Source organism: Pieris napi, chromosome 9 (genome assembly GCF_905475465.1).
Source record: "Pieris napi chromosome 9, ilPieNapi1.2, whole genome shotgun sequence".
NCBI lineage: Eukaryota > Metazoa > Arthropoda > Insecta > Lepidoptera > Pieridae > Pieris > Pieris napi.
In genome coordinates this window covers 2,054,930-2,273,928 of record NC_062242.1, presented here as the reverse complement: position 1 = coordinate 2,273,928, position 218,999 = coordinate 2,054,930, and the positions used below count along the sequence as shown (strand labels likewise).

Here is a 218,999-nt window from a genome sequence, read left to right as displayed (position 1 = left end):
AACAGAACTGTATATTAAAGATACACTAGCAGAGGCAAGATTCAATTCACCGAGTGAAGAGGGGGGATTTCTACTATTTTATATTACAAACAAAATAAACTTTAAATAAATGTACCTAATAAGATAACTGGTTCGCGTGAAAACAAAAAATACAATACATTAACAAAATCTAAAACAAATAAAACTAGTGAAAGACTTTGGAATATTATTAGTTAAAAGGGCCTATCAGAACATATCGATGACATAACAGGCAAAGCATATAAGCAACTATGATATGTTAAGCGGAAATGCAAGTCATTTAAAAAAATTATATAAAATGCCTTTATTTTGCTTATGTTTTTTTGCTTTTATACTATATAAAATCGGTCGAAAATAAACAAAAAAAAATTTATGAACCTTCTTAGTTTTAAACAGTATCAACGATTCGATAGTTATTCTTGCAAATATTTTAATTTGCAAGAATGTCGGCGAAGTCAGCAAGACTTATTATTTTTACACGATATTCTTAATGGGCTGGTAGATATTTGCTGTCGTTCTCTATGAATCTCTCCACCGTATGCGACAAGATACTCACAATGGTTCCAAGTGCTTCGTACGAACACGAATTACCTGCATAATTCGCCAATGTTACGGGTTTTATCTAACTATGACACTAATTATGAATGATGATGTGAGGAAATATTTAAAGAGGCGGGAAGACTTTAGACTTTGTTTAGCAGTAACTGAGGTCGTAGGTCGCGATACCCGGCTGTGCACCAATGGAGTTTCTTTCCTTGTGCGCATTTAACATTCGCTAACGGTTAAGTAAAACATCGTGAGGAAACTTTAGACCCTAAAACTCGACGGCGAGTGTCTGGCATAGGAGGCGGATCACCTATTTGCCTATTGGATTGACAAATGATCATGAAGCAGATTTAATTTTAATCCTACACCTTACTTAACTGTTCACTATGCGAATCATCATAATTCAATACCGATTTAAAATATATATGATATTTTTTAACTGATATTAAGTATAAGCTCGAAATCATTAACTCCTTGATTGCCATGGGATCATTAGAATATGGCTATTAATTTAACGATGATACCGACCGTTGATTTCAAAACGCCTATCATTACTGGCGTGGTATTTAATGATATAATATTACACTTTTATAAGTAATCCTTTGTACATAAATAGTGCCAGCATTCAGCGTCTGTTTAGTTATTTTTTTTTTCGCCAATGGCGCACGCTGTAGTCTTTCGACCAGCGTCTGTTTCGTTGATAGATTTGCAAGTACCTGAAACAGTAACTGTTCCATTGGACAACTACAAGTCTTTTAGCCAAAAATACTTTATATAGAAATGACATAAGCTTTGATATATGACCATTTTTATATAAATTCAATTGTTTGTTAACAGTATTTTTGGCTAGAGCCCTAGAGGTTAACTCTAAGCCACATAGCTACTGTCGGGAAAATTCAAAGCTTATTAATTAAATGAAACGCAGACACTCGTATGTACTATGACTGGTTATGGTGCTTCTTCCCAGGTTGTGTTAAAAATTCGTACCTTGTACAGCGTACATAGGTGTCAGGTAAACACAATTAACGCACACTCTGTATCAATTTTGGTTCTTTAGACAACGATACAATTTAATAAATTGCAACACAATTCTACACAATATCTAAACATCCTTCCAAAACAAAACGTATAGAAATGTTTTAATACAGTTTTCATCCCAGTGTTGGAGAATTAATTGCAGTGGGCCTTTGTTTAACTGTTGCGAAAATCTTTATTCAGTCGCGTGAAATATTGTCTCTGGATCTAGAAAGTTTTTACATTCCATTGTTAGTCTGTGGACATTATTAAATTCTTAAAGTTTAGATTTGAATATGGAATTTGGAATTATAAGAACGTTAACGATAAACATCAGACGTTGTAAAATCACTGTGAGAAACTCGAAGACGGCTGGAACAATTCGAGTATTTTTTTTAATTTATTCCTTATTCTGATGACGGTTTATATCGAGAAAAATTAAAAGATATAAAAAAAACTAAAAATTTCGTTTGTTATAATGAATATACACGTTTTTCTTATTTTTTATTATTATATATTAAGGCGAAACGAAGTTTTCGGGGGCAGCTAGTACCTAATTAAATTTACAAAATGGAAAAGAAATAAGTGTAGTTTGTTATATATTATCTGATTGACAGAAATCTCTTACAAACATTTTTTTAAAGTCATCGACAAAACCTGATGTATTTTTCTCATAGTAAACATGTCAACATGTCGCAAAGTTTCCATTTCGTGGTTACATTAGTGAATATTAAAATCGCAATCTCTATTGAAGTGTCAAAGTAAGCCAGCTGGTAATATGAAAGGGTTATTGACTCACGAGTCTCAAATTTTATTATATATTTTGAAAGTAACCAAGCCTGTTTCGTAACTAGACAAACATAAAAGTCAATCCAGCTCTAAAACTTCCAGCAATTAACAAAATCACTTTCTTGCACATAAGTCACTAATCATGTGTGAGTTAAGTGAAAGTGATAAATGTGTTTAGTGGTAGGTTTTTGGACGGCGTATCTCACACCGAAAGTGAATTAAAATGGGCCACAGATAAATACGAAATATTGTGTGAAACGCACAGACTAAAACTATAATATTCATTGACGTTTAGTTTTTTATTTGAAGTACTTTTTTAGTTTAATCAGTGTTTTGTCAACGTTAGTCTTAAGTTCTAAACAGTGGTAAGTGGAAAATATTACACAAGAACAGAGTCTTCCCCTTAATAGAGACTGTAAGTAGTGTTATTGGACTCTTTAGTAAATTAAGATAATTTTAAATTAAAGAGACAATGTATAGTACAGTATCAAAATATTTAAAGTACAATATAGAGAAATCTGGGCAGTCAGGGCAAAATTAGTATTAAATTATTCTTAAAAATATTGAATATGAATAAAATCGTGACCTTGACAGTTTGACTTTGACGTTTATGTCAATATTCACGTTATACTTTATTACGGTGTTAGATGCGTTCTTAGGTTTTTATTGCAATCGATCTATAAAAAGGTAATTGGTGAGCGTTTCTTAGCCGTAAATCTGTTTAGTTTATCTCCGGGTAATATTTTTACTATTCCCCTTTTATGGCTCTGTGGACTGTGGACACAAGTTTTTATATGCCTGCTGGACACGCCACTAATTACTTTTACGCAATTAGACAAACATAGGATATAATAAAAGTAAATCTTTTCTTGAATAGCATCTAATTGCAAAATACTGATTGACAACTAACAATAAAACTAAATTCAACTTAATATCAGTTAATATCAATACTTTTTAATTAAAAATTATGTATTGTTACATTTGTGTAGTTAAAAAAATTTGCACGTCTTTGTCTGATTCTCTCTCTTTAATCGGCAGCTCATGTCTGAGCGTATGGAGCGGACTATATATTCCCACCGGTTTCGGTCAAGTTTTTTTTTTTATTAAATGGAATCTCGCTGTTGGCCTTAAGGGCCTTTGCAGCTCAGCTCGGGCTGTTTTGGCGAACATAGCTCGGCCTGTATCGGCGTCTTTCCCGCGGCTAGCGCAAGGGCGTCTCCTGTGAGACTCGAACCTCGGCTTGGGCCGTCGCGGGGCGGTCAATCGCCTAAAGGGCAGGGCGGAAGCTCACTGGAGTGCGCGAAGTACGCAGTAAAGGTCCTCACCTTCCCCGGTGAAGGCGATTTTTTACCCTAATCTGTTTATGACTACTATTATTGTTGGCTGCGCGGGCGGCTTTTAATTTGTCATTAGCTATCTTGATTGCATCATCCGGATCCGTTAGAACGTGTCGGGGCCTCCTACGAGCCATTTTTCTCGGGAAGGGGTAGTAATTGATGCTTTTACGCACCAACGGGTTGGGTTGGTTTTTAGCCTTGTCGAAGTGGCGTGTGGACGCCAACTATCAGTCCAGTGCGTCTCTTATGACAGTGTACAGTTTTGAGGACGATGAGTCTTTCACTTGATCGGTCCATCTGGTTGGTGAACGGCCACGTGATCTTTTGCCTTCTGTGGTAGCAACCACTATCAGTTTCTTCAAGTTCACATCACCTTTGCGTTGTATTTGTCTGATTAGAATAAAAATAAAGAATTAGGAAGGTTTTTGGAAGATGAAAGATGTACTCTTACAGCCACCTAAAGGGATCTTCGAGATCTTGAACTCAGTATTGTCATCGTTGATCGTAGCACGAGCCGAAGTCCGAATCTCGCAGGACACCCTTGCGCTAGTCGAGAGAAAAACTGTTCTTCAGGTAGAGTTACGCCCGACCCTTCAGGCCAACAGCGAGATTCCCTTTCTTAAAAAAAATCTTCCCAACTATTATTAAAAGTACACGACGTGAAACGCTTTACGCCGCCCATAAAGACAAGTACCGATAAAATAGCACGATAAAAGTCCCTCAATAAATTTTGTTTTCGTTAGAGTGTAAAACTCAATTTCTTAAGAAATATCTGAAAACTGTAAAACAGGGCGTCGCCTTTGTTCCTATTTTAATTGTTTCACATTCACTGGTGTCTTCCATTACCTTCTTATTGATGATTATCGATGTATCATGTTGATGAAGAGCATTTAACTAAACTGAAAGGTATTCAGGTGCCATTCATGAAAGTTAGCTGTCAATTAGATATGTTTTTTTTTAAATAAATGCTTTTAAATTTACATTTAGTGCCTCCGTCGCGTCGTTGCCAATATAGATGATTTCTTTTTTATTATTTTATTTTACTTTTATTATTATTTTATAGTGAGCGTGCTCACAACGAACAAATATTCATGCGAATATTCACATCGAGCGAATATTCAATGTCAGTCGCCACCTTTAAAATGCGCGAACCCTCTGGCTTTGAGGATGTCCATGGGTGGCTGAACGTCAGATGAGCCTCCAACCCGTTTGCCCCCTGTTCTACAAAAATAGCGTTATACAGCCTTATACATATGCCCCTTTATCATTAGGTATACGTGGAGGGATTTCGTACAACGATTATGAGCACAGGAACGTACTTGTTGCATTGGGACAATGTTATATAATACGTAATTACTAAAGAAGGTTTTAAGTTAAACTTTCTTTAACAAATAAAACGAGAATTTATAACATTATTTACAAAATTCTACGTGTGCAACGACTACTATATTACATATTGAGTAGCAAATCATGTTTTATTATTTATAAGAGCTTGTGTAACAACATTGTCATACAAAAGCAGTAGGTAGCGTTCGCATTTAAAAAAAAGTTTAATCAAACATAATCACACAATGAAAATAAAAATAAGTGGCGCTACAACCTTTTTCAGTCTGGGCCTCAGATTTCTATATCTGTCTCATGATCGTCTAATAAGCAAGGGGGTGATCAGCCTCCTGTACCTGACGCATGCCGTCAACTTTTTGGTTCTAAGGCAAGCCGGTTTCCTCACGATGTTTTACGCGCCCATAGACAGAAAGTCCATTGGTGCAATCGGGGATCGAACCTACGACCTCAAGGATGAGAGTCGCACGCTGAAGCCACTAGGGCTAACACAGCAATTCTTACCTTATGTAATTCTCCTACTATAACGCTTTTTTTACTATATTCCAACTTAACAAAAAGCTATTCTAATTCATTCTATGCTATCTTTGATCTAGATAACGATGTAGTTGTTATGTAAAAGACAATTTGTATAAAGTAAGGTTGGAACTGGGCCCTTCAGCTATTAAGCGTTGTTTTATTCGAAAATGCATACAAAAACTTCGGGTATCGGTAAAGCTAATATCAAAATTTACAGAGTACCACAGGTTAGGCAAAAAAATATGTTGAACATCAAAATCCGTTCCTGTGAAGCATTCCGCGTACAGTGTGACACGAGATGCCTGACCTAATTATCTTGTGGTTTAATTACTGGGTCCCGTAACCGCGTTCCCGCGGGCCTTACGCGCTTCACCACGCACCTAGGGTTGCCAGCTCTAAGCGTATAGTCGTTCAAAATCAACACTAACTTGGCACACACTTTTTAAGAACGCTGCCGAATGATGCTCAATCAAGTGTATTTTTAGTTAATTAAAATGAGTAACTAAAAATACGTCAAATGTAAAAAAGGAATATGTAATTAAAAAAACTTTTTAAATTCCTTTTATTTATTTTTAACTAGCCGCGCGATAAGTTAATATAATTTTTTTACTTAGCCTACCTTTTTAGTAGCTACATACCAACATATGGAACATTTTGCTATGCTTAGAGACTGTTCGCTTTTCCGTAATAAAAACCTAAGTAATAATAAATTAAATGTTTCCAATTTTTCTCTCCATAAAAACCTTCAAAGTTCAAGGAATTAAAAAAAAATACTCGAATGGGTTTTGCGTTCAGCAACACATTTTGTAATTATTTTTTAATTATATAGACATGTACATCTTAGGTTAACATTCTATCATATTTACGAATAAGTATTGCAATACGGCGAGGAAATGCTGCCAGCATTAAAGGTTACCAGCCATAGGGACTTAACTTTTTAAATTTGCTTTAATGTTATTATTTATCAATTTTAATTGTTATTTTTACTATGTAAAGAATATGGTAAATACTGTTATGTGTGTTAGTAATAAATACATTATATATATGAGAATATGTCTGTCTTGTGACAACCCTACACACATCTACATGTTTAAAGAATGTATCATTCAGTTGGAAATTCATGGCGTACGGAGTTGAAAACCGCGGAGACTATTTGCTGTTTTTTTGAATTTATAATTACTTTTGTTACGCTTCATAAATATTCAATTGTTATTGTAGTTTTACATAGAGAAAGTGTCTAAGTCGAAGTTTTGCTAAACGATTATTATTTGGTGAGAATTTTACTCTTAGGCCGAGACACGTTTTTGCATACTTTCAATCTCTTAATTGGTTAGCAGTTAACGTATCTAGCTCAAGTTTTGGTTCACACAAATGAAGTAATTATATGGGCAAATGGGCAGGACGCCCTTCTGATGTTTAGTGATACCCTCGTACGTGGGCAATGGACATACAGGACAGGCTCGGGAGGAAGTTGCAGGGCTTTTAGAAATTGGTACTTACGCTCTTTTCTTATCCTAAAAGAATTGATTCGGAAACGGGCAGCTGGTTGAAACGAACGAAAGAATCGGTTAAGTCGTCTATAATTTAAAAACATTACTAAAAGACTAGCGGCTGAACACATCTTACGCAGAGTAGAAGATGCTACTAAGACCTAACATTTAGTTACACACTCACACACCTTACACTTCACTGACACACCAAACATGCACCCACTCATTAACTTAATAACTCACGCTCTCACACATGCACCCACACAATCACACAACCCACACACTTGTATTTAAATGCACTGACGTGTGTTACGCGTCGGCTAATGCCGTATATAAATGAGATAAATACATTATTTGTTAATTGTAAAAATAAAAAATCTATACAGTCTAACGTCTCAAAAGTGTGTTGGTTATGGAAGAGCTGAGAACCCTAACAATTTTTTTTTATTTAAAAAGGTCTAACGATTGTAATGCATAATTTTACGTGTACATTAAATAAATAAAAATATAGATATGCGATAGGTCTATGTACCTATAGAGAATATATTCCAAAAGTCGCATCAGTATAAAATATTCAAACAAAAAATAACACATTTAAATATTCGTTCTGATATTTGATTCTCAAATATCACAGAATTTAAATTCTATTTCTGTACCAAATTCTTTATGCAAATTCCCTCATTTGGAAACGCTCGCGAATACTACGAAAACAGAGTGGATTAAAAATAAAATAATATTGTTCCGTGATATCTGTGAGAGCTCAGTTATTCAGAAAACATTTAGGTCAGTGTTCGTTTTTACAGGATTTGCATACGAATACAGCTAGGTTATTCATGATGTATAGTAAAGAATCTGCGAATAGCCGAGCATTTGTTTATCATTTTTAAATTCACTGGTTCAAAATTTAATATAAAATAAAATAAAAATATGTTTATTATGGAACATAAGATACATGTATCACTTATTCCGCGTCATTAAATTTGAATTTGTAGGCATCCCTACTCATCGGCAAAGAAGACAGAGGGTGTAGGGTGTAGGCATGTAGGCTGAGAGAAAAAGCCGGCGTAAAAAACTCTCGGTACTCTTTTAAAATAGCAAATCAAATTTAACTTTGCAATTAACAATATAAAATTTAACTAAACTAAATTGCAACTAACTGTTTCGTTACGTAGATACCCGTATCTCACATACGAATACAGCTAGTTAATATGATGTTATTGTAAAGAATCTGCGAATTGCCGAGCATTTGTTTATCATTTAAATAAATTCACTGGTTCGAAATTGAATATAAAAAAAATTGCTAATCTTAATTGCAACTAACACGTTACGTGGATCTCAATAATTATTGAATCGATTCTTATGAAACCTGAATAGGTTGAGACCTGGTTAGTAAACCGTCTCTCATTTTAGTTTCCGAGAAATATGTGGACAAATCTAAAAGTATTTCCCAGCCTCTTTGGTGCCCCATCTTAACCTTTCTAAAATTCTTAAGCAATGTAACATACATACTATGTAGAATAACTTAGAAATTTATATTAAAAACAGCGCATTAACAGGAGTTAAAAGCAAAGATTTTTCGTACCAATATTTAGATAATATCTTGTCAATGTAACTAAGCACCTTAAGAAAAAAGCTGCTCTTCCTTGCCTTGGCTCGTAATGGACCTAGTGTGAATCGAAATCGATTCGATTTGAAGTTTAAAAGCGAATCGAATTCAAAGCCAAAACAAATTAGGGGACCCCCCACGTGACAAAAAGATTAAAGAAAAATTTGAAAATTGTGGAAAGTTCAAGTCAAAGTTATAAATGATTCATGAGCTGTAAAATAATTGCTAAATAGAAACACTGAGCATTAGCCGCGTTATCTCTAAACAAGTGCGCGCAGGCAATCTGCCTTCATGATAATATCGCGCAGTCACTACTACGGGAAGTCGATTGGTGAGAATTAAAAGGGCCTCAAATCACTGTTCGCGATCGTTTCTTAAAAGGCACGTAGATGATCAGTTAAACGCTTCAATACACCTCGATGAGTCGATCCAGCGTCCGGTGAGCACTAACCCACTCTCTTTACATCATCATCAGCCATTTTTGGTCCATTTCGAGACGTCGGCCTCCTCAATCTTCCTCCAGTACGCACTGCACTGGCCTCCGCATCTACTGGGAGACAACCTCTTTGAGGATGTCGTCGGTCCATCTTTATAATATGGATATTAAGAAATACTGTTTTAGACTATTTAAAGGCTATTATAGACCAACTATACAGCATTTCGACTGAAGTGTTTAAGTATGTATTATCACTGTACTTTTATACCTTTTTTTGTAACTTTTTTTGTACCTACTTGATTTCGCTGGTCGTATCTGCATGTTGTAGGGACCGCATCGCTTTTCATTTTATTGTATGTACATCAAATATACATGTAAGTTAACGTGAAAATCTGTTGGCTGTTACAAAGTAAATATACTATAGACAAAAGTAGCCACAAATAAAAATAACAGACTAAAATTCTGTATTACCATCGACAATTTATAAGAGTTCACGTGAGTTCCAATAGTTGAGGTGCAAAGAATCACGCGATGCGTTTCAGAATGGTCCAAGTCACGTGGTCACAAAGCGCGCCGAACTAATGCGAGATTTTAATTGCTCTTAATCGAGTTTGCTATCTAGATTCTTTCCTGCTTGTTAGTGTGAGATTACATCGAGATTTATTTAATAACAGTAGTACCGGTACCTCAAAGCTTTTCAGTTATAATCAGAGAAATATCGCGTTAAATTGTAGTTATCTATTAACGTGAGCTGTGTTAATACTTATGTAAGAGATAGTGAAGCTTTTTTTTTTTATTATTATTTACTTAACACACTGGCAGCTTTTAATAAGCTGATGCGTGTGTATTAAGGGATTTGAAGAAACTTATCCAGTCTATTTTTAAAGGTGTTTACAGATGGTGCACTGATCACACTTTCCGGAAGCCTATTCCAGTCGGCCACTACACGGTTTGGGAGAAAGTTCTTTAGGGAATTTAGGTTGTGTTGAGTGGTCTTAAGTTTTAAAGAACTACCCCTCAAATGCGTATTTTCACTTAAAATGAAGAGCTTCTCAATTCCTGGAACATTATAGTGGCCAGTGAGGATTTTATAGGTTTCAATGAGATTTCCTCGTAATCTCCTACTTCCTAAATCAGTAAGGTCAAGTGCTTTCAGACGCTCATTATAAGATTTCTTCCTGAATGACCTTATCATTTTCGTGGCTTTTCTTTGAACCCTTTCAAGCATACTAATATCCTTTATGAAATAAGGATCCCAAATGCTGTAGGCCTACTCTAATATTGGTCTAATGTAACATTTATATATCTTTAAGAGTGTTCTTGGTGACAGGCATTTGAATGATTTTCTCACTAAATAGAGCATGGAATTAGCCTTTTTCACTATATTCATGATGTGACATTCCCACTTCAAATCATAACTGATGGTAACACCCAAGCTTGTTATATTTTAACTTCTGAAGTCTTAACTTATTCGTCTATAAATCAGGCAGTCTGTCAATAATGACATTACATGGTAATTCAGGTCAATAAAGTGCATTAGGTATACATATATACATTTGACAAGCTCCCGTGAGCTACTGACTTTATTCCGCGGATCGCCAATTTTAACCGGCTACTAGTCGATATCTTTCCGAAGCGACTAAGGCGAAGAAGCCTTAAAGAAAAGAGTCAAACATCAAAGGCTGGAAACACACCTACTAGCAGTTCGGTATGTCCATGGACGGCATAAGGCTTGGTCTCAGATTGCATCCGTTCCATGATCATTTTTATTTTGTCATTTTAATCTGTCGATCCAGCGGTACCTAGGCCGACCCACTGGCTCATGCGCGTCTGTATGACACATGTCATTGATATTTGGGTTTCAGACATGTTGGTTTGCCCACGTTTGCCTTCACCAAGTGCAAGTGCTAATTGCGCATATGGAAATAAAATTCCATAGGTGCAAATTACCTCAGGGATTAGGGGGGTATAACTTAGAAATCTGGAGTAAATTGCCTATTATTAAGTGAAGCATGTTTATAAGGTTGATGAACTCTAATCTGGTCGGCAAAGCCAGAGACAATTATGATAATTATCTTTGATTAAGCTATCAAGTATTACACAATTACGTAACAACTGCATGTGCATACTGTAGTTTTGGTAATAAATATTTATATAATAAGAATAACATTAGGTTTAATTTTTTAATATCGACCTCCGACGGAGTGAATGCCTTCTCCAAATCCGCTTGTTTCTTATCTTCGCTACTTTTAGTACTTTAGATACAATTGATATAACTTAAACCTTAAATGTCATATAACTTTAGTTCTATACGAGTCGCGACTTACATATGTCAATACGTTATTGACATTCTGGAGTAGAACTTACTAAGTATGACTTATATTTGTCAATACGTTATTGATATTCTGGAGTAGAACTTACAAAGTATGACTTATTTATGTCAATGCGTTATTGACATTCTGTTTACACTAGCGCAACAGACGTAATTAGCTACTACTTATATACATATATTAATTGTGACTCAATTAACCTTTGGAATATCTTTTAGATTTTTGTTTATACATATTATTATTTTTTCTTAATAGTCTACTTTATTTTATTTTAGTTATACATACATGTTATTTTAAGGTTTTTTGTTAATTATTTATGTACTTCTTGTACTGTACTTTTTTTTCTCTATATATATATATGTTTTTGTAGAAGGTAACGAAGTGTAAATAAAAAATTGTAACGCATATATATTTTTTATTTATTAAGTTATGTTTATTTCAAAGCTCTCCACTTTCGAAGTCAAACACTAACTTAAAAAATAATTACACTTGATGTGAGACAGCTTTCTACGTTCCTCGCTTAGGCGTAATAGGAGCCCATATGTCACTTAGCAGTTTCATTCGAATGAAAGCGACGTTATAATTACGATAATTGCCTTTCACGAAGGTAATACTAAAAACTATGCCTTTATGTTTCCTCATGCGATTCTGTATACGCATTGTACACACGGATAACGATATTGTAAATATACACTGCGCGTGCGCATAATCTAATTAAAATAAAGCCTTCACTGGAATTAATTACGTTTAAACTTATCCATAACTGTTTAAACGTGGTGACGAAACGAAAGTTTATTAATACTGTGTGGTTTATCAATGCCTTAAATATAAGTTTTTTTTATGTAACAGGGGGCAAACGGGCTATGGACTATTACATTGTCAAAAGCCTCGCAAGTTGCCGGCCATTTAAGAACTGGTACGCTCTTTCTTGTAGGACCCTAAGTCCAATTGGTTCGGAAATACTTTAGTGGGCAGCTGGTTCCACATAGTGACGGTTCACGGCAAAACGGCTGCCGTAAGAGACGCTCAGTTCTGGAACGATGAACGTCGAGGTGATACGGATGGTATGTTGTATTCAAACTAAAAAAACTGCTAAAATAAATGAGACATTTACTACGCGACTAAAAAGGGAAGACTATTTTATGTGTTTGTTCCCCGATTACTCTTCTCGATGTTTATTGTTTGAAGTTATTGGGCCGGTTATCATCAGGGATGTAATGATGCAGGGGAAAGCGTGGAGACTCTTCATATTTTATTTATAAATCACACTTTGGTGAAGTAAAACTAACGATGGAGTATTATCACTTTAAGGGTCTGTTTCACAATGTATTGATAAGTTCTACATAAGTTCCAAATTAGCTATTAATTACTTATTGGTATGATAAACACTATTGTTGCGTTTCACGACTGTCAGATAGCGCTATTCGTCACATAAAGTCCATCATAAGTATGAGTCCGATGAAGTGTCAAATAGCACAATTTATCTTCCAAACAATTTATGTGTTGCATAACTATTTGGTACTTTATCCATAAATTGTGAGACAGACCCTAAATGTAGTCCAATCAGTTATAAACGTTTTGTGTAATGGCCTATACTATTTCGTAAATACAACAAAACAAACTAATTTTCATACAAGTCTTAACGAGATATTAACCAGAGTAATTATATGTTTACTCTCGACATGATACTTAATTTAGATAACATAAGAAACTATGTTTCATAAGATAACGTTAGTAATATATAAGATTTCATACAGATAATGTATGAACACTTTAAAAGTATATAATTTTATGACGTCTATAAATCTGTCTGTTCGTTTGTTACACTTTGTTAATTTGGAAGCACGCTTTCTTCGTTTCTTAAATGTGAAAGTAGTCATATTAGTTAATTTTTATAAGTTCCAGGGTTCACACTTTCATGTTCACACAATTTTTATGATTTATTTATTAAAGTACACCGTTAGAGATAATTTAAAACATCTTTTGGTAAAAGAGGTTGCCTGGAAGAGATCGCTCGAAAGCGATAACCGCCAGTTGCCCTCCATTAGATTTAATTATGTAAGTTGTATTATATTTCTGCAACGAAGTGTTAATAAATAAATAAAATAAAAGTTAAATTACTCGAAAATTAATCTTTTTATTTATCTTCTCACCATATAATATATCACACAGTATAAGTTATATTTATATATATTTATATTATAAAAAAACATGCCAATTAAGGTGTACCCACTAAAATGGGTGTATATGGAAAAAAATTTAGAACTTTAGTTTTCACTTAGTAATTTATTAAAAATACTTTTTCGTTTAAAGCAGATTAGGTACCCGATAGGTGAACGTTTTTTTTTAATAATAAGCCCACAACCGAATCTATTAAGCTTAATATTCTAATTAAGGTAATTTATTATAATTAAGCGTTCATTCTGTTATATTTGCGAAGAATTCGAATGAAAGGTGCCTGAAATTGGTTGCCTGCTCCTAGGTTGGTTTTCGTTTTCTGTTGATTTTGAACGTCCGTAATGAATAAGGAACGACAATTCTATAATATAATATTCTATAAGATATAATTCTTTTCTGTTTGACCATTTTACAGTTTGTGTAAGAACGTAACGCCAGCTAGTCTTCTCAGAATGTACAGTGATTTGGTATGATTGTGATTAATCTACTACCGGAATTCCTGGGATCCTTTTCCGCGTAAATGGGTTTGGAGGTAACAGAAGACACATTTTAGGATTATTTATATTCAGTTCTGAAGAAGTAGAAGTAGTAGTCTCAAATTACGTCCGATTTAAATAAAACAAAGGAGAAGATATATGTTAACGTAAAATTGTAAAAACCGTTAGATTGTAATCTATCGGTTATCGGTTATCGGTATTCGGTAGATTGTACTACACTAACTTAGTTATCATTCAAACTTCTTTGGTCAATTACAGATTAATTTTACTTCCCAACAATTTCATATAACTACCGAATAATAATACGTTAAATTTCAAGTAGTATGTTGAGTTGACAATCTTTCGACAGTTTACAATCTCGCGAGATAGATTACAATCTAACGGTTTTTACAATTTTACGGTGACATATACACTTTGACGTGTCTTTTAAATGTCCCTTTTTAATTTATTCCTTCTCTCATTTCCCTTTCATCTACTCCTTCCATGTGTGGTGAATACATACTCCACGGTAAACTCCTTTTGATTAAAACAATTCACAGATGACATAATGATTTGAATCATTTGATAATAGATAAGTATTAAAACACGTCTAAATTATACTCAATAGCTTTATTTATTTATAGAAGAGGATTTTTATTGACTGTTTAAAATAAAAACATTTATAAATTTAAAATTTCTTTTATCGTTATAACTTTCACTTTCGCTTTGATGTAGCAACCCTAGGCCTTTGTCTCTTTTCATTACTGTGAAAAGAACGTGCATTCGTAATAATTTTATTGATACTATTACGTAAATGTTTTGAATTATATTATATTTTTCTAATGCTTTTGTATTTTGTAATTAGATTTGAATAAAGAGGTCGAAAGTTAGTATTGGTATGAGCTTGAAATGCCACCTATAGCGCCGGCTCTCGTAATACTCCGGCCACGTCGCTCATCCGTCACATAAAATAATAAGAGTTCTAGCCTAGAGAGTGCAATTGTGTGTGCACTATAATACTTTCAGCATGATTTCTAGAGATTTTAAGGAGTCATACCGACCCTCAAAATATTAATTAGTCCCTCTGTTGTGACTTTTTTTTTAATAGCTCTGGCACGATTTGTGCATTAGCCAGCGTCAAGTATAGGATTTTTTATAATTCGTGCTTGTCTTTAGAAATTCGACCGTGTCCTCCATGTACGGTTTAGGCACTCGCCCAGTACCGCACAACCCTCCCAAAGGCCGAGAACAAATTTAAATTAAATTAAAACTTGCCCTCGAACCGGGAATCGAACCCGGTACCCCTCACCTAGGTGCCACTAAAGGTCGATTCACACATATCAGTGAACCCACAGTTCCGGCACAGTACCGTTACAGTTCCGTATCCGTGCTACAGTGGTGCGTCAGTGCTTCAATTCACACATATCAGTACAGATCTCTGCGGGTCTTCGTGCACGACGTTCCCTTCAGACTAGCGTTGACGTCGATTGTTTTGATGGCACTCTTCAATAACACAGAATTAGCTATGATAGCCATTGCTTTAGACGAAGAAGAAGAAGAGAATCGAAGAAAAAAAAGAAAATGGGTACATGAAGCATGGAAGTTAAGAGAATCAGAAGGAGAATTCGTGACATTATACAAAGAATTAATTAAAGACGAAAGAAAGTATTTTGAATATTTTAAAATGCAATATATTTTTTTTCGATGCAGCGGCGTCAGTGATCCGTGATAAAATATCGTTGTCGCCGATCACGTCCGTGATGGCCGGTGCCGGCACTGACACTGACGGTACTGAGACGACACTGACACTGACAAGTGTGAATACATCCATAGAGAATGTTTGAAAGAATAATTATCACTGATGCGGTACTGTGCCGGAACTGTGGGCTCACTGATATGTGTGAATCGACCTTTAATAAGACCGCTAGGATATGAGGCCCCTTATTGTGACATTAAAGGCACATAAAGAAATACGTTTGTAAATGTAATGTTTAATGTTCAAAGAAGTTTATTTCTCATTATAATTTTTTTTTTACATGAGAAACTTAATATATACGAACGAGATACACATCGCCATCAGACAACCGTCCTAATTTTAGTCTACTTAATATGTATTTAATACTGTACAGATTAAGATTTTAAGATCTATTATTACTCATCGATTATCTATGTCGTTGGCAAAAATTGTCACGATATTGTTAAACGAAATTGACAAGCGAAAGAAAACGTGAGCAATATTTGAGGGCAGGCACCATAAATCACAGATAATAGGTAGTTGCATAGTCTATCTGCTACCGGTTCATCATTATGTGTTTAACTGTGTCGAGTCTATTTATCGAACATGGCCTGTTTGTAGATAATTAGCTGATGCGTAGACAACAGATTATCTTTATTCTATATTCAAAAACCTTTAAGATTTACATTATGATGTTCGTATCAAAACATTTGGCTCAGTCGAAATTTAAAAAATAATGTATTATGTTTTTATTTAAACTGTCATAAATCACTTCATCCTATCTACAAGTCCCCTTTAGACCAGTTCAGGTTCAAAACTTAACATTATCAGTCAGGCACAGAACAGAGTAGATATATATATATATTCCTTGTCACAATGAGGTACTTCTGTCCATATAGCTTTCTATGTTTACTCATACCGAATCCATCACTATTTTTCTAGACAAAAATAAATTCAAATTAAATATTTACAATAGTTTTTCCATGACAACGAAGGTCGAAAGACTGAATCTTTGTGCATAAAAAGTTTAAAAACTCAAATGGTTCACTTTATTTTAATTAAAATGCTATATGTACATAAGAATATTACTTATCATAACAATGTTAAGTTATTGGCTATATTTCACTACTAAATTTATAAATATGTAAGGCTCTAGAGTTTTGATGATCAATATCATATAAATGTTATACCAAATAGGTCGCGGCATTTTACTAAGCCCATAGTAGAGGTAATATAAATGTTTTAAGCACAATTTGTAAGCTGCCCAAGTATTGCACAACCTAAAGCTTGTGACATGCAAATCCCCTCGAAATATAAAGCTGAATTATAAATTAAATTCAAAATTGTGGCTTGCTCTGACGTTTAATTACCGGCTTAAACGGTCATAAATGTCACTGACATGCGTATTATGTTTTAAAGCGTGGAAAATTATATAAAGTTTTATACGGACTTATTTCATACAGATTATATTTAAACCTTATTCCATTACGCCATTTCGGACTTAAATCATGCGTGGGAAATGCGTCTTCGTTCATCTACGCACTTGTTACATAATCATAATCTACTATTGAAAACCGCGAGATAATAAATAATTCTTGCATTTAAAAGATACATGATACGTGTGTGGAGTATTGCAGTCATCTCTGTGGCCAAAATGCTGCGGTCGGTGCTGACAAATATCATCTGGTTGCTTCGGATGCTATTGAATTGGGCTAAGGGGATTATAGACGACGATTCACTCGTTGAATCTCAACTCTTGGGTCTTAACCATCGCCGTTCAGTTGTCTGCCTTTCAATATTTTATAGATTGCACTCTGACGAATGCTCCATATAACTATACAATCTGAATCCGTCATCGCCTTTCAAATAACGCTCACCTCACACGCTCAAGCAGGCATCGTTGTCGATATCCCCAGGTGCCGCACTGCACGATTTGGATTTTGGATCGTCATTTCTTGTAAAAACAGCAAAGAAATGAAACTCCTTGCCCTCTTCCATATATATATAATATGGGTTCATTTAAGTAGTAATTAAACAGGCATCTCCTGGACAGGCGTGCCTACTAATAGGCCACAAATCATTTAACATAGTGGGATGGTGGCAACTATTAATGTACTAATTCTTATATCTTTCTGCTTTATTATAGCTACCAGTATGTTTGTCTTTCTCCGGATATATAAATTTTGTGCTGTCATGTTTTGTTTTGCTTTGCTCTGCATCATATTTATTATCAGTGAAACTTTTCACATCCAATGTCATGATTTTATGTTTTATTTTGAACTTTTTTTATTGTATAAAGATGTATCTGTTTTGTTTCCCAAATTAGTAAATAAATAAAACGTCTATCAAGTTCTGTATTATTAAGAACACGCAATTATTTAATATTTGTCCATATTTAATTCACAGTTTGGTTTCAATACAAATTATAAGTACTATTACCTAGCCGTCATGGATCCTCTATGTATTGTAAGAGGTATTAAATTTTAATTGTTACCATTCAAAGAGCCACCCCTCACCACCACACATTTTGTCATTCCTTTCGATTAAATTAAACTTTCTTCGTGTCACATATAAATCTTGCTTATTGAAATACAGCCTTCAGTACAAGTACTTCTGATTCCGTATTGGAAGTGGGCAAAGTTTTAACGAGTTTTCCTATATATAGGACTTCAAATATATAAATATTGGTATGGTTAATAACCTGCTTATACGTAATATTAGGTTTGTGGTACAAAAATTTTTTCGTAACGCCTAATAAAGTGTTGTTAAATAATATATGCATTTTTGCTTAATGTTTTAATTAAGGCGCATTCTTTTTCGTTTTTACTTCCGGAATGTGTTACTAAGTATGTTTATATGCTCCACGTCTTAATACGTTAATGTTTTGTACCATCTATTTATACGTCACACGTGGTAATACATTTAGTTAGTTCTTAAAGACACGATTTATATTAACTGAATTTATTTGGTCACCCAGACATAGCCGGTGACATACAATATGCACTAAGGTTAAGATTCAGAAACGAGACTGCGTTCTGACTACAGGCTAATACAGAGAACTGTTAAAATATTTATTGCTGCGGCTGATAAATGGACTGCCCTGTAAATTCATAAAAATATATCGCACTCCTGAAAAGACAACTGCTATTTTTACTACTACAAACCACAGTTGAAAACCAATATAATATTTTACGATATTTGTATTTCAGAGGAGTTGTTCGGTTTAATACCTACAGCTGAGTTTCATCATTGGACTCATAATTATCTATCATAAGCTTTTCTAAAAGCTAGTTTCTGCCGCGCACCACTAATATGTGGAACCAGCTGCTCACTGAAGAATTTCCGAATCAATTGTTAAAAGGCCGGCAACGCACTTGCGAGCACTCTGACATTGAGTGTCCATGAGCGGTGTCCCTGAGCCTCCTGCTCTTTAGCCTCCTGTACTATAAAAAAATACAATGTAAAATAAATAAATGCTAAACGAAATAATAGGCCCTCTAAAAGCGTAATAAACATAGAATAATTTAGGATTTTTTTTTTCTTTATTTTATTAATACTGTAAATACTAACGTGTCGTAGTTTAACAGGTGGGTTGCTTAGCAACCACACTGTTTGTCGCATGTCAAAATCCAATACATTTTCTACGGTAGTCAGACTTTTTACAAATTCTTCCAATAGTAAAGCAGATGATCCACGTTCATCTCTTCTTAAAATCCACGGTCTTGTCCATAACCGTTTTTGTAACTCTGAGTCTGCACGGTATATATACAAACATCAAACAAGAAAAACATCTTTAAACTTGCTGACGAAGTCACAGACGTTAGCTAATAATTTAATAAAACCAGCCTCCATCACGTTTCATTCGCTTTTAAAACGTTGAAATATGCAAATCTCATTACTCCAAGAAGGCTGTGTCAACGCTCCAGGCTGAGGTCTCACAGGAAATCAGACCTTAACGAATATTTTCAGCATTTTGATTACAAAGCAATATCAATACAATTTGTTCGTTCTCTTGAAAGATTTTTATTCTATTTACAAGAAAAATCAATGTTTTCTTAAAGGTAAAGAAAATAATTATATATATTGGAACGAAGTTCCTTATCGCGCGTTGTGAAAAGGGGCTAGACCACACTAGAAAAGTTGTCACCACACTTTTTTGCTATTTGCTATTGTAATACACCGGTTCTCGTCCGATCACCGAAGTTAAGCAACGTCGGGCGACGTCAGTACTTGGATGGGTGACCGCCTGAGAACACCTCGTGATGTTGGCTTTTTTTTTCGTCGTAAGATTGGTGTCGAGAAAATCTATCATACTGTTATGATACCTTATTAACATATAAATTAATCGAAAGGAATTTCGTTCCATCCGGGTGTCCCTTGACACCTCTAAAGTTTTTTTTTTTATTTAACTCTCAGTAGAACATATACAAAAAGTTCTTGTTCTTGTGTAACGAGCAATATGAGTCGAAATTTTTAATGACATATTACCATAATTCCAATAAAGAATTATGTAGGTACCTTCCACTAATTATTGAAATAAAGAAAATGAATTCATTTTGTTCTGAGTTCAATACCAAAATATATAATTTCTTGTAGTAACAGCTGATCGCATTAGCAAAACCTCACTTCAAAACATAATATGTTTTAGCAACAGGAGATGAGTTTCTTGTTATTTCCTTTGATATACTGAGATAGTAACATGATTTAACATAAGTAACAAAGTGCGTAACTAAGTTAAATTAGTAAAGTAGGTTGTATGTAATTTGCTAGTGTATACTCAGGGTCGTCTATTAAATTATCCCTGATTAAGATTAATAATCATATATCTAATGTAACTCTGTTACAAAATTACTAAACTTTTAAACCTTCCGGATTTCGGCAACCAATCGTCTTCATAACATAATATGATTAAATTGTTTAATTTAATGTATGGAAATACTTAAACACGTTAAAACAAAAACTATTACTTATTACATAGTACAAAATATATATTAAAACACTATACATTATTTTCAAAGCCATTCCATCTCTCCCATTAATTGTTAAACAATAAACATTTCGTAATTAATTTGTACTCAAATTAAAGTTTCCGTAATAAGAGAAACCACATAAATTAATAACCGACGCGACGCCTGTTGAAATAAATTGCTTATTGTGTTTGCTCTGTATTTTGTAGCAGGCGCGAATTAATGAAGTATTCAGAACTCTGTTGCTTGCCATTACTGTTTAATATTTACTGCCCAATTACACTTGGAGCTTTTGTGTTTTTAAAACATCCATATTTATTAATATACTAGCTGACCCAGCAAACGTTGTTTTGCATTGTATATTTTTTCTAGGAAATTTTTTTAATTCAATAAAAATAACTATCTACAATGATAAAAAATAGGGATTGATCGAAGAGTGGATCGTAGGGATTGTATGTATTTTTGTATGCAGAATCATAAAAAAAACAACTAAAAAATTATCTACAAAATAAAAAATGTTTTGGGGTGGACACCCCTTATCACTGAGGGGTTTGAAAGATTCTCAGACTTACTGAATATGCATAAAATTTCATAAGATTCGGTCGAGCCTTTTCGGAGGAGTATGGGAACGAACATTGTAACACGAGATTTTATATATTAGATTTTCGAAATGTTAATATAGGCTAATCAACTACTCGAGAAACGTGATTTATAAAATAAAAATTAATTAAATCTGAGGCTTGTAAAAGGTAGTAGCCACATTGAATTGGAGATAATTATTTGTCCAAACGTAGAAACAATGTTTTTATAACTAAAACTTTCTTCTCTCTCTCTCTCTTTTCATGATAGCACAATTTGACAGAAAGAGACGAATGAACACTTTGGTAATAAAGGTCATAATGGTGTAATTAGACTTTATTTTAAATTTTAAGTGTAACAGAAACTTTGGCCGGTTAATCTGCGTTTCTATTACAATGTTTATTATATAACTACATATCAGATATATTGCTATGGCAATAGAATCTTATACTATCATATCATATTATTAATCGACGCCAAAAAATTGATTTCTAAAAGACCTCCTTGCCTTTTAATTGAAAATTACGGTTTGACTTAAACCATGCAAAAAATAATTATAATGAGTTTATATAAATGACTCACGACGGATAACCTTAATTTGAGCCCTCGACATATATTTTGATTGTACAATCACGTGAAAATTTGTGTAGGCCCGCATTTTATTGATTAAATATTATTGTTTGAAATTTTCCATCATTACCTGATCCTGCCTCACTGTTCAGGTACAATAGGTTCTAATAACAATTTTGATTAATTCGGGCTAAGTCTCGATTCGACATCTTACCCCTAAGCCTATACATACTGATAATGTTAAGTAACTATGTAATGTAAAAGTTGACAGAAATATAAAGGAATTATTAGATACTAGCTGGTGCCTGCGACTTCGACTGCACAGGATTTGTGTTTCGAGTAGTTTATATTAACGTGGCGTAGAAAAAAACTACTAAATATAATGACGATTTAAGATAAACATTTGCAACATACATTAAATATGTGTAACTGTGTAACTGTAGAATATATATATATAATAGCTCGCAGATGGTAGATGTTTTCCTACTTACTTGATATTTTTAACAATTCACACAATATCTTTATAAATTGTAGCCTAAGTGATATTCTGATATATTAGCTATATTATTGTAAAGTTTCATTAAAATCCATTCAGTAGTTTTTACGTGACAGAGTAACAAACATCCATCCACACTTACAAACTTTCGCGTGTATAATATTAGTAGGATCTGTCTTATACTGATATTGATAAGCATTTAATTTATTTTTTCTTCCTCGCTTAGGCATAAGTACGTATAAATGGAATGCATGCACTACAACAAAAAAGTTAAGGTTCTTATCCAAAAAATAAAGTAAATAGAGAAAACGTAACTATACATTGCGTAACTTCCAACTCCAATGACCTGGAAAGCAAGGTCGGAACCCGACTTATTGTATTTTAACAGTATCGTTCTCATTAGAATTAGTTAAGACAAAACACAGGAAGGAAACTGACTCCAGCGTGAAAACTATCACGCCAACAAAGACAGCTTCGTTCCACCGAATTTAACATCACTATAAAACACCACTGCAATCCCAAAGTGACATTAGTCGTACTACGTCAATAACGACACCATCATTACGATGTCGTCAACAATTCTCACTATCACACTCATTTCGATTGTTGGATCGCAAGCCATCAAGTTAGAGTTGGCTGAAGAAAAAACTCCATACGATTATGTAAAGGATAGAATAGATTCAATGTTAGTGGACCCGAGTGGAATGCCGTTATCTAGTTCCTATGAGGTTGAAGAGACAGAAGATTATCCTGAGGAAATCAAGGGAGCGGCGTCAACTCTACATAACGCAGTGTCTGGTGTTGGATACGGCCAGGGTATTGGCCTCGGTGGACTTGGAGGAATAGGGTTAGGCCAGGGATTGGGAATAGGACTAGGAGGTCTAGGTGTTGGTGGCGTAGGTGGTTTAGGCATTGGAGGAATTGGCAACGGTATTGGTCTCGGTGGCGCTGGGGCCGGTATTGGTGCAGTCAACGGGATCGGAGGTGTAGGATTAGGCAACGCAGGAATCGGTGTAGCAAATGGATTAGTTCAGCCAGGCTTAGGAGGCATTGGTGTCGGTGGTTTTGGAGTTGGGAACGGTCTTCTGTACCATCCAGTTTTAGGAACACAAGTTCAAGGAGGTTATGTAGATAAAAACGCATATGATGCGGCTCAGAAAAAGGGCGCCGACCACAATGTTGAGAAGTTAGAAAAAAAAGAAGAAGAGGAAATCAAGCACGGTCAAGAAGGATTCCAGCAAGGTGCTGCTGCTGCTAAGGCAGAAAAGGGAGAATCTAGCTTTTACAAAGACGAAGAAGCAAAAAAGAAAGCAGCCGGAGATGAGAAGTTTTACGAAGGTGGACAAAAAGTCAACAAGCAAGGTCAGTAATTTAATAATTTCTTAATAAATTTAAATTATAGGAATCACAATGTATTCTGTAATGTATGTAAATATTTACACAATTAATAGGCGCTAATGAAGAACAAATAAAGAAGGCAAAGAGTCACAAGAAGGGCCATGTCAGTAAGGGTTTTAAGTCATCCAGCAGCAAGAATGAAGAAGAGAAGTCTGAAAGCTTCTATGACGAAGCTCACGATGAGGCTGACCACAAAATCGCTGGGCAAAATGCGGGATCATTTGGAGAAAATGCGCAACAAGGCTTCAAAGGCGCTCATGAGGAGAAGGTCCTCGATGCAAATTCCCAGGGCAAGGAAGGACACCATGTATTGGAAGAAAAAGTTGATGATGCCAAAGCAAACAAGGTGAGCACTTTAAAATAATTTTAGTGTATTATTTAAACCATTTTTCTGCGTATTCCAAACCGGTACATCAAATATTTGCCAACAATGAAAATGCTTGCGTGTATATGAAATATTTATTATAGCCCGTCTCGGCAGGTGCAAATGATAAATGGCTGTTATTTCTTGTAATGTATTATCTTTTGACGTGCCCTTAACCTCCTCTGTTTACGAAGGACGTTCACAAAAGTATTACGTTTTTTATTTATGCAGTGAAACTAACCGTTTAAATGTGGACCAATGCAAATAAAAAGAAATAAAAATAGCTTTTTGTATTTTGTACACGCGACTGAACACTGTACTGTTTTATAATGCTTGTTTCAAATGATATGCATTCATAGTTTTTGTTGCCAGCAACTATTGTTGCTTTGAAAATTTCATTTTTATATTCTGCATGAAATAATCCTGTATTATTCTCGTATTTATATTAACGGTACGTGTGATATTGTTGCTATATTAAAATATATTTAAAAAAAAACGTGGCATTCTGTCTAGTAATCCCCCTATAACGCGGTAGACCCGGTTCGCGTTATAGGAAATCGCGTTGTAGTTGAGTTCTCGTAAAACCGTTTTTTTTAACAATGTAAAAACAGTTTAAAAAAGAAAAGTTATTTAGTTTAATTTTATAACAATACAATTGAAACAGGTGCAAAGGTACGAAACACTTACTATGGACTTCATTATAAATTTCACACTCCAAAAATATTACTTGAGAAATCTCCACGTTATAGGGAAGAAATACCGGGAAATATATGGGGAACGGAAATCGCATTATACGAAAACGTGTAATATGGGGGATTATTTAATGTATTTTTATTTAAATAAGCATTTTTTTATTCACTGGAAATTTAACACGTTAACTGGCTTTGAAACATTGCTATTTGGGCAATTCTGAATCTGTGCGGCTTATAGTTGATTATATTTTTTTTTTATTATTAGTTCACTCCATTGAATGTTCTCACTTATATAATATATTTTTAGGGTGAATTCCTGCAAAAGGGTTACAAGGGTGGCGCAGAGCTGTTAGAAAAATTCAACAACCTCGGTGCACAAGCTGTCCATGGACATCAAGAGGCAAGTGGTGGATATCAGCAGAATAAGGGCATATTACCTATACATTAAAAATACGACTTTCGAACCCCCGAAATATGAAAATAAATCACGATTATTGAATGAGTATTTTGTTTTATTTAACAACTAAAATTCAAATTTTTATGTGCAACTTCACTTCATCTAATTAGTTCAAATCAATATTTTAAAATCGTCAAAATAATAATACCAATATAATAAATCATATTTTAATTACATGCAAATTAATCTAACAAAACAAAACTAATAATCGAAACGCCTATGTTTCTTAAACGCGCACTTGTTGCTAACACCATTGCAGTATAAAACTCTTGGCGATTTAAGTCCAGACAAATATCCGGATTCATTGCTGGTCTGGCTTAAAATATCTCTGTAAATAGTTAAAATTACTTACGTAAATAATACAAATTATAAAATGTACTGATATTTGATTGTTATTATTACTAATAAATATTTTAACTTTAGCAAATATAATTAAATTAGTAATTACTGATGATTTAAGTTCGTTTATTCAAACTTGAAATATTATCGTTTCATGTTAATTATGATTTGAATTTCATAATGATAGAACTTCTATCAATTAAATTAAAAGAGTTAATACAAAGTGATGTTTAAATAGTAGGTATGTTTCGCTTTATGTTTAAATTAAAACTTTAAAGTAAATAACTAAATCAAATATTTAAAAATATACCCAATATCTTGGAGGCTAGAGGCTAAACTAAACGGTAAAAACGTTTGTTTTTCCGCAAACCGAATAAATACTTAGAAAAGTATCTGGCAGAGCTTGTCCTATTCGAACAAATTAGATCAAAATTAGTCTAGTAGTTTTAATATAAAAGAAATATAAACTTCGCAATGCCTTTAGTGCTAGTGCACAATACCGTTAAAGATGCTTTAAAAAGTGGCTGTACCCGACCGACTCAGGAGTTGGAGGCGTGAACACTGTTGTCGATATTTTGTTCGAAGCACTCGAGGACTGGGAAAAATATTATTTGTTTTAATATATAATAGTAATAGCTGTGTAGCTAGATGTTATATATACTCCCGTGGTCATGTTTTTTGTTTTTTTTTAAAGACAATTCACACCAATTGCCCGAGTCCCATGCTAAGCTGGTGAAGCTTGTGTTATGGGTACTAGGCAACGGATATACATACATATTATAGATAGATAGACATATAAATACATATTTAAACACCCAAGACCTAAGCGCAACACCAAATGCTCGTCACATCGATGTTCGTCTCAGCCGGGGATCTAACCCGGGACCCATTGATTCGCAGTCAGGGGTACTAACCACTAGACCAATGAGTCGGTCATACACAAGAATTGTTCAATTCGGACCGACAGTTCCTGAGATCGATCGAGGAGCAAGTTTGACCAATTTAAAAGATAATAAGGAAATAATTTTTCAGTTGTTGCTTCATTTAGCGCTACTGTAGCTAGATAATTTAGCTTTATATTGGTGAAATAATTTTTTAAATCAGTTCACTAGTATACATTACAAATATAACATCAAATACTTCATATTTATCGCAGTATTGATAAAATGTTTCCGATAATATTTATATTTAATGCATACATTAGTAGTATTTATTACCAACACACAAATATATATAAAAATGGATAAATAGATAATTAAATCTAATTTAATAAGTTTGGTTCATGTTAATAATGACCCCAGAGACCTTCCCTCGCTTAACGAATAAGTATCGCAATTCAGCGAGGAAATGCTGCCAGCATTAAGGTACACGAACCAAACTTTTTAAATTTGTTTTTATTTTCTATTATCCATTTTTAATTATGCATATATAAATGCTTTATATTAGTACTATGTCAAATAGGTATTTATACCTGTTATAGGAGCAAAATTAAAAAAAAAAATCAATGAACAGATTTTGATATCTGATGTATAAACCAAGGGTTGTAGTAGTGCTGGTTCTTTATTATAAATTAGCTACGCCCGCGAATTTCGTTTCGCGTTACTTTAAAGCTATCCCATAGAATGTTCGCTTTTCCGAAATAAAAGCCAATTTCTAAAATTTTCCCAATTTATACCTCCATAAAAACCTCTGAGATCAAGAAATAAATTTAAAAAACTCGAATTGGTCCAGCTGTCTTCGAGTTCAGGAGTAGCAACATATTTTGCGATAAATTATGATTCTTAGAGTCATTATTGTTTATTTATATTGGAAGGTCTAAATGTACCAGCTTCCAAACCAAGGGCGTAAAGGTGACAAGTTTTCGACAAGTTTCTCGACTAGTTTTTATAAAAGCAATTTACCTGACTATTAACACTGAAGTTGCTTGAACGCTGTTTGCTTATCCGAGTAGGGGTCACCAAGTTCGACTGATACGGTTGCTATCACATAATAAAATTGTTTATATTCGATACGAATTTCAGGGAGTTACCCTGTTTAAGGAAAATGTTGAGAAAAATAGAACAATCCTTTGTTCGCTAAATCGGCAACGGCAATTCACTAAGAATAGATTGTCGGATATTATGCGGCTCACGGAAAGATGTAAAATACATTGAGTCATTTCGGGCATCAAACCAAATTCTTTGCAAGAATACTCCATCGTACTATAATGCCACGGACTCAAACTTTGGTCTAACCGTCGAATTCAGAGTCGGGATTTAGCTATTGATGGATTTCACAGGAGTCATGTTTAGGTCTCGTTCTAGGAGTCCTCTAGATCTTACTCTTAAAATAATGAGTTACTATGACCGCGTCAAAGCAAAACTCAAACAAAGCATTAAAGACGTAAGATATTATGAGAATTCAGAGTAATAATGAAAATGTTAATGGGACTTCGCGCGTTTACGGAATAGTTAAATCAAATTATTTGTAATTTAAACAAGTTAGGTTTACTATAAAAAACTTGACACAAAAATAATAAAAGGCTTTTCCGTGTATAAATAGAAATCACTTACGCTATAAGGAGTGCTCTTTGCGGGTCGCTTGTATGTAGGCGGTGTTTGAATAAAACCAGGGGATAAATTACTAGGCGAAATGGGCACGTTGAATGGTGGCGTTTGTTCTATTAATATTATTTAAATTAATAAATATGAATATTTAAATAACTGTATATAACAAACGAGATTCTAGTTCGATCACGAATGTCTTCTGCTATACGAGATTCTATGTAAAAAACAAATTTATGTGCAAAATGTGAATAAATTATCAATAAAATAGACGTAGAAATATCAATACCAAAAAAATCAAGAAAACGGGCAGACCGTGTTCAGGATTCGATTCTTTACCAATATGAACGACTGAACTGATGCTGTGACCTGAATATAATTTAACCTTTCCGAGAAATTTTCTAAAGGCCAGTGATTGGGTTCTGTGCTGTTTTTCTATTTCTGTGGACCGTGACCTCACATTTTTTATTCAGTTAACACACCATAAGATTACTGATAATAAATGTTAATATAGTTCGTAGTTTCAGAACGTTTATCGAAAACTTAAAGGAGCATTCAGACTTTATTTTAAAAAATTTCGTGCTTGTCATTACCTTGTTTTTATTTTCGCTGTGTTTACTAAAACTTTTATAAAAAATCTTATTTGTAAAACAATTTGAACGCACGTCTATAATCTATAATTAATTAATTATTTCTTTTCTTAACTTTTATATATTTTATTACATGTATTGTAGTTGAGTTGTGTCCGTCATGTTTCCTTATACAGATATATACGGGAATTTATAACGTTATTTTCTTTGAGTGTCGGGTAATTATCAGCAATTTGGTATTCAGAAAAGAGTTACACTTTATTTTTGATTGTCTATGGGCCCGTCGTTTTCCCGTTCTATTAAAGTTTTTTTTAAACTCACTTGACTGTCCATCAAGCTGGCTTTGTAAATTCTTTATGATCCTTTGATACTCGCGCAGTTGTTTGTGTTGTGTCTGACACACTTCCGTCATACGCCGTAGCTCCGCTCGCGCCGCGCGGAATTTCTTTGTCTACCAAAGATATTTTCCATTTACATAATACAAAAGATTATCCAGAATATATAACACAGTGAAGTATCTAGTGGTATCAACCTTTTTAGGTCTGGCCTCAGATATCTGTATCTGTTTTGTGATCATTTGGAAATCTTTTTTTTTTTAGTAATAGTATAATAGGCAAGTAGGTGATCAGCCTCCTGTGCCTTGTATACGCCGTCGACTTTTTGGGTCTAAGGCAAGCCGGTTTCGTCACGATGTTTTCCGATGGCGGCTGGCGCGAATGTTAGATGCGCTCATAGACAGAAAGTCCATTGGAGCACAGCCGGGGCTCGAACCTACGACCTCAGAGATGAGAGTTGCAAGCTGAATCCACTAGGCTACCACTGCTCTCCAGTAAACTGCTTTTAAGAACAGTAAAGTATCTATCCCAAGGAAAACACTTTTATTCGATATTTAATTAAAGTGCAATTCCAGACCTAACACATATAATTCACGCCCGATACTGACACGATGAAGTATTTAACGTTAATATAACTATTTTTATTAAATCCTCTGTTCTATGAAATACTGCTATATAGGTATAGGTCGGTTATTGAAAGCTGGCGGGTTCACAGTACTCACACTAATGCAATTTCACATACAGTATGTTTAGTCCACTCTGGTTTTAGTAAGGTTGGGTGGGTTGTAAATAAATAAAAATGTGTCAATTACATATAAATATTAGGTGCATACGAGGGTGGATCTAAAAGTTCTAAGCCAGACCAAGAACGTGAAAGAGTAGTTCGTGTAAATAATTTTTCATTTTTCGACATAAGCTCCATCTAGCTCAACACACTTCACTTTTACTTCACTAACTATTCTAACTAACTAGTATTGAGAAACCCCAGTCGCATCTGATGTCAAATTAAATATAATTTTTTTTCATTAAACTGTTTTTATTAAGATGCTTAAAATAATTAAAAACATTGTGCACCATTTCACGAGATTGCCCTGGTAATGTTTGAAAAAAGATCAACATGTATAAAATAATAACAATATAAAACAGTAAAGATCAACATAAACAGTCAGGGCCTGATTAACCCTTAGGCTAATTAGGCTGAAGCCTAGGGCGCGACGATCTAGGGGGGCGCAGGTGCGCTGAAATCGTGTCTTTGCTAGCATCATCCCCTGCATAATTCAACTACACCGAGACAAAACACTAAATGAACTGTGAACTGAAAAAGCTTGGGAGTCCCTGATTTTAACAATAGATGTTGAAATTTATAAAAGCGCGCGTAAAACAAGCACTGACTTGTCATTCAAATCGATTGGTGGTAGAGCGAGTGAGATGGCAATAGCACAGCTCACTGCGCCCGGTGAAACGCATCAACGACGCACGGGGACTCCCCGGTGGTTAACATATTTTGTAGTTTATTTATATTTTTCTGCGTTACATTTGTCTAATAGTTCGTTCGTCATAACATAGCTCGCGTATATTCGTTTTTGGTGATATTTATTGTCCTTTCCTAAGTGTGACTGTATTTTTTTAAGACTATGAGTGGAAATGAGAATAGTTTTATAGTAAAAAAGCCAAGTGGAGCAGAATATAGAAAAAAAGCAAAAGAAAAAGAAAAGAAGCTAGAAAACATTTTAAAAAGTACTCGTAAACTCGAAACATTTTTTACGAGCTCTGCAGAAAGGAACGAAACGGTGACGAATAGTGCAGTATCTTCCCTCCATCGCGGACTGTACTGTATACGTTTCTCCGTCCAACACTAGCCCTACAGTAGGAATAAAGCCGATGATCTACTATGAAAACGAAATTATAACAGAAGAAAAGCCCCCGTCAAGCATTCCGTCAAGTGACCCTGCACTATGGCAAGTAAACAATGAATTTCGAGATTATATTGCTAAAAAAGGACTGCAACAAAACGAAGAAATAGATTTTTCCAGATCAGAAAGGCAGTATAAAAATCAAAAAAGATTTCTATCTAAAAACATGTTCGAAATGAAGCTTGTTAATGGCGAAATTGTGAAGAGAAGCTGGTTAGTGTATTCAGATTCCACAGGTCACGTGTTTTGTGGTTCTTGAAAGTTATATGGAGGAACATCCGTATTTGCCAAAAGTGGATTTAATGACTGGAAAAATGCTAACCTAATAACTGATCATGACAATTCTCCGGATCATCGTAAATGTTTGGGACAATATGTATCAAGAAGAATTTTTTTACAAAGAATGGATACCCAAATAGTCAAACAATATAATGAAGAAATGACTTATTGGCGAAATGTATTACTACGTGTAATAGAATCAATAAAGTTTTTAGCTTCTCGTGGGCTTCCATTTCACGGTCAAAATGAAGTTATTGGATCTGCACTAAACGGAAATTTTCTTGGCTGTATTGAGCTTATATCTAAATTTGATCCCTTCATAGCTGAACATTTGGTAAGATTTGGGCAAAAAGGTAGAGGTTCTTCATCCTACTTGTCATCCTCTATAATCGATGAATTTATTTTACTGCTGGCTGACGAAGTTCGACTTTCGATTGTAGGAGAAATAAAAAAAGCAAAATATTATTCGATAAGCATTGATTCTACTCCAGATATTTCACATACCGATCAGTTGACATTTATTATTCGTTATATTTTGCCTGACGGAGAACCTGTCGAACGCTTTGTTACATTTTTACCCAATTGCGGTCATAAAGGTGAAGACATGGAGGAGGCTGTTCTTACGACCATTAATAAAACTTTGAAACTTGATATTAAAGACTGTGGTGGCCAAAGTTATGATAATGCTAGCAACATGTCTGGTCAATACAAAGGTCTTCAGTCAAGAATTAAAGCTGTAAATCCTCTGGCTACTTTTGTTCCTTGTGCAGCGCATTCTGTCCAACTCGTGGGATCAGCTGCCGCGGAAAGTAGTGACGAGTCAGCTGCTTTTTTTACACTGGAACAACAACTTTACAATTTTTTTTCTGGATCTACAAGCAGATGGCAACTTTTAGTATCCAAATTAGATGAAAAATCGACGGTACTAAAAAATCTGTCAAAAACTAGATGGAGTGCGCGAGCAGATGCAAGCAAACCCTTATACAGTTCATACAAACAGGTTCTCGAAGCATTAAACTCTATTTGCGAAGATAAAAATCAAAGTAAAAAGACCAAAATAGAAGCAAAAGCAATTTTAGAAAAAATGAAAACTCTTGAAATTGCAATAATGTTGTGCTTTTGGAACTCTGTGCTGGTAAAGTTTCAAATCGTTAGTACACAGTTACAAGGAAGTTCTGTTGATTTATCTGACGTAGTAACTCTTTATGAGACTTTACATGCTTATCTTGATACGTTGCGTGACGAAAAAGAGTTTGAAAATTTTGAATCAGAGGCAATCAAGAGATGCGAAGTGACCACATACAAAAAAGACGTAAGAAGAAGAAAGAAACCAAAAGTTCATTTTGATGAACTTAAAACGGGACACATTGAGTTAGAAGGGAGGCGATCTTTCATTGTTAATAATTATTATGTACCTATCGACTGTCTTAAAGTACACTTAAAAAACCGCCAAATTATTTATAGAACAGTAAACACAACGTTTTGTTTCTTATGGAAACTGCATGAACTAGACGACAGTGAATTTATCAGAAGCAAAGCAAATGAGTTAAAACAACTATATGCCACAGATTTAGGAGAAACCTTTGCAGAAGAATGCGTCCATTTGGCGCAGTTTTTAAAATCTGACACCGAGGCCGAGCATTCTATTTTCGCCAGAACCCCAAAGGGTTTGTTGCAGTTGATAAAAAGTTTTAATATTTCATGCATGTTCCCGAATGTGCAGATAATATTAAGAATTTTATTTTTTAATTTTTTCAGCTCTTAAAAGAGTAAAAAATTACTTGCGGTCCATACTCCGCCAGCAAAAACTTGCAGCGCTCTCGCTAATGTACATAGAAAGTGACTTTTTACAAACTATTAAATTTGAAAAAATTGTGGAAAAATTTGCAAACTCTAAAGCAAGAAGAAGGCCTTTTGTATGAGCTTATAATAATAAGGTACTTAATTACTGTAATTTTCAAATAAATCATTAATCATTAGAAAAAATGTTTCACTTGTATGATTCCTCTCGTCTTTTTTAAAAATAACAACAGAAGTGTACATATTTTAAAAGTAACTAAGTCGAAGCAACATCACATACTAGATAACCACGTCCATGGTTGGTTTAGACCGACCGTAATACACCTGTCACCTGGCGGGGGCGCATCCTGGTAAATAGCCTAGAGCGGTCAGAACTCTTGATCAGTCCCTGTAAACAGTAGCAAAAGAAAAACAATAACTGTCTCTTTTATACTCATAAGCTTGACCGAGCGCGAGAGAGACGGACAGTATTTTCGTGATGTATTTGTGATTGTATTTCAGTTTGACATCACGTCTCGAGCTTATTTACAGACACTACACAAGCACAAAGTGTAAATGTGTTGAAGCCGCCAGCTTTAGATAACATACCTATATAAAATATTGATGTTTCATTAGATTTCTTTATGTAAGTCGATCATCAAACTGCCTGACAGCGTTGTTTATTTTCAAAGAGAAAACTCAAATTCCGTTTACAAAGCCAGGTTTAATCAACCGGAGAAATTAATGTGCCTTAAGAACATTATTTATTTACGGTTGTTAAAAAATAAGTCTAAACTTTGCTCATACAACTTAACCAAAAGTAATGCTCAAAAAGGTCCACTAATTAGGTTAGTTAATTAAGGGTTCAATGGGATTCCCCAAAAGTCCAGGTAACGTCGCTTTGTTGCCATGAAAGATAAATAGCCTTTGACCCTAATTAGAAATGTTATCTCGGAGACGTACTTAATATATGCATAAAAGCAACACTGACCGAATAAATACCGACTTATTACGTATAACATTTTGTTACCTATATAAATAAGATTTTTTTTATTGAACCATTTGCGCCTGCAGCCCAGAGAATCGTGTACCTATTATGCGTGAAAAAGAAAAAATAACATAATTACCGATTGAAATAAATAGGACAATAAGCGCCGTCTATGTTGCCGTTGAAATTGTAGTACATCACAACATTTCTTAATTATTTCTTCCGGGTCCGTGAAATAATCTTGAATATCTGGATTCATCTAAAATAAAGAATATTAAATAGGTTTAGAGATAAGGCGCGATCGCTTTCAAATATCTAAACTTTTGTCATTTACATACTAATTATGTACTCACGTCGGGAACTAATTTCATTATAGAACATGGTGCTTTGCATACTAAACATGTACTTTCTTTTACGCCTGAAAATAATATATTTACTAAAACATTATGATTATTATTACACAGATAACATTATTTTGTAACGTGGGAAATAACCTCTATTAATACCATGGTTTCAATAGAAACTATTGAAAGAAAGCATACCATTGTTCAAGCAGTTGTTGCAAAACATATGACCACATGATGTCAGGTGCAAAGTTACTCCAGGTTCTAATTGAGTAAAACAATTGTTACAATGTATCCAATCCATTTTTCGCACAAAATTTTAACAATATGACTTTTTTGATACTTAAATTATTTACACGAATTAATAACTTTATTCACATTTCTACCCATTATTATAATTACGCGCCATTCTACTAGAACTAATATGACGGCTGACCACAGATTATAGTTATTTTAATAATTAAAGTTGACATGACGTTGACCAAATTTTTAAAAGATCAAAAAAAATATATGATTAACCTTTTTAGAGGTCATGTGCAAATTGTCAAAAGATAATTATGTATTATTAAATGCATTGTGTTATTATTAAGTTACAGTAACATTAGTGATAAATTCTATTTATTATGAATTTTCTTTTAATTAGGTACATATATTATAAATTTCCCGTGAGATAATAAGAAAACACTTGATAACTAAATCGTTTCCATTATTTATAATTAAGATGATACTGTGGGCATAAATAAGAATAACGACGATAGGACATATCATCGTGAATATATAAAAGAACCAGACGAAGCTACGTCCAGTCGTCTTTATATGCGCGCATGGTCGACTGCTTGACCATGACTTTGAAATACATTACGAGTGTTTTATTTATATTTGCCTTGACCTCTCAAAATGTCAACAGTAAATCGGCATGTATGTAATTTAAGTTTTTTGCATTATTAAACTTTATAAACTGTGGAATTAACTAGCAGCATGACAATTTAAAAATGGAATCTTTTATTAAACTAATGTAACAATCTGTGCTTTATAATCGTACTATTTTTATAAAATATTCGAACCTTTTACAATTATTCGTTCTACGTTTGGCGCCATTTTTGATGAAAATTTTATTTTGTGACATTCGTACCTGTCAATTGCCAAATTTGTTACTTTGATCAGCAAATAGCAATGCCCGTTACATTTCATAATAAATGTGCTTTGTGAATTATTTTTTTTATTTTTAGATAAAATATGTGTGCCAGCGCAACATTTAAAAGCATGCGAGGAGATGTTGGAGATACCTACGAAAAGCAAAGCTTTACTAGAATGTATTCCTGCAAGAGATAGGTAAGACTTTTAATTCTTATTTGACGTAGTTTTTAATTTTAGAATTGTAATGGTATTCTGTACGTGCCAGTTTTTTATTACAAATTACAATCTTTTAAAAATAGTTAATACATAATTAAATTTTCATCCGCCAATAACAAACATTTCTTTTTCGGTCTTCCAGCCAAAATGCCCACTTTCTAGTGTTATTTTAAACTTTGATAGCCTTAGGACAAAATGCCGTGTTATATTTATCAACATCATAACCATAACGCCGAGATAATATAGTCAATTGTTTACTCAATAATTTAGACTACGAATTATACATGACATTCGATTTAAAAATACTTTTTATTATTATCGCGTGACGTACAATGTTGTTTAACATTAACAGGAAAATACAAAGAACTCGAGGAATTTAAATCGAGACTTGGTCTTTATTATTCTTGTAGCACGGTTTATTTGACTATGAATAATGTGTTAGCTATAACTAAATACAATGGATTTCGATTCATTCCAATTAAGAATACTATTATATAGAGGTCAGTGACCTAGGATATGTTCTTTCTCATGTATACCTATGATAAAATTGCAAAATTGTTTGTGTTTAAATGCAATTTACAAAAAAATATTCGAGGGATTCCAATTATTTTTTTATAAAGTATATATGTACCGGCATATTTGAATTATTAAGAATAATGTGATAATGAATTCGGGCATTGGCAGATTTAAATAACAAATAATGAAGATGAATTTTATAAACGTTTTGTATAATAAATTAATAAACGCTTTACTTATCCCACAAAGGCTATTTCGTAACAAAATCCATAATATAGAATCTATCATAGTTCTACATTTATAGATATACAGCCAATTCTTACATATTTTATAGAGTAGACCATAAACAAAAGAGAACCAGAGATAACAGACACGGCGTTGATAAAATTCTCTCATGAGATTAATAAAACGGAAGGGTACAATTGCCTCAAAGCAATTTTGTACAAATTATGACGATTGATGTTTATTCTCGGGAGGTTACTGTTAGGTTCAGGCATTTTATCAACGCATCGGATTAATTAATAAAACGTATAATATTTTGATACAAAGTACATTGCACATTTTGACAGCTTATTGCCGAATAATTATCATGTGTCATTTAGTTTTTTGAATAGAGAATCATACGTTAAATACATTACGTCTTTACATGTTATAAAATTAAGTCCCCCGCATATGTCTATATGAACGCAATACATTAAAAAACGGAAATATTTTTCTTTTATCTTCACAAATAACAATTATCGTCAAAGATGTCGCAAAATACACGTATACCAGGGAGAAGTGGAGGGCTGAAGCTAGTTTGAAAATAATGTAATTTCATACATATTGTCCACGACATTATCAGCGATATTATCAGCTTATCTATATGGCTTTTTCTATTCGATTCAGTAGTCAGCATGATGCGGATGCTCCTTCGCGGCATAACAGTTTTTATGCAAATGCATTTATACAATTTTTTTTACTAAAAAAGAGACTTTATACGGGCAGCTATTTATTTTTTCTAATCACTGATGTAATTACTGTGTTACCTGGGTTTTAACGTTAATTTGGGATAACTTTTGATTATTACATTATGTTATTTATTTCAATAAAAGAATAAGTTTTTTTTACTAATAATAGAGCAGTACTGGCCTAGTGGCTTCAGCGTGCGACTCTCAGAGGTCGTAGTTTCGATCCCCGGCTGCACCAATGGACTTTCTTTCTATGTGCGCATTTAACATTCGTTCATTCATTACACCCAAAAAGCCGACGGCGTGCCTATTAGATTGACAAATGATTATGAAAACAGATACAGAAATCGGATTCGCAGACCTAGGGGGGTTGCAGCGCCACTGATTTATTATTATTTTAGACTAATTAAAGTACTTACATATTTCTCATTAGATTTCAGCAAAACAAATCTAGTTAATAGCTAAAATAATCATATCAAAAGAAAAACTCCAATACTTTAAACTTAAAAGAATTTTCGTTACATCAAATGCAGTTGAATTTTACGACTTCTGTTTTGTATCACTATGAAGATTTATTTTATGATTCCACTAAGAACACGAACGCTTGCAGCGATATTAAAATTGTATGAAGAATTTTCTTTAAACAAAAACGTTATTGCCATTTATTCCTTAAACTCCTATAAACTTATTATATATGACATTTTGTCTCGTATATTTGGTAGGGCATAAATCAAACACCATCATTATTCTAAATTGTTTAATATTTTCAATACTGTATCGATTCCTGAAGTATACCGTAGTGTATACCTCTAAAATTCTACAGCAGTCTTTATATAAAACCTGCTTTATATAACCCTATTCACTTTGTACGAGCGTGCTCAAGATCCAATTAACTGAGCTTATGTTTCTCTTGAAGGAGATATAAATCTCACTCTATCGCTCTATCTGTCCTTAGAGACTTACGAGAGTGTTAATCTACGTGAATTAGATATTTTCTTCGAGATGCTTTCCCAAGGATTACTACGCAATAATTGAGAGAGAGAGAGCTATATACATTAGATTAATATATATGTAGATAGCTAGATGGTCAGCGTCTTGTTTGTCACTATAGTATATAGCCCTCGCTATTTCGTATGCGCTTCTATGTTTTACTCTAAATAAATATATATTTAAGAAACAACTAAAACTGTACCTATAAACCTATGTTATTTTACCTGTCGTTTGTTACCCTGTTCAGGTATTTTTATATCAAGTAGTTTAGTTTTATGTTCTGTGTTACGTCTAGATTATTTACGACTGGGATGTCTCGAAGAAACTGTTATTAGTAAGATCAGGCCAAGCCTATTTACGTACCTACGTTATTTTTTCTCATTTTTTGTGATATTGTGATTTTAATAAAGTTATTATTTCGGTTGCTGTTGCTGTGTATGTATTTTTAAAATTTCTCAAATTACCACTCAGATGTCTCGAAAATTAATTATTATATTCTAGAAAATACATGTTTGAGTTCAGAGTTACATATTGAGAAATGGTTAATGTAACGGTCCTTAGAATGTCTGTCTCATCGCGATGTAGCTTAGAACAAAACTATAATTCTTCATACTTTAAATTATTTGAAAGATAGTGTCTACAGTCTACATCCATCTTAAGTAATTTACACACGATACTAAAACTGTATTTATCATTCTCGTCAGGGCGTTCCAAATTCATGTGATTTAATATTGTAATTTTATCACAGATTTACTAAAAAACAAAAAAATCATGTGTCCAATTCACACGTGGTAGAAGTGAAACATTCAAAAACAAACAACAATGTAGGATCTTTTCTTTAAAAAAATATATATTTTGATGTTAAATTTTTATTTATAACTTCAATATCAATCTTTAATTTGGTAAAAACTAAAATAATAAACGTTTGAAATAAATTCATAAGATCCAACGTGGTAGAAAATGCGATAGGAAGCATTATTATACAGCGTATAAACTTTTAATTAAGTGTAGTACGAAGTTTTCACTTCAAAAAGTTTCTATAACTAATGATTTGTAAATAAAATTGATAAATAATCTAATTTTATAATTAAACTACTTACTCGACTTACTTATTTTATTTTCATCAAATCTGTTTTTTTATTTCAGAAAATATTCAAATACACACTAATTTAAAGTTTATACACTGTATAATACCTCCTATCTCACTCTCTCCCACGGCAAATCCTATTAATTTATGCGTCTGTCTCTTTTTACTGTCGCTTTTTCCGTTGCATCCGGTTTGAAATCACAACGATTCTAATGAAACTTCATTACTTTTCTACTTTAATTGTAATTTATGTAGTAACGTTAAAGTTCCATAAATTCACTCAATCCACTGCTTGGGTGGGGATTCATTTGCCAATTCCGATGTTATATACTAAAGAAATAAATTATATACAATAAGAGTATCAATCTTCTAAACGATAGTCAATACCGCTTCCTAATACACGTTTTCAATTTCCTGTCATGTCATGTAATGCTACGTATACGAGGCAGGGGAGGCTTAATGTGCCCACCCGTTTGCCGATATGAACACCTTAGTATAGATATTTTAAAATTCAGGTAAACCTATAACCTCCTGTATTTTCGCTTTCAACAGTAGATGTTTTTAAAAGACTATAACGGTATAGTGGTTTACAGGTTGTCCATAAATTAAGTGTATTTATTTGAATCTACAGGTAACTTAAATTATATAACAAAAAAACAAGTATACTAAAGATATAGCCAAAGATGGAATTTACGAAAACATTTACGAAATTTGAATGGAAAAAATCAATAAATTTAAATACATTTCAAAGTAATCTAATGTGTGAGGTGTGTAAGTGAGGGTGTGTATGTGGGGTGTGGTCATGATGTAGGATATATATTATATAGCCCTATGGATATTAATACTCCTTTAAAGCATTCCGGTATAGCTTAAATAAGTCGAGGCAAATAGAGTTGTATTTCATTTAAGAAAACTTACCTTTTTTTTCAATGTGTGTGGGTGACATTTGAATGAATTAAACAAATTAAATCCTAATTCTGCAACAAATTTCTTGTCTTTGGTTTTCGCGAGTTATACATATAAAACACTTCTGAAAAGAGCTAGATAAAAGATATAAAATATAATAGAATAAATTCGCGTTTATATCCGATAAGAAAATATAAAGTGAGGAAACTGGCATGTCTGAAGACCCAAAATACAGATCTCCTTCTTGTCTATAAAAGAAAATTGTAAATGAAACAGATTCAATCTGCGCCCAAGACTATAAGGTTTCAGCGCCTCAAAATATATGTATATATGGACTAAGCATATAACTTCTATATTTTTATGTTAATGAATATTTTGTTTGTAGAGTGGAATGTTTGAGCTATGTACAACAACGGCAGGCTGATTTGGTTCCCGTCGATCCCGAGGACATGTACGTAGCCTCCAAAATCCCTAACCAGGATTTCGTCGTCTTCCAAGAGTACAGGACGGACGAGGAGCCAGACGGTAACTATGCTTAAAATATCTATTATAGTCGGTTAACGGTCAATTGTGTAATACATTAAAACGCCTATGAAAAACAACGGTCTAATTCAAACAGAAAAATTAGTCAAATTATAGTAACCTCAATTAGTAAATTATTATAAAGTAAAGAGAATTTCAGGCTAATAATCTCATCTCTTAATTATTAAATGTTGGAATATAAAATGAATATAAAAATATTTTGACAAGATTTTTAAATATTTAAGATTACTTATTAGTGACTATAGAACCCATACAAATTCTTATTGAGTCTTATTGAGTCCCTTCCACTTTCTTATGTTAAATATCCTTATTAGTAAATTAGTTTAGTTTTAAATTACTTATTTGTCTTTAAGTTAAAGATAGATCGTAATGTCTCAGTGCAGACAGATGTATTAAAAAAAAGTATATGAAACATATTGATGCATGCATTACTCCAACAAGAACTTTCGTAAGTTTCGTAACATAACCGGACCTATGCACATGGGATAGAACCCGTTTGACTAATAGATCGGAATTAATTTAATAGGACGGAGACCAAAGCTATTAATTGCGTTAGAGACATTTAAGCTTGATAGAGATTTTACGGTTCAATGATCCACCTACACGTGTAGGAAAATAAAGGAAGCATTTGTTTTACCTTATAAAAACTAATCAGCCTATTACTAAAACCCTTGACGCCTTTATCGCAGCACAAAAGCGATTTCATAGAATGATAAAGGTATATTAATTAAAAATACTTAAACCTTGAATTAAGTATTTGTAATTAGGTATAGATGAAAATTTCACTTCTAAAATCACCATAGCAACGTAAATCATCTACTTAAAATTGTGGCGCCGAGATTAACCTGCAAAAATGTCTCATTAGAGGTCTCCAATGCAAATATTAATTATACTAATATTTAACATAGTACAGTTTCTGCGATATTTAATCGAAAATTGCTAAAACATTGCCCTAATTTAAGATTTAATATTAAAATGACTACCTTATCAGAAACAGACATAAAACTTTAATTTCCTTTGCGGATATTTCTAAGCTGGGATTAAATTTTTATTATCCTGACAACGGATCGTAAACCCGAACATAAAGTGAAATTCGCAAACGCCGTGACAGAATTTTCGGGCACGTGTTTCGTATACACCTAGGCGCTTTCCATAGATCCATTTATGTTTTTTTCTTATTTTCGAGTGACTGCCATATTTGTTAGTACTTTATACATTCACTTACAATCATAAACAAAATCTTCTCCACCTGTCCTATGCTGAAACAGAAACTATCCTTTTTGTGTAATAATAGTTTAATTATAACATGGAACTGTTTATAAAATTATTGTCAAACTTATTATGACCATTAACGCGTCAAAAGGAAGAGACCAGCTGTTTACTGCTAGCTCACTTTCTTTTTACCTAAATATCCTTTTTATTGTGTATAATAAAGTTCTTTCTTTCTTTAGTGTCTTAAGAACTAGTACAATAAGTTAGTATTAATATCTTTACGTAAAAAAATACTTTAAAGATCTTGTTTTGAGTTTCGCAACCGCGAACAAGACGAGTCATTCCTCAACCTAATTATTCCAAAAAGTTCATGAACACCGGTTGAGGCAAACATGCTCGATGTACTACAATACTTTGGCAGCTTACATAACAAAAAATATTTCCGTTACATGTTCTGTCTTATTGGTATAAAAAAAGGCGTGCGTACAAAGTACACAAGTCAGAAGTGAAACTTCTTTGGCAAACTAATTTTTAACTCTTGTTCATATTTCTACAAATCTAAAACTTTAAATTTCCGAGACTTAGAGGGAGGGAAAAAGGAAGATATGTTAGGAATTTAATTGTTATTATTAAAAGTGTCGAAAATTAATTCAAATAATATATTTTGTTTTTAAATTAATTTCTTCGATATAAATCACGTGAAATTGTAATTTAAAATTCGTTAGATTTCAATAAATTATTTTGCATAAAATATAAAATACCAATACGTATTTCATAAATAATTCTTTAATAAAATTTTAATTTTAAAAATAAAATTTCTATAAGGTAGGTAGGTAGGTTCACCCTGCTCACTCTCTCAATCGGTCTCAATCACTCTCCCCTTTTCTTTGACAAAAACGCTGCACATCTTCATGCGCCTAAAGAATTTTCACTTCAATAAATTTAGTTAACGTATCAACAACAATCTTTAGAGTCATAACACTAGAAGAAGAAACTGTAGGTCAAATAAAATAGTCTACAGTCTTACATCCAAAAGCAATTTTGATTAATGTTAAAACATTCTTACAACACGAGTAGCTATTATTCGAATCGCTTCAACGTTTCTGCGCCATTTACAATTCCTATTTATTTAGATTGCTCTCAAATTCTCATCGGGACCGTATCCAATTCAAATATTCTGATCGCTCGATCCAATAATATTGATGGAAATATTTCACTCCACTTTTCCAAGTAGCTGAAATATAGTACGCGAATAATGTTAGATTTATCATCGTAAAACTATTTACGGAATTTGCGATACAGAATTGTTGAACATAACAGGCAAAATACGTAAATGTTTTGCTTAAATTTGGTAGCAAGCCGAATATTTGAGCATATTCAACGACTAAATCCTAAATGCAAAACAAAATAGTTTACGTAACCGTTAATAGCGTTAGACATTCCCAGGTCTCTTTATACTGATAAATTATAAGCAATTGCTTGCAGGAATTTTTCTATGCGTTTAGTAGAGCCTACTCCAGGTTTAAGGCACGAGTGCCTTCTAAGCTGTACAAGAATCAAATTCTTTAAGGCAACTCTATACCTTCATCACCGGACGTCGAGGCAGAATGCGAAACTCCACCAGTATCACATCGACTCGTCCATCGTTCCACAAACTGAGCGTTTTCTATGGCAGTTTTTGCCGCGCACTGTGCTCGCAATTATTAAAAGGCCGGCAACGCACTCACGAGCCCTCTGGTATGAGTCCATGGGCGGCTGTACTGTAGTAGTACTGCCCGTTTGCCCCCTGTTCTATAAACCCAGGGCATTAGATCTCTCGCTCTTATGGCGAGAGCACATCACACACACACCCGTATCGTTGAAACATATCGAAAATCTTTGACATATTTATTATTTTTGTTGAGTAACGATAAAATTAATATGAAAAGTTGTCAACGTTTTCACAGCAACACCATTCATTTCTATCATACATGTGATAATTATGCAACATTACGAGAAATGAAACGAGAGTCGCGCATAAAAAGCACCTATGCAATCAGAGCACATTTGGTTCACAAAGAGGAATTCAATTCAGCTCTATGTAAACAGACTTGACACTCGCTGAATGCTGATATCGAGTGAATAGTGCTGACACAAGATTGTTGCATTCGGAGCTCAGCCAACATTCAGTAAACGCTATTCAGTATGCATGTACCGAAGTTTTCTCTTAGCGCTTTAATCCTTTGAAATTTAAGGCACATTTTACTAGTGTATTTGAAGTGTAAATTCGCGACTATATTAAAAGTTTGTAAATATAGATTATTTATTTTTAACAAAATAAGCTGTCATTACAGACTACTGCAATGCGGCAACTTACACACACATAGAACAAACACCACAATATTTTAAATATAGATTTTATTTTGATTACAGTATATGAACCATTTTTGTTCATTATTTATTTGTTTTGTATTTACTCAACAACTACATTTAATAAATGTTATATATACTCTGTCTTCTGTCACCTGTGTTAATTCGGTCGTAAATTTCCGCGTATAGCGTTCCTGATAAATGGTTTATCCAACACAAAATTTTCAATAAAAATTCAGTAGTGCCTGAGATTAACACGTTAAAGTTAAATAAATAAACTCTTCAGCTTCATACATATATATGAATTCTTTCAACACCTTGAATTATTCAAATGTCGTCCTCACATAACTCGTATGTTTCATAAAAATGCCTGGGAATCGCTATAGCCCCACAAAGCTAACCCAAATAACCTCAGACCCGACATAAATCAGGACGTTTCTGGAAAAATGGACGTCATAAAGGTTGAGAATAAAGCCCTTGAAATATATGAAAATTGGAATGTAACGAGTATGTAAGAAAATGGCATAACTGATCCTTTTTTGCAATATTTCTGATACTGTAAATGAATTAAAGAGTTGAGATGTACTTTTTAAGTGTACAAAAAATAAAGTGTTTGTCCCGTACATTACTACATCTGTTTCTTTTCAACCAACCCGAAACAGTTGTCGTTTCGTCTGCATTTGCATGTATCAAGTCTTACCTCTAACCTTTGGAAGCGGCGATTCATTTCACAATGCTAAGTTTTTTAGGGTAACATATTTTAGAGTCGGGAGTCTTAGTGGTATATAACAGACATTCTTTTAAATCTCTACTGTACAAACATTACCTGTCCACGTCATATCCTTAACTTAACTGATGTGAAACTGATTTAAAATTATCGTCATGTGTCCTTTTTTTATATTGTCCTGATTTACATATTATGTTTCAATTGCTATGTTTTGTTCCATTCGTTTTGTCTTAATAACTATACGTCTTATGTATTTTTGCACTTCTTGCTTAAGGTAAGCACTTCTTGCTTTAATTATTTTTTCTCACAGTAGTTGCCTGGAAGAGATCGCTCGAAATCGATAAGGCCGCCAGTAATATTTATATATGCAACGTGTTAATAAATACATAAATATTTGTAAAAACGTATTGAATATCACACTTACTTAAGGTTTCACTCTCATTACCCTTTATTTTTTATTTTAAGCGAGATAATAACGTAAATTGTCCAACATTTCTTGCTGTGGTAATGTGTTAACGTAGTCTACAAGTAAAAGTCCTTCAGAATAATCCTTCGTAATGCCCTCAAATCTCCTACTATGCTTGTGGGAGCTTATCGTCTCTCCCAAAATAGGACACTAATGTATAAACTGTAATTAAATTATTAAATAGCACAGAAGTGGCGTAATTAAACGAAAGCATATTGTTGTATCTCCGAGGACAAAAGACTGTTTCTTCGCACAATGCCAGATAATTAACGAAACGCAAGCTCAGTGGTTGGCTTTAGAAAACCGCTTTCATTATTTGATTAAATTCGTGTTTTCTCCTCGAAACTCACAAATAAAGACCGTTAATTGGTTTTCTTCTTAAATGTCATTATGAATTCGTTTATTCACGCATGAATAATACGGAAAATCACGAAAAAGTTATAGAATGGTATATTTTTTTACACTCAAAAGGAGTTCCACATATTTCAGATCTAAACAGATTATATGAAAAGTCGATACGTAGGTGTGAAATACTTCTTATACGAATATTTGCCGAGTCTTAAAGAAAGAGCTAAGCTCTATACTAAAGCTCAACAGAAGTATTCGTCTAGTAGGTGATAAACCTTCCTTGCCTGTCACACCGAAAATGTTTGGAAGTGGGACACGCTAGTTTCTCCGTAATATTATCCTTTACCGCTTGAGCGACTATTATTTGAGCATGTTTGAGTATAACCATCGTTGCCCGGGCTTTAAACACAACACTAACCCTAGCCAAGTAGAATATGAGTCCAGAAAATAACCAATTAGTTTAACAACTGCCTCGGTAATTACAGAGGTCGGTTTCTGGGAATAAATATTAAAATAAAATAATTCCCCTTTTAAGAACTAAACCACACGAAGGACTCATGTAGTAATATCATCATCATCAATACAGCTTGTGGTTAGCCTCCTCAAGTATATTTAGCGTCCAACTTCGAACACCTATTGTTTCGAAATCCTCAACAACTCTATCCCACCAACTCAGCCTCGGTCTACCGGGTTTTTTCTTGCCATCAGGTTATGAGTTCAGTAAGGGGTTCCGTCGTTCGCCATTTCTTGCACATGTCGCAACCACTTTAGCCTGTGCATTTTATGAAATGGACGATGGTGGCGTCGTTAATGTTATACAGTTCTTCTTGGTAGCGAATACGCCAAACACACTAGAAATGTAGCGCCTTAAAGCAATTGTTTATTTGCAGCGGAATTTCGGTACGAGGCGGTAATAGTCGTTCACAAAGACCTGAACATAAATAACTTAGATCAACTCAAGGGTCTAAAGTCCTGTCACACGGGAGTTAACAGGAACGTCGGATACAAAGTAAGTATTATAGTTAGAATTAATTCCTTGCCAGAGCCAACGAATAATTAAAGCTGTTTAATAATTCAGAAACTGGTCTGACGACAAAATATCAACAATCTCTTTTTCTATATTAATGTTTCTAGATGCGAGTTTTGATTGCATTAAATACAACAAACATTTACTCACAAAAACAGTAGACGTAAATCTATTGTCGAGACACACACATGTTTGTTAGTTTTAGTGTCTATTACTAGGTTAGTTAACATAAGCAATTTTTATATAAAACAAAATTAATATGAACAACATCTGGAACATATTATTTCATTACATTTTAGTATTTAACATTAAAATTATTTGTGAATTATCGAGAAGTTAGATCTAAATTTGGGCGAATATATCCGATCCCATGGATGTGAGATATCATTAAAAAAGACTGCGACAAGAACGAAGTATAGGCATAGCGATATTTATTATACATTGCCAATAAAACATCGCCAATTCCCCTTCGACAAAAATTCGCAAATGAAACGAGAGTAGCGACCTAGATTCCATCCAATATTAAATAAAGAGATATTCTGATCTCCAACCGTGGCCAATATAAAGATTGATTTAGAAGATTTTTATAGGCCTATATTACACGAGCTGTCAATTCACAAGTATAATTCGAATGGCATTTCGATTCCCGGCAAAAATTTTCAACTAGTCGTCAAAACCAGATCGATAATTTTTGTAATTCTTGTACTCTCTACCCTCTGTCGGTGTTTCTTTTTCATTATTCCACATTAGCGTTGCCTGGAAGAAATCGCATGTTAGCGATAAGGCCGCCCGTTGCCTTATAACTTTTTGTAACATATTTTTTTGTACTTTTGTTGTGTATGTTAATAAGGTAAAGCATAAATAAATAAATAAATAAGACAGACGCGGAACATGTCTTAAGTTCAATTAGATATCACGGAGCTTTAAATTATATGCAGCTTCCGACCGTAGAAGTTTTCATCTTGCATCAGCTGCTTAGTCTGTCTAATTAAATCTTGATAACCACAAAAAACACTGTAGATAACGATAAACGATAAATAAATTAATAATGAACCAAACAAACTAAATTCGAATAAAAACTTTTGACTAAAACTAGTTATTAATTTAATTTAATTAAAGATTCGAGACAGCGCAAAGTTTATCTTTATTAATTAAAATTAATTAGTTATCTCAAGAGTACAACAACGAATATTAAATATAAAACAGTGTTACAATTCTCGTCGCGTAAGCCCCTTAAGACATTCAACATACAATAAAATCATGTTTCTAGAAATGGATTCTTTTACCAGAGGGAATATTATAATTTATTGGAGATTGATATTCGATACATGCCGCAAAGTAATAAGGGTTTTATACGTGAACGTAATACAGGAGAAATACTGTCTCGCAAACGTTTATATTGCGTACATACTATATGTATTCATACTATTCGTTTCCATGTTTTAACTTAAGATACTTATTTTTTTTTATATATAAAAGATTGCCAACAAAAATAAAATACCTACAATATTTAATTTGACAAGCACTTATAGGCGAACATAACACACACAAAGAGATAAAACAAAATTACATTATAAAACCTAAAGTAAAATCGATTTCAATGTGTGAGGGGAAGCAACTGGATACCATCCGTATCACCTTGACGTCCGTGGGTCAATAACTGAGCGTTTCTTAAGGCAATTTCTGCCGCGCACCACCACTATGTGGAACCAGCTGCCCACTGAAGTGTTTCCGAACCAATTCGACTTAGGGTCCTTCAAGAAAAGAGCGTACCAATTCTTAAAAGGCCGGCAACGCACTCGCGAGCCCTCTGGCATTGAGTGTCCATGGGCGGCGGTATCATTTAACATCAGATGAGCCTCCTGCCCGCTTGCCCCCCGTTCTATTAAAAAAAAAACTTAGAGTTCTTCAAGAAAAGAGCGTACCAATTCATAACACATATTGTAACGTCAATTCAAGGCCTCAAAACTGCGCATTTAGAAACGTGTATTTACAACTCATATCTCAGACTAACACAAAGTTTTACCTTGGACGAATAAAGTTCAGGCGATTTTAATTATGTATATCCTTTTTAGATACCGCTAACGATGCTTATGAAGCGGGAAATATTCCCAAAAATGACTGACCGGACAATATCGCCTAAAGAGAATGAATTACGCGCCCTTTCGACGTTCTTCAAGAAATCTTGTATCGTTGGTACTTGGTCACCGGATCCAAAGACAACGGCTGCGTGGAGTGAGTACTGTTCTGATTATTTTAATTATATAGAGACGTATATGAAAGTTTACAACCATTTTAATGCAAGAATGTTTAGCTAGTGTTTTTGAAAATTTAATTGTTTTTTTAATACTTAAGTTCGAATAATGAATAAAGAAAAACTTTAGTGTTATTGAAATAAACAAGAAGTTCAAAACGTCTAAATTAAATGTATGTTTTAGAAAAATTATTGATTATTACATGCTAATTACTGAGTGAGTTAACTAGGCGTTAATCATTAAAAGAAATTGAAATTCGTAAAAAACCCTTTTACTAAACAATAAGGCGTTTAATACTAAGCTAAGTTCAGGTAAGGGTCATCAAGAAAATGAGACTCAAACATAAATGAGGTTGCTCAACAAGTTGCTCTTCATAAAGAACTTACAGAAATTTTTCACATCAAAGTGAGGATACTCGAAAAACTTCGCAACTCGACACAATGATTGATTAAACCGGAGAAAAGTTTTACTACTGTTCTCCCATAACTTTACAAATATGACTATGAGATACGCTAAATATGTTATATAATCATGAGTTTGGATGTCGGAACAAATTGCTTTTGCTAGCAAACTTTATTTAGCTATTTTTTGTCTGATCGCATAAGGAATAATTCCTTCCCGTTTCAGTCATCTGTTAGGTTTTATACTGTTTTATTACTCATGTGCGAAAACAATAAAATAAAGAAAAAATTAAAAGAATATTTTTCGTTAAAATTTTAAGATTAAAAACAAATCGCAATATTTTCTAGCATACTATGTACTTCTTTACTATAACCTTTCGATATTAGTAATTATCTTTTCTTTACGTGAAAGGTATCGACAAAGAAAATTACTGTGCTATCGGGCTGATTTACTAGATACATAGGCTTCCATACCAATAAAACCTTATTAATTACAGAGGGTCAATATAGCCAATTGTGTGCGATGTGTGAACATCCCGAGAAATGTGATTATCCGGATAACTACAGCGGGTATGAGGGAGCTTTAAGGTGCCTCGCCCATAATGGTGGAGAGGTCGCCTTTACTAAGGTCATATATGTGCGGAAGTTCTTCGGGGTATGTTATCTTTCAAGTTTCAAATCCCTAATATTACACCTGAGTTAACTAACCATTATTTAACGAGTTCAAGTTTAAATTTTAATTAAAATTTATTACAATTTAACGTAGACATGTAACTGACAGTAGAGTTAAAACAGCCCTGCGATTCTGTAACTCACTTCACGAACTCACGCAGCGGTTTTCGCATCGGCGGTCGCTCTCAAATCAGTCGTGAAGCAGTCATTTTATGATTTGGCATTCTGAAAAGGTGGGAGCTTGCACTTTATTGTTTATCAGAATGCCAAATCATAAAATGACTGCTTCACGACTGATTTGAGAGCGACCGCCGATGCGAAAACCGCTGTGTGAGTTCGTGAAGTGAGTTACAGAATCGCAGGGCAGGTCTTTTTAGAAAAACTAAAATAACATATATATAAATATATGCTAATTAAATACGCTAATGAACGCGATAATCTCAATAACTACCGAAATGATTTTCACCAATAAATAGTATGACTACATACTAAAAGAAATTAGTAAGTAAAATTTTTATTAATTTATTTTATTTTTGACTTGAAGGTGGAAAAAAATCTTACCAAACCTAATCCAGCCGAAGCTAGTAATATACTAAAACAAAAAGCAACTCATCTAATTTTACTATAATAGCGACAGAGATACCTACACGGACGTTTTTGTATGCAAATTCGATGTAGTTCTCTCAATATCCGTAGCGCGGAACAAAAACTCATTAATATCGGATCGGTCGCTATTGAGAGCAGTGTTCTCTTCTGTGAGGTCGTAGGGTCGAACGCCGGCTATGCACCAATTGAATTTCTTTCTATGTGCGCATTTAACAACGGTGAAGCATAACATCGTGATTCGTGAGGAAACCGGCTTGCCTTAGACTGTCAGGCACAGGAGGCTGATAACCTTGCCTATGACAAATAATCATAAAACAGATACAGATATCTGATACCTAAACCTAAAAAGATTGTAGCGCCACTGATTTATTTTATGACTATTGAAAGAATACTATTAAGCCTTAATTCAGAAACTATAATTTTAAGTAAACTTTTCATACAATAAATACGTAATTCAAACATATCCCGACAGTTGCCAGTAGGCACTACACCCGCCAGCCAATCACCAGAGAACCCTGACGAGTTCTCATATCTATGCGTGGATGGGTCTAAAGTACCGGTTAGGGAGAAGGCTTGTTCCTGGGCCGCACGGCCTTGGCAAGGGCTATTGGGACATAATGACGTCCTTGCCCAGCTGTCCCCACTTAGGGAAAAGATAAAGCAGTTGGCTGATGCTGGTAAGTAGTTTATGTCAAGATTCTATATATAGGAACGTAATTAAAACATAAGATATATACTGTCCTATTGCATCGCGAAAATATGATTACGTAAATAACTGTTTCTTGTATTTAATGTTTTATATTATTTATTTTTATCCTGTATGCAGCACAGAGCACATAAAAATATGATCTATGGATTTCCATAGCGAAAAACTAATTGCGTAAAAAATATTGTACTATCTGTGTCAAATACAAGATAAAAATGTCCCTTGAAAATATAGACATCTCTCAATGATCATTCTACGGACTGAGAATCTCAAAAATATTTGTTTATTTTTGTTAAATACAATAAAAATATAAATTCAAAAGTATGGTAGGTAAGCCGCTTACGGCTTAATCGGGTATGATGTTTTATAAACATAGCGGGAACAGTTATTTTTTTGTGGGAAAAACAGCAGCCACTCGGAATAAAATTCTAACAGCCATTTTATCGCGTCATATGAAAATCAAATTCAAAACATTATGTAATCCTTGAAAATCATACGTACCTATTGATCCTATGTTCCATTGGAACACAGTACAATTTAAATTCCGCGATACGATTCCCGACAAGTATTATAGAGTCAAAAAATATATATTACTAGCTGATCCGGCAAACGTCGTTTTGCCATGTTTATCATTTATAATAATAATAACAATAGGGGTTGATCGTAGAGGGGTGAAAATTAGGGGTTGTGTGTATTTTTTAATGCTGTATCATAAAAAAAATTTTTTTTTATCTAAAATTAAAAAAAAATAGGGGTGGACTACCCTTAACATTTAAGGGGATGAAAAATAGATGTGTTCCGATTCTCAGACATACCCAATATGCACACAAAATTTCATGAGAATCGGTCGAGCCGTTTCGGAGGAGTTTAACCACGAACACCGCGACACTAGAATTTTATATATTAGATAATTTACAGCACATTAGTCCGAAAGCTTTTACTCGCCATTTCATTAAATATTCTATATTTTACGACTTATTTAAATAAAAAGCATAAATTAGCGTTTACTTCATAATTCTCCCGTGAAACACTGTATCGTCCGTCTCATCTCACGCGAACTTCAGGCATATGTTTCACTAGTCACTAGAGCGGGCGTTGGGAGACGCGCGGGTGAAATCATGAATTTTGCAAGCCCTATACGCGCTCTTAACGATAAGTGTGACTTCCATACGTCAAAAATGAATTCGATTTTAACATACGAACGTTATAGTTCGCGCTAAGATTCGTTTCTGAAGCAAAATGTCATATGTGCCTGCTTCCCGCTTACGGAGTGTTTCTGACCGTCGAGTAGAATATCAAGGTCAGTCAGAAGTTAGACTGGTCGAGCATACTCCCATTAAATCGGAGAACTGTTTCCCGGTAGTATGGGACAGAACGTATACCCAAATAAATTGTATTAAAATAATAAATAATACCAGCTACCATTTTCAAATAAAAAAATGTTACATAGGTGCCAGCTCCAAGCCCGATTGGTTTGTAAACGTACTCGGTCTCTCTGATAAAATCCATCACGTCGCTGATAATATACCAATCAGACCAGCAGACTACTTGCAAAAGGCGAACTACACTGAAGTCATTGAACGTGGCCATGGACCACCTGAGCCAGTTGTGAGGCAAGTATGATAGAGGTTTTTGGAGCAAATAATTCATTTTTGTATGTCTCTCTTTTTAACACATCGTAAACTCAATATGCTAGAAGGAGACTTATGAGAACATTCGTGTTTCGGAAAATTAGTTTTTAAAAGATTGGTAACGAACAACTGTAATGGTTGTTTTATTTAAGATATTTAAACCTGGCATTGTTTGATTCCCGGCGAAACGCTTATAAAGATTAGTGTATTTTTTTTTTTGATGTTATACTTCTTTTGGCACGTTAAGGAAAACAAATTTTATGATGCGCGCGCACACCGTCACAATAAACCGACACCCGCACACCGTCACAAAAACCCGACACCCTGAATATCTGTTCAAACGTCGGTAAAACAGTCTGGACCGTTAGTTGGCGCTTGCTCTCTTTTATGGACAAGTTGCATTGTCTGTCATGGCTTGTGTTTTTCAGAGTCGTGTTTATTTAAACCAAAATAATGATTTCTATACGAGAAAACCAATGTAAAATATCGTGATTATTACATATTATATTGTTTCAATTGGAAGTGACCATTAAAATGGACAAGAAAAATGCAATTCTAAGATTGAAACGCCCATCTGAAGTGCTCGAAGAAAATTATTATGCTTAAGAAGTATAACTTCAAACGCGTGTACATATACACACGTTTATTATTTTATATGTATAATTAATTAAACCCATTTTATAGATTATGTGTAACATCAAACGTGGCGTTAGCAAAATGCCGCGCAATGTCAGTGTTTGCCTTCAGTAGAGATATTAGACCAAAATTGGATTGCGTACAAGAGGCCTCGGATGACGCCTGTTTAAAAAGTGTAAGTTTTTTTTATTTTTTTAATTATTGTGCATATTTACACATGTTGTGTTAAAACACTCTTAATACTGGTTGGAAAAGATGGCTGAGGAAGCGTTCAAGTATTACGTAACGCAGTTTTTGAAGATTATTGACCCCCCCCCATGTAACTCGCCGTAACGTTTTTCAGAAACCAAGTATAGTACTGTTCCCAAGTCTAGTAAAACGTTTCGTGACCACCTACTGACTCTTTAGTTATTATTATGTGGTGTAAGTAGAAAATAATATTAACAATAACGCGTAATTCAATCCCCGCCCCGCATCGTAACGTTTTACAAAAGGACCCCCCTGCCAAAATTCGTTACGTAATACTTGAACGCTCCCTGATTAGAGATAAGGCCGCTATAGGGCTTTTTGATATATTTTTTTTCTAAAGTGAATTTTTCGTGTGTTTCGCATCTCACAGCATAGGTATTGTCAAATATTGATCTAGGTTAGATATAGTTAAAAATTATTGCGGATTATGAAATAAATAAACAAATTTACGAGTTTTGCTTCAAAAAACGATAATTTTGTAAAAAAAAAATTAACGTAAAACCCAACTTCGAATGCTATTCATGCCCTATTTCAAATCACTATAAATAGTTATAAACCCAAGCAAAGTTATTATCAAAATCGATTCATCAATTTCGGTTTCAGCAATATGTATATAAAGTTATATATAGATAAGTTATTTCCTTAGGTACAAGACAATGGATCAGATTTGGCCTCCGTTGACGGAATGAGGGTAGCGTCTGCCTCAAAGAAATACAACCTCCATCCGGTATTCCACGAAGTGTATGGAGAAAACAAAATACCTAATTATGCTGTTGCGGTAGTTAAGAAGAACAGTGTGTTTGCTAAAATTGACGATTTGAGGGGAAAACGGTGAGAAAATATTTTTTTTCTCGACCAAAAAGATTCTTATCTCTATCTGTTCAAAATTAAAAAAACAACCATAGAAATTAAATATAATAGACACACGTACTAAATCTTTTGAAATAAATATAACTATATTTTATTTATAAACCTTTGCTTATCATAAAATTGATTATTATTTATATAATACACATGTTTATATATATATGTATATATATACTAGTGGACCCGACAGACGTTGTCCTGCATGATATTTCAACCAATTAGTAAAGCAAAGTATGAAAGTACCGACTGCAGCGCCATCTGGCGAGCTGATTTGTGAATCTAAACCATTCCCAGATCCCCTTGAACACACAAAAAATTTCATCAAAATCGGTCCAGTCGTTTGAGAGAAGTTCAGTGACATACACACTCACAGAAGAATTATATATATAAAGATAAATTGGAATTTGATTTTGTATATATAAAACGAAAATTATATCAAAATTTGCCACTACTTGCTCTATGAAATACCAACTAATATTTCCCTAGTAGGGTTGCCACGAAAGGAAATTTGACAGCCCATTGTCATTCCGTCATGTCAGCCCATTTGGTAACAGTGGTATTATTATGCAGTAGTAGGTAAACACATAGTAGGAACAAATACTATCATTTCAATTACCTTTTTACAGCTCATGTCACAACTCCTTCAGTACTTTCAGTGGGCTGCAGGCTCCACTATATTATTTAATCAACAAAAGACTCATAACCTCTGATCAGGTATGTATTAATGACAAATTAATAAAACTTTAGGCATGTCAGCTTGGATAAATTAATCAAATGTATATTTCAAATAAATTAAAAAATATTTTTTTATATAAATTATGAATTTAAAGTATTTATAAAAAAATTCATTGGAAATTTAAGAATGGTAACCCTCTTTCTTTACTTTAGAAGTTGGTTACAACTATTTGTTTGATAATTGTTCAACAATACAATTTCAGTGTATCAAGAATTTCGGAGGCTTCTTTGATGGGTCCTGTTTGCCTGGTGTAGACAAAGCAGAAAATAATCCTAGAGGTAATAAAAACCACAACATATTGTTCAAATGTATGAACATTTAACTACTTTTCTATATGTACTACTACAATTTTACAAATCTACTGATAATTTACCTAAAAACCTGACACAATTCTACAAAATAGATTATCATACATTACCTGTGGGTAAATTCTATTTTTTGTCCTAAAATATGTTTAATAACCAAATGTTTTTAGGCGATGATGTATCAAAGTTGAAGAAACAATGCTCAGGAGATGGCAACGCAGTCAAATGCTTGAAAGAAGATAGAGGAGATGTTGCATTTGTTTCTAGTAAGATATTACAATTTATATGTTGGGTAGAAGGAATTTAATAAAAAACTAATTTAATGCATCTATACTCAGTTCAGGGTAGTTTACACACAGGGCACTCAGATAGTCCCAGATTTGATATTCAGGGAAATATTTAATGTTATTGTTTCACATTGTCTGATAATTTTCCTTAAATTAAAAAGGAACCTTAGATTATTACTGACCCAACTCCAGGTTTTGAGACTTCAAACAAAATGTATAATCATTTAATTAAATATCCTTTGAAATCATAAAATTTTTAACTTATGTTTTCTTTTAGGTGCTGACTTATCTAACCTCGATGCATCTCAATATGAACTACTATGCCTTAACAGGGATGCTGGGGGCAGAGGTGATCTTAGTAGCTTTGCTACTTGTAACATTGCAATGGAGCCGTCTAGAACTTGGTTATCTGCTAAAGATTTCCTATCAGATGTCTCTATTGCTCATACACCTTTAAGTCTGGCACAACTGCTCGATAAAAGATCTGATCTCTTTAATATTTATGGGGAATTCTTGAAGAATAATAACATTATTTTCAATGTAAGTAATTTTACACATTATAAATTCAAACCAAATTGAAAGATCTAATAAATTCTTTTTCTTTTCAGAATGCCGCCAAAGGGTTAGCCACAACTGAAAAGTTGGACTTTGAAAAATTCAAAACAATCCACGATGTTCTAAACAATTGCGGAGTTGCATGAGTTTGCAACCACAAATAATTCAAAATTAATACAATGTTTAATTGTCCATGATTTATTACACCACAAATAAATAATACTCCAAAATGTCTACTTAATTACTTACAATGCTGCCAAAAACAAGCTTATTGCTACTGCACCTGCTAACATTGCATATCCAGTCGAGTAAACCTCTTTAATTGTTAAGCCTTTAGCCGTGTCCCAGTACAAATGCCTGATCCCATTAGCAAAGTGGTATCCCAAGGGTGCAGCCAGACAGGCCTTAGCAAGGAAAATAGTTGCTGGTGAGAAATTCAAGCCTTCAATCATTGTCACATAATGAGCAACATCATGAGGCAGAACTAAAGCACCAACACCTAATGCTGTTATGTATCCTGATAGCATTATACCTAAAAAAAAAATCCAACTATTAAATCCGAACAGAGGGCAATTAATTTAAACATGGATACGGAATTTAGGAATAAGATCATCATGTTGTTTAGATTATCCTCAAATGTATTACTACAAGTTCATAATAATATTACTGTTTCTTGCAAAAATCTAACCGGCAGCTCTGTGGGTCACGGAAAGGAGACTCGTAAGTTGGGGCTTGTAAATCGTGAGATGAGGAGACATAGGTCGGTTGAGTCGTTCATTTTTCAGATCGAAATGCTCATCTTTTGGTGGCTCATATGGTTTGAAGGATATTTTCGGTACTGACGCAGATTGAGCATATTGCGCTGTTCTTAGCGCAGGTCGAAGTTTGGCCAAGCTCCCCAAAAGTGATTTATTGCTTAATCTACAACAAATTTATTCATAAGATCCTCAATGTATTAATAAAAATGTGTTACATAATGTTATGATACAAACTTACCTGGCACAGCAATAAAAATTCATTTTACTCAAATAAAGATAGATTTCTCCAAATTATAATTATTATAATTTTCGGATAATATTTAGATTTCTTCGTAAGACAAAATTACAATTATTGTAGATCTTTCTTTTTTATTTAATAGTCAATTCATTTGACGTTTTACATATCACAGCTGACGATTTGACAATTAACTTAAGAAGAAAACGTTATGGATGAAATTCAGAAACGACTCAGAAAATGTACAGAATTTTGACATAATTGTTTCATAGGTTAAACATTTCTAATTTGTACCACGATTCATACAGTTTTTATGTATCGACTTCTCACTTCTGAGTTTCAATAAAATATTGAACAACAATGTATTGCCATAATAACAATAAAGAACTTACATAAGACGTTTACACTTGACAGATATTTTGGAAATTGGAAAAGTTTCAGCAAAATAATCGTATTTTGTAATCAAAATACGTAAAATTTTACAGATTATATTTAATACATAGGTGTAAAATTTAATTAAATGGTTCAGTTATTGCTCCTTACAACTTTAACAAGTTCTGTTATTAAACTTGGTCATTGCACAGTTTCCGCATCTGTCTCGATGGCGCTAAGAAGTGTTGATTTTGAAATATTTGGCAGAGTTCAAGGTGTATTTTTCCGCAAGGTAAATCTAATTTATATCTCACTCTATAAATCTGAAGTTAACAGATAAGAGTTAATATAAGTATTTCACATATGACATAGCCTACTGAATAAACACATTATTAATCCAATATATCCAATACATTTTTCATCAAAAAATCTAGATTTATCAATATGGATATCAACTCTAGTAATTATTTGAAGTATAGGCAAATATTAGTCATATTACTATATACACATAGTATGGTACACACTCTTATTAGTACTAATTGGGTTTTTAATTACTATATTACACTCATTGTTTTTAATTTTTCTCTACTCAGTACACAAAAAATCAAGCAGACAAACTAGGATTAAAAGGATGGTGTATGAACACATCTCGAGGAACTGTACAAGGGCAGATGCAGGGGCCAAATGATAAAGTGGAATCTATGTAAGATTTTTTTATTGTTGTTTATCCAATGCAAGCATAAGTCCTTTAGTTTACATTCTCACCACTGAAGTTGTTTTTATTTCTTGAGTATTAAGTTTCAAAGACTGGACCACTATTATTTGCTGCTCCTGCTTGTGTTGTTTAATTTATGTTATATTTGGTTTAAGAATTCTAAAGACATAATTATTTAAGTTAAATAACATTAATGTATTCTTAATTGAAAAAAATATAACAGGCAATCTTATGGAGATCCTATTATTACAATAGACAATACAAATCATAATAAATAAGATTAGTTTGGCACTCCTTGGGTGTGTTTCACAACCTTGATAAAATATATTCTGAAGGCACATTTAAACGCTTTTCCTAAATTACACTATATATCATCTAGATAAAGTAGTTTAACACTTGATTGCACACATTTCTCACAGAACATGATACTTTGGGTGTTTTGTAGTGAAATGGCTGCCTATATCTTGACAAAGCAATGTGTGCATTAAAAGTGTGAACTATGAGACCCATATGTCAAAATCCAATATGGTTTTTACATATGGCATGTTTAAAAACCTTTGATTTGTACTAATGCTTAACTTTTTTAGTATAAAAACTATTGCTTTTCCGAAATTTAATACTTAATTGTGGTAAATACAATACTAATATTTTGTTATTTACGCCAACTTGCTTGGTTCATGTGTATTTAATGTTAAAATTGTCAAAATTACATTACTTTTAACAATTTTCAAAAAAAAAATATAGGAGCTCAGTTTGTGTAATGTTTAAGAACTACTTAGTAGAAACAGAACTTTCTACTAGGAATATTATTCTGTTTATTTCCGAGATAAAATGCAGATAATTCTCCAGAAACGATATTTTAAATTAAGTTTGACAGCGTCTGACGTACGAGCACGTTCCACCGTCTTTGATAGATTATTGGGAACTGGGAAGCTATAGAAAATCCAGGAAAATATCACTGCAGTCAATAACGAGAATTTCTTGTAAACTTTGGATTTAGTTATTTTGGGAAATTAAAATATGTATAATATTTTTCTTTTTTAAACCTAAACCGTGAGCACTATTGTTATGCGTAACATTTTAAGTGAAATTTAAGCGGACTTGCAGAACTTTTATAGAACTGGGCAAACGGGCAGGAGGCTTACCTGATGTTAAGTGATACTGCCACCCATGGACACTCTCAATGCCCGAGGGCTCGCCAATGCGTTGCCGGCCTTTTAAGAATTGGTACGCTCTTTATTTGAAGGACCCTAAGTCGAATTAGTTTCGAAATACTTCAGTGGGCAGTTGATTAATAAAAATAGATTGTGGTGGACGGAATTGTCTCCATTGTCTCCTAAACTTTTTTCAGTAGCTCTCGAAGGGATATTTCGAAATCTGGATTGGCTCAGCGCGGGAATAAATCCATGGGGAAAAACTGTCACAGCTGATTTGGTGACTACTCCCCGAACGGGCCAAAATACCCCCCTCGCGAGGGAGGGTGCAGCAAAAGCAATTCAAATTTATGAAAAAAAAATACCGTCTCCAGTCTCATAAAAAAACAAATACATATTTAGATTACTCAAGAGAATCGATAAGTCGGACAATTTATCGTCGTAACACGAGTGGTCACACCCTTAGCACTTTCATTATGAAAAAGGTCTAATGTGGAACATTACTGACGGTCCAAGGCTTTGGGCCACTCAGGAATTCTCGACAGAATACGTGTCATTTCAGAGTGTTAAGAACCAGTGCTAATGATAATGAGACGCCCTAATGAACTTCTCGGTGTTACCTTGAACTTTAAGCGCGTGTTTGTAAAACTACATTATTCTAAATTTGAACACATTTAGTTTCAACATTCATACGTAAAAAGGTTGTTACTGTTTATTCAGCATGTTCGGTAGGTCCATAGTTACGTACATTTTTTCTTTTTTAATAAATAATATTTATTTTTGATGATAGTGCACGGTTCTTTTGCATCTTCTACCTCAGTTACCATGGAGGTTTTGATAGGAGTTCTTCTGATTAATACCTGCAGTTATATATATATATATATAGTTATTAAGTTTCATCATCGGACGTCGAGGCAGAATACGAAATTCCACTCGCGAGCCCATGAGGGTTGAGGCATTGAGGGTCCATGGGCGGCGTTATCACATAAGATACTGAGCCTCCTGCCCTTTTGCCCCCTGTTCTATAAAATAAACCTAAAATGTATTGATTTTTGTTTTGATGTTAACCATTTAAGGGATATTTTGTCTTTTCATTTTGTTTTTTTTACTTATACTTATGCAGTTAATACGTGAATAACAATTGGGATGTTAGTAATTATACCTACAATATAGTTTGGTATTTTGATATTGAACCCATTGGAGGTTTGTTAAAAAATAACTGAATAAGTATTTTTTAATAGTCAATACGTTTAAGAGGAAACCTATAAAATCCTTACTGGCCACTATAATGTTCCATGAATTGAGAAGCTCTTTAGTTTAAGTGAGAAAACACATTTGAGGGGTAGTTCTTTAAAACTGAAGACCACTCAATATAATACAAATTCCCTTAAAAACTTTCTCCGAGTAGTGGCTGACTGGAATAGGCTTTCGGAAACTGTAATTAGTGCACCCTCTTTGAACTCTTGAAAAAGGTTTTATAAGTTCTTCAATTCCGCAAAGCGCGCGCATCAGCTTACTAAGATGCTAGTGTAGTTATCTACCAACTTCCTGAAGCTCGTCAACCTACCGTGCAAGAGGGCGACCTCTCTTTTTTTTTTCCTGGTGGCCCTTTCCACTTTGTTACCCTCTTTGTCCTTCTGCCATTGTTCATGCGAGTGGTATGGTCCGCCCAGTTCCACCTAAGTTTTTTTCAATGGGATAATGGAAATAAGAAACAAAACATAAACGTTTTGTTTCTTATTACTTATACTTCTGATCTTGTCCTTTAGTTTCATCATTATCTGGTATTATGCATTCATAATATATCTTAACTGGAGATTTCTGCATATTTAGTTGTTTTTTGTAAAGTTCTTCCTTCCGTGCTTACCCACCAATGGGAAACAATTATTATTTCGGGAATCAAACACAGCTATGTTCGCTAACCATTCGCAATATAATCTACATAGTTAACTCAGTTGATATGGTAATAATATTTTAGTAAAAAAATAATCTTTTAGGTTACAAAAAGAAAGAGCGTACCAATTCTTAAAAGGCTACGCACTTGCGACTCTTCTGGCAATGTGAGTCCATGGTCGGCGGTATCACTTAACAACAGATAAGCCTCCTGCCCGTTTGCCTCCATTACGTTAAAAAAACCCACTCGATTTCCGCCACAATTCATGTAGCGAAGTTCAACAAAATTGCGCCATTTATTAAAATTATGTAAATTGATACTACTTCTACGTCTGTGGAAAAGGAATTTAAAAAAAAAGTTATTTTGACATAATTTTATCTTTTAGGATGCAATGGCTGAAAACAACAGGCAGCCCAAGTAGCAAGATTGATAAAGCTGACTTCAATAATAACAAGGAAATTGACGACTATACATTTAAAAGCTTCGATATCCGACGGGATGATTAATTTGTATTGCTCAATTCAAAAAATTAACCAAGCAGTATTGTTTACGTGGAGATAATAATTTTGTTAACACCGGCTATAGGTATATCATGTATTAGATATATACTTAAATGTCATATATACAAAAGTATAAGTTACGCAACTTATTCAGAAGTTTTGTTATGATTAGACAAATTTGTAATGTTTGCTATACAGATTGTAATCCACGCATGTACTGCGCACAATTGTAAATTTTAATATTTATATAATACAATAGGAATAATAAAGTTTGTTTTAGAAACTTGAGTAGCGCTTGTGGAACTAAACGGACGCACGAATGTTTTAATATTTTTGTGCAGTACACCGAATGTATGGAAAATCTGTGTTTCTAAATCAAATCGACTTAACTTGACAAAACTATCGTAAATGACTACAATAGTAAATTTCACGTTAACCAAAATAGACTAATATGACCTAATTGCAGTCCAAAGAATTGTTTTAAAAATAGCTATGTATTTACTTTAAAATCCCATGTGATATTAGTTGTACATCGTAGAACAATCTTTTAAGTATGAATAAAGAATTTTTAAGTTAGTAAATTGTTTTTTTTTTATATCCTTTTTAGTGCAAATGGATGCGGTATTGAATAGAATGATAGAGCCGACCTCGAAATTAGAGAATTCTCCGGAATTATTCTATGGAATCCATGTTATAGCTTCTATATTTCAAAAATATAGAAATAACCTATTAATTTATTTTAAGGGCCACTTTAGAGGCATTCGAAAGTAATAAAAGATTAACATTATTATTAGATTAGATAAAAAATCGCTGGCGCTACAACCTTTTAGGTCTGGCCACAGATTTGTATTGTTACGTGGTCATTTTTCTTAATAGACAAGTAGGTGTTCAGCCTTCCGTCACCGAACGAGCGAATGTTAAATATACACAGACAGAATGTATTTCATGCACAGCAGAGGATCGACCTCAGGGATAAGAGACGCATGTTGTAACCAACAAAACACTTCTCTAAAAGTAATTAGATATGCTCTGATAATATTTTAAAACTGTTTCCGATGGAGGCAGACGAATCACTGATAATATCTTTTGTTTGTGGGGTAAGCTAGACAAGCTTACTGAATTATATTGTCTTTAAAAACACTTCAACTGGTTAACGCGGCGCTGCCGTATCTCTGAAACTAGTTAAATTTAGAAACAATTATTTTAAATAAATAAAAAAACGAGTTTTAATAAGGTGGATTTGTATTATTATTACAAAATTAAATTAAATCAGGCTCCGGAAGCTGTGATAAGACTTTTTGCGTGGCATTTCATTAAATTCTCATGAAACATAATTTTTTCACTGAATTTATAAAAACGTATATATATAATTTTTATCAACGAAAGCTATTTTTTGGGCCTAAATCCAATTTCAGATATCCTGCGGCTTTGAAAATGATGTCAATAACTCATTTCGCAAATATTACGTCCCTTAATAGGCTATTTGACAGTATGAAAAATAAAATGTTACTGAAAATCATCCCAGAAAAGTATACCAGCTTTATAAAGCAAATTTGTACAAATTTATAATAAAATCCTTAGTTAAACATATTGAATTTATACGTCAATTACATAACACAAAATGGTCACAGATTAGTCGAATCAACGACTATTAACTACAACGAAGTCAACTATGTATTCGCCTGTCTAATCCTAATACTGTCCCGGAATTTAATTTCGTTGGAGAGTAATATCTATCGAAATAGATATATGTGTATTTGTGTTATTTATTTAAAAAGTCCTGACACACGTCCATTCACGTGTTTACAGACAAGGAGGTACATTATACTTAAGTAGGACGCCATCTTGTGAAGAGAAGCGTTTTGGCGTGTTCTAAAAATTATGAATGTTTAATTTGAATCGATTAAGCAAACACTTAACAGCAATAAAAATAAGAATATATATGTATAGATGTGACTATAGACACTAATTTATCGTCCAAAATTTTGTCTTGTCCATTACGCTAAATATGTTGTTCTTTTTGATTCCATGTCCAGCGATACATGTTTTGGGTTGGTACAGAAACCTGACAAGAAACACAAGAATGGAATGCTAAATTAGTAGGTATTTTATTTTAGGCAAACCGCAACACACACAGGAAAACAATTATTTATCTCATCATAATATTAATAGTACCTTATGGGAAGTTCTATCTTGTTATAAATCACAACCCATTTTTATCTTTGTTAATTAGTTTATTCTTCACAAACAAGAGTAATTAATTTATATTCTTATTATAGAAACGCTCAAGGATATAGCGCTCCATATATATTCACTCGTCTTAAAAGTCTGTTTTCTTCGTGTCTTATGTCCTACCTTTATATTGCCACATACATCAAAATCTTATAGAAAATACTACAAAATATAGTATGTACATTTTAGTGCGTATCTACAATTCGCTAAGACCTATTTACCACCTCTATAATTTCGTTTTTTTTATACAATACCTAGTAAGTAACTAAGTATTAGCTTTCTCTAGATAAATAACTTTGAAATCTTCTATCTTTCTTTATTTTAGTTAATATATTCACTACTCGATGTACCTAACAGAACTTTATGCCAATAAAATATGTTAATATAATATTAGCACTAAGTGTGACTCAAGTCAAAAAAATAAGTTTTTTGACGTAAGGAGTCATAATTGGCGCCAAGTCTTGAAATTAAATATACACACACATTATCAAAATCAATGTGGAGGTTTGAATAGTGTGACAATGACAGGTGTAATAAAATTTTAAAATAGTTACAATGATTATTCTTTTGATGCGCCGCGCATAACATATTAACATATTTTAATGGCATACGTAAAACACGAAATAATTTTGGAATGACAGTCAAAATGCGATGCATAATTTAATGAGCGAAGTAAAAGACCCGTGAACAGTTTCGTCGTAGATCTTTTAATGCTTTCCACAGATGAAATAATTCATTTACGACCGTATTTTTAAATAAAACTTTTTCGGAAAACTCATAAGCGGTCAGCTTTTCATTCTGAATCGGAGCGCAGTCTTATTAAAATTCCCCGGCGTTTTTCAATTATTTAGTAAATGAGCGCTCCTCATTATTTGATTTGGCACTGAACTATTTCCCGTGCCGTACATTTTTCTCGTTTTCTCATAATCAAAATACATATTCCGAAACCTTACAATACTACATTTAAATTATATATTTATTTATTTTAATATCTATTTATTTTGTGTAATAACGCCCAAGAACGACTATTCAGTACACCATTCATAATTCTCGTCTTACATTTTCCAAGAATAAATTCATCGTAAAGCTCGGGCTAGTAGCAATAAAACTCATTAAACTTTGGGACTGTTTTACTTGAAATTATTCCACGGGCTTATGTGAACTTTCCCAGAAGCTATGTCATGTTCAAATCATTTGTTGATTCTCGAACTCAATATAAATTACAGAAACGAACTGCAAATTTGCCAAATTCATTAATATTGAGAATATCAGACCATCTGTTAACTAGCAATTGACATCGACCTTGAAGGTTTTCAGGAGTTTCGAACGAAGGGGTAGGAAATAATTACGTCCAAGTCAGTAACCCGGGCGTGCGTTATTGATGGGCGGGCGGCGGACGGTAAGTGGGTCAGGAGGGGCGCGCAGCCGCGGCATTGCGTTGACAGGCTCCAGCCATGGCGGACGTGCCGCCTGAGGTCCTCGAGCTGAACGTAGGCGGCGTGCACTACGCGACTACACGTGATACGCTGTTGCGCGAACCAGACTCGCTGCCCGCCGCCGCGCTCGAAGATTCCGAACATCCACGCGATGCTCGCGGTCGCATCTTTTTCGATCGCGACGGTGTTCTCTTCCGATACGTGCTAGATTATCTACGTGATGGCGGGCTGGTGCTTCCTGAATGCTTTCGCGAGCATAAACGTCTCGCGCGGGAAGCCAGACATTACAGACTTCCCGGACTCGAGAATGCGGTGAGGGAAGCGGATCCCCGTCCTCCTAATCGTGAGCGTGGCTGCATTACGGTGGGATATCGAGGCAGTTTTGCTTTCGGCAGAGACGGTCTCGCTGATGTGAAATTCCGTAAATTATCACGCATATTGGTGTGCGGAAAGGTGACGCTATGTCGAGATGTGTTTGGAGAAACGTTGAATGAATCACGAGATCCTGACCATGGCTTGGCTGACAGGTATACTTCGAGGTTCTTTTTAAAGCATTCCTTTATAGAGCAAGCCTTTGACATGCTCCAAGAACAAGGGTTTAAGTTGACGGCGAGCTGTGGTAGCGGAACGGCTGGAGGAGCAGCTGAATTGAAACCTGGAGTTGATTCAGAGGAAAATCGCTGGAATCACTACAACGAATTTGTTTTCGTACGCGAATAATATTAACCTGTTCGCTATCAGCTGATGATGTTATCATAACAATCTCAGGTAACGTGGGAGGCGTACGGTGAATAATTGGAGTAACCTGGTATTTTAGTATCTGTTCGATTTGTAGTATGTTAAACTCGAAAATACATTAGGTGATAGATAATGTACTTACTGTATTTCTCATTTAGATTTTAATGAGACATTAAAGAAACCTATTTAATTCAGCAATTGATAAAGATTTAGATGCATTGTAGATAAAAATACATTCATAATTATTATAATCAAATTAGATGTGTAATATAGATAATAGAGTTAAATGTAAAAATATAAAAACGTTTTGTAGACTACATTATATATTAAAAATTGTAGATTTAACTTTTGAACTTTTGAATTGTGTACCAAGTACTTGAAATTGTCAAATTCTATATAAACATTAATTTAGAAATATATAAAAATCTATTTGCCAAAAATTTCATTCAATTTGTTTATAGGAATTGTTATGGATTATAATTTAATAATTATTCTACGTACATTTAAAATTCTCTTACCTAAAATTTTATTTAATAACGTGTATCCGCTGTGTTGTGATTAATTGTTATATTTTATAACTATCTGTAGTTAATATATGAAAACATTATTTTCTCTATCAATTTTAAGGTTTATTCATAAATAAAAGAGCGCAACAAATGTACCTTACTAAAATAGTTGAACAATATAAGAATTTTAAATAGAAAACTATTGGAATAGAATATACGTTAGACTTTCTCTTTGAAGTGTAATAAAAAATAAGTACTATAACTCTTGATATCTACATAAAATTTTGATTTTATTATACAACATTAAATAATTATTAAAAAAAGCTTGTGTTCCAAAGATTTTTATATTTTGTCGCTGTATTTTCAGTTATCCTACTACTTTATTAGCAAAAATATTGGACTCGAACATAATCTCATACGAATATTCAAACGTATTTATAGTTTTAAATTTCATTAAAATAAAAATAATCGTTGTTAATTATATTTATGTATCAATTATTTTTTATAAATAACCCTTTATATTGCTTACCAAGGTTTACAATAATAAATATCATTGTGTAATATTGTCATATACAATAATAAGTTAGTTATCAATGTATATTTTATGAAAAAAATATAATTTGATGTTTCCAGACCTTGTTTTATTTATGTCGTAGATGTATTCCGTCATAAACGTGATTTATTTCGCCAGAAATTAAATCACTTATTTTTGTAATATTTATGAAATCAATATATGAAAATATATATATATTTAGCAAAAAAGTTATAATTGAGAAATACTAACATTATTAAATTAAAATATGTTATTTTTTTTAATTGAGATAGAAATAACAGTGAAATTGTGAGGAATAGCAATTTTCAATTAAGATATTTAAATTTTATATGTTGAATTGATTTTTTTTTCAACATTATTTACAGTCACATAAATAGTTATTCTACGGTGTACCGAACTATAAGTCTCGTTTCTGAATGTTTCCATAAAATTCCTAGAGTAAGTCGGACACTTCGTAGGTTAAATATGTAAGACTGGGAGTTATACTTACTTGGTTCTGGTTGTATATAAGACAAGAAAAAAGCTTGTGAGAAACCACAAATACTCGTAATACCATTATAAATATTACTTTATATTAACCAGTCGATATTACCAAAGACAATTAAATTAAGTCACCTTTGTTCTTGCATAAATTAGTTAATTTTACTGAACTCTATAGGTCAATTGATCACTCCAGCTGACATTGAAAATATTAGGTGACAGTCACCCATAAAAAAATACGAAATAATACCAATATTCATATTAAATATAGCCCACTTGTTATTTTTTTAACCCTATGGCGCCATCTAGTATCGAATAGTAAACCGATACTAGATGACGCTTGTTAAAATTTACTCTTTTCGCCACTCGCTGACAGATGGCACGCATCTCATAAATTAGTAAATTTGCCAATGTCAAGATATTGAAATCGTTGTTGAAATGAAAACATTGTTCGAATCGGAAACTCATGTACGAAGAAAAAAATATGTTAAAAATCCTAAAAAGAGACTGTCTTGAGATACGAATATTAATGAGTCTAAGTATATTGTGAACTGATTTTCAATCAAAATCATACATCACTAGGTATATATGTAATATTTAAAAAAACACATTTTTTTGGTCTTGCTGCAATAACATTATTTATGCAGCAATGTCACTAGGAATTTGTCTCCTTAACCAAAACTTAAGAACTACTGAATTCACTTCACCACCTTTTTCCACCTTGATGTGAAATCTCTCCTTTTTATTATAATTTCAAATATTTACCTTTAATGCAGTGTTATTCAGGTACAAGTTGTTCGTAAAGAGTTAATAGATAAGGAAAATAAAAAGATATAAGAAATTAGATTGTATATTTGATTTATTATTACAACAGAAATGCATTTGTATCATAATTATCTTATTGTTATCTAGAAACACTCAAGTCTATGGAATGTTACTATGCTACTGCTTAAAGACATTACTCTTATAATACTTAAGTTCTTCTATACTTTCCAATATATCATTCATACCACGGTGAGCAAATTTCTTTTGTGGTATATTTGAATACTCTTTGGGATACCAACGTTTTACTATTTCCTTTATGGAGCTAACATCAACTATTCTATAATGTAGGTAGTCATTTAATGTGGGCATATATTTTCTTAGGAAAATTCTATCCATATAAACACTATTGCCTCCTAAAGGACATGTTTTTTCAGGTACATGTGATTTTAAAAAAATTAATACCTTTTCTTCAGCATCCTTTACACTTACTTGTGATTCTTGGCTTGATTTAGTAAGCCCACTCTAAAATAATATACAAAAGTTTAATCAATGAAGATGAAAATCAAAAACTTATATAATAATCAGACACAGAAACTTGCATGGAAAGAATACTACCATTCACTTTTTTAGTTACACAACTCATAATTGGTCTGTTGTGTGTATAGTTAGTTACACTCCATATAAATACAAAAATTTCAGCAAATAATAACTCAACATTCTATTTATATTAGATCTTACTTCCAATTTGAAAAGTCACTTAATTATCTGTAACTTTAATAAGTAATTACTTAATAAAGCATTTATTAAATTAAATTATTTAATAAGGCAATTACTATAAAAACCATAGACATTTCATTTCAGTCTTTACTACAGTCATTGATTGATGTTCTAACTCTGATACTGACTAAAAATGAAAAAAATATAGACAATGTGGCCTACCTCACCATGTGTTGATATGCACCAGTCATTCATAGAATTCAGTATCTCATCAGGCTGATGAATAACTATGTTAGGGCCAGTAGCAACAACATTAAGTTTTTCATCACTTACTAAACATGCTATCTCCAGGATATGGTCTTTTTCTATGTCAAGGCCAGTCATTTCTAAATCTACCCATACTATTCTTTTAGATACATTATCTAAATTAGGGCTAACAAATCGTTTTTCCGACATAATTTGATGCGCTGAAAGTAAGTTTTAATAAGATATCATTATCAACAATATTGACGCTTGCAGTTTAACGTAAGTAACTAAGTAGCTCTTAAATTAATATGCACGACACCACTCGAAGAGCCATCGAAGTACTACTACAAAGTACAATACATCAGACATCAATTGTCAGATGCTTAAGAAATAATTTAACAAGTTGAAAAAGTTTCATGTATCGGTTTTTGACTTACCATTACGTTTAATTATAGTACGTACCAAGTTTCTATAAATGGGATAAACATTTTTTAATAGTAGATCCATTAGGAATCTAAAATGTAAAATTTTGGTTTAAATGTTTTGATATATAAAATTTTAAATATCAAAATAGACTACAGAGAATAGCAAATCTTGAGAGAGAATAGCCCAGGGCTGCCAGGTGAAAAAAACGCATGATCGTACTCCAACTACAAAAAAATCGTACACGAAGGAAATTTTGAAATGAAAAGATCGTACACCATAAAAGTGAAAAGTTTATTTAAAATGAGTGGCTGCCTTTGCCTTGAAGAGTGTAACTTTAAAACTCCATATTCTGAAAACATTTCAACGTCACAAACAGTCCAGCTTTAAATTAGTTTTTACCGGGCCCTAAATAAATCAATTTTTCCCGATCGGACCGATACTTCTGTGCTCTGTATTTGTTCCTCTATGACCTGAGTTGTAGAAAGCTCTCCTCTTTTGGCTAATTTATTTTTTGGAGTACCTGGCGCAGGTCGCTCTTCTTCATTTTCACTACCCATTCTTGCTTAAGCGTATTGAAGTAACATAAAAAACACTAAAGACAATATGCAGATCAAAAGAGGATAATATAATCACATAGAGCTAGAGACTGATGAGAAAAACAGGTTTTTGACTATTCCAATACAAATCTTTCCAAGAGAAAAATAATAAGTTTTGTAACAATGCACACAACTTCATATAAAAAAGGGTCTTTAGAAGTAAAAGATCTAGGCATACGTTAGGTTATTGGAAAATTCCTTGAACATAATACTTGCCGGTGGAGTATATATTCGTTTCATTACAAAATGTTGCCAGGTACAGAAAAATCGTACATTGTCTGTACGATCTTGGTCGAGCGATCGTACATGAGTAAAAATGACAAAAAATCGTACAAGTACGATTTAAATCGTACATCTGGCAGCCCTGGAATAGCCCGATGTCAACAGTCTTTGTCCACAGGGCACAGCCTGCGTGAGATCCAGAAACAATACAGCGCAATAGGTGACTCGTAATAAATTAAACTAAGCTCAGTAACCCCATACAAATATAACTCAATTAATTAATTTATTTATTTATTTATTAACAGCTCAATGGCCAAATTAGACTAAAAAATTATATATATAATTATATATATGTATTATTAATGTAATATAGATCATGGTTTTTCATATTTTAATATTATTTGGTCCCTCTATAACCCTTATTATATATTTAACCCTTATTATAATAATAAGGGTTATATTAAAAGTTAATGGTGCCAGGTTGCTAAATTGATAATCAACGCTAGCATTGCTAAATTCATACAATAAAGCACATAGTCACTCACAACATAACACGCCTTTTTCTACGCGTTTTTCCAGAGCATAGGCATACTCTGGAATAAACGAACATCGCAACTATCCCGGTATACGGGTTGTTATAGGTCTACCAGAATCTGATGGCAAAAAAAAAATTTAAAAATTAGCGATTTTCATATGGCAATAAAAGAAAAATTTCATCTGTCAACTGAAATTTCGAGGAATTGTTTTTGGTTTGGCTTCAAATTTCCTTTAAAAAGTGATGAAAATGTCTAAGAAACCTCTTCGATCGCAAGCAAGACATATTGTTTTCAATGTTTATCAAAGAATACTTGATCAACAAGATGCATTACATACACAATCATCGATATTGAGCCATGTGCAAGCGTTGACTGGTTAGTAGGAATGACACGTCTTGATACTTTGGTTAATGGGATTCTTCGTGTGTATTATATTATGTACTTATACTAAACTTTGGTTTATTTCAGGGGTTTCTTATACCACAAATAAACTTGGATAGTTTTGATTTATAATTGATCAGAAACAAGATAAATGAGTTTTACACTGTTTCTTTCTCTCAAATAGGGATCGATGAATAGCGAAAATCTTGTGAACATGTAATAAAAATTGAAAATAAGTTCATAGAACAAGATCGGTTAATTGAGATGCAGGAGGAAAGGTTTATTACTACTGCGTTGAATACTTTTTTATGGATGTGCAGTATTTGGAACCATTTTCAAGTTCTTAATTAATTAATAAACTCATGAACAGAGTAATTAGAGTTTTCATCTAAATTTTAAACCCCACATTCGCCACATTTTCAAAAATTATCATTGGATAAATTTTTATATATTTTGCATATATCACACACAGAATCAGCCGCTATAAGGAAAAAAAGTATCAAAACGTTTTACTCCAATTTCCCCAGTATTGCTAGCGTCAATTTCTTTTTTCCCTTTTTGCCATCAGATCCTGGTAGACCTATAATAAATATACATAGCTTGCTATTGATAGTAATTTTAACTAAAACAACGCTGCTCATACTAATAATAAATTAAGAATTTCATAGAATGCTCGCTAGCTGCATATCATTCATATAGCATGGACTAAGTTGTTAAGGACAACCTTATAAAACCTACTTAGCAGTATTTATAACTTATAAAGAACATTTTTAATAACTATTGTTGTCTAAAGGGAAAACATAATAATTGCGACATCTTCGATTCTGCAGAGAAGCAGTGTCGAACATTTAAAGCATAAGTGCAGTAAGCAACCAAAACTTCCAAAAGTCAAGTAAAAAGAAAATCATACACATATATTGTTGTGCGAATAATATCTCAGGGACATAACACTTATTGATATTAAACCAAAATTTTACGCCAAAGTTAAATGAAGCGATTTCATCTATAGATACATTATCTGTGAATAAAACCAACCAAAAGCCACAGCCAATCAAGCCACAGATGTTTATATAAAAAATTCATTTAGTAATCATACTTTTTTAGGGTTATCTGTATATCTTCTAGATTGTCATGGTGCCTAAAGGTTGAATTTGTTTTTAGTTTTCATATTTTTCTTATTAATTAAGAAATAAGCAACAATAATAATAACAACAAGATGAATAGATTGGTAATGAACCACTGTCGCTGCATAAAAAAATCTAGTGAGTATTTTATTAAAGCTTTTTTGTTATATTTCAAATCAGATTCCCTAACCTTAATATTTGATTGATTGTGATTACTTAATTTATGTTTTCGGCGTGATAATGGGAAAAACTTTTTGTTATACACAAAGTACTTTAATTTCTTGATTATTTTATTAAGTAAAACAGCCAAACATGCCTTAATAAAAATTACTATTTAAAAGTCTTTACTATACAATTTAATATAATACTTAATGTCACATTTTAATTCTTATATTTAACTTCCAGCTCTATTATGGGAAACCAGACAATATCAAAATATACCCTATATAACGCTGTCAAGGTCACTCTGTTATTACACCACACAACCACTGAAGTTGCAGCATGTTATCACTGATAAACCATCAAATACAACAATATTTTCTCCATTTTATTTAAGACACCTATCTACTAGCAAGTGTTATTTAGAAAAGGAACCATTGAAACCATCTTCAAAAGTTGAAACAACAGTAGTTACAATAAAAAAAGAAATTGAAGAAAAAGAAAAGCTTCCAAAGAAACAAGAGCCGAAAAAGAGTTTAAAAGAAAAAATTATGACAGAACTCAGGCATTACTATCATGGTTTCAGATTATTATTCATAGAAGTGCGCATTTCAGCAAGTTTGTTGTTTAAGATACTAAGAGGAAAGTCTTTAACAAGAAGAGAACATAGGTTGTTAGTCACAACAATTGGAGATCTCTTCAGAATGGTACCGTTTATTGTGTTTATTGCAGTGCCATTCTTAGAATTTGCACTACCACTTTTCATCAAATTATTTCCCAATATGTTACCATCTACATTTGAAAGTACCAGCCAAAAGGAAGCAAAGTTAAAACAACATTTGAAGGTAAAGCTTGAGATGGCTAAGTTCTTTCAAGAAACATTGGATCAAATGGCACCCCAAGCTGGAAATAGACATTCTGAATTAGCCAAGGAATTCTCTTTATTCTTTACTAAAATAAGAACTTCTGACGATGTAGCTACTAGTGAGGATATTATGAAGTTTTCAAAACTGTTTGAAGACGAAATAACACTTGATTCCTTACAAAGACCTCATCTTGTTGCACTGTGTAAAGTATTAAATGTGTCAACAATTGGTACAAGTGCAATGCTAAGGTTTAATCTGAGAATGAAATTGCGTTCTTTAGCCGCAGATGACAATATGATAGCTAAAGAAGGTGTTGACAGTTTGAATTTTAGTGAACTACAACAAGCTTGCCGGGCTAGAGGGATGCGTGCTTACGGTGTGTCTGAGGAGCGTTTACGAAAAGAATTACGGAATTGGTTGGACTTATCACTGAATGAAAAAGTTCCACCATCTCTATTGTTGCTCTCTAGAGCTCTGATGGTGCCAGAGCATGTTCCCACAACATACAAGTTAAAAGCTACAATTTCGGCTCTACCAGAGCATGTAGTTATGCAAACTAAGGCGGCAATTGGCGAAAAAGAGGGCAAAGTTGACTTCAAGGTATATTTTTGTATATTATATATTTTGTAATTGCAATTAATAAATTTCTCCATTTGATTAATAATTTGTTTAAAGTTAATATTTAAAAGGAATATTAAATATATCTAAATCCTTCTGGTGATTTATATGCATCAGATAAAATTGTAAACAATGTTGCTATATAGTTTAATTGACTATGATTTTCAGACTAAAATGGAAGTTATTCGACTTGAGGAATTGAGAATTAAAGAGGAAAACAAAGAATTATTGGAAGCAGAGAGAGAAAAGCAATTGCTTGAAACCAAGAAACAGCAAAAGGAGGAACTTAAGGATAAGGCTCCCATTCTTCAAGATATTAATTCAGTGTTAGTGGACACTGCACCAGTTATTGCTGTTGACACTCCAAAGCCGAAGACAGATGAAGGATTATCAGCCAAGGACATTGAGGTTATTGACGATGCTTTGGAAAAATTAGGTATGATACCTTTTTTACAGTGATGGAAATTGTGTTTAGCGTTACATTACAGACGGTCCATGCATTTGAAATACACACATTTTTTCTGTATAAGTTGATTTTGTGTGCATCAGGCAGAAAAAGAGAAAACACAATATAGTCAATTATGATACTATTGTGTATGTCAATTATATAACACTAAATTGCGATGTGTTTTTCCCTAAATTGCAAAAATGTTCTTCCCTAGGGAACAAAGCGGTTAATTCTAGCTTTCATAATATTAGTATTGTCAAACCTCTTAATCTTATAGAGATTGGCATAGTGCCATTTCACAATGGTCAAGGTGTTCAAAAGTGAATGAATTGTACACAGAAATAGTATTTACTGTGTCATGTTTTCTTAGGAATGAGGTCATTAACACTTTATGTATTCTCTATTATTATTTCACATTTATAAAGTTTATTCTATTGCAAATAAGGCTCCTCGGAGATCACATTAGAATTGTATATAAATGAAATTTACACAGTAAGAAACAACAGTAGGTTCAGATTGGCTTGAGGCAAATATTTCAGATCAAATCTTCTGTCACAATTGAACCCAGAATCATGACCATATCAGGTGAATGCAAAAAATTGCCTGATTTGGACCATTAAATGTCAATTGTAACAGCGAAGATCACAAAAAAAATTAACCCCTCCCTTGGCATTAATATGTGAATTGCTGAATGCGATGAAAATGGTTGTCTGAAAAAAATTTATAATGGAGTAATAATTTCAGCTGAACAAAAGAAGTCTTTGCTTTTGGAGAAGGAAAGTATTCAAGAGCTGAAGACTGAACTTTTGGACTATAGCGAGGATGTTAAAGAAATGGACGAGATTGTGAAGAGCAAACAGGCCGATATTAAACTTACCAAGGGAGCAAGGAGGTAAGTTTAAAACTAAATGTTAAATGTTACTTTGAGTTGTTATTTTTTTGATGAATGATTAGGTTAAAAGATAACACAATAAAGTGCTTAAATTTTGATTTTTGCCTCTGCTTTAATTGAATTTATTTAGCAGTCATATGTGCCTAACACATGTCCTCAATGTATGGGATTACTATATGCCAGTTTGTTACATTATATGCGAAAGTGATTCCAAAGAGCAAAATTCCTTCTAGTCTTTGAGCATGCAATCTCAGATTAGTAGTAGTACTAGTTATTGCTGATCTTTTCTTAATAAAATTCAAATTATTGAAATCTATAATTAGGTCAGTTTTCCATATTGCAACATGATTATCAATATTATTTATGACTCATGTCAATAAACTTTTGGCCTTCAAAACACGAAATAATTTTCAAGGTCATACCCATAAGAGATTGAATAAGGAATTGCGTCATACAACTATAGTTAGACTTGGCGACTTTAAGAAAAAATAATTAACATGGCCCCTCTGCTTACTTAAATCAGGCATTAAGTTTCGTAGTCCAACTTTCTATTAATATAATAATTAAAGAGATATTTTTATTACCAATTCACGGCTGCTTTTTTATATTAAATAATTCTTAACGCAATATAGATTTGTTTAATGATAAACGGTTAGGTCTGCCACCTTTTTTGCAACTAAACTGAAAAGTAAACAAAAGTACATAGTATCAAAGTAAAGACAACTAATTCTTCTTTATTATTATATTTAAAAATGTATTTTTATTGCTCTCTGCAGTTTGTATTAAATTCGTATCTCGACTAAACAATTGCACAGCATCTTTACAATCTATATTTAAAATTCAATTCATCACCACTCCATAAATTCATTTTAACAAAAAAATATTTACGACTAAAAAAATCACGTCAAGCGAAATAATGTATTATCGTGTACTTTATTATTCTCAAGTATAGAGTACAATTAACTGTAATAACGTACATACAATACTTTATTATAAAGTACGGGTGGCAACCCTGTAAATGTTTTATTCATACCTGTCTTGATACATATTCTCGTGCATTCGTTTCATGTTCGTGTATTTTAAAGTGACGCTGATAAGGGCTGACTTGGGATCAAAGTACAATCTATAGTAATATTATTAAAATAAATTTGTATATAAGGAATGATCTCAATCTATCGATCGATTTCGAAAATTCTTTTGTCTTGATCCCTAACATTTTTATTATTATTATTAAAGCTTTATTAATGAATCCATACTAAAATTGGTTAGTACTAAAATATGGGATGACATATCGTTCAAATATATTTTTTTTTTCTCAGATTTTTCTCAATGCATTGTTGAAATCTAATTGTCTTGATTTGGATGATAGGGATCTAACGTTGAAAGTGCATAATTTTAATTGTTGTGACGTGAATTAAGTTCGGTGGCGGCACTTGAATATCGATATTTAATTAACTGTCTAGAGATTTAATTAAAACTCTGGTTTAACTACTTTACTGCGACATATATGTAACTTAACTAATGTTAGGTTACATACCTTGTGGAGCGCCGTTTTTATTTTTATTATCGTCCCTTTCACTGTTTACATTTGCTTTGCTCCATTAGTTTTTTGCCTGAAAGAGATCGCTGGAAAGCGATAAAGCCGCCTTTCTATTTAATTATTATAATTGTACTGTATTTTTGTAAATAAATAAATAAATCTAACGTACGGTGACATTTCCATACCGTACCAGGAAAGTAATTTAAATCGAGGGCCATTTTGATTATTTTTTTAAATTAATATTACAGATTATACCGTGCCGTCAACAATATGATAAGCAAATTGGATGCGGTTTTAGTAGAACTTGATAATAAAGAAAAGGCTCTCAAAACCACATTGGAGCAAACGAAATCCGAACCGGAAAAGGCAAAGGAGCATTTGATCCAGATCGATGAGCTGATGCATTCCATTAAAAGTCTTCAGAAAGTCCCCGATGAGGCCAAACTGAAGTTGATTCAAGATGTTCTGGGGAGATTGGACGACGATTTCGATGGGCAGTTGAAGATTGATGATGTTTTGAAGGTATGTAACATATTAGTAATAATAATAATAGAGTTTGCTTATCTTGCCGAAGCCGCGCACAAATTATTTAAAGAAGTCCATTAAGTATGAGGGTGTGCAATTTTTTAATAAATTACCGTCTAAAATTCGTTATATTAGCGTGTTTAATCAATTCAAAAAAAATTAAAGATACATATTAGAATGAGCCTAGTAGACCAAAATTGGGATAGCTGATGGCGACGTGTATCTTGTTCGTATATTATATTAAGTTTCTCATGTAAATAAAAATACATTTTTTGTAATGAGAAATGGAGTTAAACATTATAATCCAGTTGCGCTACAACCCTGGATCCTGGCCTCAGCATTCGTTTCTTTGATCATTTCTTTTTATAGACAAGTAGGTTAGAGAGCGTTGGAGATTATTGACACACACACACACACCCCCCCCCCCCCCCCCATGTAACGCGCCGTAACGTTTTTCTGTACCCAAGTATAGTAAAATATTTCGTGACCACCTAGTAGTCACTACTTTATACCTAAAAGTGGAAAGTCGAAAATAATATTAACAATAACGCGTAATTTAATCCCCGCCACGCATCGTAACGTTTTACAAGAGGACCCCCCCCTCCCAAAATTCGTTACGTAATAGTTGAACGCTCCCTAATCTATGAAAAAAAACTAGCGGGAATATTATTGTTAATATTTGTCCTTAACTGACCTAAGTAATTTTTTTATCGTTATCGTGTATTAAAGTCCGTAAACAAACTTATCGTCAAGGTCATTTTCTCACGTGCAATGATTAAAAAGTAGGTTATATTTAGTCTTCAGATATGTAATAAACGCGGAAAGCATTGTTTTTATTTTATATTGTTGAATTAATTGGGTTTTTAGATCCAAAGAATTTCTTAGATTGCTCACAGAAATTATTAAGAATTTCTATATATTATTATAGATAACGTATTGTCTGTAATTAAACTTCTCTGAAACGGATTTACTGATTTTTATGAAATTTTGTAAATATTCGAAGAAGGTCCGAATTTTTTAAATATTCCTTAGTGATAAGGGTGATATTTTTTTTAAAATAATGATATTAGTTCTGTATGAATCTTTTAACAACTTTTGCTGGGTCATATTTAAAAAAAAATATTTACTAGATGTACATATGTTTGTTTAAACCCACGGTGATCTTTTCAGATGTTAGAAATAATCGGCAACGAGAACGTAAACCTCTCCGAGAAGCAGATGGCGGAGCTGATAGAGCTTCTGGACAAAGAAGAGATCCTGGAAGTGGAGAGTAAGATACAGAAAGCTCTGGATAAAGCGGCCATCGCTGCCAAGGAACAGGATAAGAAAGAAGATGGTGAGGGCAAGGTAATTTAGGATTAATAATGTTGTTCATATTTGCTTAAGTATATGTGTCGACGCGTTCATTCACTCCTAGGGTTTTATCGGGAATTGAACTCAGGAACTTTAACATAAACACTTTGTATAAAAAAAGTTAAAAGATTTAGATTCATATTCGTATCTCAAGACAGAATTTTGTCTTAAGTGATGTAAAATATGTCAAACTTTTTACAGAAAAAATGTTTTGACAGCTCTCGAAACTAGATTTAAGTTTTATGGACTTTCTAGAAAGGCCTTAGGCTCTCAATAGTGTATGTCATTCCATAAAATCTTTAAAAACATGTGTTTAATGTTATTATATACACATATGTGTATTTGTATATTTTTTTTGTATTAAAAAAATGGCAAACCACAATTACAAATATATACATATTCATTTGTCATAGCAGCTTTTTTTGTTATTCGATTTGGTTTACGTACTGTAATAAAAAAAGTACAGTATATACTATATTTAAATTGAAAAAATCTTTTTTTTTTTTCATTAAAAACGGCATTTCACCCAAAAAATGATAATTTCAATATATTTTCAATGGAAATTATTTAAATAAATCGCCGTTGATATTAACGCCATCTACTGTCGAAAAGTTGGTATTGGCATACTCGAAAAATATAGAGATTGTCATTTCGTGATTGGACTAAGATTGACCAATCACAGCCGAAACGAAACGCGTCATCGTATCGTCTTTTGTTTATCGTTTTCTATTCATTTCTAATCACTAATATTTTATTTTTTCTTTATAGACCCGCTTTAAGTTGAGTCACAGAAATGATTGGCTATCCACGGTAAAATGTATTATTTAAATGTTGTAAGAAGTATTAGTAGTTGAAAACTTAAAAATCACTGAGAACCGATAGATTGGCTGCTTCAGTGTGTCCCAGTTGATATTTCCATTATAGTATTATCTGGTTTTAACTTTAGTGTCTTATTTTTAACTGTTTTATTGTGAAATTGTTTGTTTTTCTCACACTTAGTAACTTTGAACGACTATCATCACACTAAATGAGCATATCAGATACAAAATCCTGTTTTTATTACAGAGTCTATTCGACATAATCCGTGAAGCGCACAGACGGCGGGTCATGAAGAAAAAACAAGCTTCGGAAGTAGAAGCGCCGATACCAAAAAGTGACGTCAAGGCAGAAGAAGGAAAGCGACCGGAAAGCCATTGATTTGTAAACGCTAGATGTCGTTGTGAGCGAGAGAAATAGTGTCATCTCGTTCAGACGTAGGGCGTGGGATATGAGTTCTCACTTATATGAACATTGGTATAGGGGTGCAAACGAGAGAAGTGGTGTCGTCTCACTCTGATATAGGGGTTTCGGATATGCGTTCTCGCCAATCCAAACACTGGTACGAGCGAGAGAAATAATATAGATATGGTTATATTGCTGATTCGCTTGCACATAGGGCTGATGAGAGCGATAAGTTATACAAAAAAATGTTTATTCAAAATAATATGTAAAAATAACATTAACTTTTTCTTAAAATTAAATTGGAATTGAAGGCGTCATGGAAAATCGCACTGGATTATAACTTTTTATCTGAACCCGATAGACAGCGACATCTCGATAGGATAATAAATAATATTTAAATACTAGTACTTATCTACTTCTGTAGGATAATGGTTCGGTTGCGAATCTTTACGTGAAATGATCGTATGTATTTCAAGTATGTGTTGCGTTCCAAATTTTGCTATTTTATATAGTTATGAAAGTGCCAATAGGTGGCGTTGTAATCAAAATATAATTTGCAAAAGAAAAAAATTTATATAAATGCCATTGGTGCTTGAATTAGCTTTGATAAAAAGCTCTTCCTTCCGGTTTGCTGTGTCAAATTAGGAAGGACTTGTATCGGATTGATATCTTATATTTTTACCTTTTATATGTCTTTTCGATGTAAACTATGACAATAAGCATTTTATTTAAATATAATCACCAAACTATTCCGTCACGTACAAAGTTTTATTTATTCTATGGTTCTGTTTTACCGTTCAGAAATTTATTTTTTATCTGTGATCACCTTGCTGTAGATTGCTTTCGTTTAGTAGATATTAGCACAAATTCTACTCTTCATATTGTTCAGTCTAACAAAATGTATGAAGTTTTAATACTAAGTTTGTGATATAAAAGTATGAAAATGCATTAATCTTTCATGGGGCTTGTAAATTGCATATAATGCAAATAAAGAATCTAAACCTGTAATTTATTTGTGAAGAGTATTATTTAAAGTGTATTTATTTTAAAGTATCTGTGAAGTTATAAATTACACAATATAATAGATGCTGAAAAGTCTTTAAGATATTAAAGATGTCGTAAGATTACCCTTTGTTTTATTAAAAAATATTTCTATCAAAACAATTGAAACCTGGTAACACTTTCTAACCCAAATTAAAGACGAACCATACTGGTCTAGTATTTCTAAAAAGTGGAAGGAACTATACTCGATATTTTATAATATGAATGAAAAAAACATTAACACACACAAAACACAAAGAAAAATATAACTCAGTTTAAAATTGTGGTGCGCAGTGCGCAGTCTTAATTTGGCATCACTCAATACATCACACCGAGAATCCTCTGCGAGCGATTCTCGGGTAAACCTTATGACCACAGAACAGATTTTCAGTGAGGCCATTTAGGATATATGGATAAGAACTTACAAAGACATAGTTAAAGTAATTTAAAGTATGAAATTAAAATAGATTTAATATACATATACTAAAAATGTAAATGAAATAAATATATGTATGAGAATATGATGTAATGCTAATGCAATGTGACTCGAGAAATCCTCCTTACAAATATTGTATGAATATATGAATGTTCTTTCAGTAAATTTAAGGTCAATTTGCAAATTAAAGCTATTAGAAGATGTGTCAGATATAGGTAAAAAAGAGGATGTATCTTATGTTTAGTCGCTGTAATACAGGTATTAAATCAATAGCTGAACCTGTAGGACGCCATTCATGTGTAATTTAAAATGACGCGGGAAAGTATGCGCGCGAAAATCATGACAGATCGGCCAGATGAGCATTTATATTGGTCGCCGTTCAATATTCACGACCAATAGAAAAGCCGACACACATATTGACGAATCACGTCATTGAAAAAATGTAATCTCATAATCACGGGCTCTCTGTCGGCCATTTTGAAATTTTTCGAAAATCGAAGCATTGTTATTGGCCGAGGAAGAGACGTCATAGTAATCTTTTGACGGCGTTGCGCAAATTGTAATTTTCGACTCTCACTTATCGTGGCTGCCATGTTTTTTTTCATGCGGGGTGTGTGTGTATAGAAATTATCATGATAATTTCCCCACATAAATTACTACGGGTAAGTTTATGTTTTGATTTGATTATATATTGTTTTCCATTGCGAAGTGGTCCACGCATCCTCAGTGAAAGTGTATCATGTAATACTATCGCCTTGTGAAATTTCATCGTTGAGTTTATGATCGCAGGTTGTAGAATTCTCTTTTAGTATACATGAACGCAAAGACTTGCTCTACGTTTCTCACGAATTTCGTGTTAAATTTATTATCAAATGTTTGCTGTGGTACGACAGAATCCTAACTATTGCAAGAGTGCATATTCTCACCCTTGCATGAATGACGTTAATTTGGCGCCATCGACCCATTTAGCACGGCGGGGCGGGTATAGATTTCCATGAAATTCTTTGTGCCCTTGCAAGTCATTACGATAAATATAACAAACAACACGTGACATAGTTGTAAATAAATAGCCTGTTGTTTCAGAAGTAAGGGGTGCACGAAGTGCGTCATTCGTTGATCGCTAGTGACAATGCGATTGTACAAACTTTGTTAAACGTGACCGCTTGTACATAACTATAAACTAGCAAAGAAAAAGGCCAAAGACATAAGCATGTATTAAGAGGAAGGCGGCAATTTGAGGATCGATACTATAACACGGCCAACGGCGATTGAATAATGGACACTCGATTTCTGAGCACGATGATTGAATTTTATGGCGAGTTATATTACTTTGGGCAGAATGCGTAAAAACAAGAGAGGAAGCCAGGCCCACGCCGGCTGGCCTGCGACGTCAAAGGAACTTCACCTCATCCCGCTCCCCATCTGATATACACAGACTCAACCGGTAAGTTACCAACAACTATGTTAGCAATTTTAGCTAATTCGTCAAATTAAATGCTAAACATAACTTTACTGACGTATGACAGCCTTGTATCAAGAAAAACAGTATGCCTATACTATAATTAATACAATACACAAAACTCTAGTGGGAACAAAACAATATTGTATAGTGATGTTTACTTTTGTCTACCTTTGTTAATTGCTCCAAGTTGTCTAATGATTTAAAAAATACATTTTTTTCATTTTATAATGATACTTTCGGTTTGTAATTGTTGTATATTGACTTAATGAGAACAAAGAATAATACTAATTTAAATCATTATCTTTTACATTTCATCAAGATCCAAGGACAAAGATAGCAATTAAATAAAATTAGCCTTCTGAGAGTTTTGAAAGTATCAAAGTCCAAAACTTTGTTTTATAATATGCTGCACTGCCCATTAAGAAGAATGTATTGTTAGTTAATGCATAGTCATTAATAAATAATTCCCTTTCAAAGTTTACTGATAAAGTATGTTGAATAAACAAGATCATTAACTTATTAGATAAAACTCATAAACCCCTAATAATTTTTTTACTATTTTCTTTACTGTCAAGAGGATATGCAGTGCTCAGTAATTCTGGAAAGGGGCTGTAACAGTAAAATGAAGACGTTAAACAGTTTTAAGAGCCCTTACACAAAGGTCGGTTTCTTGCGATATCACCACTTGATAATTCAGAGGCAACATATTTTGGAAATATCAATTCGGCCTTGCGTTTTGTTTAATCAATAATCAAAAGTGAAGTTTGACATTATAATGTTGCCTGTGAAGAGCACTAAGTTTTATTTTGCTGGTCCGTTTTGTTTGCATACTTCCTTTTGTTCCTTTGTTTGAATCTTAATTAAAAATTTAAATGCATACTGACAAATCATAAACACCTTTGTTTTAATGTAGGTTGTGTAGGTATAACATTATTAGTTTGGTATTTCATGGTTGCAATTTTCATAAAGTTTGCCTCATTGAAGCTTAGAATTGTGAAATAAGTATAGTTTTGTCATTTCAGGAGTCCCGTCTTGACAACATTGTTGATCAACTGTGCACAAGACTTCAAGACATCAAGGACCAAGAGAGCTCAACTCTCTTAGGAATGCCAACTTGTTCCTTAGAGCAAACTGAGGCTGTTCGTCGATACTACGCTGCATTCCCGGCTCTGAAGAAAGCGCAAGAGTCGCCATTGCAGTACTATCTGCCGCCGCCAGCTTGGTGTCGTAAGAACGACACAAAGGTCAAAATGCAGAGTGAATTGGCAATATCGCAGGATTGGAATTGCAAAAATAAAAAGTTTTCATTGGGCAAGGAGCGGCGCAACTCATATCACGGTCAAAAGAAGAACAGCAGAAAGCGTTACAATAGTTACAGCCGATCTTTCGAGAGCAAAGAGAACATGCCGGAGTGGATGACGCACGAAGGAGTTTGGGACATCGAGACGCAGGACCCCGTCAAGGAGTTCATTCGGGCCATCGCCTTCGACGAGGGCTACGCCACTTGCGAGAACACCGTCACCGACGAGATCAAAGAGATCAGCCAAGCCCAGTTTCGCTCGAACGACAACATGGTGCCCGACTGGGACGACAGCCTAGACCTCGACGCCCACTGGGTCATCGCCGAAGACCCGACCCCGAGGGCGAGGAGTCCGATGGACGAGGAACTCTACGCGAAATTCGAGGCCAAGTTCGATCGCAGCATCGAGGCTCTCTGGTCGAAAGATCAAAACACTCCGGACGACGAGTATCAAGATCTGCCGATCGACTTCCAAGACCTCCTGTCGTCGCCCTCCGACCGCCTGTTCGCCGAACCGTCCGCCGAGAAGAGAAGCCTGTTGACGGAGAGCATCTGGTCCACGAACTTCCCGGTCGGCCGGCCGCCGAGGACCGAGTCTCCCTCGAAGATAGCCGAAGGCCTGCACGATCGCCTCCGCCCGTTGAACATAAGGGAGCCGGAGTGCCCCCGCGAGTTGGAATCGTTCAGTCTCTACGAGGGCGAGGAGCTCTACGACGCGCTGTCGACGGTCGCCAAGACGATGCGCTCCTTCACCGCGATCAACCACAGCCGCGACAACAGCGGATTCGTCGAGGTACCCCCGCGGCCTCGCCGAGACCGTCTCGCCCCCGTCCTCCGGCCCCCACCGCCGCCCCGACCCCGGCCGCCGCCGGACGCCGACCGCGAGGATCCGCTCACCTCGTCGCGCACGCACTTTCGCCCGATACGCGGCGAGCCGGAGACCGAGGCGCCCCGCTACGCCGACGGCGACACCTTCGACATCTGCGGCGACTACGACCCGGTCGAGTTCGAGCGCAGCCCGTCCGGCGGCCTCTACCTCGAGGGCACGCGCGAGCGCTACTTCGAGTACCGCATGCCGAACGCGATCGACTACGGCCGGCTCAACCTCACCGAGGCGCAGCGCTGCCCGGACCTGGAGGACACGAGGTTCAAACTGCGGTTCCCGGTGCGGCAGACGGAAGCGGCGGTGCAGACGGAGCGCGGGGACGCGTGGGCGTGCGACGAGTGCGGCGGCTCGGCCAAGAAGATGAGGCCCAGCGGGATCGAGAGCATCTGGAGCGACGCGCGCGTGTGCGAGTGCGTCGTGGAGCCGGGACCGAGCGGCGCGTCCGTCCCGCCGGAGGAGCTGTCGCGGGACTGGGAGGAGCTGCTGTCCGACATCAGCGCCGCGCACCGCATGTACGCGGGCGACGCGGACGAGCCGGGCGTCGCCGAGGACAACGCGGTCGGCTCGGACCGGAAGCGACGTCACTCGGCCGCGCTGCGTTGCGGGGGAGGCGCCTCCTGCAACCACCCTCACGCTCGCTTCCTCCACTGTTGCGAACCGGCCCTGGACCGCCCGCTCACCCGGTAGGCCTCCGCCGTTTGAACGATGACTGTAGCGAACTTCCGGTCGGCCGCACTTCGTCTGAAGGGATCTGAAAATGTCTTTTGTGTTTAGCGAGGTTTCGCTACAGTTCTTATGCCAACTTGTCGATGAACTAACTTTGAACTAATATCGGTCCCCGAGTCTACGACGGTAAAGATTTTTCTATTTTGTTTTGTTATTATAAATATACATTACGATAGGTTGGCAACTCATCATCGACAGCCGCGTTGCGATCTAATGGATTCCGTTCGGCGTCAACGCCTATACTGCGACTGTTAATTTTTACTTACTACTTTTTACTAATTTAAAAACATTGAATCAGGAAATTAATGAACTAAAATATATAAAAAATTAATGGTCTCAGTATATCGTTGCGCCATGCCACACCTAGTTAGGAGAAGCCACTCGGGCACAATATCTACGCTTATTCGCGGAAATGGCCTTTGGAGAAACCGCTTCACAGATATCGTGTCAAGGCGGCCTCTATCGATTATTTCGAACATTTCGCGTTCTATGTATTAATTGCCTGCGTTGTTTTTTATAAATTCGACAAATAATCCTAGAGATACGGAAGCGCTAGGATAAAGATAACGCGATGAGCTTTAGCAGCCTTTATATTTGAAGAGGCGTTTAAATGATAGCAATAGTCGTAGGATAATTAGCGTGACGTCATGTAATCCAATCTCACGAGGGCGAAAGTGCTACATATCTTCGATGGAGTCATTTTGTTTTTAGTTCAATATTTTGTAGCGATTTATATTATTAAAACGCTCGGCGGAATGCTTTCGCTCAAATGAATTTCTACTCGTAGAGGTAAGCGTAGGGTGAGCATTTCGCGAGCTCTTCGGACGATTTTAATATAATTCTTACAAAACGTCGTCCATTATTTAAATTTGTTGAAAACTGGATTTTGTTGTTTTTGGTTCGGTGCATTCAAAATTGTTTCCGTTACGGCATTGGGTAGTTTAGAAAGTCTAGTGTAATGTTGCCAATGCGGTTAATTGTTGACGGTTAAAGTCCGATGTGTCTTAAGTTAAACGCGGCGATTTTATTGATTAGCCGTTTATTTTAGGATGGCAGGCGAAGTTTGGACCGTGTCTGCCCTAGTAGTAATTAAAGTGTAGAGTTTTATACGAAGGACAATGTTCGTCGAGGTGGCGACACCTCTTGTGTGTTCCGATCGGACGAGGACGTCGAGTGGTTAATGAGGTCGGTCAAATTTCCCCACATTACGGGTAAATTTTATATAACGCTTGTCCGCTGCACTCGCTGCTGCAATTGTTGTATAGTATTTATTAGGCAGTGTTGCCAGTTTGGGGAAATTTGATCGGCCACAGAGTGTTACATATTAACCAGATGGATGGGCAAGTTCATAGGCGTAACAGTTATTATAGTTTATGTAATGCATAAGAAGTGTATGTTATATTTTATATCTTCGTTTTTGTTTAGGGAGTCGCGACCGCTGTGTCACTGTGGGTGACATTTTATACAGAGACCAATCTTGGGGTGTCAGCCGATAAGCTTGTCGCTCTGTATAAATACTCCTATATATATTTATCATAAAGAGCCTTCCTTAACATTATCATCAAAATGCAAATTCTTACTATTGTGTCGTGTTTATATATTGTAACTATTTACTATTTTTTTCTGTAATGTGGTTTACTTCTGTTTGTAATAACTGAAAAAGAAAAAAGAACAAAAAAATATATTTGCAAATTATTGCATTGGAACGGCTACTGTATATACATGTATTATGTATATTTAAATAATTGTGAAAATAATGTATTATAGAGGATTTCAGTTGTTTATAAATGTTATATTGTTTAACTATGTCGGTTCTGTGTTTACAGTGACAATGTAATCCATCTTCGATCATTGGCCCCCGAGGCCCCATTGACACTTTAAACATTGAATGTTATTTTACTTTCAACTATGACTAAAGCTATATTAGAACGGTTGGGTATTTTAAACCATACAACTAATTATCATTTCGATTCATTTAATCTTATGTTTCATCAGTTTGTCATAGATTCATACTATTGTACTTACTCCATTAAATATATTCGCTAAAACGAACCTCGGAAAAAGTTGAAAATCTAAAAAAAATAATTGTTAGTCAAGTTTGCATATAATATATTTGATTAGCTTTAATCTAATGTAATGTGCTAAACTTGATAGTTTAAACATCTAAATGTTGTTTCATAGTTAGCCTGTGAAACAACAGAGTTGGCAACGGTGCTCTCTGGGGACTCATAACCGCCGGTGCTAACTCTATTATTAGCTGTTTGCAGGTCATAGACTAAGTTATTTGAACAGAATCTTCATACTGTATATGAAACCTAAATAAAGTATGAAAATATATAAAATGAGTTAACTCAGTATATGGCGTGCAAGAGCTCAATCATTGAAATGAATGGCCTTATATGCTAGTATCAATGATTATGTACTGTCAGATTACTTAATCAATTGTGGCGGAAGGTATTGGTTCGAGTGATTTGATGGTAAATCCGTTGTCCCCAAATAGACCACCTAATATCGAGTGGTATTCGAGCTTTGTCGATATGTATTGGTAATGGCAATTTCACGATCGAATAATTAACATTGAGTAGAGAGCAATCTAATTTCGGACACGTCGCTAATCAGCACACGTAAAATAAAAAATACAAAAAAAAGGTTTGCATGTAGTAAAACATTTTATCCTGCAATGCTCTCGTCTCAAGAACAAGTCGGCTTGTAACCGATTGCTGTCTCGCCTTGGTTACATGCATATTTGTTGCATATCAATATATTAATTTCTTTCCTTTCTAAATATCAAATAATAATAAAACACTGTACGAGTGGTGCCGTTTTTAGTAATTTTCAGTAAATGTATTGCAAATAAAAGAATACCACCGATAAAGAATTGCTAATTAAAATTGACTATGAGATTATAGACTAAGCAAGACCTTATCTTAACTCGATTTCTGAAAAAATTAACTAGTGGTCACTACTTTTACAGTGGTTAACTCAAAAAAGTATTTTTATACCGGGGTATGAGCATCAGGGGATTTCACGTTTTATTATTTGGTGCCAAAATTAAATTCAGGGTTTTCAAACATTTTTAATAAATACTCCACTTCGACTTACCTTCTCAATAAAATTTGTACACAAATATGCACGTTACTCGATTGGCACCTATCATTATTGTTTAATGCATGTAGTTTCATACTTTAGTGTAGATCGATTATTATAAAAATATTTCTAAACGATATTTAACATGCTTAGAAGTGGTTATCCCTGAAAATAGTTACCATTTTCGTTATGTTAGGTTGTGCTCACTACTCTGGTTCTTGCCATCAATGGGAAGAAAATAAAAATTAAACTAATCTGTTGGTGTTTTCTTTTTTCCTTTTAATGTGCATAATAAGAGTTCCCCTATTATAATTTATCACGTAGTTGGTATATATATAGAGCCCATAGGACATAGTTTACTCGCTTGTACAGGTTTTTGTATTACACTAGTATTCCGTGTCTTGGGAACGAAGATATTTTACCTGAAATCTCTGGACTAAAAGCTAGCATGCGGCCAACTAAACTTGACAACGGCTATACCTAGTGTTTTTAAAAATAAATGGCAATAACATTTTTTTATTTATCTTGCTCTTTTCGAAAACTAATTAATAGGAAAGTAGTGGGCGAAGTCGCCACTCGGTTAGACCACACTTGACAGCAGTCGACAATTTCGTCCTTTTCTCGCGCGTGTGTTAGAGCAAGACCGCGCGATACAAAAACCTTAGTTTACACTTTCATCCATTGAAATGCACGCGGTGCTTCGACGGGAGCGAGCCGGTTTGTTGATTTGAAATAACAGTGAAGCTACTATTTCGTCAAACAAATAAACTAAAATCTAGTTTTCGACGTAGAACTTTGTGAATTGCAGACGCATTGTGAAGTTTTAGAACTGTTTCGTGTGGACTGTACCCGGAGAAAAGGTGAGCGAAATTTATTCTTACTATTATTAATCCGAAAAAACTTCTTAAGCTAGTCAAATCTATAGTTTAAAATCACAGAATTATTATCGTGTACGACTCGAATAAGACAGGTTAAACACTTGTAGTGATGAATGAACTTTATTGTCGAAGATGGTAGATTAGGTTAGGAAAAGTTATTCAAGTTGTTTAAAGTAACGCCCTAATTTTGCCAAAATATCATCTTGGTTCCAGATGTTCAATGTTGAATCATCTCAATCTGAATTTGAATTTCAAACCCTTAAGAAGTACATAAGCAAAGTATTTAACTACTTACAAAACTGAGTAATAGTTGACCTAACTGCAACTTTTTTAAATAAGCATCGGCTTTATTAAAATTTTGATACATTAAGTAGTTTTTATCTTCAAACTCGGTAAAATTTATTGTATGATCTTATTAAGTACCAATTTTAAATGTCATGTCAATTTTTATTTATTTATTCGCCCTTAGGGTAAACTGATGTTATGGGAACAACTTATAACGCGGGAAAGATACTAACTAATGAGTTTGTTGTTACTTAGATTTTGCTTCTCGCAGTCCCTGAGCGGGGATTTAAATAACTATTAGCAAAACCTCCAGCGTTTTCTTCAACGTTGCAAAAATTTAAGTGGGTGGGCAATAATTTTGTATTTATTCTCCAAATTTAAATTTAGCCTCGTTTGCTCTACCTACTCCTTTTTCAAATTTGGATCTGCGGTAAAAACCGAAATCGCGATAAAACATAATAATTCATATATTTATAACTTTTATTTAGATTAAGCTTATAATACATTTTCACATTATTTTATTAAGTAATTAGTAAGTAGTATTTAAATTAATTATGCACTCTTAAATTATGTTATTTATAAAGTTTTAGACTTTCTATTATATTTATTACACTTAATATATTAAACCAATGATAAATTTAACACAAAAAATTTTAAAGAACTTTTCATAAGAGGAAAATTTTTAAACGTTTTTTATGACATGAGGATAACGGAAAAAAGCTTGCCTTCACAAAACAAATATTATTGCTTTAAATAAAGCTCAATCAACCTCCTATTAACCTTAAATTTATACATAGTAATAGTTATAAATAGTATAATATTTATAAATAGTAAATCCTACATACCTAATAACGCATACTTGCGATATTTATATAAAGGCAATGAGAACAGCATGTTCTAGGCGTAAGCTAGCTTATTAGTGATCTTTGATGCTGGCGATAGCCTTAGGAAATTGCCCACAAGTAATAAATAGTACCATAATTATAACCAGGCATTGTCCAGGCCAGACTGTAGTGTGGTTTTAGATAGCAATCAGGTTTTTTATACGACTAATATTTCTGTTATTATATATATACATATTTATTAAATAAATACAATTGCGTGTGTCTAAATAAAACTACGTCTCAACGGCTACCGGACGTATTGTGCCGAGATAATTTTACGGTCGAAAATTATAGTATTATGATGCGCCGCAAAACTTCTTATTGGAGTTATCGAAATCTGTACAAAACACTAAAGATGGCTATTTCTTATATTGTACTTACTTCTTTTTCGTAAGTTGTTGGACATGCAAATCAATGTTGTAACATTGGATATATTTTCCATATTTTTTATCTGTGTTGAAATTAGAAACACGATTGTAGTGTTGCCAATATTATAATTTTATAACTCAATATTAATATGGTAACCCCATTCGCCTGTTACGTTTATTTCCGCATAACATTTACATATTAGAACCGATCGCAATAATGCAATCTTTAGATTTTTTATATTGCGTCTTTTAATAATTGATTGTTTACCTTGACTACTTCTTTTCAGATAATCATTTTCGTTAATTGTCATGAAGTCTTAATTATTTTAATGTGTATTTTACAAAACACAAGTGAGGTTTCGTAGGTCTTAACGGCTTAGGTAGGTAACCTGATGGATATTCTCTTTCCCGCTCAGATTTCTTGCGGAATAATAATGTTAATTTCTTATCGCATTGACTTTGTCTTTGACATTTAACATTACCTGGAACATATTTTAATTATGGTCAACAATAAGAAGCCAAAAGCCTACACAAACAAAGGTAGTGTTTACTTTTAAAATAGCATATTTACCTCATACGTTACAGTATTAAGTCATGATTACAATCTCTAGACCACAAACAAATCTTTACGGTCTGTGTTGGTTAATAGGCTTTAACAGTATCTGTGGTAACCTTCTGTATTATTAAATGTTTGAATTGGGTTTGTTGGTCGTTGGTAGTAGGTCAAAATAATAGTTTTAGGATTTTCTATCGTTGAAGCAAATTCCTCAATACAAACTATTAGATGACAAAGTGTAATTTACAGTAAAATTACAATTAGATATGTGGCTTTTACTTAGATATCTATTTGTAAAACTGAAATTAAAAAAACTAAAATAGAAAAAATTGGTTTAATGGTTAATTATTTGGTATATAGTGCATACCAAATAATTAACCATTAAACCAATTACAGTTAATTACCTACGTAATACCTAAGCAAAAAATCAGGAGTAAAGGCGACGTCTATCTGGTTGTTATTAGAACTTATGCCCTTTCACGAAAAGCTTTCATCACATTCAGAATATAATTTATTTGTAGTGAAATCGCTCTAGATATTAAGACAAACGGAACGTAATCCTGATTATTATCTGTTACATCATTTTTATATCAATGCCTTTATCAGTTAATGTCAAAATAAAAAAAGTATTGTTCCGAACTGAGAGATTATCTAACGGGCATTGGATAAATTGCCATTTAAAAATCACGCGGGTTTGTTAATAGTGAACATTTTGACTATAATATTTTTATTGCAACTACATATTTTTTATTTATAACGGGTATCAAAAAACTCAAAGGAATTCTGTGTTTATATAAAACTCATTTAAAAGATACAAAATTGGGACAGTATTTTATTTAATTGGGTTTTAAATCTTGTTAGTTTATTGACGCATTTACCATGGAGAGTGTTCAGAGTTGTTCAGACTAATACCTGCAGCTGAGATTCATCATCGGACGTCGAGGCAGAATACGAAATTCCACCCGTATCACCTCGATGTCCGTCGCTCCACAACTGAGCGTTTTTCAGGCAGCTTTTGCCGCCCACCACCACTATACGGAACCAGCTGCCCACTAAATTATTTCCAAACCAATTCGACTTAGGGTCCTTCAAGAAAAGAGCGTACCAATTCTTAAAAGGCCGGCAACGCACTCGCGAGTCCTCTGGCACTGAGAGTGTCAATGGGCGGCGGTATCACTCAAAATCAAGTGAGCGGTGAGCCCCCTGCCCGTTTGCCCGTTTGCCTCCTGCAACATAAAAAACGTGTCGTCTAGGTTGCTATAGAGCAACAAAACATGGCAATATTGCCTTGCCATGTGCTGAAAATATGAATTAAAATAAATAATTCTTAACACTAAAATAGTTTATATAACAAAATTAAAAGAAAACAAATAATTTAATAAAAGTGAAAATACTATAATAAAATTAACCTACTTAAACGAATATTACAATAGAAATGTTAAGTGTGCAAATAATAATAAATAAAATATGTACCTAGTTCAAAGTTCTTTAATGCTATTTGCAAAATTGCCACAGATACAAAATAATCTTTGATGGTTTTATGTTACAGTAGGTAATTTAGGTTCGACAACATATTGCGAAACCTTTTGTTATCTTCGACTATAATATTATCGAAATCAACCAATAAACCAACAAGCAAAGTTACGTCATTTAATTAAAATCATAGGTGTGAATGTAAACTGTAAGACAAAACAATGGCGCCATTCCTTTGATTATGTTTCAAAATTTTGTTTGCGTGTTATCACCATTATTTTGGACCGAGGTGTCGCTTCTAGATTTCTTCTAGACCAGCTATGAACGAGTTATAATTTCATGGTCAACAATAAAAGCACGAATTAAGACAACAAAGGCAAGTGATAGGAACCACGATAACTCAATGAATATCGGATCCAACGTTGTTCTAGCGTAGGGTGACCACATCTTTACGACCATAGCTTATATTTAGGACTTGGCGTTTCGTCTTGTCATTATAATGTGACCAAATAAAGATGTCGCTAAGCTTAACAAATTTACTCGACTATGAGTAGAAAAAAATAATAATAAATGAATACTATGGTATATATATATATGAAGCATTATAGGTTAAAAGCATCAAGCATATATATTTGATAAATGAGTTTACGACAATGCAAAAAAGACATGAGTGTGACTTAGGAGTCTCATTCACTCGTATAAGATAGGTCTGGGCGAATAGCCAGATAAACTTTTGGGCGTCGGGATGTGACGACCCCATCGCCCACTGGTGAAATAACCTGTAAAAGAGGTTATTTCACCAGTGCAATCAGTCAACCCCCATCCTAGTGGGAGTGCCATGCTGCTGCTTTAGGGCTTCAGCCAAATGGGCAGGCACGACCGGGGCAGTACCACTGTCTCACAGAAAACCGGCGTGAAGTGATGCAATAAGTCCATCTTATTGTACTCGCGTTTCGTGCGGTGAGTGAGACTCCCGGAGCCCATCAATCCCCCCCCCCCATAAGTATGAAGATGCAGTTCAAACAGAGATTACCCCAGGGGGGTACCACACGTTTACGCTGTGGAGAATCCCCTTCTGGGCGTCCATCATCGGAACAATTGGTATTCGATGGTGGATGCACAGGCTGCCCTTCGTATTCTGGGGGGGGCAAAAACTGCTCTAAAAACTTATGCATTAATAGGTTTCGGTCTCGGGGCAAACGGAAGCATTTACCTAAGGCAACCCCTTCCACGCTCACGGTGGACTTTACAAATGTTAGGGGGCTAAAAACTAACCTAAACGCGGTTCACTTTTACTTAGAAACTGCGAAGCCGGCCTTATTCTTCCTTACTGAGACTCAGATATCCTCCCCGGCTGATACTTCTTACCTCTCCTACCCGGGGTACAAATTGGAACATTCATTTGTGCCGCGGGCGGGAGTTTGCGTGTACGTCAGGGAGGATATCTGTTCTCGTCGCCTCGGGACGCTTGAAGGAAGGGACCTATCTAACCTCTGGCTGCGCGTAGACTGCGATGACCATCCGCGATTCTATGCGTGTCTGTATAGGTCCCATAGCGGAAATGACGAAACTAACCGACTCATCGAGCACATTCAAATGGCTACAGATTCCCTGCTCGAAAGGGTTCCTACCGCTGAAATCGTGATACTTGGCGATTTTAACGCCCACCATGCCGATTGGCTTGGCTCTGATACCACCGATCACGCGGGAAGATCCTTTCACGACTTTGCTTTAGCCTACGACCTGACACAAATGGTCCCTGCGATTACGCGAATACCAGATGTGGATGGTCATAAACCCTCTTTGTTGGATCTTCTGCTGACTTCACATCCGGAGAACTATCAAGTCTCTGTTGACCCGCCATTGGGTTCATCAGATCATTGTGTGGTCCGGAGTATTGTGCCTTCTACGCGCCCTTCACGGCCCCGCTTTTTGGGTTGTCGCCGTATTTGGCACTACAAGTCAGCAGATTGGGACGGGATGCGGTCTTTCTTTGCGTCCTACCCTTGGGGGCCTATGTGCTTTTCGTCGGAAGCTCCAGATTCCGTCGCTGCCTCTGTCGCCGAAGTGGTTCTGCAGGGCATGGAACTCTTTATTCCATTTTCTGCGGTGCCGATCGGTGGCAAGTCTCAGCCCTGGTTTAAACGTTCTTGCAAGGCGGCCTCGTGTCGAAAGCGAGAATGCTTTAAGGCATGGGCGGAAGCGGCGAAATCTCGTGATGCCAATACCAGCGAACTTAAAAAAGCATATAACTCAGCCTCCAGGTCCTTCAAACGGGAAATCACTAAGGCAAAGTCAGAGCACATTGCCAGATTTGGCGAGAGATTGGCCCAACTCCCTTCAGGGACTCGAGCCTTCTGGTCTCTCGCCAAAGCTGTCCAAGGGAATTTTTGTCAGCCCGCTATTCCACCACTGCACAGGGAGGATGACTCGCTGGCCCACACTGCGAAGGAGAAGGCCGACCTTTTAGGCTGTCTCTTCGCGGCTGATAACTCGACTTTGGATGACCGAGGAAGATCACCACCGACCATTTCGCGGTGTGATTCATCGATGCCGGAAATCACATTCCGGCAACGTGCTGTCCGCAGAGCACTATCTTCCTTGGACATTCATAAGTCGAGCGGGCCGGATGGTATCCCCCCAATTGTGCTGCGTACTTGTGCTCCTGAGTTGGCTCCGGTCTTAACGCGCCTTTTCCGGTACCTGTACTCGCTTGGCACTGTCCCGAAGTGCTGGAAAACCGCTTCGATACATCCGATCCCTAAAAAAGGCGATCGCTCTGATCCGTCCAACTATCGCCCAATAGCCATAACCTCCTTGTTCTCCAAAATAATGGAATCCATTGTTAACTGCCAGCTCTTGAGGTATCTAGAGGGCCACCAGCTGATTAGCGATTATCAGTACGGCTTTCGTCGTGGTCGTTCGGCTGGTGACCTTCTTGTATACCTTACACATAGATGGGCAGAGGCAATTGAGTCCAAGGGGGAGGCGCTGGCGGTTAGTTTGGACATAGCGAAAGCCTTCGATCGGGTGTGGCACAGAGCACTGCTCTCGAAGCTTCCAGCCTATGGGCTACCCGAGAAATTATGCGATTGGATCTCCAGCTTTCTGGCCGATCGGAGCATCAAGGTCGTCATCGACGGAGCATGCTCCGACCTTAAACCCGTGAACGCGGGGGTCCCACAAGGCTGTGTTCTATCCCCGACCCTGTTTCTTCTGCATATCAACGATATGTTGCAACTTAGCAACATTCATTGCTATGCGGATGACAGCACTGGGGATACTTTTTACACTGGCCGGGCAGGTATTTCTCGGGCAGTTGTCGATGAGTACCGGAACAAACTTGTGTCTGAAGTCGAAACTCTTCTACGTGGAGTCTCAGACTGGGGCAGACAAAACCTAGTCCAATTTAACCCCAAGAAGACACAAGTTTGCGCGTTTTCCGCTAAAAAAACACCCTTTGTCGCTACTCCTCTTTTCGAAAACACTCTTCTTAAAGCCACAGCCAGCATTGGAATACTTGGCGTTGACATATCGAACGACGTTCAGTTTCGCGGTCACTTGGAGGGAAAGGCTAAATTAGCCTCCAAAAAGCTTGGTGTGCTCAGCAAGGCGAGACGGTACTTCACTCCGGGCCACCGCATGCAACTATATAAAGCGCAAATTCGGCCCCACATGGAGTACTGCTCTCACCTCTGGGCGGGGGCTCCCCAGTACCAGCTCCTTCCACTTGACCGTATTCAACGCAGAGCGGTTCGAATCGTCGATGACCAATCCCTTTCCGAGCGGCTTGATCCTTTGGCGTTGCGTAGAGATGTGGGGTCTCTCTGCATCTTCTACCGCATTTACCATGGAGAGTGTTCAGAGGAGTTGTTCGGATTAATACCTGCAGCTGAGTTTCGTCATCGGACGTCGAGGCAGAGTACGAAATTCCACCCGTATCACCTCGACGTCCGCCGTTCCACAACTGAGCGTTTTTCAAGGCAGTTTTTGCCGCGCACCACCACTTTGTGGAACCAGCTGCCCAGTGAGGTATTTCCGAACCAATTCGACTTAGGGTCCTTCAAGAAAAGAGCGTACCGATTCCTGAAAGGCCGGCAACGCACTCGCGAGCCCTCTGGCTTTGAGAGTGTCCATGGGCGGCGGTATCACTTAACATCAGGTGAGCCTCCTGCCCGTTTGCCCCCTGTTTTATAAAAAAAAAAAAAAAAAAAAAAAAAAAACTCTTAATTTTACACGGTTTTATTGTAAACAGACATTTAAATGTTTTAAAGTACTCCTTCTTTTAAATTGTGTTAATTTTATTGACAAGATACAGTACATTATTACAGATGATACTTGTTTATTTTATGTCAATAAGAGTGTATATTTTCTAAAGGTTAGTGTTACGTCATGTTATCTGGGTTCTTCATGAAATTGGCAAGCTTCGGCATGGTGATCATTTCGGGAGCATTGTAAATAATAACTTATAATTTTACCTTCCCTATGTCAAAAACCTCTGTGTTCAGCCCTGTCGTATCATCTCAAGGCTCTATTGTATGTAGAACAAGTACCAACCCTAGCATAGAACGCTCACGAGTCGGCATATTTCGAGATAAACGAGCGGATGAGTCACGATCGATTGCGAGATACGGCTTTGTCAAACGCAAACCACCCGAACCATAAAGATTACCATTAACGGTCTAACTACCAGCTGTAAAAGCGTGCATATTTGAAAAGATTCGCACGCCGCCATTTTGGTAGTCGCCATATTACATATTAGGTGTTTACAAACTTTCAATTTTGCAAGCGATATATTAACAAAGATTTTACTTGTAAACCCCAGCTTTACTAATATACTCGTATGTATAGTATTTTAAGGCTAACACAGACATCGGGACCTACTTTCGATCAAGCAGGTGAAGATATGTGTATCTTGTCGTGTCCGTGTCTTTTGGGTTAATAAATATGAACAAAATATTTTTAAATACAATATACTAAGTCCTTTTAAGTTTCTCTCTCTTGTTTAGTGTTTAAGTACTTTACATACAATAAAATAAATAAATCAGTGGTGCTACAACCTCTTTAGGTCTTGGCCTCAGATTTCTGAATCTTTTTCATGATCATTTTTAAATCTAATAGGCAAGTAGGTGATCAGCCTCTAGTGCCTGACACACGCTGTCAAATTTTTGGGTCTAAGACATGTTGGTTTCCTCACGATGTTTTCCTTCACCGTTCAAGCGAATGTTAAATGCGCACATAGAACGAAAGTCCATTGGTGCACAGCCGGGGATCGAACCTACGACCTCAAGTATGAGAGTCGCATGCTGAAGCCAATAGGCCAACACAGCTCACTTAACAGACAATACCTATTTACTCGTATTTATGTAATGTGTATAAAATAAACCCACAATTCACCAAGGTGTATTTAATCAAAGTTTTGAAAGCGATCCGTTCTCACGGGGCGGCTTGCTCCGATCCTGTCCCGATAACACAATATTTATCACCCATCACCTCACCTATCGCAAGTTAGACCACCGCGTTATAACTTTATCTACATGATTATTATTCATTTGTTCTCACAAAAAAACTAATTTATTTTATAAACGTCGGACAAAAGTAGGCGACTCCTATATTATCTCTGAGTTAATACTGTCTCCGAAACGTTCTAACATTACACGCTTTATATTAGCTTCACCTGTATGTATGTATGTATGTAACCTACTCCTTCGGACTCGATTTTGACCTACTTTTAACGGATAGATTTAATTCAAACTTTGCGCACTTGTCAAAGATCGATGACAATGCAATAATCCGAAAAAAAAATGAAAAAAAATTAACCAATAAATAAATAATAGTTAAAAAAAACTAAAAAACACGCTTTTAAAGCACATCAAACTAAAAAGTGAAAAATATTTCCTAATTTAATTTTTAAACTATTATTATTTATTTTTTTATGTTCTCAGACAGAATTCGCATAAACGTTGTTAGAAATCTTATGATACGGTAATTAAGTTAGATTATATATTTACTTAGCACTATGTGAGCAGTGTTGGCAGTGACTTCAGCGTGCGACTGTCATCCCTGAGGTCGTAAGTTCGATCCCCGGCCAATGGACTTTCTTTTTTCTTCTTCTCGAACGGTGAAGGAAAACATCATGAGGACATCTAAGACATGTCGGTTACATGTCTTAGACGCATGCTGATCACTTACTTGCTTATTAGATTGAAAAATTATCTTGAAACAGATTCAGAAATCTGAGGCCCAGACCTAAAGAGGTAGCGCCTCTGATTTCTTTTTATGTATGTTATTAATTATATATCGCGTGGCTTGCTAACCAGTTGAACCGATGAAGTTAAAGACTCGTCCTTACAACTGTTCAACGCAGTAAGAGAGGCGCTGGACAGAAAATGGATACAGATAGTCCCCTCCAGGTGTTACCTTGTAGGACGCTACATGAGCTAACGAAAGTAGAGAGAGATTACTTAAATTTATTTAATTTAAACCTTAGTTTCCTTTCCTGATTCATTTAGTGCAAAAACAAATGATATCTTGGCCGAGCATAATCTAGTCTGGTATGCTAATAAAATGGAGTTTTCTATAGTGCTAACGTTCAATAAAATATTGTACGTGGGTGTTTGTTAAAATGTAGGCAATTTTTCAAATTTTATAGTGTCATAAAATGGTGATATGATTGAGTGAGAACCGGAGATCGACACATTATTGAAAAACAAGCTATTCCAAGGTTGTAACATCACGCCCGCAGTATATTATAGTCCAACTAATAAATCGGGGCAATTAATAATCTACATAGGGTGAAATACATAATTATAATGTAATTAATCACATTGCCCAGACGTTATTAATATTGCGTTTGAGCGTTTCTTAAGTCAGTTTTCGCCGCGCATCATCACTATGTGCAACCACAATCCACTGAAGTATTTTCGAACCAATTCAACTTAGGGTCCTTCAAGAAACGAGCGTACCAATTCTTAAAATTCCGCCAACGCTCTTGGGAGCCTTCTGGCCTTGTGAGTGTCCATGGGCGGCGGTATAACTTAACATCAGATGCGCCTCCTGCCCGCTTGCCTCCTATTTAAAAAAAATGCAATAACATTCTTATTTCAAAAATAAATTTTACAAGTAGGAAACCAAAAATCCGAGAAATTGTTTGAGATCGGTGAAAGTGTGATCTAGAAAGGAAGAGAGTAATTTAAAATGTTTGTAATAATTATGTTGCACTTCCTGCAAGCTTGCAATGCTAATACCAGGTTAGGAACGCGTTTGCAGGTAAACTTAGGGCTACAAGTCGGGATTAAAGCTTTACGCTTATAATTTACATTATTAAGTTTAATTTTAACTACTTTCCTAAACATAATAAATGGTACAGCGTTTTAGATTTATTTAGTCTTAATATATTATATCGAGACTTGGCGGTAAAAACGAAGTTAATAGTAAATAAATAAAAATAGTCTGTATTCGAGTACTACATAATCAGGATTTCATTATGATGAACGTTTAACTTTAGTAGACGACCTCCGACGGAGTGAAGCTCTCCTTCGCCATTAAACAAATCTTTACATATAATTAAGTACTTAATTTTTAAATGGATTGGTAACACTAAAATCATTTTAACCCTACTATCTATGTATATCAAAGAAATTAATAATCTATCTAAAAATTAGTTGAGGAACACTTAGGGTAGTTTAACTTATACACTTATAAAAACGTAGGATACACTATTTATTCCACTGAGGAACTCAGATGTGAGAGCTCTCCTTGCTGACACCACACTTGAGGCGAACAGGGTATCAACAGTTAAATTGTTAAACTTACCCCTTATCCATAGTCTATCAACCACTCGTGCAGGCAGATCTGTGGACGAGAGAAGAACCAAGGGAGTCCACACTCCCCTTTCTTAAAAATAAATACTGGTTGTTTGTAAAGTAGGTTTACGATCGAGATGTTTACGTGATAACGTCTTATTGGTGATATAAGTTTTTGGGAAGTAAGGAATTAATGAAGATAACAATTTTTTCAAATTTTAAATTACATCTATCGTTTTATTCACACTTTTGATGATAAATTTCGGGTGTAAAATGACAAGTTTACTTATTCGACTATGATATACATTTTTCTTCATACATTCACGGAATGACTGGCAGCGCTCGAGATGAGACGGGAGATCGGTCCGTCTCTCTCTCGTTATACCTGCGATCGCGCTCGTGAGGTTTTGGTGTGACACAAGTTTCTGAACATGTCACCCGACTAAAACGATTTTAAAGACGTTATCACGTCAAAAGAGACTATTTACCTACTAAACTAAGTTTGGTGGGTTTTTATATATAGGTTATTTGAACATGGAAATATTAGAACGCTTTCTTTGGCTCTGATTAATTATTTAAAAAATATCGACTACAAATCTCGAACTGGTTCGACGTATCAATAAATTTGTTTTAAATAATTTCTATTAGAAAGACGTTTCAATATAAATATAGCCAAAAACTTGCGGATGTATTGTGCTATATGAGAAACCGGTGGCAAGTCGAGGTCGTTTGTTCACCTCGAAAAGGCGTGGTCATCTATTTGACTGTGTGAACGAGAGCAGACAATATCGATACTTAACGGTCCGCAGATTTGTGCAATGCGTTGTTAGAGAAACTCGCCAAAGCTTGGCATCAATGCTGCTCTAACAATCCGTACAAATTTAAAGTTTTTCTTGGATTGCTTAGTGTTCCTTATTCAAATCTTCAACAGCCAATTAGAATACAAAGTAATATATTTATTTCTTTATCGTACACAACATGTTGAACCCTTTTCATACTTTTCATAGGCTTAAGTATCGAGAGTAAATTGGAAAATACAAATTAAACGAGTAAGTTAGGGTAATAGAACGAAGATATGATAGGCTAGAGGCTTTATAAGTAACTGCCTTGCCATACACTTTTAAAAAAATCCACAATTTTTTACATTAAAATACGTATAATAAAATAAAATATTACTTCTGGAATATTGGTACTGATCGGAACGGATATTTATCAGGACTTTATTAGGATATGATATTTTTATGTAATAGGAGGCCAACGGGCAGGAGCCTCACATTGCCAGAAGGCTTGCAAGTGCGTTGTCGGCCTTTTAAGAATCGGTACGCTCCCTTCTTGAAGGACCTCAAGTCGAATTGGTTTGGAAGTACTTCAGTGGGTAGCAAAAACTGCATTAAAAACGCTTAGTTGTGGAACGACGGACGTCGAGGTGATACGGATGGTATTTAATGCTCCAGCTCTTTTTAAATAAATGTTTCCGTTTTGCTATTAAAAGTTAATAGCATACATGGGTGGTATCACTAAACATAAAAAAATCATGCCAAAATCTTGGTTTTGCGTGATCAGAGGAACGAACCAAAAAGTATTTTGTAATAAGTTAAGTTGATCTAATACATAAGGACGCGAAATATTTGAAGGCTATTCATTTGTTTTGACCCGGTTACCTAATTGTTTGTGACTGTATTAATTATGGCTTTAAACTGTAACAATATGCTAATAAAATTGTAAGATTGATGTTCAAAGAAATGTATTAAAAAGTATTAGATAATAATATTCTTTATACGTGTTTATTGGAATATGAATTTAATGTATACAGTATGAATTAAGTGGTAAGGATATTTTTTGAAAGTCTGCAAATGTTCAATTATCTAGTTAATTTAATAGAAAATTTTAACTGATATATTGAGAAACGCTCTATTTGAAACTAAACTACGAATATCGTTCTAGTATTTAGTGAGTTATTCAAAAGTATGAAAATAAAATTAATTAGATATAACACAAGGGTTTAGATGTCTTGAATACGTTTCCCGTATAAAGGCAAGGCATTTTCTTAAGCGAACTAGTGAACGGTGGAATCGAGTCCCGGTGGGGGCCTTCCCTGAGAGATACGACCTCCAACTATTCAAAGTAAGAGAGTACTCCTCCCTCAAAGGCCGGCAACGCACCCATTAAAAATTGGTGTCCATTGGTTGCGATGACTGCCCATTTTGGGCTTGGGCTCGTTGCCTACATTTGCTCGTAATATTAAATATATTATATTATATATAAAAAAAACAGACGCCCTATTTTATTATTTATCAGCGCTATTGCCCACTTCGATTAAATTACAATATATGTATAATTAATGATATATTATGAAAACAAATCTTAGTAAAACTAACAGAATCTAGATATCCAGTCACATAAACAAACATAAAAAGCGAGAATAAATTAGCATTCCTAATTCTCAAGGATTACCAGCCCTCATTGTCCCAGAAACCTGAAACTGCATAACGGCTTATGTACGATTTTCTGTTAGACCTGCTTCAAACAGGTCCCATGTGCAATCTATACGATATATGCGACATTCGAGAAGGAATCATGATAACTAGATATTATTTAAAAGCCTCATTAAGGCTATATACTATTCGAGTTCAGACGTATTTCACTAGGTAGTTATCAATTTGTATATCAAGACTCAGAGATTAAGTTATAACGAGATGATACACTTCTTATATGGAAATTATATTCGATTTTACATCAAACTCCCAAGCGAAATAAGAGAATTATTACTGAATAAATTCAAAACTCTCGTTGAACGTAAATTACTAATAAAGCTTTTTATAAATTTGACCATTATTTGAATGATCCTAATCCTTGGGATTGATTTGCTCCAGTTCAAATATTTATGACTGCCTTACAACAACAAAACAATTTATGACTCAAAACTTGGCAATGAAAAAGAGTGGCGGTGAGTTTCTTGTCAGTTCTTCTTGCCCGCTCTACGCCCTTGACTTGCGAAATTAGAATCAATTTAACATCTTTTCTGTTGACGTTCATAAGTGTATTCGGTTACCTATATGGATAAAGTTAGTTTGAGTTTGATCCAGGTATATCCCAGGAATAGTACAAGTTTCATTAAAACCCGTTTAGTAGTTTTTGAGATATCTACGCATTTCTGAAGAGTATTTGAAGTCCGGGTTGTCGTTTTTTGTACTCTTTCTACTGTGAAGTTTATAAACCAAAAAAACGTGCTTTTATGAGAAGATTACTTAAATAGCGTTACATTTATAAATAGTATATACATATATCTTTTCTAACTTTACTGAGGCCTGTACTATTTTCCACTTCCTTAACTTTTTTTCTGTCCGTAATTGGCGCCAAGTATCTTGGATATTTTGACTTGAATACTGCATTAAAATATATTAACATTTATAAACGATAATTTTTATTTTTTGTACTTCATTTTAGATAACTAATTTTTGTTCAGAAATGCGCTGAGATGGGTCCAGGCGATGGTTCTCCGCGAAGAACTCCGGACCTGCCGCCGATGCCGCCACCTATACAACCATGCAGCGGCTTCCTCGGCAATGTAAGTAATAGTATTAAATAACCATAACCATACGCCAAATAATCGTATAGGTGTACTTATGTGTACCATGAAAATATACGGTATTGATTCTGTATTTTTGTAATAATTCGTAAGTTGATTATTATATAAACCTAAAGCTTTAATAACTCTTATTTATTTCGTGCTCTCAGGTATTTTTCAACTCGGGTTTACTCAATTACATTTGAAAAAAATAATAATATTACAATCGCGCGTCCTTTAACCAAGAAATTAAGAATTATATATAGTAATTTGGATTACGTCCTAAGTACCAGTGTTACCGCTTTGACATCCACCATTTTGTTTCGATGATCATAGCAACATTTATCAAGTTAATATAAGTCAATCGGTTAATCACGCGACGGACTATAAACGCTAGCGATGCCTTCATTACCCTTCCATTATGTATCTATGTCGCGCTTTAAACAATGAATAATATTTATGATGAATAAAACTCAGTAAAAAAATGTGTTGCTGAAATAATTATAGATTTAACTATTTGAAAATATTAATAATATTTTTTTTAAACAAAAAATCTTAAAAACTAATTATAAAACAAAATAAAATAATGAATAATTAATCAAATTACCTGAAATAATTATAGAAACATAATACAGTTACATAGTACATTTACAGTTCGTTATTAATACATAAAAGTTCCTACTTAAAATCCAAAAATGTTCTAACAAAAAATCTTCTTGTAAAAATTCAAATGACAAGCTCTTTCCACAAACTAACAAACTCTCAATATTACAATTAAATAAAACGTCAGTTTTGACACATAACAGATAATTAACAATCTAACAGAAATATTTATTTATCTCTAGAAAATCAATTTAAAGTACAATTAAATAATAATGATTATAAATTAAACAATAAAGAAAAATACTATGATATATTATATCAGCATATTATATAATTATTAATTACGTATACAAAAAATACGCATAGTCAACCACAAACACTAAAACGTCGCGTCAGTTATACAATAATATTGCGTTGTGGTATATTTTATTTCGCAATTTCGTGATCTAGTTTTCTTATAAGATTTGCTTTTAAATCAATATTTTGTAAACTAGAATATATCGTCTGTGATATTTATTTTTAAAATCATTATTGTTCGTTTCTAATTTAGATCTGTATATTTGACATTGATATATAAATCAGTATTTTCGTAATTTATAACACCAAGAGAAATTACGCTTGTGTTTGGATTACTATGCATATCTACCGATTCTGTTTCGTGCTACCAATATGTAGGAATTTTTACCCGCTAAAACCCAGAACTTTTAAATTTACGCAGCGCTTTATCAGCAGATGACTTTCTTGACTTAATGTTCTATAACCCCTTAATGGGGCAGAGTGCGTCCACAGTGAGTCTTCATCGCGTTCGGTCTTGAGCCTCGTATTTTACCTCGCTCCAAGTCTTTCCGGCTCTCTTTTCCTTCCGCTTTCGGGTTCCAATCAAGTGCCTGCTTGGGATTATGTATGGCTTTCCTTTCGGAGTGTATGGCCTATCCATTTCCATTTGCGTCGCTTGATCTGCTGTCTACTCGGGGTTTCTCGGCAGCACTCCCAAAATTACTCGATATAGATTATATACTTTATACTAATTATTTTTTTAATAATAATAATAAGTTTTATTTGCAAAGAAAGTGGTACATTTAGTTTGATTAATTATAAAAAAGACCCCACAATCAGCCTTATAAAACAGGCGTGCAAATGTAATATCAATTATCATGATGTCATAATTATAAGAACAGTTAAGTATAATTGTTGTCAAAACTTATGATAAAGATAGCCTAATTTATTTATTGCACACTTTACTATGTACTAGAAAGTTTAAATTAAGAAATGTATAATTCGCGTATTTCTTAATATACATAACAAAAACCTCATGAAAGTCAATGAACATACTAATTTGGTAGAAGTTTTCTAAAAGCGTACCGGAAGCATACAAATTGAAAGATTTGAATAAAAAACCGGGAGGTATTTAGATAAAAATGTCGTCGACTGTTTGATTAAAATTACCGGCAAATTGATTCATTCTAGTTTACGTATTGATGTATTGTAAAAACCGTTACTTTGGTTTGTGTGGGGGAAAGTAGCGTTAATAATTTTTATGTGTAATGCATGGATCATACCCAAATTCTATCATCAGGCTTTTACGACTAACAACAACTAACTAACGTTCCTGCAGGCAGTTTTTGCCGCGCACCACCAATATGTCCACCAGAGATATTTCCGAACCAATATCACTTAGAATCCTTCAAGAAAATTACTCCAGTCAAATTACGAAATAAATAAACATGAGCGAACACAGTTTGGGGATTTTGAGGATCGATAGGGGGGTGTATTCTGAGCATAAATTCCAATTTGAGGGGTTGTACTGAGGTCAGCTCAAGGTCATTTCGATGGAAACGCGTTTAATTCGATATCTCGAGAATGGTTAGTGTTAGGCGAAAAATTGTAGAGACCTTTTCTTTCCCAAACAAAATTTACTAACTTTTTTATTTGAAACTTTTTTTTATAACATTAATATTTTTCAACTTATTACTCCCGCAAGGCAAAAATTTTACTTTTCTTTTCATTTTTCGTCGTTTTCTCCCCAACCATTCAATTTTATTAAATTTTACCGATCATCATAGTGTAGATCTTTTAATTATGAACAATTTTGTTCGTAAACTTTTTTCCGTAATGCCAATACCTTCGGAGTTATAGATTACTTTACCGATCCTCAAAATCCCCAAACTGTGTTCGCTCATGTTTATTTAACCCGTTTTTAGCCATAATTTGACTGGACTAAATACTGTATCCTTTTCTCAAAGACCGGCAACGCTTCGCGAGCTTTCTGGAAGTGTAAATGTCCAGGGGCGGTGTGTTCTCCCCATTTGACCTTTGTTTTAATAATGTCTTAACCGAGATAATATACCTATGTAAACATGGTATATTTCTTTTGTTCCATTTTTAAATTGTCGTATACATATTTCAAGGCTAGAAATTTGATTCTTAACTTAAATTTTGGCATTGGCATTTTTTTCTTGATTTAAAAATTTACGTATTTCGAAATCGAAAACGCAAGTCACAATTGTCTATGACACATATTGAAATATTCGTTGTCATACACTGAACAGAATTTGTACTGAATACGTATTTTCACTAATTGACATTAATAAAGTGTCCTCCTTTGAAAAATAAATATGATCTACTGTTTGGCTTGGTAACACCGGGCTAACTAATGTTCGGGCACCTTCGACATGGCTTTTGCTAGTTAACCTGAAACTTTAACGCTTGGCATATATATTACTTGTATATTTTTGTAAGATATGTAGCAAATAAATAAAGATGCTGACTAAAAAGAGTGTTCTCTTGATTATTCGTAGCCTAAGACCTAAAAAAACATTTGAGGATCTAGATAATGAAAAGAGCAGTGTTGGCCTAGTGGCTTCAGCGTGCGACTCTCATGCGACTCTCATGCCTGTGGTCGTAGCTTCGATCCCCGGCTGTGCACCAATTGACTTTCCGTCTATGTGCGTATTTAACATTCGCACGACCGGTGAAGGAAAACATCGTGAGGAAACCGGCTTTCCGGCAACCGAAATGTCGACGGTGTGTGTCAGGCACAGGAGGCTGACCGATGAGACAGATACGGAAATCTGAAGTCTAGACCTAAAGATTTTACTTTTAGATAAGTAAATACTAAAAACCTGTATTCTAAATTCTCATAAGTCCACCGAATAAACCTTTAGAATTAGAATCGATCATTTCCTTGATCTCCAAAACCAGGTCAGTCCGGCTCGTTCCACTTCACACGCCGTTTAAACTTTGGCCATTATCGTAAAACCAGCTCCACTGGCCACCATAACCGTCTTTTGTTTAAATTATTGTAATATTGGTTTTGATCGCTATATATGCTAATTTAATGTCTATACTAGAATTATATTTTTAAATAAAGTCGTTTTTAAAACATAATGTTCTATTCTTTACTGAATAGATTAAAGGACGTTCCTTACTTGATTAATAATAATAAAACGCGATATTTTTGGCCGATTTTAATAAAAAATTGCTAAGCACGCTTTATCAAATAGTTTCTTCATCGGACATCAAGGCAGAATACAAAATACCATCCGTATCACTTCGACGTTTGTCGTTCCACAAGTGAGCGTTTCTTTTAGGCAGTTTTGCCGCTATCACTATCTACTATCTAGGACCAGCAACTGAAGTATGTATTTCCGAATCAATTCGACTTAGGGTCCTCCAAGTAAAGAGCGTACTATTTAAAAGGCCGGCAACGCACTTGCGACCGTGTCTATGGGGCCCATTAAAAATAAAATAAAACACTATTTAAAAATAATAATTTTTTTTTTTCACAATAACGATAACGAAAAATTATCGCCTCATTATTTATCTACCGATATATTTATTTATTTAATTATAAGTACAGCTAACATATATATATTATAAAGCAAAACACTTAGACAATACAGAAAGCCAAAACAGATTACATAGATAAACCATATACCTATACGAAATAGAAAACAAGTAAGTCTATTAATAGACAAAAATATATTTAAAAGAAAACTGAAATTTCACATTTGAAACAACAAATAATACTTAATATTTCAAATTACTGCTTAACAAAATCAGAGTCTTCCTCTTCAAATACTTTCTCACATCGTCTTTGGTGAGGTGGAAAATATCAAAATCCTCATAATTGGTGTCATAGTTGGATAAAAACCGAAACATTGGCGAATTATGCAGGTAATTCGAGTTCGTACGAGGAACATGGAGCAATTTTGTGTATATTGTCGCATAAGGAGGAGGAATTAATATTATATTTAGCTTCTGTTTGGAACTATCTGTACTTATAATTACTTAATTACTAATATAAATTATCAAGCCGTAGTGAACAACTATAAGTGCGGTAATTAGGGATTTTTCTGCTATTAGCTATTTAAAAAAAAGATAGTTCTAAAAGCTACGATAAGATGGCGCTTGATCGCAAGGGTTTACCTTTTTTTCTTATTGCTTGCCACAGATAAAACTTGGTGGTTACGCGAATGTTCTTTTCTTCTCTTTTTTGTTATTATTACTTCGACCCTGGCTTTTTCTTTGGACTGTTCTGGCTACTTAACTCGACTGACCTTCGCGTGCACCCTGGACGTTTGAACCCAAAGTTGCCCAAAGACCAATCACAATCAAATGCAAGAGCCAAAAGATAAGAGGAAAGACCACAGAATAAACAGGCAAGTCCCATTAAAAAACAAAAACCCTTACTTGAAAATGCCATCTATTGACTAATTTGGAACTACTTTTATTAGCTGTCAGAAAAATCCCTCATTAAGTGATGTACAAAAAAACTGACTATTAAATACAATGGAGTTAAAATATCGGTTTCTGGAACGCCAACTTTCGACTTATATCACGATAAACGACGCAGACTGTCACATATTTCAAGCCATCAGCACCTTATGACATTACACGTCATTTATTGGGATATTTCATTAAAAAGCCGCCCATCTGTCTTGCCTTTAAAAGCTTTAACGGTATTCGGAAGAAAGTGATGCGTAAATCAAAGATTTCTTGTCCCTTTCATCGGTAAAGCTGTTGATGTATGGTCCACGTATGTATGGAAATTGTAACGAACAAGAGTTTATATATTTGTGTACCACTTAAACAACTTAATAATGTTTATTTTAATTTATTTTTATGGTAAAGTTTTGAGATAAAAGTATGTCTTGCTTTACAGCCCGTATAAGGAAATTAATTGTTAAATACATAATTAACTTTGTAATAACTACGATTCAAGTTATGCAGCACTATGTGGAAAAAGCTACTAACTGAAGTATATCCGAACCAATTCGACTTAGGGTCCTTCAATTCTTAAAAGGCCGGCAACGTACTCGTGAGCCTTCTGGCAATGTGAGTGTCCATGGGCGGCGGTATCACTTAACATCAGATGTGCGTCCTGCCCTGCCTCCTATTGAATAAAAAATATTAACTAGTAAAGTTACTTTTCATGTGTGATACCTACTGCGCATGCGTTTCAATTACTGGAATAAATAAGTAGATTATTAAAATAATAAGTAAATACGATCATCAATCGATTTGGACAGATATTACAGGTACCTATGTATTTATTATAATAAAATAAAATAAATCAGTGGTCTGAGATTCCTGTCTAAGTTTCATGATTGTAAATCTAATAGGCAACTAGTTGATCAGCCTCCTGTGCCAGTCACACGCCGCCGGCTTTTTGGGTCTACGGCAAGCCGGTTTCCTCACGATGTTTTCCTTCACCGTTCGAGCGAATGTAAAGGCGCACAAAGAAAGAAAGTCCATTGGTGCACAGCTGGGAATCGAACCTACGACCTTAGGGATGAAAGTTGCACGCTGCTATATATTTATAATAATATATAACAAATTCAAATTTAATCACGCGCTAATAGGGTTGAACCTAACTTCAGATTAAAATGTAACAAAGTTAAATATAAACTTACAGATTTATTGTTTTAAATCGACTGACCGTTATTACGCGCCCCATAATACTAAAGAACATTTCTGGATAACTCGATATTAGCAATTTCTGCGTTGAACAGTCGCCGGCGGCCATCGCAGCTTACATACAATCTTCTTAGGCCCATAAATTCACCATTGAGGCCTCTAAGCTTAAACGCTTATTAGGAATGGTCAAGATCTAGACGTATCATAAACAAAGCTAAACTGGATGTCTTTAACGTGAACTATTATTTAATACAATTTTCCAAGCTTCAGGCGAGCGCAGCTTTCGAATAAATTCATGAGTTGATCGGACCACTTTTCGGTATTATTTAAAAAGATTTTTAATTAAAAAGAAGGCTGAGTTTTTATTGCATTTATATAAATACTGTTTACTCAAACGAAACTTTATACAATTCATGTTTTAACATTTAAAAATACACTTAAGTACAGGCTTTCTTCCGTTCTACGCCCTTGATTTGAGAACTGGCAGTAATTGTAAAATTAGAAGCATTTAATATGTATTTCTTTTTTGACGTTCATAAGTGTACCTATATGAATAAATGTTTTCTACTTTGACTTTAAGCCGAAATCTGACATTGCTGGTGTTCATGGGCGGCGGTTAGAACTTTTTTACTAATGCAATTAAAATCTAATATTCTAGGATAATTATTAATATCACATGCCCGATTTCTCTTGAAGTTTATTTGCTAACCTGCCACCGCTAGTTTACCCCGTTCTAAACGACATGCAAATTACTACGCGCTAAAACATGAAAGTAGTACAAAAACAATATAACATCAATCACAGTAAACAACACAGAGCTTTGAAGTAATAATTGGTGACAACTGACAAATGACAATCCGTTATGACAGGTGATCCTTCTGTCATTGTTTAAGCTTTCACATGTGTTGCGAATTTCACTTGTGTACTTATTGTTATACTATATGTAAACAATAGTCTTATAGAAATTTAAGGTGTGTTAGACATTTTAGTAAGAATAATGTAACATGACTTCACCAGTTTCAGACAACGTAATTGATTACCAATCCTCTCAGTATTATCCTATAGTGTGATATCATTATCGAGTTCAAATGTGCAAAAATAATGTAAAATATTGTATAAGAACAGATGTAACGCATTGTACAACAAATGTAAAACGCATTTTCTAATTCGTTTTTTCATTTGTTTTTTCCATTTGAAAATCATACTAAAACCAATACATATTGGTGTTTTTACCATTACATTTGATTATGAAAATAAAATAAATCAGTGGCTCTACAACCTGCTTAGGTCTGGGCCTCAGATTTCTGTATCTGTTTGATGATAATTTGTCAATCTAATAGATAAGAAGGCCTCCTGCGCCTGACACAGACCCATGACTTTGGGTTTAAGGCAAGTCGCTTTCCTTCACCGTTTGAGCGAATGTTAAAGGCGCACATAGAAAGAAAGTACATTGGTGCACAGTCGGGGATCAAACCTACGTCTTCAGGGATGAGAGTCTATTCTTTATGAACCTATTTGTAATATAATAATATAACTGATTCATTTGTAACCTTAAAGTTAGCATTATCATTATTATTAACTAATCACAACGTTAAGCGTTGTATAAAATCTATTTTATTTGAACAGTAAATACTATAAGTAATTGCCCATACAATAGAGGCCAGCGCACGACTGACCTCGGTTTACACACATTTTGCTCTGTCTTATAATCCATACTTTATAGAAAACTAAGCAGGATGCGCTAGAAGCGGCTTTTTGTCAGAGCTACGGATGTTATTATAATCGTTTTCTTTTCTTTTACGGTTCAATAAACTTATTACAGTTCAATACTCTTCAGGTTTCGTATTAATTCAATTTGTGCTTTATAATTTTGACATATTCTTATGAAAATATGTTATCGAAAGTGTTATATATGTGTGAAAAAGGTATGAGAACTAAAGGAGCGTTTACCATGCAACATCCCAAAATATCGCAGCACATAACAAGGGAACTCTGTATATTGAAGAAGCCGCATGGGTCCGCCAATCATTCCCGAATATTATGAACATAATTATGTAGGAATAAAGAAATTAATAATAATTGCAAATAACATAGAAAGGTTTCTAAAACGACTCGGCGAAAGATCTCCGTGGAGTTGCTGAAACTGTCCACCAATTTTTTATCACTGTTATATTGACTGATATTGTTAATAAAATTATTTTAATTGCCTTATAGTTCGTTGTAAAGTTTATAAGCAAGTTAAACAACGAACTATACCTAATGTGTATGTATGAGCTTTCTGTGGGTACCCCAACTATTTTATTGCGTATATTTGTTTTAGGCGTATATATGTAAGTATTACTTACGATAAATAAGAATAGATAATAGAAATCACCTGCACCATGAGCACACTCCACATACACTTACGTACATACCCACCCTCTCACACCATCACACAACACAGAATTTTATTGTTTTTTTCCTTTCGTTAATTTTAGATTTACTACGTATTCCATCTTAGGCTATATGTTTCATATAATTGTTTTTTGTTGTATATAATTTATGGTAGATGTAGGTACATTAGATTTCTCGGGAACTCGTCTATTTGAAACCATCATCGTTTCACAGTTGCATTAGCCATATATCCCGAGAGAAAGCGTGGGCGGCCGCCGGCGCCTTCGCTCGACTTACAGAAATAGTATTGCAATTTGTAGTGCGTAGTCCTAAGTGGCGCTATTGAATTTGAAATGTTATTTAGCTTGTAGATTTGGTTCGACGCATTACTTGGCCGAATATTAAAACGGTTTGGCCTGGTTTGACTGGCATAAAGAAAGGTAGAGGTTGTCTGATGGAAAAAAAAAGGAAGGAGATTTGGATCGACTTGGCGAAAGATAGAGACGAGAGTTCTGGGTTTCTTTACATGAAAAGATTACAACTAAGGATTGACTGGGATTTAATTTTTTTTTATATAAGCTAAAAATAAATTTGATTGCAATTATTAAATTGAACATTGTGTTGATATGTAATTGTCTGTAAAGCTCTTATGTTCTAATATTTCTGGTCAAATCGAAATAATTTTCCGAAAAATATTATTAGTTAAATTTGGTGAGGTGAGTATTTATAGACGAGATTGGCTGATGTATGAATTAAAAGTGTATTTGTTTCAATAATATTATGACTTTTTTTAGCCTCTCAAACTATTTGTAATTAAGGCACTATATTATTTAGTTATTAAAGCTAGGCCTATCTCCCACGATGTAGGTGAGTTTCTCAGGCTTTGCAACTTGTTTGCGGAATATTTCATTCATTTGCCCATATACCTTACGATTATGGGTTGGAATGTCCCGCTGGGAATGTTTCTTGTGATGTGGTGACGTGTAGTAATCGATTACTACTAATCAAATTAAATTATAAGCTTTCTGGTAACTTTACATAAGAAGTTAATCACTAATATAAATTTATCCAGTAAGGCCCGATTTACATTATCTTAGTGTTTAGGAGAGTGCTTTAGTACAACTTGAAAGGCAAGTACTTTAGCGTAGCGTTTACTAAAGCAAGTAGCGTTTACACATTTCAACTAAAGTACTATCCTAAAGCACTCTCCTAAACACTAAGATAATGTAAATCGGCCTTAACAGGTAAGTACATAAAATCTAGTACACACCTCTCACACACATACATACAGTATTTTAAGGTCTTTTATCATATAGGGATAATATAAGAGAGAGAGAGAAGAATATTATCTTAATTCTCAGCCATAAAATAGTATAATATGTTACGCTCCTCTAAAAGATGATTTTTGGATCTCCAGATATTCATAATTTAATTTTGCTAGTCTTTCTATATTAATGAATGATACTAAATTAGTAAATGCTAATTAAAAACCTGAACTTAAATTAGTTGTTGTTATGTATATAGAAATACCACCATAAATATGGTGACAATTACCGAATAACATATTCATTATTATCATAATTGCTAACTTATGTCCACATTTTCTATAATAGCCAACTGGGTCTTAGCAAAAAAGGTCTTGGTTCTGTGCCCTTATAAAAATACAAAACTAAAAAAAATGGTAATTTAGTCACTTAATAAAATAATAATGAAATGTATTCAAAACACCATCACCATCCACCACCATCAATCAATCAATATTATACTAGCACATCTTTATTTAAAAAAAAATTCGTCAAAAAACGCTGCATATCGTGAGGATCCGTAAAAATTTTACCCTCATGCGCCTAAAGAAGTTTCTCTTCAAAAATTGCTACAGACTTCGTGTGACATGATACACATAGATCCTCTCTTGTCTATTGGACAGAATACGCTAATTTATTCAATACAATCTTCTATCTCGCCAAGGCTGTCCGGTTGCAGACCGCACATTGTGAACAGTAACAGTAAACAAGCTCGGGTAATCACCACAGGCGCATGCAAAACACCAATTAGCGCCGGCACACCGCATCCATCCGTGTCTAGGGCTTGTAACAAGTGCTAACATTAACGGATTTCCGCCTTGGTCTCTCTTTGAATATTGAATTTAATTAGCTGCCCTAAATGATGTCGGGCCAGCTAAACTTGATTTTTTATTTAAAACGGATTTGTCAAAGACATTTTTTCTTGTTGAGGTACAAACCTCAGACACACCTCATGTGCCTCAAATAAAACTTTGTATTTGACTTTTTGTTACAACAATTGCCCACACATACAAATGCATCTTGCATCTTGGAAAATCGAACTAAATCGGGAAAACCAACAAAAATATTAACACTATCGAATATTTGTTGAGTAATTAAAAACCGAAAAATTCTACATTTAAAAACGGGATTTTTAAACACATTTGCTACTTATATAAAAAACACAAATATAAATTAATTACAATATTGTTCTTTAAGGGGTACAGGCAAGAATCAAGAAAAGGATCTACAGATTCATAATAGGCCGGCAACGCACTCGCGACCCCTATGGCATTGAGTGTCCATGGGCGGCGTTATCACTTAACATCAAATGAGCTTCCAGCCCGTTTGCCCCGTTATATAAAAAAAAATAACCTACATAGTTACAATAATAATTATAAATTGATATTTAAAAAAGTTAAATATATATAATACATTCCCTGTGTTCCATTAATGCTGGCAGCAATTTCACGCTTAAATTATATTCTGAAACATTATATTATTTTGAACAATTGTAACTCGACATAATTCTATTTAGTACAAATTAATTTGGTTCTAGTAATTTACGAGCTCTCTGTAACAATAGCCGAATATTTAGTTAGCGATTTAGTCATTACATAATTCGCTACAAGCAGGCTGACACTACCATATACGGTGTGTAACAATTGTGATATAAATCTTATTCATTTGAAAGGCTTTGTTTAATAGTTTAGTAAACACGCGCACGCTTTGCACGTGTGAGCCGCACAATTTGATTAAAAGCTTCTTCATGAACTGAAAACCGCATGAAAAACCGCGATAAAATTCACAAAAGAGAGTGCGACTTTAAATGAATTACAATCTATTCTATACAATAATTATGGTTGATAAGTTACTTAATTTTCTACAATACTAGTGAATAGTTTTAACTAAGGTAATGTTAATTAACAGTCTTAGTGTTATATGTTTTGACACTTTCGTGTGTCTGAGATACCGCACTTGCATTTATATTTCCTACACTAGGTTTCTTCACTCAAAAGGTTTAGTTTAAGCGTCTTATTCTTAAAAAAAATCTATCTTTGTTGTGTTTTCGTTAGTAATAAAGATCATGTATTATATGTCTATTATAGCCCATTTTTCAATTTAAAAATAATTTTATAAACAATGTAAAGCGAAGCTTCAGTGTATAGAATTTATCGCCGACTCATTGTGAAACCATTTACCGATAATTCAACCTAGACCAGACTTAAAAATAAATAACGCGAACGAGTTTTTAACAAAGCGAGAAGAGTGACATTTCAATGTGAAGCCTTTTTTCAAAAAAGCGCAACGTCGTACTTTAATTGATGACCTTATAGGTTTGCCGTGCAATTAGATATTGGCCGATATGCTTACTTGCGTGTAATGCATATTAAAACGATATGTAAAATGTTACCCCCTGAAGGCTTGACTATATTCGAGCTGAAGGAGGAGATTTACAGTGACATTGTTATACTCTACTAGTTATGAGCGGGGTTTTTTTATGGCTCTGGCACGGTTTGTGCATTAGCCAGCGTCAAGTATAAGATTTTTTTTATAATTCGTGCTTTTTGCCTTAAAATCGAGCATGTCCTGCGTGTACGGTTTAGGCACTCGCCCGGTACCGCACAACCCTCCCAAAGGCCGAGAACAAATTTTAAATTAAATTAAAACTTGCCCTCGAACCGGGAATCGCACCCGGTACCCCTCACCTAGCTGCATGAGCGGGGTTATAGATGTGTCAGCTATTTTGTCTATTGTACCAAAGATTATAAATGTTTGCTAACCGTCTTACACAGGACTTTGACGTTTATTATGAGTCTGAGTATAGCCATATGTGAAGACTATAGACTTATCATCTACAGGTGTACTTACTACTACTTGCATATTCAGGTGGTATTTTTGAGTTTATCACAAGCAGACACGTGGCCGACTAGCTTGTTTCATAATATAGTCATTACAAATCGGGATAGTCAAAACGCGTGGCCATATATATCCTATGAACCTTTCTTTTTTCGTTATAAAACCTTCCGATATTTTTCTATAAAAAAGGTTAACGTTACGACGTAACGCTATATACGTATAGCGGCGAGTTAAAAGAGTCAGAAGTTTATATAGACTTATTGTAAATAAAAAGAATAACTCCATAGCTATAATCTTGTTATGCCTGTGCATACATGTCAATTGTCAAAATAAGTACTATGCCACAGATCAACGTAATCTTGAACGAATGTCAATCGAATATTGTATAACAATTGATTTGATTGACAATACGCAACTGTACTTTCCGATTGACATCAATTGCTTCTGACAAATCTGCAAAGAATTAACGGTTAAATATAAAAAACGTTTAAGAATTTAAGCAAAAAATTATAGATTGGATGTCAATGTGTAATCATTTATGTTTTTAATCCAACAAAAAAGTCTTGAACGTTATACTCGTATATAAAGCGCTCTTTGATTCTTCAATTTAGGTTTATCAGGCATTAAGATGAACAGTTAAATTCGAAGATACACTTAAAGTAATATAAGATTACGGTATCTACCTTGAAACTAGTATTGACACTTGTCTGTTTTGCATATATATTTTGTATTCAGTGCTAAAACCACAAGTGGGCAACCAGGGCATGGCGGGATATATATTATAGTTGCCCTTTGGAGTAGAGACTTTTGGGCCGTGGGGTTCAAGTTAGGCACTAATTTAAGATTTAAGTTGGCGCCTGGTAGATAGTACCGGTGACCCCAGAGCTGGTGCTTTCCTCGCTCAACGAATAAGTATCGCAATACAGCGAGGAAAGATTCACTGCCACATGGACCATCCTTTTTAAATTTGTTATAATTTTCTTTTTATTAATTTTTATTATTACTATGTAGGTTAAGAAAATTGTAAAAACTGTATTTTTGGTCGTTATGTTTAGGTTTTAATAAACCATTACTTATACCTGTTACTAGTTATTTGCGAAAGCTTTCAAAATAATTCAAAAACACGACCTCACGGTCCATCCATTCGGATGACTCTTCTTTTATTAAAAAATACAATACATAGATTATGTCTAAGATAATTTGTCAAGCATTACATTTTATTATCTAACTCCGTCCATAAATGGTAACAAGTAATTATGTAAAGGAATCGTGTGAAGATTTTTAGACGCTTTGTTATATAAGCTCATGTGTCTAAGTGGACAAATTATGATTTTCTTGAAATATTTAGTTCCACAGAAGTAAGTCATAAATAAGACTTTTTTGAAGCTTCCTTCTTGAATTTTATTTAAGTACTAATTATTTCTGATTAATTGCGTTAACTGTCGAATTAACTCTCTCACTGCATCTTCTATCGCATCGAGAGTGTACAGAGACGATGTTCGAATTAATACGTGCAGTTGAGTTTCATTATCGGACGTCGAGGCAGAATACAAAATTCAACCCGTATCACCTCGACGTCCGTCGTTCCACAACTGAGCGTTATTTAGCAGTTTTTGCTGCGCACCACGACTATGTGGAACCACCACCAATGTATTTCCGAACCAATTCGACTTAGGGTCCTTCAAGAAAAGAGCGTAGCAATTCTTAAAAGGCCGTATTTGTGAGCCCTCTGGTAATGTGACTATCTATGTGGGCTGTATCACTTGACATAGATGACCTTCGTGGCCGTTTTTTAACCAATTATTATATATATAAAAAATAATAATAATTGGTTAATTTAATAGGTAACATAATTGTATACAATATCAATTTTTGTAAGAAATTGATTTGAGCTTCATTTTTGCGTTTGGAATTATAGTGCTTCTATTCATTCATATCTCAAATGTTATTGAGTTAATAACTAGTGTAGAACTTTCATAAAAAATTCTACAAGTCATTTTACAAATTTATTCAATTTAAAAACAATTGAACTTTGAAACAAGAAAAATAGAAAGTGATTGAATTTGACCCCAACTTGCGTTGTTCATTGTACAACTGTTCAATATTTACGTCAATTAAATAACCCACTTTCGCTATTTAAAAATGTTATGCGATTAAAGGTCCTATAACAAAGGGGAGTTGTAATGTTTTTGACGATAATCGAGTGAAAGTCGACGTAAACATGATGACCATTGAAAGCTCTTTGCTAATCGAATATGCAACAATGCTTCGTTGAACTTAAATTGAATAAGCTTGTAAAGTTAAATGCATTGTGGTCGTTAAACAAAAGCTCTTGAAAGTCTTGGTAATACTAATTTATATTTTTGGCCTCTTTATAATAAAATCTCCCAATTTATAGATTCTGAAGTATCCACATATAAACTCATAAAGTATGCTGGGATTTCGATTCTGCAGAGGCCTTACTACCTTACTTAACTTATTTTGAAGTTCCAAAAACTGACACAGTCAGCGCATGCTTACAACTCTCAGCCACGCAAATACAGAGTGTATGTATTTGTGCGGCTTTAGATCGCGAAATCACGCTATAATCAGAGTCACTAATTTCTATTCTCAGCGACATAATTGTTTTGGGTTCATCTTTATCACCAATGGCTGCTTGTGGGCCTTAGCCTCCCCAAGTATATTTTGCCATCACAATATATCTCGTGCTTCTAGCGTCCAACTTCAAACACCTACTAACCCAGCCCTAAGGAGTTGTGAGTTCAGTAAGGACCTTGAGGTTCTGTCCTTGCCATTCGGTGCATGTCCCAATTGTTTTTGGTTTAATAACAATAATAATAAAGTCACTTTTATTCTGCTGTCAACACTTGTTAGTTTGATTTGATCTGATTATTATTTCCGTTTCTTTGTGTTCGGCAGTATGGACCCCTTTTGGGTCTTTACCCAGGCCTTTGCCTGGTTTTGGCCTTTCCATTTGGATCTGTCCTTAGCTTCCTCCATCCATTTTTCCTCAGAAACCTTTACTTTGTCTTCAGCCTTCAGTTTCTTTTTCCTGGAGTTTCCCTTCAGTGGGAGACTTTGGTGGTTCATCTTTTATCTGCACCGTGCTATATGGTCTGGCTATTTCCATTTCAGCTGTTAGGCGTGGGTTATTTAAACATAAAGCTTAGAGGTTTCTCATAGAGTTATCAAATAGTTATAGCTTTTAGATAAAAGCGGGATGTTTTCTCACATTCTCGATTAGTACAAGCGTAAACGACCATGTCCGAACAATACCAGTTAATGTGTGTTAGGGTTGGCAATGTAATTAATTTTAACACCAAACAAGCAGAAGGGAAACAAGGGTCTTCATATATACGGGATGTATGAAGATCCGTAACCGTTTGGGGCTGACAAGCTGTTTAGAGTAGCTCAAGATACCCGGCTATTCAAATTGTTAACAGCTGATATTTAGTAATAAAGTGGGCATTTGAGGAAGGAGAATAATTCGTCAAAGCGAAATTGTTACGCCGGGAATCGTACCCGGAAGCTCTGGGTAATCGCCAAGTACATTACATTGGGGCCACTAAAATATGAATTTAATACATATATGCATGGATTTTTTGAATAAATGTAATTATTGTTATCTATCGAGTTTTAAGTTAAGATTGGCATCGGAATCACAATTACGTGATAAGCCGGTTGGTGTAGAATATTATTAAATATTGTGTGACAACCCTATGTATCGAGAAAGCCTGCCTCAGGTTGTAGTACAGTGGGGCACCAGATGAAGGTCAAGCAGCGAAAGTACTTGTAAGCGAAGTACGGTGCGGGTTTGTTTCTTGTGGAAATTAATTGTTTTTACATTCCTCAAATACGACTAGGTGATTTAATCTTTAGTTTTCCAAGAATTTCTGCCAATTTTGTGTAACTATTTCCTTGATATTAGTTTCATATTCGTCATCTCGACAATCCACTAACACTAGTATGTGTAGACGAAAGAGAAAAATTTAATAAAAAAAAAATTTGCTACCTACATAGATTTAAAAAAAATACCTAGTCAATTTTGTCAAAATTAGTATTTTTTAAACAATATTTATTCTCTTGTAATTTGTTTAACTATTATACTATAAATAACTTTATCAAAATATTTATTTTAACAATATTTATTCTGTTGTAATTTGTTTACACATCGGGTTTTACTTATAAGAAATTTGATTTACATAACAGTCTGATCAAAGGCTTAGAAGCGCTTTTAACTATTTTTAAACAATAAAAAGAGCCTTCAAATTTTTAGTTCCATAGCAATAAAATCATTAATTTCTCTAGAATTAATTATTACGTTACATATATAAATAATTTAAATCTTTAGTACTCAATAGCCTCAGCGATGTAGGCGTTTTTTTCTCTCTCATTGTATATATAATTGACAGACCCAACTTTTAAAAATAACGCGGGGAGGACCTGGTTGGGCCGTGAGGTGCAATGGACGCCTACTCACTAAAACCCAAAAGCCTCATCTACTCTCTATGGATGGGAGACACGGTAACAGTTTCCCTTAATCCGTGACCCCGTCAAGAGCGTCTGCTGCGCTACTGCGAACCCAACTTCAGAGTTGCCCAATCTGGTGCGAAGGTCACAGTGCAGTAAGTGCGTAATCGTGTCGTGTAAACAATAATCCATCCCATTTTCATCTTTAGTTTGCGAACCTCATCCTGGAAAAACTTATGTGCCGTGTCCGTTCTTATTGGTTTTTTAATCATATAGATATTTTTGAGTAAACTGGGTCAAAGTTTTTAGTAAAAAATCGTGCCAAAAACCAGTTCATTTGCTGATTGATCTTGATAAGTGAACACGATAACAGTTTTTGAGAAAGCTCAATTCACGTCACGACGAAGATGAATTTATTAATTTCCTTATAGATTTTCCTTCCAATATAAACCTTAATAAAAGGTTTATATTGCAGTCATAAATAATAAAACAATTTTACAACGTTATTGCTTCCTTGGGTTAATATGACGATATATTAAAAAATAAGTGTAATAGTTTTAAATTTCAATAAACTAAATTCGCAATTATTAATTTTCCTCCAACTTTGATTTTCTTCCTTTAGAAGAGACTCTTGGGCCGTGGGGCTCAAGTGCACAGGCGCTAAATATTTAAGTTACCGGTACTATCTACCAGGCGCCCCCAGAGCTGATGCTTTCTCAATAAGTGTTGCAGCATAAGCATAACGAGAAAATGCCAGCATTAAAGGTACTCTGCCACAGGGACCAAACTTTTTAAATTTATTTTTTTATTTTTATTATTACTACTATGTAGCTTAAGAAAATTGTAATTACTGTATATATATTTGAATGTTATGATTACTATATATATACTATATAATATTTTTTTAAGTAAGAGTAACGGAAAAATTATTAATAAATTTAGGGAAATTATCAGTGAGGAAGTGCGGCCCGTATTACCTATTTATTATTTTATGCTTAGGTAACGTCTACAAATTATCTATCATAACTTACTAACCTAACCTTGTTAAGAAGTATTCAGGACATAATATACATTACAGTAGTAGTACAACTGTTCTAAGTTGTTGTACCTAATTTCGCTGAGGCTGAAAGCGTTCCATTTACTTACGAGTGTTTTATTTGTATTTAATAGCTCAACTTACATGTCTACCAAATTTAAGAACGATATTTCAACCCGCAGTAAGTAGTTAAAAAACTGTATATATCCCTTACTTACTGTTAATTTTTGTTATATAAATATAATCATAAAACCTACTATTTTATATTTGCGTTAAAATGCACAAAATGACATTTACAAAATGACAATTACACTTTATATAACTATTCCTACAAATTTTTGAAAGAAATTAATTCTAAAAGATTGAAGCGAACAGATTTGAAATAGACATTTTTTGACATACTTACTTTGCGGGATAAAAAAAAATATAATCCAAATTAAAATCATGCAAAATTACTATATATAAGAGTTCCACTCTTATACTATTCAATAAACTTTTAGCGACAATAAAACATTAGTAAAAACTATTTTTGATATGCCGTTGTTCTACCATTTTCCATAGTGCAACGGAACGCCCAAATGGGCATTCATTGCAGCGTTTGCCGGCATTTAAGATAATACTACTATGAACTAAGTGCGTGTTATATTCAAATTGTGCTAGAACCCGTAGTGTATGCAATAATTGTGCAAAACAGGTAGTCTCATGACCTTTACACGCTTGTAAATTACGTCAAACTCAGGCGCATAGCCACAAAAAAAAGTACAATGCGTATTGTCTTCGTTCAAGTGCGTTATAGTTGCTGGATACGTCAGTTACACATTTTATTGCTCTGTGTAGTGATATAACATTACGCTGCGAACGGAGCTTCCAGTTGCTACTGACTTTTGTAATGTCAGTGGCGTTATAGTACTAAGACAGCTCGCAAATACTAGCCAACGAAATACAGATTATTAACATTGAGAAAAACTCAAGTTATACATTTATAATTGGTCAAGTCGTGAAACAAAATTCAAGTGTCAACTGTCAAATGTCATTTGTCAATACTGGAATGTAATGTGGCAGTTTTTAGTCTTTTGTAGGTTTTAAAGATTATTTTTACGAAGTTTTTTATTCAGAAAACAATTTTAATACCTTTAGTAGGTTTTTTTACACCACCATTTTCTTTACATCCATGTCTTTCAATCTTGAACTCTGTCGCCTTCCTGGTTCCGTGTGCCTTTAGAATGCGAACAACCGGACAGTTCAATATGTTATATAATTACAATGTAATTGGCAATTGCTACTGATATAATTGAAGTCTTATGTACGTAATGAAATTGCTTAGATCACATATCTAAATTAGTACCTTACGTTGTGTGAAAATTATATAATATAATTGTCAATTAACTAAACAATGATGAAAAAAATATATAACAGAACAAGTAATAAATTGGCAAAATCGAGGATTTTTTTATCTAACAACGGATATCAGGCTCATCCATGCCCATAGTCACTCACATTGCCAGAGGACTCTCAAGTGCGTTGTCGGCCTTTTAAGAATTGGTATTTTTTTCTTGATTTCTAAGTCAAATTGGTTTAGAAATACATCGGTGGGCAGTTGGTTTCACATAGTAGTGCGCGGCAAAAACCTTAAAAAACGCTCAGTTGTTGAACAACGGACGTCGAGGTGATACGGGTGGAATTTTATCTTCTGTCTAGACATCCGATGATGAAACTCAGCTGCTGGTATTTATCTGAATATTTCGTCTCTAAGTTCAATTTTGACACATTGAAACGTTTTCAAGATGGTTCAAGGCTGTCTTAAGCGGCTTGTTAGAAAATAGTGGAAGCTAAGGTATTCGAAACGGTAATTATAAGTAACGTGTCAAGACCTCGCATTGGACATTTATTGTTAATATTTTGGTGATAATGTAGCATTCTAATAGTACAAGTTTTTTCAATCTAACCAGTTATTTAGTATATCCTTAACAACTAATTATACGAAAAAAATATTTTCTCTTTAAGTATTGATTATAATCATAGACACATTAGAAATTGACCGCTGAAGCGACGTAAACGATTTATCATGTCAAGAACAATGTCTAAATAAACAATTAATTAGTTAATTTCGAACACTGATATCCGAACAATAGAAACACTGAAAACACTTTTAAACTTTTACCTACATTAGAAAGATCGCTTCCCACGCTGTTTCATTGTTTTTTTGTATTTATCTTCTATATTTAATGCTTGAATTGGCCGCTTAATGAGAATACATTACGCTGTTACCTATTCAAATTTTTAAATGTAAATACAATAAAAACTACTACCACAAACAAAATAAACTAATAAGGTAGCTTATATGCGTCCGATTTTATGAATTCCCCAATAAGTGATTTAGTCCATTTAAATGTTACATGGGCGGAACATTTGTTAGAGGACGCAATTTTATTTATGGGACATGTAGGGGGGGTCAATACAAGCTTAAACTGAAGGTTGTGGGGTTGGCACAGGCCGCCATCTTGGAAAAAGGGGTGAAAACACGTTTTTGGCTATATCTCCTAAACTATCAATATTTATCTATGTGACTTTTTATCATAAATCCAAAATTCTAAAAGTTATAAGTAAAAAACTGTAAAAAATTCCTTTTTGCTTACTAACTTTTTTCTTTTGATTTTATCAAAAAATTATGTCTGAACAATTTTGTAGACGATCTCTTTCTAAAGATTTTTCTGTATATTTTTTTAAATTTCGTGAATTTGAAACGCTGTTACAGCGCTTCAAAGTTGACCGGGTTCGTGAATGCTCATGACAACCTGGTCAAAACAACATTTTTATCATACTTCTATGATCTCTTTATGCTTAGTCCATACTAATAAAAAATAAAAATCAACGATTTTATTGACAGGGTAGGGTATAATCCTAATATTTTTTTGTTTAAATGAATCATAGTCTATGTGTAATATACACTCAAACCTAAGTAGAGCAATCAGTCGAGGTTATTCAAAGGTTGAAATCAAAAATGTATGGGTTAGTATTGACGCGTACAATGAGATGGTTCAATCTGCGGAGGTCATGGGAAGGCAATCTAACACAGGCATGCTTGTCAAATTGAATACTTGTGGTGTAGCTGTATATAATAGATTCGGTTGTTTATTTGAATTTATTATCGTATTTTACATCTTCTATAGATATCGTATCGTACGCGAACCTTATTCCATATTATCTCCAAACTTCTTTCGAAGGAGATAAGCAATTTATTTAATTTAAAAAAAAAAAGTATTATTAAGTTTGTTAGGGAAGAGCTGGGAACCAGGTTTTTTTTTTCTTAAAAGGATTCCTAAATCTTTATTTTATTTTTACACATTTGTATTTTATTTTTAAATTCGAATGAATTTTTAAGATCACATTAATACTTATTACACATTACAGATTCCCACACACACCTCAACCAGTAAATTATTAGTAAATTGTCTTGGTTATTACGTAATGTTTTAGTTATAATTCTTCGTATATATGATGTAAAAATTGGCTAAATTAAAAAAAAATATCAATATCTTAAAAAGAAAGTTCTGTGCATTATCATTAAACTGATAAATAAATTAAAAGCCTACAGCTCACGGACTTAGTAGACTAATTCATACTCAATTATTAAATTCCATGTTTCTCGTACATGACAGACTCCTAGTACTCATACATGCCAGACTAATATAGCAAGATATGCTTAAAAGGAGTATTGAGAATATCAATAGCGCTAAATATCCTGCACACACACTCTGTAAAAACCCTCACTTTCACACCGTCACACAACACAGCAAAATTAGGTATTACTTAGTTAAATGTATTTAATAATTTACGAAAATAAATGAATAAATAACCTCCTTTTTTGATGGTAAAAAGGGCTGAATAAGAGATTTATCTTAAGAAATATCTCTAAGTTGCAAAACGTGAGTCGGATATATCCGCAGATTTAAACACTTAATTAGACTAGAATTTATTCAATGAAATACATAGCTATAAAGCTTGCAAATTACCCCGGCAAGCGACGTCTCATTAGAATGTAGTCTCTATCATATTATGTACAATCACGTAAAACGATTCTATAACTTTCACTTAATATTTAAAGCAAAATATCATTTTCATTAATATACACTTATGAACGTCAGTATAAAAAAACGTTCAAAATTTAAATTTAATGCCAGTTCTCCAATCACAGACGTAGAACGGACAAGAAGAAGAACGTTGGAGTTTCACCCCTTCTTTGTTCACATCCACAGGTGCCGCGCTGCACGATTTGTTTTTTTTAATGTAATAGGAGGCAAATGGGCAGGAGGCTCACCTGATGTTAAGTGATACCACCGCCCATGGACACTCACATTGCCAGAAGGCTCGCAAGTGCGTTGCTGGCCTTTCAAGAATTGGTACGCTCTTTTCTTGAAGGACCCTAAGTCAGACATTCACTTAACCGCATTACGTGTCTGACGAATAATGAATGCTCGGATCCCATAAAATCCATTTAACTGTGTTATAAATAACTATAGGTATGTTAAAACATAGGCATTCTTAAGACTCTCCAATTGATAAATTATCAAAGCATTAAAGGCATTACAACAATTTCTCAACGCGCAGATACAATTAATGGTACGACGCTAGCGCCATTCTGCGTCTGATTGCCTTTATAGATAAGGGAATATGAACATTATCTTCGTAAATACACCAATGTATTCCGTCCATTTGTTTGTAAACTATCTATGAAAATTAATGCTCCTTTGCTGTATCTTATTGCTATTTGTTATACCAAGTACTATCAGCAATAGCTCTGGTATCACATTTGCGTGCTGTGATCTTCAAGTTCTGGTTTCTACACTTCACAAATATAAAAATCCCCAAACATCTCCATGAAACCATTGATCAACTCTTCATCTTCTACTAGAGGTTGGATGTCAGTCAAATCGTCTCTTCTGTGTCTGATGCAACAGCATTTATAAAGCTGTTACGTGGAAAGTGCCTAGGCCTCAGCGTGTCCGATGGTTACATCAACCGCCGCTACTATTGGTACAGATACCGGCAAACTTCTTGAGCATTAAACAAGGGTGGGGGGAAAGTTTGCGCATCGTACACATAAACGTCACCTGATTCCACGCGATCGACACGTCACTCTCCCGCCAGCGCGCACCACCGCCCGCCAAGTGATAAAAATAATAAATGTAATCGCATTTCGGTCTACCGACGCGCTCTTTGTCCTACATGGACCCACTTGAACATTCAAATTCAAATTCATTTATTCATATAGATAACACAATGTACACTTATGAACGTCAAAACAGAAATATACCTAAATTAAATGATTCTAATTTTACATTTACTGCCAGTTCTCAAATCAAGGGCATAGAACGGAAGAGAAGAACTGGAATTAAACTCTCCATTCTATTTAATCGCCAAGTTTTTTATTTTACACAATGTTTATAAAGAGCTGCAACCATTACAGTGTAATGAGATGTTATAATTGGAACATGGTGTAATGATTACACCATGTTCCATATGACATCTTAACTCATTGAAAACAAAGATTTGTCCTCTATCCGTGGCCCGTAAAGTCGATTTGTGACTAAGCTACAATTAACATTAAAAGTAAAGGCACGTGAAGTAATGAATAATAATAATAATCTCCAAACACCCGTAGTATACTGGCCTTTGCTGATAGTACGTAATGGCTGCTTCTGAATCATACTTGTCACCTCACATTAATGGAATCCATTATGAAGATAAATATTCATATGTTACGTTAGTTTTTGTGAAAGCTATATGAATATTCAAACTATATGACTGTGTAGACAAATTGTTGATTATAATAGTGACACTAAAGTCGACGTAAGAGCAGTGTTGGCCTAGCGGCTATCATGCCTGAGGTCGTAGGTTCGATCCCCGGCTGTGCTTCAATAGACTTTCTTTCTATATAACATTCGCTCGAACGGTGAAGGAAAACCTCGAGAGGAAACCGGCTTGCCTTAGACTCAAAAAGTCGAGTGTCAGGCGCAGAAGGCTTATCACCTACTTGCCTATTACATTGACAAATATATATATATATATATATATATATATTTGCCGGCAACGCACTCGCGAGCCCTCGCAAGAGTATCCATGGGCATATCACTTAACAAAAAAAAAATACACTACAAGATACTACATTACTAAGAGCAATTAATTAGTATTTTTCCATTATTTCTATAAATTTAGATACCACGGCATTTAGCAAGACAATACTGTATATTTATGAACATGTCAGCTAGAAGTAGACTAGATTGGTGGCTCGTGACTTGGAGTCACGATTTTTTACCATTTTAACTGTTTCCCAATGATCGGTAGCTTGTCAGTAGCATTTTACCTGAATTGCGACATTTTTAATTGTTTAAAACGTTTAAGATGTTTTAGGTTGCATAATAGGGTAAGGCTCTAGTTCTCACTGTCACCAAGTGTTTTGGTTTTACTTGTATGTTTTTTTTTTATAGAACAGGGGGCAAACGGGCAGGAGGCTCACCTGATGTTAAATGATACCGCCGCCCATAGACACTCTCAATGCTAGAGGGCTCGCGAGTGCGTTGCCGGCCTTTTAAGAATTTGTACGCTCTTTTCTTGAAGGACCCTAATTCGAATTGGTTCGGAAATACTTCTAAAATGTGACTATCATAATGGATTAGTTATAAAAATCAGCACAATCAGTCATGTCAAAATAGACTTGCAAATGTCATATAATAAGAACATTAATATAATGTTACTAGCCGTTTCGCGCGCCGCTTTGCTGGACGAAATAAAATAAATTTTATGTTTCATTATTTTTTTTTTTTCATATTTTTATTATTCTTCATTTTAACTTCCCACTAAGAAAATTGAAATATTTCGAAAATCGAGTTTTTAACAGATGTTGACGTTTAGAGGTTCTAGGAAGCCTCCCCGAATGTTTCCGCGGTGAAGTCCGTATGGATAAATTTTCATAAAAGTAAAACAGCAATAAAAACGGAACGTTAGAATTCGAAAAATAATTAATAGTAATAATTTCTATATAAATATATGTTTATAAAGAAATTGAGAAAATCAGATAATAATTGAAAGATTTCGTTGTTAATAATATAGGAATGTCATTAAATGCTCTGTGCGTCTAACTTCCCGGACGTTATATTAAGACTATATTCAATAAGAATTAAAACTAATTATTATATATTTATAAAAAATAATTAAAGTATTTTTAACAGTGCAATAAATTCAAAATGGGGGTAAAATACATCTCTGTTACAATTCCAAATTGAGAAAATCAGAATGATAATTTTAAGCAGCCATTTCACTTGTTATTATATAAGAATGTCATTAAATTTAACACCTCACAATAATAATTATATTGTAATACAAAGTAATTAATGCGCTCACTTTATTTGCACTTGCTATCATATAATTTTACGAGTTTCGATTATAATTGGTATTTAACGGTAATTAATGTTATGACGATATCCTTATTTCTTACGGCTTTTCATCAACGTACTATAAACTCATTCACATTTTAGATCGTTTAAAAAGCAACAAATAAAAGAAGAGACGTCACTTTACAAAACATAATAATATAAAAAATAAGATACTTTTAATTTAACATTTATATTTCTATCATCTCATTCTTTCTAGATCTGTGTGCCCCTTTTTGGCAAAGGCCTCCTAGAAATGCCGCTATTTCTGTCTGCACTCTGCCATGGACTACCTGCTGGTCTTCACCTTCTAAATTATCTTCCTCTTTAACGTTTATTGTACCTCGGGCACCAGTTCTTCTTTCTTCTTCCTCTACTTTTCTGTTACAAAACATAGTTAATGAATATAATACAAATTATGAAGATGCTGACATTTTCCACCTTACCAAAGAGGATGTGAGGAAATATTGTAAGTAGTGGGAAGTCTTTGACTTTACTTAGCAGTAGTAACAATTTAGTTTTTCTTTAAAATATTATGTTCAATTTCAGTTTTCTTTTTTTTTAAATCTAATATTATTTATGTTTTCCGTTTCATACTTTTGTTTATCAATGTAATCTGTTTTTGCTTTGTATATTATCTAACTGTTTTCTTTTATAATATGGATATGTGTAGCTGTAAGATTACTTATAAATAAATAAATATTTAAATAACATTCATTCGTAGATAAACAACTCAAGCGAAGCGACATCAAATGTCAATAAATTCACACAATACAAAAGCTCACCATTTATGACTCTATGAAGTTGAATAGCGCACATAAACAAATGACAGGCATTATCGTATTGTCCAATAAAATCCATTAGCACTTATAAGGATATGTGGGAATCACTAGAAAGTTGTCATAAAACCGGATCAGCGCCGAATTCGTCTCGCGAAAACACGTGCGATCTCAACAGGTTTTTAACTTTTAGGGCTTACCTTAAGATTATTTATTGTAACCGGAGACTTCAAGATATCCAAAGGCTTGGGGAAGTGTCTTATCGAGGTGAAATTATAGTTTAATTTTATCCGCTTTATTCCAACTTACGCAACAGTCTAAGTTTTAGAGATGTTGCCTTTTGCATTATATGAATGATAAATAAATAGTATATTAGTTTATAAATTGTATTTATTTTCAGTGGACAGGAATCTGAAGTTAATTAAAATTATTAAGTTATTATTATGTGATACATTTAGATTATATTTATATTATATTAGTATGATACAAAAATAGTGATAAGCTTACTAAAATAGAACATACGCATAATGGTTATACTCGGAACAAACGCAGGCTGCAATTTCCCCGTAGTAGACTATCTAAAGTTGGTAATTCTTTTTTGGGAAAAGAGATACTTTTATTTGATAAAATCCCAGAGGTTCTTTTATATCTGCCTTTTAATAAATTTAAGAAATGTATTACAGAAAAGCTGTATAAAAAGGATTACTATAAAGTTAACGATTATCTAGTTGATAAAAGGGCCTGTATCTTATGGAGGGAGGGGAGTGATACCTGTATCATAATACGAGTATGTTCCATAATAAACATATTTTATTTTATTTATGTACGTTTTCTTTCAATTTAAAGTGAAAATTGTAACTATATCCCTTATACTACACATGTGAAAGCAATCTCTCAAAGAAATCATGAAACATAAGGCGATTTGAAACACAATCTCTCGTATTATATGTCTTATGAAGTTCAAGTTCACACAGGCGAATCCCATTAAGGCACCTGATATAAATAGGAACAGCAAGTGTACGTATCAAATTAGCGCAGAAGGCTGATCACCTACTTGCCTATTATAAAAAAAAACGATCACGGAACAAAAACTCAAAATCTGCGTCGCAAACGACAAATAAATGGTTTGTTTATAGTACATATGTACGTATGTAATGGTGAAGTTACTCTTATGATTGTACAAGAACATAATATAATTAAATAAAATCTCTTGATTTATTTATAGCCGCGACAACATGGTACCCCACAAGAAATAAACAAAAAAAATTTTTTTTAAGACTTTATTTTCGACACATCGTAAATATTCACCATTGAAATTCTGCAAATTTTTGATTTGGATTTAATTACAAGTGTTTCGTTTGTACGAACCGTAAATTAAAAGAAACTATCGTTTACAATACGGGCCGTATCGTCGGCATCAATCAATTTTCATTGCCCACATCTATCAAGATTGTTATCAGTTAATCAGTTAGTCGATTTACTTCTTCGTTACAGTCTTTTTCCCAGGATTGTTACGCGATTGTTGTGGGAATAATGATGTAAATAATTTATTTAAATAAAATAATTCCCAGTACAGCCCCCTCTATGTATAGCCCTTTAATAATGGTTTGTTAAAACTTGGATATCTGGACTGTCAATATTCTTGGCGGTGATTAGTATGCCAAACAGATATAATATTGACAGGAACCTTCAGTTTGATAAATTGTTTTTATTTAAATTTTTTTTGGAGAAAAATAGAACTAAACTCATGCCTAAGGTATAATAAACGAAAGGGAGGAAGACAACTTAGAAGGTGGGTAGTACAAATTAAGGAAAAAGCAGGTGGTACATGGCAGAGTGTCACAGTGCAAATAGAAATGGCGGGATTTGGAAGAGGCCTTTTCCAAAGGGCCCACGCCGAGGTCCTAGTCTCGCAGGAGACACCTTTGCACTAGTCGCAGGGAAGCGCCCATTCTGGCAGAGCTACGCTCGCCAACAACCTGAATTGACCTGTAAAGGCCCTTAAGGCCAATAGTGGGATTCCATAAAAAAAAACAGATACCGGACCGTCCGTGTCCATATTTCGGACCGTTTATGTATAAAGGATTAAATTTATTTTCATATTTTTGACCGACTTATGTTTATTAACAAACGGTATAGCTGTTGCAATAACGGTACACCTTCATATTGGCACCTATGAGCTTGGCGAATGCTTTGTTTATAAATTATAATAATTACTTGCAAATAATATGCATGCATTGTTTAGAAATTTCATCACCGCTAGCTTTTACCATAGATAATTAAGAAATGCTTCGGCAATCTGGAACTAAAGGTATTTGAGCAGTATTTTATGATGCATATCAAAACGTTTGGATTTCTTGATTATTATCTCGTATTAATAACAGTGATTACCAGGAAGTGACCTGAATAAAATCCAAGTTATTCTGATGTATTTCCGATCCATTATGGTATTCAATCCTTTAATAGGAAGGTCAGTTAACATCAAGCTTTATGTATTCAAGCATTTATATGCCCACTGATGGTCACATATAAATCCTAATAGGAGCCCCTATAAATACGAAATAAATTTAAAAGCTATGGGGTCAAATGGATCTGTGCCCTCCGAACTCGGTTCATTGAGCATAACAGCGTCATTCAAATTTCAACGGTAGAAGCCCGTAGCGTTCAGTGCCAAGTCTAAACACCGAACGCGTCACACGCGCGGATCGTGTATCGGAATCGAGCGTATATTCGAATTACGAAAACCTTGCATACTCTGCGCGGCGTTCGGCGCGAACTTTGACAGTTGTTTTTGACATTTTATTTTCTTTTTAATTTTAACAATGTGTTAGGCCTGTGATTTTACTGATTTAACGTCGTGATTCCAACATGACGTCTCTATACGAGGTGAGTGTGACATTTAGTGGCATTTAACTTTTTGTTTAGTAAATTGTTTTAATGACCTTGTTAACGCTTTTGTTGTCTAATTGCCTGCAGACACAACAGTTATTAAACGAACTTTTAGGCTTTGAACTTTATAGTTGCGAAGTATAACTCTTTGTAAGCACGTTAGGTATTGCGTTATAGCTTTATCACGATCTTATTACAGCGTTCGTACTTGTATGGTTAGAAATGAATGTTTACAAATATACACCGGATACAGTGTATAAAATACCGTTCTGATAACTTATCTTTAACTTTTTTATCTATAGATATAGATTATAAATCCCGAATCTGAATAAACACTATTTGGGATACCAATATCAAAAGAAATTTATTTTTATAAGTATTGCAATTGATAAAAAAAAAGATTTGTCTCATTTAATTTGTTTAAATTGAGTGTAGTTTTATTAATTATTTTATAATTATATTTAATATTTTTAGTTTTTGACAAGTATGTTTATTTATGCCAGATTCTATATTGTCAATGCCAGTAGCGGTGTAAATTTTTTTTTCTAAAATGACTGTCAATTTAGACTGTTTGGCCATTAAACCTGAATATTGTGTGTTGATTGGAGTTGCAGCTGTGTTATCGTTTGCCGGTCTTACGGTCAATTTCCATAAGTAAATATTTACACAAGTTATTTAACGCTTATCGTATATTTTAACGGTTTTTTCAAATATACCAGCGCCCGCTCTGCGCAACATTAGCCTAATCAAAATAAGTTACAAAAATACATTAAAATAGGTCCAACAGTTGTGCGAAAGATTACAGAATAACAATTTTACTGTGAATATAGAAAAACATCGACTAAATTAAAAATATATACTTTCTACTTTCGAACTATTGACACAAATAAAATACCGAATAAGTAAATAAGTAGATTAACTTGTCTATTAATCTTATTAGCGTATTATGAAACGGTAACGTGCTCTAGTACTAACCGACTTTAAAAAGGAGGACTTATGATCGCGTCTCTGCGCTCCTTCCCATATCTGCCAAAAAGTATTTACGCTATGATAAACAAATAAGTATGTAACTTATAACTGGTATTTTATTTTTATCATACAAGCGTACATTTAAGGGGAGTTGTGTGGTGTGTTTTAACATTACTGCGTTTTAGAAACGTCAGGGCTAGTTGACAAAGTAAGGTTAATCCTCCGCCCTTTAAATTTACTAAAATTAGACTAAGAGTAATATTTTAAAATGAAAATATTACCCTAATAATTTCGTAGAATGGAACGTAAGTATGAAAAAGCTATATAGTTTTTATTGCTCTCATTTATGAATAGATCCAACTGGCCATGCTGTCTCAAACTATTTAAAGTCTATGCAAAGATGTGTCAATAGCGCTGTGTCAACATTTTAAATTTTTATTGGCGCATTCCCTATGTCGTTTACAAGACGTTTCGTTCGTTGCTTTAAAATACTCAGATTACGGTAAAAATACTTAACACGCCTGAAAGGTTTCCGTGCGAAAATGGAAAATATGTTTAATGTGTAAGTGTCAAGTGTCATCTGTCAATGTCAACTGTTGTCCGTCAAGGAAAGCGTAGCGTTGTGCTTTATTGACCAGGTGCGGGACTGCACGATTTGGATCTTTGTTTCTTGTAAAAACAAATGCGGTGATTAAATAGGCATCTCCTGGACAGTGTACTCCAATAGACCGCATCGTACTTAACATCAGGTGGGATTAAGCCCAACCGCTGTCCACTTCTAGAAAAAAAGAATGCTTAGTTAGCCTTGTCTATATTACTATGTACCTAATGACTATGATCATAGCAACAGCCTCTACATCTAACATAGGAAGTAACATTTTCCGATGACAACGTCACAACTGTACACAGTTAATTCGCATAAATTATCATTGTAGTCACGATACAATATGTTATTTCAAATGTTTGTTTTGCCTATTACAGAGTGCAATGCACTTCGCCATAGAACTGGCTGCTTGTTAGTAAACAGTACTCACAATAGTCGAACCATTCGTTACCAAGTGTTGACGGAAGTCTGAACATCTTTATATTCTGCGTTTAATGTTCTGTTATATTAGGTGTGAAATTGTATACAATAGTGAGTATGCTACATTGTCTTGGTATACTAATAAATTTATTTACAACTAATCTTGTCTCAACAAAGACCTCCAAATGTCGCCAATTTGATTACTCGCTAAGCTTACTAGCGAAGATGGAAAAATTTAAAGATTTGGAGGAGTTCTTCTAAATCTTTCCATCCTCATCCGGACTTAGAATTTGCTAAAAAGTTCTATTATTGTCAGCACCTTCTATAAGGCTAGGATGTTCGAGTACAAGTGGTCTATGGAGGTGTGGCCTTGTTTTTGTTTTTAAATATTAAACTGTGAGAAAATATTAATTTGATATAAAAAATAAAAAAAAATCTATTTTGGATTCAGTTACTTATACAGATACTCCATTAAAACTTTTAACATCCATAAACACTTTCTTTTTGTAAACATTATTAGATAAAAGTCGTAAAATTTTGTAATCACAGAGAAAGCTCTCAATAAGCTTAAGCATAATGATGGGTATCGCACAACTATTTTGTTAAGTAGAGAAAGTTGTATCGCTTTATCATTTCGATATTGAGTACTTCATAAGTACTGTTTCAATATTGTTTTAACGGAAGTAACGACTTCACAGTCAATTAAAAATTTGATACCTTTATTGCTATATAAAGGTATATTTTATATTAAAATAACTCCCCGAACTTCGTTTCGCTGTAATATGATGTTTGACTTAGCCCACATTTTGTTACGCTACGTAATTGAGACTGTTCGTTTTTTCGTAAAAAAACTAAATTTTTAATTTTTTAAATATTAAAAAAAAAATCGTCTCCATAAAAACCTTCCTCACAGTTGAAGGAATGGTCTGATTTGGTGACGTCAACGCTATTATTTACTTGCTTACACAAATTACCTACACATTATATATGCTTGAAAATGAAATGCATTTTTGAGGATTCCTACAAAAAATTGATACGTTTATGTACTACTTTTATTTGAGAGCTTTGCTTACTTTTGCTGACAAGAGAAGGGGGGGGGGGGGGGATAAATTGCAGTAAATCTGCTTACGTAATACTTGAACGGCCCCAAATAGGTAAAACTGATAACCTCCTTAGTTTGAAGACGGTTAATATACAAATTTGTTTGGTAAACTTGTGTATAGTATTGTAGTGACGTCACTCACTGACTCACTGTGCCCATTCACAAATCCTACAGATTCCTCCAAGAGATAAGAACTGGTTATCGTGGGGTGATCAAACGATCAAAATTGCTATTCAAAGTTTTATAGGACAGGATTCGTGATTAAATGAGGTCCGAGACAACTGCACAGTTGCTAGATGTTTCGGTTTAAATATATAGATTTGAAAAATAATTATTAATACACTTACTTTAACACCATCATACAACACAGCCGTATTAGGTATTACTTAGTTATATATATATAAGAGAATGAAACTCAAATAAGTTGCAAAAATATTTATTTTAAGAACATTTAGAGTTTGTTACTTCCGTTGAAAATCTCTTTTATCCTATTTCTTTTATAATTAATCCTAATGTACTCACAACAAAAACTTTGTATTCAAATTAAAATGACTAACACATACATAGACATAGTATTTTCCACAGACTAACAAACAACATTAAATGAACATCTGTAAAAACAAAATAGATAATTAATAATCTAATTTAAGAAATATAATTATTTATTTACATGTATTTAATATATTTTTCCATTTATAAATGTTTGAACCTTTTGTAAATATCATGTATTCCATCTTTGGCTTTATCATTACTATAATCATTTTTTGATATATAATTTATGTCAGCTGTAGGATTACGAAATAAATTAATAGACAGTGTTCTGTTTTGTCATTTGTTTTTAAGTTAAATAAACGTGAACATGATTCAAGGAATAGATTAATGAGGATTGTATTTGTACTAGCACCTGCGACGCCATTTTGTAGGAGTCACGTTTCGCCACGTGCAAAATGTATGAATTAAATCGCACGTTACTCTTACGATATTATAGCTAATACCTATTACCTCAGTAACCCCGATATCATTAACAGCTAATTTATGTAACATACTGACCTTAATATATGATGCACCGCAGCATAAGGTAATAGAATTTATGGTTGTCGTGGTATCTTAATTAAATACCCAGTTAGAGAAGGAAGACTTGTTATCAAGCGACTGCCGTGACAAGACGGGAGCTTCTTCTGTCAATGTTCGCGTTAAGTTTCATCTCTGAATCTTATCCTTTACTTTTTATCGTTAGGGTATCTCTGAAATGTACTGAAAGAAACAATTTTGTGAATGATTCAGTACAGCTTAGTAAAACAGTAATTATTCAATTACAACGATAATTAGGTATCTACAATTATCAGAGTACAGGCTATGGGGGAATATTAAACAAAGGAACGATGGCGTCGTTTGATTGTGATTGGTCAACCTCTAGTCCAATCACAAACACACGACACGTTTTTCCATCTGTCCAATCACAAGTAAACGAAATGCTCTATCGTTTTGCCTTTTATTTTTCAATATATATGTGGAGAAAGTAAGTCATGGATAGAGATATTTATAAAAAGCTGGAAGAGACCTTAACAAATCTAAACTGTAATTTGTAATTATTGAAAATAAACGGGCTATATATATAGACTTTAATGATGAAAATCTCGAGATTAAGCGGGAATTTTTGCCAAAAATCTATATTATTTTTTTAATATGGTAATCTAAATTTGTACCAGGATTTCTCGAGTTCACGTTAAAAATTCTTGGCGGAAGACATTAGCGAAAAACGTGCACAATTAAAATTTCGTGGTATATTTTTAAGTAATTATAGTGTGTTAAATTACACAATTACATTGTTGTCGTGCTCTTCGTGGCCTTCTCTGTGCAGTTCATGCATTTTTGTCATAAGAATTACTCTCAATTATATAATTTAAACCGTCGTGATTTAGTCGTTATTTTTGGTTGAATTACAGGAAAATTACGTCAATTTAAAAATAAATTCTAATTATGATAAAAACGCAGAGGCTTATAGTGGTGGCTTTATTTTCTGATGAAAACATACACACAAATGTTTCTTATTATAAGTAACAACATGTTTTATTAAACACTTATATTATATAAACAGTTGGCCCAGGTACAATAATCGCAAAAGAGGAAGACAATTTAGATTATGGATACTACATTAACGAAACAGCAGGTGGTACATGGCAGAGAGTGGTACAGTGCAGACAGAGGCGGGATTTGGAGGAGGCCCCTGCATAAAAAGGGCACACAGATACCTAAAAAGATAAAGATAGAAATATAAATGTGTTTAAGTGTAAAAGTGCCTATCTGAAATTAAAGGCTATTATTATTATTAATATATAATGGCTATAAATGTTTGGGTATTACCGAAGAATACGAAAGGAGGCTTTAGAAACACGTCAACCCCCTCCGGGCCTCTTGGAAACGGCGGACTGCGTGTTACGGCTGAAAAGGACAAGACTTGCCGCAGTTTGATAGTTTTCGAGATACGGATAGAAAACAAATCACTCAATTTGCATTCCCTAATTACCTCAAAAGAGAGATAGACCACAAAAAAAGGTGGGACGACGACATTCAACAAGTCGCGGGGACAACATGGGGTAGAGTGGCCATAGAAAGGCCAGAATGGAGAAGATTGGAGGAGGCCTTTGCCACCTGGCAAACGGACACGCAAAAGTGGAACAAAAGAACAATTTACGAAAAATAAAGAAAATACTGTCATGTCCGAAAAGTGGCTATAATAAAATAAATTACCTCAAAATCATCTAATCAATGTTATACAATCTGATAAAAGCCAAGAGGCAGATTGGAGATGAAAATGTAATGACTAGAAAACTTGGATAATTAGGAGGGCAACGGCCCTGTCAACCAAGCGACCTCTTCCAAGGCAATCACTTAAGTCCTATTTTAATGAACAGTTTTTTATTATAAATCCACATTTAATATCTTTAAACAGAGATATTATTGCAAATAGTCTGATTACAGCCACAAAGTCGCTTATTTTAAAAAACGAACAAAACTTTAATGTTCTTATAATGTCAGGATAAAAAATTGCAAGATTATTCTTGTAACTGATGCCTTACAATTAGACCGTGGCTAAATCTGAGTCATGGCAAAAAAAGCCTACAATACTGAGTGGGTTTGGTATTTGAGTTAGACCAAATTTTATTATGCTAATTTGCCAAAAACAGTTTTATGTTTCATGGTTCGCCATTTTAGTGCAAATGCGTATCACGAAACGTTGGCGGAATCAATTCATATTTTGAAATATGGAAGGCAGACCAATTTAACAATACGGCCTTAGGAATAGATTTGGCAGGAGGCTCATCTGATGTTAAGTGATATCGCCGCCCACTAACATTGCCAGAAGGCTCGCAAGGTCAGTAAGTATTGAAAACTGTATATCGTAACTTCATTACGTGACAGCAGTAACATTGTGTGTGCAGTTTTAATAAATTACCCAGTAAACACCAAGTGAATCCCAACAAAAAGTGCATCCGGTACTTTATAAAGGTACTGTGAACTACATATATTGGAGATTCTTCTGATACATGCTAAATTATTGAGTAAACTAGATAAACTTATGCGACACATTCTACGAATAATATTTAAAATACCCTCATCTTGTTTTGTCCACAAAAAAAAAGAAATATCCAAACACGTCAGTCAACGTCATTGTTAAACTTGATTTTTGGCATTTGTCATCTGACAGCGGCACTTTTTTTTTTTTTTTTTTTTTAATTTTATGGCCTGGTAACGAGACCTTTAAGCCAAACAGCGGCACTATTGCCATACCTAGTAGACCTGTCGGCTGGATACAAGGATTTTGGACCTAATTATTACAACTTATTACAACATATAGATTATCCTTTAGATTATTCCTACATACGGTTTTGAGTAGAAACTATAATAATGGATTGCCGCAAGTGTTTAAAAATTGCACCTGATGCGGAGGGCATAAAATGTACCTCCTGCCTAGCATGGTTGCATTTCTATTGTGCTGAATTGACGGAATCAGACTTTAAGAAAATCTTACCTATGAACAGAATAAAATGGAAGTGTTATGCATGTAAGACTAAAAAGAAAACTACGCCTTCGACGACCACCTCACCTACACTTACTTCGGCTTCGCCCTTGAATGTGGACACGGAGGTTTTAACTAGATATATGGACTCAAAATTTGCGAACTTAAGTCAACAGTGGCGTGATGATCTCAACTCTGCTATCTTGGAGGTTTCGCGAACATTCAGGAACGATATAATTGCCCTAGAAAATCGCATGAACACATGGGAGGAAAGGGTAGCTCAAGTGGAATCAGCGGCAGTCATAGGCTCCTCTTCCCTGCCGTCCAACCTCATGGAAGAAAATGCTTCACTACGTCACGAGCTTGAAACCTTGCGTAACAGGCTCGACGACTTCGATCAAGCCTCTAGAAACTGCAATATTGAGATTCAAAATGTGCCCGAAAGTAAAGGTGAAAATCTTATGCAGCTCTCTCTTACACTAAGCAGCATTTTAAACGTCGAATTAAAAGACTCTGACATAAAAACTGTACACCGCGTTGCACCAGGTGTCAGGTACGCGGGTCGCCCGAAAAATATTATACTGCAGTTGACAACTCGCAGAAAACGTGATGATTTTATCGCTGCTGCGCGTGTGCGTGGCTCTCTAACAGTTGATCAATTGCTCGGTGGATCTGCGGCTGCCTCGGGTGTCAACAACAATCGATTCTACGTCAATGAGCACCTTACCTTGAAAAACAAAATACTCTATAGTAAGGTCAGGCAACTTGCAAAGGAAAAAGGTTACAAGTATGTATGGATAAAAAACTGCTGTATTTTTGTTAGAAAAACTGATGAAGCTAAAGCCATCCAAATACGATCCAATGATGATTTAGCCAAATTAGTATGACTATATTATACCTCTCTGTATGGTTTACATATTTTTTGTATTGTATTCAAATTTTCTTTATTTTTTGTTGGTATCTTGTTCTTTTCATATTCTTTTACGGCAGTGTGGAGTGCGAAACTGGATTTTTCTATAATCTTCACTTTATTCCTACCCATCTTTCATATTTCTGATTATGGATAATGGCTCAAAATACCTTATCTATTTATTATCAGAACTGTGGAGGCATAAAGAGTAAAATAGATAAGCTCAAAAATAGTATACTTCTTAGCAACTATGATATTATTGTTCTGGTAGAGACGTGGTTAGTGGATTCTATCTTTGATGGAGAGTTGCATTCTGGCGATTATGATTTATTTCGACGGGACAGAAACCTCCAGTTTTCTCGCAAAAAAGGAGGTGGTGGGGTCTTAGTCATGGTGAAAAGAGGAATTAAATCCATCAGATTGACTGAGTTTGAAGCCCCGGATTTGGAGGAATTATACATTCACTTGCCATCTCACGCTGGTCTCCTCCTCAATGCCTGTTACTTTCCTCCCGTTACTCATACCTCTTTATACATAAAATTCTTTCAAAAACTGCATGACATACATGCTAGCGCTAGATTCTCTAATTACATAATTACAGGTGACTTTAATTTACCTCATCTCAACTGGTTATCCTCTCCAGACACCCTACTACAATCTGCAAATACTGAGTCATCTAAATTATTGTTGCATACCATGTCTTTCTTGAATTTAAAGCAAACTAATGTTGTCCTCAATAGCAATGCGCGGCTCCTAGACCTAGTCCTATCGACGCTTCCCGGGCGTGTTGATAATTCCGATGACCCGTTGCTTAATCCTGTTCCTCATCACCCGCCTTTAGATATTCTTAGTACTGTTAACAGGTCAATTTTCATGACATCAGCTGTTTTCCATCAAAGAAATTTCTTTAATGCAGATTATGACTTAATAAATAATGCTATCTATAAGGTAGATTGGGTGTCACTACTGGCCTGGTCCCATTCTGAAGATGCTGTTGCCATCTTCTACTCAAAAATAAATGAAATTATATCTGTTTGCGTGCCATTCTCTAAACCTAAATCCCGTAAGTATCCAGTTTGGTTTAGCAGAGGACTGATAAGAGCTCTTAATCGTAAGAAGAAACTCTGGTGTCGCTGGAAGACCTACAAAAACTTGCTCGACTATCAAGAATTTTCTTTATTAAGGGCACGTGTTAAAAGTCTTATGAAACTTTGTTATAATCGATATATAGAAGGAATTGAACTTTCGCTGAGGGCAAATATCAAGCACTTTTGGAAATATACGTCTGCTCTAAAGCAGACTAATTTAGGATATCCTAAACGAATTAAATATGGCAGTGTTTCATCTGACGACCCTATTCAAATAGTAGAGTTTTTTTCGAGTTATTTTCGGTCAGTGTTTGAGTCTCAAACTGGCTCAGTTGGAGACACTGTGTACACCGATGAAGAGAGCCTTCCCAATGACTCTCAGGTCCTTTTGCATAGTTTGTACTTCGATAAGGATGAAGTCAGCAAGGAACTATATTTGCTCGACCCAAATAAAGGTCCTGGCCCAGATCAAATCAGACCAGTTTTTCTCAAGAAAACAAGTCGGTCAATATGTGTCCCCTTACATATTATATTCAATAAGTGTATGTCCAGTGGCACTTTTCCTGACTGCTGGAAATTATCTTATATAACGCCTATCTTCAAGGCTGGTGAAAGGAGTGATGTCGAAAATTACCGACCGATTTCAATACTTTCTGCAATCCCTAAGGTCCTGGAAAGATTAGTTCACCGACGCATTTATTCCAGCCTAAGGCATGTTATTATAGACCAACAGCATGGATTCGCAGCTGGTAAATCTACTCTCTCCAACCTCCTTGTTTTTACTAATTATATTTTTAGCGGTTTGGATAATAAACATCAGATAGACACAATCTACACAGACTTTCAGAAGGCTTTTGATAAGGTTGACCATATGATGCTTTTACAAAAGCTATCTTTTAATGGTATTAAGGGTAATCTTTTAAGATGGTTTGCAGCATATCTACATAATCGTGTTCAATCGGTGGTAATAAATGGGTTTACCTCTTCTCAAACTGTAGTGACATCCGGCGTTCCCCAGGGCTCAATCCTTGGGCCGTTGTTGTTTTCCTTATTTATTAATGACATATCTAAATGTTTTTTACACTGCAATTACTTGCTGTATGCAGACGATTTAAAGTTATATAGAACGGTAGTTACACTTTCCGACGTGGAACTTATTCAGGAAGATCTCGATAGGCTAGATGATTACTGCAAGATAAACAAATTATTCTTAAAATATAGTAAATGTCAGCATATCGTGTTTACAAGGAAAACACATAACGCAATCACGGCCAATTTCACCCTTGGAAACCATGCCCTTGAACGTGTGTGCTCTGTAAGGGATCTTGGTGTCCTTCTTGACTCCAAATTAATCCTAGATAAGCACATAGGCTCAATTATTGATAAAGCCTACCGTATGTTAGGCTTCATAACGCGTGTCACCAGACATTTTAAAGAAAAAACCACGTACATTCACCTCTATAAGGCGCTTGTGCAGTCCCAGTTGGAGTACGCCTGTCCAATCTCGAATCCCCATTACGCTATATATGTCGCACAACTGGAGGCTGTACAAAAGAAATTCTTACGTATTCTAAATTATCGTATGAATGGTGGTAGGGCTAGTTATAAGGAACTTTTAAAAAAATATAAATTACTTTCTTTGAGTACTAGGCGTAATTTGACAGACTGTGTCACTGTTAGAAAAATATGTGTAAATGAAATAACTTGTTCCCATCTTCTCGAACTGATACCATTTAATGTTCCTGCCAGATCTCTGCGCTCGCACAAAACTTTTAACCTTCCGACTCCCAGAACCAACATTGGGTTCCGTGAGCCTCTTCACAGGATGTGTTCCACCTTGGATTCCATCACTGACATCGACCCTTTTTCGCACTCCTCTACTGCTTCATTTAAGAATAAGTTAAAACTCTTATTAGCTTAAGCTTTGTGTCGTCCTTGTTTTTTTTGTTTTTTTGTTTTTGTAGCTGCTAGTTTAGTGTCAAATTTTGCTGTCATGTTTTGTATTGTCTTACTTTGTATTGTATTTTTTATTAGTGAAACTTTTTTCGAGGATATGTCCAATATGTCTATTTATTTTATGTTTACATTTATTTTTATTTTTTCTATATAGTGATGTATCTGTTTAGTTTCCAATAAATAAATAAAAGATAAATAAATAAATAAAAAGGTCGATGACAGCCTTTGAAGGAATTGGTACGCTCTATTCTTTTCTCTAAGTCAAATTGATTCGGAAATACTGAGTAACTTTCATTAGCTATAGATCAGAGAGCCTGATCCCAATAATGAGATTATAGAGAGAGACTACATACAATAAATATTAAGGAGTTTAGGACTAGTGGTTTGAGCGAATCTCATCTCTAAGGTCGTAGGTTTTACCACGTGCACCACGTGGACTTTCCTTTCTATGTTTTTGTTTTCCCGAACCAATTCGACTTAGGGTCCTTCAAGAAAAGAGCGTACCAATTCTTAAAAGGTCGGCAACGCACTCGCGTCCTTCAAGAAAAGAGCGTACCAATTCTTAAAAGGTCGGCAACGCACTCGCGAGGTCTCTGGCATTGAAAGCGTCCATGGGCGGCGGTATCACTTAACATCAGGTGATATCCTGCTCGTTTGCCCCCTGTTCTATAAAAAAAAATATGTGCGCATTTAACACTCGTACGTCGAAGAAAACCAGACTAAAGGCCGATTTACATTATCTTAGTGTTTAGGAGAGTGCTTTAGGATAGTACTTTAGTTGAAACATGTAAACGCTCCTTGCTTTAGTAAACGCTACGCTAAAGAACTTGCCTTTCAAGTTGTACTAAAGCACTCTCCTAAACACTAAGATAATGTAAATCGGCCTTTAGACCCAAATCTCCGACGGCGAATGTTAGGCTCAGAACACATCACCTACTTGCTTATAAAAATATCTTGAAATAGATACAGAAATCCGAGGCCAAGAGGTGTTACTATAATTTAATAGTATAATTTGGTCTTGTCTAAAATTAGCAAACTTATAAATAGCTTTAGCCTAGTCGGTATTGATTTATTTAAAGGTCATACTTATAAAACTATTTTGTTTTTTGTAAGGCGATCGCTGTAGGCCAAAACGTGGGAGTTCTTGACGCTTGACTGAGGTTACAAACAGACTCGTGGGATAAAGAAAATAACTAAGAACCTTTAAAACATATTTATAGAATAAAATAAAATTTCACATATTATTTTAATAATCGTCTACTATATATAATGATGGCTATAACCATACGTATTTAATACATAATCTAATTAATTATAAAGTAGTTGTCGAGTTCATTAAATTATTGATTAAATTATCGACGATCTTGAAGTGTTAGATGATACTAAGATTTATTTACAAGAGTTTTAAATAAAAAAAATGTAATGATTGGACTTTTTTTATTTTAGAATATATAATATACATACATTTGAATGTATAAATTCCATTAAGAGTATATTAAGCTTATGAAGCCCCTTCCGGAGTACATAATACGTACGAACCGGAATCAATAAACTATGTTGATCCAACCTTATTTGAATTGAAAGATAAAAATGTCGGCGTGTTCAGCATCCGGCGATACAATTCTCACAAGACTTCATCTATTTTTAAGTATCAGACACTAGACATATTATATTACTATAAGAGAACCAGCGCTTGTGAATTTGGTTTTGGCCTCAGATGTATCTATTTCGTGATTATTTAATTTAATAGGCAAGTTGGTGTAGACTGGTTGACTTGACGCGGTGCCGTTGATTTTTTGGGTCTAAAGAATGCTGGTTTACTGACGCTTTTCTCCTTTACCATACGAACGAATTAAATGTACTTATAATGAAGGTATAATAAGTAAAACTATTGTAACAAATCGTGAAGCTGTATTGGGAAGTTATTACTCAGTTTTTGTTGCGATGAATTCGATAAATTGTCTGGAAATTAAGGAATTTTCTGAAAATACCAGATCTTTTTTAAAATTCTTCTCTTAAATCCCGATATTTAAGAATACTTTAAATAGAATACTTCTTAAATATTGCTAAAGTCCAAGCACTCGTTTTGATGAAACCTTTTTAGAAACCAAATTTAAACCAATACTAAAACACCGAATCAATTGATTAGATTAACCATTATTTAGAATCGACAAATAAACGTTTTCATGGTTTCCTAGAAATCAACTATCGCAAATCGATTTAATGTCATCGAACTTGACCTTATTCTTATTACATCATGCTTTTGTTCCAGCTATTTAGCACAGATTATGCTGTAATCATAGATAATGTGACGTTTCTGTCAGATTATATAAATAATAATTATTGTTACTGCATCCGTGTAAATGAGTATACATATTTACACCGTAAGAACAGTGTTGGCCTAGTGGCTTCAACTTGTCCCTGAGGTCGTAGGTTCGATCCCTGGCTGTGCACCAATGGACTTTCTTTCTATGTGCGCATTTAACATTCGCTCGAACTGTGCAGGAGAACATCGTGAAGAAACCGGCTTGCCTTAGACCCAAACCGTCGACGGTGTCTGTCGGGCTGTTCACCTACTTGCTACTTTATTGACAAATGATCATGAAACAGATATCTGAAGCCCAGACCTAAAAAGGTTGTAGCGCCACTGATCTATTGTTTATTTTTTTTAATTTATTTATACCGTAATTATTGGTGTGTATGTTGATATGAAAAAACATCCGAAGTCAAGCCATACGTTTTTTTATGATTATGTCTCCTGCTGCGAAAATTATGTCATCATTACTAGATTCAAAATCCGCTTCTCTATAGCACAAAGCGATTTAGTTGTAACCAGTTTAATCCAAATCAAACTTTCCAATTGACCTTTGCAAATGTGAGCTTATTGAACCATATAGTCCAAGGGTAACGGGTAGAGACTTGAAATCCGGTGGTCACGCAGTCGATAATTGCAATAAAATCAATAGAATACTGTTATCATAAGATTATGTGGCGCCACAGATTAGGCGATAAATCTGTATTTACTGTCGCAACCACTTAAAATATCAAAGAACCGCGATTAATATAGATTATAATTTATGAGAAGGAACATAGTAAGGAGGTTTGTGGCGAGCAGATATCAACTCTGTGGTCGTTAGAATCGGTTGTGCTGCTGTGCACCAGGTCTTTGGTAGATGTAATAGTCCTTGATCAATCAGAGAAAACATCATGGAAAACTGTTGGCTATAAAAACCTGATCTAGGTGACAAATACAAAAATTCATGGCGAAGACCAGGTTGTTACTTTGTGTGGGTCTTCCCTAGGAGATACGAACTCCAATTGTCACAAAAAAGAGTATACTCCTCCCTCAAAGTCCGGCAACGCAACTACGATGACTGCCCTTTTTGGGCGTCCCATAAGCTCGTTAGCCGTTATAACTAGAAGGACGAGTAAGAGTTCCCACAATTTTAGGTAATTTTGTGGCAATATCTGAGAGTCTTGAATAATATTGCGGAATGATTATATCAAGCCGATGAAAAATTTCTATTGCTTGTTTCAAATTGTTATTGCATTGACATCATGGCCCAGGCATCGGCATGGTCACGAAGTATGATTCTCAGAGCGGTCGTTCAACCGGAACTATTTATGCTTTTTGTCTAAAACTTATCATTATTGAAAGCTATGCACGGATATCAATGCTTCGAAGATTTTTCGTAATCGATTTTCTATTAGGATTCCTCATGTTTTCTCGACTGTGAGCAATCTGTATTTTAAATATAAATTAAAAGTTCATGACATCGCAATTATTGTTGATAAAAAAATTATTTTTATTTTTTTAAAACTTATAACATACCCGTTTGCTTGTTCTATATTTCATTGATATATATATAATTCTTTATCGTTAGAATTTTTGATCTGGAGGCTCATGTGATGTTAAGTGATACTGCCGGCCATGAGCACTCACATTGCCAGAAGGCTCGCAATGTGCATGGCCTGCCTGAAGAATTGATACGCTCTTTTCTTGAACCCTAAGTGGTTCGAAAATACTTCACTTACTTTTTTGTGCACATTGCAAGAAAGAAGAATCCATGTGCGTTCGAACGCACGCTCTAACGGCTGTTTTTGATGCTACTACGTGTGAATACGTAGAGGAACTTCTATTTCCCTCTCATTATAGAGCATAAAGATAAGGTATGCAAGTACACAAGGTTTTTTAAATTAAATTATTTATGTTTTTAAATAATTACGACAAAAGATAAACAGGCAGTTAAATATAACGGCGTAGTTATCTACTTCCTTATATACAAAAAAATAATACTGTATATAAAAATTTATTATTCTATTGTGTTCTGTGTGCAAGTTTGTTGTTTGTTTACTTCTATAAGAATACGTCTTCAGTCTCAAGTCAATATCTCCTGAAGATAATTTTCTGGTATTGTTAACAGTCTGGATTAAATGTATGTTTTTATATACCTAGGTATATAACACACATATACACATATTTAGATTATATTTTGCTTGTTTGTCTGTTGACACATGTATGAAATTCGAATTCGTAATTTTTAGTCAATATCTAAATTGTCTTTTATTTAGCATTAGAAAACAAAGCTAGTTTTGCGATGTTATAGAAATACACAATGGGTATTATGAAATAACACAAATGGGGCATTGTACGGCTTGTTAACATGCGTGATGGTCGGGATCACAATAAAACAATGGTTTGGACCACCGGCTGTGCATATTTACACACATTTGCATATCTTTAAGCATTTAATTCTAATTTAGTATATGCGATAAATAGCATTATACGTACACAATTTAGTGGCGTTGCGTTGTGACCTCTGTACGCGTTTCTGTGATACACGTAGATGATCAGCCGTCTGTGGCACAGATAGACAGTCTTTCACATGATTTCCTTGTGCCTGTGAATACAAAAATTCATAGCGAAGACCAGGTTGTAACTTTGTGGGGGTCTTCCCTAGGAGATACGACCTCCAATTGTCACAAAAAAGAGTATACTCCTCCCTCAAAGTCCGCACATACATATCCACTACATGGGATTCGAAGGCGCGAACGGCAAACACTGCTTGTACAATGGTTCTCTATACTCGTACTTAAAGGGCCTGCAGTACTATTTTGTATAGTACAGCAAACTAAAAGTCAAAAAACTTTGTTCATAAAGGTAAACAAGTACACTTATGAACGTCAGAAAAGAAGTTAAATTAATTGTAAATTTACATTTACTACCAGTTCGCAAGGGCGTAGAGCGGGCAAGAAGAACTGGCAAACAAAACTTTCCGCCACTCTTTTTAATCGCAAGGGTCACATCATACCACTCATGGAAATTCACGCTATCAGAAGGTTCGCAAGTACATTTTAATAGAGTTTTGTGTATAAGAATTTAAAAGCCTCATCTAAAATTACATATAAATGAACATATGTAATGTATGTGTATATTATTGATGTAAAACAGATCACGTTTAATCAAGATGTATTCTTCCATGTATGACTCATATGCATTGCAATACATGTTAGGCAAGGCATTATTGTAGACGCCCGCGTTGAGATTAGATCGCCTACGCCCTTTAGATTAACTGACAAGTATATTTAACCGACTTAGAAAAAACGTAGTTCGCTATTCGAAGTATTGTACCAATTTGACATATTAGCTCTCCAAGTTCTAAACCGTGTGGCGTGCGACTCTCATACCTGATGTGGTAGGTTCGATCCCCGGTTGTGCACCAACGGAATTTCTTTCTATGTGCGCATTTAACATTTGCCGACATGTCTTAGACCCAAAAAGTCGACGGCGTGTGTCAGGCACTGGAGGCTGATCACCTACTCGCCTATAAGATTTAAAAATGATCATGAAACGGATTCAGAAATCTGAGGCCAAGACCTAAAAGAGGTTGTAGCACCACTGATTTATTTTAAACCCAAAAACATAAGAAATCAAAAATTTCCAGTCACTGACTTTTAATAAAGTATATAGTTTGTGATAAGAGAACTTATTTTACATTACAATTGGAGAAAGTCGATTAATCTTAAATTAATTCAAAACATTTGAAATCTAGATTTTCTTTTATTTTCAAACTAGTTGATCGTTATAACTCTCACTTTCTCGTGTCTGATTAAATTCCGTTCGCCGAAACGGAATTATATCAACTAATAATGCAAACATTCGATCCTTCCGTCCTAAAATGTAAAAAAATCCTTTAGCAGTTTTAAGGCGAGTCTATAATAACGACTAGTTGTCCGTTATCTTACGGGTCTCCGAATAAAAAGTAGTTACTCTAGTTAAGTAATCTAACATTAGTTAAGTTACATATATATATTTTAGTAAATAATTAGAAGCGTAAACAAAATGTTACCAATCATCGCCCATAGCCAAAATGATCCCTTTACTTTTTCACTTTATTTTATAAATTTTAATATAACATTCTTGTTTCCGATAATGTCCAAAAAGGTCGATTATACTTGTTTTGAAATGACACTTAGATTTAAGAACCCTGATGTTAAGTGATACCGCCGATGGACACTTTCAATGCCAAAGGGCTCGCGAGTACGTTGCCGGCCTTTAAAGAATTGGTACGCTCTTTTCTTGAAGGACCCTAAGTTGAATTGGTTCGGAAATACTTCAGTGGGCAGCTGGTACCACAAACAAATAATAACAAGACTACAACGTCTAAGCGGAGCAGTCAAAATAGAATTTGAAATCGGATCATAATTGTTGTTTTATAAATCTTAAGTAGAAATACTAAATAAAAACAATTATATTTTACCATTATTTCTCATTAACAAATGAATCCTTAATACTGTTGTATTATTTTATTTATTATTTTAATTTGTCAGCTAGAAACAATACAATGTAATACTTAAATAAGAGAACAGAAACAAAAGAGACGTTTTATACTGAATCGTAGGAAATTTATAGACGCATAAACATTTAAATTTAGTTAATTGCCATATATTTTTAAGTTTCGTCGATTTTATAGGCAATCAATAATTATTTTAAAAAGCACAATTTACATCCAAACTACATCGTAAAATTTAAAACATAGTTTGCATAAAGGACTTTATGAGTTAAAGAAAGTCGTTAATCAATATTCTAAATAGGCATAAAATTAGGTATTCTTGTTTTATATAATAATTTTATAACGTCTAAATACTTTAGAATCCAGTTAGAATTGTTTTCAATGCTATTAAACTAAGATAGAAATTCTATTAAGTAGAAATCTTCTCTTTTTTTTTAAATTTATTTATCCTTTATTTCAACGGTATTTGTATACGAATGATTAATTGCCAAAGACAATGTTATGATTGAAAAATTGTGTACGTGCGTGTAAGTGTAAACTATTTTTGGCCCGTGCCAGTCCTTTACATATAAAAAAGACGACGGGTTTGCACTCCGGGAGTGCCGGCAGAAGTGAAAACTTGAATATTAACGTTGTGCATTTTTGATATTTTGGAATGGTTAGGGAATAATTTTTCACGAATTGCTTTAATTATCAGTATAAAGGTACTATCATTTATGTGGTAGAATACAATATTAATTTATTGCGCTATCGTACTCAAACATGACAATTTATATTACATTAAATACGCCGCGCCAGCTGTCTACTCTCTCCGTCTTACGAATTTTGGATCAGGTCACGTGTCCTGACGCGAGTTTAACATTTTTCACCCATTCCAAAAAAAGTGTACAACGCCGCTAAAGAAGTTTTCACTTAAAAATAAATTTAGTTAATTATTTACACTTCGTTACATTTATACAAAAACAAATAACATAATTCATAAAAATTATAAGGGATGCCACGGGCGGTCCTAGGGCTAGCAAGCGATCTCTTCCTGGGAAAAGAACTTAAAAACATAACAGCCGGGAATCGAACCTACGACCTCGAGAGATGATAGTCGCACGCTGCTCTTTTGTCCTTTACATACAGTTAATCTGTAAACGATGTATGTATATTACGAAGACTTTTTTATATTTTAAAAAAAAAATTTCTTATTTGTATTCACAAATACTTCAGAAACAAATACCAACGAAACAATAACTAAGTAATAATGAAGATTAGTAATACATACATTTATTTCACATACATAAATACCTTATGGTCGTAATTGCAACGAAAACCATTTGAAGGCTTTGCGCCTACAACCTGTCAAAAAGATCATGCCTACACGCACAGCTAGTAAATCACATGCGAAAAGAACAAAAGCTATTGTTTAGGTAGTACTAATGTTACAAATAGCAGCAACGTGTTATGAAAGAAAATTACATGTTTTGTTACCTTAAAATTTAGGATTTTTATTTATTTATTTATATGTTCTAAAACAACGTGTATGTATGCACAAATATACCTACAAGAAAATATCACATCACATATTTTACACACATACACATGAATTATATTACTCGAAGAACATAAGCAAGCTAGCAAAGGAAAAAAATAAACAAGCAACCCCTAAAAAAATAAAATAATATAATAATAACTAAAACTAAATAGAAACTTAAACATCATTAAGTGTATGATAAACAAAGAGTAAGTTGGAAGATTTTCATAAATGTTAGTAATCAAGTTGTAAGAGCGAGAAAGACTTGTTGGACCATTAAACGTTGCAGATAAGCGAGCTTTTATGAAGGAGAGTTAATGATTTTAGTCTTACTGCATTCTGAAAAGGCCGGCAACACACTTGCGAGCCTTCTGGCAATCACTTAACATCAGGTGAGCCTCCTGCCCGTTTTCTCCCTGTAATATAAAATATAAAAAAAACATTGTTTTGTTGAAGGTTGACGACACAAAGTTGATTGCTACAAGACGTTCTAGTTGTAACCATAATGGACTAGGGTTTACATTTAAAGTCATACAAAGCGCTCAGGCCTACTCTCTCTTAAAACTCGGCGTTATATCTCTTCTTCCTTTGGTGCCTCTCCGTTACTGGAGGTTGGCCGTCAGTCTTGTGAAGCCCAGGTGCCAGATGCAGCAACTCTCTGCAGTCGCATTACCCAAGCAATAATAATGTTGCGAAGCCATGATTATTTCCTTCCGTTCAGTTTTGTAATTTCATACAAATAAAGAGCGGACCGTCCCCTCTTTCTGGTTTCTTCTATCTATGTTTGCCATAGTCACTTTGTATGACGATTTGATATTTTAAAAGATTACCGAGAGTTTTTACGCCGGCTTTTTCTCTCTGCCTACATCCTTGTCTTCTTTGGCGATGAGTAGGGATGTCTACCGATACAAATTTAATGAAGTGGAATAAGTCATACTTGTATCTTATATTCCTTAATTCTTTTTTTATATTACTCCCGATTACTCGGGATTGCACCGAATATAAATCAATGAAATTATTTAGCACATTTGAATAATTTTAATTAAAATTTATTATAATAATCGTTAACCTTTTAGTCTCTTCCTTAAACTAATAGACCAGTCAGTCAAGACAATTAATTCATAATAATTCCAAAAGTTTTCAAATTTTGATGTAAGGTCGGGAGTGGTATTAAAACAAACTATAAAATTTTGCAACCTGCTCTGCGGTCCGGAACATTGTTAAAAATAAGTTTTGGTCGTGAAAAAAATTCCAAAAGTTCTGCAAACTTGGGGAAGTTTTCGATATAATATTTCATATCACGTATAAAATTTGCAACCAACCTAAGTGTACGGAACATTTTTTGTTATTAAAAATTAATGTTTTTCTTTATTAAACTGAAGGAAAACGTTCCAAAAGTTCTGCAAATTTGACAGATATATCGAAAATAAAATAAATAACAAAAAATGTTCCGTAAACTTAGGTTGGTTGCAAATTTTATACGTGATATGAAATATTATATCGAAAACTTCCCCAAGTTTGCAGAACTTTTGGAATTTTTTTCACGACCATACAGCAAAAATTAATTTAATTGCAATTTTAACAATGTTCCGGACTGCGGACAAGGTTGCAAAATGAGATTTATTGTCGTCCCAATGTACCATTCACTTGACCGAAGTTTGAAAACTTTTGGAATTATTATCAAATTTTCGATTTCGAATGTCTATAATGACTGGCCTATAATCAGTCCTATGACAGGCCTATGACATTTGAGTGCAATAAATGATCTTTTTATTAGTAACAAAAAAAATATTATTAAAAGTTTGAACTTTGCGTAATAAACTCACTAAACCTTGCAGCTGACGTCATTACAGAGTAGGACAAATTACATTTATCTAGATCGTAGATTTAAATGGTATCACCAAAATTGTTCACTTCGTGAATGGCGTAAGTCTTGTCACGAAGTATAAAACGGGTCAAGGGTAAACTTTATTAAATAGTTTGTGTAGGTCTATAAAGAAAAAAATAATAATTGCTACTGAGCAATATACCCTACAACTTAAGTCTAGATGGGCAGGCACCCGTGATACAGATGATAGATGGTCTAAAACAGTAACCGAATGGACTCCTCCAAAAGGAAAAAGGAACACGGGCAGACCAATAGAGCGATGGGCCGACGGGATCGAAAGGGTAGCTGGAAAAAATTGGATGACGATGGCACATAATACAATAGGATGATAAATTTGGAGGAGGTCTTCTCCCGGATATGGACCGCATCTTAGTGTAGTAAATTATATTATAACCATTTTTGTTAAATGTCAATGAGATGTGGATGAATAAAGTCCTATTATTATTATTTAATAGCAGAACCGACAGACGTTGTTCTGTCTTAACAATGAATATTGATTTCGAATTGGTATAATTAAATATGAAGCTCGATACATTTCTATGTTGTTGATTTCGATTCCATCGATTCCGTTCGCTTCGCTTGTTTGATGTTATGTCAAACGTCATAAGGTTACATCAAAAAAATTGAATTGTAAAAGCGCTATACACTGAAAAAAAATTCGCTATCAAAAAACACAAACAGGACAAAAGCCAGGATTACTTAATATGGTGGTTAAGTATACTTAAATTTTCTAATTTTCCGGCAAATTTTCTTTCATAAGAATCTTCTGACAATAACAAACACAACAAAACAAGAATAATTAGAGAAATCGGTCCAGCCGTTTACGCGTGAGCCGTGACCAAGGGAAATAGGGATTCATTTTTATATATATAAGATACATCAATGGTATGTGTTTATCTTTAATATAAATTTCTCTGAGAAAATTCATAGTTTCAAGGGTGAACTAGGACTCGTAAATCTAAAGTTTAAATATTTAATATATATATTTAATAAGTCGTGTTTCATTCTACACACTAATGCAGCTTGTCTCCATTTCAGCAATTCATATTTTTTTGAATTATTGCATTTCGTAATAGTTTTGCTGCTAACAGATATTGGTAGTCCTAGCATGCTCATTTCAATTTTCCTTTACACAATGCTAGCCTAGCTTTCATCTGCTATTTTTTGAATTCTTGCGTTACACTTACGAACCCTATCAGATTTTTAGTTCTAGCATGCTCATTTCAATTTTCCTTTACACAATGCTAGCCTTGCTTCATTTTCTTTTCTAAAAGGTTAAATTTCGGGTCAAAGTTTCCATATTTATGAATAATACTGTTTATAATAAGTTTGTGTTTTTATATTAGCCAGTTATCTGACTGAGATGGATCGATATTACGCAGAACCTTTAAATATTCACCAACAAAAGTTATGTATTGTAACATTATCAATGAAACATTTGTGAACCAGCAAGACTGTCCAGACGCCAGGGTGGGGTCATGAACGCCGTGACCGCCCCTGGTTTGTACCAAGACATACTGGTAATGATATTGAACAATAGCCCTGATAAGTTGAAATTCACAATTCACAGATAAACGATTGCGCCTACAGGCTATATTAGTTGCTATTATGCGGATACAATGGACTAATCTAATGAAGGACGATTGATAAGTGGAATGATAAACGGCCTTTCGAAAGCCTTTTAGCCTTTAGCCAGTCTTTGTGTATGATAATTTTCTATTAATATATCGTGGAGTGTTTTTTGTTAGAATTAATTTATATCAGAGACATTTGGATGAGAAATTTGCAGGCAATGTTTTTGAATAAATATACCATATATTGATAACTTCTTTAAACTAACTTTAACCCATAATACTCTTTATTATAGTAATAGTAGGATTTTAGTAGGGGAGACGATATAGTTGAGTGACTCCGATGCCACTACATACGAGGCCTTCTGCATAATGCATATCCTGGAGCTGGGAAGAAACTGTAGTATTAAAAATAAATTGTGTAGCAGAAACAAGAGCCAATAAAAAAACATATCTCTTAGGTCTGACTGCACGCCAAAATGTAGGCGAAGCTGAGAAAACTTTAAAAGCTCGTAGATTAACCGAATGTTGTGTTTACTTTCCTTGACATTCGTTTCGGCAACTTTCACCGCCCCATAAATGATACCTGTTCCGAGCATCTATTGATTGTCATTATCACTTATAAATAAGCTTACGAAAGTGAATTTGACACGGAAACCAGAGTTTTTATAATTCGTACTGCTGTATCGGGTGTCTCGATATTAAACACTAATGATACGTTACACCATAAGTGCACGTTCGAAGAATCATTTACATTAATTTAAACCTATAAAATCATCCACGTATAATCAAGTGGTAATAAAACAGGAAATTGCTAGTAATTGACGATCGTATTGCTATAAATTTTAATAAAAGAACTTCTTAATTTCGTTTGGTAATAAGTGCGTATCACAATATTTACGATTTCAAAGGTGCCAAACGAAATTTGAATAAAGAATTCTAAGGACCTCGTATGAATGGGGATGAAAAGGGCACGCGTGCAAAGCAGATGCTTCACAGTCTCTGCATCTGCCCGACACGTGCGATTCTGACCCTAACCTAGTGTAAAAAGACCGGTTTGAAATGGAGGTCACCTGCCGAATGCTCTATATTATACCGGAATTATAACGAGATACGCCCAATACTTAAAGATGATACGCGTAATATACCGATTTCCCCAATATATAAAATACGTATACTAAACGATTCTTATACCACCTTGTAATAGGGACGGCATACACAGCCGTCTTTTCAGGAACCATCGTAATTAGTGGGCAAAGGGCAGATTTTTACGGTCTATCTTGATTCTTCTAATTGATAAACACTTCCAAAACAAAATTCCGTCTCCTTTGTTTGTCAATTTGTCTTACAAATTGGGTACGCTGGGAGACAGCGTTTTAGTTAACACAGTGTAGGTAGAGTGAGATTATGAAATCGTATGATATTTTAATAACTTTAGAAATAAGAACTAATAACTGATATAGCAATGGTAGCCTGCAATCGAGATTAAAGTGTTTTATGCAATATAATTGCACAGGATGTTATAAAACTGGGTTTTTGCAGCGTTTTGATGATTGAAAATAACTTTATTTTATCATGATGGAATTTATATGCTGCAATCGTTCTTTAGGTAAGTATAAATTTTTCTTAATGGGGCAAAAGGAAAACGAGTAGGGTCATTTAGAATTAAGTGCGAACCGCCCATGGAGACCTGCAATACCGTGGTAAGAAAATGGTACGATATTTTCGTAATGCGTTTGGAAATACCTCTGCTGGAAGCTGGTTCCACAGTGGTGCGCGTAAAAATGCCTTAAAAACTCTGTCGTGGAATACAAAGCGTCCAGTTGATACAAATAGCATTTCTGCCTCGTCAGCCAAAATTCTATAGGCATATGTCAAAACATTTCTACAGAGTACTTCCTTGATAAATACGATAGAAGATGCAGAAGGAACCTACATCTCTATCAATATTTTTATTTTATGTATGCTCACATCACTCGTGTCAAAATGAGGAAAATCAAACACTTATTATGAAATATTAGTAAGGAAAAGGATATGTGTGAAAATAACACGAGCACTTAAGAAGGTGCAGCGCTAATTCATGCAATTCCACACAATCGAGTAGCCCGTAATATCGCAGCACACAACTCCCGGAACGTTTTGTATCGAAGAAGTCTCATAGATCTGCCAGGCATTCATGAATATACAATGGAAATACATAAAACTGCAAGATTGCTAAAACGACTCGCCGAAAGTCTCTATGGTCTGCTGTAAATGTCCACCGAGTCATTTTTCATCACAGCTTTAGTGTAAATGATGAGCACAAATGTGAGACAGGATATTTGTTTCTAGTCAACCGTAGTGAATAGGTAACGTTTACCCGAATTATCTGAGGATTTCAATAAAACGTTAACGTAAGCGTGTATGGCCATACATTGTCCTAACAAGGGTTATCTGTCAGACAAGTTTGTTTGGCCTTGTAAAGCGTCTTGTTGATCGTAATCGCCTAATTTACGATCGTGCGACGTACTGTATTTTCTTTTATGACCCGGACATTGGTCGAAATGCATTTACAGTAGCGGAACTTTGCGTTTTTTTACTAAGTTCTACGTACATTAGTATGTTTATATGACGTTGGTTAAATTTAACAAACGATGTGCGATTTTCTTTAATGAGGGTAGATGAAAATGTATGTTAAGTTTTGCAAATCAAATTTAATTGATTCAACTGCCATTGAAGTTTTAAAATACAAAAAAAAAACAATTTTTTTGCACCCAAGGGAAATTTTTCATACAACTGAGATGCATCTACCCTCATTAATAATTTTCATGTATCCTTTGCTTATTCAATCCCATTTTCAATATTAGGTACCCCGTTATTCCATTGAAATAACTACACCCAAACTTAGGTTTAGTCTAACTAATTATTGCATTTCAATATTGTTATTAATTCTTAGAGAATGAAGTGGTAAGCTTGCTGGTAACTTTAATATTAACGCAAAATATTGGTAATTAATACGTAATTTGTATTTTTTTTAATCATATTTAATGGTAATTTATAACTTCCACATCCAACAATTATTGTTATAATTTACCGGAAAACATTCTATTATGAAGGTTTTTCAAGATGAAAGATTACGTTAATTACTGTAGTATTGCAAAATTCAGGATGCCATTACTTATAATGCAAAATGTTGCCCTATAAATTTAAAAATAAATTTTCATTTACATTTTTTTAGAAAAAAATGCGTTGAAGTTTCTCAGTGTCGAGACTATGAGTAATTAAATTTTGATTTTATTTTTGAACCCTTTTTAAATAGAAGTCCTATTTAAAAAGGGTTGGATGCGATTTTTTTTAGTTTAAATTAATAGATAGAGAGGTACCTGAGGAATGTCTAGGTATTTGATTCCATATGATTTAATGTAAAATTACTGGTGTATTATTGTTCGGAAAAAATCTTGATAAAAATCCACACCGCCGAAGTTACGGGCCGAGGGTAGTAAACCCTATAAAAAGGTTTTACTTATGCGTAATTAATTAGGAATCTCCGAACAGGAATGCCGATCAATGCTCTGATGCGTTTCGTGACTCAACACTTTTTATTATTCGCACGAGAGATCCTTATTTATAAAAACTAAATCATTGTTGATACATTTTAAACTAGAACATAATATTTTTGATGCAGTTTTTGCCTAGAGTTTTGACTTTTGAGCGACTGTCATCTCGGCCGTGGGTACGAACCCCGGCTGTGCACCAATGGACTTTTCTTGTGCACACACACACACACAAAGTCAGGAAGCCCGCAGGTCTTGTACCCGACAGTGTGTGTCAGGCACAGAAGGCTATTCACCTACTTTACCATTAATAAAGAAAGATCACGAAATATACAGAAGTCTGAGGCCAGGGGTTGTCGCGCCTAGTGCTAGTGATACCTAAAAATCGCTTCTGCGCAGGCAAGGACATTTGTTCAAGATGTTTGCCGGTATCTGTACTAACCTTTCAAGAGAAATATCTATAGACTAGATCAAATGACAAGCCTAAAAATGAGGCTAAAAACAAGTTGCAATAAAATAGCGCGTATAAATCTACTGATCAAGTTGCTGACGGACTCAATACCAGTAATTAACTATTACGAGTTTTGGTTCAATTAACATCACTTTTTTGACACTTGTATCACATAAATAACTCAAAATAGGTCCCCAGGCTGAGTCATTCCGCATATATCGAAAGCCTGGGATATAGCCAAAGGCTACGTCTGGTCACCCGTCTTTCACATTTTCCATTTGTAAGACAAGGATAGCTATGTTTGTGCCACTGTGGGAGAGCCCTGAGGGATTTGAAAATCGCTAAAATTCAATTGTTTTACGCACGCAAAACAATTTATGTCTAATACGCGTATAAAAACACGTAATAAGCGGTTGTTATTATAATAAACTATTTCTGAATGTACACAAATCGTCATGATCGTAGAATAATGTCGAATTTGATAAAAATCCAAAATCCACTTTTTATCATATTTGGATACTACTTTGAATATAACGGCTACAGAAAACATTTCCACGTATTTTAAATTTCAAATTAATCAGTCGGCAAAGTGACGGATTCCATAGAAACAGGATTTTTTCCAGAAAACTGTGTAATTTAATGTTATTATCATTATTTTGTTTCAAAACAAACCCTTTTGTTTGCTTGTATGCCAATTTTCATAATAACGGAATATGAATTAAAATAGTTATGACAAAAACTAACATGATTATGTTAGTTTGAAATGGCTGCCCTGTAAACTTTACTATTTGTCAGATCCGTCACTATTCTACGACTATGAAGAAATATATTAAGACTAATTACAGTGCGATAGAATGTTGTAGGATACAGGAATAATAGTTTCGGCTATGTCTCCTTACAAGACTTCACTCCAAAGTATGAAATATTGAATTCTCTTTTCAAATAAAATATTTCAATTTCCAAACGTTTCACATCTTAAATTTAATTAAATTTTAATTTAAAATACTTTAATTATACCAAATTAAATGAGGTCTAAAGAAATTGAATTTTATTTTAAAATACTTTAATTACACCACGAAAGATATTCTCCATTTTGTCAAATTCTATATTCTTTGTGGATTTATTTTTAGATCTAACACTTTCTATTAAAACAGTTACCATACACTAATGCATATGAATCAAATAAACAAGATGATAAATTCATGGGACTTTTGCAATTATAATCGTCAGGATAGAGGTCAAACTCCTATGATGGAGTGTATCAGCGGAGGTAAGAGTTAATAGCATATAATAGTAACAACGGTGATTTTGTATGAAGGCGCAATAAATCATGGAAGCCACCCAGGCGTGTCCGATGTGGGTCGACCACAATTCTATACTGGGGAGGTATAGTGATGAGCAATTTATCGATAATCTAATGCTAACGATGTCGATTCAAATGGCTATTTGAATATATGCTTAAAAACTATCGGTTTTTTTTTAAGTTTATATTTAAAAAAAATACCATCTTACGACAAACTTATTTTAAATTAAAGCTATATACTAAAGCTAATCATAGATCCTAATATTGCTTTCTGTATCATTAGATCATGGCAGATAAATAATTTTGACATAAGACAATGTATGGCTGCTCTTACCTTACCCACAATTTGTATCAAAACTAAGCGATTAAAAAGAGTGGCGGAGAGTTTCTGCCAGTTCTTCTTGCACGCTCTACGCCCTTGACTTCCGAACTGGTGGTAAATGTAAATTTAGAATCAGTTTAACATCTTTTCTGTTGACGTTCATAAGTGTACTTGGTTACCTATTAATTTATTTAATTCTTTTGAACAGTTACTTAAGTACTAAGACATGATGTTTATATTTGACGATACCTTCATCCTTTCAGAAATACAGCACCATTTAAACCGCTCTCAACATCTACCTATCGATTTGACCGAAAGCAAAGCTTTTATAAACTATGCCTGACATAAAGCTTAGAAAGCTTCTTCTTATAGTGCCATCATTCTAAGGTTAGCGATGGTCATGGCTAATGGTGCTTTCACCGATATGAGATTCTTCAACCTTTTGGTCGTGGCCAGGTCTCGTTCTAACTTGCCTTAAAGGAGCTGCGTTTTGTTACGTAACCTGAAGAAAGCTTCTATCGATATTTCACCCCGTCACTAAGAGAGCTTTCTAGTGCTTTTCGCGCTGTCGACGGAGACAGCTTATCCTCGTAACATCAATGCATACACAATGTAGATTTGGTCACGTTTCCAATTGAGATCTCAATTCTTGTACTTCTGGACACGATTGTGAAATATTATCACTGCGCCACGTATAACCCAGAAACGGAGATTTGGTTCATGTAAACGAGACAGTTACTGATATATTTGTTCTCATTATAAATTCAGTTGAATATAATCAATATGTTCGAATGTCAGGTATTTTCTTTTCAAATCAGATTATATTTATTATTTCTTTCATTTGTACTATTTTGTCGTTTCAGTTAAAACTTAGTAATTACATTTGGTGTGTAGTTTAATTGTTTTTACATTATAAGTTTTTGTATTGTGTAATTTATATTGTTTTCAACAGTGTTGTTACAAAATCTGGATATTTTATTTGCATATACATTTATGTGTGTAACTTTGAAAGTAAATTAAATTATATACATTTACTATTTTAGTTAATCAATAACAAACTTTAACTAATAGAATATTAATCGTAATTACCTACTTATATATTTATTAATTGTGATGAACCCTAAGATTAGCTTTTACATTTTTGTTTATATTATTATTATGTTTTTAGATTTTACTTTATTTTAGTTATTGTTAATTATTTATGCACTTTTTGTACTTTACCCTCTGTAGGTGTTTATTTTTTATAATATCAGAGTTTCCTAGAAGAAATAGCTTATTAACGATAAGGCCGCCCGTTGCCTAAAAACTTAAATAACTTAACCTGCTTTTTATATGTTTGTTTTGGTAAAAGGTAAATAAATAAATATTTCATTTCATTTAATTAATTAAATGCTTATATTTCAAATGGCTTTTTGCCGTGGTCTTTGCGCAAGCTGCCAGCCGATAGAGCATCCTCTCATATACCTAAATAATTAAATAAACTAATACAAGAAACGTGGAAAAGACAAGTTTAACTTGCATCCGATTTTCTTTAAGACTTTCGATTTGATAATCTTATGAATCGGTTCTATTTATTATTCTGTTCCTACTAGTTATTAGAAAATCTAGCCTTGAGCAAGCTAGATTAGCACTTTCTTTATCCGTCTCTGTAGGCCAATTTGTCATATACCTGTTTTAACCAGCTAGCTGAAAAACTATAGTAAACAAGAAACTTCGTAAAACTCGCGAGCTTGTGACAAAAATTACTACAAAAGATATCACTGTATTTTTTTTACTAAAACGTCGTTAAAAGTAGACCATAAAATTTGATAACGATTCTGTTTTGTCAATTTACTAATTACAATGACTCCTTTAATATCGGGTTCAATGAACCCTGAATCAATCTCTTTGTATGATTTTGGAAATTCAAATATTTGCTAGTATGAGTGATGGGTACGGCATAGATGTAACGATATGATAACGAATGAGGGGTGCCCTTATGAGAACTTTTGATAGATATTCTCTCTTATTGCACAACACAAAATCTGATAAAAGCCATGGGGCTGATTACAGATGGTACAAAAAATTATGTCATAGGGCACATAACACCATGCCACCAGCCTGGCGGGAAGGATTTTTGATAGAACAGCGGCAAACAAGCAAGAGGCTCATCTGATGTTAAGTGATACCACCACCCATGGACATTTTCAATGCCAAAGCTCGCGAGTGCGTTGCCGGCCTTTTAATTGGTACGCTGGATTGCCCTTATGATTGAGTATAGTTTTTTGCGTCGGCTTTTTCCCTCTGTTTACACCCTCTGTCTTCTATGCCGATGAGTAGGGGTGTCTACCGATTCAAATTTGGAACGTGGAATAAGTGATACCTGTAGGTATCTTATATTCCATAATAAACATATTTAATTTTTTTATGCTTTAAAGCTACTAATATAATATTATCAATATTGTAACTAACACAATATTAACCATTACTTACGATTGTCTGCTTTAATAAATTAATTATAATTATTATATAAAAACGCGTGCGTAGAGTTTCGTACCTTGAATAGGAAAAGCGACTTCTGCGCATCATAATGCAAACAATTGCATGGAAATAAAAAATATGAGGAAGATCTTTGGGCGGAACTTTCGCTTCTAACTTCCAGACATATGTTTTCCTTTAAGTGGTATTAACCACTAGTCCATTTGGAACTTAACCTTTGTTTACTATTGCGAGTCTGTTGCGTACAAAATGTCAAATACGTGCAGTAATAAATGAGATAAACGTATTATATTATTTGAAATCACCGTTGCGAATAGGATTCGAGTTACTATACAATAATGTTGTGAATTTAACCAGGGCCCGATTTACAGGTCTGGAGGCCTCGGGCAACAAGGGAGGGAGGCCCCTGGCCCCAAATTATTTTCCAAATTTATTTGGAATATTTTTTAATCAATAATTTATTGAGTAGATTCTTTTAGTTTTTAACAAACAAAAATATATTAAAAGAAAAGTTGTTTACTAGTGGTTACTAGTAGGAATTTAAAACTTTTTTTTTCGAAGTCTACTATTGTGGGGTACCCCCTTTTGTGGAGGCCCCGGGGCTGTGCCCCGGTTGCCCTCCCCTAAATCCGGCTCTGAATTTAATGAGTCTGTTTAAACATTACTAAAGTTATTTTATACAATAACATATGCGTTTGACGTGACGTGACATGTAGTTAAGATACAATATACAAATACACATATATGTTTAGCAGCGGGCTTGCGAATGTCCATGGGCGGCAGAAACAACAAGTGATGTTTATCACATAACATCAAGTGAGCCTCAAACGGACAGGAGGCATCCTGTAGCATAAATTTTTTTTAATAAAATTTTGTTATTTGTTGTCCGGAAGAAGACCTCAATTTTTTTTCTCTATTTTACCTTTTGTCAGCATGAAATTTTTGCCATTTCGTAATATTTAGTAGGCAAGTAGATGATCAGGCTTTTGTGCCTACGTAGTCGACTGTATGAGTATAGGGAATGCCGGTTTTCTCGCGATGTTTTCCTTCACCATACGAAATAGGTAGTGAAAAAAACTTATACTTAATAATCCTTCATATACATAACTTGGTACAAATATATCTTCCTAGAGGTCAATCCCCTCACTCTGCTTATATACACATTTCATTCATGCTTAAAAGGCCGGCAACTCACTTGTGAGCCCTCTGGAAATGTAAGTGTCTATTCTTTAACATCAGATGAGCCTCCTGAGGTTTTGCCCCCAGTCTCAAATATAATAAATCTCATAATTGAACTTTTAACTGAAGTCTTTCGTCTCATTCTGTTAAATTACGTTTCTGCTGCGCTCAAAAGTGACAGAATACTTTAGTTAAAACTACACTGATTTATTATTTATTACTTAAATATTTTGTTTATTTATTTATCAAGACAAACCACAAATAGAAGATAAATAAAAACAAGTTATAATTATCGAAGTGTCCTTGAGTTGTTTCAGATAAGATAAGATATATTTGTAAAGTATGAGTAACACAACTAAAATAGAAAGAAATACAATAGCACGTAATTGTAATCACAGCAATTTATTCTACATGAAGACATTAAAAGCAATGAAAGCAGAAGAATTACACACTATATATGGGCTCGAAACCCGATGTTGGAATAGAGAGTTGGAAATAATTAGCCTGTCTCTCTTATAGTGATGGAATATTTGAAATCGGTTTCGATTTTATTATTAAAAAAAAACCTTTTACAAAAACATACATATTAAAAAATAACATTAAAAAGCAGGTTACATACGTTATAAGGCAACGGGCGGCCTTATCTAGCGATTTCTTCCATGCAACAATATATTTCATAACAAAATTATTTATAATTTTATATATTGTCATCAATTGGGATTACACCTTTCAAATCTCGACATGTAGGGTCTAATTATAGTTGTTCATTATGTATGTACGTTTCTGAATTGGTTACGCTTGATGAATAGATAAATTGTCTTAAACCGTGCGCATAATGGATAAGAGAGCGTTCAAACGCTATTTATTTATTTACACTTTATTGCCTTATACAAAAACATACATATAAAAAAACAATTAAAAAGCAGGCTATTATGTAACAAGGCAACTTATGTTATAAGGCAACGGGCGGCCTTATCAAGCGATTTCTTCCAGGAAACCCTAATATGGAACAATAAAAAAAAACACCTACAGAGGGTAAAGTACAAGTGCATAAAGAATTAACAAAACAAAAACTCATAATAACACGTAACTATAACTAAAATGAAATGAAAAAATAACAATAAATAAAAATATGTATAAACAAAAATTTAAATTCTATAACGAATACAAATATTCCTTGTTGTATGTGCATTTTTATTAAGCCTTTATTGCTGACACCGAGTGTATATAAACATTGTTTAAGTTACATAACCTAACTTAATCAAATACATCAGATGTGCCGGTTTTGGTGATCAGCGTGTCCACACATAGGCTGCTCTTCCAGCTGCTTCCATTTTTTTAAATGTTAGCTCTTATTGTCCAAGTTGTGTCTCCTTTTCTCTTTATATCCTCAGCTCATCTCTTGCTCTGTCTTCCAAATCTGAGGCCCAGACTTAAAAAGGTTGTAGTGCCACTGGTTTATTACTATTATTTTTTATAGATGATTCATATTTTAATATTAAATTATTTAGTGTATTATTATTGTTAGCAATATTTAATATTGCACTACTACTAACGAAGACTAACTAACTAAAGAGTCTAGTGGCTTATGTGTATTAGTATGTGAGTCTTTGAGGTCGTAGGTTCAAACTCCAGCTGTGTACCTATGGACTTTTCTGTCTGAATTTAAAACTCGCTCGTACAGTGAGGAAACCTAATGCCCAAAAACACTTGACTATTAAAAAAAAAAATACATATACAGAAATCTGAAGCCAAGACCAAGGGTTATCGCACTACTGGGTTTTACAATTAACATATTTTAAACATAAAATAATTTCACACTTGTTTGTTACAGGGAAAAACGGTTATCCGACCGATAGCGTTCAAGCCGTTGGGCGGGCGGCTCTCTGCGGGCGGGGAGCGATATGGGTCCACTCCAGTGTTGGCAAGTCGTCCACCGTCACTTATGACTCTATATGGTAGTAAGTAATTTACTTATTTTATTTAAGAAATGTTTATAACAATTAATAAGACATTTTTCGGACCGCTATCAGACTATAAGAAGGGATATATTACATTTTGTTATTTTTGGTCTCGTAATTTTATCTATGTGATCTTTTTCATTACATATTCCTTCCTTCAGAGACTTTTATTTCAGGGACTTTACATTAAAACACATATATATTTATATCTCAGTTCAGTCTCAGTCTCCGTTTAGATTCTTTTTGACAAAAGCCTCCTCCAAATCCCACCATTTCTGTCTGCACTCTGCCATATACCTGCTGTTTCCTTAAACTAGTCTTCACCTTCTAGATAGTCTTCTACTTTTACGTTTATTGTACCTTGACCATCAGCTTAGAGCTTTCTTCCAACACTTTGCTGTTCCTTTTAGTTATTCTTTATTAATTACCTATATTATAGCATTATTGTACAGTCCATATCTATTACCGAGGACCACGCATAGATTCTAGTTTGTGTAACGTATTTATTTTTGTCCTATGTGTGACTTAAGCTAGAGAAGTTAAAAAATAATAATTTACACGATGAACATGTTATAGCTCTTATTAATGTATCATAAATATATTACTATAAGTTTTATATTATTAATAGCATTAACGTTTAGGTTCCTCAGACGTCCGAGAAGCTCGTTGGTGTGGGTCGCCACAGCCAGCATCGCTGTCCGCCTTGCCACCTCCTCCGCTCTCCGCACCTCTTCATCAAAGGCATCACTCCGCTATAGTGTAAGTCATTTATTTATTTAAATTTCACAATTTCACCATATCCATTTCCATGGATATGCAGTTCTTATTTTTATTTAAAACTGGATGACCCAGCGAACTTTTACCGCCTAACAGTCAATAATGGCGTGTTCAAGATTTGCTGAACTTAATTTATGATTTTAAGAAATTAATACAATGAAAAAATAAATATTAAGTTCACTAATATCACCGAATACTCAACATTACAATGTGTTATAGTATATTTAAGGAACTTAATATATTTCCCTTAGTTTACATAAAATGAAATTTTGAACGCACCCATAAATATTTTACAACCAATTTATACGTATCCTTTTTCATTAGTGACATTATTCTACAATGCAAAAAGATACATAAGCTATTATACGAATTATTGTATATATATATATATTCGGGTAATGTCTTTTCCGTGTCGATTCAAAACCCTTTTTTAAATACGTTCTTTAAATTGAGAGTTTACCGTATAATTTAAATGTTTGACAGTTACGGAAGCAGTTCTTTTATTTTACTTTTTCGTTGATTTTCTAAAGATAATTATAATAATAATAATAATAAGACCCTTTATTACTGTAAAATACTTAAAAAAATAATTGGCAAGCCTATTAATTCTGTTTTACAGCTTGTCCTTGGACATAGGCCTCCTCTAAGAGCGTCCACTCTTCTCGATGTCTAGCTTTACGTAGCCACATAGGGCCAGCTGCTTAACTATCATCTTCCGATATTTTTATTTGTCTTACTCGTTTTCTTTTGTCATAGAGAGCCATTCCTATAGAAATACAACAAATTAAAATCATAAAAATCCGCCGTTCGAACAAGATTTCTTTGTTGAAAAACGTCCAATAAAAAAGAACAATCCCAGGCACCGTTTGCCGTTTTAATTCAAGAGTAATTAATCGAAATCGAAACTAATATAATTCAGCCAACCATAATGAAGTCTATATCATTAACTCAGTATTAAAAGCCTCGGATCATTACAACCATGCACCGCATAATATTTTTACCAGTAATTGCTGGTACTATTTACTGTAATTAATGATATCGCTGATGTAGTTGAGTAGACAAGAGCTTAACCGTGTACCATCGAGCTGGTTAGATTAATGATTAGTGACGGATAATTAATGGTTAATTACTTGAGCGCGAATCTTATTTCTTATTCGTGAGGCCGATTCAAGTTGATAACGACAACGTTGTTAGAGAGAACGGGAAATGTATTTTTTTAATAATAATAAAACGTTTTTCTAATATATAAAATTCGGTTGTTCCCATACTCCTCCGAAACGTCTCGACCGATTTTTATGAATTTTTTTATGCATACTCAGTAAGTCTGAGAATCGGACAACGTCTATTTTTTATCAATGTTAAGGGTGGTCCCACCCCTAAATTTATATTTTTTAGACAAACCTTTTTTTTTATGATACAAAAATACATACAACCCTTAATTGTCACAAAACTTGATACCATGGTGTTGCGTAGAGATGTGGGGTCTCTCTGCATCTTCTACCGCATTTAGCATGGAGAGTTCAGACTTGTTCAAATTAATACCTGCAGCTGAGTTTCATCATCGGACGTCGAGGCAGAATACGATATCGATATCGATATCGTTTCACAACTGAGCACCCCCACTATGTGGAACCCACTGAAGTATTTCTGATCAAGAAAAGGGCGTAACAATTCAAAGGCCGGCAACATACTCGCGCTCCTGACTATGTGAGTTCATGAGCGGCGGTATCACTTAACATCTGGTGAGCCTCCTGCCCGTTTGTGTTAATTATAAAAAAGCAGAGATATAATGGTGTTACTCTGCAACTTATAGTTCTCTGAACATCCGTAGCGCTGAGGCAACCTTGAAACCGCGCAATCATTATCCCTGTTGCAAGCTAATTGTGCTGCGACACGCTAGCGTAATGCTATCTTACTACTTAGTACAATGCTATTCGAATAAATTAAAAAAAAAAACGTATACATATACTACACTTTTTTTTTTAATTCTGTTAAATAATTGCTTTAGAAATTCAAATTAAACATTCATAATTTCAAGGACCCGCCAAAACACTTTTCTAAGCAATATGGCGTCGTCAATCGTACGCCAATGTATGTCACACACAAACGTCAAATTTGAACGTAAAAGTTAAATTACACAAATACACCTGTATCATTTAAGTCTCCAAGATAGTATTAGGATTAAATATATAGACAAATGATTGTACGAATCGACTAATTTGTAACCATGTGTCTCTCGTGACTGACATAAATTAATTAATTATGGATTTTTTGTTATTAACATTTGCTCGAACGGTGAAGGAAAACATCGTGAGGAAACCGACATGTCTTAGACCCAAAAAGCCGACGTGTCAGGCACTGGAGGCTGATCACCTACTTGCCTATTAGATTTAAAAATGATCATGAAACAGATTCAGAAATCTGAGCCCAAGACCTAAAGAGGTTGTAGCGCCACTGATTTATTTATAATGATTGTTATTACTTGTTTTTAAAGTACTATTTTATATACATCTCATTAACACTTTATTTTCCCTACTGTTACATAACGTACTATATTTTCTCTGATCGAGCAACATAATTGCGCACAGAACAATAATCTTTTAACCGAGGTATAAACACACGACCTCGGGGTTGAATATCGCACCGTCAACTTGCTATCAATACTACTGGATTAAATTGCATTAATTATTATATTATTGCAATTAGGAATTATCATATGGGATAAATAAATGTTTTACATACATAAAATTTACAAACTGTTTTTGTACATGTTTGTTTTATAAATTCCCTTATTACATTGTTTTTAAACAATTGAACATCACAATAGGAATAATGCTCTGCTATGAATCATCTGAATTATTATTCTTATTGTAGAATCAAGGTCGCAAAGGGCTTTATTCTTACATATTATAAATACGAGTCCGCGTCTGCCTGTTTAAATGCGAGAAACATAAAACTACCGAACGTATTTTTGTACAGTTTTTACTCAGAGATAGTGTGTTTCTTAAGGCAGGTTTGGGGTTTTTCATTATGAAATATAACGATGACAGTTGTAGAGTTGTAGATCTTGCGCCAATACACAAAACACGCGGGCGAAACTGCCAGCGGGAAAATAATAAATATACGTTAAAGTAACAGTTAAAACGTGGTTAATTATACTATCATTTAACTCGTTATTTTGTAATTTTAAACCCAATACAAATAATTCTACAATTTAATAAAATATCTGTTTTTAACCTTTTATAAGCAACTTAACTTATAAATTAATACTAAATTCATACTTATATAATTAAGGAGCATGTCCAATGTTGGTGACGATTACGAGTATTACAGATATTTTAGTTGGAAGTAGGAACCCAAGAGCCTATATTACTACGAAATTGAGCTACTATCGTTGAAGTTAAATTATAAAAAAATATTGACATTTTTACGTAAAGACATTACAAATCTGAAATCGAACAATTATTGTAATGAGAACTTATAACAATAATTTTTATCTAGAATATCATACAAATTACTCTATTGTACGACTAACGCATTAGAAATTGTTCAATACATGAAAATATGTACCTACTAAAGCAGTATTGGCCTAGTGGCTTGAAATCTTGAGGTTTTAGGTTAGAACCCAGCTGTGCACCAATAGATATTTATTTAATTTAATACTCACTCATGCGGTCAAATATGGTGAGGAAATAGAAGGAAATCAGGATTAAAAGGCTGATCGAAAAATCCCCAGGATCAAGGCTAGTACCTCTGAGTTTTTTTTATCATAAATTATTCATAACGTCACACTTTTATTGTCATATAACCTAGAACGTTAGTTTAGATTACTAAATTTCGTAACTGCACACGTATTAGTTGCAAAACTGAATCTCAAAGTTAAATTACTGCTATCAAAATCAAGGTAAATTTTGCAATATTTAACTGCTACATTAGCTGGATATTGTGGTTTTACTCATGTCCGACTAATGAACCATCCATAAAACAAGAACTTGAAAATCGGTAATGTAAAAAAAAATATTAAGGAATTAACTATTAAGTTTGTAATGGAAGAGCCGCTATTGCTATAATATTAAAAAAAATGGAAGAGCTGGGCACCCCGACACAGGTATTTTCTACTTAAAAGGGTACTCAAATCTTACGCATTTTTTAAATATAAATCATTTCATTCCTTTAAGAGTTGATATCGCATTTATTACAACACCTTGCAATACCATTTATATTCGAAAATCGAGCCAAAACAATTTTCACCTGCTCCGAACGATGAAAAAAATTAATAATTATAATTAAAATTTGGTTAAAGGTTAATGCATTAGTAGAATTGTGTCAAAATAATACAAAGTTTTTAATATTTTTTTTACACTACATTCGCATAATTATAGTACACAATACCAGAGTGTCTTCCCCTTAATAGAGACTGTAAGTAGTGTTATCGGACACTTATGTTAAATAAACTTTTTAGTAAATTAGTAATGTTAAATGATGTCTTTGTGCCGAGAAAATTTATAATAATAAAACAACATTCATATATATCTGTGGTAAAACAATATTAACATAGGTAATGTCTAAACGATTGTTTACAATTATGTAATTTTATTTTTTAATTTATGAATTATCAGTATAGTACATTATCTATATTATTCAAAGAGAAATTTTTAGTCAATCCAGTAGTTGATTTAATTACATACATACATTTATTTTACATAAAACCCTCCTTAGCTAGTTTTTCGACATGTGTCGTAAACTAGTTCGATATCCTGAGAATATGATAGCAACTGGTTCCCAGGACGAGACAATTTGGACCAAATGTCAGTGACTCAATACTAATTAAACTTATTAATGAACCCTCCATTTGTGTGAGGAGATATTTGTGAATGAACGAGGCTCTAAAATGATGTTGCATACAAATTTGCTTTTCAAAACAGTTTTCTTTAAAACTTCCTAATTCAATTATGCGTTTGACACATTAAATTATCAGTGAAATATGTTTGTTACACGTAGAGAATAGATAGATAGATGCAGAGAGTAGATAAAATTCTACTTTATACATACGTACTTAAAGCTTAAAACTCATAATCGGTAACTATCATTTTTAGCTTAGTTTCTTTGATTATTACAGTTTTTTGGCATTTGACAGATGATGTCAACTGTCAACTGTCCTACTAATAAAGAAATAAATACTTACATGAATAAAATCTCTTGGCAAATAATATATTCAAATTCGTCTAGAAACATTATCTCCTCATAAACTTAAATTATTATGATCTAAGATATTAATATATGTAGGTCTCGTGCATAATTAAGTCATTGAATACTTAATTTACGAACGAAATTCTCTCATATATTTATATCAAGACGTAATTCATTATTATTTGTATCTAAAAATAAATCGCCGAAATGTATTTAACGAAGATAAGATTTGTTTGAAAAATCTAAATGATTTTATAAGTGAGTGAATGACAAGAGATCGGTCTTTAAACCTCAACTATTACTTTATTTAATTATAAAAAAAGTGATTAAAAATTGCAAAGATTACACTAAATTTTTTGTTATAACATTTGAATGACATTTTATTTACAAAAAGTATCTGGATTTTGAGTCGAGTTTTCCCATCTTTACCAGACGGGAATGGATATATGTACTTAGTATTGGCTCTGAACCTTACCCTATGTGTTTACGATAAACTGTCGGCACTTGTACATCTCTAAGCGAAAAACCGCGATCGAAACCAGTGATGCAGTTCGCTGATTAGATTACATAATTCAACACAGCTGAATTTGAATACAACAATTAAGGAATATGCATATATTCCAAAAAACTAAATAATTAATTTAAATGGTCACCGAAGTTCAAGTATTTCTGCTATTTTACGCTCAATATTTACTGTAATAAAAAAAACTTAAAAAAATGAAATAGCTTAATACTATTGTGATATTATAAACACGAAAAAACAAATACATAATTGTTTATTACTGTGGACATTTTAGCCGTTCGGTATTGCTCATCGCATTCATACAGCGCGCATCGCGCCTGCCGCGCGTGTCTATTATTTTTTATTAAGAAAATGATTGTTAATTGTCAGTGAAAGTGACAGGGATGTGCTCTGTTTAATCTGTGATTACCATGTACAGGTGAGGAATTGCTAATTATATTATGTGTGAATTGGCCTTTCAAATGCTAAAATACATAAAATATTCTATTATTTACTCATTTTTAATTCTAATCTGTACTATATTTTAATGTGATTTTATTTATATAAATACAAATAAACTTGTTGTATACTCATCCCTAACTTTCAGAATTAATGAACATTAATCTACTTACTTTTGAAAATGTTTATCCATTTGTAAATTTCTTCATATTAAAAAAAATGTTTTCTTGCAAAGTAAACAAAGTTTGCCAAAGGACGATATATGCAATTAAAAGATACCTTGTCCCAGACTTGTAGGTTATTGAGCATGTATGATTCATGCTTGAAATATTTATCAAGCCATCTACCAGACTTAACCTGCATAAATGATAATTTAAAAATAGAACGCATTATCGAAACAATTACTCAATTTAAAAAAAGGTTTTAATTAAATTGTAATCTGTGAACGTGACCAAGACGTGAAATAAAAAAAATTGCACCTCATATATTATCATAAATTTTTTACAATGTGTTACGTGTTTTTACACAAAACAAATAAATATATGAGAGACAACAATTAAAAAAAACAAATAACTAATCTATATTAAAATTTATACAAACAATTTTCGACCTCATTCATAAATATGAGTCAATTGACCGCACCACAGATAATGCACAATTTCCTTCAATTCTATTATCTAGTTCGCTTCCTTCCATTTATAGTTTTGAACGAGAACAATTTACTATCGATATAATTAAAAAAAAAAACAATTGCATTGCATTTGGATATTTGTTATATTAAATATTTTGGAAATAAATATACCCTGTGTTACTAAAGGAAGGTATTCTAATGGTGAAAGAATATTTACAATCGGTCCAGTAAATCGAGTGTAATTTCATTATCTATTATAATTTTGTTTTAATGTATACTATGGTAATTTAGAATTTGAGATTTCGTATGGTGGAGTTTTCTCGAAGTTATTGGGTAGGCTCACCACATTTTTGGTAAAGATTCTGACGTCCGTACGTCGAAAAAGTACAGGATTTTGGCATTCGAGAGTCATAGTTCGCGCTACTATACGTCTTATTATATACGTCTTGTTTCGGAATCTCAACTATCTAATATATAATAATAAAACCCATATCTACATCATCAAGACTTTGATATTTTACGCGCTGATTTCTTCCTGAAGCTAATTTAAGTTACACGTGCGCTCGTAAAACGCATATATGTGTTAATTACCATTAACTGAGTTAAAATTACAGTAGACTCACGATATTTTGAAACTTAAGGGACCAGAGATAGACTCCAAATGACCAAAGGTTCAAAATAGCAATCGTATAAATAACCAATAACGGGTTAAGTTAGGAAGAGGGGTTAAGTAAATAAGAGTTCGATCAAAATTCGTAATTTATTATCTTTTATTATTATGTAATTAACCATAGAATAAAATAAAAGTGAGTGACTTTAGTGTATCGTTCAACGAATTAAAAAAAAAGGTCAGGTCTGCTAAGTAAGAATGTGTTAACCCCTAAAACGAATAAAATATACCGGATTAATTCAAATTTGTGCATTAGGAACTTAACCTAATTTCAAAGATTAATGCCAATTAACCGTTTATAAATTGCAAACTGTTTTGGTATGATAAAAATCTTAATTAATTAATTAGTTCGGATTAATACCTGCAGGTGAGTTCATCATCGGACGTCAAGGCAGAATACGAAATTCCACCCATATCACCTCGACGTCCGTAATTCTAAAATAGAGCGTTTGATTCGACTTAGGGTCCTTCAAGAAAAGACCGTACCTATTATTCTTAAACGGCCGGCATCGCACTCGCAAGCCCTTATTTATCACTTAACATCAGGATAAGCTCCCACCCGTTCCCCCTCCTGCAGCCCCCTGTTTTAAAAAAAAACTTAATGTTCAGTAGATATTTCATCTTAGCTATGGTTATGGTCCATTATCGCTGGTGCATCCGTTACAACTCAACTTTTCCAAAATGGTTTTGGTCGGTCAAATCCAGCCAAAGAACATCTTCAATTGTCTATCAGAGTTTTCAATTTGAACAACTGAGCGTTAAGGCCGATTTACATTATCTTAGTGTTTAGGAGAGTGCTTTAGGATAGTACTTTAGTTGAAACATGTAAAGTAGCGTTTACATGTTGTGCTTTAGTAAACGCTACGCTAAAGAACTTGCCTTTCAAGTTGTACTAAAGCACTCTCCTAAACACTAAGATAATGTAAATCGGCCTTTAAGCGTTCCACAAAACTCAACTAAAACGATTCACAAATTGTAGCAAAAGAAATCAAGTATTTAAATTTAATTGTTTGCGAAATATTGTTAAATAATGTTTGATTGGTGTCCGGTTACGGTGTTTTTAGCACATTCCACTTAACATGTTCGTAATAATTAATACCTTTATTCATATTTTTTATCCTGTAGCAAGTTAAATCGCATTAGTTGCTACTGCTGGATTTCAATTCTGAGGGGCCATACATATTTTGGCTTGACTCTGAGGCTCCAAAAACTAACACAGAGACAGCGCACGCTTATAACTACTCTCAGCCATACTCTTAACAATGTATTATACGCACACACACCCATTCACATACTCATACATTCACGCATACTTGAAATCTTATACGACTTTTGTTTGATTAGATGTAACACGTTTTTATAAAAAAAAAAAAGGTGCGTGTACTTATGTATGTGTGTAAGAAGTTATACTTCTTTGGCATTATTAAAAATAGTTTTTGATTGCATGCAAATAATTAATTACAATTAAATAATCAAAGACTGGAAAAGGAGTCATTATAGTCAATAAAGTTGAGTTTATTGAAAAATTAAATAAATATATATTTATTTTTATTCTCTTACATTAAGTGTAACATAAATTCTATTATTATTCGAATGTTGTTTTTAAATTATGTCCAATGCCGTAGCATCTTCCGTGGGCAACTTCGTTCTGTTAATTTTGTGTCACGATGCGCGCGCATAGTAAAATTTCACTCTCATCAATTTTTCATAAAGTAGTAGAAGTATAACTTCAAAAAAATGTTTTTAACTTACCATGTACCTACCAAGAAACAATTGCAATCTAGCTACCCACAAGGCAGGGGCTCCCTAGTGTGGGGAATAACGTAAGATCAATTTTGAATAAAGTATTATTATTGTCTTTGATTGACATAACCTTTAAGGGCCTGATCGACGGACGAGTAAGACCGCGGTTTTATGGCTCGTCGGTAAAGCTCGCCGGTGTATCATTGCAAAACCACGGTTTTAAATACCGCCGAGCCTGGCTCGCGGCTCGTCGTCGTGCTATATTTTTTACTCGGCTCGCCATGCAAAACCGCGTGTCGGCAAGAGAACAAGACATGTTTGCGACTGTTTTGCTTGCTAATCGATCAGCACCAACGAGCCGCGAGCTAGGTTCGTCGGTATTTAAAACCACGTTTTTACTCGTCCGTTACATTTAAAGAAAAAGCTTTTTAAAGTATTATTATTAGTTTTTTGTCGATTAAAAAATTGTGATTTAATGAATTTAATTATCCGTACCAGGAAGTTTAATTTCATTATATTTCTCAAATAAACCCTATAAATTCAACCATAAATACAATGTGTAAAATAACTGTTAGTAAAACCTTTCGAGTGTTGCAAATGAGGCGTCTGCGCAGTTCCGGTACATCCCAGCGCATTGTAACCATTTTGAATAAAACAATGCCTCTATAGGGCTATTTTAACCATAGTTAATTAAACCTAACCTTGTATGTAAGTTTTAACCAAATTGAATTGAGAAAACTAAGAGTATTGATTTTTATACTTGTGTCTTTACAAGACATCATGGAACATTACGATCTAGCCTAACTTAAGACTAATAAGTAATTTAAGTCTAATTTACTAATAAGGATATTTAACAAAAGAATATGTTGTTGTTGTTGTTTTATTATACTATTACGTGACGAAATTAATTCTATGAATGTGAAGGAAGTAATTGCGACAATTATTTTTTACAGAATGCATTTTAAAATGCAATTCTATTTCTAGAATCGTTTGTGTGTCACGCAATGATAACACGGATTTTGATAAAGTAGGTGTTATCTGAATTACTTTGCGATATATGGATTTATTTTTATTCCTGAATATGATAAAACTTGGCTTACTTCTTGTACTTTACCTTCAGTAGTTATTTATGTATATCTATTAGGGTTGTCTGAAAGAAATCGCTTGTTAGCGATAAGGCCATTGCCTAATAACTTATGTATTTATTATGTCACCAATGCAAAGAAGAAATATAAATTTTTAATTAGATAATTGTTTTTCTTAATCTTGTGTCTTTTTTATTTATTTATTTTCTCTTTTATAAATGTAATATTTTCATTAAAATGTTGTGCACACTTGTCATTAATCCACGCATGTATTACGTTTTTGTCAGGTCTGTATATGTTTCGTTACTGTGCCTTTAAAAAAAAAATTACAAATATCATTTATTATCAGCAAAGATGTTTAAATAACTTTATCTCATTAATCTCATGGATTGTTTTTACGCCACGCAAGCAATACAAGCTGTATCCCTGGTTAGGCGCGCACGGGGGAACCCTAACAGCATAGTAGCGGGAATAGCGGGATGGCTGGATTGCCCTTACATGAGCTATTGAAGTCCATGTGCCTATTTTAGTTTCATGACTGAATATACTTTAAACTACTAATATAATATTAAGGATAGATAATATTCTTACTGTCTACTTAAATAAATTATTATTATATTAACACTAGCTCACCCGGCAAACGTTGTTTTGCCATAAATATATTATTTCTAGGAAACGTTTTTTCTACTATCTACTATAATAAAAAATAGGGGTTGATCGTAAAGGGGTGACAATTAAGGGTTATTTGTATTTTTGTATGCTGTATCATAAAAAAATAAAAACAAAAAGTACTGTCTAAAAATTAAAATTTAGGGGGTACCCTTATCAATTAGGGGGATGAAAAATAGATGTTATCCGATTTACTTACAATTCAGTAAGTCTGAGAATGCATTAAAAAAAATTCATAAGAATTGGTCGAACCGTTTCGGAAGAGTATGGGAATTAACATTGTGACACGAGAATTTTATATATTAAATAATGACAATTTTATTTTCATGAAAACTTATTATGCCAATTGCTCGCCATCGGACAGTAGTTTTATTTGAAATATAGTCTTCTGGTCTCTTGTGTGGTTTTTAATCCCTTTTAAACTTATTAAATACAGTTATGTTACGAATTTTTATTAAATAATATTATTTGCATGCGTAAAATAATTTAGCAAAGCATCAACCGTTTCTTATAATAGAAATTGTCAATAACACGCAATGTCTGGTTTTCTTGGAAAGAAATTTATTCGAAACACTTTATATTTCTATTATAAACCATATAACCAAATCCCATTTTCATTTTCAAAAACCCCAAATTTATAAAAAGGACATTTTTATTATATAAATTCTTACACTTTAATAACAAAAAATTGTAAATCTAAATCATTCCCGAATTCACTTGAAACAATAAATTAACGGGATACATGTGTCCTTTTCTTTTTTTATAGTCCTTTTCATTGTCAACATATATTTTAATTGCTTTGTATCGTTTTTCATGTGTAAGTATTTTGTGGGTTGCCTCTCAGTGGTTGCCTGGAAGACATCGCTCGGAAGTGATAATGCAGTCTATTCCTATTTAATTATAATATTAGTTCAGGTAATTCGGTGCAGCATAGAAGATTGCTAAAATTCACAAAGTTTTGTTTGTTTTTCCTAATATTCCTCCTTCCTAATTCCTCCAAAAAAGTACATTGTTTCTTTCCATTTTTCGTCATCGTTTCTTAAAGTAGGGCGAATGGAAAAAATATATGATGCAGTTAAGTAGTTTATGTATCTATTTTGAAATCGATACACGATTTAAATAACTACGCTTGATAGAAAAAAATCCAAACAAAGCCTATTTTTGACACTTTGAATTCATTTTATGACGAAAAAAATGTATATAGAACATGATTTTGAAATTCACACGATATATTTTATCGCAAGCCAAGTAATCCACTTCAGAAAAACAATTGATAAAATTACATTAATTTATTGTTTTACATAACTGATTGTTATTACGCTTTATTTGTAACGGCAACCTAGCGTTCCAGTCGGTCATAAAAACTACCAACACATTGTATGCTTTCTAAGTCAAAGACCTTTTGAAGACCAGCTGATCCAGCAGGTCGATAGATGACATAAAGTCTAATAGAGAATTTCATAACTTTAAGGCCACTTTAAGATGATCTCATTGATAGGGTGAGCTTGCAACACGCCACGCTTCGCCGCTGAAGCAAGGCGGGCTGTCGACCGAGACATGCCTTGGTTTATGATTCTTTAGATATATAGGAGTAGATAGTGAACATATTTTATATAAAATACATAAGGAATAAGAGCATATATTACGGACGTTGAATGTAAACAGTCTACTAAGTCTTGCTCTCTAAAGATTACTTGTTACCATAATCATTACCATTATGTATTTATAGGAAAGAGTTTTTCCCAACCTTTTATGTGCCATGCTCCTTAGCCTTACTGAAATTCTTATGCCCCGCTCTATTCAACATACATAAGTTTTAACTAAAAAAATATCAATAAATTAAAGAAACATAAATGATATAGGTATCATATTTTCATTTTTAGGAAGAAAATACTAGGAAATTGTTATCGATTACACATCAATAAAATAGATAATGAAAAATTGTAATTACATATGATTTTAATACATTTTCGAATAGCCTCCCTTAACAATCAAATTGCCCCCCTGTGAGGCGTGGGCCGGACGTTAGGAATCACTTATTTAGACTTAGCGCAAACTTTGGTCGTATGCCAAAATCCAATATTTTTACTTTTTATATAAAACTAGCTGACCCAGCAACCGTTTGTTTTGCTATGTATATTATTTCTAGGAAAAAATTTTTTAGTTTCTATAAAAATAGCTATCTATAATATTGTAATATTAAAAAATAGGGGTTATATGTATTTTTGTATGCTGTATCATAAAAAAAATAAAAACAAAAAAAAATATCTAAAGAATAAAAAATTTTTTTTTTGGGGTGGACACCCCTTATCACTTAGGGGGTTGAAAGATAGATAGTAGCCGATTCTCAGACCTAGTGAATATGCATATAAAATTTGATAAAATCGGTTAAGCCGTTTTGGAGGAGTATGGTAACGAACATTGTGACACGAGAATTTTATATATAAGATATAACACCGTATAAACATAGTGTTATTTAAGGTCAAATTAAGATCGGATAAATAGGATATAATTATTTAAATTAAAATACGAATTATTTAATCGTTATTAAGGTCTTCCACTTCCAGAAACTAAGAAAACGCGATTAATTGGGCAAAATTTGCAATGGAAAACAGAAATTGATAACACTTTTTTCTATATGTAATGTACGTGCCCTAAAATCTCTAACCTGAAAAGGATACAAAACTGGTTGATTACCTTTTAGTGACGCATTAAAGAATAATATTTTAAAACTTTTACCGTTTTACGACAATTTACAATCGTAAAGTTACGATAAGAATGCAATTCATGAGGTCGTGAATGATCGCGCTCGTTCATCGTTTACTACACGATCTTTTGGGCAAAATTTTAATATTTTCGTAGTTTTCCAGGCTATGCAATGAAACATTTGTTTAACGGATGTAGACACGAAGTTTTTTACGTCTTTAATTGTCCGTGAGTGAACTGACAAAAGGTTTTCTTCATGTCAGTTCCTATACTGTAAGAAATAGTTATTTATAAAATATTTAAATCTAATACTGTTTATAATAAATGTAAATAATTTCCGCAATGGAGTAATCTGTAATGGTTGTTTATTTGGTAGAATTATTGGTTAGTGTGAAAAAAATTAAGTATATTTATGTATGTAGCGCAGTGTTGGCCTAGTGGCTTCAGCGTGCGACTTATCCCTGAGGTCGTAGGTTCGATTCCCGGCTGTGCACTAATGGACTTTCTGTCTATGTGCGCGTATAACATTCGCTAGAACGGCGAAGGAGAACAGCGGAGGCATGCCTTACACCCAAAAAGAGAACGGCGTATGTCAGGCACAAAGTGGCTGATCACCTATTTCACCTGACTTTTTCTTAAATATATTGACATAAAATTTCAGAAATTATAATCTACGAACACCTTTATAACTAATAGCTTACATGACGCCGACTTAACTCGATCCTTATTTGTATTCAATTTTATCAGTATTAAATTTTGTTAGTAATAAATTTAATTAGTATTCAATTTTATTTGTATAAATTTTCGCCAAAGTATTGTCTTGTCTCTTTGAAAATAAGCGGGAAAAGACTGCAATTTGCGATTTGCGTCATTCTTACAATTGCGACTGTCATCGAGATCGGCAATAAGTCGTTGGTTTAGCGGTTTTTTAAATTGTTGCCACGCTCTGAATACTTATTCAGATGCAAGATTTATAAGGCTACAACGACAATTACTGGCTATAACCTTATCTTTTGTACTTAAGTTTCTGAATGATGTTTTTTCGTAACTGTTTTTGTTTTACGCTCTATATGGCACGGAGGTTGAATATATTTGAACCTTGAACATTCTTAATGTTCTAAGCCAGTATTTCTCGACGTGGGGACAATTTGAAAATTTATTCTACCTTTGCTAATAGAAGAACTTAATATTTCAGAACAAAGTCCAGTGGTGGTCTAGTGGACAGCAAGGAGCCAGTGCCTGCTCCTTCACCAGCTGACTCCGGAGTCTCCGAACTTGAGAGGGATCAGCATGATTATAGGTAAGACTGCATTTATGTCAATTGAAATGACATCTCCGACACTCGAATAGGTGCTCAAATTAAAATATTTAGTTATGTTTTTCTTATTTCTAGACTAAATATTATGTTTTATTCTATCATCTATGTACGATTATTATGTTAATTTTTATTATTCATAATGTCGTTAAATAAATAAAAAAACGTATTAAACTACCGGACTCGACAGGCGTTGGTCTGCAATGCAAACGAAAAATAATTCGGCGACTGGGAATCGAACCCAGATCGTTTGGTTACGCGCCAGAGCTATACCAGTTAAGCTATCCGAGACTCAGATCTGAAAAACCAGCTGTTTAGTTACAGTATAGATAAATAACCTAGATACCGACTGCAACGCCATCTGCCGGGCCGATTTATGATTCTAACCATACCATACGTACCATTCTGGTCGCCACCAATGTTTGTTGGACTCAGTGCCTAGGTCGCCACCTAAACGCATACAAAATATTCATTCAAATCGGTCCAGCCGTTAAATAGGAGTTCAGTGACATACACACGTACAGTAGAATTATATAAAGATATATCCAGTGCCTCTGGTAGAGATATCATATGAAAATATTATAATAGGTAAATGTGTTTCTTAGTATATATAAAATGTATCATCCAAAATAGTTATTATTTTTACAGATATGTACTATTTTGTTTAGAGCTTAAAATAAGCTAGCTTTCCTTAATTATAAAATATTTAAATAAATGATACTATCTCGCTGTTATCTAGCAACCGCTTTTTATAATAAATCTAATCAATATATTAAAAATCGTTCTATTAATTAAGTCTTTATATAAGACCGTTAACAGGTTTGGTTTGATCAAATAAAATTATAATATCAGGAATCTTAATGATATTTGTGAATATAATTAAAATCCTTTTTTTGTGCGAGCATATGTTTTATGCTTTCAAAAATATTTTCTATCTGATTAGTTACGTAATTAAAAACAATTGAAACCGACATGTTTTAACTTTATGCATAAGAACTGGCAAGAAACTCTCCGCCAGTCTTTTTCAATATATCATCAATGTATCTTAACCATCTTTTCCAATTTCAGTACAACAGACCGTTTCCGCAACCACGACGCACGTCTACGCGCTCCTCGGCTCATGCTGCAGACGTACGGCGGGAGAACGAGAGACGAAAGAGACAGTGAACTGGCCAGAGTTAGAAGAGATAGAGCGCTATTGAGACAGAGATTAGAGGATACAGAATGGAGTCTCTGCCAACGAGCTGGAGAGATCGCTCTATTGAAGACTCAGCTCAAGGATGCTCAGGTGTGTATTGTTAATCAGTACAGATATCGGCAAACATCTTGAACATTAGGAGTGGGGGAAAATTTGCGCAGCGCGTGACACAAACGTTAACGGATTTACCAATTATGCGATCGACACGTCACTCTTCCGCCGCCGCGCACCACCTCCCAATGATACCTAAATTTCGCTTCTGCGCAGGCAATGATATTTGTTCAAGATGTTTCCCGGTGTCTATACCGTGTAGTAATCTGTGCAATATTGTTTGAAAAACTGACAGGGCCGGAAGCCTATTATATCCGAAACAAAATTTAGAATTGTCAAATCTGCATGCTCAAAACGTACCATGAAATTATAATTTCCCTCTCAAAATTTATCAGGAAATCACCCTGTTTTAGTAATACACATGTTCTATTTGGCTTATATCCATCGAGGAAAACAACGCAAATCAATAATGATTATTTTCTTATTAACTTTCTCAATGATTTCTCTTTCTTTTTATGAAGCAAGAGTAAATTTACGCTGCAACATAACATGCGTTCGTTCATGGTATATTTAGATAATTGTAATGGCCCTGGTTATGATTGACTGACCCACCTTCGCAATACATTGCAAATATCTTCACCACACTATCATGAATTCCTTTCTCAATGTAAACTCTCTTTTCAGAACGAACAAACTACTAAAGGACACGAGTATCTCACACTCAAAGCCGATTGCCGCCAACTCCGTGAAACCCTTGACAAAAAAGAAAAAGAAATCATGAGATTCCGAGCGGAATCAGAAGACAAACAGAAAACAATAAAAAGACTGCAATCCGAAGTCGACAGATTGGCTAAAGACCTAAAAGACAACGTCACTGACCTGAACAAGAATAAGGAGTCTAGCAAAAACGAAATAGACAAGTTGAAAACTGAATTGAAGGAACTGAGACAAGAACTGTCTGACGTGTCTCTTAGTGGATATGAGGGAATCGATTGTGGAAGAACTATGAGGGGCATTTACGAAGTCTGCAAAACAGAATACTGGTCAGCAAACGACAGTGCGCTAGACGCCGAAGTACAAAGACTAAACGGTGAACTCCCCGACCCGTGCAACGAAGCCTGCCCAGCCAGCGCAATGGTAGACAGGCTGAAATGCGAACTAGAATCTAAGGAAACCCAATTCAACAATGAGAGAAGGAAATGGTCAGAGGAAAAGGACAAAGTGCTCCGGTACCAGAAGCAATTGCAAATGAACTATGTACAAATGTTCAAACGCTCGCGCACCCTCGAGGCGGAGATCGATGGGCTGAGATTGGAATTGGAACTTTGTAATAAAAACATGAAGAACATGAACCACGGAAAGACCATTGAGTTGTAAACCAAATGTTTAAAGTTAATATTTATTTAGATTTTGTAAATATTCTTGCCGATGTCGACTTAATACTCAATAGAGTAAATTGTACATTGCTAGCTTAGAGAGATTAATAGTATTTTTATAAGAGTTTTCATATAGTTAATAAAAGTACCTTAATATATTGGTGTTTTAATTAAATTATAGTAATTATGCAGGTACGAGTATGTAGAATTTAATGCCGTTCATTCGGAGACATACTAAGTGAATTCCGGTGTTACTCAGGGTAGCAATCTTGGACCTTTACATTTTACTGTAATGGTTAATTGTTTTGCAAAATTAATAAATACAGTCAGTCTTCTATTTGTCGTTGATCTATCCTTGCTAAAACGTATAAAAATATCGGACTGTGAATACTTACAAAGATATTACAAAAGTGTTTAATTAGAATAGGGACACTTTGTTTTTTAACGTAGCAAAATGTTCGACTGTAACTCGAACTAGGGTTTCTCTCAATTATAGTTATACTATAGGCACGACTCTGTTACAGCGAGTTGAGTAAGTTATAAGTTAAGTTTGTTTAACTCAAAACTGACATTTGAGAATCATTACTGGAGTAATCTGTAATGTTAGCTTATTTTGTGGAAAAAAACTTATCGCAAATTTAGAATCAAATTTTGCGAAGATTAGTTATGTACAGCGTACAATTTTTTTACTATGTTTTCTCTCGATAACTGCTTACTAACTTATTCAAATAAAAATAAAACGTTGCTGTATTCAAAGATATTTATGAGATATGACATGTACACAATAGTACTAGAACATTTATTAGGTAAAAATAATTAAAACCGTTGCATGAAATCAACTAAGCCGAGTTTATACATATTTTTTAGACAAAAGAATATTATCGGATACTATGACTCGATGCACCTGTAATAAAATTTTTATTGCCCATTACAAATATTTCGGTATATATTGAAACAACGCCATCTGTTGTTGAAATGCTTAATCAATAAATAACAGATGGCGCAGCTGGTACTAATCGCAAACAATTATAGGATATATGATTATGGATTACGGTATATGATTAAATAAATAATCCTTTATATAAATGAAAAATGTGTTAGGTGTTTTTTTGCAATATTTATACGCAAAGTTCTTCAACACATGTTTAGGTAAATTCCCTACTAGATGGCGTGCTCAAAGACTGATACATTAGTTAGCATTTTAATAAAAAAATTTAACTCACTCGAGTGATATCTCCTTTCTCTGGTCGCTTACTCCATTTGTACCACCAGTCGACGCCCAGAGTAATGCAATCAAGTCCGATGCCCACGAAAATAACCTAAAAGACCCCATCAAATATAATAATATTTGTATTTCTGTATAGAAATGTCATATCCAACAGATCCTGGTCATTCTCACATTCCACGCTCCAGGATTAGTAATCCACCACATTTCTTTAAGTTCTTCGACTGTTTGTTGTTAAATATTTGTATTCAGAAATCATTTTTATAATAAGCACATAGGGATTAGGGTAAAAACCAAGACATCGTATCCTACTCATTATTGAAGCCTAAGCACTAAGTCTCTTTAGTAGATTGCAGTACCTTACCTCAATAATAATACTTGTTGAAAGTCAGCGACTACCTCTATTAAATAATATTCTCTAAAAAAAAGTATATCAAAACAAAAAAGTTTTTATTCCACAGACTATTGGAGGCTATTCGACGCACAGAGTATGTGATTTATGTAGATTTCAATATACTTATAGGGTTTTAATTTATGACTTGCTTCTCTTACAAGTTTTCTGTTTTCTTGTTTCCTTATGTACGTGCGTCCTTACGTACGTGTACGTGTACTTCATGTACTGTTGTTAAATTAGCTACAATATTGTCAATATGTAAAGATTACTCTAATCAAATCTTATAAATGTCTTTGTAACTTCTGCTTTGTCAAACTGATATTTCAGCGGTGATCCATGTTGCACCGCACTGAAAACTCGTTTCCTACCATGGCTTGATATCTGAATTTTTTGAAGTGAAACTTCTTTAGAATCGTTGTGATTTCAAACCGGATGCAACGGAAAAAGCGACAGTAAAAAGAGACAGACACATAAATTAATAGGATTTGGCGTGGGAGAGAGTGAGATAGGAGGCATTATACAGTGTATAAATTTTAAATTAGTGTGTATTTGAACATTTTCTGAAATAAAAAAACAGATTTGATGAAAATTAAATAAGTAAGTCAAGTAAGTAGTTTAATTATAAAATTAGATTATTTATTAATTTTATTTACAAATCATTAGTTATAGAAACTTTTTGAAGTGAAAACTTCGTACTACACTTAATTAAAAGTTTATACACTGTATAATGCTTCCTATCTCATTTTCTCCCACGTTGGATCTTGTGAATTTATTTCAAACTTTTTTAGGGATGTTGCTTGAGGTTGACTCGTTCAGAATTACTTGGTCGATGTTAAAATAAAACTCCCTAATTACTTGTAGAGAAGAGGTGAAGATGGAATAGTGAATGATGAATGATTTTATTTACAAAACTGTGTACAATTATACTTAAAAATTATCCTACACTTACAACTAATATTGACATGTGGTGCCAAGATGCGGAGCGTTGATTGGTTGCGCAGGTACCAGAGTAGGCGATAAAACTGCGGCGCGGCAAAAAGTTGGCCTTTTTCTGCACGCAGCCGTCGAAGCGTACGAACGTGTTCTTCTCAGAACACTTCGGTATCGTAGCAATACGATAACGCTGAAAACTGTCCTTTTCAGGACAAATTATCGTATCTCGACTAAACGTCTAACAACTGTCCTTTTCAGGACATATTATTCTTGTTTCACGACGAAAACGTTTGACAACTGCCCTTGTCAGGGCAAATTACCGTGTCTTACGACACGATGAAACTGTTCTTTTCAGAACACACGACCGTAACTATTCTGATATGTTCTTGTCTGAACACATCACTGTTTCAATACGACACGTTAATCAATCACCTACAGGATTCCCCCTCTAGCGAAGCGTACCGGCAGGCGTATAACGCGGCCTCGGCGAGTTGTCCTTGTAGGTATTGAGTTGTTCCCAATGTCTTGTTGTTTCAGGTCGTTGTCATTTTGATGTTTCAGGTTGTTGTCGTTTTGATGTTTCAGGTTGTTATCGTTTTGATGTTTCAGGCTATTTGATGGTTTATCTAGTTCGCTCGCACTTGATGTGATTTGCTTGTTGCAGGTACTCGGTATTGTATCAGTGGGCACATCTGGCTCGGCGATTGTGTAGGCGGGTTTGAGTCTATCAATAGAGATCTTTGTTTCACGGTTAGGTAACTGCAGCGTGAATATCTTGCTGTCTCGTTTCAACACGCGATAGGGTCCGTCGTAGGGTGCTTGTAATGGCTTCTTTACGGCGTCTATGCGTACGAATACGTATTCACATGTTTGCAGGTCGCGGTGTATGAATATAGGTTTTGTGTTGCTATGTGGTTGGTTAGGCGTTGGTTGCAAGTTACGTATTGCGTCGCGCAGCTGATCGATGTAGGCAGAGTCCATAATGACGTTATCGCGGGTTGTTGATAAAAAATCACCGGGTAAGCGTATGTTGCATCCGTAGGTAAGTTGAGCGGCACTTACGCCGGTGTCACTTCGCATAGCGGCGCGTAATCCGAGTAGGACGGTTGGTAGCTCGTTAATCCAGCTTCTTGCGGTCTGTAGTCTTGCCTTCAATGCGGCCTTAAGGACACGGTGCCATCGTTCGATGATACCGTTACATTGTGCGTGGTATGATGTTGTACGCGTTTTTTCAATGCCGAGTAAGCGAGAAAGAGATGCAAATACTCTGCTTTCGAATTGGCGTCCTTGGTCCGTTGTTATTGTAGCAGGGCAACCGAAACGGGAAATCCAACCTTCGTATAATGCTTTGGCGACGTCTTCAGCTGTTATTTCGCATAATGGGTATGCTTCGGGCCATCTCGTCGCTCTGTCGATCATTGTCACGAGGTATCGATGACCGGTGGCCGCGGTAGGTAGCGGACCAACGATATCGATGTGCACGTGTTCGAATCGTTCGGTTGGTGAAAAAATTGATAATGGACTTGTTGTGTGGCGTTGTATTTTGGCGCGCTGACACTGTAGGCATACTTTTGCCCACTTGCCGACATCTGCGTTCATTGAGGGCCAAAAGTAGCGTTGCGTAATTAATTTCCTCGTGGTCTTTATTCCAGGGTGGCTAACGTTATGTACTGCGTCGAATGCGGTACGTCGGTATTCTTTAGGTAGGTACGGACGTATGTATGAGGTTGAAGTTTCGCAGAGTAATTTAATGTTTGACGCGGGCAGGTTTACTTCCTTAAAAGATAAGTTGTTCTGTAAACCGAGTTCTTGAATTGTATCGCTATCGCGCTCTTGAGCTTTTGCAAGTTGATTGTAGTCAATCGGCGATGGACACGTGATTGCGTCAATGCGTGATAATGCGTCTGCGGCTGCATTTTGAGACCCACTGACGTGTCGTATATCAGTGGTAAATTCGCTAATATAAAGTAGTTGTCGGGTGCGTCTCGGTGATTCGCTGTTTGAATTTGATTTTGTATAAGCGAAAGTTAGCGGCTTGTGGTCCGTGAATATTATGATTTCTCGTCCCTCGAACATTTTTCGGAAGTGTTTGACAGCCATATAGATGGCGAGTAGCTCTCGATCATATGTACTGTAGCGAGTCTGTGCGTCGCTGAATTTCTTCGAAAAATAGCCGAGTGGTTGCCATGTGTTGTTCACAAATTGATTTAGTGCGGCACCAGCTGTTTTGTCGCTCGCGTCGCTGAATATCGCAAGCGTCGCATGGTGAGACGGATGAGCGAGTAAAGCGGCGTTTTTTATGCTCTCTTTACATGCCTCGTAAGCTTGCGATGATTCAGCGGTCCATTCGATCTTAGTTTTGTCACGCTTCTTGATGTTGTGCAGATAGGTATTTAGCGGCGCTTGTATGGTGGCGGCGTCTTTGATATTTTCGCGGTAAAAATTTATCATACCGAGAAAACGTCGCAGCTCTTCTACGGTTTGTGGCTTTGGAAAGTCTGTGATAGCCTGTACCTTCTCTTGGGGTGGCTGTATTCCTTCCGCCGTGACTTGGTGGCCGAGGAATTTGACAGTTGGCTGGCCGAAAACACATTTTGATGGGTTGATGGTAATACCGTATTCTTCTAGTCGCTGTAATACGGTGCGTAGGTGTTTTCGGTGCTGTTCCTCGTCAATTGACGCTATCAGTAGATCATCAACGAAAGGAAATACGAAGTCGAGTTCGCGCAGTACTTCGTGAATAAAACGTTGGAATGTCTGGCCGGCGTTCTTTAGACCGGGACACATGCGCGGGAACTCGAAAAGGCCGAATGGTGTTATGATGGCGGTTTTCTCCACATCTTGCTCGCTGACTGGCAGTTGTTGGTAGGCGCGGTTGAGGTCGAGTGTGGAGAAAATTTTCTTCCCTGCGAGTTGGTATGTGAAATCACGTATGCGTGGTATGGGATACCGATCGGGCTTGGTTATAGCGTTGAGCCTTCGGTAATCGCCACACACGCGTAACTCTCCACTCTTCTTCGGCACGACGTGAAGAGGTGATGCCCAAGGGCTTTTGCTTGGTCTGCATAACCCTTGATTTATCATGTTCTGAAATTCCTTTCTGACCATTTCGTAGCGATGCGGCGCAATGGGGCGTGGCCTGCAGTGAAGAGGCGGTCCGTTTGTTTCAATGAAGTGTTCGACGGAATGTTTAGGACTTAGCTTCATTGAAGTGAGTCTAGTTGTGCCTGGGAAATCTGCCAGTATGCTGTGGTAATTTTGCCCAATGTCTATACTGCGAACTGTAGGTATGCCCGCAGTACTGAGTTGAGCGTTAGTTACCAGCTGTGTTTTCCCGTCGATCAATCGTCGGTTTTTTACGTCGACAATGAGGTGGTGGTACTGTAAGAAATCTGCTCCCAGGATTGGCTTGGACACATCTGCTACGACGAATTTCCATGTGTATGGTCTTCGGAGGTTAAGATCGAGTGTGAGTGACTTCTCTCCGTATGTTGGAATTACAGTGTTGTTAGCGGCGTACAGTTGAAACGGCAGTGGTTTTTCGCGTGAGCCTTTTTTCTTTGGTAGCACGGAGATATTGGCTCCTGTGTCGACCAAAAAGGTAAGTTTTGTTACCCTGTCGGTAACGAAAAGGCGGTGTGATGATTCGGTAACGCCAGTTCCCGCCGCGGCCAGCGTTACTTTTAGTTTTCCGACTGGTTAATGGGCTTGACACTGCATGGTGGTGCGCATTTCTTCGCGTCCATACCGTAGCGTTGATGGTAGTAGCAGTACGGCATCGGAGATTTTTTTCGGCTTCGGTCTTCCATCTGCGACTGTCGTCGGTTTTCCTTGTGATGTGTAGATGCGTTCCGCGAGCGTGATAGGAAACGGTGGCGAGGGCGACGGTTGCGGTAGTTGTCGCAAGGTTGTGCTCGTAGCTCAGCAACTTCCGAAGACAATCTTCTTATTTCACCGATGAGTGTGTCGATGGTAGATTGTTGCGGATGCGGTGGTGGCACGCGGAGCGACAGTGAAATACCGGAGACTTCTTGGCTCGACGGTGTTGATGAAGTTTGACGCTCTGCACCGGAATTTTCTGTTGTCGACATCTTCAATTTTCTTGTTGTTCTTCTCGGGGTTGTTCTTCTCGGGGTTGTTCTTCACGGGGTTGTTCTTCTCGGGTTTGTTCTTCACGGGGTCGTCGGTGTTTCTTCTCGGGGTCACCACTTTAGGGATGTTGCTTGAGGTTGACTCGTTCAGAATTACTTGGTCGATGTTAAAATAAAACTCCCTAATTACTTGTAGAGAAGAGGTGAAGATGGAATAGTGAATGATGAATGATTTTATTTACAAAACTGTGTACAATTATACTTAAAAATTATCCTACACTTACAACTAATATTGACATGTGGTGCCAAGATGCGGAGCGTTGATTGGTTGCGCAGGTACCAGAGTAGGCGATAAAACTGCGGCGCGGCAAAAAGTTGGCCTTTTTCTGCACGCAGCCGTCGAAGCGTACGAACGTGTTCTTCTCAGAACACTTCGGTATCGTAGCAATACGATAACGCTGAAAACTGTCCTTTTCAGGACAAATTATCGTATCTCGACTAAACGTCTAACAACTGTCCTTTTCAGGACATATTATTCTTGTTTCACGACGAAAACGTTTGACAACTGCCCTTGTCAGGGCAAATTACCGTGTCTTACGACACGATGAAACTGTTCTTTTCAGAACACACGACCGTAACTATTCTGATATGTTCTTGTCTGAACACATCACTGTTTCAATACGACACGTTAATCAATCACCTACACTTTTATTATTTTAGTTTTTACCAAATTAAAGTTATAAATAAAAATTTAACATTAAAATATATATTTTTTTAAAGAAAAGATCCTACATTTAGATAGAGAAAAAGTCTAATTTACATATTTTAATTATAAAAACTTTGTTTTTGAAGGTTTCATTTCTACCACGTGTGAATTGGACACATGATTTTTTTTTCTTAATATTCGAATTACCCTTTAAGGAGAAAAGTTAAACGTGAATAATTTGTACATAACGCGTTATATCCTCCTACAACGCGTTTCCAATAACACGAAACCAATCTACCGTGTAATAGGAGGGATTGTTCTTGGCCTTAGAATTTTGTACCTATCTATTTGTTTGTTCTTTATAGGCAAGAAGTACTTGGAACATCTTGAACATCTTTTCAAAATCGCCCTCGTTTGAGTATGTATTCCACTTAAAGAGAATCTTTGGTTTAGATTCCCATATGATTGTTTCGGGAAGGGGATGTCCGCTTGGAAACCGACACAGAAAACTATATGTGTTATGTTCCTTTGTGTGCACTATCAGTCAATTTTAAGAGCTACGTGGTCGTAATATTTTAAATTATCATCGTGGTGATAATTAATATAAACATAAAATATTAACACTAAATTCTTGAGGAAGCTATCAAAAGCTTGTCGTAATGGTTCAAATATAATATGGTAAATTCGAGTCCAAAAAATGTTTTTAATAATCGTACCGTTACACACTAGTGTGCTATTAAAGTAACTAATTACGATGGGCAAATTACAACCGTGCGTATACCCAATTAGTGGTATAATAGTCTGTCAGTATTCTTCTGAAAATCACGTGGGAAACTCGAAATCCAAACATGCTACTGTTATTAACATTTATCCAAACCAAATTTCATTATTCGTTTTCACAAACAACTCAGAATATCAACGTTTGTAAGTAACGGTACTTAATTCAAATCGTTTTACATGGTTGCGCATACGTGATCTAACTGCTTAAATTTCAGTATTAATTAACGAAGAAAATAATGCTTTGGCCGAGAAATCTTTTGAAGTAGCTAAGGAGTATGTTAGGAAAAATCCTAGTTTGGGACTTGCCGTCGATCCTATTATTGTCGTCGGTAACCGGACTGATGCTAAGGCGTTTTTAGAAAATGGTAAGCATTTGAAGCGACGTGTTAATTTATTTCCGAGTTTATTATACTCGCACGTTTGCTACGCTTTGCTGTCGCGGCAGACATTGATATTTAAAATAACCATTTTACAGGAAACACGTTTATCGCTTTAGCAAGGTCAAATAAGCGTAACTATTTTCAGGTTAATTTAATTATATCTGATGTTTCAGTTTGTAGAAAATATACAGACATGGTGTCAGGAAAGAAGCCACCACACGTCGTACTTGATTTCACAACGACTGGAGTCGGGTCAGAGACTATTAAATCATTTACTTCAGCGCTAGGTTTGCCCACTATTTCTGGGTCTTTTGGCCAAGAAGGTGATCTGCGTCATTGGCAAGGTTTAAATTTCAATCAAGAACGTTACTTGCTCCAAGTAATGCCACCGGCGGATCTGCTACCAGAGTTGATACGTGCTATTATTATAAATCAAGATATAACAAACGCCGCTGTTCTTTTCGATGATTATTTTGGTTGGTAGCATAGACCTTATAAAACAGTATAAACTTATGAATAAATGATTTAATATGCATTCTTTGCAGTGATGGATCACAAATACAAATCTCTTTTACTTAATATGCCAACACGACACCTGATAACACCCGTGAAAAGACTCAGTGTAGAGGATATTAAAACACAACTTCAAACTTTACGAGAGCTTGGAATTACTAACTTTTTTGTTATCGGTAGCTTGCGAACTATACACAACGTACTAAATGCTGCCAATGAAAAGGAGTATTTTGGTAGAAAAACTGCTTGGTTTGCACTAACTCTGGACAAGGGAGATATAAGTTGTCAATGCAATGCTACTATTGTTTTAATGCAACCCACTCCAGATACTAGCAGTAAGGATCGATTAGAACAATTAAAAACAACCTACAACATGAATGGAGAGCCAGAGATTATATCTGCATTCTATTTTGATTTGTCACTATGAACATTTTTGGCTATCAAGTAAGGACCTTTATTACTATAATAAAAAAGTGCTTACGTACAAAGTACACATGTCAGGAGTGAAACTTCTTCGGCAAACTAATTTTTAAGTCTTGTTCATACTTATGTAAATCTAAAAGTTTAGATTTCCGAGACTTGGAGGGAAAAAGGAAGATATGTATGTTAGGAATTTAATTGTCATTAAAAAGTGTCAAAAATTAATACAAATAATATTTTTTTTAAATTTATTTCTTAGATAATAAAAACACGTGGCATTTAATTTACAATTCGTCATTTGGGATTTCAATAAATTATTTTGCATAACATATATCATACTAATATTTCATAAATTCTCTTTACGAAATTTTAATTTTAAAATAGAATTTCTATAAGGAACTTCATCCTTCCCACTATCTTCCTTTTTTTTCGACAAAAACGCTCCACATCTTCGTGAAGTTTTCGTAAAAAATAACCACCATACGCTTAAAGAAGTTTCACTTCAATAATAATAATAAAGGCTATTTCTGTAAAATACTTAATAATCGGCAAGGCGGTTAATTTCTATTTTGTAGCGTGTCCTTGCGCATAGGCCATTATTACTTTAGTTCTAAATTTTTCATATTGCATAAGTTTAATAAAATTTTATAACGCATTTAAATTTTCACATTTAACTTCATATCGATGTATTTGCATTTTATAAAATTCCAGATCACTACTTGACTCTGGCATGTGGCCGAAGAGCATGAAATACATCGGTTGTGATGACTTTGATGGTAAAAACACTCCCACGAGGATGATAGACTTAAAAACTGCGTTCAAAGAAGTATGTTTTAAATGCTACTCTACCCTGTTCTCTCTTCTTCATAGTCTTCATTACCTACTGAAGATTGTGTCTGTCTTGAAAAGCCCTAACCAATACGTCGACTTGCTGTTTCCACACCTCATCCTCTTCTCTCAGTGGATTAGGGATGTTGAGTCCCAAAATTGTCTTTACTTGATCAGTCCAACGGGTAGGTTATCGACTCTGATTTCTTCGGCCATCACTCCTCCATACCATTACCAGCTTGTCGAGACAATTCGGTTCTCTCCTGGCAATATGGCCAAATGGTCCGAGAGCTGGCACCAATTTTTGGGCAGGTATTTGAGGCAAGCTGAAAACTTGTCACATGCCTCTCCTATTATATTCCAACACGGAATTGCAGACCTGGCTGGTGAGTAGCGGGGCTAAATCAACCCCTACATTTTTGAAAATATTAATTTTTTTTTCCCAAAAATATATTTGAGACAATACGCAATTTATATATGTTGCAGTGTAATACTTAATAAATACGAAAAAAAATAAGCCAGACAATTTAATCGGGGCTTTAACATTACCAGACGCGTGCAAATATTTTTTAAAAAAATTATAAAAAATGTTTTTGAGGCAGCTTGAAATTTTAATGGAGTGTTATTTATAACTATAAAATAAAATTCCCAAAAAGACAGATCATTTCGGTAGGGCTTTCTACCTGCCAGGCGATCAAACAAATAATGGATGGGTACGGGCCTGTACTACTATAGACAAGCTGTAGTGTGAGAGAGAGCGCATATCGACAGCTGTCTTCGTTCTTGCTTGCCGCGTTACTATTGGCTCTAGCGAGGCCACGTGACTTACAATAACCCATGAGGTTTCTAGTTAGAATTTCGGAGTAAAAAAATATAAAATTTTCTGAATTTGTACTAAATACATTTTGCATTAAAGTGATTGTATTGATTTATGGACGTTAAAGGGAGATATTTTTGTGATTTCTTTTTTATCTTAAAAAATTAGCCATTTTGCCAATTTTAATGCGAATTTAAACGTAATGAATTGTTAAATATTTGATATTTCCGTAAAAATATTTATTTTTTGAAGAGAATTAAAAATAAAATTTCAGTACAGAATTTATACTGTTGCCCATACATTCAAAACTAAAAATTGTTTCTCTGACATTATTGCAAGTCAAAATTTATACGGAAATTTAAAACCTTTTTCATCTTAAAATTAATAAGGGTTACGTATAAAAAAAACCAATGATTAACATACAAAATCACAAAACTAGATTTATAAAAATATAATATTTCTTCAGTGTTTCAATTATTTAAGTATAAAAAAATTTGAAATAAATTAAATTCGTTTCACGTCAGATAAATTATCATTTTTCGTCTGTGGATCAGAATCTTCATCGGAACTACTTGAATCTTCGGATTCATCTGTATCAGATTCGGCAACCTCTTCATCATCTGCGAAAAGAAATAGATATTTATTTTTTTAATTAATCACAGAAATTTGAATGCAGCAGTTATTAAAATTTAAACCATTTATTCTCACCTGTAGTATGATTTTCATCATCGTTATTTTTATTTTCCTCGTGAACAACAGCGTCGAATACTAATTGCGGCATACACTCTCCGTCAAACCAGTGAAAATCTAGCGTATCCTCATTAAGTGTCCATCCGTTTCTATTAGGTGTCAAAGAACTGGGGAATCTTAAATATGCATTTCTCCAAATGCTTGTTATATATTGCGTTCTTAAAAGATGTTGTTTTAATTCAGAAGAAAGAAAAAAAAGAAAGAAAAGCTGTAAATGCTTAATTTTATTTATCAGTATGTAATGCTTGAAAAATAATTAAATTAATACAATACCTTTTGTAAGAGTATAAATATTGGATTCAATCACAGTATTTTCACTATATTTTTTCATCAAAGCTATAAAATTCTTATAACAACTTGTGTGATAACCATCTGAAAGGTTAGGAATCACTGGCAAAACAATATGATTATATTTTAACCTATGATGTTTACGGATATTTAACACCTCCTGACTTTTTTTTAGAGTTTTCTCCACAAAAGCAATCACTTTAGCATCATTTTTTTTACAAATAACACAAACTAACTTTTCACTAGACATTTTCTAATTATTTGAGTTTTAAATAGTGTAATAATACCATTAGTAGAATAATACGACTGAAAGTAACGACTCCGCAATTCTAACTAAAAACCTCATGGGTTATTGTAAGTCACGTGGCCTCACTAGAGCCTATAGTAACGCGGCAAGCCAGAACGAAGACAGCTGTCGATATGCGCTCTCTCTCACACTACAGCTTGTCTATAGTAGTACAGGCCCGTACCCATCCATTATTTGTTTGATCGCCTGGCAGGTAGAAAGCCCTACCGAAATGATCTGTCTTTTTGGGAATTTTATTTTATAGTTATAAATAACACTCCATTAAAATTTCAAGCTGCCTCAAAAACATTTTTTATAATTTTTTGAAAAAATATTTGCACGCGTCTGGTAATGTTAAAGCCCCGATTAAATTGTCTGGCTTATTTTTTTTCGTATTTATTAAGTATTACACTGCAACATATATAAATTGCGTATTGCCTCAAATATATTTTTGGGAAAAAAAAATTAATATTTTCAAAAATGTAGGGGTTGATTTAGCCCCGCTACTCACCAGCCAGGTCTGCAATTCCGTGTTGGAATATAATAGGAGAGGTATGTGACAAGTTTTCAGCTTGCCTCAAATACCTGCCCAAAAATTGGTGCCACCTCTCCTACTAAAAGTAGCTAAGCATATGTAAATGATAGACAGTTGTGGTGATCTTTAGTTGGTTTAGAATTGACGTATTGGTTCTTTTTGCAGTAAATGGTATTTTCGTTCCGCTGCACGAATTCTCAAACTTTCTATTCTGTTAATTATGGATAATTAATGATTAATCTGATTTGTTCATGAATGTCGTAGCAATTTATTTTGACTAATATTTTACAGATCAAAGAAACTTCATCGTATGCACCAATTTTTATTCCAAAAAGGGGTTCAATGAACGGAAGAAGTTACGTGGAGTTCACAACGAATTTATCGGCCGTGACGATTCAGGATGGTGTATTAATTGGTACCAAGTCGCTAGGAAAGTGGAAATCTGGTTTCTCAAATGCCTTAAATCTAACAAATGTAGATATGACCAACTATTCCGCTCCACTGGTTTATAAAATTGTTACTGCCTTGGTAAGTTATACGTGAAAACGGGAAAAACACTGACAAAAATTAAAAATTTAACAGCGTTTCTGTATATTGATCTTATTGCGGGATTTAATGAATTATTCGCTACTGGCATCGATGAAGTTAACTCCGTAGAGTATAAGTTTAATCCCATGATATTTCAAACTTCTATTGAAGTAGTAATCATTATATAACCCTATTTTCAGCAGTGTTGGCCTAGTGGCTTCAGCGTGCGACTCTCAACGAGGTGATTAACATTCGCACGAACGGTGAAGGAAAACATCGTGAGGAAACCCACAAAGTCGACGGCGTGTGACAAAGGAGGCTGATCTCCTCCTTGCCTATAGATTGATAAATGATCATGAAACATCCACTGATTGTTTTTTTTTCAGCAAACGCCATTTGTAATAAAAGACGAGAAAGCACCTAAAGGCTTTAAAGGCTATTGTATCGATATGATAGACGAAATAAGTCAGATCCTTAAATTCGATTACGAAATTAGTGTTTCACCAGACGGTGAGTTCGGATATATTAATAAGCATGGGAATTGGAATGGAATTATAAAGGAATTGATAGAGGAAAGGGCAGATATAGGCCTGGCCGCGATGGCTGTGATGGCTGAGAGGGAGGAAGTGGTGGACTTTACAGTCCCATATTACGATTTGGTCGGAATCACTATTTTGATGAAGGTACCGCGAAAGTCAACATCACTGTTCAAATTTTTAACGGTTCTAGAAAATGACGTCTGGATCTCTATACTCACGCTTTACTTCTTTGTAAGGTAAGGCTTTATAAACGTACATATATAGTAAGTCGTTTTACATACATATACCACGCCCGTAATGAACAGGCGGATGTAAATTTTGATGTTTTATTAACGTACATATTTTTTTACGACTGAGGCGCAACCTAGCTGCTGTAGTTTCTTGCAGAATGACCAACGCTGTGGAACAGTCTGCTCCTCAGCATAATGCTGAGCCAGGGGTAATTACAACCACGGTTCACACGCATTACACAATTAAAACGTACCTTGTACTTTAAAAGAAAAAAATATATTATTTTTCTTAATTTTTTTTAATTTTTTGAATATTGTTATTTTGTGTGTTTCTGTGTGTGTGTGTTTTGTTAGATGTTATGTTTATGTCTATGTCTATGTCTGCATTGTTCTACCATCATCATTCGAATTCTTCGCGAATATAACAGAATAAACACTACTTATCCAGAGCTTAATATACTCGGTTTAGGCTGATAAATTTAAAAAAAAAACATTGTTATCTATCAGATACCTAATCGTAAACCGGCATTGTTAAGCAGAAAAGTACTAGTAAAGTCTAAAATTGTAAGTGTTATATATTTTTAATTTTTTAACATTGACCATAACTGTCATGTATTTTAGAAAAGATAGCTTGTAACATTTATAATAAATAAATAAACTTCTTTAAACTTGATTATAAATAGATAGGTGAACAGTTCAAAAATTAAAAAAAAAATTGTAATAAATCTATATATATAAAAGAAAGTCGTGTTTGTAACAACACTTATAACTCGAGATCGGCTGGACCGATGTTAGTTATGTATTTTTTGATGGATTTTTCTCCACTCCGAATAGCAGAATAAGTAATAAAATATCGGATAAGTTATCGAATAACAAAAAATAAATAAATTAATTTTACGAATGCACATTGCACACGGCATGTGGTGACATTTGTTGACAAAACTACGCATCATTTTACGTCGAACTCGTGTCACTTCTAGAAATTCCGAACTTGAAGTAAATGAGGAGATGCATAACCAGGCTTTGATCTTGATCGAAAACATGTGTTACCTCATCAAAAAGTGTTGTAAATCAGAAAGTGCTTTAACATGCAGTATCGCAATATTGGCGATAGAGAGAAGAGGCCTAATGTGTAATACTGCCATTCTTCTTTTGCAATGGCAAGCAATAAAACATTTCTCTATTTGCAAAAAAAGTTATCACCATAATGAAATCCTAAAATAAGTTGAACTAAAATAACAACGATATTATTATTAAGGCGGAACGAAGTTAGCCGGGTCAGCTAGTTTATTCATAAAAATAGGTCGTGACAAAATTCATCTATCGCTAGTTCCCACACTAAGAAGTCCCTATGTTGTGGGATAACAATTAGTGGTACACGGTACATGTTTAAAACAGTTTTTTGAGAAAAAGTAGGTTTAGTGTTACAACTAATCAAACACAAGTATTAAAAAACATTAAGTATGTGAATGTGTGAGTGTGAAAATGGTTGTGTGTGCACACGTATTTTAGAGTGTAGCTAAGAGTTATAACAGCTTTAATAATAATCATTCTTACTACAGTTACAATTTACAATGTTGTGGTAACTAAGTTTGCGTTACTTTTTGTAAGCTTTTCCGTCGGTCAAGGTCCTAATTATTCATAATTTCGTAGTCTAATATGTCAAAGGTAATCATGTATCTTCATATTGTAAGTTCGTTCGTTATCATCACTGTCATGTAAATAATGCACTGCCATCATTATTATTTATATCCTAACAAATTATGGATTGCTTTCAACTAAACATTGCTCGCGACGTTCTTTAATTACAAATACAACAACGGGAATTTGTTTTTTCGTATAGACCCTAGATATTGGTTTTTCATTTACGATAGCTCCGGCTTCTTTAAATGTATAAAAGCTGAACAGGAGCTGGGTTGGCCTAGTGGCTTCAGCGTGCGAATCGTGTTTATCCCTGAGGTCGTAGGTTCGGTTCCCGGCTGTGAACCAATGTTCTATGTGCATTGTTTAATTTAATATTCGCTCGAACGATGAAGGAAAACATCGCGAGTAAACGAACTTAGACCCATAAAGTCGACAGCGTGTGTCAGGCACAGGAGGCTGATCACCTCCTTGCCTATTAGATTGACAAATGATCATGAAACAGACACAGAAATCTGAGCCTCGACCTAAAAAGGTTGTAGCGCCACTGATTTATTTATTTTATACGGAATGAACAATGTATTTGAAAGATTTTAATTGTTTAAATTTGGTGTTCCTAAAAAAATTCTATGTTCCTAACGTTGTAAAGAACTATGATATCAGTACAAACGATTTTTATACGGAGAATTTCAGTGTCTTGATGTGGGTATTTGAAAAATGGAGCCCATACAGTTACCGGAATAACCGAGAAGTGTATAAAGATGATGACGAGAAACTCGAGTTCACGCTGATGGAGTGCTTACGGTTTTGTATGACGTCATTAACGCATCAGGGTGGAGGGGTGACCCCAAAGAACCTCTCCGGACGGCTATTAGCTGCTACTTGGTGGCTTTTTGGGTAATAATACAATTAATACAATATTGATAAAGTCTTGCTATGGAGCAACCCAAGTGTTCTCCAAGAACTAGGTTCCTTTGTACCTATGGGATATGTGCGACGGCTAAAGTCAAGGTGGTTTGCGAAACCAAGGGTCAGAACCAGTCTGTTGCACAGATTCCCGTTATCAAAGACGTTGCGCCGACTGAATGCTGTCTCCGACACTATCGCACAATAAAATAAAATAAAATTATATAAATTTGTTGGCACTTACAGCAGAAAAAAAGAAAAATCATCAGCAAAACAGCGAAATTAGGTTCGAGAAAGGCACCCCACATTATCATATTGTAAGGATAGTGTCATAATAGACTTTGATAATATTGCCCTAATAATTGAGTGTAAACAAGCCTTATATAAATGTTTCAGCTTCACCATAGTATCATCATATTCCGCGAATTTGGCTGCATTTCTGTCTGTCTCGCGTATGGACTCTCCAATAGAGTCCTTGGATGATCTTTCCAAACAGTACAAGATCAAGTATGGACCCGTCAATCCATCTTCTACCATGTTCTACTTTAAAAGAATGGCAGATATTGAGTCCAAGTTTTATGAGTAAGTGTGAAACACAAAACATATTGTTATCAATCACACGCATGCAATCTGTACGTCATTTGATTTATAATTATTTAGTCAAGACACATTTCAGCACAGGTACAGCAGGCATGCAAATACTACAAAATTAATTAATAAAAGCACTATTTAGATACAATTTTCTAACACAGACTAATAAAATCTACCAAGAAACCCAAATTATGACGATTAAACAACTATATATTTATAGCACCTGTATCTTAATTTAAAATAAATAAATAACTCTCTTCACTACACGCAATACGAGCGAGTTTGCTTATCTTGCCGAAGCCACAAATTATTTGAGAAGTCCCTAAAGTATGAGGGTATGCAATTATTTAATCATAATAAGGCGAAAGATAAAATTTTTGAAAAGATTTTTATCTTGTTACGCCAAAGTATAACTTCTAAAGTGTACATAAGCAGACACATTTTTTTAAAATTATAAACAAAAATCTTCAAAGTGGCTTGATTTTTCTTTTATGATTATTATTATTTTAAATGATTTGTTAGTAATCGATGTTGTATTGATGTTCAGGTTTATGTTTAAGGATTTCACATACTTCTTCAACAAAGAACAAGAAATAGCATTTGTGAAGTAAATTTTTGATTGTCATTATTTTATACCAGGATATGGGAAGAAATGAGTCTTAACGATAGCCTAAGTGACGTGGAGCGAGCTCAGCTTGATGTTTCGGAATACCCGGTTAGTACTAAATATACGAAAATGTGGGAGGCGATGACGGAAGCCGGGATGCCGAAGACAGAGGAAGAAGCTATTGCTAGAGTTGAAGCTTCTAAGAGTTCACGGGAAGGCTTCGCGTGGATCGCTGATGCCTCTGATGTTAGGTGAATAAAAAATGCTGATTAGGTAAAAAGAAAGTCCCCACACTAGGATTCCCTGTGTGGTCAGATAGACTCTTCCATTTGACGTATTAACGGTACTTAATTAATGAATTCAATCAGCCATTATTAAAAAAGTGTGTGCGTGTAACCTTTACGCGCGATTGAAGTAAAACTTCTTTGGCGTTGACGGCATATATCACTGAAATGATTAAATATTAACTTAAATAATAAATATCATATTATAATTTAATTATATTTATTATTCATGGGCTTTACAAAGATTAATATTATTCATTCGAAACAGGTAATTGAATGTCATCATAATCTCTTACGTATGAAATTTTGGGTTTGTGGTAACTATAATGTGAAACTTAAATTTTACTCTCTAAATTTGCTACTTTTCTTGAAAAACAACCATCTATCGTTGTACTGAAACGCGTTGTTGAATGAAGTCGAGAAGTAAGTATTCGTAGATAGATCAAATTTTTCTTCTAGAAAATCAACCAACGGCTGAGATTCCTGAGAGCGAAAATTAACATTAAAATCTCAAGTTAGAATCATCGGTAATTCATGATAATTACTATTTAAAAGTCGAGAACCTTCAATTGTGAAGTGAAGTAATTGCTGATGAATAAATTTTATGATATTTGCCAGCACATGTCAATATAACCTTGTTATTGAATATTATAGAAAGTCGCAATCGTCAGAAAAATTATTATTAATTTACTTATTTTAAAAGTAATAAATCAATAAGTATATTTAGAGATTTTCAAAAAACTTTGCAATTTAAAATATTTTTTTTAAAACTGTTGAATTTTTTTTATTCACTTTGCTATTCACAATTGATCCGTTTGATAATTTGGAAATAAATAATCATATTTGCCACTAGATGGCGTATAAGTCAAGAAGCGTGGAGTATATGACAATTGACATTATATACTTACGACCAATCCGAATTATTATTTTTAAATAGCGGAAACTACACAGCCTAACTAACTACACAAGTAAGCGTTACTTCCGTCACAAAAAAATTCCGAGTTTCTCCCTAGTCGCGCCTAAAGAAGTTTTACTTCAATAATAAATAATTATTGGGATATGATTGGAATCTATTCTGGTGGTTCATCCCGTTCCACTTGAAACTGCTTGTCAATCGTGGTTTCTGCTATTGGCTGAGTCCCTTTGAAATAAAAGCTTGCGGCTACAATCAATGTAATGATCACCCTAAATCGTCCTATCGAAGCGTATCCGATAGCTGTAAGTTGTAACATATATATGACATTTAGACCTCGGCCCAAGCCGTGGTCCGCGTCTTCAAGAAGTCGTCATTGTGGTAGTCGTGGGAAACACCTTGATTTTAGGCAGAGCTACGCCGAAGAGCCCGAGCTGAGTTCTTAAGGTCCTTCGGGCCAGTGGGATCCTATTTCTTCCTAAAAATAAATCTGGGGTCTCCAGGTCTGCATGCCTTTTATTTTACAAAAGTTTACGATATAAATTAGATACTTAGATTGCGGTAATTTTTTTATTTTTTTACAGATATCTTGTCATGACGAATTGTGATTTACAAAAGGTTGGAAATGAATTTTCCAAAAAACCTTACGCCATCGCGGTTCAAAATGGATCACCACTAAAAGATCAGTTCGACAGAGTGTAAGTTTAATTTTATAGAAGTTCGGATGACAGCTTTACATTCTATTTTTTATTATACTGTCATTCTTAAGATGTTGTGGACTAATTCTTGTTGAAGCAGTGTTTCCCAACTTTTTTTGTGCCATTTTTTGTTTTGCAATGTTCAACATCTAATATATAAAATTCTCGTGTCACAGTTTTCGTTGCCATACGCCTCCGAAACGGCTTGACCGATTTTGATGAAATTTTTTGTGCTTATCCGGTATCTACGAGAATCGGCCAACATCTATTTTTCATCCCCCTAAATGTTAGGGGTAGTCCACCCCTAATTTTTATTTTTTATTTTTTAGACAAAATTTTTAATTTCTATTTTTTTATGATACAACATTAAAAAATACATACAACCCCTAACTTTCACCCTTCTACGATAAACCCCTAATGTTTTATTATAAATGATACACATGGCAAAACGACGTTTGCCCGGTCAGCTAGTACTTATATAAAATAATTGAAGTGTCCACTTAAGAAATTTAAATGAAAGGTGTAGAAGGAAATTGTTATCGAAACAATAAGTAAATTTTCAAAACATAATGAAAAACTGAAATTCAAATTCCAAATAATTTAAATAAAGATTTTTCTATATTAATTAAGTGAGATCCTTGGGTTTGATGCTTGCTGCACAGAGATTTTAAATTAGGCTCCAATTTGGTTAGCTTCAGTCTCAAGTCTCTACGTTGTGTTATATCCAGCTGATTTCGTTTGCACCCCTTAACAATCAAATTGCCCCCTGTGGGGCATGGGTTGGAAAACACTAGTCTAAAAGTGAGACTCCTGCCCGTTGTTTAAAAAACATTTTTTTAGCATAATAAAGCTAAGTAACGATCGTATACTAGAAGCACTCAAAGAAAAATGGTGGAATGATAATCCAGAAGCCGCTCAATGTGAGATAGAGGACGATTCGACATACGGAATTTCTATTCAGAACATTGGAGGAGTATTTATTGTTACCTTCGTAGCAATCAGCCTCGCTTGCATTACTGTGGGCCTGGAACATTGGTGGCACATATTTAGAAAGCGACACGCCGTTACATCTGTCTCTCAGGTAATTCTCAAGACGAAACAACACCTAGCAGCTCCAGAAGTTAAAGCAATTCTGACGTTTGAATGAATGACGTGTTAATCACGTGATCATTGTACATTTGAGCTTATAACTTACATAAAATTAGGGGTAGTGGGGTTGCGACGCTAACAAATACATAACTAACTTGGCTTATTTAAGAGTTCTTAAATCTAAGTGACACTTCAATACAAGTGTATTCGATCTTTTTGGACATTATCAGAAACAAGACAATTACAATTTATGAGTGTGGGAAAAACTAAAAAGCTCATTTTGAAGTGTGCGATGATTGCATTTGGTTTGCGCTCCTAATACTTCTTGACAATTAAAATAATCTATGCAATTCGTTACAGATACAGCCAGAGACAAAAACTTCCAAGCTTCTTCTATTCACAAAGGAAAGTGATATAAACATTTCTCGATCAAATCTAGAAACATAGTCTTAGCTCATATATATCACATCAATTTTGAATTAAAATTTTAATGAAAAAAATTATTCACTTGTGATTCACGATTTTTGTATTAGAGATAATTTTAAATTGCCGTATTGTTTGATTTTTAACTTGTATAAATTAAGAATTAAACTCAATAATATGTTCACGCCTTTAACCCGAAAGGATAGACAGAGCCCTCCTGACATTCCTCTCTCGCTTCATTCACTCTCATAACATTCACCATGCATTCTCGTCGGTTATGGGAACTTCTAACTTGTCCCTTGCAGTACCTACTAAGGTACCTCCTGGATTTGGTCCAGGCGTGTAGGACAAGGCCTACCCAAGCAGACTTCTTTTTTCACGTTTACATATACATATTTAAATACATACAAATGTAGAGTATTTACAATACAACATATACTACATATACTATTAAAGTTTATTAAGCAAATATTTAATATATTCGCTAAATAGACTTTAGTTTTCATTAATTTACGTTACAAGTCAGGCCATATTTTTGTCAGAATATTTTCGAACTGACGTAACATGACAGTGTGTTGGAGTTTGTCTTCTATACATTTACGGTCTTACTAATAAATATTTATGCATATCGTATAAGCCAATTACATACGGTACCCTAAAGAAGATCGCTGATATCGCGGCACGTGTATGGTCAACGTGCCGGCTTCAAGGAATTGCTTTGCTGATTCAGCATTTACCGCGTTTTACATTTTAATAAAATAAAATATGTTTGCCACTCCGTATATATCTAGCATCGATAACGGATGTAATTTTGTAATTTAATTATAAGTTTAAATATAATAAATACCTAGGTAACTATTGGTTTTTTTTGGGAGTCCGGGCTGACGAAATCGTAATTGGCGCAGTCGGTAGGATACTTTCGGGGCTACAACGATCGTTATAAAGAAGATTTCCGGGGTCTAGATTCGACACCGCGCGCGATCGTTCTAGCTGTCGCTCTTAAGCGTTCACCGAAATATCAAAGAACATTTGGAAGCAGCCGGGGCGTACTCAAACTTCAGTACAACGCAAAGAAAACCAGGGAAGTCGACGAGTTATGTGAGTACATTGAATTATTTTTCCATCAGTGTTGCTTTCTCCTCGTCACAATTTTCCGTCCTATGAAAAATAGTCCTGTGTCCTCCAGGCATAAAATTCGTAGGGATAGCTTAGTAGACTTGAATCGTCAATTAGGTATAGACTCGAATCGTCAATTAAGTGAAGGCTCGAATTGCCCTCCAGTAGATTTAAATAATTTTCCTGAGAGCTCGAATTGCCCTCAAAGTTTAGACAGTAGGTTGAATTTAAGTTTTAGTAATTTAAAATATAAAATGGATCCTGATACAGTATATAAGGCTCTCCGCCCAGTTCCTGAATTTGACGGTAACCCACATACTCTCCCTAGATTTAGCGACACAGTGTAATGAGACTCCACCGGAATTCTATGACAAATGCCAAAACCTTTTTGCACTATAATGTCTTATGTATCGTTGCACGAGACATTAGAGACAACTATAGAAGCTAAGAGAATTTTATATCGAAAATTAACTTTACAAGCGTTTGTAAGAGGTTTAAAAGATCCTCTCGGGTCCCGAATAAGGTGTATGAGACCTGAAACTATTGAGAAGGCTTTGGAATTTGTCCAGGATGAACTTAATGTTATGTACTTGCAGCAGCGAAATAATTTAGCAACAGATCTGAAGAAACCATTATTACCATTAACACCACACAACTCACACCAACAATTTACACAGCCCAAATTTCCTCCTATGAACAATAATTTTAATCCTCCTAAATTTTTACCCGGACCTAGTTGGCATAAACCTAATTTTAATCCCCAATTTAATAGTCATCAGCGCATGCCTATGCAACCAACGCGTACTCAGCAAATGTTCCGAGCACCATTGCCTAATAATAACAGTGGTTTTAGAATACCTAACAGGAACCCTCCACAGAATAATTCTGGCCCTAAGCCTATGAGTGGAGTGAGTCATTTTGTGACAAAACCTTTACCACCTAGAATTACCGGTTATGATTGGCAAAAATTCGGCAATCCTCCTCCATCTAATTACTTTAAGTTTAGAGAAGTTAATTTTAATGAATTTAACGATTATAATGATTATGAATACGACAATGATTATGTTGACTATAATTATTGTAATACTGACTATGACTATAATGACTATTATGGACAATACTCTTATAATAATCAGTACTATGAACAGCAAGATTTACCACCAATAGAGGATACTCGCTATGATAATAACATGCCTAGTACTAGTAAAGACATTGAACCGAGACATTCCAAAGGTAGGAAACGTCAGGATTTTCAACAGAGCCATCGAAAATCCCCACCAGAATAGAATTAAATATACAATCAAAAAAAGAATTACCTTATATCAAAATTAACAATCCACCTTTAAAACTTCTTATTGATACAGGAGCAAACCAATCATTCATAAGCCCTGAAGCAGTAGATAAATATTTCAGTAATATTCCGAAAATGTACGATCCTTTTGAAGTTACTAATTCTAGATTAACAAGCGTTCATGAACACTCAATATCAATTCCTAGTTTTCCTGAATTTAATGATACTAAAAATATAAAATTATTTATCTATAAATTTCATAATTATTTTGATGGTTTGATAGGATTAGATTTATTAGAAAACTGTAGAATCGATTTTAAAGACGATATACTAATCACTGACACTGCAAAAATCCCTCTATTGCGTTATAAATGTAAAAAATTCACAGAACAAATAATACCAGCGAAATCATCTCGTTTAGTTGGTATACCGATACATCATGACGATGGTGACGTGTTTATAGCAGAACAAATAATAAGTAATTGCATTATTCACGAATGCATTACTAATGTGACTGATTGGACTGGTATAGTAGAAGTTGAGAATATGACAGACGAAGACATTGTATTTCCAATAGACAGACCTTTACAACTTGACTTATTTAACTTTGAAAGTTCTTATACTGAACTAGACTCAGACAGGGTAAACCAAGTTTTAGATAGACTTAGAACTGACCATTTAAATAGTGAGGAACGAGTTAATTTAGAAACCCTATGTAAGCGCTACGCTGACATATTTTACATTGAAGGTGAACCATTAACCTTCACTAATAAAATCAAACATAATATTAGAACTCATGATGAAAACCCAGTCTATACCAAAAGTTACAGATATCCTTTTGTACATCGTCAGGAAGTTAGGGAACAGATAAGTAAAATGCTCGAACAAGGTATAATACAACCTTCTGACTCTGCTTGGAGCTCACCCATTTGGGTAGTCCCAAAGAAAGCTGATGCATCTGGTAGACAAAAATGGCGACTTGTAGTGGACTTTAGGAAGTTAAACGACAAGACTATTGACGATAAATACCCTATTCCAAACATCACTGACGTTTTAGACAAATTAGGTAGGTGTCAGTATTTTACGACTCTTGACCTTGCATCTGGCTTTTACCAAGTCGAGATGAATCCTGAAGACATACCGAAGACAGCATTTAACGTAGAACACGGTCATTTTGAATTTCTACGCATGCCAATGGGACTCAAAAATTCACCTTCGACATTTCAGCGTGTAATGGACAACATCCTTAAGGGTTTACAAAATGAGATATGTTTAGTGTACCTTGATGACATCATAGTTTTTAGCACATCTTTGCAGGAGCATATAATTAATTTAGAAAAAGTATTTAACAGACTGAGAGAGTCCAATTTTAAGATCCAGATGGACAAATCTGAATTTTTAAAACTTGAAACTGCTTACCTTGGTCATATAATTAGTAATGAAGGTATTAAACCGAACCCCGATAAAATTAGAGCCATAGAAAATTATCCTTTACCTAAAACAACAAAGGAAATTAAACAATTTTTAGGACTATTAGGTTATTATAGGAAGTTCATACCTGACTTTGCACGACTAACGAAACCGATGACTAAATGTCTTAAAAAGACTAACAAAATAACTTTAGACTCTGACTATATCAAATGCTTTGAGAAATGCAAAACCTTACTTACTAACGATCCTATTTTACAATATCCCGACTTTAACAAAGAGTTCATTCTGACAACAGACGCCTCCAACGTAGCTTTAGGGGCAGTACTTTCACAAGGCACAGTAGGCTCTGACAAACCGATCTGTTATGCTTCTAGAACATTGAGTGACAGTGAATTGAATTACAGTACTATCGAAAAAGAACTTTTGGCAATAGTTTGGGCAACTAAGTATTTTAGACCCTATTTGTTTGGTAGGAAATTCAAAATTATTACAGACCATAAACCACTCCAGTGGATTATGAATTTGAAGGAACCGAACTCGAGACTGACGCGATGGCGACTTAAATTGAGTGAGTTTGACTATACAGTGATTTACAAAAAAGGAAAATATAACACCAACGCTGACGCTTTATCCCGTGTACAAGTTAATAACGAGGAAATAGAATCACTCCTTAAAGAATGTGGTATAGATGTGTCAGTAAGACCTGAACCACCAGGATCTACTACTGTAACAGCACACACATCCGCTGAAAATCCTATCCTTGAAATACCCATCACAGATGAACCACAACAAATTCCATAGACAGGTTTGTTTGACTATAGTAGGTGACATTAAAAGAAGACCGAATGTTACTAAACCTTTTGATACCCATACGCGTACGCATATACAAGTCTCAGAGTCTTCATTAGAACAAGACGTCATAAATGCAATAAAAGAATTTGTCAATCCTAAAATAAAGACCGCTATTAAAATAACTCCACCATTAGGTATGTATTCGATAATCCCAATCTTACAAAATAACTTTAAATGTAACTCTATGCATCTGGTTTTAGTAAAAACCGAGTTAGAAGATGTTAAGGAGTATTTACGGCAGCAAGAAATAATTAAACACTATCATGAAGGTAAAACTAACCATAGAGGTATCAATGAATGTTATTTAGCCTTATCACGTCGTTATTACTGGCCTAAAATGAGGGAAGAAATTACTAAATACATAAATGAATGTACAATTTGCGGACAAACTAAATATGATAGAAATCCAATTAGACCACAGTTTAACATAGTACCACCTGCAACAAAGCCTTTTGAGATAGTTCATATGGACCTATTCACAGCGCAAGCTGAAAAATATCTTACCTTTGTAGATTCTTTTTCAAAATACGGCCAAGCATATCACTTACGAGATGGTACAGCTATAAGTATCATTCAAGGTCTATTACATTTCAGTACTCATCATGGACTACCTTTGACTATTGTGACAGATAACGGGACTGAGTTCACTAATCAACTTTTCGCAGAATTTGTTAGACTTCATAAGATTAATCATCATAGAACACTAGCTCATTCGCCTAATGACAACGGAATTATTGAAAGATTCCATTCTTCCTTACTAGAACACCTTCGTATCCTTTGCCTGAAAAATAAAGATGAACCCACGATAAATCAAATACTAATAAAACTGTTATATGCAATCCTAGCTTATAACAGTTCAGTATTATTTTAAAATTCAACTAGATAATACTACTTTGCCTATATATGAAATTCAGATTGATTATCTTTATACTAAATTGTCAAAAATAGATTCGCAATTAAAAACCTTGGAACCTTCTAAAGTAAAAAGGGGACTTATTAATGGATTAGGATCATTAATTAAAGGTCTTACAGGTAATTTGGATCATGAAGATGCTGAAAGATTTAATAAAGCTATAGAGTTATTAGAAGCAAATGAAAATAAATTAGTTTCTGAGTTAAATGATCATATAAGTATTAATAAAAATTGGACGAGCCAATATTCGCAACTTATTAGTAATTTAGCGGAAAATCTAATTAAAATCAATGAAACACTGAAATTAGTTATGGATAAGCATTATCTTTTTGAAGTTAAGTTTGCTAAATTCGCTCAATTATTAGCTATTATTACTGAAAATACAGATGACTTATATTTAGAGCTAATTAGAATAGAGAATATTTTAGGATTTATACGTGCAGCGAGCACGCATCATAGTATGATAAGCATAGATAACTTAGAATACATGATAGGTAGATTAAGAGAAATATATAGTAATAATGAAATCTTAGATATTGATTTGAGAGAATATTATAATCTTATAAAACCAGGTAGTTATTTCATAGGTAAGAGAATTGTTATAATTTTTAAAATTCCTGTAATATCTAAAGATAGTTACGACCTATTTAGGCTTGCCATTGTTCCTAATAAATTCCAACAGACCTTTATACCTATACATCCTTTCATAGCAACCAATGGGAAATATTTCATGTATTTGCAAACCGAATGCCCGAAAGTCGGCGAATACCTTCTCTGTGAGAAAAGCACAAATTATTACCAGCCACAAGAACACGCAGATTGTATCCAGAGTATCATCATTCATCAATCTTTAGATAAATCATGTAGCCCCACTGAAGTCTCCATTACAAGACAAGCTATGGAACAACTGGATGATAGACACTATACTATTGTCTTCCCAAAGCCTACGAATGTCGAACTTCAATGTGAACGGCAGGAATATGTATCCTTATCCGGCAGCTACTTGGCAACAATTCCCCATGAATGTTCATTACGAACAGATACCTTTAAGATAACCAATAGCGAAGATGAAGTCAAGGGACAGCCGCTGAAGATCACCGAGATACGAAGTATTTTCACTGAAGTTCAAAATAACGAGATTCCACATATAACTCTAAATTCTTTAAATCTCGATAACATACATCATCTGGAAAACAGAATTATGCTACAGAATCCCATACGTCTTGCCCACTTTGATTCTTCACTGTACCATACAACGTTGCCCCTCTATGCACTTGTATCTGGTATAGTTATAATTTTCCTTGCCTATATTCTTCGACGATACCTGCGAAAGAACCCTACTACACCAGAAGAAGAACTAAGAAGCAACCCTATATATGCTGTTCCTGATTCTGAAAAACCTGGAGTACCAGCAACATTTTCCCTCAAAGTGCTCAAATAGTTGCTGTTCTGAGGGTGGAGGAATTACATACGGTACCCTAAAGAAGATCGCTGATATCGCGGCACGTGTATGGTCAACGTGCCGGCTTCAAGGAATTGCTTTGCTGATTCAGCATATACCGCGTTTTACATTTTAATAAAATAAAATATGTTTGCCACTCCGTATATATCTAGCATCGATAACGGATGTAATTTTGTAATTTAATTATAAGTTTAAATATAATAAATACCTAGCTAACTATTGGTTTTTTTTGGGAGTCCGGGCTGACGAAATCGTAATTAGCCTGTAATAAGAAAAATGTTACTAATAATTCCTGAATTGATAAGTTTGATGTATACGGTTGTTATAACAAGTGTCTGGTTTGAATGAAGACTTGTACAATGCTTATACAACGCAAACGCCTAGTTTAACGGGTGTATAAGACAAAAATGGCGTCATTTGATCTGATTACGCGTTTGACAGCATTTTTTGACTGTTCAGTTCAAGGAAAGATTTAAGGTGTTTAGAAGCAAAGATTTAGGTGTCTTCTTCATGGCTTCTCAGTGTCAATAGCAAATGCCAAATTATATATAGTAGCAGTGGCAATCCTCCAAAATATTGCTATTGATATGAAAGAAGACCTGGATGTTACGTATGATGACACTGAGAATGCTCCAGAAGAACCAAGGCCAACCTAGACGCCCCCAAGCAATCAGGCTGGACAAGCTGCTAGAGCTGCTTTTATTGAAACATATTTTTAAGGCTATTTTATTTACATAGGTGTGGATAGTTAAGGACGTGAAATAAATAAAAAGTTATATTTCATTTAAAACAGGGGTTTTATTTTTTTTTATAAGTATATAATTATTTATTTAATTGCTGCTGTAATAATTTCAGCCTTAGAAGATGCTCCTGTCTAGCCCATTCGTGAGCTTCAACAAGTTCTGTTTGAGCTCATGTGTTTGAGCCATCTGCCTTAGTTTTGTTTCGTGCTCTTCCTGCAAACACTGGAACACTGCCGTGTTGCGGAGTTTGGCACTTTCCACTATTTGAGATGCCTTAAAAATTTAATTATGATCGCTGAGGGCTTTTGAATGTAAGTTTTGTACTGCAGAACGCGGCTTTTTATGTAGAATTATAGTCCTCTTTATCTGAGGTTTTGGAGTTTCTATTAGCTGCAAATAATAAAATGTTATAATTATATTAAGTAAATGTGTATATATTTGTTTTGGTTGATAAAATAAACACAACCTACATTAGAATATTATGAGTTGTATCAGAATTATTAAATCAAACGTCAAACAAACACGGCGGGTTGCCAGGGTAACAATAAATAAGGGTCGTTTAGTTATTCAACCAATACACATCGATTATTTATTGGTCAAAGAGGTGTCTATGCCCTGTACAAGCTCTATTCACTGAATAACTATCACCTTGTTATAACGCATGTATAGTTATTTTTTATTAGTTACACCGAGAATGTACACATTAGTATAATATCAAGAATATAACTTGGATGCTAAAAATGTTTGTAGAGACAGATCAAAGTAGAACGCAGATGTTATCTCTGGTTCTCCATTGAAGCTAGTTAAAACTGTTCGATCCTGCTTTTAACGTCTGGAGTAGGTAAGCTGTAAATAATAGTAGTTTCAATACAACTCCATCTTATATCGCCCTTGTCTAAACTTAATTAAAACCAAGCTGTATTTCCATCTAGATAGTTATTGCTATTGGCAGCAAGTTTTAATTAGTTCAACCGATAGTAAAAAAGTTAGCAATTCCCAGCTCACGTAAACTTTGCAGTTGCATTTTAAAAGGATCATTCTTGTAACTTTTTACATGAGTCACGTGTAGTGGTGGAACATTGCTGATGTTGTACTGCAAAAAAAATGTCATTATTAAAACAGGTCAACCAAGAGCTGTTCTAACCAACCAAACCCAAAAAAAATCATCCATGATAATTGCTAGCTTTTATTATGCCTTACTTGGTCACAATAGATTGAACTGCTGCAAGAATATACGCTGATGGTATTATTTGGATATTGAGTTTGATTAGAGTTCTAATCTTGCCATTATTGCACGTCACCATGTCCCAGGAACCGTGGTCAAAACTAGCGCTGAGGTCATCGATTTTATAGTCCCTTACGTAATCCTAAGCTTACTGAAATCTAGAACTACATGCAGTGGATGTTTTTTGACACCACGTCATTATATTTCATGCAAACTGAAACAACAGATTGAAAAAAGTTCCGCTACTGATCGAAAACTTCCCGAAAAATACTATGGCCAGTGTAAATCGGGTTTAAGTTTTTTAAATAAAGTATTTTGTTTAAATTTTTGTAAATCATCTATTAAATTACTTATCTCTGTTGTTTATTTTTCAGTCAAATTACGTTAAACGTATTTCGTATACACATTTAAATATTGATAACACTATTTATAGTTGAAAACCGTAAAAATTCGTTAGGATTTTGAGTATATCGCGTACATACATGACGTGGTCGAGGACTTTATTTAATGTAAGGATGATAAAGAATAACAAATATTGTGTTTAAATTAAACGATAAGAATTAGTGCAAAGTGTTTATTTCTTAAATGTATAGAAGACAAACTCCAACACGCTGTCATGTCACGTCAGTACGAAAATATTCTGCCAAAAATATGGCCTGACTTGTAACGTAAATTAATGAAAACTAAAGTCTATTTAG

At 34.3% G+C, this 218,999-nt stretch overlaps 11 protein-coding genes and 2 long non-coding RNA genes across 23 annotated transcripts; 9 read left to right on the top strand and 4 right to left on the bottom strand.

Moving 5' to 3' along the window:
• Window positions 1-22,823: 22,823 nt before the first annotated feature.
• Window positions 22,824-25,366, top strand: LOC125052450 (keratin, type II cytoskeletal 2 epidermal-like). The gene is made up of 3 exons (XM_047653302.1): window positions 22,824-23,789; window positions 23,879-24,171; window positions 25,189-25,366. Exons 1-3 carry the CDS (start codon window positions 22,994-22,996, stop codon window positions 25,327-25,329), a joined length of 1,230 nt encoding a protein of 409 aa, XP_047509258.1. The 5' UTR covers window positions 22,824-22,993; the 3' UTR covers window positions 25,330-25,366.
• A 125-nt stretch (window positions 25,367-25,491) lies between these two features.
• LOC125052451 (probable E3 SUMO-protein ligase RNF212) lies at window positions 25,492-35,228 on the bottom strand. 3 transcript variants are annotated; one of them, XM_047653306.1, is made up of 8 exons: window positions 34,647-35,031; window positions 34,458-34,522; window positions 34,244-34,363; window positions 29,132-29,261; window positions 28,230-28,336; window positions 27,579-27,656; window positions 26,178-26,272; window positions 25,492-25,666 (listed from the first exon to the last, which is right to left on the bottom strand). In XM_047653306.1, exons 1-7 carry the CDS (start codon window positions 34,750-34,752, stop codon window positions 26,180-26,182), a joined length of 699 nt encoding a protein of 232 aa, XP_047509262.1. In that variant the 5' UTR covers window positions 34,753-35,031; the 3' UTR covers window positions 25,492-25,666; window positions 26,178-26,179. The 3 variants fall into 3 exon arrangements, with proteins under 3 accessions (XP_047509262.1, XP_047509260.1, XP_047509261.1); XM_047653304.1 differs by having other exon boundaries at window positions 26,208-26,272; window positions 34,647-35,029; XM_047653305.1 differs by lacking the exon at window positions 27,579-27,656 and having other exon boundaries at window positions 26,208-26,272; window positions 34,647-35,228.
• On the top strand, window positions 35,212-57,058 carry LOC125052449 (transferrin). The gene is made up of 15 exons (XM_047653301.1): window positions 35,212-35,366; window positions 35,678-35,780; window positions 40,636-40,775; window positions 46,786-46,904; window positions 48,998-49,157; window positions 50,076-50,233; window positions 51,329-51,533; window positions 53,013-53,175; window positions 53,878-54,004; window positions 54,725-54,909; window positions 55,572-55,659; window positions 55,884-55,959; window positions 56,157-56,252; window positions 56,551-56,813; window positions 56,882-57,058. Exons 1-15 carry the CDS (start codon window positions 35,273-35,275, stop codon window positions 56,972-56,974), a joined length of 2,070 nt encoding a protein of 689 aa, XP_047509257.1. The 5' UTR covers window positions 35,212-35,272; the 3' UTR covers window positions 56,975-57,058.
• On the bottom strand, window positions 57,011-57,975 carry LOC125052452 (succinate dehydrogenase cytochrome b560 subunit, mitochondrial-like). The gene is made up of 3 exons (XM_047653307.1): window positions 57,825-57,975; window positions 57,517-57,749; window positions 57,011-57,360 (listed from the first exon to the last, which is right to left on the bottom strand). The coding sequence occupies exons 1-3, from the start codon at window positions 57,845-57,847 to the stop codon at window positions 57,074-57,076; spliced, it is 543 nt and encodes a 180-aa protein (XP_047509263.1). The 5' UTR covers window positions 57,848-57,975; the 3' UTR covers window positions 57,011-57,073.
• Window positions 57,976-58,107: 132 nt separating this feature from the next.
• Window positions 58,108-62,662, top strand: LOC125052453 (acylphosphatase-2-like). The gene is made up of 3 exons (XM_047653308.1): window positions 58,108-58,485; window positions 58,787-58,896; window positions 62,342-62,662. Exons 1-3 carry the CDS (start codon window positions 58,342-58,344, stop codon window positions 62,460-62,462), a joined length of 375 nt encoding a protein of 124 aa, XP_047509264.1. The 5' UTR covers window positions 58,108-58,341; the 3' UTR covers window positions 62,463-62,662.
• A 3,449-nt stretch (window positions 62,663-66,111) lies between these two features.
• Window positions 66,112-68,000, top strand: LOC125052728 (BTB/POZ domain-containing protein KCTD12). Its single transcript, XM_047653729.1, has one exon. The coding sequence runs from the start codon at window positions 66,143-66,145 to the stop codon at window positions 66,842-66,844; it is 702 nt and encodes a 233-aa protein (XP_047509685.1). The 5' UTR covers window positions 66,112-66,142; the 3' UTR covers window positions 66,845-68,000.
• Window positions 68,001-69,238: 1,238 nt separating this feature from the next.
• On the bottom strand, window positions 69,239-70,734 carry LOC125052644 (oligoribonuclease, mitochondrial). 2 transcript variants are annotated; one of them, XM_047653597.1, is made up of 3 exons: window positions 70,592-70,734; window positions 70,106-70,350; window positions 69,239-69,688 (listed from the first exon to the last, which is right to left on the bottom strand). In XM_047653597.1, the coding sequence occupies exons 2-3, from the start codon at window positions 70,337-70,339 to the stop codon at window positions 69,344-69,346; spliced, it is 579 nt and encodes a 192-aa protein (XP_047509553.1). In that variant the 5' UTR covers window positions 70,340-70,350; window positions 70,592-70,734; the 3' UTR covers window positions 69,239-69,343. The 2 variants fall into 2 exon arrangements, with proteins under 2 accessions (XP_047509553.1, XP_047509552.1); XM_047653596.1 differs by having other exon boundaries at window positions 70,567-70,722.
• Window positions 70,735-72,011: 1,277 nt separating this feature from the next.
• Window positions 72,012-72,576, top strand: LOC125052524. Its single transcript, XR_007117460.1, has 2 exons — window positions 72,012-72,284; window positions 72,378-72,576. It is a non-coding gene; the product is annotated as an uncharacterized LOC125052524 (long non-coding RNA).
• Window positions 72,577-73,392: 816 nt separating this feature from the next.
• On the top strand, window positions 73,393-82,163 carry LOC125052323 (mitochondrial proton/calcium exchanger protein). 2 transcript variants are annotated; one of them, XM_047653090.1, is made up of 8 exons: window positions 73,393-73,552; window positions 73,820-75,039; window positions 75,226-75,493; window positions 76,250-76,397; window positions 78,186-78,459; window positions 79,633-79,809; window positions 80,584-80,625; window positions 80,881-82,163. In XM_047653090.1, exons 1-8 carry the CDS (start codon window positions 73,507-73,509, stop codon window positions 81,010-81,012), a joined length of 2,307 nt encoding a protein of 768 aa, XP_047509046.1. In that variant the 5' UTR covers window positions 73,393-73,506; the 3' UTR covers window positions 81,013-82,163. The 2 variants fall into 2 exon arrangements, with proteins under 2 accessions (XP_047509046.1, XP_047509047.1); XM_047653091.1 differs by lacking the exon at window positions 80,584-80,625.
• An 860-nt stretch (window positions 82,164-83,023) lies between these two features.
• On the top strand, window positions 83,024-90,230 carry LOC125052696. 3 transcript variants are annotated; one of them, XM_047653679.1, is made up of 4 exons: window positions 83,024-83,175; window positions 83,600-83,957; window positions 84,551-84,636; window positions 84,998-90,230. In XM_047653679.1, the coding sequence occupies exons 3-4, from the start codon at window positions 84,556-84,558 to the stop codon at window positions 86,846-86,848; spliced, it is 1,932 nt and encodes a 643-aa protein (XP_047509635.1). In that variant the 5' UTR covers window positions 83,024-83,175; window positions 83,600-83,957; window positions 84,551-84,555; the 3' UTR covers window positions 86,849-90,230. The 3 variants fall into 3 exon arrangements, with proteins under 3 accessions (XP_047509635.1, XP_047509634.1, XP_047509636.1); XM_047653678.1 differs by having other exon boundaries at window positions 83,025-83,175; window positions 83,597-83,957; XM_047653680.1 differs by lacking the exon at window positions 84,551-84,636 and having other exon boundaries at window positions 83,026-83,175; window positions 83,597-83,957.
• Window positions 90,231-90,641: 411 nt separating this feature from the next.
• LOC125052495 (leucine zipper putative tumor suppressor 2 homolog) lies at window positions 90,642-188,029 on the top strand. Of its 4 annotated transcripts, none has more exons than XM_047653382.1 (7): window positions 90,642-90,834; window positions 105,690-105,791; window positions 169,375-169,498; window positions 170,143-170,260; window positions 185,129-185,233; window positions 186,317-186,536; window positions 187,182-188,029. In XM_047653382.1, the coding sequence occupies exons 2-7, from the start codon at window positions 105,702-105,704 to the stop codon at window positions 187,872-187,874; spliced, it is 1,350 nt and encodes a 449-aa protein (XP_047509338.1). In that variant the 5' UTR covers window positions 90,642-90,834; window positions 105,690-105,701; the 3' UTR covers window positions 187,875-188,029. The 4 variants fall into 4 exon arrangements, with proteins under 4 accessions (XP_047509338.1, XP_047509337.1, XP_047509339.1 ...); XM_047653381.1 differs by having other exon boundaries at window positions 169,375-169,501; XM_047653383.1 differs by lacking the exons at window positions 90,642-90,834; window positions 105,690-105,791 and adding an exon at window positions 135,204-135,429 and having other exon boundaries at window positions 169,375-169,501.
• An 8,158-nt stretch (window positions 188,030-196,187) lies between these two features.
• LOC125052575 (ionotropic receptor 25a-like) lies at window positions 196,188-209,370 on the top strand. Its single transcript, XM_047653500.1, is given in 10 exon segments — window positions 196,188-196,367; window positions 196,556-197,339; window positions 198,027-198,141; window positions 201,734-202,122; window positions 204,451-204,654; window positions 205,060-205,245; window positions 205,894-206,112; window positions 207,643-207,756; window positions 208,597-208,837; window positions 209,206-209,370. Coding segments are annotated over 9 exon segments (2,319 nt in total). The 5' UTR covers window positions 196,188-196,367; window positions 196,556-196,575; the 3' UTR covers window positions 209,293-209,370.
• Window positions 199,400-200,895, bottom strand: LOC125052380. Of its 2 annotated transcripts, none has more exons than XR_007117442.1 (3): window positions 200,796-200,895; window positions 199,669-199,817; window positions 199,400-199,580 (listed from the first exon to the last, which is right to left on the bottom strand). It is a non-coding gene; the product is annotated as an uncharacterized LOC125052380 (long non-coding RNA). The 2 variants fall into 2 exon arrangements; XR_007117441.1 differs by lacking the exon at window positions 200,796-200,895 and adding an exon at window positions 199,984-200,316.
• Window positions 209,371-218,999: the final 9,629 nt, after the last annotated feature.

What these genes read in the sequence shown, in the direction of transcription:
- LOC125052728 (XM_047653729.1), top strand. Translation starts at nt 66,143, where the DNA reads ATGGCGGACGTGCCGCCTGAGGTCCTCGAGCTGAACGTAGGCGGCGTG.
- LOC125052452 (XM_047653307.1), bottom strand. Translation starts at nt 57,847, where the DNA reads ATGAATTTTTATTGCTGTGCCAG. An exon ending in AATTTTTATTGCTGTGCCAG is followed by an intron (nt 57,750 to 57,824) that starts GTAAGTTTGTAT and finishes AATTTGTTGTAG; the next exon opens with ATTAAGCAATAAATCACTTT. An exon ending in CGTGACCCACAGAGCTGCCG is followed by an intron (nt 57,361 to 57,516) that starts GTTAGATTTTTG and finishes TTTTTTTTTTAG; the next exon opens with GTATAATGCTATCAGGATAC.
- LOC125052323 (XM_047653090.1), top strand. Translation starts at nt 73,507, where the DNA reads ATGAATAGATTGGTAATGAACCACTGTCGCTGCATAAAAAAATCTA. An exon ending in AGGGCAAAGTTGACTTCAAG is followed by an intron (nt 75,040 to 75,225) that starts GTATATTTTTGT and finishes TATGATTTTCAG; the next exon opens with ACTAAAATGGAAGTTATTCG. An exon ending in AGATTGATGATGTTTTGAAG is followed by an intron (nt 78,460 to 79,632) that starts GTATGTAACATA and finishes TGATCTTTTCAG; the next exon opens with ATGTTAGAAATAATCGGCAA.
- LOC125052644 (XM_047653596.1), bottom strand. Translation starts at nt 70,636, where the DNA reads ATGGATCTACTATTAAAAAATGTTTATCCCATTTATAGAAACTTGGTA. An exon ending in TACTATAATTAAACGTAATG is followed by an intron (nt 70,351 to 70,566) that starts GTAAGTCAAAAA and finishes ACTTACTTTCAG; the next exon opens with CGCATCAAATTATGTCGGAA. An exon ending in GCATATCAACACATGGTGAG is followed by an intron (nt 69,689 to 70,105) that starts GTAGGCCACATT and finishes ATATTATTTTAG; the next exon opens with AGTGGGCTTACTAAATCAAG.
- LOC125052696 (XM_047653679.1), top strand. Translation starts at nt 84,556, where the DNA reads ATGCAGTGCTCAGTAATTCTGGAAAGGGGCTGTAACAGTAAAATGAAG. An exon ending in TTAAGAGCCCTTACACAAAG is followed by an intron (nt 84,637 to 84,997) that starts GTCGGTTTCTTG and finishes TTGTCATTTCAG; the next exon opens with GAGTCCCGTCTTGACAACAT.
- LOC125052453 (XM_047653308.1), top strand. Translation starts at nt 58,342, where the DNA reads ATGGTTCAGTTATTGCTCCTTACAACTTTAACAAGTTCTGTTATTAAA. An exon ending in AAGGTGTATTTTTCCGCAAG is followed by an intron (nt 58,486 to 58,786) that starts GTAAATCTAATT and finishes TTCTCTACTCAG; the next exon opens with TACACAAAAAATCAAGCAGA. An exon ending in AATGATAAAGTGGAATCTAT is followed by an intron (nt 58,897 to 62,341) that starts GTAAGATTTTTT and finishes TTTATCTTTTAG; the next exon opens with GATGCAATGGCTGAAAACAA.
- LOC125052449 (XM_047653301.1), top strand. Translation starts at nt 35,273, where the DNA reads ATGGTCGACTGCTTGACCATGACTTTGAAATACATTACGAGTGTTTTA. An exon ending in GACTCATAACCTCTGATCAG is followed by an intron (nt 55,660 to 55,883) that starts GTATGTATTAAT and finishes ATACAATTTCAG; the next exon opens with TGTATCAAGAATTTCGGAGG. An exon ending in ATAATAACATTATTTTCAAT is followed by an intron (nt 56,814 to 56,881) that starts GTAAGTAATTTT and finishes TTTTCTTTTCAG; the next exon opens with AATGCCGCCAAAGGGTTAGC.
- LOC125052495 (XM_047653381.1), top strand. Translation starts at nt 105,702, where the DNA reads ATGGGTCCAGGCGATGGTTCTCCGCGAAGAACTCCGGACCTGCCGCCG. An exon ending in AGGGATCAGCATGATTATAG is followed by an intron (nt 185,234 to 186,316) that starts GTAAGACTGCAT and finishes TTCCAATTTCAG; the next exon opens with TACAACAGACCGTTTCCGCA. An exon ending in CTCAGCTCAAGGATGCTCAG is followed by an intron (nt 186,537 to 187,181) that starts GTGTGTATTGTT and finishes CTCTCTTTTCAG; the next exon opens with AACGAACAAACTACTAAAGG.
- LOC125052450 (XM_047653302.1), top strand. Translation starts at nt 22,994, where the DNA reads ATGTCGTCAACAATTCTCACTATCACACTCATTTCGATTGTTGGATCG. An exon ending in ACAAAAAGTCAACAAGCAAG is followed by an intron (nt 23,790 to 23,878) that starts GTCAGTAATTTA and finishes CACAATTAATAG; the next exon opens with GCGCTAATGAAGAACAAATA. An exon ending in ATGATGCCAAAGCAAACAAG is followed by an intron (nt 24,172 to 25,188) that starts GTGAGCACTTTA and finishes ATATATTTTTAG; the next exon opens with GGTGAATTCCTGCAAAAGGG.
- LOC125052451 (XM_047653304.1), bottom strand. Translation starts at nt 34,752, where the DNA reads ATGGATTGGATACATTGTAACAATTGTTTTACTCAATTAGAACCTGGA. An exon ending in CAACAACTGCTTGAACAATG is followed by an intron (nt 34,523 to 34,646) that starts GTATGCTTTCTT and finishes TATTATTTTCAG; the next exon opens with GCGTAAAAGAAAGTACATGT. An exon ending in TGTCCTATTTATTTCAATCG is followed by an intron (nt 29,262 to 34,243) that starts GTAATTATGTTA and finishes TATCTTTGGTAG; the next exon opens with ACAAAGAAATTCCGCGCGGC.